This window comes from Hoplias malabaricus, chromosome Y (genome assembly GCF_029633855.1).
Source record: "Hoplias malabaricus isolate fHopMal1 chromosome Y, fHopMal1.hap1, whole genome shotgun sequence".
NCBI lineage: Eukaryota > Metazoa > Chordata > Actinopteri > Characiformes > Erythrinidae > Hoplias > Hoplias malabaricus.
The window spans coordinates 14,483,496-14,727,288 of NC_089820.1; the positions used below are offsets into that span (position 1 = coordinate 14,483,496).

At 40.2% G+C, this 243,793-nt stretch overlaps 8 protein-coding genes across 17 annotated transcripts; 5 read left to right on the top strand and 3 right to left on the bottom strand.

Annotated features, from left to right (window-relative positions):
- Window positions 1-75,857: 75,857 nt before the first annotated feature.
- LOC136678024 (TNF receptor-associated factor 2-like) lies at window positions 75,858-87,325 on the bottom strand. 2 transcript variants are annotated; one of them, XM_066655780.1, is made up of 11 exons: window positions 87,087-87,325; window positions 86,066-86,285; window positions 84,900-84,978; window positions 84,235-84,333; window positions 83,785-83,946; window positions 83,332-83,406; window positions 82,778-82,852; window positions 82,200-82,694; window positions 80,949-81,126; window positions 80,706-80,854; window positions 75,858-79,453 (listed from the first exon to the last, which is right to left on the bottom strand). In XM_066655780.1, the coding sequence occupies exons 2-11, from the start codon at window positions 86,251-86,253 to the stop codon at window positions 79,235-79,237; spliced, it is 1,719 nt and encodes a 572-aa protein (XP_066511877.1). In that variant the 5' UTR covers window positions 86,254-86,285; window positions 87,087-87,325; the 3' UTR covers window positions 75,858-79,234. The 2 variants fall into 2 exon arrangements, with proteins under 2 accessions (XP_066511877.1, XP_066511876.1); XM_066655779.1 differs by lacking the exon at window positions 87,087-87,325 and having other exon boundaries at window positions 86,066-86,376.
- On the top strand, window positions 86,155-96,450 carry LOC136678025 (TRAF-type zinc finger domain-containing protein 1-like). Of its 3 annotated transcripts, none has more exons than XM_066655781.1 (12): window positions 86,155-86,308; window positions 88,258-88,303; window positions 89,508-89,545; window positions 89,819-89,954; window positions 90,571-90,624; window positions 90,743-91,157; window positions 92,588-92,958; window positions 93,613-93,861; window positions 94,046-94,175; window positions 94,940-95,168; window positions 95,566-95,626; window positions 95,912-96,450. In XM_066655781.1, the coding sequence occupies exons 3-12, from the start codon at window positions 89,511-89,513 to the stop codon at window positions 95,948-95,950; spliced, it is 1,719 nt and encodes a 572-aa protein (XP_066511878.1). In that variant the 5' UTR covers window positions 86,155-86,308; window positions 88,258-88,303; window positions 89,508-89,510; the 3' UTR covers window positions 95,951-96,450. The 3 variants fall into 3 exon arrangements, with proteins under 3 accessions (XP_066511878.1, XP_066511879.1, XP_066511880.1); XM_066655782.1 differs by having other exon boundaries at window positions 86,304-86,325; XM_066655783.1 differs by lacking the exon at window positions 86,155-86,308 and adding an exon at window positions 88,082-88,111.
- A 1,568-nt stretch (window positions 96,451-98,018) lies between these two features.
- LOC136679732 (plasma serine protease inhibitor-like) lies at window positions 98,019-106,535 on the top strand. Of its 3 annotated transcripts, none has more exons than XM_066658401.1 (5): window positions 98,019-98,130; window positions 101,341-101,948; window positions 102,034-102,301; window positions 103,626-103,776; window positions 104,315-106,534. In XM_066658401.1, the coding sequence occupies exons 2-5, from the start codon at window positions 101,345-101,347 to the stop codon at window positions 104,513-104,515; spliced, it is 1,224 nt and encodes a 407-aa protein (XP_066514498.1). In that variant the 5' UTR covers window positions 98,019-98,130; window positions 101,341-101,344; the 3' UTR covers window positions 104,516-106,534. The 3 variants fall into 3 exon arrangements, with proteins under 3 accessions (XP_066514498.1, XP_066514497.1, XP_066514496.1); XM_066658400.1 differs by lacking the exon at window positions 98,019-98,130 and adding an exon at window positions 99,601-99,703 and having other exon boundaries at window positions 103,629-103,776; window positions 104,315-106,535; XM_066658399.1 differs by lacking the exon at window positions 98,019-98,130 and adding an exon at window positions 99,601-99,703.
- A 2,437-nt stretch (window positions 106,536-108,972) lies between these two features.
- LOC136678953 (serine protease inhibitor A3M-like) lies at window positions 108,973-118,017 on the top strand. 2 transcript variants are annotated; one of them, XM_066657159.1, is made up of 5 exons: window positions 108,973-109,075; window positions 112,290-112,897; window positions 112,983-113,250; window positions 116,877-117,024; window positions 117,509-118,017. In XM_066657159.1, exons 1-5 carry the CDS (start codon window positions 109,065-109,067, stop codon window positions 117,716-117,718), a joined length of 1,245 nt encoding a protein of 414 aa, XP_066513256.1. In that variant the 5' UTR covers window positions 108,973-109,064; the 3' UTR covers window positions 117,719-118,017. The 2 variants fall into 2 exon arrangements, with proteins under 2 accessions (XP_066513256.1, XP_066513257.1); XM_066657160.1 differs by lacking the exon at window positions 108,973-109,075 and having other exon boundaries at window positions 116,874-117,024; window positions 117,509-118,016.
- Window positions 118,018-122,898: 4,881 nt separating this feature from the next.
- On the top strand, window positions 122,899-131,955 carry LOC136678987 (hibernation-specific plasma protein HP-55-like). 3 transcript variants are annotated; one of them, XM_066657218.1, is made up of 5 exons: window positions 122,899-123,001; window positions 126,236-126,843; window positions 126,929-127,196; window positions 130,818-130,965; window positions 131,450-131,955. In XM_066657218.1, exons 1-5 carry the CDS (start codon window positions 122,991-122,993, stop codon window positions 131,648-131,650), a joined length of 1,236 nt encoding a protein of 411 aa, XP_066513315.1. In that variant the 5' UTR covers window positions 122,899-122,990; the 3' UTR covers window positions 131,651-131,955. The 3 variants fall into 3 exon arrangements, with proteins under 3 accessions (XP_066513315.1, XP_066513314.1, XP_066513316.1); XM_066657217.1 differs by having other exon boundaries at window positions 130,815-130,965; window positions 131,450-131,952; XM_066657219.1 differs by lacking the exon at window positions 122,899-123,001 and adding an exon at window positions 123,685-123,702 and having other exon boundaries at window positions 130,815-130,965; window positions 131,450-131,952.
- A 1,972-nt stretch (window positions 131,956-133,927) lies between these two features.
- LOC136678976 (neural proliferation differentiation and control protein 1-like) lies at window positions 133,928-179,192 on the bottom strand. Its single transcript, XM_066657199.1, has 9 exons — window positions 178,900-179,192; window positions 155,932-156,078; window positions 147,389-147,478; window positions 146,633-146,875; window positions 145,385-145,451; window positions 138,773-138,857; window positions 138,605-138,681; window positions 137,836-137,935; window positions 133,928-137,384 (listed from the first exon to the last, which is right to left on the bottom strand). Exons 1-9 carry the CDS (start codon window positions 178,997-178,999, stop codon window positions 137,295-137,297), a joined length of 999 nt encoding a protein of 332 aa, XP_066513296.1. The 5' UTR covers window positions 179,000-179,192; the 3' UTR covers window positions 133,928-137,294.
- Window positions 179,193-180,438: 1,246 nt separating this feature from the next.
- Window positions 180,439-218,666, bottom strand: LOC136679415 (protein Niban 2-like). Its single transcript, XM_066657922.1, has 14 exons — window positions 218,365-218,666; window positions 204,591-204,721; window positions 203,518-203,646; window positions 202,434-202,539; window positions 201,325-201,492; window positions 192,707-192,822; window positions 188,957-189,061; window positions 187,914-188,076; window positions 186,439-186,626; window positions 185,798-185,953; window positions 183,429-183,542; window positions 183,214-183,321; window positions 183,024-183,135; window positions 180,439-182,892 (listed from the first exon to the last, which is right to left on the bottom strand). Exons 1-14 carry the CDS (start codon window positions 218,417-218,419, stop codon window positions 181,880-181,882), a joined length of 2,664 nt encoding a protein of 887 aa, XP_066514019.1. The 5' UTR covers window positions 218,420-218,666; the 3' UTR covers window positions 180,439-181,879.
- A 2,279-nt stretch (window positions 218,667-220,945) lies between these two features.
- LOC136678794 (syntaxin-binding protein 1-like) lies at window positions 220,946-240,496 on the top strand. Of its 2 annotated transcripts, none has more exons than XM_066656931.1 (19): window positions 220,946-220,995; window positions 228,100-228,149; window positions 228,696-228,777; window positions 229,184-229,260; window positions 230,286-230,364; window positions 232,366-232,469; window positions 233,799-233,947; window positions 234,130-234,214; window positions 234,451-234,581; window positions 235,348-235,455; window positions 235,824-235,884; window positions 236,001-236,066; window positions 236,351-236,431; window positions 236,567-236,723; window positions 237,397-237,506; window positions 237,731-237,832; window positions 237,952-238,037; window positions 238,458-238,612; window positions 240,359-240,496. In XM_066656931.1, exons 1-19 carry the CDS (start codon window positions 220,959-220,961, stop codon window positions 240,463-240,465), a joined length of 1,827 nt encoding a protein of 608 aa, XP_066513028.1. In that variant the 5' UTR covers window positions 220,946-220,958; the 3' UTR covers window positions 240,466-240,496. The 2 variants fall into 2 exon arrangements, with proteins under 2 accessions (XP_066513028.1, XP_066513029.1); XM_066656932.1 differs by having other exon boundaries at window positions 236,585-236,723.
- The last annotated feature ends 3,297 nt before the right edge of the window (window positions 240,497-243,793 follow it).

A 243,793-nucleotide genomic window follows, 5' to 3' on the forward strand; every position in this document is an offset into this window, starting at 1 on the left:
AATTGCTGTGTCAGGAACTTCCACTTTCTTATTTGATAAGGAGTGAACCTCCACTTTAACTTATGTCAGCAGCCAAAACTTACTGAATTCTGTATTTAATGTAAATATTTGAATTTCATATAAAGAAAAAAGTCTCTACATAAACAGAGCAGGTATAACATAAACCTGCTTCTTAAAACTGTTGACGCAAGATGTAATAGAATGCAGCTAACCATGCTATCGGCTTTTTCAGTACATTGAAAAAGTTTATTAAAACATTGTCTCTAATAACTGTGTAATTACAAAACAGTCTTAGTTACTACATTTTTTATTAATAATTTATTAAGCTATATGAATGTAATCTGTATTTAAGTGAATAAATAATCAAAATGTATGTGCTATTAGACAGTTATTAGAGATGTAATCATAAGTGGGACATACTGATTGGGTTTACTATTTATAGGGGATTATCTGTTGGGGAAATTTTTGGTTAGAAACTGGCTTACACTTACTGGTTCCTACAAAATCACCTACTCCAGCTTTAATGTAACTATCTATGCAACCAATAATTTCATTACATTTTAATTCCATTTTTAATTATATACCAGTGGCATAACAACAGTATGTCTCACTATATTTGCTGTCTCTAATAACTGTAATGACACACTTATTTAATTAAAAAAAATGTATTTATTTAATTTGTTACGTTTAATATGGTTTACAGTGGTAAATCTTGGGCGAAGGCACATATTTTCCAGTTCAGAATGTACTCCTTTCAATGCATGTAATTATGTAGTACTATCAGTATACATTGTGCAATTACACACTTATTACAGACACATAGTGGGACCTGCAGTTCTTTACATGAAATAATTGTAGCTGCAATAAATGACATTTACATTTACATCCTGTTTTACCTGATTTAAGTCTGAGCTTTTGTCTTTTGATAAAGAAGCAGGTTTATATTCCATTAGCTATGTTCAGTTTTGGCCTTGTTTTTCTTTAGATGAAATTCAAATAACTGCTCTACATAAACAAAAATAATATGTCCTGGCAGATGGCTCATGTGTCAGTAATTTCAACATATAATACATTACTTTGTAGAAGTATATAAAGTATACTTGCTGTAAATAAAAATCCTATAAAAGGGTAGATCATAACAGCAGTTCTCACTTTATATAATGTCTCTAATAACTGTGTAATTACACATTAATGGTTGGAAATATATTAAATGTGGTTTTCAGTGGTACAGCTTGTGTAAATGTTGGTTTCTACTAAAAATAAAAAAGTAAATATGTGTAATTCATTGCATAAAATATAAGTTGATAAATTTGTGCATTTGCATATTAAACAGTGAATACATCATCTGTTACATAGTTATAAGATTTACCTAATACCAGCAGCAACACTTCTAAGTGGGATTCCTTGTTCAAATATGTCTTATTATTCCCTCATTGTAATTGTCAGAATCCTTTACCACAGTCCAATGGCCATTTTGGCTCTATGAAATTCAGAAGGTCTGCTTGTTTTAGCTACACAGCAAGTTGAATAACACCATTGGTTTGATTCTGAGGGGTGAAAAAAAGCTGGCACCCTAGTTTTTCGACTGGCATTGAATTTCATGGCAAAGTGCCTTGGTTTCTCAAAAAGAGAAAAAGATCTCAAACAGGCCCTGGCTGTAAGCATCTCTCTCTCTCTATAGAAAAAGAACAATTTCTTCAGAGCCTGAAAGTTCCCAATCGATTGAAAAAACAGGGATTTAATTGAGCCCCAAGGAGCCTGTGGTGCTACCTGTTCTTGTCCATGGTTGACCCTCCTTTAGCTTATATCTACAGAAAGGTAGAGGTGCTATAAAATACACTGAGCAAGGTGTTGTTCCCCCCATCCCTTTGCCAGTAATTGGATGCCAAATGCACTTGACTGTGGAAAGATGAAGCCCTCTCTCTATGGACATTGCGCCTGATTCTGTGGGAACTGAAGCCAAATGAGTTTTGTTTGTGCCAGCGCCCAGTGGGGAGCGAGCAGACAGCTGGGTGGTGTGTATTCAGTGGCTTTACATAGCCGTTATGTGTCACACAGCTCAGCTCCGGGCCTTCTCGCTGTACTTCTTGAAGCCAAGTGTGGGGGTCTCTGCAGAGAAGATATCCCATTAAAGATGATCTCAAATGTGAACAATATTGTACACCAAAGCAAAGACAGCATAATGTGCTCACACTTTAGCCCAGTGGTCCATCTAAAGCTGAGGTAGGAAACTTACATAAGGATGGAAGACTTTTTCATTTGCAATTTCTGGAGCAAAAATGGAGATACATGTTTTTGATTGGACAGTGAAATTAATCAAGAGACTTTAGAGCTCAAGCACCTGAGCTTAAAATATACACATACTCAGAGCATCTGAACTGGCAAGCCCCAGTATAGAAATATAGAACATCACATTCTGGAGTTCCCGTCCACTGGTGCCACTGCAAATGAATCAACAGAAGCTCTATTATGTACCTGAACATTTATGAAGAAACTGTGTCGTAAAGAGTTCTGGAAGTATGTTTCTTTCTGGAATTTAGGGTTAGGATAATGATTATCATTTTGGTTAAGGTTAAGGTTATGTCACCCTAAATGTGTGCCCTAAGCCATGGTCTGACCTGCACCCCTCAGAAATGTAACTACAGTTCTGTAGACTGCAGCAACTGTGGTTGGTCTGCATTTGCATGAAGATGGATCAAGATTTACAAATAATCAAGAGGATCAAACAAAGCTGGGAGCCAATGATAAAAAAAAAGCATTAAAAAAAACGTGACGGAAAAATACGGACACCTCTGAAAAAAAAGTAAAAAACTCACTACGAGAAGCAGGGAGCCAGGCAGAAAAAAAGTGCCATTGTTGTATTTGTTTCCTTTTATGGCACCACTGTGCTCTGTTCCAAATAGCACCCTACTCCATGCAATACATTTTAGTCAGAGAGATCTGAAGCTCAGTATAAATGTTTTAGCATCTGATATACAATACACTTTGAATACAGAAACTCTTATGATCTACATTGTGCACTACCTAGGGTGGAGGATGATATCTGAAATTCAGCCCTAGTGTTTTGATGGTGTAATTGGAGAGTGATGTAAATATAAACTCTCACAGTGCTTTAGAGCACTTGCACAGGCTTAGGCTCTGTACTGATTAAACACACAAAAAAATTGGTCTTTGGTGTTGTGGTTAGGGTGTATTTTAACTTTAGAGCAAAATTAATGTCTTTGTCATTAGAATCAAAAGCATTTTTGGTTCTAAAATATTTTGGACAGTAAACGCATGCCAATTTGGATTAAATTTTGTGGTAACACCTTACATTAATGTTCGCTATTGAATCATTAATTATAGAATGAATTTATGGCATAATTCTGTCATAACCATTAATTATACTCAAGGACGCACTTTACAGTGACCATTGAACCAATGCACACCAGCGAGAAGCAGCAGCCAATTTAAGCACAGCATACTCTATACAAGAAGCAACTGTCCACCTGGAGGACTGCATCTGGCACTACAGATTCACCCAGGATAGAGTGCCATTCCATATCTGGGCATACACATTCATTCCCGCATATTCATACATGCAAACACACACATTCATTCACACCAGGGCAATTTAGAGCAGTCAATTTACCTGACCTCCATGATTTTGGAGTGAGGGAGGAAACCGAATGCAGACATGAGGAGAACATGGAAACTCTACTTTGATCGAGCCTTGAACCCAAGAGCCCAGCGTTGAGAGGCCAACATGCTAATCATCGGGATTAAAGGTAATAATAATGACACTTTTTGTTAGTTAATGAAGCTTTACACTCAAGCACTCAGTAAAACGAAACACGAGTCCACAGATAGACATGAGTTCACAAAGAGGAAATTGATGAACAACAAAATGATCATTTCATGAGCAGATGTGATCATATTCAGCTTGATGAATAAGGACCAATGTGAAACAAACTGACACAGCTGAAAGTGTGGAGGTAAAGAAGGTTAATTAACAGATAATTAGCAGGATTACTGTATATGAAACAGAATAAACTAATTAACTTAAAAATAATCTAATTGGTATATAATTACTAATAATTAATGATTCATTTGAATAATTTGCGGCATTAATGCATAACTAATAGGATATTGTGTTACTTTTTTACATGAATGAACATACTAATTTATTAACAATGGTGTAAGTAGCAGTTATTACACAGATAATGAGTAAATAAGATACCTATATATAAGTAACCTATTAATTGCCATTTCACTTAATTACTAATTCTTAGTAACCGCTAATGAAGAGTTAACTACTGAGTAAATAATGGGAAATTAATCACTATTCATTCTATAATTAATGATTTATTAGCGAACATTAATGTGAAGTGTTACCAATTTTGTTTCTGTTTGTATTGATTTTGTAATACTGAATAACATCTGGTGACTGTTTAGGACAAAAACCATGGATTTCTGATTGATCAAGCAAAAACATCTTCAGGTGTGTCTAAACAATTCCAGCTGGACCCACATCCCTTGAATAAACTTAGAAGCCCTCCATGTGACAACTTTTTGTTTTATTTGATTCATGGGTGAAACTCATTTAGAGAATTTAACCTTTCTTCTGGTTCCATTAGTTTAACAGAAGCTCAAGTTACCATCTTCGATTTGACCCCTCATGTCAATCAAGGTGGTGGACTGCTGTGCTCAGTATTGACTTGCGTTGACTTGGCTGTGCACCAGCTGAGGTCAGGAATACTGGGTCTAGATTGACATGTTATATTTTCTTTTTTTTTGTGGGCTTCTAAAGTCCATTATCTTCTTGACCCTGACAGCTATGTCCACTACATTAGTATCAGCTTACGGACAATAGCTGACACACGTGAGAGGGGCCTGCACACTGAGAAAGCTGAGGTCAGAATGTTCCTCGCTCCTCACTCCTGGGCTCTCACATTGCACTGAGCTGTGGCTCATTCTCATTTAAAGGAACAGACGCTGTTTAGACAGGGGGAAGACACTGCTGTGGAGTATTTTTGACAAAAGCATGTCACAGAGCCCCAGGACTCTAGACACTTGTGGAACAGGGGTAGAATATGTACTTTTTGATCATTAGAATTCTATACAATCAAGAGTGTACAAGTCCACACAAACTCTCTGTTACACAGCGAAGGAAGAATCACTGACACATTGCTGGAAACTGTTGTGGGAGAACGGTACACAGGAGAAAAGCCTGCAACAAGCCTCTAGTGTTTAAAGTGACATTATACATTCAGTGGGAACAATCCTCCATCAGTAATCATCCTTTGCTTCTGAAATCAAAGAGTTTCACCACACACATTAACCCACGTACCGACCTAATGGCTGTTCATTCCGGTGCAATAAGCAGCATTCGGTCAATCGTTCTTTTTCTGGTTCAGTGCAGCCTATCATTACCAGCTGCCTTCATGAATTTCCATGGAAACTTCTCACTGCTTTGTGCACTTTGAATTGTAATAAAAATGTGGCTTTTACTGCACCTTTTGAATGCAGGAAACAGGGTCTGCAGACTCGGAAAACAAAAAAAAATTGAATGAAAGTCCTAACAGCCTAGAGCACATTGGTATAATGCTGCCATATTTGGTTCCATAGTGAAAGTGTAAGTTACACATGATGTAAGCTGTAGAGTGTGTTAGCTACCGGAGATCATCATAATTATCATTAGTAATAATCATTAGTGTTGTTTAACAACAACTGAATCTTCCCCTTCCCCCTAGATGTGACAAAGTCTAGAATGTCATGCACATGAATATTATCAGGCCGTAGGTTTAATGAATTGTCTGACATAATTTCTGATTTTGTAACATTCTCAGACAGTTTTCTTCGTTTAATATTTTTGTGTTTGTTGGCTATTTCTAGGACTCTCAATTAATTTCTCTAGTTGAGTTGTAAATATTACATCATACAGTGTATTACAGCAGGTGCCTGTTGCAGTTGTAAAATAAATCTAAATTATAATAAAAATAAATCTGGATATCTCACTGGGGAACAGTCTAGAAGAATGAGTACATTACAGTTAATCTCCCACAAGCTCCAGAAAAGGGCATGGTAATGCTATGTTTACATGTTGGCACTGAGTGTTAGTGGAGGATGGGTGTGAAACAGTGACAGTTTGTGACTGACAGTGGAATGCAGCTGTGTAAATGTTGCTGTGGTGATAACTCCTGAGACCGGTGATTTAGGAACAGCTTTGGCACCCTCCGTATTTATTTACAGTAAAAATAAGCCTGTAAGAACTTTACATAAGCACAAGCTGCTGGGTAAATTCAGCTGGAAACTTATTGGGCACTGCAGCATCCAGCTGCTGACACCGCCAGTGGACAGTTTTCACCAGCGAGATGTCAGAAAGGTTCGGACATTTCCATTGAATTGGAGGTTATGTTTACAAATTCTATTTTTCCAAATGTCCATATATCTGTACACTTCTACTGAACGCCTTTTGCTTCTGACTTCCCTGCATTTACTGAATCTACTGTTTGTTGAAGCTCACTCTTATCCACATCAAAAATCTTGAAACAAAGCAGATTTATTGATTAATCACTGAAAAAATTCTAAGCAGTTTGCTAAGAAGAAGAATAAGGAGGAGGCTGGGTATTCACATGTTTGCAAACACTGGAAAGTCTTTAAACTGATATCACAATAATAACAATCAGCAACCCTTCTCCCAGTAGAGTGGAACCTGTGAGCACGCTGAAGTAATGGAGGGCCAATTCTGTAATCAAATACCTCAGGAAGCCACTAAAGCAGCTCTCTCTCTCTCTCTCTCTCTCTCTCTCTCTCTCTCTCTCTCTCTCTCTCTCTCTCTCTCTCTCTCTCTCTCTCTCTCTCTCTCTCTCTCTCTCTCTCTCTCTCAATACTGCAGTTATCTTTCTGAGCCTATGAGCCCCATGGTTGTACATTGTTGAATTGAAGACATTGTCTCATTTCTTAAATTCATAACAAGCTCATTACAAATGAATTAGAGAACTGTAACTGTGATGATGTAAAAAAGAAATCTGTCGACTTGTGTTTTTTGTGAAATTACCACTGAATTACATGTGTTTGTGCTACTATTTTAAAAGCATGTCTAAATCATGGTGAATATCAATATTGTTTGGTGCTGTCTTTGTGAATTTACAGTAAAATTATGATATAGTTACAAACAAATTTTGAAAATAAATAGCAAATTCACTGATTAAATCCAAATACCATCCAAGAACTTCATTTAATTTTTAATGACTACCTTAATTTTTGTACAGTGCTAAATGTCTAGCATACAATTCGTAAATGTACCACATTATTGTAAAAACTGTAATTTTATACAGTGCACTATTTTACAGCAAACAGAGCGAGAAATAGAGAGCGCTTCACAAACACCTCTTCCTCTGCCTGCAATATTATTCCTTAAGAGATACACCCTCCCCCCACTTGTAACCTTTACCTTTCCAGAGCCTGGGAAGACCCTCCCCCTTCACACACATGCCCACAATTTCCTCAGACTGACAGCTCTAGGGGTTGTAGAATATTTGCGTGGCTCTCTTTCAGCAGTTTGCAATGTATGCTCATCACGTTCCTCTTCTCTCCTGCGGTGTTCCATTGCCAGGTCAGTGTTTCAAAATATATTTCTCCCATTATATTATTCATCTAATATTAGTATTCTTAGACCTCAGGCTTGAAAAAGGATCTCCATGTGTCAAACACTGCAGTGTTTATCTTTGAAAATTCTCAGAGTCAGAAAAAACAGAGTGAAGTAGAAACAGTAAATTACAATGATGCAAACAATAAAATGTGGAAGGAAGAAAGGATCTGCCCATGATCCTAAGCATGTCTCATCACCTCCACTGATTTATTGTAGAAGAGGATGTAGAGTATAGAAAAATATCTCTCTCACATTCACTCAATCACCTAAGAACCCAGTGGGCATGGTTTTACCTTGCAGCAAGACAATGACCCCAAACACACTGCCAAAAAAGACGAAAAAGTATTTTCATTGTTTTCAAAAATGTATTCCAACTGAAACACAAGTCATGAACCCCTCAGAGAAGGTTTTCACATCCTGAAACAAGACTGAGGGCATTACTGACAACCTGCCACATGTATTTAAGACAATATTAATGATTACAACCTTCTTTCATTCATTTTCTGTAAGTGCTTCTTCCTAATCATTGTCACTGAGTCCAGTGCCTACCTGGAGACAAGGTAGGAACACACCCTGGACAGGCCAATACTCCCTGACTGAGTAACACACACTCAACTATGGACAATTTCATACAGCCAATCCACATAATACAGGAGCACCCAGAGTAAACCTGGGCACCAAGCTCCTCACCGAAAGTGAGCTGTAGGGGGATTGAACCCAGGACCCTGGAACTGTGGCTGCAACACAATGCTGCCATGTTTATAATATGTCACTCCATTATAACCTCTGAAAAAGTCTCAGAATTTATATTTTGCTATTTAGAGTTTCATCTGCATCTTCATTTATAATAGACTTCATATTTTATTATATTAATTATTATTTTGTTTGCCACATTATTAATGTTATTAGCTTCTGCTAAGGATCCATGACGTCCATTGGCAAATATGCAGCTTTAACTGTGCCAACGTCAGATTATTCATATTATTTAGGTGTCACAGTGGCACGCTGCTAGTTTCCCAGCAGCAAAATCTGGATTTTCATGATGAACCCTGTGCCTTCCCGTTCCTGAAGATCTTGGAGCAATGTTCCTATCCCTGCCCTGTCTCCATGACAACATCTACACACAAACCTATAAACCGAAGCTACTGAGTCACGTCGAGTATAAATGAAAGGGAATCATGGCTCTTTCAGCTGGTTGGAGAACAAGTGCTGGTTTGTGGCGAGTGGATGTTCCAGAGTCCTCGGTGTAGTCTGTAGAAATTAGATGTTAGCTTACTGCTGTATGTTTAAAATGGAGGGTCTCCAAGTGGACAGCATCTAAAACCACTATGGAATTTCCATTGAGTTGCCTCATTAGGAGAACACAAGCCATGGATTGGAAACATCATACTTAGCCATCCATCATGTCCAATCCACAGAACAGAGATCATTCAGCGACACTGGTATTGCACCAGTCACTGATGGCACCATTAAAAATGGGGGTCGCTAATCACCAGTGCGTGCATGTAGACCCCAAAGCTACTGAGCTGTCTCAAAATCTTCCTCTCCCCACTCACCCCATTAATCCCAAGCCCAGACAGACTGAATCCAGCTCAGGAAGCTCCAGTCTTAGCTCACCCTTGTCTGGAAGGTGGGTTATACGGGCTTCCTATAGATCATGACTCACTAGTGAAAACCCATTCATTTTCCATGCACATGGAATGATCCTCAGTGGTTGCACTGTTCTGAAAAACCCTGTCATTTATTGTACTGTAACTTTAAACAGGTCTGGTAACACTTTTTTATTAAAAGCATGATTTATGTTTTGTTACAAGCTGTTTTTATGATGCACAAATCTTAACAGTGGAAAAGAATTATAATAAAATTAATCATAAACTGCAATGCACACCTATGGCCACGTTTATAATTAAATTAATGTGTTTACTAATTGTTGTAGGCATAGTGCTCCTAGAAAGTACTACAAATATTGCCCACACTCACACAACTAAGTTTCAAACTGTTTCTAATCAATCACTCACAGGATGAAATGCCCTCCAAAAGAGCCCATTGGTCTTTAAGAGTAAAAGAATCACTCTCCTTTCGAGTTTCATCTTCATAATTAAAATCTATGATTAACCGCAGATAAGATGCAATGGTTTAATTAGATTCCTTGCCCAGGAGTAATTTGCAGCTTGAAAGATCAAAGAGCAAAAGAGATACAAGACGTGTGAAATTCCATTGAACCCCATCCAAAAAGAGAGCCCTCCTTCTTGACAGTGTGCACAAATCAGAGTGAGCCAGGGTCATTAATATGTCCAGTGTGTGAGCCTGCCTCATTAAAATCTCCTCTCAGTGGAGAGAACATCTGGAAGAAGCATGCTTTCAATGACCTTTCAGACTTTCAGAGAAAGTGGTCTCCTAAACCAAATCACTGCTCTTCGCCTTCATTGTTCGCACTGAATACCAGAGTTTCCCACTTCAACTTCAACCACTAGCCACCATTTCTTTCCCTTCTTCCCTTACACTCACTCTCTCTCTCTCTCACAGACACACTTTTTCCCCAGACATTATTCTCTCCATTTAAACTGTCTTACAGCTACATGTTAATATGAAATTACATGCAAAATATAAATTAAAATCTGCTATTCTTTTACAATTGTTGAAACTGACAAGGTTTGTTAATAAACTTATATAAAAAAAATATAAGGCCATATTTAGCAACATATTTCAAAAAATCAGGGCATGGGCATTATTGTGTGTCACCGGCTGCACTGTTGTTTCCTTCGCTCTCGCAGCAGAGTGAGCTCTTTACCGCTGTGCCGCACGTACCGCTGTTTTTTGTTTTGTTTTTCTGAGAGTGAGGGTTTTTAAAAGACATTAAACTCATTCAATGTCTGGTTACTTTCACCACCACTGTTAAAAGAGCTGGTACCTCATAAACTTCTCATCACATTTCTGTGAATGGCATGAGTGGCATCTTCAGGATTTAGCTATTCAGAACTTTGAAAATATTTGGTTGAATAACTATGCATAAATAAACTCTTTCTTGGTTTGGATTAGGAACAAAACATATTGTTTAACTTTGTCATTACTCTGAACAATAATGATTTTTATAGAACCATATGTGGAAAGGTTCTTTGGGGAGCAAACAATGGTTTTTCAATGGCACTGTTCTAAAGAACCCTTTTCGGCAGCTTGATTTCTAAGTGCATCAGTCATCCCTGTCATTTGCATCAGCACGCAGCAGTCAACATGGCAACAAAACCCTGCAAAAACTCTGAAATCTGTCAAAACCTTCAAAATATTCCCTATGAGCTGCTGGGTGCATTGCTGATCAGAGGACTTTTTTAATCTTATTATCCAGGTCAAGAAGGGGGAGCCAACTACTCCATGTTGACTGAAATGCATAAGGGCTGTTCAGTGCTTAATTTTAGATGGGACGGGATCAATATTCCGCACGGATGCATGGTCTTTTGGGGGATATTTTTATTCTGCCTGATTACATCTCAGGGAATGGGGAAAATGGGTTAATGAAAGCAATGAATATTTGATGACGAGGCTTATTGCTTTGTTGTGAAAATGATATAAACGCTTAGTTCAACAGTCCAACACAGAATGGAAACGAGTTAGAAGTGATTCCGAAAAGTCGGCCTCGCCATAAATCACACAAACGAAATGAAAAACAAGATCTGGCAACCACAGCCAAATTCAGTCAAAGCCAACAAGCCTACTGATGCTGTCTAAAGAAGTCCATGTCAGAGATGGTCCATTTAGAGTGTACTTAAATTTTAATATAGAGTTATTGGAGAGATTTCATCCCAAGCCAGTTTGGAGCAGTGGTTTGGTCGGCAGTGTAAAGAGTGTTCAAATGAAAGCAGAAAAGCAAACCATGGGTTTCTTTGGACAGCAAAGCTCTATAAAGATTTTTTAATACATCCTGAAAACAATATCTATGTTCGCCCCAAAACCCAGTTTCCTCTGATACCCAGTGAAAATGTACCTTTTTATATGCAGATGGAGTTCATCAAAGCTTGTCCTCTATTGTCAGGGTCCTTGCTGCTTGCTGCTGGTGGTTTCCCCAGAGAATTGAGGCAGATGTCAGTAGGGACACCTGCTCGGGCTAAAGCTCAGCCTCCTCCTCAGCTCTGGGCCTGTGGGGTCATCCTCCTGCCCCCCACCCCCCCAAATGAAATAAAGCACCACCCCACAGGCCTGTCATCACTCCAAAATATTTCCACAGAATGGTTTCGTGTGTGCAGTATAATGTCGTGAGACAAATTTGATTACTTTGCTAAATGAAGAAAGGGATTGCACTGTGTCCTAATGCTGAAACATGGCTTACCCAATCTGAGGATCCATCTTGAGGCAAATCTCAAGCGTTAGCTGCACAGATTAAAAGCCCCAGCATTAAAGGAACTGTACTGAATTTCAGCTTCGTTTGAAAGAGGGGAGTTTAAATAAATCTAAGGGGCTTACAGCATCTAGCCAATGGTTTATTCTGGTTAGGGATTGGTGATGGGGGAAGACAGGGAGGGAGGGGAGAATCTGTGGGGGGGCTTCATTCTCAAGACGCCATAGCAAGCCATCTGTTTGGAAGTTTCATGGTGGGCCTACATCTTCATGGCCAGGTTGATTGACAGCTTTGTAATCCAATCCCTGCATGCTTGCTGTGTGGGTTCCCGGCATCTTTCTGGTGGTCCTTCAGTTTGAGGCCTGATGCAACAAAACAGGGCGGGATACATTTTTTAAATTTATTTGTATTTTTTTTTTTTGTGCTGTTGATAATTTAAAATAAACAGATTTATAAACACATGCGAGCCATGTGGTACCTCCAAGAGAGAAAAAGCTGAAGTCAGCAGACCCCATGACCCAGAATGAACCCAGTAGAAGACCCCTTTTCTAAACAATATAACAGCACCCAGCCATTGTTGGATTTTAATAACCAAAAAGGGTGCCCTGCTACAGAGAGGAAGCTGGATCTTTGATAGCCACCAGAGGTTATAGCTAACTTGGTCCTGGATAGCCAGCTCCTTTATAGCCATCAAAAGCTATAGGTTTCTAAATATGACCATAACCTTTAGCCCACTGATGCCCTACAGATGACATGTTTCCTTCACTGGTGACAAGTTAGGCATTCTGAGCATGTATAAATAGACAAGGTCATTTGTCTGTTTCTGAAGGATTTATTGAAACATGTCTATGTATCATGTTGCTGAAAGCAAACAATTTATTTTAGAGTAAGACTGGAAGAGCTTCTCATATACCAGGACTTTTTTAAGTGGAAACTTAGGTAGGCAGCCACATTGGCACCCCCAGGAGCTGTTGCTCAACTGCATTTCAGCCTTGAATGTTGAGGGAAGAGAACACACTTTTCCTTCACTCCCCCTTCCCCATTTTTACAGCTGGACTTGGGTATGGAACTAGTGAACTTTCAGCCCCAGGCACAATTCTCAAGGCTTTAACATGATAAAATGAAGGGAATACAAAATAAACAAATAAATAAAAATACCATGCAACAATCACTGAGCAATTTAACAGTGTATTTCAAGATATTTTATTAAGTGCACTAATGAACTGCCAATACAAACATTTGAAAACGTCTTAAACATCTTTTTCAGTTATTAATAGCCATTAACATCATTATGAAACAATAAATAGAATGTGTTTTATGTCCTTATGGTGATGCTTTTCCAAGTGAAATGGGCTGTGTGGGTGGGAAATAATGTCAGCAGGACTTTATTATGATTTGATTTGTGAAAAGCAGGTGCTTAAAAATAGTCATTTCATTTGTGAATGTGTGTTTCATTTCAGACCCACAGGCTCTCACTTATATAGTCACACATTATTAGGCGTTCTACAGAAAAGTCTGTGTCTGGCATCAGTGCCTGGCTTTGCTGGTGGCTAGTGGCTGCTAACGCTACTGTTGATGGCAACCAAAGGAGGTCGTTTCCTGCTAGAGACTGCTAAAGCTGCTAGTATTTACACTGACATTATTCGCGGGTCCAGTTTTGGTTCTCTTATCGTCTGGCTCCCTTCTGACTGTGCTGTTCTGTAGTCATTAGCTGCATCCTTTGAAGGACTTATTTGTAGACTGATTACATCACAGCGGCACGACTAAACCGTCCCATTTCAGAAGCTCCTTCATATGCGGTCGACAAATGCATCCTTTTTTTCCCGAAAAATGAAGGATGCATTAGGACTATCCTTTACCAGCCGAGATATCCCATGGTTCATTGCGTGCCACGGGGATTTCAGAATATTGCAGCATCAGCAATAACCAGTTTATTAAACTGTAAGAAAATGTAATGTTTATCTATAAATGAACCCTTTAATCTCTTGTTTATCTCCCACAGTGTTAAATGACACTGGTCTGAGGTAAATACACAGCGACTGAAGCTGAACACAGCCATTAGCTGCTTGTTAAGTTGTGACGTTATCGACCGTATGACACATCACGTCCGGGACGATATAGGCAAGTTAGTAATTTTGCTGTGAGATTAAATGACTTTTCAGACCTTCTATAGTGAATTATTATGAAGAATAAAAAACAGACCAGCACCAAATGTAGCTACTTTCTTTACAAACCTTAGCTATTTTTATATTCGGTAATCGATAGCACAACTGGTTAGAACACCGGGACTGACTGTGAGTGGGAGTCCCTCTCTGCAGTTCTCTCTTCTGCAGTTTGTCAACTGCCAGAGATGGAGCAACGGGAGATATGGCTCTCTCTTCATGGTTCCCCGGCTCCTAGAGACGGAGCAACGGGAGATACGGTTCTCTCTCCCAGAGGCGGAGCAGAGTCTGTCCGCTCGGCAGATCACACAGATCAGAATGAGCAAATAGTGCTGCCAAAGACACGTCAGCTTCGTTTTACGTTGAATTTATTCCTTTTAATGAACCAAACCAAAATAACATGATTGATAGAGATATTCAGCTTCATTCAAACTATAAACATATGCTTTATTAATGTATGAGATGCGACCAAAGATGCGATTGGACCTGGAAATGGAAAAAACGTCACGCGTGGCCTCACACTTAAGAAGCGGATTTCTGTAAAATACTAATTATAGGACAGTGCTTTTGAGCTCCGTTCATATCAGACAGCTATCATGGTTACATATATAGCCTTTCCATTTTAATATTTAGTATATATAAATTAAAGTGAAGTCTTAGTAAATAAACCCAATACGTTTATGAGATTATGACAAAGCAAGAACTTCATATTTTAAATTATATGGCACAGTGAATATGAGCTGAATCTTTCAAACTTTCGAATCTTAGAACACTGGGCTACGTAGAGCCCCAGAGCTAAGCGTTGGTCCTAACACTGAGAACATCGGCTCAATCCCAGTGATGCCTGGAGTCCTAAAACTGCACAGTTGGACCCCTACCTCCCTTCATCACATGGCATTGTGCCAGTCAGCATTGGCATCTTTCCCCCTGGTTTAGGGGGAATGACAAGCTTCAGATCAGTTGTTACCATTCTTTTTTTCTTTAATCCTTGGACTAAGCCTAGTCTTGGACTGCTCAGTGTTCCAGAAAAGAGTCTATATAATCCAGTACTTAGAAAAAAAAAAGATCTTCTACGTCTTCCATTCTTTCAAAACCAAAATAGCAACACCACAGAAGAGTCATTAAATTCCAACAGATGTTTCCCTTTTAAACATCTGTAAATAAGCATACTGTCAGTGTCCCAGACAGGACTCAAGACTGTGGCAAGTCCTGGATCATATATTTTGCTTTGAAATGAGAATATTAATTCAAGAAGCTGTTGAGCACAGGACTAGGCCTAATCCATGTCTGAGATAAAGTGATACAAACATTTAATTGTATTAATGTATTTTCCAAGAACTGTAAATAAAAGTCATGAACCATTTACAAACCTCTATCTGTAACAGAGAATAATTTTAGCAGGATAACTTCCTCCAGATAAAGCTAGAGGCTTCTCAGACATGAACAATAGAGCCCACAGGATTTCCACACACTGAATGCAGCTTGGTCCTATGTAATTTATAATCCCTTTCCTGTTTAGTCTTGGTGTAGTGGTGGTGAAGTTGGTATTGCATGTTAGCATCAGCAGCTGCAGTGGGTTAAGACATTTGTTACATGCTTAAATCAGCAGGGAGTTGCATGTGTGCTTCAAAACAGGATTTCAAATGTTTAAAGTCATAAATTTACTGTTTATTTAGTTGTGTTTGGCTCTTTACAATGATTTGTGCTGAGGTTTTGCTCTTGTCTGATTGGTGTTTCCATGTTGCCATGTAGGCTGGTTATTCAGCTTTAATACAGTGATATCTTTCCAGAGAAAACTGTCACTGTGGTGGTACCTTCCACTGTCACCAGTGGGTTTTTCCATCCTCAGAGATTTTAAAATTGAATGGATAAGGCCCAAAATTCATGAAAACACCCAAATAACCCAACTTGGAAACCCAGCTACTATGGTGGGATATTCAATGGCACAATTAGTTCTTTAATTTGGGAACATAATTGTAATTGTAATTGTTTTAGTTGTAGATTTTAAATGTTAAAGATTTTTTAAAAGCCATTTTAACTCCAGACATTTATTTTGTTTTTCCCCCATTTAAAACATTTCTGTTAAGAAAACATACACATTTTCAGCTTTCCTTCTGGAGAAGAGAATGTAAAATAGCTGCAAGGTACACAACTGGACTGGTACCTGCTGTACCTTTACAAGATCCACCCGCACCCCCGAGCACATTGAGAACTACATGAAAACGATGGTGCATCAATAAGTTCCAATTTATGAATCTCTATTTGTAATCAATGTGATGTCAAGCTTCTCCTGGTTGAATTTGAGCAGGGGGCACAGGATTTTAACACATCGACTGCAGCTTGTGTCTGGACCAGAAACGAATCATGAAACGAATGTCGGAAGATGTGTCAGGATGTTTCTTTTCTTCAGCGCAACGTCTCGGAACAGAAGTCCTACTACGCAGCTCTGTAGCTGCACTGATGGTTCTCAGTTGTCTGGACTGGGTTCGGCTCACGATTCAGGTCAGGTGTGTTATTTAGAGAGCAGCAATCTCACAATCTCCTACAGCAGATGGCTATTTGTAAAAATAAATAACCTGCCATGTCTCCTGCCTGTGTTGGGGAGTGAAAAGCAGGAGGAAGTGGCCACATCAAAGTGTTATGCAATTTCCAAGTTTCCCTCCAAAGCTGGCGCTGATTTGACTCGAGGGTCTCGTGTACGTTTCCGGGGAAATGTTCATGTGAGATCACTCAGTGTGACGGATGACTCCTCTCCTATCTCTCCCACCCACACTCACTCCCCACCAACAGGAGGAATGGACCTGTAAACACATCTTCAAATAAACTCTGGATGAGAGACGTGTTCACGAAGCTCTTCGCAGACCAATGTCTTCTGCTAAGGGCACTTCTTTTACTGAATGTTGACAGCCTTTTTGCAAACAATGCTCCAACAAATGTGTCCAATACGTGGTCGGTCAATGTAATTATTCATCGTGTGTGTATTTCTTTTCCTGTTTAGTCTTGGTGTAGTTGCGGCGCGCACTTTAGCATCAACAGTTGCAGAGAACGAAGACATGCACCAAGGCCGCATGATGGGAGGGATGCTTATTTGCACTCACAGCAACAGGGACTTTTTAAAGTGAACCTCAAAACAAGTTTTCAGATGCTTAAGGTCATAAATCTAGTAATTATTTGGCTGTGGATGACTCTTTAAAACATGTTCTATTCAAGTTTTGCCATTGTTTGTTGGGTTGTTCTTTTCTTTTAAAACTAGAGGAAGACACTAGGAACTCAAAGTTGGAAATACAAATTTACAAGACAGCTGGCTGTTCAAATGACATTTTCCAACATGGAGGAAAGAAATTTACCCCGACCCCTTATTAATATCAGAGTTTAGCTATTCATGCTCCACCTCCAAAGGTGTTCTTTCTTAGCAAATGTTCACTCTTATGGCAAAATGAGCTTTGCACAATGCTAGCAATTTCTCAACCTGTGATGTGAATGTTTATCTATTTATAAAACATTTTATTTAATGATTTTAAGGATACATTAGTGTTCCCAAACAATACTGTTGTTTTGTGTACACTACTACATATTTAAGCCCCATGCATTGTCCCCTTTGACAAATATTTTCAATCGTTATTGAAAGCGACTGACAATGTTGATGGACCAATAGCTGGAATGCAGTCAGGATTATTGATATCGATTGACTTGACTAAGCTGTTGTTTGAAGGTTTTCCATTTCACAATCCTTCATTCAAAATGTTTGAAAGAAGTTCTAATCAAAAGAAAACGGAAACCATTCTAATTCAGCTAAGAATGTCTCTTTTTAAAATGCACGAAATGCTTTCCGTGCTTGCCCTGGGGCAGCACTGTGCTACTTCACTGCAGTATCTATATTCAATTCTCAATCCTTAATGAAAACCAAAAGGCAAAATGAAAGGCAGGAATCCAATCAAGGTCGCTTTTTCATAACCCCTTGTCGTTTTCCAGAGCCTACTGTTAGCCTTGGGGCACTGTAACATCATAGTACAGTCGTTCTTCTACACTTTAATTACAGGCAATTACATGACAATAATCTTTCATTATATATTTGTTTCTCCATCTCGGTTATCGGTTCTTCGATCTCGTCTGGTCGTTTACCACAAGCCTATCAGCAGCTCTCCACTGCGGGGAGCATTGCTGAATTCTAATAAACTGCTATCAGTGAGCCACAGGGGGGGAGCCTTATCTGACGGAGCCCAGCTTGTATTACTGCAACTGCCAAAAAAATATTGGAAGAAGAATTTGTGTCTTTGTTTCCCAGTGTATCCATCCATCCAAAACTCATAAAGCACCTACCCTTTGGATACACCTCTTTATGTCTGTATGTGTGGGTCATATGGATGGTTTATATATTTTATCTGTATAACCCACATACATAGATAAAGTGGTGCATCCAAAGGGCAGGTGCTTTATGAGTTTGGGATTTATACATGGTCAGAAAATGTGTCGCTGTGGTGTTACCCTCAAGGGTACATATTTGTACCTTTAATTAGGGAAAATTAGGGATTTTAAAATTGTGTTGATTTCATACACTCCACTTCATCTTCAGGGCTTTTATTATGTTTGACACAGTTCTATAATGAAAACTTACAAATATATATATATATATATATATATATATATATATATATATATATATATATATATATATATATATATATATATATATAGTCCCTTTGTTTGAGGGTGTCCAAATTTTGCCTTTGCTGCATATGCAAATAGGCTATACCTCCGTGTTATGGTGCAGTTATTTTGGTAGTGGTTAAGTGCCTTTTTCTTGTTTTTCAACAGAAAGAGACTGTGACAAGCTGAGGATCAAAACAGATTGCCTTGAATTGAATTGATTGCAAATTGCCTTGAATTGAACTCCATGCCGTATATTGTTGGACAGAGTGTCAGCGCTGGGCGGAGAAATGAAGAGCGACAGCAGCAATGAGCAAGATCTGTCTCATGAAAATGAATGAGCACCTACAATGTGTTTATCTGCAGTCTATGGGACCTGTAAATTGATGGAAGATCATTAAGGGCTAGAAGCCGACAGACAGCGAGCATGGAGAGAGAGAGAGAGAGAGAGAGAGAGAGAGAGAGAGAGAGAGAGAGAGTCTATTGTTCTCCTAAACTCATTCTCAGTCCCCCCCACCCCCCACCCCCCAATGTCTGATCATAATAACGGGAGGGGAAATTCACTTCTGTTCAATTTCAGGTTTTCATTAAGGTTCTTCTAAATTTAATTCAATGATCGTGTTGCAGTGAAGTGGGGGAGGAGCAGTGGGGCTTTAGTTCTAAATCTGAACTGGGTTTATTTTTTCTGTCAGTGAATGCTTTTCTTTGTGGAGGTTATCTTTATTTTATTTTATTTTTTTATTTTTGCCGGAACGCCTATTGGTCCGGCCTAGAGGAGACATTTTCTCTGACTGACTGACCGACTCCTAATGTTGAAATGCGTGAGTAAGAACATTATTTCACATTCCTCTTTTAGTTTAGCCTTATTTCACAAGGTGGCTCTACTACGACATCTGTTGTTATTTCAGCCACATTTCACATAGTGCTTTTCCACCAATGAGGAACTGGAACAATTCCAGTTCGTGAACAATTTGACGTGTTTCCACCTACATACACTGGTTCATGAACCAGACAAATTAGTTCCTGGCTGGAACCAATGAAGAGTAAGTTCTTCAGCTGAAACCGTGGCTTTGTCCATGGGCATGTCGAAATTCAGTAACTTGAGAAAGCATTCAAAGTCTCACGCACAGCATTATCGCCCAGGGATCTGGATGACAAAACAAGAACACTCTCCGTTTGTGTGTTTCTGGGGCTGTGTTTGGCTCTGTTTTAGTAACGTTTCTCCGCTGTTCACAAGCTCAGAAGGACAGCTCGGAATTCTGCAACATTTACACACATTATATCTCACAGAGGATGAGGACTCATGAATTTGTCTAATTTCACGAATGTGTGTTTTTTCCTGAAATATTGTAAAGGGAAGTGGTGGGGAGACATTTTCTGGTGTTGTATGTTTATAAAACTCCATACAGTTGCGCACAGCCACCATAAACTTCATGTGCTTTAACCTTTCACATTGAATAAATAAGTAATTGTAATTCTTATAATCAACAAAATATTTTTGGTCTTCTTCACTGGTAGATCATCTAGTCTATATGGGTAATGGCGTTCTGGCTAAACTAGTCATGCCTTTTTAAACTTTGGACAGCAACAATTTATATAAACATGCTTTTTATTAGTTGACACAGTAGCGTAGCAGATAGAGTTGCGGTCACACAGCTCCGGGTGACTGTCTGTGAGGAGTGTGTGTTCTCCCTGTGTCCGCTTGGGTTTCCTCTGGGTGCTCCAATTTCCTCCCATGGTTCAAAAACACACAGCCTATATGTTATTGCCCTTTTACTCTGGGCATCCATATGTATGAGCCATTAACTCATGCTAAAGCTACTATAAAAATATAGAAGCAGCAAATATTTTTATACTTTATTGCCTGCCTTTCTTAAGGCTTCATTTTAAATTCAAGTTTCACTATTTTCAGTGCACAATAAAATCTTAATGAATTTCACAGAGGCTAAATCTCATCAGAGACTTTTTTCGACTCTTGCACCAGCTCCACAATCATTATGTCTTCCATCTAACAACTTTCATCTTGCAACAAATAATCCACTGTAGTCACAGCAGCATGAGAAAGAGAGAGAGAGAGAGAGAGAGAGAGAGAGAGAGAGATTGAATGAAATAGCTCTGTTATATGTCAGACAACTCGTCCCATATGGGAGTTCATTGGACTAGAGCCTGGAGGTGCTGGAGCATGTGTAAATGCTGTCTTGTCGTCAGTGTTTGGGAAATCTCAGAAGGCACATCAACACACTCCATATTTACTCATGACATGACGGACTTCATTGTAGGATGAGTTAGGCTGTGAGGTAATGGAATACAAATTTTGGAAACATTGATATTAAGCATTTTTTGCTGCCCATTTTTTTTATTTAACTTTTTTTTTAATAGTCAGGGCTTAGCAGAGTACGTCAGATATTCAAACATGTCTGTACACATTTCTTTTGAAAATCTGACACTGTTCACACAGGTGCCAAGAAGTAGGAAATAAATGCAGAGGGGGTTTATTCAGGAAACAAAGAAAACAGAACAGGAAAAAAAAATGTAACACAGAGAGGAACAAAAATAACACAACTCACAGAACACAACACTGACTAGACAACCGTAGACTGAACAAGAGGACACAAAAGAGAAAAACACTTAGACACAAGAGTAGCTGGGTTTCCATCCAAAAAAAAAAAAAAATTAAAGCAAAATGAGTATTTCCATCCACTGCATGGAGAGGAGGGAAGAGGTGGGAGAATGTGCTAAAAGCCTGTGGTCCCGGGGTCAGTCCGGGGCTCAGGGAGGGAGCTGTGCCGCATGCGCAGTAGGCACAAACCAGCTGAAATATTGCTCATTTTAAAAACTTTTTGCACAGTTGCGCTTTAGTGATAGTCAAACCTTTCCTCCTCATCTGAGCATAAAACTCTTTTCTGTGTTTATGCAAAAAAATGAGTCTCATGGAAGAAATCAAAGAGCTTTTTATTTTTCATAAATGTTCTGTAATGTTGCCTTAGTGGCTCATAAGAACACATTTCCAAAGAAAACAAAGTCTGGGTCCCACTTTATTTGATTATTTTGTATAGCACTGGTGCTAGCTGCTCCATGGGATTGAACTACGTCAGTAAAACTGGTAAATATTATATTTTTGTGTGGAGTATAGATTAACCTGGAAATCTGGGAGCTTGAAAAAGACATCTTATATTATATACGGAGCTTACACTTTATATATATATACACACAAATACAAATATATAGTGTTCAGCATATTGAAATGCCTTGCGATGGACCACCATCCTGTCCTGGCCATGTATTTGCCTTGTGCACACTGACCCCAGGTTGGCTCCAGACAAACCATGACACCAATCAGCATGAAGTGTTTACAGAATTTGGGTGGATGGATGGATGGAGAAATGTAGTTATCATTAGTGTTAATGTCAACAGAACCATGTTTGAGTTAAGGTTATTGTAACTTTAATAGCTTAGGATAAATGTGAAATGTAATTTAATGACAATTTATTCTGCTCAGCGTTTCCAGCCAATGATCCAAATAAAGTGTTAGTACTGAATTTGAATTGCTGTAAAATCTATAAAGCACCTGTATTCATACAGCACAATTAAAAATTATTGCACATCTGTGAAAGTCTAGTTGATACCTCCCTCCCCTGCCGCTCTCTTTTTTTTTCTCTCTTTGAGGTCAGCTGCGTTCCTCATCAGCAGAAACGCTGACACAAACAGAACCAGAGCAAACGAAGATTTCACCCACTGAACTCGGAGGAGAACTCCTGGAGGAAGCGTGCTTTACCCAGGGGTCTCCTTTCATTCGGGATTTCCTCTACAAGCTAAAGGCTGAATATGATATAACTCTCTCCCTCCGTCTCTCTCTCAGTCATAGAGAAGAGGATACCACATGTTCTGTACCCAGTTTACCTTCTGTTCTGTCTTCTACATCATCCACATCTGATTCATTTGTCCACGGACAGAACGTAATTCAACCACTGCAGTCAACTATGAAATGCCAACAGGTGTTTAAGTTGATACATGGAGGGGAAAAAATTGTAGCCCCAGTTGTACCCCCAGTGGTTCCCCAAAATGGATGCAGGGTCTCCAATGGCGACTGGATATGTAACCACATTTATTATATACACTCTGTAAGAGCTGTTGGGAAAAAAAATAAGAACTGCCTTTGATTCCTTTGAAATTTTCAGTGAATAGTGGCTCTTAAATATTCAAAATAAGAATGTGGGTGTGAAGAGCTCATTTAAAGTTTCATGCTGGAAAACCTTTGTGACTGAAAAATCATTTGACTGTGTAAAATATGGTGTAGTAGAGCCCTGTTTCAGCTCCTCTCCTTGGTTCATGACTTGACAATAATTCTCACCTGCAGTTACTCAGAACCTCTGTGTGAGGGCAAGTCCTTTCTAAATCTACATTTTAATGATGTTTTTGAAAAATATCTGGACACTTGTGGACAGGGTACAGAGCACAGAACATTAGCTGTTGGTTTGACTACATTATGCCCAAGAATAATCTGCCATCCAGAAAATACACAGCACTGACTACAAAGCAACAAGAGGATCAATGTGGGCTTTGATGTTAACCTCAAGTTTGTGTTGTTACTAATGTTATTTTATAATGATTTTGAGTTGATGTGTAGGAGAATGTGACAAATTTCTTTGGAAAGGATTTAAATACAATACATCGTGTGCAGTTTTTTTGCTCTAACAACTATTTTGTAGTCTATTTTAGCCCTGTGATGTTACAAACAAAACCAACATCAACTATAATGATAATAATACATCAGAAAGAGCTTTCATATCAGAATCTGTATTATATTAGCAGCTGTGTATCAGATAGAAAATGAAAGAATAAATAAAATATGGATAATTTAAACTAGTGCTGGTTATAGTTTGCCATGGTATTATTTGTATACTTTACCTGCTTTAACTACCAATGCTGGTGGTCACTGGAATCTGAGCAAAGTCAGAAAACAAGAGACTCTACTTCACTATAGTACCTGTCAACACAGTTTACACAATATTATTACTAAGTAGGGTGGTGCAACAGGTAGTGTCGCTGTCACACAGCTCCAGTGCTCTGGGGTTGGGGGTTTGTGTCCCGCTCTGGAAGACGGTCTGTGAGGAGTTGGTGTGTTCTCCCTGTATCTGCATGGGATTCCTCTGGGTATTCTGGTTTCCTAACACGGTTCAGAAACACATGTTGGTATGTGGATTGGCGACTCAAAATGTGTCCACATGTGTGAGTGTGTGTCTGCATTTGAAAGATCAGCACCCCCTCCAGGGTTTGACCCTGCCTCTGGGTAGGCTCCAGACACACCACAACTCTGAATTTGAAAAGCAGTTACAGGCAATGAATGAATCAATATTACAAAGTAAATACAATGTACTAAAAACTAAAAGGTTCTTTGTAGAGGAATTGTTTGATGTGTAGGTTCTTTAAAATATTCTATACCTTGGTTTCTAAAGAAAGCATTCTTGTCTGTGGCATAGCACCAGGAATCCTTTCGGCACCTTTTAAGAGTCTCAAAAATGCTATATACTAGACTGTATTGTAGTAGTTGCATTCCTAATTTGAAATCGCATATATATTACTCTTTATATGGGATTCAAAATGAAAAATGCCTCCTTAAATTTCCATTTGTGGCTCTAAAGCAGGCTTACAGAAAGCACTTTGTCTAAGAGATCGCTCTCTGGAGATTCTAGAACTCATTAAGACTCTGCAGAAAATCTCAGTACCTCCCACCAAAATAAAAAATGTCCGCGAGGCGATGGATTGATTTTGGTGATGCATGCAGTCATTTGGAAGGTGGAACACTTGATTCATCTCAGTAACTACAGACTGCGGTACAAAGCTCAGTTAGAAGACGGAGCTCAATGGAGCTACTGTGTTCTAACTAGCGCTGTGCACACATGTGGAAATTGGAGCTCCCGGGGGAACAGCCACACTTTCAATGAGCTCCAGCCTACCCTTCAGGACGCTACAGAGAGGGCAGCTACCATCACACCTCACACTCCACACAGATCTTATCACGGCCTGATTTCCAGAGGGCTGCTACCTTAGAAAGGACACATTACGGGAGGCTATTAACTACCACAAACGCATACTTCCTCTTAAAACAGGCTATATCTCTTACCTCACATACGTGCTGGAGCTGCACAATGAATTACAAGTTCACTGACTATTCTGTACTTGTGTTGTGAAGTTGGACTGGCTTTTCATAATGAAAACACACACAAATCAATGCAGCCTACAATGCTTTAGGGAACAAAAGAGAAGAGACGGTAGATGCATACACATGGCTGAGCTCAAATTTATATTAAAAAAAGAAAAAATAAGACAAGCACAAAATAACAGTACATCAACAACACAACAACATCTTGAGAAAACACATGAGAACATGCTCAGGAATTGCAAAAGAAAGAAAGATAGAAAGAGATAAAGGGCAACACAAGAGGAAGCACCCGTGCGCTAATGTACATAGCTCAAAACAAAAAGCACTTGGCTGAAACATAAGGAAAGGCAGGAAAATACTGAAAAATTTGAATACAATGGACAAAGATCATAACACAGCAAAATAAGGAAAGATAAGAAACGTGATGGTTCTCATGTTGGTTTTAATTTATATCAGTGATCTATTTCTCTGTAACTCCTGAACTGTTGGCCCTCTGCTTGTGAATATTTGTGATTCAGTGTTGAGCTGCTAGTGAGCAATGAGGGGTAAAGAGGAAGTGGTAGGAATCCACTGCTGTGCAGCTCTTATTGACACTGAATGACATTATGCCGCGTTGTCACACTGAAGTGTTGCCAGTGGGAATGATTAGGGTTATGTTTAGGTGTAGGGTCAGCATTAAAGCTGTTGCTTTGGGTATTTTAATGCTGCATAGGCATTAATGTACATCCACAAAGGGTGAACTAGTTTTCGTTTTCATAATATGAGTGCAAACAAATTTAATATTAATGGTACTGGAATAGTGGGAACCCTGGGAATACATAGTTTGCATGGCTTTTTTTTTTCTTTTTTGGGATAATTCAGAAAAGTATATTATGCTGTAGATTTGGGTTTTGTACACAGGGAGATTCTGTTCTTAGTGATGATGATATCTAAGACCTGCAAGTAACCAATAACCAGAGTGTGTAATAAACATCTGTTTTCATCATGAAGGAGCTGCCTTTTAGAACATAGTAAACCATACTTTTAGTTTATTTGTTATTTAAAGGTATTGGAGTTGTATTTTGGAAAATACTGAGGATTTTTGCAATCAAGAAAATTAATTTAGTTAATAATGTATAATTTGTGTTGAGTATTGTGCTCCTACTCTTCATGTCAGTATCAAAAGCTAAGTAAACCTCTATACTACTAATGGTAATCTTCACACATTAAGTCTCTCTCTCTATCAAATGTGCCCTTAAACCCTTTTAAGTTTCCAAATGCACATTTAATGAAATTTATGCCTTGAACATCTATTTGCTGGGGATTTATGAGAATCTTTTCTTGCTATGGATGCTGGAAGATTTAAAGCTTCGTGAATAAACTCAGTGTTTGGGAGCACAGATTAATATAAATGGATTATTGGACTGTGTTTTAGAAATACAGAAGTGTTCATTCGGACGAGGAGTACTTATTTCCATTTGACAGGCTTTTCCGTCTTTATTAGAAGCAGGTTCATGTATAGGTTTATAGGATGGGAGGCTTCCTAGTGTGTGCATCTTAAACAAATCGACCTGATCTAATTGACGGTGGACATAACTTTTCACTTTAAAGCACTTGGTGGAAATGCTGAGAAATGTAGGCTAATATATAATGGCGCTCTGAGCATTGGGCTTAAAAGCCTGTCTGCTTTATGGCTCGGACACAAGGTTGAAAAGATGGACTTGGAGGATAAAACCACTCATTTGAAGTATTTTACTCTGCAGGGGAACTTCTCCCATCATTGTGCTTTATGTTAACCATCTCTAGAGGCACATCTGGGTCAGATAAATGTTTGCAGAATCTGATGCTTCTAGACATTCACTGCCTAATTGAAAAAAGACTGAGAGTTTTTGAGTAATGTAAAATGCTACGCTGCCTGAGAGCTCCTGTTTTTGAAGATAATTGAAGAGGAAGAGGATTCAAAAGCCAAAATCCAAGGAAAGGTCAAAGTACATAACTACAAACAAGCCCAGAAACGAGATGGACTTCACACTTCCCAGGTGGGGGATGTTAGCAAAGGGCTAAACACAGCAGTGATTGTGTGAAAATTCCATGATGAATGGACCAACAGAAATGCTCCAAAAAACCTTGGAATAAAACAATTTTTTCAGTCTTCTGGTCAAAGTTTATTTCTTCTGCCATAAATTTACTATTTTGGAGAAATCAATAGTAATTATACACAGGATAAGATGTAAAATATCCTAGAGCTTCACATAGGGTCAACAGATAATGGTTCATTCATTATCTGTAACCGCTTATCCAATTCAGGGTGGCGGTGGGTCCAGAGCCTACCTAATGGGCAAGAACACACCAACTCCTCACAGACAGTTACCCGGAGCAGGAATCAAACCCACAACCTCCAGGCCCCTGGAGCTGCGTGACTGTGACACTACCTGCTGCGCCACTGTGCCGCCCTATATTTTTTCCCAATCCTCCATGCAGAATTCTTTCAGATGTGTGATTTGAAGGGTTTCTTGAATGCACAGATCACCCCACAGCACCTCAGTAAGATTAAGATCCTGGATTAAGCTCTGATTTGGCCATTCCAGAACTCTGCATTTCTTACTTTTGAGCCATTCCTTGTCAGTTTACTGGAATGTTTTGGCTAATGGTCATGTTGCATGGTCCACGTCAACTTCAGCTTGAGTGTTTGGAAAGATAGTCTCACATTTTCCTCAAGCACCCTCTGATACAATGAAGAATTCATAGTAGATTCTATGATGGAGAGCTTGCCAGGCCCCGGTGCAGCAAAGCTGCCCCAAACCATGACATTTCCACCTCCCTGCTTCACGGTTGGTATGGGGTCCTTTTGCTCAAATGCTGTGCTGCTCGTCTTCTGTTACTGTGCCCAGATAATTCAGCTTTGCATTCATCTGTGCAAAGCACAATGTTCCAGAAATCCTGGTCTTTGTCTATGTGCTTTCTGGCAAACTTTAGTCTTGCCCTGATGTCTTTTTGACAAGGGGTTCCTGATGGTAGATGCATGTACCTCGACATCAACTGTGGCAAGAGCCACTTGTAGGTCCCGTGATGACATTTTAGGATTGTTGGAGAATTCTTTATGCATCATGCGGTCTATTCTTGTACTGAACTTGTTAGGATGGCCATGTATAGTCATTTGCTGCAGTAACAGCTTCTACTCTTATGGAAAGTCATTATATGCATTTGCCATGGGGATTTCATGGAATTCAGCCACAAATATTATATAATCACTGTGCACACATTAATGCATGTCAGCAATGGGTGCATCTTACAGTGGCAGAGATCTCTCATTAGATAACATGTACAAACACAGTATAATTATCTACGTTCTTGTGTTTAACGGTTTCAATTTGCTCCGAGTGTGTGGTTCTTGGACAAACCTCAAAAAGAATATTTTCTTTTTCAGAAATCAACTACAGCTGAATCAAATGTATTTGAGCAAAATTTAAAAAATAATACAAAAAATAAAAAAAATCACCAAACAGTACTGGACACTGGTCTTCTAGTACCAAAGAGGAACATCCTGGTTTGCCGAAAGGCTTCTAGAACATTTATTATTAGGATCACAGGGAATGCTGGCATTAAAGCATGATTAGCAACAGAATCTGGCTGCAAGCAATCCTGACACACATGGTAATAACTGAAGCTTAATTCTTGTTGACTGTGCTGCTTAATACTGCATTGTTTGAAAATGTAAGGCTGTGCTTATTTGTTTGTATATATATATTTGCTTATTATTTATTTGCTGCATTATTTTATTGATCCATACATTCATTTGAATTCAGTTATTAAAAAAAAAAAAAACACATGAAAAATAATGTGTTCAACAAACCCTTGATTTGTTTCAGTTCTTTGCCTTTCAGTGTTTAGTGTTTGGTCTGTTGTAGTATTGTTCTAATAATCTCACTAGTATTCTTCAAACTCAGAGATGAGCTAAACTTCCTGGAAGAGCCCAACAATTCAAAAATGATTGACTGAAGTGCCCCAAGAGGTTTCAGAAAACAATGGACAGTCCTGCAGGAACATCATAATAGAATATGCCAAGTTCCACAGAGAACCAGCCGTTGCAAAGGGTTTCCAGAGCGTCCCGAAAGGTAAAATAAGGATCCTTTACAAAAGCAAAGCAATAAAAGTTAATTGCTTCTAATTGGGCTAAATTTGCCACCTGGACCTCGTGAAGTGTCCACTCCAGCCTGGAGGGCTCAACACTTATATTATTGCTTAGAAAATATTCAATTAAAATTTGCAGAGACACTTTAAAAAGGAGGATTTTACTGCCAAAAAGACATCTGTGCCAAACAATTATTAAGGTGAATAGGTAATGTTTACATCACATTAAATTAAGAATAAATTGCTTTGTACTCTCTGAATGAACCAGTTTATGCTCCAGAGTGCAGGTCTCCCACATGGGGGCAGCCATGTTTAAAGTGGGATATTTACAGTGTCTGGCACATCCAGCCACTATGTATTAGTGTTATGGCTGTTTTAAGCAAGTATTGCCAAAATGGTGATTAGTTTGAAATATATTGGAAAACAAAAAAAAATAGAATTACTGAGCACTGGCCAAGGTCAGACTGCTCAAACTGACTCCTTAATGGCTGCTAAAAGTGCTGTGCAACATCTGCCACCTGGACCTTGCTGTGAAGCATCCACTGAAGTGTTGAGTGTCTGAAGGGTGCAAGATAGTAAGGGCGCTGTCCAGACAGAGGAATTTCTGCATAATTATGTATTGAACAAGCCCCTGGGGAATGACCTAGTTCCATTGTGGCTCACAGCAAGGCCCTGCGTCTTAGCGCCTGACCTGTTCTTCTCTATCTGCCCTCAGCTCTGTGTTTAAACAGCTTTACAATGGAAGTCTGCACATGTCTGTACTCGCTCAGAGGATTTCTCTCTCATTCAGAGGTGCGGTCACTAAAAGAGTGACCCATAAAGCAGGAGCTGGGTCGCGTGTCTGAAAATCCTCATGGCTGGGTTCATTATTTAAGTTCTCCCACCTTGTCCAGGAGGTCTTAACATGGATCAGTGAAATACTGTAGATGCTAAGATTGGCCTGCTTTCTGAAAGTGTGTGTGTGGGGGGGGGGGGGGGGGGGGGGGGGGGAGTTATTGAGTTTCTGAGCTAATGTTTCATCATAATTAACCCTCACAAGTCTCACTGAGGAGAACAAAAGTACATTGTAATTCAATATCAGGCCATTTCCACTCAATAAGAGGAATGTTTTTTTTTATGTCATATATTAAAATGTTTTCTTTACAAATTTTTCAAGACATGAGTAACTCCCTCTTCCTGTTTCACTGCATTGTCAAAACAAAAGTGTCCATCAGCAACATATTAGAAACTGAACAGTTCTAAACATGCATTGTGGATCTGTGTATGCTTAACTTTGATACATTTACCTGACTCTCTGCTCAATTAAGGGCAAGACCTTCCTTAATTCATCATTTTGCAGATATTTATATACGCCCTTAAATGTTCATAAGCTTGGATTTTCTGTAGTATATTATACACGTGGGCACCGATGAATCTCATATTGTCACTGTCCAATCAAAAACATTTTTAATAATAATAATAATAGGTGGCACTGTAGCGCAGCAGGTAGTGTTGCAGTCACACAGCTCCAAGGACCTGGAGGTTGTGGGTTCAATTCCCGCTCCTGGTGACAGTCTGTGAGGAGTTGGTGTGTTCTCCCTGTTTCCGCGTGGGTTTCCTCCGGGTGCTCTGTTTTCCTCCCACAGTCCAAAAACACACGTTGGTAGGTGGATTGGCGACTCAAAAGTGTCCGTAGGTGTGAGTGTGTGAGTGAAAGTGTGTGTGTGTTGCCCTGTGAAGGACTGGCACCCCCTCCAGGGTGTATTCCCGCCTTGCGCCCAATGATTCCAGGTAGGCTCTGGACCCACCGCGACCCTGAACTGGATAAGTGCTTACAGATAATGAATGAATGAATAATAATAATAATAATAACAATTTTATTTATAAGCATCTTTCAGGACACACAATGACATTTTCCATGTCAGTGAAATAGTAAGAAAAACATGATAATAAGTTACAAACAATTAAAGTAACCCCAAAAGAAGTAGAATGAGTAGTAATAAAAACAAACACTAAAACAACAACAACAACAAAAAAGATTCAAACAGAATATGATATTATCTAAGAGTTCTGGAAAGCAGTTTTAAATATACGTTTTTAAATATCTCTTTAAAGAAGATAGTGATGAGGATGTACGAAGATACAATGGGATGGGGTTCCATTACTTTGGACCTACAACATTGAAGGCTCTTTCTCCATACACACGTAACCTTACAGGAGGTATAGACAGCAAATGAGTATCAGCAGAGCAGAGTGTGTGTGAAGAACAATATCTGGACGACAGTGAAGAAAGGTAATCAGGAGCCAGGCCGTGTTTTTGTCCATTTTTATTTTTACCACATTATTGGAACACAGCACTTGTCCTTCACACTCTGTAAAAATTGACGATGAACAGACTAATAGAAATTCTCCAAAATTGCTTGAAATAAAATATTTTACATTGACTTCCATTCAAAATTGGGAAGGTTTTTTTTCCTTCTGTAAAGTTAGAATTTTGAGAGAACCATGTTTTTGATTGGACAGCTATGATGTCTCTAATGATAACTTTAAAATATCCCAACCCCCCCCCCCCCCCCCCCCCTTTTTTTTTTTTTGGAAAAGGGTGAGTGGGTGTCACCCAAGGAACGTTAAAGGAATGATATTACAATGTAAAAGGCAGCTGTTGTATTCAAATACAAAGATGATAATTCTTGCTTTTTTAACCAGAGGAATGTCATCCCCACTCAAACTGCACCATCTTCCCACACAATAAATATGAAGTCAACCATCCTGTGAACCCTAAAGACGGGACATAATGCGCTTTTCTAATATGATGATTTTATTCATTATGAAACTCAATTTGCCATCATCAGATCCTATTAAAATGACATCTCTGGATTCCATTTATTTTAAGAGAGATTTGTTTGGAAAGCACAAATCAAATCCTTGTAGAGTGGGCCTACAAGGGTTCGTTAGTGAGGAGAATAATATCAGTGAGTGGCGGAGGCAATCAGGGGCCACATGCTGTGAGGGGCACATGGAAATCATTGCAAGCTTTCGTAAAATCAATTTATCATAAGAATGAAAGTATGTGTGGGAGTTGTGGGTGTTGGGGATATGTATGGGAATGGTATAGAGAAGTGGACAACAACAGTGTTTTCACAAAGCAAGCTGGGGGTCGATTCCCAGCTCAGACAAGTACACCACACTATACCAGAGCTTGACTCATAGGGCTGCTATACTTTACATCTGAAAAATTCTTAAAATGGAAAGGTAATATGAATAAAGATAAGCACATTTTTCAAAAACCATAAATGTACTGTGTATGTTATATTTTCACAGCAGGCATTAGTGCATTTTTATATTAATTACAGCTCCTGTGGTAAGCACCTATAATTAAGAAATGCATTGTTTACACTACAGTGCTTCATCATAGTTTAATGAGGCAAATGACAATTATCAGCCAGTGGAAATAACACATCCAACCTCATACTTAAAAAAGGATGGAAAGAAGTATTTTGTGCTGAGGGTCTGGAAAATATGCTTTACATTCAGTGGTTAAACTTTAATGTAAGTACAATGAACACTGGACATTTAGCACATAGTGGAGACATACACACTAGTGATAGGGAGCAGTGTGTGCACACAACCCACAGCCGCAAGCTGCTACTTCTTGGACCTTGAAGCATTTGTTTAGGTTCCTTACTCAAGTGCCCTTTAACTGTGGGGGTTCACGGAGGACAAAATGCTGTTCCTTCAGGCCCTTGCTTGCTTATCCGTTCTCAAAGCACAGCTGCTGTTACAACTCAACACTCTTGAACAGCTCTAGTACAATAATGAAATGGAAATATTAAAAATAAATTTTAATGCAGTCTCTGTGATATCAATAATGGGGACAGAAAGGCTTTAAACAGCATCTTGATGCAATTCCACCTACAATTTTAATTTACTTTTTCATGAAAGGAAAAAATATTTCATATTCATCATTTTATTCCATATGTTCTGATGCAGTCTTTCAGTGCCTCACTCTAGTCTTTCACTCTACCTCAGTTTGCTTATATATAATAAATAAATATTGTAAAAATAGAAAATATACAAATATTATTTGCTATTTAGATTTTATCTAAAAAATAAATCATCAGGCCTTAAACATGGGGCAGCTGAAGTTGTTTGTTAGTATTTGTTCTGTTTAATCGGTACTAGTTCCAGGTCATTCGTTCATTATCTGTAACCGCTTATCCAGTATATGGGTTGCGGTCAGTCCAGAGCCTACCTGGAATCATTGAGGCGGGAATTCACCCTGGAGGGGGCGCCAATCCTTCACAGGGCAACACAGACTCACACATTCACTTTTGAGTCGCCAATCCACCTACCAAGGTGTGTTTTTGGACTCTGAGAGGAAACCGGAGCACCCGGAGGAAACCCACGCGGACACGGGGAGAACACACCAAACTCCTCACAGTCAGTCACCCAAAATGGGAATCAAACCCACAACATCAGCCCCTGGAGCTGTGTGACTGCGACACTACCTACTGCGCCACCGTGCCGCCCTAGTTCCAGGTCTTATTTGAGGAAGCTATGAAGCTTAGACTTTATATAAGGGAATATACAAAGAAAATCTCACTTATTCAGTGTATGTGCACACTAATGTATGATCTGGAATGCCCAACAACAAACAAAACCACCCAGACCGCTTTTGAAATGCCCGAGAACATAAAATAATTTGTTCTGATTTTGGGCTCAATTTTACGTACATTCCAGGACTGCAAATATTAGTCAACATAATGACAATAGATTTTTTTAAAAAGTCGGCTCGTAAATAATCGAAATTATCTCTCAAGGAAACGTCAAAGTTTTTACCACGCAGTCCACAAAACTCCACCTTTTCCTCATTAATCCAACTACCCGTACACCAATGTTCAGACGCTTACACTCAACCTTTCTCCAGAAACACAAACCGAACCCACCCTGCTCATTACTGCTTGTTTACATCTGGAGCACACCACTCTTTAAAAATGTAGTATCACTTCAGATTCTGTCTTTAATAGAGGACTTTTCTTAAGTAAAGTCTTCGTGAATTGAATGCATAGGGTATTCCTTCTTAGATTCCGCAGTTGCTTTGGACCAATGGGCCCTGCCGGCTTTGAGCGGTGCTCCGGGGGTGGGGTCTATTACACGTAGGGCGGTGCAAAGTGATTGACACCTCTGCAACAAACCAATAGCAGGTACTCACGTGTGTACCAGCGTGTTACTAAACAGGCAGTTTGCTGTGATTGGCTAACCTCTGGACTTGGGTGGGGACAGAGCCCCAGTCAACAGTTTCAGCGCTCCAGGTGCTCAGCAATGAACACTAAAAGCTTTTAGAATAAACATACATTTAATTGTTATATCACACAAAAGCTTCAGTAAATCTTTAAGCTTTGTGACGGGCTATTCTAAACGTTTTAGACATCCTTATAAAAGGCAGCTCCAGTATGCTGGTTTAGACAGTTTGTTTCATTTTTAATGACAAACAATGTCTCATGCAAAATCATTAGTTGCAGCCCTAGTACACAGTCAGAATGAAAATGTCTATAATCCAGTGCTTGCTCTTTGCTCCTCATTCTGGTGCTTTTGCGCTGAATTGACGCTGAAAACAATCATTCAGAACACAGACACAGGGAGAATGCTGCTGTGGTTTTGGATTCTTGTGGTGTTTTGAAAAAAGCATGTCACAGACTTTTCATTAAGAAGTGTGTTCACTTGTGGAAAAGGGGCTAAATATGTCTGGATGTAATCAAATAATTTGTTTTTTATTCCTAAAATAGAATACTATATATTTGAAATGACTTTATAAAGTTATTAAGACACAAAGCTAAGGCCTATTAGCGTTAATCACATTTTCAAGCCAAGTTTGCTAAGAATTCCATGTAATTATTACTAGATTGGAGGCATACAGGGCTAAAGTAGGTCTGCTCCATCTCTAAAGACCCAGTTTAACCCCTTACTGTACTGAATAGAGTATTTGCCCATCATCTAACCCCAAATACTCTGGTGTGTGCAGAGAAAGTGCATATGACAGGAATATAGCATTTCTAATGGACAAAAGCAGGTTCCCTCCAGACCATGAGAAAGCAAACATGAGTGAAATTAGACAGGAAGTGTTGGACAGTTCAGATCCTATTAGATATGGATCAGTGGGCTGATAATTAGAGGGGTCATGGTTTTTCTCTCTTCCTCTCTGACCTGGTGCGAGTAGCATCAAATCAAATCAAATCAAATTTATTTGTATAGCGCTTTTTACAACTGACGTTGTCACAAAGCAGCTTCACAGTTTCAAAACAGAACATTTAAATAAAAGCCCAATGCAAGCAAGCCGAAGGCGACAGTGGCAAGGAAAAACTCCCTCGAGGCTGGAGGAAGAAACCTTGGGAGGAACCAAGACTCACAAAGGGGACCCATCCTCCTCTGATCAAACTATAGATTGAATTTTAAATGATCACCAATGAAGTGTCATTATGCTACATAATAATAATAATAATAATAATAATAATAATAAGGTGAGCAGCTGGTCTGGTCTGCAGGAGAATCCAGCAAACAGTCTTCCATCAGTGGGCCACCATTCTCTCAGAAAAAAACAGTAAAACAGTAAAAGGGAAGCAGTTAGTTTAGTTGAGTGCAGCAGAGAATAAGAGCATGTGAATATTTTAGTGTAGTGACGGATCAGACTGTAACAGACTGGGAGTAGGGAAACCAGAAGGAGCTCAGGCAAAGACATCCTTTCGTTCCAAGCAAGAGAAATTGTGAGCACATCATCCAGGTTTACCCTGATTCTCCATGTCCATGAGTTCCTGAAACGACAACCTTAAACTAGACAGAGGTTAGTTGCCAAAGGCTAAACTGAACAAGTGTGTTTTGAGCCTAGACTTAAACATAGTGACTGTGTCTGCGTCCCGAACACTAGCTGGAAGATTGTTCCAGAGCTGAGGGGCTTTGTAGGAGAAGGCTTTCCCCCCCGCTGAAGTCTTATGAATTCTGGGTACTAGTAAGAGGCCGGCGCCCTGAGATCTGAGTAATCTTGGTGGTTCATAGTGTGTGATGAGGTCTCGCAGGTATTCAGGGGCGAGACCATGTAAGGATTTATACGTGAGTAAAAGAATTTTGTAATCAATACGGAATTTAACTGGAAGCCAGTGAAGGGCCGATAAGACTGGACTGATATGATCAAATTTTCTAGTCTTAGTGAGGACCCTGGCTGCAGCATTTTGAATTAACTGGAGTTTACTCAGGTTTCTGCTGGAGCATCCTGATAAAAGTGCATTGCAATAATCTAATCTTGATGTAATAAAAGCGTGAATTAATTTTTCCGCATCTGGGAGGGATAAGGAATTTCTTAACTTAGCGAGGTTCCGAAGATGTAGGAAAGCTATTCTTGTAATGTTACCTGTATGCTGATCAAATGATAGATCTGAATCAATTATAACACCCAGATTTTTAGCTGATGAGCTCGGGAGAACAGGGAAGTCAAAATTATGTATTAAATCTGATACCTTATTTATAGCAGGTTTTGGACCTAGAAGGAGAACCTCGGTTTTGTCGCTGTTTAGCAGAAGGAAATTGTATGACATCCAATGCTTCACTTCTTTAACACAGTCCTCCATTTTCTTTAGTGTAGGTTTGTCATCTGGTTTGGCTGATATGTATAACTGTGTGTCATCTGCATAACTGTGGAAGGTAATGCCATGCCTGCTAATAACTCTGCCCAGTGGCAGCATGTATAATATGAATAGTAAAGGTCCTAAAATGGAGCCTTGGGGAACTCCAAATCTCATTTTTGTATGAGTAGAAGAAACATTATTTACGTTTACAAACTGATAGCGATCTGTGAGGTAAGACTTAAACCATGATAGGGCTGTTCCTGTTATTCCAACCATGTTTTTTAATCTTTCTAGCAGAATAGTATGATCAATTGTATCGAAAGCTGCACTGAGGTCTAGTAGAACTAGCATGGATACGCAGCCTCGATCAGAGGCGAGAAGAAGGTCGTTTGTTATCTTAACTAAAGCTGTTTCGGTGCTATGGTGTGGCCTAAAACCAGATTGAAATTTTTCATATATGTTATTCTTATGCAAGTATGACCTAAGTTGTTGGGCCACAACTTTTTCTAAGATCTTAGATATGAAGGGAAGGTTAGAGATGGGTCTGTAATTGGATAGTACACTAGGATCAAGATTCGGTTTTTTGATTAGGGGCTTAATAACTGCTAGTTTAAATGCTTTGGGTATGTGACCTAGTCTAAGGGATGAATTTATGATTGTTAAAATGGGATTGATTATGACTGGTAATACTTCTTTAAATAGTTTTGTTGGTATTGCATCAAGTGTGCAGGTCGTACAATTTGACGAATAGATGATTTTCTCCAGTTCTAGCTGTGGTAGTGGGTCAAAGTCCTCTAGTCTTTCTTCTATGTTTTGTTCTATATCATCCACACCAGATGACAGACAGGCTGGATTTAGTAATATGGTATTTATTGTTTGTCTAATATTTTCAATCTTATTGTTAAAAAAGTCCATAAAAGCATTGCTGGTGTGAATGGCTGGGATCTGTGGATCAGTAGCTGTCCGATTGTTTGTAAGTTTAGAGATTACATTAAAGAGTACTCTAGGATTGTGTTTATTATTTTCAATCAGTGAGGACAGATGTGCTGAACGTGCACTGACGAGTGCCTTTCTATATTGGATAAGGCTGTCTTTCCAGGCACAGTGAAATACTTCCAGTTTAGTCGACCGCCATTTCCGCTCTAATTTCCTTACGGTTTGTTTTAAGGTGAGTGTTTCTTCATTATACCAGGGAGCGAGTTTTTTCTGTTGTAGCTTTTTACGCTTCAGCGGTGCTACACTATCTAAAGTTGATCGAAGAGTGTTATCTAAGTAGTCCGTTAGTCTATCCAGCTCCAGTGGGTCTGCTGGACTACTGACTGAGGTCAATAAATCAGTGATGTTTTCAGTAAATTTAGGGGCTGTAGATGGGGTTAGTGAGCGCTTTAGATAATAATGTGGGCATGTACATTTTTTAATATCTAAACTCAGTTCATATGAAATTAGGTAGTGGTCTGAGACTGTGGAAGACTGAGGGAGAATATTTAGGTTTTTTATGTTCGTGCCCAGGGTCAAAACCAAGTCTAGTGTGTGATTACAATAATGAGTAGGACCTGATACATTTTGTGTGAACCCAACAGAATCTATGATTGATGTGAACGCCTTTTTTAGGGGATCATCACTTTTCTCAAAATGAATGTTAAAGTCTCCTACAATTATTAACTTATCACATGACACTGCTAAATTAGCAGCTAGTTCACCAAATTCTTTTATAAATTCTGAATAGGGCCCTGGTGGTCTATAAATGTTTAATAAGGAGATAGTGTTCTTATTTGTGGCGGGGTTAAGTATGTTAATGTACATGATTTCGAAGGAAGTACAGTTGTAACCATGTTTTTGGTTAATAATTAAATTATTTTTGTAAATTATACATAATCCACCGCCTTTGCCTGTCAGTCTGGGGCTGTGTACATATTTATAGCCTGTAGGAGTGGCTTGATTTAGTGCTAAATATTCATCATTTCTGACCCAAGTTTCACTAAGGCATAAAACATCAAGTTTCTGATCCATTATTATTTCATGTATAATGACTGCTTTAGAGTTAAGTGCTCTTATATTGAGTAGGCCAAACTTTAGGTCTGTGGGGATGATACTACCCTCTGTTTCTGATGGTTTAATAGTGATTAGGTTATTGGGGCACGCTGTTTGATATTTTCTGGGTTTAAGTTTGATTCGGGGGACAGACACAGTCTTGATACTGTAACAAATTTTTATATTTCTTAAAGCAAGCTTTGTACATATTCCCTTACTATGGGCAAACAAATGGCCATTATCTGTAAGTGTATCCTTAAAATCACTTACCTGTTCGCTGTGTAATCTACTTGCCTGGTTTGTGCTGGTGGGTGGGGTTAGTCAAGCCTGGCGAAGAACATCCTCGATGTTCCCAGAGAGAACTGCAGAACCTAGACGACTAGGGTGAAGCCCATCCCGGCGGTAGAGGGCAGGACGTTCCCGAAAACACTCCCAGTGGTCGACGTAGTCCACGCCGACAGTGCCACACCAAACCCGGAGCCAGGAGTGGAGTGCGAAGAGCCTGCTGTACGCCTCACATCCTCGTCTGTAGGTGGGTAGGGGGCCGGAGACGACGATCCTGGCGTCCGTCTTCTTCCGAGCGGTATCCAGAAGCGAACGGTAGTGCTCCTTCAGGACCTCGCTGCGGCGGGCGGAAGTGTCGTTCGTCCCCACGTGGAGAACGACGGTGCCGAGATCCTCACGCTGCCGCAGCGCCGAGGGAAGTCGCCTGGCAACATCCAGGACACGAGCACCTGGAAGACAGGACACAGTAGCTTTACTCTTTGTGCCTGAGACTCTTAAATGTCTAACTATAGAGTCGCCGATGATAAGAGTACCGCCCTGTTTAGTTTTCGGTGCAATTGAGGGCCAGGAGCTGAGCACCTCAAACCGGTTAGTAGAGGTGAAGACTGGCTGCGGTAGAGGGGGAGACGACCTCGGCTTCCCACGCCCACGCTGACGCTCCCAGCTCGGGGCTGGAGTGAAGATGGGCGTCCCGGGGAGCCGTCGCGACGGAGGAGCTGGCGTGCCAACGGCCGCGTAGGAGGCATCGCGGGCGGCCTCGAGCCTCGTCTTCTCCCGCTGGAGCTCCGTCTGCTTCTCCAGGAGACGCTGAATTCGGCGGCCCAACTGCTCGAGCTCCGTGCTGAGCCTGGAAAGAGATCGCTCCTCCGCGGTCGCCATAATCAGGAGAGAAGGAGTTATTAATTGAGAGAAGTTATTAATATGAAAACAACAATAATAAAATGGTAGTGGTATTTAACAGTGTACAACTAACACTAAGCACAACTAATAAGGATAAGTTAACAAGGTATTAACAGTAAAGATTTTAAGTAACGAGCTTAGGAACAGTACTAAACAGCAGCAAGCAAACAAACAAACTGAGCGCGCGAACTGTCAGCCGGAAATGACGACACCAATGACGTTTGCGTCCCCAATAATCCCTTCAAACCAGGACCCCTCTGTGTAGCATCTTTCCCGCTTGTGGTTGTGGAGATGTTACTGCCCTCTGCTGCACTGGCTGCGCCATTAAACACATTTTGTCAAGTGCAGGGACAGGCGTTGAAATCTATCTCCTTGATATCCCGACTAAAATCTTAAGGCGGCTGTATCTTATGGTAGCAGAGAAGGAGCTAGCCTTGTGCCAACCGGCTTCTTAGCGGGTTTCTTTGTTGGCAGCCACATTTCACTAAGCTTATCTCTACACACCGGTTCAGGTTCTTCTAAAAGGCTCTTTTCATAAAGCAAGATGCCAGTTTCAACCATGGAAGCATTGTGAGGCCTGGAGCACTAGCGTCTATTGGTTTCAGTGGGATTTACTCAGTGCCACATGTACATGTATATTTGCTCCATGGAGGTTTCTTCCAGCATCAAAATAAGAGCCAAAAGCACAAATCATAAAGGGTTAGATGGTTTCTCTACTACATTTAGTGGTCAAAGCAAAACTGATACACTGGCCAAGTCACCTCCCACACACGTCAGTCATTTCCAGTACGGACTGACCATCATTGCACATGTTCTTGCAAGAGGTAATCATCTAATAACCATTACCATCATTTTGGAGCTATCAGCTACTGCTAATTATAAAGTAGAATATCCTGCAAAGTATCCTGCGTCAGGAAGCACTAGGAGGAACACAGTTCCTAGTGTCCCCTTTAGGCCTGGTAAAAAGCACCTAAAAAGACTATACATTCTATGCCCAAGTTTGTTGACACCAGCTCATCCAACATTTTCTGTTGCAGTTATACTCGCTACCCCTCTGGAATGGCTTTGAACTAGATGAGACACTGCAGGATTTCAAGGCATTCTGCCATGGAAATATTAGTTACTATTGCATGAGTTCTATCACCACAGAGAACACAGATTCACTGGTCCACAGCCCTGGACCTAGGAGATTTACACCTCTTTTTCTGTCACTTGGCATTGGGTATGCTGCCATTTAGAGTCATGTGTGTTTGCACCAGAGCACAGTGCACAGTTTGTGCCCAACTGAACATCTGTGTCCCATATATTGTACTGATTTATAGCGCTAGGACTAGCTGGGTACACTCAAGCTATTAAACTCTGCCCACCTCTTAGTTGGAACCCCTAGGACACATGATGGCAGCACATGTGGATGACAGACAGACCATGCTGCTGAACCTGAAAGAGCACAGACATTCCAGTCTGAGAACTGTTTGCTTTCTCTGTGTGCTGTTCTGCTGTAGGTATTGGGTGCAGCAGCGTTGATGGAGTTTTGAATGTTTTTTGCATTCACGTCGGACAAGCTGTCCGTGCTTCAGTGCAGCTCTGGGGCAGACCACGTCAACAAGGCTGAAGGTTGGAGAGGGAGGTTTGTGCGTATGTGTGTCAAAGAGAGAGACTGAGCAGGAAGGGAGTGATTTATACAAGGCTACATCTCCTGTGTTAATCACAGTAACAGAACTCTAGAAGCAGGTGACCCAGTCCTCACCAACTGAAAAAAATGAAGCCAGCAGGTCCATTTCCTCTCTCTCTCTCTCTTTCTCTCTCTCTCTCTCTCTCTCTCTCTCTCTCTTTCTCTCTCTCACACACAGACAAACCCTCACTTCTTTAACAGGACTGCTTATTTTTCATGCTCATTCGAACTGACTGAGAAGCCATTTTCATGCAGTGTTTGAAAGAATTAAAATAAAAGGTCAATTGCAGTGTAAGTAAATCAGCATGAAACAATGTTACAACAATACAACTGCAATGCAGCAATACAACATATCACACCTAGGATCTGTGTTAATGGCCTACACTACAGCTTTGAGGAAACAGGACAGCAATGAGAAACAGGACATTTCTCACTTGCCTCATTATATTTAATTGAACACTAGGTAGTATTTTTACCTTAAAATTACAGCTTCAAAATCATTGTGAGGATCCCCTGACCTGTAATAGGGAGAATAAAGCCTCGGTTGTCACTACTCCAGGCTCAGCACTGCAGAAAATGCACTATAACCCCTTGTACAGATGCCAGAAATGATCAGACTTTACCCATTGGGGCTGTATGTATGAATGCAAAAGTCTGTAACATTTGTACAGGACTTTATCCTGAGCAGAGCCAGTGAAGATCCAGAGAATCATGCCTTGACTCACAGGTCCTGCCCCATGCCTAAAGAATGCAGAAACATTTCCAGCTTTGAGAATGTATCTTATGTGGACATCTCTGGCTGTATGCTACATGCGTGGAAGGGCAACTGTGGAAAATGTCCAGACTTTGTTCTCAAGACTTCACATATGAAAATGGCTTATGTAACCTTTGGAGGAAGATTGGAAACCACCTCAGACTCTACCTTGATTTCAGTAAAGTGTTGTAAAAGTGAAGGGGTGGCCCAAGAGCAACTTCAAAGTATATTATAATGTTTCTTTAAAACACTGACATTAAAATGTGTTAACATTAAGGACTGCAAATAAGGTAAAAGAAAAAAAAATGTTAGTTGCATTATATACAACGTGAAAATATGCTGTAACACTATGTAAAAGTTCCATGAAGCAAAGTTCTCTGAAGCAACATAATTAAAATACGAAGTAAAATAATACAAGTGAAGATCATCTTCTTCAGATCTCTCTCTCTCTCTCTCTCTCTCTCTCTCTCTCTCTCTCTCTCATCACTACTCTCTTTCTCTGAGGAATGCAGGTTTCCACTTTCTGGCTACTGCTGATTTGCAGTAAGTCTTTTTTCACTCTGCTCCAGACTGGGATCCAGTTGCATTCAGGACTTATTTTTTAAGAAGGAAATGACTCTGGTTCTCAGTCCGTTCACAAAGAATGTTGTAGAGCAGGAGGAGCTGAGGTCACTCCTCACACATCCGAGTCATTCAGGTCTCAGTCTGAGTCAGAGACCTCTCAGCAGGAGGCTGGAGGAGATCAGGGAGTTTTGGGGACAGCAGCAGTGGAACAACTGACCTCATCAGCCACACAGCTCCAGCCAGCCTTTGTTCAGCAGAGCTGAGATCAGGGCTTCCCCCATGATATCATCACCCAGCTGATTATCACCAGCTTTCTCTCCTCATCCTACACACACACAAAGGATTCCCCCCCCAGCCCAACTCTTGTTCGGAGTTTCACTTTTTGTTGCCTGCTCTATAATGATGAACACTTTGGAGGTAAATATATATACACATACACATGCACAATTCCTAGATTTAAAAAGCAGCTCCATTACAGTGTTGAGTTAAGAAAATTTTGATGAAAAAAAAAAAAAATCTATAATAAATCTATAATAAATCTATAATAAATACACAAAATAGCACCTCCTTGTGGAGCAGAGCCTGGGTGTGAGTGAGTATGTGAGAAATCACTCCTTTTGTGGTACAATTTCTAACGGTGAGTGAGTGACTATTTATGAGTGAGTGTGTGTGTGTGAGAGAGATACAACCCAGTTCCCTGATGTGTTTTGCACCTAAAAAAAGACTTACACTTAAGCATAAGTGTACTTTATGCAATTGCCTATATGAAATTTCTAAATTTATTGAATGTTATAATATATTATAGTAAGCCAGTGCTGGTGCATATATCATATTTTTGGTCCTTTTTGGACTATAATTAGTAACATCTGTAGCCCGAAAAGTTCCCTGTGAAGGAGTGGCGCCCCATCCATGGTGTGTTCCTGCTGTTCCTGCCCTTTGATTCCGGGTAGGCTCCAGACACACCAAGTCCCTGAACTGGATAAGCAGTTGCATAAAATGAATGAATGAACAGCTTCAAAAGACATCTAGTACACATTGCAGATCCTGTTCCACACACTGGGTTCTATTACCAGCTTGGGTAGGAACTCCACACTACATCAATTAGAGTCCTTGGGCAAGACCAGAGGTGGGTAGTAACATATTACATTTACTCTATTACATTTAAATGAGTACACTTTTTGGTTAAATTGTAATTATAAGAGTAGTTTTAATGCAGCATACATTTTTACTTTTACTTGATGATAATTGTGAAGATGAAGCAGTACTTTTTCTGTGTTACATTGAGCTACATTCTGCTCACTACTTTGTTTTTTTTTTGTTTGTTTTTTTTTATTTGCTTTGTCAAGACTTTAAACAGAGGCTCTGTCACATGATTGTGTTTCACCAATCAAATATAGACACTAGTGACCTTTGACTCTGTTTCACCAATCAGACAGAAACAAGCCGTTACACACACACGTGCGCGCACAGAGTTTATGGTTTATGTGCGTGACTGCCTTGTTTTTCTAGTTGTTATTCTTTGTAATCTCTTCCTATTGAGCCCATTGTTTTGTTAATGAACATGTGAATACACAGAACTACACACAGTTTATAGTTTACGTTCTTGTTCTTATCATTTATATTCTCTACATATTGAGCCCGTTGTTTTGTCATTAAGTTATTTTGGCTGAATTGATGTTACTTTGTAAAGATTTAATTTATTATTGTTTTAGTTGTTTAAGAGATATTCTCCGGCTCTGAATTTGTTCATTCCTGTTTTATATTTTTGTGCATTCAGGTGTGTTATTTGACGTCCTGATTATTAAACAAAGAGGTTACTCAGCAATTACTCAGTATTTAATTAGTTTTTTCACTTAGTACTTTATTCTTACTCAAGTAATTAAATGGGTGAATTAAGTTTACGTTTACTTGAGTCATATTATTCTAAAGTAGCAATACGCAATACTCTTACTTGAGTACAATTTTTGGCTACTCCACCTACCTCTGAGCAAGACACACTGTGCATTATCTTCTGTAGCATGAATAAAACTGTAAGTCATTCTGGATTATGGGTGTTTTATAATTGTAAAAAAGGGCTAATAATCATTATAAGGCCCCAAATAAACAATAAAATCAGTATCATTATTTCACCACTGTAATCCCTGGTTGTGTAGATTTATTAATATTTGTACTTGCCAGAGAAAACTTTCTTTATCAACTTTTCCCCCCTAGTTTTTTACACAGTTACTTATTACAATGTATTTCTCACATCTAAAGTGAGTTTTCTCCTCCTTTGACAGTGTTGCTGTTTCTTGGCCATAACCTTGCGGATGATTTCTCATGTGAACCACAGCAATCAATAGGTTAGATCAGTAGATCAGCAGTACACCACGATCCTAAGCTGCTCTCCTGCTGCAGCCAGGATTCAGTGAAGTAGAGTGTGAGAAAAATTGCCTCGAGCATCAGTCAAACAGTTCCAAAAGTTGGAGTAGAGTTTTGAGTTGTGGCCGATATGATGCACAGCACAAAACATTCATAAAATTATGAAATAAAAAATAAAGTCTGTAGGTTAGAGCTAATGTATATGTCAGTAAACTAATCTCAGCCATTTATAACCGATATTTTAGTTTCATAGTATTTTTATAGAAACCAATCCAATGTATTGTCTACTGTAACAGTGGGAGTATTTTAAAGAGTAACTGTTACAAAGTTGCTCTAAACTGTAATCGGTGACATGCATTATATGTGCTATTGTACTGAGCGTTCTACCCTGCTCCAGTTCATCAAATTCTGAAATTTACAGTGACCCACTGAGGGCAGCTGTAGCACTAAAAGTCAAAATGACTAAACAGGTGATGGTGACTGAAAGATTCTGAATGAAAAAAATAGTAATTTTTCAAAAAATATGTATTAAGGGGCGGCACGGTGGTGCAGCAGGTAGTGTCGCAGTCACACAGCTCCAGGGACCTGGAGGTTGTGGGTTCGATTCCCGCTCCGGGTGACTGTCTGTGAGGAGTAGGTGTGTTCTCCCTGTGTCCGCATGGGTTTCTTCCGGGTGCTCCGGTTTCCTCCCACAGTCCAAAAACACACCTTGGTAGGTGGATTGGTGACTCAAAAGTGTCCGTAGGTGTGAGTGAATGTGTGTGTTTGTGTTGCCCTGTGAAGGACTGGCGCCATCTCCAGGGTGTATTCCCACCTTGCGCCCAATGATTCCTGGTAGGCTCTGGACCCACTGCGACCCTGAATTGGATAAGCGGTTACAGATAATGAATGAATGTATTAATGAAAAAATAATAAATGTCTAGTGTTGAATTCGTTTCCATAAACAATGCATTGTTTATAGACACCCCTTATATTATAGACATGTCAGGGGTAATATAAAATCTGAACAGCAAAACACAACCATTTTTTAGTCAGAATTAAAGATGCTGGAGCTAATGGAATGGATAAAGATAAAATACAGTAGTGGAAACTATGGAATGGATAATTCTAAACAAAACCCTATATCTTACTGAACATTGATGCATTTTTCACATTTCTCTCAAAATTAATAATACAACAGCCTCTGTGGCTTTGCTAACTTATTAACCCCTTAAAGGCGATGTTCACAATTTTAGTCTAATACATTTGTAGTAAAAGTCAGAGAATGTTTCCTCACAGTTTCCTAGATCTCCAGTCTTTTTGGAAAAATGTCTGGTGTTTATACGTAACCCTGGCTCAGTAAAGGGGAAACAACAGTGTCACGGTCCAAACTGGCTCAGGCTTCCTCTCTGTGGGTTGTTGGCTCAGGCACAGCCAAGAAACAGAATCTGGAGGTGTTCAGATGCTGAATAGACCTCCAAACATTGAAAAGCATGAATAGGGATGAGGATGTTGCTCTATTCCTGCTCCATAGATGGATAATAATCAATCATTTTTGCTGTTACAGATACATTACTTAAGGTGAAACTGACTGCAAATTCAAGAGACTAATAACTTTGCAGGAACTTAAACACAGACTAAAAGTGCAACAAAATTAAACAATCTGAGTTATAAATGAGTTTCTGTGGTAAATCAGTACGTAAAAACGTACAGACAAGATAGATTTCAACAACAAACAAGCCACACTCGGCTCTTTACTTACCTTTCCACCTTAAAACATGTGGATCTTCTAAATGAACACAAATGGCAGGGGGAATTGTGTACTTTGACACAGACACAGACAGCCACTGGAGAGAAGTTGGGATTTAAGTGCCTTGCTCAAGTGCATGTCAGCCATGGGTGTTTAGGGAGGAGAAATAGCTGTTCCTTCATTCCCCATAACCCTATTTTTCCTACTAGCCCTGAGGATACAGCCAGCAGTTTTCAGTCCCACGCTTGCTTTCTCTAACTTTTAGCAGTAGTTGCCCACTTTGCCCACCCAGAATATCAGCTGGAGTAAAGTACAAGTTAACCCCTTATCTAGTTCAGAGGGGGTGGGTCCAGTGCCTGGACGATGGTGGGGATTAGGGCTGTGCCACATTGTAACAATTTTAAAACTCAGTATAGTGATATTAGTGATATTCAGGCCTGTTTACACAATGACATCATGCAGTTACCCATAATACAGCATGTGTTCTTTACATGAGTCATTTAGCCACAGTAAAGTACAGTGGAAAGTGGCTCTGAGGTGGAGGAATTTACTCCAAAAAAGTGCAGTGGCTTGTGGAGGTGGTTTGATTTTAAAATTTCAGATGTACAATAAACCATGGTATTATGTTTGAAATGAAAGAAGCCTTTAATATTACTAATCACAGAGCATCACACACTCACCCCTAGGGACAATTTTTTGAATCTCCAGTTCATCTACCATCATGTGTTTTTGGACTGTGGAGCAATCAAAGGAAAGATATGCAGGCATAGGGAAAACACACCAAACTCCTCACAGACATTGAACCGAGGCGCAGGGTCAACCCCAAGACCCTGGAGCTGTGTGACAGCGACACTCCCCGCCTCCAGTATGTATTTCAGTTTTGGTCATTTGCATACAGTACACCAATATGCCATCAGGTTAGTCTCTTTCACATTTGTCATGCCAGATTTGTCATGACAGCACGGTGGAAGTAATAGCAACAGAGATGAGGCAAGAGTCCCAAGCATGAAATTTGCAGCGGGGGGTGCACAAATTACTACCAGAGGCCCTGGGTGATCTGCTTTACTGAAGCAGGAGCAGAAGGCTTATCAGATATCCCTGGGATAAATGTATTGTAAAGATAAAGATCAGACACTAAATCTTTGTGTACAGTAAGCTACTAACTTGATGGGGGTGTAGCTTCTGAACATGAACACGACGGTGGTGGGCTCACTTTGAAATCTCCTCAAATCTTGAAGTGAACAGCCGCAACAAATGTTCCCCAGAGAATTTCAAGCACTAAGAAACGTAAAATAACACTTTTTACAATGCCCGTAGCCAAGGGCTGGGGTTCTGCTATTATGCTGGCATTAAGACCTAACGTTTGGGGTTTTACATAAGTGGGATGGCAACAGTAAAGTGACCCAGCTGATGCAGTCCTGCTCCAAATCTTTGAGCTTTTAAAAGCTCAGGCCTGGAGCCATGGACTGCTCTCCAAAAGGAAAAGAGGCAGGGGGGAGAGAGAGCTGTGAGTGTGAAGGAATGATCCAGTTAAATTATGGGATGCTGTGAAGGAACTGTTTGAAGGTTAATCAATACTGCTGCTTGGCCTGGGCTTTACACACTCCACTCTCTGAGTTCAAAAACAGATAGCGCACACACTCTAATGATGTCTCTGGTGGATTCTCGACAAGTCTGTATTGAACTAAATCAGTCTCTAGGCTCAAGGAGTGTGGAATGTTGATGTCCTGTGGTTTTTTTTTTTTTTTTTTGAAGGCGAAATGAAGGAAAACTGTTTTGTACAACATTCGACTTCAGAGTTGTGTAGAGTAGCTGCGTGCTTAAGTTACTTTTACGGACAAATACCCAGGTAACATACCTATAAATAACTTACTCTTTCAACAAGACCAGCAATCTGTATTGTTTCCCCAAGCCTGACGTGTAGCCAGAGATTTTGGACTGGTGGTGCTACAATAACAGGGATTGTCACAGATATTACAATGAATGTAACTTGTCATCTTAAGGTGAACCAATCATTTGCACATCTGTGATATTTGTAAGCTGTCCCATTATCTTTTTCCTTGCTTATAGAAAAACAACGCAAGATCCTGGAGGTGAAATGAGACTTATGAGGTCAATGTAACTTGAATATCTACATTTAACATAGAAAATTTATAATAATGTTCACTAACTTAGTTCATTTTAGAGGTGTCCTTGAGGATACCACCACAGTGACAGCTTTTCTGAGACTGCAGGGATATTTTAAACACAGGAAAAGAGTATAAAAGAAAGAAAAACTGCTACAGAAAGTGTGAAAATTATATAGCCAGTTTAAATGTGTCAAAAAAAAAAAAAATAATAATAATATTCCATATGAAAAAAATCATCTGTTAGAAAACTAACCCAAGCCCAATTTTGTACATGACAACTATGCCCAAGCCTGGCCCAAAATCAAGTCTGGGTTGTGTAATAAGCCCCTAAATAACACCCCAAAACCTTCACAGTGTTCAAATGTATCACCCCACTATTCAATCAACTCCGTCAGAATATTTCCTGAAAGTGTGGCACAACATCCACTTCCTGAATCCTGATATTCTCAGGAGGATAATGGAAGAAAGCAAAACATTGTTTTTTTGCTTAAAAAAGTGTACTTAAAAACGAATATTTTGTATTTATCAGTGGCTGTTGAAACAGGGGCACCACGTAGTACAAACTGCATCTGGTAGTAATCAAAAAGCATTTGAGACTTAGGATGTCTGGGCTAAGTGGGTGCTATTTTCACAGACCAAGGTAATGGAACCCTGTTGTAAAGTAATAGGACTCAGGTGTGCTTTGGAGACATTCGGAAAAATAAGGTAATTTCATATAAATGTTGTAGCCAGTGCTGGAAGATTGGTATAATCTGAAAATCCATTTTGCGTCCAAAACGCAGCAGCATACCGGAGCCTGTACTTAAATGGTTAAATTGATGTCCTGACAATGTTTAGTCTACTATCTATAGCAAGGACACTATTTCTATTTATGTTTTGTATGATTACTACCACATTTTGTCAAATTCAGGCTACAGTTTCTATAAGATTGACTTACTAAGCTTTCCCATTTATTATACTTTTCTAATGACCATCAAATTCCCAAAAACGTCCAATAGGAATTACTGTTCTGTTTTTATCTATGAATCATTGCCTGGAAACTCGACATTTGGGCAAGAAGATCAAGATCTTCCACAAGTGGTTCTCCTGGAAAAGCTGGAGTTTGTTCAGATAAATGTCTGTGATTAAATACATGTAGAAGGTGAGTTTACTCCTTATGAATAGAAATGTCTGTCTGAAATCCAGGATGTAGTAGTCACTCAAAAAGCTGAAATTTCATCTTGGAAAGAGTTAGTCAAGAAAAGACCAATAATAGTTCAGAGGGAAATAATTTGCCCATGACGTTACACAAGTGCTGAAAAGTTTAGTGGCTCTTTAAAGACAATCAGGGAATTCCCAAAACGAATCTCATCTTTTTAGTGTATTCATGAGATGATCTAGGCTCTGGACCCACCACGACCCTGAATTGGATAAGCGGTTACAGACAATGAGTGAATGAAAGAGATCTCATGGCCTTAAAATGTCCAATTTGTAGAGCCACACTGGCTTCATCACATATAAAAAGAAAGTGATACGCATGATCTACATGTCCCATAGCTTCCGATTTTGTCCAAATGTAGGAAAGAAAATCTCTACATTGTTGTGATTAATTGTTCCAATGCAACCTCATTTTTTCATCTGAGCCATTATCCAAGCAGTTTTCAGACAGAAATGAAGTCATTCCTTTCCTCTTGCTGGGAGAACAAGATACTCTCAGTCCCCACGGAGGTCTCTGGCTACTGGCAGAAATGTGGGGGTTGAGACACCGAGGCAGAGAGGGAAATCTATCACTCTGCTTCTGTTTGTCTTTCTCCTAAGTGTCATTCTTACTTAAAAAAGTCCAGCTTGCTGCCTCGGGTCAGTGCACATGGCACCAATTACTGGTTCAGCAGGATGACTATGCACACCAGGTTGGGTTTAGTCACAACAAGATCTGCAAAATTAGGAAAGGAGCACGCCATATAATCAAATCCTTTACACATGAAGATTCATTTGTACTCACTGAGCTCCTGTCCCCTTGTCCACTGTTTATATACATACATACATACATACATACATACATACATATATATATATATGCTACCTATATGTATATATATATGCTACCTGCATTACCTGCGCAGCAGGTAGTGTCGCAGTCACACAGCTCCTGGGACCTGGAGGTTGTGGGTTTGATTCCCGCTCCGGGTGACTGTCTGTGAGGAGTTGGCGTGTTCTCCCCGTGTCCGCGTGGGTTTCCTCCGGGTGCTCCGATTTCCTCCCACGGTCCAAAATACACGTTGGTAGGTGGATTGGCGACTCAAAAGTGTCCGTAGGTGTGAGTGTGTGAGTGAATGTGTGTGTGTGTCTGTTTTGCCCTGTGAAGGACTGGTGCCCCCTCCAGGGTGTATTCCTGCCTTGCGCCCAATGATTCCAGGTAGGCTCTGGACCCACCGCGACCCTGAACTGGATAAGGGTTACAGATAATGAATGAATGAAATGAATGAATATATATATATATATATATATATATATATATATATATATATATATATAGAGAGAGAGAGAGAGAGAGAGAGAAAGAGAGAGAGATAGATAGATAGATAGATAGATAGATAGATAGATAGATAGATAGATAGATCACCCATTTAGCAACATATCGGAACTACTTGAAATACCATAGCAACCACTTTAGCAACCATCATGGATGTCATAACAACCACATAGTAATGACTACCTTAAATACAATAGCAATGGCCTAACAACACCCTAGCAACCACTGCGCAAAATCTCACAGACATAATTCAAACTGAAAGCTTTATGGAAATAACAGAGGAAAGAGGGCCAAGCACATTGCCACTGCTTTCACTATTAGTCTTGGAGCGAGATTAATATACAAGAGCTAGAATCTGATTTTATCATTAAAACATTCCTCAGTTCCCTCCTCCTGGCTTCGGCAAAAAGGTTCATATAATAATGTCATAATCTCTTCTCTTACTCTAGTCTTTTTTCTTCCTTTTCTTATTGTTCAGGTTATGTTTAATTCTCTTCTGCTCGTTCAGTTGTGAAGACTGTGGCACTGCTCTTTAGAGGGCTATTGAAGGACAGATCCACAAAGATGTCAATGATAATTTTTTGGTTCTACGAAGAGTCACTCCAGACTCAAAAAATGAGTGACTCCAGAGAAACAGTTGATCTTTTATGTCACTGTGATCTCAGTGCCCTAATTGCTTGAACTGTGGGCCTTTAATGTATGTTTGTATAAAGCAATGTCCCACGCTAATGGCTCTTAATGACACCTTTAACCTGCAGAGCATTCCTCACCATTCTCTGAGCCCTGAGGATGTCGTATTGGGTGGTGGATTATTCTCAGCGCTGCAGTGCAGTGGTGGTGTTGTGTTAGTGTGTGTTGTCCTGGTATGAAAGGATCAGACACAGCAGTGCTGCTGGAGTTTTTGTGTTTGGTTGCTTACTTATTTAGATGCATAGCACTGAATGAATTGACCGTTTACTGACTGATGCACAAGGGTGTACTATAGTGCATGCCATGACACATTGTGTCCTTTTTATTGTTGTTGTGTTCATGCAGTAAATAAACAAGCATAACGCATTCACAATGCCAGTACACTTCATTTGGACAAAGATGGCAGTTTCCACAGACGTTCTGCTGTTTTCGAGGTATAGAGCTATGAGCTTGTTACAACATGGTTTTGTTATCATATTTTTGAATTCTTGTTAGCATTGGGTTAAAGTTCATTTATTTCCCTGAATACAATTTCTATGTCAATAATTTTATTTGCTTCCTGCTCTGGAGAAAATGCTGTGAAATAAAATATGAAAAACAGCCCTGCAGTACAAGTCACAACAAAGTAAAGAACTGAGGGAAATATATCCTGAGCAGGAGACATATTTTATAGCACTGTAATTGCACAGGGAACCGAAACATCACTCAGCCCCCAAGCGCTCCCAGCTTTGGGCCAAAGAAAGTCCCCAGTTTATTACGGCATGCTACAGAAGGGCAGATCAAGTTCAATACACGGTAGGAATGTCCGTTCTTCCACATCTCTCTCTCTCTCTGTCTATCTCTCTCACACACACACACTTTTTTCTCTTTATTTTGGGTCCATCATGGGTCCATCATGGACATCACTTGCTTTTCTTCTTTTTTGTGTTCTTCTGTAAAATGATGTAGTGTTCCTTTCCAGATGCCTGCACACTCATATCTGAACAGAAGCACACCTTCTGCCAATAACTATCATTATAACTGCACATGCTTCAGGCCTAATGAAATCCAGATGCCCATATTGCCAGTACTGAAAATATAAATCTCTGCAGAGGAATGTAGTGTCAGAATGTGTAGAGAATGTGTGTAATGTGCAATGCAAATCTGTTCACTGCCAATAGAATAACACAAATTCTTATTATCCTTATTATAGTACTTCATTACAGTCCTTCCAACACACAAGAGACTGTTCAGGGCCTTCTGGTTTCCTTCCACAGTCCAAAGACACATGTTGCTTGGTGAATTGCCCAGAGATTGTCCACAGGTGTGAGTGTGAGAGTGACTGTGTAGTGTGTGATGCATGTGATGTACTGCTGCTCCGTGAAGAGTGTGTTCCATCCTGCCACTGAATGAGTGCATGTAGGCTCTGCAACCAGATCCTCCATGACAATGTGCAAGATGAAGTGGTTACAGAAAATGAATGAAAAAAGGAATGAAAGAATGAATCATTATTTTAAAAACATATTTTAAAAAATGGTGCATTCAGTATGAAAAGAAGCCTTGTATGTGATAAAAATGAATTAATTCATTGATTCAGTCCTCTTTGACAACCAGTCCATCCTGATCAGCACTGTTATAGGTCCTGAGTGTACCAAGGATCAAGGTGGGAACACACCCTGGACAGGGCGCTGGTCCTTCACAGAGCATCATACTCTCACCCAGTCACTCACACACTCACAACTGTGGACAATTTCACACACTCACCCCGTCACTCACACACTCACAACTGTAGACAACTTCACACAGTCAATCCACCCACCAACCTGTGTGTTTGGACTGTGGGAGGGAACCAGACAACCTAGAGGAAACCCACAGAGACACAGGGAGACCACAACAGGCTTCTAACAAACATAGTCCTTTTCCATAAATGTGGTTACTGTAGAGTTTCTATTTGTCAACCAATTTTGGTACCACTTGGCGTATTTCCACCAACATAAATTGATTCACTGCCCAGAAAAATTAATTCCCAGTTGGAACCAAAGAATAGTAGGTTCTTCAGTTCGAACTGTGAAGGTGCCTGTGGGCGTGTTGAGCTAAAGAAGTTCCAGAAAGAGCTCAGAGCCTCAAATAAATAAAGTATAATGGAAAGTGAATTTGGTCGTTGTGACACAGGCGCATTGGCTACAATTATTCACTGCTCATGAGCTTAGTTTAGTCTCTCACAATGATCTGAACTACTGTGACACGGTCCTGACTCTATCCATTTACCTACAGCTCTGGCATTGGCACTGAATTCAGCCACAGCTAGAACTGAGCAACCCCGAAACGCCAGCCACTGATTACGTACCCCTGGTTGCCATATAAACTGGGGATAACACAGACCAGTTCACTGGAGAGCGCCTAGGTTTGAAGTATTCTGGACCGATCCAGGTCAACAACAAAAGTTCTATTTGGTGTAAAAGGACTAATTGTGACCTGAGGCGAGGCTCAAACCTAAGACCCTGGAGCTCTTTGGCAGTGATGCTACCTGCTGAGCCTCATACACACAGGTACACTCTTCTGACAGAGGACTGACAGAGGTCATGTGGTCATTGTTCAGCTTGAAAGTTCAGTTTTTAATCAAGAACAGACAAAAACATTTTTTGCATTATTATGACCTAATGGGGCAGTAGAGTTTGTTCTGATGTGAAGGCTTCAATAATGTTATAATTGTTGTTTTGTGATTTATTCTCTTTTTACATCTTAATCATTTAGTTACAACACAAATGTTCCCCTTTAGAACTGTGTAGTTTCATAGAGAGCAAAGCTGATGAGACTGGTTTAGACCCAGATACAATACAGAACCTGCCAGATATTCCCCTCACCCTGCTGGGCCATGTTTCCTCATTACTGCCCTCATTCTGTAGACCCACCTGGCTTCCTGAGAAGGAGGAGGAGGATCAGTAACATACATCTTCCTCACCTCGCCACCCTGTTATTTTCTGAGGTGTCTCCACAGTTCGACCTGGCAGAAACTCTTCTTCCTCTTTTCTTTTAGAAAGAAAATGATGTGCGTTTTAATCCTCAGCTGACCCACTTTGCTACTTTGTCATGTTTTTCATTACCTTGTCAAGTGCCTCTGAGGCTGAGACATATGTGGGGCTTTAACTATAAGCTTTTTTCTTCTTCTTCTGCTGGGGGACAGCCATCAGAGTTTCACCCCTAAAACATCACCAACGAGGAGCTGCGTCTTAGTCAACGAGGGGCAATTTGCGGAAAAGGCTCACATCTGTGCAGCAGTCTGCTTGTGTCGAGAAACATGTCATAAAATGGAGTTTAATACTTTTCCTACTGCAAGGCAAACTGAACCCTTCTCGTGCCCCGCAGACTGGTCCCCCCTTTACGTCTTCATGGCTGATTTTAGGGGATGCAGATGTGTAGGGGAATGTCTTCATTTAACAGTGTGCTTCTCCACGTCAGCCGGGCTCCATCAGCCCCTACCCCCCAAACCCCCTCAAAAGCCCCTCAGATGAAAACAGTAGCCACTGACAAGGAAAACAAAAGAGGACCTCATGTGTCCAATCTTAAAAGGAAAATAAAGCCTCACATATCAGGGCTGACAGACACAAGGTTCCTCCACGTCTAAAGAGGCATTAAAACACAGAGACTGATGTGCTCAGGTTATAAAGCCACCCAAGAATAGGCTTATTGTAGACCCAGTGGAGAGCAAGGACATCTTCTAAGTGAAGAATCCGCCTGAGTCCGAGTTCATTTCTGAGCCATAAGGACTGGGCTTCTTGAAACCTCAAGGACTAAAATCAGCGGTAGGTCCAACGATGGATGAATCATTACAAGAGTTTTTGTTCCACTTCCAGACTCCCAGACTTCTTCAGAAACATTCATATCTTGAAGTGCTTTGTAGATGGAACGCTTGAAAGGCTGCAGTTGGCTGCTGCTTCAGAAAAAGCACTTAGCAGCCACCTCAGTGACTTTTCCACACTGATGTTGTCTTCTAAAAGGCAGGAACATACAGGTGAATCAAAGGCAGAATGTGCATGTTCTCAAACTAATAAAACTGAAGGTCTTACACTTCTTAAACTTAGCAGGAACCTTGTAAGGTTTCACCAAATGATTCATTTCTAGTGAGTCATTTCTGCAGTCTTAGCTCCAGGTGTGGTCAATTAGAATATAATTTGTGAATAAAATATAATTGGTTTCTGACATTAGCGTCTTTAGTTTTGTAATGCTATAACCTTACTGTAGCTAACAAGTAATGGAAACTAATACTTAACCAATTAGCACCGTGCACACTCAGGAGCTGATGTACTAAAGATTTTGTGACAGCAGCACAGATATTCCTATCATTTCTACATTTGCGTTATGTTCACGTTACCAGGCTGAAGTGACTCAAATCTGCTTTTTTGTTTTAATGTGACACTGCGTGGATGTCAACGGCTTGAATATGAAATGTCAGATCAGATTTCATATGTCTTTTTTGCCTGTACACATGCCTTAGTCTGTGTCTCAAATATCACCATGCTTCCTACATATTGCATAGCAGGGGTGATGTAGCTATGGCTTCTGAACCAAAGTAATGCACTGAATGTAAGAAAAGGTTCAGTGCAGGTGAGTTTTAGTTATAAAAGGATTTGTATTAGACATTGGGCTGTACCTGGGTATAAAAGGATCTACACTGTAACACATCATATACATATCAACGTGTGTATGCATGACATTTCTGGAACAGATATTTCTGGGATCACATTACAGACAGATATATCACATATTTAAGAATATGAATCATCAATGTAATCTGATCTGATCTGAGCAAAATATTGCAATTATTTAATTGAAATATGAATGCAGCCACTGATTCTTTGGATTCATAGTAATTTTACAATTAGTAAACATCCACTGGTTGTGCTGTATCACTAAATCCATAAAATCTTGGTTATGCACCTGTTACAGAACTGATGAGAGAAAACGTTGCACAAGACAAATATCTAGCTTCAGTTATATTGGAACTTAGAGTAAGATTGGTTTCGGCTTATGTAGAGTTAATTAAGTATCTTTAAGTTTTTTAGTCCATTTCCTGTGCTTTTTGAATCCAGGTGTACATTTTCATGGCCTTAGAAAACATGTTGAGAGAACGGCTTTAACGGTGCAGGAACATCTCTCAAACACACTTCTTGGATTCTAACTATTTGTTAGTACAGACCACACCTGTGAAGTCTGAAACGGGGAGGTGAACTCACATTTTGTGGGGCAAAAGTTCAGGGCAGTTTCGGAATATGAGGCCACCAATGGATAGATGAGAGCAAAAGAAAGATGGAGATGGGGCGGAGGTGGGAGCAAGTTTGTCCAATGAGGTAATGACGTGAGTTTTAAGGATCCGGAGCCTACCTGGAATCACTGGTCGCAAGGCAGAGGGGGCGCCAGTCCTTCACAGGGCAACACACACTCACACATTTAATCACACTTATTACATAACTCCAATTAGTTTATTAACTATAACTCCAATTAGTTTATTAACTATAACTCCAATTAACTATATTAGTTAATAGTTATCCAGTTAGTCTTACAACAGAGAATGATGTGATGCAGGTGAAATATGCTCAGTTTGACTGTGTTTCATGAATTTTATTTCATTATCTGGCAATGAATTCATTTCCTCTTGTATTTTGTCACAAGCTTGTACACTGCCATGTTTTTTAAGTCCTGCCCTCGTCAATGCACAGTTAGTGGGGGGAGCTGTACACAGTGTGTAACAGCTAGTGTCACTGCCACACAGCTCCAGGTTCATGAGATTGTAGGTTCAATGCCCAACTATTGTCACTGTCTGTGAGGTGTTGGGTCTGCTCTCCCTGTGCCTGTGTGGGTATGAAAAGTGTTCCTGTTTCCTCCCACAATCCAGAAACACATGTTGGTAATGTGAACCTGTGCGCTGTGCATGAGTGACTGGGTGAGCGTGTGAAATTGCCCAAAGTTGTGAGTGAGTGGGTGAAAGTGTGATATCCTGTGATGTTCAGGCGCTCTGTACAGGGAGTGTTTCTGCCATGTGCCCAATGATTCTTTGAAGATATTTAGTCTATTTTACAGTCGTAATAATAATAAATGGAAGATTTTATACATCAAACACCAAAACAAAAGCTCACTTCATAAACCAGCAGCACTAGTAATCAATGGGGAGAAATGCATATGCGCATTGTTTATTTTGCTAAACTACCACTTTTAATAACTGACATATTCTACTTGACACACCACCTCTCCACTTATTTACTCTGAGGATAGTGTAGTGGTCAGAGTCACTCTTTCAGCACTAGCCTTAATGAGTACAGTTAATGATTTCGAAGCATAACTAACCATCATGAGGTTTCCTACATGGAAATTGGCCTGAATAAACATGTGAAAGTTAGTCAGAGTGGAGCAACACATTCTACGCCCCTTGTGCAGTAGCACGTTTTACACTGAATATAAATCATTCCCGGGACTCTGTTTTACTGGGACAAAAACCAGCTGTTTCTTCATGTCATATTTAATGAACTGACTTCAATTCTACTCTTACAAATGTATGGATTAAGCATATGTTAGTTGGGGAATTGGTTGAACAGATCCATGTAAAATACAAACCTCATTTCAAGGTTGACATGTACAAAATGTTAATAAAAATAGAATGCAATAATGTGCCAATAATTTATACCCTGTATTTAATTGGAAATAATACAAAGACAAAATTTCAAATGTGGAACCTGAAATTGTAATGGGACAGCTATCAGGGTACACATAGTTGTTGCACTGATTGTGATAAACCCAAAGGCAAATAGATTAGCTTAAGTATTGGGGCTTAACCAGGTTTGATGTGGTGAGAGGTAATATATTTTCACAAAGTGCTTGTGACTACCAGGGACCAAAAGAGGAGGACAACATATGTAAAGGAAAAGGAGAGAAGAGAGAAATTAAGTTTTTTTCTTTCTTTTTTCATTTGTATTGGCAATGATTTTCTATGGAGATTATACAAGCAGTGTTTACACAGTTATTAGTTATATACTATCATTAACATAGCTGAATTCATTAGACATAAGAGTGTCTATAGGTGTTTGGATATAGGATTTATCCTCTTACCACACTAGATACACTTCAAAAACGCCACACACATAACTCAGAATTTTCCACAATGTAAGCATTCCATTTTCTTCTCTCCCAAATGATGCCCTTCCAGGAACAAATCCTCTTTGATTTGTTGCTGTGTCTGGCACCTGAAGTGCGTGCTGTAGGTACTGCCAGATGGGAGCACTAAGTTGAAAGCAAGTTATGTTTTGCAGTAAGATGGGAAAACCTGAAATACATGCAAATGTTGTCATTACCTACATCAGTTTGAACAATTCCCGACCATTGGAAGATGAAACCTCTCTTTAAGGAGCCCCTCTGCTATGTATTGTATCTATACAGCACACTGTCAGGATACATGGAGATATCTGCAAACAGCAAGCTGAGGTTTATGTTGGCTGGAAGTCAAATCAAGCCTCTGATTGTGTGTGTGTGTGTGTGTGTGTGTGTGTGTGTGTGTGGCACTCATACTTGTCAGGAAGTGTTGAACATTATGTTGCAGCAGTCAATACGACAAAATCCAACAAAATTTCTAAACATTCCAAGCAACAGCTTCAAAATGTAATTCATACACCATGAAAAGGAACAGTTCTACGTTATAAGTTGTAGTATTTTATAATCACTAAACAAGGTCCTGTCCACTGGTAGCGCTATTTTACACACTCTCTGTTATGCATCTAAAGAAGAATTTCAGAAACAAAGCTGACAACTGTTATCGGACACAGGGTTGCTGTGACCAACGGGGCAAACAGGCATTTGAACTACCATATTTAGAAGCATAGTTTACAGGGAAACGCCACCAATATTTCAAATTATCTGCAGAAATCAGTCACTGAGAAAACCAACGTGACATTCAGAATGGTTTGGTGTAGAAGGGTTCACTGTTGGGACTCAGCTTAGAGTTAGTCTTAGGGTTCAGTTTAGAATAATGGGTTAGTGGCTGTTTTTTCACATTAAGTAGATGTCAGAACTTTGTGTGTATATCAACACATTGTGATCTCTACTTTTTGTTCAAACCTTAGGTTTGGTCTTTAGTCAAATATGTTGGAAGCATATTGGCCCAAACATTGCACTTCTACTCAGAGTACAAGAGTTAAATTATATTTCATTGTATTATTAAGTTATTAAGCTTTAGTTTTTTTTTGGCTCTGCATGATGGATAGTCACTCCCAACAACAAACTGCAGAATGTCAAGCAGTTCCATAAGGCTTTACTCTGTCCGGCAGCTATTTCACCTTTTGACCATGAACTCCCACCACTCTTTGTCCAATAAGAAAAGGAGAGAGGGAGGGAGAGAGGGAGAGAGGAAGGAACTAAGGCAACCCAGGGCCTCCCTTAATGAGCCTGTACCAGGGCATGTTCCTGCTGAACTGTTATTGAATATCATCTCACTCCTGGGAGTCTTTGACTCAGTCAAAATATAGAGCCATTTCCCTTTGACCTTGAATCCGAAGGTCTGACCTATGACAGGGAACTGGACCTTTGCTTTTAAAAATATTCACTGCTTTTTATATAGTGTTACAATATAGTGTTCAGGGGGAAAGACAGAATGAAGTCGAGTTTTAGAGAATAGATAAACTATTATTACAACTAGAAATAGATAAACTATTTCAGGAGATAAGGGCAAGAAACAATACGAAGATAATATAGAAAGAGCTTAAGTGTAGGTTGGCAGTGTTAAGAAGAGCAGAGAATGTGAGGAAAATGAGGAAATACGAAGGAACATGCTAAGGCAGCATTTTTTAGGAATCCTTTTAATTTTGTGAAGACTGTAATTTGGTAAGGAGAAATCTGGGAGTTTAAAAGTTGAAAAGAAGGAATTAGAGGAGCATTTCAATGGTGTGTATACAGATAATGATAAGGCAAAGGACCTAGAGTTGCCACAGGATATTCTACCACTAGCTGAAATTGAGCAGCAAATGGAGGTTTATCCACCAAAATGGAGTGAAGTTCAAGATGTTTTGTGATACGCAAAGGCAAGTTTTGCTCCAAGGCCTAATGGTGTGCCATATCGGGTGTACAAACACCTGAGGTCTTGAAGTTATTTGTAGAGGATGATGGCCGTTATTTCCATCATTCCAAAAGAGTGGAGAAAAGCAGGCAGTATACTTAACCCTAAGGAGGAAGATGCTGTGAGTATAGAAAAGTTTCAGCCATAAGTCTTCTTAATGTGAAGGGTAAGATTTTCTTTAGTGTCATAGCACAGAGACTTGCTGCTAATTTGAAAGCAAAGAAATGAATTGATACATCAGTATAAAAGGCATGGGTTTCTGGTTTTGCATGATGTTTGGAACATAGCAGCATGATCTGGCATCAGATTCAGACAGCAAAGAAAGAGGGTAGGGATGTACATTATGTTTTCCTAGATTTAGCTAATGGATTTGGCTCAGTGCCACACAAACCTATGTGGAAAGCTTCTGAATTCTTCCAGGTGCTAGATAAGGTTACTAGGATGGTTAAAGCATACTTTGAGGATATTCCATTTTACTTTAGTATAGGGAAATCTGTTACATCATGGCAGCAATTAGAAATCGGTATAATGGCTGGATGTATGATTCCACAATGCACGTGGCTGTTGCTGGGGAATTTAAATGATAATCTAAGGTTGACTAGGCTGATTTTGAAATGATCCCTACAGTACTGGAGAGACCAGTGAAGAGCTTACGTAGAGAGTATAGTGCAGCACTAAATGATGCCAAGCAAATTGTGGGAGTAAAACCTGAACTGGTAAAGGCCAGTTCAGAAATACCATTGGCAGATCATGTTTGCCAAGGAAGTTGAAATTGTGGTGTCTGCAGTTTGGTTTACTGACTTGCATTAAGTGGCCATTGACAGTTTTAATTTTTCAATCACAGAAGTAGAGAGGATGGAAAGGATTATGGGCAAGGTCATAAGGAGGTGGCTATGGGTGCCACAGTGTTTTAGTAGAATGGCGTGGTATGGAAAAGGGGTACTGGAGTTACCACTCACAAGTTTAGTTAGGGAGATTAAATGTACAAAGGTGAGTCGCAAGATGATTTTGTCAGGATCGAAGGACACAGTGGTAAAAGCAGTAGCGCCTGTCACAAGAGCAGGGAGGAAGTAGAATTTGAAAGTGTCTGTGCAGGTAGTCAGGAGCTCATTAGAACTAAGGGATGTGATTGGCCAAGTACAATGTGGAAGAGCAGGCCTTGGGTCAGGTGATTCGTGGAAAGATTTTAGTAAGACCACATGACCATAGAGAAGGCAAATGATGGCTAGTTTTATTCGCAAGCAGGAAGAGAATGCATAGCGCACAACAGCAGCATCCCAGGCAAAACAAGTCCAGTGGTTTCAATGGGAGAATCAAGAGAAGCTGAAGATTTTCTGGCAAGAGTTGTGGGCAATGGCAAGTAGGCAAGTCGAATTAAATTTTGCTGGAAGCAACTTGATATCCTTCCAACACTGCAGAATCTTGGACGGTGGGTAGGTGAAGATTCTAACTGTATATTATGTACAGGGGTTGGCATGCTGAAGCATATTCTATCAGTTTATAAGGTTAGTTTGTCACAGGGTACAGGTTCAGGTGCTAAGGGTTTTAGCATGTTTGTTGGACAGCAAACAGCTAGAGGTTAATGCATTGATGAGTGGCTGTAGTAATAAAATGGTTAGGTTTGTGCATGAGGAGAAATGTTTTTTGGAATGTGCGCAGGCTACAAATATTGGTAGATGGTGTGAAGCAAGAGATTGGAAGTAAAGGGATACTTTATTTTATAGAGTTAGCAGTTCAATTTGAGGATGCAGTAGATGAAGCATTTGAAAGGAAGAAGCTGAAGTACGCGGACTTGGCGGCTGAGGTGAGGGAACGTGGGTGACAGGCACATGTAAGACCGGTGGAGATAGGTGTTAGGGGATTTGTAGCCAAGTCTGCCATATCCCTGCTTGTGCAGTTCGGCATCAGGGGCCGGAAACTAAAGGCAGCTGTGAAGGAGTGATCAAAAACAGCTGAAAGGTCTACTCAGTGGTTGTGCATAAGGAGAGCAAAGATTACTTGGGGAAATGAACTCTAGAGATGCTATTGTGGTTTTAATAATGTAGCACATGGAACTGGTGGCACTGAGCATGCATTAACAGTGCCAGTGGGGTTAGGTACAGCCTTAGTCACCAGGTAGGCCAGTGTGGATTTATGGTTGTTAAGTGTAAGGTAGGACTATAAAGCTGGCTTGGAGTGGGGTGAGTCTGGGACACCTTGAGCCTTCTGGAGGTGTCATGGGCTTAATTTAATGAAACACCAATGAGAGGAGGTGCCTACCTGATGACCCCTGTGAAGAGCTAGTGATGCAGTGGGTGGATTGGGCGCTGAGCTCAATGAGTAACTGTAGCTGTTAAGGATAGCTGGTTGCTGATCGGATCATAAACTTCCACAGCAACCCTAGTGGGTAGATATAGGATACTATTAAATGTTGATAGATGTAGCTGGTTGCTGATTGGATCATAAATGACCACAGCAACTTTAGTGTTGAAATGTAGGATTCAACAACAGAAATTTTGGGGCTGCAGGTAGGCAGAGACTGTGTTGGGCCCTGTGTGAAGCTCTAATGGATTGGCATAGGATATTTAACATCTTATCCTATGTATGATTATAATTATAGTTACTATGAACCTTTCACTTTAGGTGGATGGTCTTTAATTTCACATTCGGATTGAATCCTGCATCATAGCATATTTTCTTTTTATATTGGGGAATATATTTCTACGTGAAATACTGTTTCAAGGAGGGATCAGAACTAGCTGAGAGGTTTTTGGCTGACAAAATAATCTTTAAATATCACCGTCTATGATTTGAGGGGGGGCTTTGGAAAAATGAGGTACCAAACCAGTAGAGCTAAGTAGAGTTTTATAGAGTTGAGTAATGTAGGTATCATATGGTGGAAAATGCCATTAGTGTTCTTCAAGCATGTGGAGGTCTTCCAATAAGATTTTGAAAAGGGTAGGTAGGTAGCATCTGCAGGCCATCACCCTCCCAGTTTAGTAGAACTGTGTGACTCGGGAGACTTTCTAAGACAGCAAAATTGTTCTGGTCTTGGTCTGACCCACATCTTTGATCTACTTGGCAACTTGCCACATGACATAAAACCACTTTAGAGGACCCTCCTGCTTGCCATATTAGGGCCATACAACCACCAAATTTGGGCCACATGTAACCAAAAATCACGTTATGGGTCTTTGCTGGTTCACATCCATTTTGCCACAGCCAGCACAGCCATTTCATTTCCAGATGTAGTTTGTGACATGTGAACCAAATGAGCATTTTGTACCTGAGGGTCATTTTTGATTCATTTACAGTTAGTCAGGACTGACAGTGGACCAATAGTGCTAAATCTTTGCCAGAAATGGTCAACATCTGTATGCAAGCTGGATAGTGGAACTGGCAATGGTTTAAAAAATGAGAAGAAAATACAAAGAAACTATGCACTGAATATTTTTAAGTCTCCAAGTTGTTTTATTGTTCTGTGGCATCACTCCAAAGAATGATTCCATTTGGTACCTTTGCTCTTAAGACCTAGCACCATGGAAACCATAGTTTGTTGTAGTTGGTAGTTACAAACTGTTGTAAATTGAAGAAATAAAGGTGGAGGAAGAGCTGAGTGTGCCTGAGTGACTCACTGAACACTTAACTCCACACTACTGGTTCCTGCATTTAGAATTTTTCCACCATATCCAGTTAAATTCATTCAGCAGGGCCCAGTTTTATGGAACATGTGGCTCTATAAAGCAGGACCCATGTGAGACAGCAGAAAATCTAGCCAAAGACATTGTCTTTCAGAGAATCCATGAAGCATGTTTGCTAATGTTTCTTACAGGAAACAATGTAATATAAAACTATAAAAGCAAGAGCACATCACGGGTGCCAGTGCTCTGAAGCCTGATGTACAGTATGTGGCATGGTAGAAAGATGCATCAGCATTGCAGTCTTCTGCAGCACTCTGCTATTATAGCAACAAAACCATGATTATATTACAGTGCTGGCACTAATCACATACTGCCTCACTAAAGTTTTCTCATGCTGATGAATGAATGGCAGTAAGGCATATGATAATTCACAAAAGAAAAAAGTGGCTCTATAAGAAATCCTTCCAGTTTTCCTTTCTGGTTCCACCACCAAAACCAGACCACCGTGATGTGTTGACTTGCACCAAAAGCCCAGTGTGATCATTGACCAGGCTTGCTCAGGACCACAGCACCAGTGAAGGGCACTCAGCAGATGTTTCTGGCCATCCTTCCAGTGTGAGAATGCAAAACTGGGTCTGTGTGGATGTGTAGATCTGAAGACAAAGAAATAGAGAAAAACATGTGCTTCAGAACATCTATAGACATTTTTTTCACATCCTTGTCTGTGACACTGGGACTGGATAGAGGAGTCATTTTCTAGAAGCTATTGATGAGAGAAAAGAAAAGCTAACATTTTGTTTCTGGATTTTCAGAGGTCTGAGACTGTAATGCTTTGCCAGAGGGTTGCTGTGGACCACACCACATACATTTCTGTGCCTTGTTAATCAAAGAAAATAAGTAAAGGATCATCTCGGTATTCCAAATTAACCGCAAGATAGTTAGGGGACCTCGGGCGGCTGTGGAAGTGAAATCAGTGCAGTGGAATGAGGGTGATTTTGAGGTCTCCCACATGAAAGCTTCTCCAAGGTTTTCATGGGAAATCACTTTTCTTCCAGTACAGTCAGCTTCTTACCCTAATTACAGTTTTATGGATGCTGACGCAAGGCTAACCAGCACATGGCATCTGTCTGTTTTGGACCGAAATGTGGAAACTCAAACATAGGCTTAAAATCAGAGAGTAGCCTATTACCTTCATTCATTTCAGTGACAACTACAGTGAGAGGCTTTTGAGGTTCAACCTAAACTACATTGTGTGCAAAGGCTTGTAGACACTCTGTAAGATGAATTAATTCAATTACTTTAAAGGAACATTGGGAGGACTTTTACCTTACAATTACAGCTTCCAAATCATTTAGATTGTTTACTCACCTGTAAAACAGAAAACAGAGACTTTGTCATTGATACTCCAGGCAGAGCACTGCAGAAACTGTACTATGTCTTTTCCACTCCTTCTTTATTTCTGGACTGTAAGAGTAATTATAATTGACTGTAATTTCTGCTCCATAGGTGGGTAATATTGACAAATTTTGGTCTGTTATGCTGCGCTGTGTATGTGTATGTTTGCATGTTTGCTCTCTCTCTCTCTCTCTCTCTCTCTCTTTCTCTCTCTCTCTCTCGCTCTCTCTCTCTCTCTGTAAAATTCTAGGTTCTGCAGTCTGTTCCAGTTTGTGTGTTTGTTCATCTGTCTAGAGTTTGTTCCATATTCCAATCCATGTATTTGTTCAGCATCCTGACTCCGTTCTACCATCCAGTCCATGTGTTCTCTCTGTCACAGTTTCCTGTACGTCATCTCAGCGGGAATCATAAATACGTCTGTGTACGCTGCTAGTCAGCCGTGTTTGTGCTCTGTGCTTTTGTGATATTGCTGTGTATTTTGAAATCTGTATTTTCTTGGTTTTGACTTTGTGACATTCCTACTTCGACTACCAGTTGTTTTGCCCCTTTTTGATGACTGACGTTAGATTTGTTTTTGTATCAATGTGTATATATTTCACCAGAGTAGCGTTGGCTGCCGTTTTGTTTTGGGAGTGGGTTTTGTGTGTGTTTTTGTATATACCTAGGGAGTGAGGTAAGACATTTTCTTTTGTTTCCTTTTAGTTTCACAGGTAAGTTAGAGTTGTCTGTGGGTCAGTTAGGTGGGGTGTTTGTTAGTTATTTTTGTCAGCATAAGGCCATCCTGAAGTTCACTTGTGTTTGTGTCATTGTAAATATCACATATACAATATATTCTATTCATTATCCATTCTATGTTTCCGTTTGTGTCCCTTTTGTCCGCATATTTTGTCCACATTCTCATCACTGTTACAGTTATTCATTTTCCCACACATCAATCACAACACACACCTCATTCTGTTACGGCTCAACCCTAGACTGGGTCTTAACAGGTCTATGAGTTAGGTCTAGTCTTTTAATTGGGTCTAAATATCTTAAGCTCTTTGGTGGCTTACATTAGCCTGTACTGAAGCATGTATGGATTAAGAACCGAAAAAGATGTGATTGCAAAACACAGATTTTCCACGCCACACACATGAGCTGCTAGTCACAGACACATTAAAACAGTGATCAAAGGCATGGAAAAAGACAAGTGAGAGGGAGCTTAAACAGCCGAGTCTCTCAGTGTGACTCCATCAGCTCTGAGTACAAGCGCTCAGCAGGTAAATCCATTTGTCCCCAAAGTTCTTCTCCTTGCCCATTACTACCTTTTTGTCTGTGAGACATAACCTATGCATGCATACAATCAACCTCTGTTTCTGTGTCACAAGGGAGAGATATGTTTACACACGCCACCAACTGAACACTGAAGCAGACAGGCTCCTGACAATGTATTAAACCCATCTGCAATTTACTGAGACTTCATCACAATAAGAGAAGCAGTGAGTGTTCTTCTCCTTTGACTCTGCTTTACATTAGGAAACATAGCCACCCCATGTGGCAGACCTCCTCTATGTAGAATAATATGGTTCATACTGGGTCTATAAAACTATTTGATTCTCCATCTTAGTTGTGCTGCACTTTCATTAATGTATTCATTCATTATCTGTAACCGCTTATCCAGTTCAGGGTCGCGGTGGGTCCGGAGCCTACCTGGAATCATTGGGCGCAAGGCGGGAATACACCCTGGGGTACTCACACACCTACCAACGTGTGTTTTTGGACTGTGGGAGGAAACCCACACGGACACAGGGAGAACACACCAACTCCTCACAGACAGTCACCCGGAGCGGGAATCGAACCCACAACCTCCAGGTCCCTGGAGCTGTGACTGTGACACTACCTGCTGCACCACCGTGAAGCCAGTCAAAATAAATGTAAAGAAATAAATATTTTATAATTATTTTTAGCAATATTTTAATATTAAAAAATATTGAGTATGTGAGTGAATGGGTGGGTGTGTATATATAACCCCATGTGTGTATATTGGATGTTTTACAATGACTTAAAGCATTACACAGCCAATCACATTTCAGAACAGAAAGTGTTTGATTAAGGGGTTTGGTAAAGGGATTTTTGGACCAGTTTGTTGTTCAGGTTTTAAAGCATTGGAGGAGCAATGCTTTTCTGACAGTGTTTGGGGTCCTGAGGGACATTGATCTGTTTACTCTAGTCATGGTACCCAGAGTGAAACCTGATCTGGGCCTGTGAGTGAGCTGAGGGGGAATACAAGCATTCTGGGAGAATGGGAACCCTCTGGGAGGAGATTAGCTCAAACTGAGATCAGACTGTAAGAGGTGGTAGAGAGAAATGAGGTTTGTAACTGAAGTGATAGTTAGTCTCCAGGGAATAGAGCAAAGCTTTTTAATGAAGAGTCTATAGCAATGAGAAACATATTGCACTGGTATATGACACCACAGAAATGCCTTCTAATCCTTTTTGTCATTAACAGCAGTTTTAAGATCAGCAAATTAACAGTTGTTCCTAACTATTATTCTGCTGCTTCAAGTCTTTCAGGAAACGTAAGCAATATCATTCTTTGGGAAGGACATCAACCAAAGATTATCCAGCCAACACCGTCCAGGTGAGCTACAGTCTCTGACTCTACATCTACCACCAAAGTATGTGTCTAATAGAGTGATGAATGAGTGGACACAGTGTTTAAAAACTCCATCCATATCAACATAAAACTCTGGTCCATCCCCACTGCATGATCCCTCATTAACTTAATACAACTTTGTCCACAGACAAAGCCACGGTTCTCACTGAAAAACCAGCTGTTGTTTGGTTCCAGCTGGAAACAAACTTTTTCTGGCTCGCAAACAAGTTAATGTTGGCGGAAACATTCAGAATACTTCCAAATATATTTCGCAAACTGGAACCATTCCAGTTCCTCATTGGTGGAAAAGTGCTTTGTCACTGTTTGTATATTTTTTCACCAGGAACCCAAAATGCAGTCAGACATATGACTTAAAAATAGGGGGATTTTCGATGTGAATTTCCTCTAACTCCGATGTTACACTGGCTGCTACTAGCAAAGATCCTCTGTAACTGACAATATCATTTATTACAAGGTATACCTCTTCTGAGTGCTGCTCTGACGGCTGAGCTGTTACCCCTAGTGAAAACACAATGAGTAAATACTGCTTAATGCCGTCACCATTGTTGTGGTTTCCAATGCCCATGGCTAGAGTTAGGGTTAGAGTTAGAAGGACAACACTCTGTAATTGTACAACTACAAAGTACTCCTTGAGGTGAAGTCAGGTGCAGAGTTTGGATGGATCAAACACCATTCCAAATTATCCTGAAGCTATAGGATGGTGATTGGTCTTTCTAGAGAATGAAGTACCACTTCTCTGTTACCCTGTGCTGGGGGTTTTATACCCCTGTAGCCAAAGCCTAGGCACATGTTTGGCTGCTTCAGAGCATCCCATTTAGCAGTTCTTTTCTATTATACAAACTGCATGTGTACAAATGAACACCTGTGTCACTTAAAGTAGAAGAAATGACTCATTAAAATAGATGTCTTTTGAACGGAGTAAATTAAAGGGTGGTTTTGACTGACTATTATTACTATTATTATTTTTATTATTGCTAAACATTAACTAACCCTCACCTAGCAGCCAAACGCCAGTGCAGAGTGTATGTGTTTCACAAAAGCTTGGTCATATCTACTGACACACATTGTGTTACACACAGAGAGAGTGTCTGTTGGAGAGACCGTCCCTGTCTTAATCCACAGATTAAACCCTGTCTGTGAGCTGTGATACACTGCTGCACATTTGCCCTGGGGGTTGGTGGGGGTTGGGGAAGTATAGCGCCATTCACCATGAGGCAGTTAATGTGAATGCTGAAGCCCCCCTGCTGAGCAGGTTATCTACTAGACCACAACTCTACAGCCCAACACACACCAGCCTGACACACAGCGACTCTGTAAGGCTCACAGTTGATTTAGAGTATTATAAAGAACTGATAACCTTAAAGGTCCAGAATGGGATATTATTGTCTATTGTGTCATAGAAATTGATTTTGAAAACACTCTGAAATAAGAGGAGAATATTCAGGAGTGAGAAGGAGGAAACAAAATTCTAGAACTCTCTCAAATGTAGATAAATCCTCTAGAACATAGAAATATTAATTATAACAATAATAATAACTGCAATTAAAAAACATGCTATTAATTTTTTATTTACCTGAATATTTATTGTGAAAATGTGAGCGTATGTGTCGCTCTGCGAAGGACTGGCGCCCCCTCCAGGGTATGGTCCCACCTTACACCCAGTGATTCTGTGTAGGCTCCGAACCCACTGCGATCCTGTTAAGTGGTTACAGGCATGAATTAATTAATAAATGAATATTTATTTCACCAACAGAAGAGCAAAGAAAATATTTCCAGTCCTCACTTACCACCTTGACTGTATTTTGTAAATATAAACAAAGGTAGAATGGAAAAGATCCAAAAAGATGAAAGAGAGGCATGGTTACATTCTCTTGTTACAAAAATACAGTTTTTAAATCAGCTGAGATATGAGGATGCAAGTCACTTCACTCTCATCTTCATGATGCACTCTCTATCTACGACTGAATGAGGCTCAACATTGTCTTGCTGAAATAACCATGGACTTACCAGCAATATATGTTGCCATAATGATATAATTAGTGTGTCTAATATACTAATAAACACCTCCACATCAGTGGTACCTTCACAGACATACAATAGCATGAAAGATGTTGGCTTCTACACCAGTCTCTGATGAGGCTTATGTGGATGGTCCATTTTGTTGTTGACAAGAGAACTCAGCGTTTGATTTCCACTAAAACAAGCTGAACTATTGAATCATCTGTTCATAACACACATTTGCACTGTCAGATCGGGACCATTTGAGATGAGATTGAGCTTGAGTTATGGTATGGATTTCACCTCATGTAATACCTTTTCAGGTTGCTGTTCTTGATGCAGCCATGGACTATTGAGTGAGAACAGTTTTCAAAAGTACACAAAAGCCCATGAGGCTGTATTTTTCAGTTTCATGACACTTTGAATGCAGAAAACATTCTGGAACATTGCCAATGCAAGAGAACATTCTAGAATCGTGTGAATGAGGAGAACACTCCAGACATATAAGAATAGGGATAAAACATTATATAACATTCATTCATTCATTGTCTGTAACCGCTTATCCAATTCAGGGTCACACTAGGTCCGGATCCTATCCAGAATCACTGGGCACAAGGCGAGAACATGCCCTGGAGGGGGCGCCAGTCCTTTGCAGGGTGATACACACTCACACATTCACTCACACCTATGGACACTTTTGAGTGTCTTTCTGGACTGTGGGAGGAAACCGGAGCACCCGGAGGAAACCTATGCAGACACTGGGAGAACACACCACACTCCTCACAGACAGTCACCCAGAGCCATTCTAGAACACTGTGAACATTACAATGAGGAGAGAGAATATTCTACAGCAACGTAACTGTCCTCCTCAAAGTAATCGCATAGCCCCAAACCCTCCCCAAAGGGAAGTGACAAACCTAATTTTAATTCTGTACATAACTTATTACATTCATATTATCCTTTTGAATGTGGGTTTAAGGCCTCTAAGGTAAAATGTTTGAACCCCCGTTGTTAAATCTTCTCCAGTTTTGGCACACTAGCCCAGCATTTGGTTTGGCTGAAGTTTTTTGGGGGGGAACTAATATAAGACACATTTTCACACATGAGCTTATGTTTCAGTCCACAGAATCTTTCAGCACACACCTGTCAGCGCTCATACTGCTGCTGCCTGCTACTGAACCTGAGAGAATCTGATTTCCCTGAAGAATTTCCTCATAGGAAAAAATCACCCTTCTTATACTTTCACCCACGTTCTCAGAAACTAGATTACAGATAACTCTATACTATAGCAGCCCTATAGCAGAGGACTTGAGTAAAGAACCAGGCTCTCTTTCGGAGAACCATAATATTTTACCCATCTTTCCTTCTTGAGCCTAGTCTCTGGTCATTTCCTGAAAACCCTCTGCTTTATTCCCATGGGAAACACATTGCTATTTGAAGTCTGACATAGAGACTGGCCTTATTTCTACCCCTTGAAATGTCTGTGGGATCTGGTTTTCTATTAGACAAAGAAGAGTGCACAATACCAAATGTATGACATCAGTGCTGACATTTTGTCTGAATCACCTCTTTCATCAAACAATACCATTTTCTCCACAGCAAGCGAATTTCGGTTTAGATCTGCTTCTGATTTGATGGAAAAACGGAGGGGTTTTCACATGAAACTAAAATAATCAGGACTATGGGAATCCAAAGGAGAAACACAGCAGATGTGTGTAGCTGCACCAAATCAAGGTTTAATTTTTTTTATTATTGCCATGTCTCATGGTATCATTGATGCAAGGCACTGTATAGCTCTCCTGTGGAGCCTGTGGTGAAACCAGTGGTACCCAAAGTGTTTCTGCAGTGGGCTCCTTTTGTAGATAAGGACATTTTTTAGCCCATCCACTCCAACAAAGTGCTCAAACATGCCTCATTCATTTACCTTGCTGCACACCCCCTGCAACAGTAACCCCCACTTTGGGAACGACTGCATTAGACAGCGAGTGAGTGAACGCATGGGTGATAAATAAAATGTGTGTATGTATCTGAGTGAGTAATTGATTGGATGAGTCAATATGTAAATGCATGAGTGAGGAGTGTATGGCGCTGTCGATGTATATGTGTGTGTATGTGTACATGTATGTTTGAGAGTATGAATATATGTATGAGTGAATGAGTCAGTGAGTGAGTGAATGAGGACTGAATGACACCCACTATCGATTATTGTGTTAAAACAGAGTTAGTGAATGTATATTAATCATAACATTAAAACAACTCATCGCAGTCAAACAGCTGCAGAGACCTGGGGGTTCTGGGTTCGAGTCCTGCTCTGGGTGACTGTCTGTGAGGAGTTTGGTGTGTTCTCCCTGTGTCCGCGTGGGTTTCCCCCTGGTGCTCTGGTTTCCTCCCACAGTCCAAATACCAGATTGGTAGTTGGATTGGCGACTAAAAACTGTTCATAGGTGTAAGTGTGTGAGTGAATGTGTGTGTGAGTAGCACTGTGAAGGACTGGCGCTCCCTCCAGGGTGTGATTCCAGGTAGGATCCGGACCCTGAATTGGAAAAGTGGTTAAAGACAATGAATGAATGAATTAATTTTTTACAACCACCTTGTAGTTCTACAGACTGTAGTCCATCTGTTGTTCTGAAGCATATTTTTCTTTTTGTCCACTTTTACCCTGTTCTTCAATGGTCAGGACCACCACAGAGCAGCTATGATACGGAGTGTGGATGATTATCAGTGCTCCTATAACCCATATGAGCTAGGGGTGAGAAAGGACTGAATGGCAACCATTGTCGAGCGTTTTGTTAAATGCAAGTTAAGGAATGTGAGCATGAGTGCAGTGACTGAGTTAATGAATGTATGAGTGAATGAGTCACAAGCCAATCTAAACTGACCCTCAGATGGAGATCTACTCTTCATCTCCCACTCAGAGAGAAAAGCCCCATACTGGACACAGTGAACGTCTCATGCTCTGTGAAAGCCATCAGTCCACCGGAGACCCATTCTGGACTCTCTGTCTTCCTGTACCTTCCTGGAGGAGTGAGTGGGTGAGAATCCAGCACTTGGACATTGAGCTTTGCTCCATGCCACCAGTGCCATCCTGTGGTAACTTGAGAAAAAACATGTTTAACCAATAAAAGAGGAAGCAAAAACAAGTGACGTTTTTAGAAGTGTAGTGGAGACCACATTTTGCTAATGAGGCACTGAGACCAGTGCGAAGTGAGTCAAACAGTTCATTATCTGAAAGGTACCTACAAAAGCAGACTAGAATTAAACAAGTTTGATGGTATTATGTATGGTTAAGGATGCCATATTTTACTTTTAAATTTGTCTTCTGCCAGACACACACATCCAGATTAGCTTGGTTTGCTTACCCAATCAGGTGGTAAGCACATTTAATGTTAAAAGTATCTTGATGAGGTTTCCCACTAGGTCTCACTGACCACCATGTGCAAACCCAAAAGGAAAATTAAACATCCATGTAACCAGCATTTTCTGTTTGCTGTGTCATATTTTACTCAATAATGTATAGCAAACCTCAAAGCAATGCACTGTTATATATTCAGGGCCAGTATGTTCCAATAAATGTTTGCAAATGCCATTATATTTTAAGGTTGAACAAATCTTCAGTTCCCTTATCGGAAGTAGAGCTTAAAGAACTTTACCAAGAAGACACAGGGAGAACACACCAAACACTGAGGCTTGAAACCAGGACCCTGGAGCTGTAACAGCAACACTACCTGTTGCCCCACTGTGCCGCCCATCATTATTACACCCAAATCCAATTATGGTCTAGAAGATGAACTGGATTGTTTAATTATCTCGAGGGCTGCAATGGGGCTGCATGATTGGCACTACTGAACTAGGCTATCTCCAAGGTTTTGATTGGTGAGGAACCCTGGGCTGTCGGTTTTGTGAGCACATTCATGTGTTTTCCTATACTTTTCTAAGTATGTCTTCTTTCACTAACTTGTAAAACTAGAGCACACAAGACCACAGCACACAAATGAATATTGTATGGGGGAAAAATACCAGGCTGATTATATCCAGAGTTCAATGTGCTGGTGACTTTCTAACATTACTTTATAAACGCAGTCATATGCAGGAGTTTAAACACTCCTACGCTTGCATTATTTTTGTTGATTTTCAAAGTAAAAGGACTGCTACAGAACTAACCCTACTCCCTGCCACTGTTAATGCACACCTTCTGTTTATTATTTGATTTTAACATTGGAGAAAATAAACACTGTTTCAGCAAATAAATCTAGAAGCTCTTGCACACTTTAGATAAAAGCATATAGTTAAGTAAAAGGTCTGGACTTTAGCTCATGGCACCATTACAAATGCATCCTACATCATTATTCTATACATTTACTTTGCACCAATCCAAAATTTGCATTTCTGTGGAAAATTTAAAGTGAAAGCTTATAAACTGAGATCCTCCCCATTTTGTGTCAGAATCATTTGGAAAGTGTTTGCTAGCATGAAGAAGAAGGGTTTTGTTACTTAATTTGGTTGAGAGTGTGTTGTCACTAAGCCTGCTGAGGTTAAATGTTTTATTTCATCAGCAGCTGAACTGTGTTACTAAAAGGGCCAGGCTTATTATATTCTTTTGTCTCAATAAAGATACATCACATTTAGTTCGGAAGGGGTTCTATCCACAGAGAAAATATACATATATTCAGTTTCAGAACTATTTTTTTTTTTTAAATTCAGGGCATAACCTGACAATAGCAGCAGTCCCTTTACACTGTTTCAAAATCCCACACTGAACACAAATGAAATCTCATTACAGGGCCTTGCATTGAAATGGTTGACCACCAGCAGCAAAAACACAGCCAACTCTCTACAGTGAGGCCAGAAATGCATTTATTGAAGATGTCATAGAAGATTAAACCATGACAAAGGGAGAAAAAGAATCATGGTTCCTTCCTTGGCATATCATTCACCACTGCTTTTGGCAGTTATCTGTAATGTTTCCCATCAGTCACACTTCTACCTCTGTAGAACAGCTTTAGAAAGGTTATGGCACTGCAAAACCATGAGAAAGTCTTACAAAGTTAGAAATCTCTTAAATGCCAACACAATGTATTAAATGCCACCTCAGAAATAAAAAAGTACACAAATATTAAGTTGAAGAGAGATCATTCCAGGATAAAGAAATAATTTTAGTGAGCTTCGATTCAAATGTAAAAACTTAAGAAAATACTGTTACTTTAGTGTGTGTTTATTCAAAGTCATTAACAATGTCAGTCACATTTTATTTTCAATGGCTGTAGGCGAACTTCTGCAAATGTAGTGTGTCTAGCAATGCCTAGCCATGTTTTTTTTTTCCTTTTGTTTTTTTGTTTTTCTTTGAAAATCTAACTCCATTCAGAGTGAACACAAAGTAGATTTCACACTCAAACAATAGGAAGGACACTTGTATAATTGCACAAGCTAAAACTGTAGTGTACTAATATGCATTACAACAAGAAATGAATAGAAATGTAATGCCAATCCAAAAGGAAAATAAAAAAAAGTGTTGTAATATAGGTTATTCTTCTGAAGAACTCCAAAGCTTCATATAAATGGCTCACAATACATCACGCTTGCAGCATGCAATGGACGCTTAAGCTAGCCTGTATAGAGTATGTGTCTTTATAAGCTATGCTACAGAGGCACGTCACATCTGTAGACCTATTTACAAAAGCGTGGAAATCTCACTGGGCCAAAAAAGAGCAAGCTAGAGAAAACCTTGACTGCCAAATGAAGTATGCAGCTCCTTGAGGGAGAGAAGAACCAGCAGATCTTTCAAAGACTCGTTTCCTCGGAAAAAAGATGACACCAAGTGGAGGAGAACTTGCTAAAGCCCGAAAAGAAGCGCCCAAACACATTTTGAAACCATCCCAACAGGAAATAGTACATATATTATTACTTAATAGAATGTATTAGATATATAATTAATATTTGTTATATGCACAGCATACATCAGTCATAAACAACTGTGTGCACTGTATAATAGTATATCTATTTATACTTAAATAAGCAATATAACACACTCACATTTATAACCGTCATATACTGCATTTCGACAGGTAAAAGAAAGTAAAAGCAATACAAATAAAGTGTCGGTCTACGGAGTAAACCCATACTTTACAATATGTGGGGTTTTCTTCTCTCTTTATTGAAACATCTCATGCACAGAGACGTTTCAATGTCTGTCGGAACTGGTTTGAAAATAGGCTGGGTCTGCTTTGTTAGCATGAAGGCAACTTCTTTATAAAAGCGTCTCAGACTCCATCTAAGAAAACAATCAGACCGGAAACCTCATATGGAAGACGTACTGTAAGCCCTTAGGATGGAAGAGTCATGCACTGTATAGATGGAATCAATGCTCTCTGTGATGGTTCCCAAAAAGACTACGGCTTCTCTTGAGGTGTTTGCGAGTAGGAAAAGAGGTTGGGCCATCTTTTTTTCGGAACCTATCCAAATCTTGAGATGGCTTAAAGGTGCTACAGGTAGGATTAGTAACTGACTCTGCCCCTGCCGTCCACAGTACAAACTAAAACGTCTCATGTGTGAAGATTCACGGCTTGTTCCGTTCATCCATAGTCTTGTTAAGTGCATCGTGGCATTGGTAACCGCGTAAAGAAAGCCAGAGCCGTACTTGTTTTACAACGAGCCGCGGTCGCCAGAGACTACAGGAGCTACGGTTACTAATGCAGATTAGTGATTTCATTCGTTCATTATGTTTTAACAATTTATGATGATACTTTACACAACACAGCTCCTTTAACAACCACATATTTCTAGCACGTTTACAGAGTCCAAAACCCATAAAATATCCTTCAAGGATAGAGACAAAACAGGAGTGACTAAGAATTATCAAAGCCCGACTGGCTATTTCTAGTTAACAAAGTATCTCGTATTTTGAATGCCAATAGTCAGTTTTGCCCAAAGCAGCACAATATCGATAGAACACTCAGAACGAGAAAACATCAAAGTACAATTCAACATCAGCCCTTCTACACCACAAGAAATCACGAGATTATCAGTCCTAGTCTACTTCTCCACTCAGTTTAGGCTAAACGTTGCCAGTAGAGGTGTCACAGACCCCCAGGTGCCTTGCGGATGGGATGACCGTATCTGCTCATAGTGAGGTGATCGGTTACACTGAGGCATGAGAGGTGGAAATCAAGCATTTTTTCTTTTTGTTTTTGTTTTTTTTCCTCTGACAGGGAGTTAGGATGAAACTGCCTTCACTTCTCAGGTTCAAAGTGCAAACCTGGTCTTTTGCTAACTTGAATGTATCTTCCACAGATCCAACATGCAAACTAATACAGCAAAGGACACCAAAATGGAAAGGAAGGAGAAGGAAAAATAAACAAAGGAAAAAAAAACAAAGAAAAAGAAAAAAAACAATCAAGACCTCCACACACACACACACACACACTGCTCAAACACCTAGCAGGTTCGAAAACCCAAATTCTGCGCTTTGGACTTCATGGAATTCAAGCAATGTCCACCACTACAGATAAGTACCAATGAACACAGGACTTGAGATATCAGAGGCACACAATGCAAAGAGGGAATGTAAGAAGGCTCAATGCATATGCTCAAAGCAACGGTTAGATAGTATATAAAGCAGGGGGCTTCGGGGGGGGGAGTAACTATATATTTGCAAAAGAATTCGTCAGCTTCATTAATTGTTATTGAAACTCCACGTCTGTCTATGCAAAACATATTCACTCGCAAATAGTTCAAACACTGAAACTAAAAAGGAAAGAGGGGGAAAAAAAGAAAAACAAAACAAAAAAAAAGCCCCAAAGATACTGGCCACGTCATAAGCAAAAGCGCTTGAAAATGAAATGACTTCTATCCTGTGAGTAAATTCTTCTCTCAATCTCTATAAAAGGCAGAGTGCCAACATCTATGGCACAGGCATCAATAGTTACATTACAATCACTGCTGACAGCTATCCCGCTATAGGGGAGAAAGAGACAGTTCCCAAAGGGCAACTATTTTACAGTAAAACTGCACAAACTCCAGGTACAATTTTGGTTGGCAACATAATGTAGAGCAATGTATATCCCAGAGTAACAATGCCCTGGGAATGGGAGTCATTTTGGGGGCACGCAGGCCCACCGGCAGAGCTCTCGTAGAGGACCCAGGCCTCAGAACTGTACTGCAGAACAACCAGCGCAGCCTGGAGGAGCACGCGAGGCAGCATGGAGGCACACAGACATCTTACACCACTAAAGGCCAGTGAGGTCCACTATGGCCTTGATGAAGATGGTGTCGTCACGGATGTAGGAGTTCTTGGAGTCCAGTTTAGAGAGCGGGCAGAAGAGCGGGCAGCCGCTGGCGATGTTCATGTCGCTGACGGGTCTCTGGAAGGAGGAGGAGGAGATGTCTGGCCGGAAGGCATCAATGATGTGTTCTCTGTTGTTCTGGTCCAACAGCATAAGAGTGACCTGCAGATACAGCAATGACCATGCTTCAAATGCTAGACAATTATTTCAGACAATGACCATTCTATTAAATTCTCTGCTTGTCAACTGAATATTTCATATGAAAATCCTGATTTGGAGCAAGTATGAGAAGCTATCCATGCAAAGCTAACCACCCTTAAAGGAGCATGTACCGTGAGAATTAAACACATGAACTTCACTGGATATTTTATTTTTCCCACTCTTCCTATCAGTGTGTAATGGAACATAAATTTGCAGTGAACCTGGCTCACAAGTCAGCCACATAAAAACATATTCCCTTGCAGTCATAATGGGTGCCATTTCTCACATGATCACTCATTTAGGGACTGCTCCACAAGGGGGTGCTGATGTGCTTCACATCAATGACAGGGCGTCTTTGTTCCTGTACAACAGTATACATAATGACTGTCATACCACGCGATCTTAGCTTGAAATCGAGATTTCTCTCTCTTATCGAGGCACATGTGAATACCCATTCAGCTAAAAGAATGAGGACACAAACAGCTTCCACTGCACATATTTGTCATCTGTGTCTTTGAAACATGTCCATACATAGCTAAGCTTATGCCTTTCCAGTGAGAGACAGTATCTGTTGTATTTTTTTTAGGATTCAATATTACATAGTCAAATATCTGCCACCTAAAATTAGTATTATTTAAAATAAATCTTCTTAAGAGTGATGCTTGTATAAATAATATATACAATTTATTACAATAAACACAAAAAACATCAAATGAAATTTTGAAAGCAGATGTGTTGTGAACTAATGTGAAGAAATAAGTTTGTTTCCAGATTCTTTCCTTGATCAAAAATCAACAGCACACTTTATTTAACATGGAGTATTTATTAACTGATAAATCTATGCACTGGATGGTAATCTCCAATAATACTGGACGGCCACCAGAATATCAATATAGGGCAGGATTTTTATTTATTATCTTTTTATTTATTATTTATTTGTTTTTTAAACATTATATAAATGTACTGTTCAGAAAGCTTTTTAAATCTCATTTTCTCTGACGACTAAAACATAGTGCACTGTACTATATTTCCTTGTTTTAGTCTAAGTTTCTTGTTTTGCCCAGTTTCCTCATGTACAAGTTTGGTCTGAAAAGACAAGAGGTTTCACTCATTCAAGGAGTATGAAATGTTTACTAAAACAGGCTCAAGTCAAACAGAACCTTTTAATACATTTAAAAGAAAAGATATTTAATCCACAGACCCCACTGAGTACCTTTTGGTTAAAAGGCCACTTGAGCAAGGCATCACTGTGTCCCCTCATCACCACGAAGAACAGAGACAAGTGAGTGCCACGCCCCGTTCCATCCCCGTTCAGATAGATGCGCAAACACATCTTGTAGCCATATTTGCTTGTGTAAAACGCTGCAAAAATTAGAAGCATAGTTTAACTGAAAACAGCACAGACTTGGCTCTTTCATAATGGAGTAGAAAACAGGACACTTTGTTGCGTCTTTACCAGGAGAGAACATGGCCGGGGCCCGTCCTGCTACAGCATCCTGCCTCTTCTTCGAGAAATCTGAGATCTTCCATACAAAAACACCATCGTATGTGGCCGCAGACATTTCTCTCATCTTCCCCTCCATCTCCACGATGGAGAGATCCCTTAGACCCACTGTCCTTTCCAGCTGACGGACCTTGAGGGATATAAGTCAAAGCCATATATACACTGAACGGTCTCTGGATTAGGAACCCCTACCATGTATCTACACTCACTGTCCTTCTCTCTCAGCGATACTGACCACACAGGAGCACTTTGTAGTTCTACAATTACAGACTGTATTCCACCCATTTATCTGTAAACTTTCTTATCCCCATTTCACCCTGCTCTTCAATAAGCCAGGACTTTGTAGAACTACAAAGAGTTCCTTTGGTCAGTGGAGCTGATTAAATGGACAAAGTGTGTAGACACAAGGTAAGGGTTCCTAATCTAGTGATGCTTCAGTGTATACAGTCAAACATGGAACATCAAAGGCAAAGGAAAAAACAATGACAAATGTGTATTTATACTCATACGAGCAAATAGTATTGTATGATCTAGATTTGTTTAGCAGTTAATTCAATGTACTTAGCCAACGATATCAGAACAAGTGAAAAACTATTAACTAAGTTAATTATCAGGTGATGTCCCGATCACGTTTTTTGCCCCTGTTCCCGAACGGAGTATCTGCCAATGCTAAGTCCCAATCCGATGCTTATATTTTCCTAGATAGTACTGTAACACTGTGCACACTTTAAGTACATTATAATTATTCAAATAAGCCTACCTCAGAGTCAGATCACAATGACATTTACAAAGAGTGTTACAGGAGGAGGAGGGCGTGTGAGCTTGCCACCTAGAGGATCTGACTTAAGATCGAGCTCAATAAAGCCGATTTTTGTAATTGGCCCGAAACTGATATTGGAAATCGGATTTGGACATCCCTAGTTGTTACACACCTTACAAAGGCATTATAATTTCTGCTTATACAATGTGTATGCACTGCTGCCACTACAGACATTACACATGGCTACTTTAAACTAATTCCATGGTACAGACTTTAACACCACCTATTAACTTTGGGCAGTGGTGAACAAAAAGCAAAATAGAATTTGATTTGAATTCAAATATCCTGGGATCACATTATAAATGCCATGAAAATAAGTTTGCCTTGCTTCAGTGTATTCTAAAAGATCTGGATCAGATCCAGTACCAATCAGTGGTTTTCACCTTGTTGTTGAGTATCTCTATCTTGTCCTGGTCAAGCCTGTGCTGGCGGTTGTAGGCCTCCATGGTGGTGGCGGAGCGCTCCATCTCACGGTTCAGCACACAGACAATGTTCTCAAAGGTGCCCACTTTCAGCTCCAGCTCCTGGCAGCGGCGGCTCAGCTCAGCCACCTTGGTCTTCTCACTGTGAAGCTGCAGCTCCAGGGCAGCTCCAACTGTGGTGGGCAGAGGGGTGAATGAGGTGGCCAGGGTGGGCGGCGGAGGTGGGGGTGGTGCACAGGCCCCCTGCACGGGAGCAACCGCACTCAGCTGACCCATCTTCAGCTCCAGCTCGCGAAGAGACTGGTGCAGCTCCTGGATCTTGTGGCTGGCCAGCTCCAGGCTCTGGGGCTGCAGACTCTCCAGGTTCACCTTGATACCCATGATGAAGTGCAGCAAGAGGTTCAGGTGCTCATAAGAACATGCCCGCTCATGGTCGTGGATCTTCTCCTTTTCCACCTGCAGGCAAATGGAAGTCATCTGAGTGACTATTGTGAATTAAGTATGAGGAATGAATGGGACCAGCGTAAAGGTTTACTCACAGACATGTCACAGCCAACAACATGAAATCTGCAGGGTGTTCGAAATTTGGTACACAGCTTAATGTGGTCCACATACTTGAGAAGGCAAAGAACAGCAAAAACACGTTACCAAGAACGTAATGAAAATAAGGGAAATTATATTCAAATATTTGGACCAAGAGAGCACTAAAGATAGGGCTGGACAATAATTCACTATCAGTATACATCACAATATAAAATGTTTCAATAACAGTTATATGATTTTTACACACATTTACAATTTATTGAAAATTATTAACAGCATCTGTCACTGGCTGATGGTCGTTACAGGGCACTGCCATCAGTTCATTGCACTCAAGTTTCTTAGTTTAAAAATATTCATACTGACAAAACCAAGATGTTTATGTCTGATGATGATGATATCATGTAGGTTTCAGTTCTTGGCAGTTTTCATTGTTCATATCAATATCGTAATTCTATCGTATTGACCAAAATTTATAAATATACTGTGATATAAATTTTGGCCACATGGTCCAGCTCTAATTAAAGATACGATTAATCTCAGAATGAATTACCTTCTCTCTGGGAATTTTTTTCTTTGCACAGCCTTCGCAAATCATAGGGTATTTCGGACAAATCTCATCATGAGCCTATAAAAGCAAGGTAATCATTTTTTACTCACCAAATATCAACACTTAGTGATAGTTCATCTCTAGACTACTCTGTTTTAAAGTAAAAACCTAACAAAAAGCAACCACCTTCATCTGTTGCGGACGATACTAAAACTGTCAGTGAACAATAGACACAGCTTGAACACAATTAAACAAACATTACTGGTAGTATAGGACAAGTGCTTTTGTAAATTTGCCTTAGCTCAGTGAACGCACCCCAATACATTACTTTTGCAACAGACCTAACCATAACTACACAGACCGTGCTCACATTTAATAGAAAACCTCTCTTAATGCAAGTGAGCAAAGTTCTTTTAAAATAGTCACATTTGTCTGCACCACAAAAAATGTTCTTACCTTAATATTTTTGAAGTGAAAGGGTTCTTTGCAGTATTTGCAGTTTAGTGTTCTCTCGGGACATTCTCTCTCATTGTGTCGCTCAAGTTCATTGGCTCTTAAGAGCTCTTTGCAGGAGGGACATGGAATGATCATAAAATCACACTGTCCTTCATGAGTGGCCTAAGTTGGAATAAAAACACACGACAATGAAGGTTTTTGTTCCAAAACTCTGTAAATCAGTTTGTAGGAGGATGGTATGAAATGATCAACAGCTGATTTACAACACACTTCATCCACAAGGCATTTTTATTTTCCTCTGAAAGTTGTAGCACTGAAACTTCTTGCATGTGTAAATTCCACTGCCAGAAACATTATACACAAGAATGAAAGAAAGTGGCAATTAATGCCATTTTTAAATAAATCCTACAAAGATCATAATTCAACTGCTAAAGAAAAACTGATGTATACCTCGTATTCTTTGATAGTGCCTGTCCAACTGCATCCTTCATTGATACAAACAGCTTCAAGAGCTTCAACTTCTCTTTTGGCAGCATTATCAGGAAAAGCCTGGAGGAATGTAAAGTCATATTCTTCTATAGGATGTGTGTCACATTCAAAACAAGAATTAACAATTAATAATTCCACCCGCCTTATGTAAACACATGTTCACACAGTAGCTTACAAGATTACAAAATTCATAAGCAGTTTATAAATGTAAACATTTATAAAAAAATCTTTAACAGTTATAACACAATACAAAAGGATACCGTAAACAGATATATGTGACGGATATGAATATATTCTATATCTGACAGATGGAGTACCCAGCAAAATCTGATGTTTACAGTAGAGATGAGTGTGGGATCACGATTTGGCAAGTAAGAGGTCCCTGGGGCCCTTTTTGCCTTTGTTTTCAAGCCTTTTAATATTGATTTTTAAGTTGTGAGTGACCTGATCAATAACATATTTTACCATATTTTAGCATTTATAAAGCCTTTATAAGAATGTTTTTACAAATGTTATACCGGTTAAAAATTATAAATAAACTAAAACAAATTTCAAATAACCAACTCAGTAAATCTAAAAAAGACCAGGAAAACTTTGACCTTAACGACAATTTGACGGCAACTTACACAGCCTTGTTTTAGAATCGATGTCGGTTCCTCAAATATATCTTCCTTTATACAGGCACTGCATTTCTGAGGACCGTTACTGAAAAGAAAAAATAAACTGCACATATAATATCAACCCAGCAAACTTGTGCATGTTTCAGATTAAATTCATATTAAGGCCAGTTATAATTTTCTCATAAATGATAAGACATTTTCAACTTGTTTTCATAGTTTCTAATTTAAATACAACACCCTCCTTGATACATAGCATGGAATATACAAAGTGAAAGTGAATTATCAGTCCCACAAAAAAAGAAAAGAGCAATGCTTCGAATCTCTTTAGAAATTCTCTATTTCTACATTTGCCAGTTCTATGATAAAAACAATCCTTTATGATGACATCAGCTCCATTATTAATCTAAGCGTTTTTATAGAAATCTTGTAAAAAAGATGATATATTAGTCCAGAGACAAAAAATACCAAGAATATTACAGCAGTTATTGTGCTCAGAAAAGTGTATTGTAAACATATATTTAGCCCCAAAAAGATTATATACATGTTAATTGTTATTTAAATTTTGAGCTGTTTAATACTGAATACAAATTTTTAATAACAGTTTTATATGGAGAAGCACTAATGCATCGAGTCCGTAGGTGAAAAGACTGAGACACAAGTAATACAAATTTGTAGTGTGAAGGAGTATTATAATTTTGTCATATCAGCCACCCTTAGGGCTAGATATGTTTAGGTTTTGAATGTTTAGTTGCATGTTGTCTTAAATTCCATGTGAAATTAAAATACAGCTCAATTTTAGGAGTTACAAATGGCAGCCCAAGCATGGAATCACTAATGCCATTTTGTGCTTTTAGGACAATTGATTAGTCTCAGTGCCTAACACAGATCTAATCTGGCTGGCAACAGAGCACGATATAGCTCAGCCAGCCTGGCCAGCCAGCTACACCCCAACAGTCTATTGTTTGTCTTGTGGCTGACAGACAACAGCTTTAGTCCCTGATACGATTCCCCAAAAAATGTGAGGAAAAATGACACAAAGGGACCGGCCAGAACAATGTCCATCTTTTGTTGCGTGAGGCAGGGCCAGTCAGGTGTATGACAGTCTCACAGTATTGATAGGAAGCTAATTGTAAATCTCGACGGCTGTTCGCTGTATGGAAAGTGACGCTTACCTCACTGTTTTGTTGAAACAATATGAACAGAAACGGTGTCCGCATTGCGCTTGAAACGGCCTCCTGAGGATCTTTTGACAGATGTTGCACAAATGCTTGTCCTCAAGCTTGTTGGCGAGGATTTTCCTCGGGAAGCCAGGTTTGTTGCCTTCCAGTGAAGATGGTGGGGACGGTTCCTGTGCAGCCATTATTATTATTCCCGAGCGAGCATGTGACCTGGCTACGGCGAGGAGAGAAATGAAAGTGAGCGCTTCTCTTCGGTAAAAAAGAACAATTCTAACATACACACTCTGCATGACCTAGCTCTTCGTCGTGCTGTTCTCCTGACTCATGCCTGCATGGTGAGAGCTTGGCCATGAAGATCAGGTTTTATCCAGCCTCTTATTCTAATTCTCCGTTCCACCTTAAATTATGCAGCCTTTGCATTAATGAACGGGAGATTGGAAAAAGAAAGCTGCCTCCGAGGTACCGATTGCTCCATTTAAGGTGGGACGTGTAATTGGATTGGAAAATCTTTCTTGTGCATTTACAATGAAACTACTGCGTTATTTAAGATGGAACTGGGGAAAGCGAGTTGAAACTATTCCTGGGGCGCTACAGTAAAACTGCTGCTTCATTTAACGTGGGATGGAAAATGCAACTAAGGCAGCAACTTCAGCCTCGGGCGCGAGAATGTAGGGATAACCTACACCATTTATGATGGAACGAGATATTAAACTTTGCATTAGAGCAAGACTAGGTAATGTTACGCTATTTAAGGTGGAACGTTGGAAAATTCGAAAAAGAAACGGTCTCTTAGGCACTGTTAAATATAACGTTAATGTAAACTGATGGAAATTTAAGGCGGACCGGAAAATAGAAACAAGACAGTTTAAGCCTGGTTCGCTAGGTAAGGGTAAATAAATTCTTTACACACAGCCACAACTCTCGCGTTTGGCCTCTGTTACGCTGTGAATTCAGTTCACATTTAAATTATATAACGTGTCCATAACGGTACCATGTGTCGATATTTGAATCCTACCATAATATGTTCGACGAGGTCTGAGCGATCTGATACCACCATATCGCTTTATCACGTTATCAGACTCATATAACAGCGCTGAATTTTTATTGTGGAAATAAATGAAACATTACACGACGTCCGACTCCCTGTTGTTGGTTACGGGAATAAAAACGTATCCAGTAGATGGCGCTGAACCACTGGGACCATATATAATCTGGCTCCGTTGCTTCGTTTCCAAATGAAAAGTCCTTACACTATAGGCACAGATGGGCTACTGTTCTGTCCCATATAGCATCAGCCACAGGCGCTCCGCCCACAAGTTAATGGAGAGTCTGATATTTTCCCGTGATTATTTTGGTCTCCCTGTTAGGATTCTGCCAGTTGCATTCTGATTGGCTATCTGCCTTCTTCTACACGGCATGCCAAAATTGCAGACTTGTGATTGGTCATTTGACGTGTCAGTCAAATTTCTGTGCAGTGGTAGGCGGTTCATGGCCCCGTTAATTGGGGAAGGGTGCCATACTCTCAATGCGCGACTAATGGAACATCTAATTACATTTTAAGACTAACACCAGTCTTAAAGGTTTAATATATTTGTTCCTCTGTGTCGTACATGAGCAGTGCACTGTGTTTAAATGAAGGACACAAAGGCTCCATCAGCTACATCCTCCAAGTGAAAGCAGGCTGCATAGACTTTATTCAGAGGATCCTTAACACAAGAGCAATCATAATATAAATATATATATTGTTCCACTTCTTATTAATACGTTCCTATACTTTATTAAATTCTTGGCACGCATAATATTTATTGAAGGCATGTCAGTTGTGGAGTTTTGGCGCTGGAGGCGTTGGAAACAGAGGGGCTTTTACTTTGAAATAAAAAGAAAAAAGGGAGAAAAATAGTCGGGTTTTTCCTCCGACACTGTTGCTTCGTTCGCGTAAACGAAAGCAGAACTAATACGTTTTAGAAATCTGATTTTAGAGTTTAAAGATAAGCTACTGTCTCATAAGTATTTACAGCGTTTCTGCAGTGTACTGTCACAGTGAGTGGCCGAGTATGAGCTGTCTGCCTTAACGTTAGCTGTGCGCTGTTTCCAATGGCGAACGACGAATCTACTTATGCAGAGAAAAGCTTTCAATCAATTGCTTGAAATAACCCGCCTGTTGATTTAACGTTTCTTTTTTCTAGGTTTAGGATTCGACGCTTGTTCCAGTGACTTTAAAAAAAATACAAGGTAAGCCCTGAGATGTTTTGAGTAAATATGTGGTAACATTATCTCTCCCTTATCATCATTCCTTAGGAAACGTAACACCAAAGAGCTGAGGGACACTCGGGGTTAGCGAGGAATAAACGTCAAACCCAAGTACTCTCTTCTGCTGAATGAATTCATCTGTAAACAAATAAAAATAAATGGATAAATAAAGTAGAGTTGAATACTGGGTGGACAGTTTCTGAAATGAGGGCTATTACAGGCCTCCTCCACAGACATTCAGGTTGTTTACTTTGTTTGAAGACGTGTCATGAGTGAAATAAAGCAGTCAACGCCACGGATGGGCATTTCTAAATCAGACAGCCACTGTTTAACCCAAGAAACCAATCCCGTCAAAATGCGGGGCACGGCTTTTGACTGCAGATGAGTGATGGAGGTTTGGGTGGAAGAGGTGGCGACTGTATTCGGAAGTAGGCTAACTTAAAAATGTATGTAATTTCAATGAACAGATATGAGATTTAAAGGGATTAATTGATGACAGGAGGGGGCTTTAATAGTTTGCCTCCCCCCTAGGTCAAACCTTTACATGAGGTATGGTGATATTAGGCTGATGGGTGTCTTCTCCGATGTGTCCCATTCTGTGGGCTTTTCTCAACAGATTGTACATAATATGGGTACAACTAAATACTTATCTCTGCAGTGTATGCACCTCTGCTGAATTTGCCCAAGTGTTTGACAGTATGGGGTGTATTTTTTTCCCCCTTATTGCTGAACACAAATACAAATATCAATATTACTACTACATTGCTAAATATTAAATGGATACCTGGTAACTGCTGGCCCTGCCTTTTCAGTTCAAATATTGGGCCAGCCAAGCCCCACCTGCAGCTATTTATTACAGCTAAGCTCAAGGTACACTGAGACATCATGACACCTACAAAATTTAAGCAGCAGTAAGTTTAGCACAGTCTGATTCATGATAATCAACACTTGAACTAACGTCATTTGTGTATTCTTTAAAACTTCACTATGGTGTACTGTCATTTAATATTTATGCCATGGTAAAACAGCAAGAACACTCAAGAATAAAAAATTTAAATGGGGACATGCTTTAGTTTGTTAATTTTGATTGTATGTGTTGGCAATAAAATATATTAGGTTTAAAAGGTTAAAAAAGATATTTTAAGACTTGATAAACTTGCTTTGTTTTATTTCTCCTACCATGCAGATTATGGCTGAGGAAAATACCCAGCTTTGCACTAACTGGTGAGAAGTTTCATTTTCCTTTCACCCTCCCTAAGCATTTAATCATGAATTCCGGGGGGGGGGGGGGGATCTCAGGCCCTGGATGACCGGATTCTTGTTTAATTTGGTGATTTCCCTGCTCATGAAAAAAGATTCAATAGTTGATTGCTAGGTTTCGCTGTAGCAGGGATATCTCCAAATGTTGAGGGTCTCTAACCCTCAGGTCCCCTCCCCTGATCTACACTATTGTTCTGCCTTCCTGGTTTTCATTCTTTTATCCTGTCCACCCTTTAGCAAGCATGACATTCCAGAAGCCAACTTTACCACACATGAGATTCACTGCCGCAGGAACATTGCCCTGTGTGATGTATGCCAAGAGCCAGTTCCTCGTGCTGATCTGCTGCAACATAAGGAGCAGGAGCATTCCCAGGTATAACTAATTGGATTGGACAGATTAATGCTGACATATCAATTCATCCAATGTTTTGTGATGTTTGTTTCAAAACTGATCCTCACGTGAAATCATTGAATTTATTTAAGCAGTAAAAGTAATGTTTTTAAAAACCCAATGTTGGTAAAGCTCCAGTGAGTACAAAGTATCATTGTATGGACAATGTCAACCTACTACATTCTTATATCTTGGTGCTAGCAGCACTTTCCAAAACTTACTTCCAAAATTTAATATCAGAGGCTTCAAAATAATTTGAGATATCCTGCAAAGAAAAGCACCTCAGTAAGTTGGTGAGTATTTAAATTATGGCACTAAATTGCCAACATATTACCAGTGATGCGACTGATGGGTATTATATGGTTTGACACCTTGGCACAGACTTTGGTGTATGGACCAGAGAAAATTGACCCCAGTTGATTATAATTAACTTCAAAACCTGTGTAACAAGTTTAAACATAAAATAATATTATTGTCTGGAACGCTTATCCAGTTCAGGGTCACGGTGGGTCAGGAGCCTACCCGGAATCATTGGGCGCAAGGCAGGAGCACACACAGGGTATATGGCAAATTAGTGATTTTTATGCCTTTTATATAGGTGCAGTGCAAATGTGGTCTGAAGATTGAAAAAAGTCGCATGGAGACCCATCAGGTACGTATACTTATCAGTCCTGTATACCTTCCCCTCAGCCCTGTATACTTGCACCTCATTTCCTAATCCAGAAACACCCTCTGCTATGATCAGAATGTGATAATCACTATGTTTTCAGAGTTCAGAGTGCAGTCAGCGGCTGGTGGTATGTCAGTACTGTGACATAGAGGTGGCCTTCTGCCAGGCCAGAGAGCACGAGGACTACTGTGGGACCCGCACAGAACCCTGCCCAATCTGCAAGTGCAACGTTATGCTGCGAGAGAAGGATATCCACCCAGCCTTGTGTGGAAGTCTGACCCCTCCGCAGGAGAGACGGACAGTGTCCCAGTCACCTGGAGCTTGGTTTGAAACGCAACCCATCCACAACCTGCTGAGGACCCAGGAGAGGAGCCATAACAACAACAGCCCAGGGTCAACAGACCGCAGGGGTCCACCACGGCCACTAGAGGGCAGACTGCACAATAGCACCAAAGGACCAATAGGGGCAGGATCCAGGAGGAACGCAGCGCCAAGGAACAACGAATTTGCCCGCTGTAAGTACCAGTCTGGCTTGGCTGAATATGAAAGTGAGAGAGAGAATTTGATTTCACAGTATTTAAAAACATTGGACATGTATTCGAGTGCTCTCTTAACCATTTTAGGACGCAGTGTTCAGACAGTGAAATCATGACTTGGGTATTTATTAGGCTGCGTTTTGGGAACTCTGCAAATTTATGCTATGAAAGTATTTAGAGAGAAATACAGGGCTGCAAAACCTGACACTATTGCTCATATTTAAGATCATTACATTTTTCGACAACAAATTTCAAGTGCATGCCAGCTTGAGATGTGCATTGTCTCATAATATTAAGGTGGTATTATTTTGGGGGTATGGGCGGGTGGATAAGCCTCATATCTGTCAGGATAAAAGTGGTCAAAGGGTCTTTGCAGTGTTTTGTCTTCCTCGTGCTTTTATATCGAAATCAGTGCTACTGAGCTTGTTTTTTTTTTTTTTTTTGGTTTTGTTTCTTTTCCCCACCCTTTTTCAGAGTGACATCACCAGTCATCCACCCTAGCCACATCGCCCCCTTCCTGTGGCTCTCTTAAATGTGAATGTTAATGACCTCATTTTTTTTGCTTTGTACTTAGACACAGAAAGGAAATTTGACACACAACGTCATAATTTTGAAAATGTAAAATATTGCAGTATGCAGCCAGCTATTCATTTTTAAGGATATCTTAAGTTAGTGGAGATAATGGTGTCAATAAAAGCCATCAAACTGCTTTGCTTGGTGTTTATTAGACCTTAAAGTATTATCTTATTGCTGGTCCACACTACAGGATTTTCAAAATCCTAACCAATGATTAAAACAAGAGACACCCCACACACGTTATCGTTTTTCAAAGATTTTTCACACCTGAGAATGGGCTTCCATCCCACGCTTCAGAGTTTTGAGTAATAAATATTGTTACATATTTACCATTCACAATCAGGGTGGGCCTGAACTACACTGGGAGAAGATCAGAGGAGTGAAGCCTGGGTTATGGACTCCCTACACTACAGGAGAATCAGGGAAGGAAATCGTTTATGATCACCCTAATATCGGGAGACGTCTTGCTAATTGTCAAGAGGAGCAAATCGGCCTGATTGTCCTGTAGTGTGGGCCAGGCTTTAGCAAACTAATGTGTTGGCACATCATAGTCCCCAGAGAAAATAAAATTTACAACATCACTGATGAAGCAGTGCATGTTAATAACATCCTAATTAATATATATATGACAGACAAATATTAGTGTAATATCTGTATGCTTGTCTGACTCTGCCTGACGAAGTCGTAGGAATTATTCAGACAATCCGCTGATTAACAGTGCTGTTCTCCTTGTTGGAGAAAATGGATTAAAGGCTTTTTATTCTATCAGGATGTCTTTGGGTGTTTTATGGTGCACTGAAACATAGGCTGTATGAATGTGCTCATTTCCTCAGTGTTGGATCAGGAAGCAGAGCTGGAGACCAACAACAACAGCCTGCTTTGGCCTCTGGGTCAGCTGCCAGACTACGACTCCTCTGGTCTGGACTACTTGCTGGCCCTCAGCCTGCAGAGTGACGGAGATCACGATGACCTGGGGACTCAGGGGGGTATATGGACTGACGTCTGGGACCACCGCCTGGCCAGGGAATCTGCTCGAAGCACCCTCAACTCCCAGCTGTCCTCCACCACTAATAACAATACGCACTGTAATAATGCCCCCTCTAACACTAGCAATGCTCTGGCTCACAGTCCTGCCTCAGACATTATGCTGCCTTGTGAGTTCTGTGAAGAGCTCTTTCCAGAGGAGGACCTCATTTTACACCAGGTCAGAGCCAAGCCTTCGCTTATCTCTTCTCATCATATTTCTGTGTGGTTTCCTTTTTAATGCTGGTCTGTATAATCATTTTGTCAGCATTACTATTGGACTCAAATATTTAAACAAATGTGTGTCCATCCCTGCTGCAATGGCTGTAAGTTAAAGGTTTAGACACAGTTTTTTGATGATTAGACCTTTTGATATGATGATTTTATAAATTGTATGTTTTTTTTAATTTTTAATGGTTTTTTTAGATTTTATAAATCTGCTTGGTTTAGACTTAAAACTTAAAAAAAAAAACGCAAGGTCACATAACTATAAATAAATAAGGATGGTGATGCTTAAACAATGAAACTTATTGACCCCAACAATACGTCAGTGAAAGTTCCCTAAACGACAAAACTGAGGCCATGTGTTTGGTATGTGGGCAAAGTCTTATTAGATTAGGCTTCAAGCATTTTCCTACGTTTTCCTGTCAATATATTAGAACTTCACCTTTGTATTTTTCTCCCTATCACAGCCTGTTGTTGTAACTTTCTTAAATAAAACTTGTAGCACTCTAAATTTTATAGATGTGATTTCACATCTTCACATTTTCACTCAATTCTCACAGAAACGCTTGACTGACTGTTTTGGTTTCTGCATGTTTTCTGTACTTCCTAGACCGGATGCAGCCCAGCTTCAGCCATCGCTTCCTTCAGCAAGCAGGCTTCATCAATACAGTATGAAGACTCCTTCAGCCAAGGAGCCGGTCATATTATCCTTCCCCGAACTCCCAGCCCACCAAACCTCCCTCACTCTGTCTCTCCACTCTCCTACAGTCCACCATCCAGCCCACTAGACGGGGAAGTTGTCATTCCCTGTGAGTTCTGTGGCGTGGCTCTGGAGGAGAATGTTTTATTTCATCACCAGGTATTTCAGCCGCTTACATTTCGTCTAATCTAGGAAGACATGAAAGATGGTTACAAAAAACATACGTACTAAAGATTTGTGCATACCCTTAGATTATTTTGCCAGTATGTAAAAATGTTGACGTGTAGTTAGTTCGACCATGATTTTCAGTGTGTTGACTTTTCCCTTATTTGTGGTTACTTAGGATAAGTGTGACCTTCGTCCTGTATTGACGTACCAAGGTGATGATTCTTCTCTGTGGAAACCCCTCCAATCTCCCCAAGAAATGTGTGGGAGGGACTCTCCAGAGAGGCAGAGGAGAGTGAGACACCAAGGTGAGTTGGCACAAATGTAACACACAATAGGGCTGTCAAATGGGGTCGGAAATCCCCTTGTTTGTCTGATATTCAAATATATTCACATTTAAGGACAGAAAAACATTACTTTGCAAAAAACTAGGAGGAGGATGCGTAACTAGCAGAGTTTGATATTATGCCACCTAAATCTACCAGGGGGACACTGCATGCAATGCTAGATTCTTCTAGGTAATATAATAGAACTGGGAAATGACTGTTTTCCATCAAGGTTGAGCTCCAGTGACATTGTTTTAGCAGCAGTTTGAAAAGATATAATGGTGCTACATATGTCTCAAGGGTTACGCATGCTGTCCTTTAACTTTGCAGCATGGTGGCTTCATTTCTATTGGTAAAGATTTGGCTAGGATATTAAAAAAATACAAATCTATATACCACATAAATTTTCAAATGACCAATCCATAATATTCTAACAATAGAGACGTCCCATTGTCTTTATAAGCTCAAGGGGGAGGCTGCAGTAAAAATCTAAGGATTCAGAGTGCAGGGAAAATAAACATCTGATACAAATGGCACAGTAGCTGTGTAACCGCACCACAGCTTAATCAGTATCTTACTTTAATCATTTTTTTAAATTCACATAGTACATGATGCATTACAAATCTTCCACATTGCACAATGCTGGCATGGCTTGTCAGCTAAAGTGTCCAATGTTTGTAGATACTGTATGGTAGTGTCTGTAAGATGGCTTAAATTTCCATAATAATGATATGAGTGCTCTACAGCGGACCCTGATGAGGAGTTCCTGGGGCCAACTCTTCAGGGATGGCAGAGCTGCAGTTCTGATACAGACCCATGGAGGCGCTCTCCCTTCCTGAGCCTTGCCTCGTCTGCAAAGAACACTAATGTGGAGCTGCAGGGGAGGAGCAGGAGTCAGCGAGGGAGGGCCACAGAGAATCACCCTTCCAACACAGACCTAAGTGATGGCCATAAGAGCCCAGCTGGGGCTTTAGGGTAAATATATGGTTGGTTAACCTCCTCTACCAAGCCAGTGACCATTTAGTCACAGCAAAATTACTGCATTTCTGAATGTGAAATAAGCGTTCACATCCAAGTTCAGTATCTGTGCCTCTCCATACTCCATACATGTGCTTTTTTTTTTTTTTTTCTTCCCCCCCCCCATAACCAGTCATCATATCTTTGTTTCAGTGGGGTATATATGTCATACACAGGACAGATTTACTTAGTTATTCATCAAAATGAAGTAATAAATATGAAAAAAATGTGTTGAACTCTGAGCAATATCATTAAATCAATATCTACATTTTCCTTGCCTATCATTGAAATGCTTTTATCTACTGGAGCATTTTCTGTACACCTTACAGTTGTCTATAAATTTTCTTCATGACAGACCTCCATGCAGAGAAAGAACAGAGGGTCGGCGCACACAAAAAAATGTAGGGACGTCAAAGGTATGCCTTTCATTACACTCTGAGAATAGAAGCTGAAACTTGGCAAAAACTGATGCACATGACATTAGCTGAATAAAATCACTGAGTTTAGACAGAAGGGCGGCACGGTGGTGCAGCAGGTAGTGTCGCAGTCGCATAGCTTCAGGGGCCTGGAGGTTGTGGGTTCAATTCTCGCTCCGGGTGACTGTCTGTGAGGAGTTGGTGTGTTCTCCCCATGTCCGCGTGGGTTTATTGCTTTATTGTATTATACTGATACACTGTTACATGTCTGATCCCATTTTCCAGGTCCCCAAGAAACAGAATACAGAAAAAGAGGAGGAGTAAATCAATCTAAAGTTTGCAGAAGGAGGAGGATTCAAATTACCTGTAAAGAAACATTGCGTTTGGTTGTTTGTGTGTGTGTGTGTGTGTGTGCGTGAGAGAGAGAGAGAGTGGGTAGGCATCCATTGTGTGTTGGTGTAAAAATGAAAATATACTACTTTGCTTTTGTTGCACTACTTTTAAACTCTGATTTATGTTCTGTGCTTCAGTATTTTATATATATATATATATATATATATATATATATACATATATATGTATATGTATATACACTTTTAGCTACTTTATCTTAAAATTAATCAATACTCAAAATGCTATAGCTTTTATATTTTCCTAAAATGTATAAGTACAAAACTCCATTGATGTTAAATTGATATTCTGTTCTATTCCTGGTTTTGCCTGATGTACACTACCTACAAAAATATTTAAAATAATTAGTCCAAACATAGACTTAAAAACTTGTGTAATATTTTGATATTTTGAATGACTGGACCACTTCATTAAATGCCTTTGTCCCAAATTGTCTCCGAGTGTTTATTTATCAGCTCTGCTACGGAGAATATCGACTAGAATGAAATAGATTACAATTTATGTGCAAGTGATTTTTTTACAGTTTGCAACAAAAGAAGTAATAATTGTGACATTGCATACATTTATTTTTACTGCCCAAAAGGAGCTAAGCTAACATTAGCAAAAAAGGAGCTGTTTTGTGAATGGAGGAGCATATTTCTCATATTCAGATTGTTTGCATTCAGGATAGTCAGCTAGGGTTTGTTTTTGTTGTTTAACCCTTTAGCATTTGTATATGTTCTGCCTATGTGCTAGCACACAGCCCAGTTCTAGCTAACATAGCATAGCAGAAATAGCAGTTAACATTCACCTGCAAGTGTGTTGAGCTTTCTAATGACATTTTATTAGCAGCAGTTTGAGAAGATGTAGCTGACATATCTGATATGAAGCCTGGGCTTGGCCTTCACTCTCCAAGCTTTGTAGTTTTAAGTAATAGAGGGAGAACTGGGTAATGGGAGAGTGAGTAGCTAGACAAAACATGACACCTTCTTTAAATTTAAAAAGCCCTGCTCATCTTTCTCCCAAAAATAGACTCTATATCTTCCACTTTTCAGCTTTCTGAAAATCATTGCTTTGATCAGGCGAGTGTCCTCCTACTTTACTAAACTGCCTCACAACGCTTCCATGAAGACCAGCTTCACACTTCTCTCAGTAACTGATAAATTATATTGTACTTCATTTTGGGTTGGTACACGGAAATTTAGCCTGGTGGTTTCTGATTGGTTTCTGATGCAAGTTCTGATTGTTTAACTATTACTTTTTAACATTAGACAAGCACAATGTAGCTATTTCTAGAAGGTCAGGTGAGGCGTCTCAAAGGTCAAGTGAAGGATATTTTGTGGTATCATGTGATATATGCAACTTTTGAAGGAGTCTCAAGGGTTAGAGCCAGAAAAGTGTTAGTTGTTTGAGGGGAAGGTAAATACTTTCATGTTGTCTCCAAATAAAAAATAATCATAGACTTCCCCTCTTTCCACAGTCCAACATCCTGCAATATACAGGGTGGGCCATTTATATGGAAATAAAAATGTGTGAAATGTATGAATATAATGGTTACCACCCATCTTAAAGTTTTCCCCCTCCCATATACTAATGTGCCACAAACAGGAAGTTAATATCACCAACCATTCCAATTTTAAGGTGTATCCATATAAATGGACAGTGTCCAGGGGATTCTTGTATCAGGATGAGATTTGTGCAGCTTCATGACTGAGATCCTGCAAGTTGTGGATGAATTTTAGTGAGTTTTGTGAATCATATGTAACTGTTTGTCTGTTTTCTTGCATCAGTTTTTGGGGTTTGTTTATATATATATATATGAGTTCATGAATTAATATGTTTTGCTGTGGTGTAGTTTCCTACTATTTCATTTAATTATTTTTTTTTTTTTGGTCAGATGATCAATACATTCTGAAGCATTTGAGGTACCCAATTTTCTAAATGTTTCTCCAGTGTGTAGGAGGCAGTTAATGATTAGAATGGATTTTGACCAAAGATTCAGAAAATAAACAGGGTAAAGGTTGATGTTTGTGCAAATTTACCAAATCCTATCACTCCACCCTTCATCAAACTGGTACAAGTGTTCAGAGGAGTTGGTTGCTGCCGGCTGACGGGTGAGTCTTTTGAAGCTACATGTATACACTACTTAAGAAATGATAAAAGGTCTTGTCCGTGGTTTACTAAAGATTGTTCATAAAAAACATGTCCAGGTTTATCACTAACCATGTCTGTGAAGATTCTGTCACTCAGTACAGCAAAAATGTTGTTTTCAGTTTCATGAATTAGCAATTTGTGGCATTCCTCTCTATGAGTAAAACTAGAATTATCAATGTATAAAGACACAGTTAACAACTGCAGCATAGTTAACTTTGAAATCAATTTGACAGTGGTTGTACCTGTATTAATTATTAGCACTAATAGATATATTAAGAATTAATATGTTGCCTATTTGTCAATAGGGCTGCAGTCACAATTTTGTAATGTAGCAATCTTGCACAAAAAAAAAGAGACTTGAAATGAGGGTCAGGTTTCTTTATAGAGCTACTGTAAGGCCATAGCTCACTTTTAAACAAGAAAAAGTAAACAGATCAACAGATAATTCCCTAACTAGCTTCAACAGCTCCTGCTGAACTCTGTCCAGCTCCACTCCAGTCACCAGGGCCCCAAACAAAACCACATGAACCAAGCAAGGTGATGGATCTGATGGAAGGTTTATATCTTTGCGTACTTGCTCTTACAGGTCCGACGTGAATCATAAAGACTGCCTCCTTCTATACGGCCTGTCAAAATGGCTGACTTGTTATTGGTCCTTCAGCGTGTCAGTGAATTTTCTTTTCCTGCAGCAGTAGGCGGTTCTTCACCACGTTAAAGGCTAAGCACCACTTAATGGACCTCCATGAATATTTCACATCATTTTAGTTACTGACAGATATAAGTATGAATTAAAATGAAAATATCATGCTTAATTTGCTTTTAAAGTGACAATTTTATTAAATTGACGGAAAAACCCGAGCTCGCTACGGAAATTCTTGAACGCAACCGTGACGTCACTGGTGGACAACAGATGAAGAACGCCGCGGTAAAACATCTATTACAGTTTCCGAAAACCGTTGGGGAGGAAACGACGGTCTTTTAAACATTATTCATTGAATTAGTAAGAAATAACATGTTTTCTGACTATCAATAAACACAAGTTAGGAACTCAAATTTCACTGTATTTATTTGTTTGACACTTTCATATCGCTGATGATTAGCCTTTAAGTGGAGAAAGGCACCAGACTCTTCTTAGAGCAGCGTTTCTCAAAGGGTGGGGCGCAAGGAATCTGAAGAAATAAACACTTCTTTACCAACGAGCCCGTCTATGCCTTTCTGTGCAGTAAAAAGCACCCGCTCACAATGGATTAATGAATATATAATAATAATAATATAATAAACATAATAAAACACCATTACAAAGGAGACCAGAAAAACTTAGCTAGCTTGCCTGGAACCAAAATATCCTTTTATTCGCAAGCATTTATTTTGAAAATGCGTCACCGACATTATCCCGTTTTGGCAGCGAATGGGTCTTCTTCCAGCCTTCATTAAGGCGCCTGTTCAAATATAAAGCTGCTCCAATCATCGGCCCCTGATTCATCTCGACAGAGTCTGGTTGCTAAAGTTAGTTTTACCAGCTATGGGCTTCAGGTCAGTAACGAAAGCACAACACATTACGATGGGTAATTACAATTATGAAAGCGGCTTGTATATAACTGTTAGGGCAACAGAGCAGCGTTAGTTACCGTTAATATTAGCTGTGTTCAGGTTGTGAGAAAACACTCTATAAATGCTAATGCTAATGCAGTGTAGTGTGGTATGGAAAGTTCCATAGTTCAATGTTTGGGACACAGTCTCATTCTCTAACGTTAATGTTAATCAAATGCTTTCCCACATCATTATAAATTCTGAATTTTACTGCTTTATCTACAGAAATCAGCTTATAGCTAGCTAATATTACTCAGCAAATATGTCCCCCGCTAATATGAAACACACATCTACACCCTTGCACCTGCCACAGATTGAAAAGTGAGAAACTGAAGCACAGTTTAATTAATAGACCAACTTTCTGCTTTTTTTAACATTGATATTAATATTGTATCTGGTGTTAAGGTATTTATTTAGAGATTGTAGTTGATGTTACTTAAATAATTTTGAAAATTGTAAACTTGCATGTGACATTATTACCATGTTTGGCGGAGATATGGTACAGGTGGGGCACGGAAATTCCCCTTCGTCTGAGGTGAGGAATGATAGGGGGGGGATCACCTTTTCAGTGGTTGTTAGTTTGGGGATCTGTTGTTTCTACCAAGCCACAAACTGTGAATAAATACTGAAGAATTAAATGTTCTTTTTGGACCGTTCCCAAAGTAATTAAAATTTAGAAGATCTCCAAAAGATCCAAAATACACCCTCTCTCCTGAGGGAGGCGTGCTCGTTCCGGAAGTTTCACAAAGACCAGTCAAGTGAAGTTCGAAGCAAATCAAAGTATTTATTTTAATACTGGAACCAGGAGAACTAATACATAAGAAACGCAACCTAGTGCCCTTCCACGCAAAGTTCTGACTCTTGGGATCTGACTCCATAGTTTTATACCCCAAATGACGTATACCCTGCTGGCAAGGCGTTTCTGACTGATTAACATATATTAATATGCATAATTAGACATGTTAGTACTCAGGTTTCTGCATGCATGTTTCACATGCACCTATGACCCCAAAACACTCATCATGCCCTTCTGACTCTGTAGGTTTTATTACCCACATTCCTTTTCTGTCACCAAGATTCAGAGGGGTCACTAATGGACTTAAGGTCACTGAGATGCCCTAAAGTTCAACTGTCCTAACTAACACTTGGAATTTATACTACAAGCCTAAGTGCAGATCTGTTAAAGATCTAAGAAATTAGAAAGGTGTAAACACTGAGTCAGCATGTCAGTTAGTGTGCAGATTCTAAACTGTTTAAATGCATGTCTAGATACTGGTTAGTCATTCATATGAGTACTTATAAGATACAAGATTTCACACAATTATAATTGCTTAATTTTAACTAATCATTTAAGGATATTTATCCACTAACACAAAGTAATAAAATTATTTTTCACAACAATACCTCCCAGTCAGTTTTTTGTCATCTGCCTATGTTTAGAGTGCCCATTGTCTGCTCGTCTGTTTTTAGTCAAGTGCAGTATCCTTTTCCTCAAACTGCTGTGAAAAATCACCTGTGTTTTTTCTGAAGTGAAAAGTTGGTTGTGTTAAATGTTGGTTGTGTTTTTTTTGTCTCCACAGAAGAATGGCGAGGAGCACACTCTGCTTGTGGAGTTGTCTTTTTTGGGCGTTACTTTACACTGGTGTACATGGAGATCTGAAACAGGAGACTGACGACAAAATGCAGCTGTTTGTGATGAACAACAATTTTGCTGTACGTCTGTACAAAAGCATTAAAGCTCAGTCAAATTCTCAATCCAAGAATGTGTTTTTCTCTCCTCTGAGTGTGTCTGTGGCACTATCCGCACTTTCCTTAGGAGCAGGGGGCAAAACATACGAGCAGGTCTTCAGTGGTCTCGGATTCAACAGCTCTGTCCACAGCAGTGAGGAGGTGCACCAAGCCGTCCTCAGTCTTCTCCAAACTCTCAATCAGAGGACAGATGTGGATCTGGAGGTTGGCACTGCTCTCTATATTCAGGACACTTTCAAGCCTCGTCCTGAATTCCTGCAGAAGATGAAGCGTTTCTACCTTTCAGATGGCTTCTCTGTTGACTTCACCAAGTCCACAGAGACCACTGAGCAGATAAACAAGTACGTCAGTGAAAAGACACGAGGCAAAATAAGCAACTTTACTGAAGATCTGGATCCCAGGACAATCATGTACCTGCTCAGCTATATATATTTCAAAGGTGGGTTCACTAGATATGATCATTTCAGAGGTGTGATACATGGCCAATTCACCTAACCCTAATAAATGTCTGCTTTCTTCTAAAGGGAAATGGATCATCCCGTTCAACCCCAAGCTCACCCGTGAGAGGGACTTCCACGTGGACAATGAGACGACTGTTCCAGTTCAAATGATGTATAGGAAAGACTACTACGAAGTCTTCCATGATCAAGAACTCTCCACAGATGTCCTTTTTCTGCACTACAATGATTCTTTCTCCATGATGTTGGCTCTCCCAGAAAAAGATCTGGCTGCTCTGGAGGAAACTTTATCTTCACAACACATAGCAAAGTGGCTCCGACAGGTGGTGAAAAGGTAATTTGCCTTTTGAGAGTTATTCAGATATAGCCTGATTTAAAGGATGTTTAGTGCAAAAACTAAAAAATAAACTCCAACCTCTGTCATAACTTCACTGATCACTTACAGATAATGGCTCTTAAGTAAAGAAAATGGTTCGGTGTAGTTGTGATTAAGCTTGTAACAATAGATACAACCACTTTGGGTGACATCAGGTTTGAGCCATATTTGCTCTGCTGTTTCCACCTAATGCCCACAAAGGAACACCCCCCCCACCTCTCACAAGGAAAGCTAAATCTGTGGATGATCTCAGGGAGGTGGCTGCCCCTTGGAAGCTTAATTACACATGGTTTACAGTGCAGCTAACACGATATTCTTTTCATTCAAAAGCAAAGTCTCTCCAGCCACAGCACTTGACTTGATGTGACAAAGACAAGGCTTAATGTAGTAAAACAAACACAAAAAGCATTGAAAAATGTGTATTTTAATATAGTATTAAAACTGGAGAAGAAAGAGAACTAAGTGAAAATGGCTAAAATCCAGAGCTTCTGCTCCTCTCTCCTCACTCCCAGGCTCTTGTGCTGAACAGTGGCTCATTCACATTTAAACGAACAGGCTCTGAAACCTGTCATTCTGAACAGGGCTGTTAAACAGGGGAAGAATGATACTGTCCTGTTTGTTCCTTGTGGTATTTTGACTAAAGACCTGCCCCACCTTGCCCTGTTTCTCACCTGTTCATATGCCCGCCTTTTGCTTTGTGTCCCCGGCACCACCGTGGTCTTGTCCTTCACCATACTATGCTCAGTTACTATGGTTCCCAACTGTTCCTAGGTGTTTCCTCATTATCCTTCCCTTGTATCTCGTCTTTGACTTATTTATATACGTGTATAGTTTCAAATGTCTCCTAGATTCATTGTCTGATTATTGTTCTTTGCCTTTCGTTTTCTAGATTTAGCCCTGTCTTGTTTTCTTTTGTATGTTTCGTGCAATGGTTGTTGCACCTGCATCCTTCTACCATGTCTTCCACATTACACAACAATCTGTACTCTACCACTACTGGAGAAATTTACTAACCACACAGGGCGAAGGTTGTTTTTGTGTGTTTAGCTGGGTTAGACAGCAGGGTTAGATCATATTTATCACAATTAATCCAGTCCTTTTTACAATCCAGGAAATTCAGTAAAGGTCTGAGGAAAAATGTCTATCTTAAAATGAACAATGATGTTAACCATAACGTGTGAAGGTGATGTGGATGTGTAAGTCCAAATGAGTACTGCGATCCACTCTAGAACACAATGTATTAAATATTAAGTGTAAAAATGGTATTTTGCATATGTTTCAGCAGAGAATATGAGCTCCACATCCCTAAGCTGTCCCTAAAAACATCATATTCCCTGGAAGATATTCTGAAAGGAATGGGAATGACGGATATGTTTACAGACAAAGCTAACTTCACTGGGATTTCTTCTGAAGTGAATGTTTTTGTTTCTGAGGTAAGAGAGTCAAGTGCATAAGAGTCATAACCAGTAATGCATAATCTACACTGTATGGACAAAATTATTGGGACAGTTGACCTAATCATTGAATACAGGGGTTTCATTCAGTCCTATTGCCACATGGGTATAAAGTATTCCCCCTACTCATGCAGTCTGATTTTACAAATATGTATGAAAGAATAAAATGTTCAAAAGACCTCACTGAATTTGAGCATGGGTCTGCAACTGGATGCCAGCATTACAAAAGTCAGTTAATTTAAATATCTTCCATTCTAGATATTCCATGATGGCAGAATTTAGGGACCACAGCAACTCAGCCACAAAGTGGCTGACCGCAAATATTGTGTGGTCGTTGAGTGCATCAAAGTCAACAAGAAGCTTCATATTAATTCTTGTGGGTTTAAATTGGGATGTCATAAAAGCTCCTGTAGGTGCCAAAAAACAGAAATGTAAATAAGGCACTGTGCTATTTGGTCAACCAGCAGATTGTTTCTGTAACTGTTCAAAGGGATCTCCCATTTTTTTTCTTCCTCAGGCTGTGCATAAGGCCACTCTGGATGTGGATGAAACTGGAGCTACTGCAACTGCTGTGACTGGACTGGGTTTCAGGCCTTTGTCATGGACTTTTACTCCAATTCTCGACTTTAATCATCCATTTATGATTTTTGTGGTTGACCGGAAATCAAAGAATGTTCTTTTTATGGGGAAAGTGACTAATCCAGCAGCATCGATGTGACCTGAGGAAGCTGAGTGAGTTCATTCTGTGTTTTCTGATTAAGTCTGCATTAAACTGAACAGGTTACACAGCTGTTCTCTTCTCTCTGAATCTGACTTACTGCACTGGAATCCTCCTGTGATCTTGCTACTTTGAGCGTGGTCAGTTTTCAAAATATTAATAAATATTAACTACACTAAAGGTGGTGGTGAATCCAGATCCCATCCTGAACTAATTCAGGTGTACACACTAGGCAAGGTGCAAGTCCAGCCCATGGCACCACAAACCCAGGGGTGAGCGTCACTTTATATTCTACAGTAAGTTTGAACTCATACACATTATAAATAAAAAAAAACATCCAGTGGATTTTACAGGTAATTACTGTATTTATACAAATAATAAAGAAGCAAGACAGTACTGCTTACATTGTTCACCTCTGTTTACCCAACATTCATTCAACCTGTTCATACCTGCACTTACTCTTTAAAAAAAAGCTTTATATAACAACCTCCTGTGTGCAATTTTGCACTTCAAACTCATGGAAACACACTGATATCTATTTTAATGTTTTTTTTAATTATTATTTTCCTTCTGTGAAAAGGCATGGTGGTGCTGCAGGTCGTGTTGCTGCCACACAGTTGCAGGGTCCTGGTGTTCTGGGTTCGAATCCTTGAGACTTGTGTGTTCTCCCAGTGTCCTTGTGGGTTTCCTCCCAGTCCAAAAACACATGCAGGTAGATGGATTGGCCAGTTCTCCACAGGTGTGAGTGTGTAAAGACCGGTGATGGAGTGGTGCTATGACCAGGGTGTGCTTCATCTGTTCAAGTGATTCTAGGTAGACTCTGGACCCCTCCACGACCCTGAACAGGATGGAGCTGTTACAGAAACTGCGTGAATTACTGAAATCAGTGTTGTATAAACACATTAGTTTACCTTTTACATTCATGGCACTGAAATGATGGGAGAATAGCTTTTCACTGACTGTTAAATAAAGACAGAGCTCTACATTACATTGTAATGTAGACATTGTTCACCTCTGTTTACCCAACATTCATTGGTCTGGACCCCTGTAGGAACATTACAGAGCAGACTGATATGGGTGTGTTGTTTTGGTACATGTGGATCAGACACAGCAGTGCTGCTGGAGTTTTTAACACTGTCTACTCGTCGTCCACTCTGTTAGACACACCTTTCCTAACTGGGAAAATAAACTTTGGAGCAGCTGCACATGAGCTCCAACTCACCAGGGTGAATATTATGTTTAATAAAGCCTCCTGATATTCAGCTGTTAAACAGTGTTCTCTGGAGCATCTTTCAGTGTCTCTGGGATGATGTGGTAATTGTGATGCAGAACTAATCAACATCAGTACTACGACCTCACTCGTTCATACGAGGCAGAATGCAAATCTAATCCAACCCAGCAATGTTAGGTACGACTCCTCTGAGGAGCAGAAGCTGAACAGAAGAGAGAAACTTGATGAACATCCCTCATTTCAGGGAACAGTCTGGAGGTTTCCTGTTGGAGTAGGTTAGAAACACAACTCAAACAGTGTTACATGTCTGATCCCATTTCCAGGTTCCCATCAAGCAGAATACAAAAAAAAAAGAGTAGGAGTAATAGAGAAAATCAATCTAAAGTCTACAGAAAGAGGAGGATTCAATTTACCTGTAAAGAAACATTGTGATTGGTTGGTTTTTTTTGTGTGAGTGAGTAAGAGAGAGTGGGCTGGCATCCATTGTGTGTTGGTGTAAAAAGTCTACTTTCCTTTTGTTGCACTACTTTTAAACTCTGATTTATGTTCGGAACTTCAGTATTTTTCTTTTATATATATTCTTTTAGCTACTTTATCTTAAAATTAATCAATACTCAAAATGCTATAGCTTTTATATTTTCCTAAAATGTATAAGTACAAAACTCCATTGATGTTAAATTGATATTCTGTTCTATTCCTGGTTTTGCCTGATGTACACTACCTACAAAAATATTTAAAATAATTAGTCCAAACATAGACTTAAAAACTTGTGTAATATTTTGATATTTTGAATGAATGGACCACTTCATTAAATGCCTTTGTCCCAAATTGTCTCCGAGTGTTTATTTATCAGCTCTGCTACGGAGAATATCGACTAGAATGAAATAGATTACAATTTATGTGCGAGTGATTATTTTACAGTTTGCAACAAAAGAAGTAATAATTGTGACATTGCATACATTTATTTTTACTGCCCAAAAAGAGCTAAGCTAACATTAGCAAAAAAGGAGCTGTTTTGTGAATGGAGGAGCATATTTCTCATATTCAGATTGTTTGCATTCAGGATAGTCAGCTAGGGTTTGTTTTTGTTGTTTAACCATTTTAGCACTTGTATATGTTCTGCCTGTGTGCTAGTACACAGCCCAGTTCTAGCTTACACAGCCTTCTGTTAGCTAACATAGCAGAAATAGCAGTTAACATTCACCTGCAAGTGTGTTGAGCTTTCTAATGACATTTTATTAGCAGCAGTTTGAGAAGATGTAGCTGACATATCTGATACGAAGCCTGGGCTTGGCCTTCACTCTCCAAGCTTTGTAGTTTTAAGTAATAGAGGGAGAACTGGGTAATGGGAGAGTGAGTAGCTAGACAAAACATGACACCTTTAAATTTAAAAAGCCCTGTTCATCTTTCTCCCAAAAATAGACTCTATATCTTCCACTTTACAGCTTTCTGAAAATCTTTGGTGTGATCAGGTGAGTGTCCTCCTACTTTAATAAACTGCCTGTCAAAACGCTTCCATGAAGACCAGCTTCACACTTCTCTCAGTAACTGATAAATTATATTGTACTTCATTTTGGGTTGGTACACGGAAATTTAGCCTGGTGGTTTCTTCCTTGTGAACTGCTGAAGTTCTGATTGTTTAACTATTACTTTTTAACATTAGACAAGCACAATGTGGCTATTTCTAGAAGGTCAGGTGTGGTGTCTCGAAGGTCAAGTGAAGGATATTTTGTGGTATTGTGTGATATATGCAACTTTTGAAGGAGTCTCAAGGGTTAGAGCCAGAAAAGAGCTAGTTGTTTGAGGGGAAGTTAAATACCTTCATTTTGTCTCCAAATAAAAAAAAAAAATCATAGACTTACCCTCTTTCCACAGTCCAACATCCTAAAATACATTTCAATTTTTCATTACTTTCTGAGATAACGTCTAGGGGAGTCTTGTATGATGAGATTTCTGCATCTTCATGACTGAGATGAGTTGAGGATGTAGATTGTAGTGCATCTAAGGTAGATTTCAGGTTTGAAAGATCTACAAGCCATGGTCTTCAGGGCCACTTCTTCAGTTTTAGTTCTAGGGAGGCTTTGAAGAACTAAGACAAGTTTTATGTTAACTACGACTTTACTGTTAGCAGAGAAAGATGTTTCTAATGTCTGCTGTTTAAGTCTAGAGCCAAGCATTCAACTGAACATTACTTCTGCTGAGTTTTGTGAATTGTACGTACCTGGTTGTCGGCGTTCCTGCATCAGTTTTTGGGTTATATATATATATATATGAATATATTATGTGTGTATTTATTTTTTGAGTTTACGAATGAATATTTTTCGCTGTGGTGTAGCTTCCTACTATTTAAAAAGAAAATGTTATACTCATTGTCACATGATCAATACATTCTGAAGCATTTGAGGTACCCAATTTTCTAAATGTTTCTCCAGTGTGTAGGAGGCAGTTAATGATTAGAATGGATTTTGACCAAAGATTCAGAAAATAAACAGGGTAAAGGTTGATGTTTGTGCAAATTTACCAAATCCTATCACTCCACCCTTCATCAAACTGGTACAAGTGTTCAGAGGAGTTGGTTGCTGCCGTCTGACGGGTGAGTCTTTTGAAGCTATACACTATTTAAGAACTGATAAATGGTCTTTAAAATGGTTTACTAAAGATTGTTCATAAAAAACATGTGCAGGTTTATCACTAACCATGTCTGTGAGGATTCTGTCACTCAGTACAGCAAAAATGTTATGTTTTCAGTTTCACGAATTAGCAAATTTTGGCATTCCTCTCTATGAGCGAAACCTATGATCCATGTATAAAGACACAGCTAACAAATGCAGCCAACCCAACCAAAACCGCATGAACCAAGCAAGGTGATGGATCTGATGGCAGGTTTATATCTTTGCGTACTTGCTCTTACAGGTCCAACGTGAATCATAAAGACTGCCTCCTTCTATACGGCCTGTCAAAATGGCTGACTTGTTATTGGTCCTTTAGCGTGTCAGTGAAATTTCTTTTACTGCAGCAGTAGGCGGTTCTTGACCACGTTAAGTGGAGAAAGGCACCAGACTCTTCTTAGAGCAGCATTTCTCAAAGTGTGGGGCGCAAGGAATCTGAATAAATGAGCATTTCTTTACCAACGAGCCCGTCTATGCCTTTCTGTGCAGTAAATTTTGAAAATGCGTCACCGACATTACCCCGTTTTGGCAGCGAATGGGTCTTCTTTCAGCCTTCATTAAGGCGCCTGTTCAAATATAAAGCTGCTCCAATCATCGGCCCCTGATTCATCTCGACAGAGTCTGGTTGCTAAAGTTAGTTTTACCAGCTATGGGCTTCAGGTCAGTAACGAAAGCACAACACATTACGATGGGTAATTACAATTATGAAAGCGGCTTGTATATAACTGTTAGGGCAACAGAGCAGCGTTAGTTACCGTTAATATTAGCTGTGTTCAGGTTGTGAGAAAGCACTCTATAAATGCTAATGCTAATGCAGTGTAGTGTGGTATGGAAAGTTACATAGTTCAATGTTTGGGACACAGTTTCATTCTCTAACGTTAATGTTAATCAAATGCTTTCCCACATCATTATAAATTCTGAATTTTACTGCCTTATCTACAGAAATCAGCTTATAGCTAGCTAATATTACTCAGCAAATATGTCCCCCGCTAATATGAAACACACATCTACACCCTTGCACCTGCCACAGATTGAAAAGTGAGAAACTGAAGCACAGTTTAATTAATAGGCCAACTTTCTGTTTTTTTTTTTTTTTAACATCGATGTTAATATTGTATCTGGTGTTAAGCCATTTATATTGACATTATTACCATGTTTGGGGGTGATAAGGTACAGGTGGGGCATGGAAACACCCCTTCGTCTGAGGTGAGGAATGATAGAAAAAGTTTGAGAAACACTGCCTTAGAACCTGGCGATGCGAGACTATATGAGCATATGCGCTGTAATAGACTGGTGTCCTGTCGACAGTGGGTCACTGACCTGCACTTCATGAACTGACGGTGAGGAAGCAGTTACTAAATGAATGAATGATTAAATGGTTTATCAAGCTGTCTTATTTTACTGTCGGTATTCTATTCTCAGTCAGATACAATCATAGATTTTTAATATGCATTTTTATATTTATAATTTTGCAGATGTTTATTATAGTACGTTAATTGTAGTATCATACAAACATAATTAAAGGGGACATATTAAAAAGAAAAAAAAATCACCTTTTCAATGGTTGTTAGTTTGGTGTAGTGGAAATAATTATACCCCAGCTCACGGTGGCATAAATACTACATAGCGGAGTCAATGGTAATTAATTATTAGTTCATTAATAATTAATTATTTAATTAATTTTGTTAACCTCCATGTTTGGGAGCCATTTAATAATATGTAGTGTACAATTTTATGTAATTTATAAGTAACCTGTCCAATTTTAGCTTGGACAAGCAGGTCATCAAGTTGGATGACTTTACATATTATACAGCAGAATTAACTAGAATTAATTATTATTAATAAATTATGCTCATTGACCCGTTGTAGGTTCTTGGCTTCGAAATTGAATCTGAACTAAAAGTAATAATTCTGTACAAGAAAAGTGCACACACAAACAAATAACCAAGGATTGGTTGTATCACTCAACTGGTGTATTAATTGTAATATCAAATAATGAATATTGATTATCCATCCATCCATTATCTGTAACCGCTTATCCAATTTAGGGTCGCGGGGGGTCCAGAGCCTACCTGGAATCATCGGGCGCAATATTGATTATACATTCATATATTGAAATGGATTACAGCGATACATGAGGGAACAGGGAGATTAATATATGAGGGAATTTCTCTATGATAATTACCCTAAATTCTAGAAAGGCTTTTGTTTATCCCAGCAAAGCATTCAGCACCAACCTCCTGAGCTATGAAGAAATAAAACCATGTGACTTTACGTATCCCTGGAACTGGACTGAGAGCCTGTCGCTGACGCGCGGTACTTTCTGGTGCGGCTTCCTGGAGAACTGCAGCCACGGACCTAGTAGCACTGCAGCCACTGGGTTCCACTTTGTCCCTCTGGGCCAGAGACACGACGACCCCTCCATTTGAGTTCTGAAGGTCTCTGTGGGAATTCTCCGTCATCGCTGATCTGCCTCCTGGTGAGAGACACGCCCATGCAGGTCTCTCCTGGGACTTTGCCCAGAAGGTTATTCTGAGGGGGCATGTGGCCTTCTCCGTCGCTGATCCTGAAGCTTTTGTCATCACTTTGAGAGTCAGAGGTCTTCTTCAATTCTCTGGGTGTGGCATTGAATTTTTGCTGGAATAAACTATACTTCTTTTAACTATAGTTTTCTACTAGAGATAAAATTAAAATAGAACTTCTGTACTATCTGAACCATGCTTGAGGGGCCCAAGACTGTTTAAAAGAGCCATAAGAGAGTCTGATGCCTGCAGAGAGCTCTAGTGAGAGAGCCAGAGCTCTCACTTAACTGACTACTCTATCTGAGAAGCATCGTCTGCAGGAAGCAAGAGTGAGATGTTCTTCAGAAAAAACTTTTTCCTCTCCAAAAATTCTGAAAAGGAGTGTGTAAAAAGAGTCTGAAGTGAGCATGATTTCGCGCCACTGGGTTTTTAACTAGAGTTTAGAAAACCCACCTTGAATACCTGATAGGTCCTCAGGGGTTTAGGATTAGAGCATCTCTTGCCCCTGATTGGCTGTTTCCTGTACCTTGGTAGTGACATCACATAAAATTTATGACACTTGACAAGACAAAGACTTAAAGACGATCCCTGTTGAATCCCAGAATTCTGAATCATACTTTAGCAATATAAGAGATTATATTTTACCACAAAGTAACATTATTCAGACAAACCATATTTTACATAATCCTTAACAAAATAGTATGTGAGTTACCTTGGTTCTACATGAGTTCATATAAAAAGGTGATTTTAAAAAATATGTAAATTAATTCCACCCATTTTGGTTTGTCTAAAGGGGATTCATTTCACACAGTGGTAGACATATGTAACTTCAAACTGTTTTAAACCAATGGGAATTAGGGTTTAATTTTATAGTTTGAGAAGTTCTTAATTAAGCAGTTTTACACAGAGAATAAACTGATTGACTCTGTGTGGCCTTGGGTCATAAAAAAAGATCCCTGGAGAGTGGTTTACGACCCTGCTCTGGATGTTTATCTCACATCCCCGTCTGGGTTTGTGTGGCTGAGAAGAGAGACTGAGATTGGAGAAAGGTCTTTCTCAACTTCTGTATACGTCCCCAAAAAGTATAATATCTTGTATTAACAATGAATAATCTGTTCATCTCCACTACATTGGGGATCTGTTGTTTCTACCAAGCCACAAACTGTGAATAAATACCTCCCAGTCAGTTTTTTGTCATCTGCCTATGTTTAGAGTGCCCATTGTCTGCTCGTCTGTTTTTAGTCAAGTGCAGTATCCTTTTCCTCAAACTGCTGTGAAAAATCACCTGTGTTTTTTCTGAAGTGAAAAGTTGGTTGTGTTAAATGTTGGTTGTGTTTTTTTTGTCTCCACAGAAGAATGGCGAGGAGCACACTCTGCTTGTGGAGTTGTCTTTTTTGGGCGTTACTTTACACTGGTGTACATGGAGATCTGAAACAGGAGACTGACGACAAAATGCAGCTGTTTGTGATGAACAACAATTTTGCTGTACGTCTGTACAAAAGCATTAAAGCTCAGTCAAATTCTCAATCCAAGAATGTGTTTTTCTCTCCTCTGAGTGTGTCCGTGGCACTATCCGCACTTTCCTTGGGAGCAAGGGGCAAAACATACGAGCAGGTCTTTAGTGGTCTCGGATTCAACAGCTCTGTCCACAGCAGTGAGGAGGTGCATCAAGCCGTCCTCAGTCTTCTCCAAACTCTCAATCAGAGGACAGGTGTGGATCTGGAGGTTGGCACTGCTCTCTATATTCAGGACACTTTCAAGCCTCGTCCTGAATTCCTGCAGGAGATGAAGCGTTTCTACCTTTCAGATGGCTTCTCTGTTGACTTCACCAAGTGCACAGAGACCACTGAGCAGATAAACAAGTACGTCAGTGAAAAGACACGGGGCAAAATAAGCAAGTTTACTGAAGATCTGGATCCCAGGACAATCATGTACCTGCTCAGCTATATATATTTCAAAGGTGGGTTCGCTAGATATGATCATTTCAGAGGTGTGATACATGGCCAATTCACCTAACCCTAATAAATGTCTGCTTTCTTCTAAAGGGAAATGGATCATCCCATTCCACCCCAAGCTCACCCGTGAGAGGGACTTCCACGTGGACAATGAGACGACTGTTCCAGTTCAAATGATGTATAGGAAAGACTACTACGAAGTCTTCCATGATCAAGAACTCTCCACAGATGTCCTTTATCTGCACTACAATGATTCTTTCTCCATGATGTTGGCTCTCCCAGAAAAAGATCTGGCTGCTCTGGAGGAAACTTTATCTTCACAACACATAGCAAAGTGGCTCCGACAGGTGGTGAAAAGGTAATTTGCCTTTTGAGAGATATTCAGATATAGCCTGATTTAAAGGATGTTTAGTGCAAAAAATAAAAAATAAACTCCAACCTCTGTCATAACTTCACTGATCACTTAGAAATAATGGTAAAGAAAACGGTTCAGTGTAGTTGGGATTAAGCTTGTCACAATAGAGAAACCATTTTTGGTGACATAAGGTTTGAGCCACATTTGCTCTGCTCTTTCCACCTAGTGCTCAGAAAGGAACACACCCCACCTCTCACAAGGAAAGCTAAATCTGTGGATGATCTCAGGGAGGTGGCTGCCCCTTGGAAGCTTAATTACACATGGTTTACAGTGCAGCTAACACGGTATTCTTTTCGTTCAAAAGCAAAGTTTCTCCGGCCACAGCACTTGACTTGTGCTCATGTGACAAAGACAAGGCTTAATGTAGTAAAACAAACACAAAAAGCATTGAAAAATATGTATATTTTAATATAGTATTAAAACTGGAGAAGAAAGAGAACTAAGTGAAAATGGCTAAAATCCAGAGCTTCTGCTCCTCGCTCCTCACTCCCAGGCTCTTGTGCTGAACAGTGGCCCATTCACGTTTAAAGAAACAAGCTTTGAAACGTATCATTCTGAACATGGCTGTTAAACATGGGAAGAATGATACTGTCCTGTTTGTTCCTTGTGATATTTTGACCAAAGACCTTTCATTACTGTGAACTGTGTTCATTTTTGGAGAAGGGAAGGGAAGCAGTCGGAGCAAAGAAGCCCAGAACTCCCTCTCCCCAGCCACCGCCTCCAGCTCCTCTGGGGGTATATCCCAGGCCATTCGAGACATGTAGTCTCTCCAGTGTTTTCTTGGTCTGCCCTAGGGCCTCCTCACCATTGGACATGCCCGGAACACCTCACTAGGAAGGCGTCCAGGAGGCATACGTACCAGATGCCCGAAACACCACAACTGGCTCCTCTCGACGTGGAGGAGCAGCGGATCCACTTCAAGTCTCTCCCGGATGTCCGAGCTCCTAACCCTGTCTCTAAGGGAGAGTCCAGGCACCCTGCGGAGAAAACTCATTTCAGCCGCTTGTACCCGCGATCTCGTTCTTTCTGTCACTGCCCAAAGCTTGTGACCATAATTGAGGGTTGGGACGTAGATCGAACTGTAAATTGAGAGCTTTGCTTTTCTGCTCAGCTCTCTCTTCACCACAACGGACCGGTCCAGAGCCTGCATTACTACTGACACTGCACCGATCCGCCTGTCAATCTCCCGCTCCATCTTTCCCCCACTCGTGAACAAGACCCGAGGTATTTAAACTCTTCCACTTGAGGCAGGATCTCACTTCCAACCTGGAGAGAGCACTCCACCCTTTTCCGACTGAGTGCCATGGACTCTGACTTGGAGGTGCTGATCCTCATCCCTACCGCTTTCTCGAATGCTTTCTCCAGATCCACAAAGCACATGCAGACTGGTTGAGCAAACTCCCACGCACCCTCCAGGATCCTAGCAAGGGTAAAGAGCTGGTCCTGTGTTCCATAACCGGGGCGGGATCTCCTGGATCTGAGGTTCAACTATCAGTCGGACTCTCTTCTCTAGTACCCCTGCATAGACTTTACCAGGGAGGCTGAGGAGTGTGAGCCCCTATAGTTGGAACACACCCTCCGATCCCCCTTTTTAAAACGGGGAACCACCACCCCTGTCTGCCAGTCCAGAGTCACTGCCCCCGATGTCCATGCAATGTTGCAAAGATGGGTCAGCCAGGACAGCCCCACAACATCCAGAGCATCCAGAGCCTCCTACCACCTTGGCCACCTCAGCCCCAGTGATAGACGAGCCCCCCCCAGGGTTCCCAAACTCTACTTCCTCTGCAGAAGATGTGCTGGTGGGATTGAGAAGATTCTCGAAGTATTCCTTCCACTGCCTAATTACTATAAAGTTGATCGAAATGTGGCCTAGGGTATCCTGATGCCAGGTGTACTTGTGGACACCCTTATGCTCGAACATAGTGTTAGTAATGGACAAACTGTGATGGGCACAAAAATCCAATAACTGAACACCACTCGGGTTCAGATCAGCGGGGTCATTCCTCCCTATCACGCCCCTCCAGGTCTAACTGTCATTACCCAAAAAAAACATACAGTATATATATGACCCCAGTCACGTACTCCATCATGCGTTATTACATCAACCCAAACATTCGCTTATTGGTGGATCCTAGTTTATTACTGTCAGAAAGAAAAAAAAGCTGCAGGTGAGGGGTGTCTTTCAGTTTGTTGACTCCCTACTTCCACTCTATTCAGTCTCCCCTACTCCCTCAGAATTGCTCTTTCAGCACTTTCCCACAGTCTCTGCTATCTCCTGCAGCACAGTAGCACAACACAATGTTCCTTTAGGTCACACAAGCTCACTAAGGCCTACATAATGCAATGAGAACAACGAGAGTCAAGATGAATCGATCATTAATATAAATCATTAGTTATTATTTACCATTATTTATTAGTGTTAATCTGCATTTTTTCCATTACCCCTCTCAACCTTGCACACCAGCTCAGGCTCTTTTCCCACCAGAGAGATTACGTTCCATGTTCCAAAAGCCACTTTCAGTAACCAAGGATCAGAACGCCAGGGCCCCTAACCCCGGCTGCCACCCGATCCACAATGCACCAGACCCAGATTACTACCTCCCCGACAGGTGGTGGGCCCATGGGAGAGTGGACTCATGTGACTCCTTCGGGCTGAGCCCAGCCAGACCCCATGAGTGAAAGTCCTGCCACCAGGCGCTCACCAAGGAGCCCCTCCCCCCCACCTGGCTCCAGGGTGAGGCCTGTGATGGAATTTGTTCATTGAAATGATTCATAATCAATAGAGATATTTTTAATCAGCCATGACCATGCATGCTTGTGTAACTGAAACTGTTTTATTCCTAATTCTCTGTGTGAAACAGCAGACTTGTGTGTGTGTGTGTGTGTGTGTTTCAAATAACAGCATATCGACATCTTCCGTTCAATCAACTCCTTTTGTCTCCAGACCACAGAGGGGAGATAACTGAGACCAAATGGGTAGAGGGGGATGCACAGAGCACGTCTGGAAAGGTGTTAGAAATACAAAAGAGTAAAAAACAAATGATAAAAGACTTGGAGTCATACTGGGAGCAGGATACATTAAAAGGTGATTGAAATGTAAAAGAGCAAACAGATGGTAACTTCAAAAGGAGTTCCAGGTATAAGAGACGCTGGTTGAGAAACGGTCAGACAGAGAGGTAACAGTGTTGTGCGCAGCACCCTCTCTCCGTTAATAAATTGTTCTTTTACTTGAAGCCGACTCAGAGACTCAGCTTTCTTATTTCTGTCATAATTTTCCACCACAGACCCCGGTAACCCTACTCCGGGCAAGGGAAGCTGTGTCCATGTTCTTAGTCTCTTCATCCTTGTCTTTATGGATCACTCTTTGTCTGGCCCATCACCTAGGACCAATTTGCCTTGGGAGACTCTACCAGGGGCTACTGCCCCAGAGAACATAGCTCCTAGGCTCACGCAGGCAAGCAAACCCCTCCACCACGTTAAGGTGGTGATCCGGGGAGGGGATCCACTCTAGAACACATAAGGTATTAAATATGAAGTGTATAAATGGTATTTTGCATATGTTTCAGCAGAAAATATGAGATCTACATCCCTAAGCTGTCCCTAAAAACATCATATTCCCTGAAAGACATTCTGAAAGGAATGGGAATGACGGATATGTTTAAAAAGAAAGCTAACTTCACTGGGATTTCTTCTAAAGTGGATGCTTATGTTTCTGAGGTAAGAGAGTCAAGTGCATAGCTAGTAATGCATAATCTACACTGTATAGACAAAATTATTGGGACCTAATAATTGCATACAGGGGCTTCATTCAGTCCTATTGCCACATGGGTATAAAGTATTCCCCCTATTCGTGCAGTCTGATTTTACAAATATGTATGAAAGAATAAAATGATCAAATGACCTCACTGAATTTGAGCATGGGTCTGCAACTGTATGCTAGCATTACAAAAGTCAGTTAATGAAATATCTTCCATTCTAGATATTCCATGATGGTAGAATTTAGGGACCGCGTAAAGTTAGAGAGGGCCGTTGAGTGCATCAAAGTCAACAAGAAGCTCCATATTAATTCTTATGGGACATCATAAAAGCTCCTGTAGGTGCCAAAAAACAGAAATGTAAATAAGGCACTGTGCTATTTGGTCAACCAGCAGATTGTTTCTGTAACTGTTCAAAGGGATCTCCCATTTTTTTTCTTCCTCAGGCTGTGCATAAGGCCACTCTGGATGTGGATGAAACTGGAGCTACTGCAACTGCTGTGACTGGACTGGGTTTGGTGTACTTCTCACGGACTTTTAATCCAATTACTCCAATTCTCGACTTTAATCATCCATTTATGATGTTTGTGGTTGACCGGAAATCAAAGAATGTTCTTTTTATGGGGAAAGTGACTAATCCAGCAGCATCGATGTGACCTGAGGAAGCTGAGCGAGCTCATTCTGTGTTTTCTGATTAAGTCTGCATTAAACTGAACAGGTTACACAGCTGTTCTCTTCTCTCTGAATCTGACTTACTGCACTGGAATCCTCCTGTGATCTTGCTACTTTGAGCGTGGTCAGTTTTCAAAATATTAATAAATATTAACTACACTAAAGGTGGTGGTGAATCCAGATCCCATCCTGAACTAATTCAGGTGTACACACTAGGCAAGGTGCAAGTCCAGCCCATGGCACCACAAACCCAGGGGTGAGCGTCACTTTATATTCTACAGTAAGTTTGAACTCATACACATTATAAATAACAAAACATCCAGTGGATTTTACAGGTAATTACCGTATTTATACAAATAATAAAGAAGCAAGACTTTTATACCTGCACTTACTCTTTAAAAAAAGCTTTATATAACAACCTCCTGTGTGCAATTTTGCACTTCAAACTCATGGAAACACACTGATATCTATTTTAATGTTTTTTTTTATTATTATTTTCCTTCTGTGAAAAGGCATGGTGGTGCTGCAGGTCGTGTTGCTGCCACACAGTTGCAGGGTCCTGGTGTTCTGGGTTCGAATCCTTGAGACTTGTGTGTTCTCCCAGTGTCCTTGTGGGTTTCCTCCCAGTCCAAAAACACATGCAGGTAGATGGATTGGCCGGTTCTCCACAGGTGTGAGCGACTGTGAGTGTGTAAATACCGGTGATGGAGTGGTGTTATGACCAGGGTGTGCCTCATCTGTTCAAGTGATTCTAGGTAGACTCTGGACCCCCCACGACCCTGAACAGGATGGAGCTGTTACAGAAACTGCGTGAATTACTGAAATCAGTGTTGTATAAACACATTAGTTTACCTTTTACATTCATGGCACTGAAATGATGGGAGAATAGCTTTTCACTGACTGTTAAATAAAGACAGAGCTCTACATTACATTGTAATTACATTACATCCCCTTCGTTTTAATTTTTAAGGTGGTTTCAGTGAAAGAGAAACTCCAAAACTGTTTACGATCGCCGTTTGCTCTCGGACTTCACTTAAACACAATAAAATTATTTATCTTTTATTTCTTTTGACTTGTGGCCTGTAGATGGCAGTGATGTACCACATTCGTACATTTTTTTACAAATCATTTTGTAATTTAAAGGGGACAGATTTCTACACCTACTGCACAAGTGAACACACACCTCCAGGAAAACAAATTTACAATAGAGGTACATCATTGGTATCAGTAAATATACAAGCTGTGTAAACGTACCTTTTTAAAGGTACAGCAGTGGTGTTAAAGTCCAGTTGTGTTCCCTAAAGATCCATTACATATTCTTCTCCAGAGGAAGAGGTGAATGAATATTTGTAATCTGGAGATTAAATGGGAAGTATGATCTCTTTCATTCATTGTCTGTAACCGCTTATACAGTTCAGGGTCACAGTGGGTCCAGAGCCTACACGGAATCACTGGGCACAAGGCAGGAACACACATCGGAGGGGGCGCCAGTGTTTCACAAGGTGACACACGCTCACATACTTTTGAGAAGCCAGTCCTACCAGTGTATTTTTGGACCGTGGGAGAAAACTGGAGCACCCAGAGGAAACCCATGTAGACTAGGGGAGAACACACCAGGTGAAGGTCCAGCACTGTGATTGGAGAGACTCGGATGAGGAGGCGGTACAGTTTTAAGGTCTCTGCATTCTACATAAATGCAGCATACGTTCAGAACACAGTACTGCTTACATTGTTCACCTCTGTTTACCCAACATTCATTGGTCTGGACCCCTGTAGGAACATTACAGAGCAGACTGATATGGGTGTGTTGTTTTGGTACATGTGGATCAGACACAGCAGTGCTGCTGGAGTTTTTAACACTGTCTACTCGTCGTCCACTCTGTTAGACACACATTTCCTAACTGGGTAAATAAACTTTGGAGCAGCTGCACATGAGCTCCAACTCACCAGGGTGAATATTATGTTTAATAAAGCCTCCTGATATTCAGCTGTTAAACAGTGTTCTCTGGAGCATCTTTCAGTGTCTCTGGGATGATGTGGTAATTGTGATGCAGAACTAATCAACATCAGTACTACGACCTCACTCGTTCATACGAGGCAGAATGCAAATCTAATCCAACCCAGCAATGTTAGGTACGACTCCTCTGAGGAGCAGAAGCTGAACAGAAGAGAGAAACTTGATGAACACCCCTCATTTCAGGGAACAGTCTGGAGGTTTCCTGTTGGAGTAAGTTAGAAACACAACTCAAACAGTGTTACATGTCTGATCCCATTTCCAGGTTCCCATCAAGCAGAATACAAAAAATGAGTAGGAGTAATAGAGAAAATCAATCTAAAGTCTACAGAAAGAGGAGGATTCAATTTACCTGTAAAGAAACATTGTGATTGGTTGGTTTTTTTTGTGTGAGTGAGTAAGAGAGAGTGGGCTGGCATCCATTGTGTGTTGGTGTAAAAAGTCTACTTTCCTTTTTTTGCACTACTTTTAAACTCTGATTTATGTTCGGAACTTCAGTATTTTTCTTATATATATATTCTTTTAGCTACTTTATCTTAAAATTAATCAATACTCAAAATGCTATAGCTTTTATATTTTCGTAAACTGTATAAGTACAAAACTCATTTGATGTTAAACTGATATTCTGTTCTATTCCTGGTTTTGCCTGATGTACACTACCTACAAAAATATTTAAAATAATTAGTCCAAACATAGACTTAAAAACTTGTGTAATATTTTGATATTTTGAATGACTTCATTAAATGCCTTTGTCCCAAATTGTCTCCAAGTGTTTATTTATCAGCTCTGCTACGGAGAATATCGACTAGAATGAAATAGATTACAATTTATGTGCAAGTGATTATTTTACAGTTTGCAACAAAAGAAGTAATAATTGTGACATTGCATACATTAATTTTTACTGCCCAAAAAGAGCTAAGCTAACATTAACAAAGGATTTGTTTTGTGAATGGAGGAGCATATTTCTCATATTAAGATTGTTTGCATTCAGGATAGTCTGCTAGGGTTTGTTTTTGTTGTTTAACCCTTTTAGCACTTGTATATGTTCTGCCTGTGTGCTAGCACACAGCCCAGTTCTAGCTAACACAGCCTTCTGTTAGCTAACATAGCAGAAATAGCAGTAAACACTCACCTGCAAGTGTGTTGAGCTTTCTAATGACATTTTATTAGTAGCAGTTTGAGAAGATGTAGCTGACATATCTGATACGAAGCCTGGGCTTGGCCTTCACTCTCCAAGCTTTGTAGTTTTAAGTAATAGAGGGAGAACTGGGTAATGGGAGAGTGAGTAGCTAGACAAAACATGACACCTTTAAATTTAAAAAGCCCTGCTCATCTTTCTCCCAAAAATAGACTCTATATCTTCCACTTTACAGCTTTCTGAAAATCTTTGCTTTGATCAGGTGAGTGTCCTCCTACTTTACTAAACTGCCTCACAATGCTTCCATGAAGACCAGCTTCACACTTCTCTCAGTAACTGATAAATTATATTGTACTTCATTTTGGGTTGGTACACGGATATTTAGCCTGGTGGTTTCTTCCTTGTGAACTGCAAGTTCTGATTGTTTAACTATTACTTTTTAACATTAGACAAGCACAATGTGGCTATTTCTAGAAGGTCAGGTGTGGTGTCTCGAAGGTCAAGTGAAGGATATTTTGTGGTATTGTGTGATATATGCAACTTTTGAAGGAGTCTCAAGGGTTAGAGCCAGAAAAGAGCTAGTTGTTTGAGGGGAAGTTAAATACCTTCATTTTGTCTCCAAATAAAAAATAATCATAGACTTCCCCTCTTTCCACAGTCCAACATCCTAAAATACATTTCAATTTTTCATTACTTTCTGAGATAACGTCTAGGGGAGTCTTGTATCGAGATGAGATTTCTGCATCTTCATGACTGAGATGAGTTGAGGATGTAGATTGTAGTGCATCTAAGGTAGATTTCAGGTTTGAAAGATCTACAAGCCATGGTCTTCAGGGCCACTTCTTCAGTTTTAGTTCTAGGGAGGCTTTGAAGAACTAAGACAAGTTTTATGTTAACTACGACTTTACCGTTAGCAGAGAAAGATGTTTCTAATGTCTGCTGTTTAAGTCTAGAGCCAAGCATTCAACTGAACATTACTTCTGCTGAGTTTTGTGAATTGTACGTACCTGGTTGTCGGCGTTCCTGCATCAGTTTTTGGGTTATATATATATATATATGAATATATTATGTGTGTATTTATTTTTTGAGTTTACGAATGAATATTTTTCGCTGTGGTGTAGCTTCCTACTATTTAAAAAGAAAATGTTATACTCATTGTCACATGATCAATACATTCTGAAGCATTTGAGGTACCCAGTTTTCTAAATGTTTCTCCAGTGTGTAGGAGGCAGTTAATGATTAGAATGGATTTTGACCAAAGATTCAGAAAATAAACAGGGTAAAGGTTGATGTTTGTGCAAATTTACCAAATCCTATCACTCCACCCTTCATCAAACTGGTACAAGTGTTCAGAGGAGTTGGTTGCTGCCGTCTGACGGGTGAGTCTTTTGAAGCTATACACTATTTAAGAACTGATAAATGGTCTTTAAAATGGTTTACTAAAGATTGTTCATAAAAAACATGTGCAGGTTTATCACTAACCATGTCTGTGAGGATTCTGTCACTCAGTACAGCAAAAATGTTATGTTTTCAGTTTCACGAATTAGCAAATTTTGGCATTCCTCTCTATGAGCAAAACCTATGATCCATGTATAAAGACACAGCTAACAAATGCAGCCAACCCAACCAAAACCGCATGAACCAAGCAAGGTGATGGATCTGATGGCAGATTTATAGCTTTGTGTACTTGCTCTTACTGGTCCAACGTGAATCATAAAGACTGCCTCCTTCTATACGGCCTGTCAAAATGGCTGACTTGTTATTGGTCCTTTAGCGTGTCAGTGAAATTTCTTTTACTGCAGCAGTAGGCGGTTCTTGACCACGTTAAGTGGAGAAAGACACCAGACTCTTCTTAGAGCAGCGTTTCTCAAAGGGTGGGGCGCAAGGAATCTGAATAAATGAGCATTTCTTTACCAACGAGCCCGTCTATGCCTTTCTGTGCAGTAAATTTTGAAAATGCGTCACCGACATTACCCCGTTTTGGCAGCGAATGGGTCTTCTTTCAGCCTTCATTAAGGCGCCTGTTCAAATATAAAGCTGCTCCAATCATCGGCCCCTGATTCATCTCGACAGAGTCTGGTTGCTAAAGTTAGTTTTACCAGCTATGGGCTTCAGGTCAGTAACGAAAGCACAACACATTACGATGGGTAATTACAATTATGAAAGCGGCTTGTATATAACTGTTAGGGCAACAGAGCAGCGTTAGTTACCGTTAATATTAGCTGTGTTCAGGTTGTGAGAAAGCACTCTATAAATGCTAATGCTAATGCAGTGTAGTGTGGTATGGAAAGTTACATAGTTCAATGTTTGGGACACAGTTTCATTCTCTAACGTTAATGTTAATCAAATGCTTTCCCACATCATTATAAATTCTGAATTTTACTGCCTTATCTACAGAAATCAGCTTATAGCTAGCTAATATTACTCAGCAAATATGTCCCCCGCTAATATGAAACACACATCTACACCCTTGCACCTGCCACAGATTGAAAAGTGAGAAACTGAAGCACAGTTTAATTAATAGACCAACTTTCAAAATGGGTTTTTTTTTTTTTTAACATCGATGTTAATATTGTATATGGTGTTAAGCCATTCTGGTGTTAAGCCATTTATATTGACATTATTACCATGTTTGGGGGTGATAAGGTACAGGTGGGGCATGGAAACGCCCCTTCGTCTGAGGTGAGGAATGATAGAAAAAGTTTGAGAAACACTGCTTTAGAACCTGGCGATGCGAGACTATATGAGCATATGCGCTGTAATAGACTGGTGTCCTGTCGACAGTGGGTCACTGACCTGCACTTCATGAACTGACGGTGAGGAAGCAGTTACTAAATGAATGAATGATTAAATGGGTTATCAAGCTGTCTTATTTTACTGTCGGTATTCTATTCTCAGTCAGATACAATCATAGATTTTTAATATGCATTTTTATATTTATAATTTTGCAGATGTTTATTATAGTACGCTAATTGTAGTATCATACAAACATATTTAAAGGGGACATATTAAAAAGAAAAAAAATCACCTTTTCAATGGTTGTTAGTTTGGTGTAGTGGAAATAATTATACCCCAGCTCACGGTGGCATAAATACTACATAGCGGAGTCAATGGTAATTAATTATTAGTTCATTAATAATTAATTATTTAATTAATTTTGTTAACCTCCATGTTTGGGAGCCATTTAATAATATGTAGTGTACAATTTTATGTAATTTATAAGTAACCTGTCCAATTTTAGCTTGGACAAGCAGGTCATCAAGTTGGATGACTTTACATATTATACAGCAGAATTAACTAGAATTAATTATTATTAATAAATTATGCTCATTGACCCGTTGTAGGTTCTTGGCTTCGAAATTGAATCTGAACTAAAAGTAATAATTCTGTACAAGAAAAGTGCACACACAAACAAATAACCAAGGATTGGTTGTATCACTCAACTGGTGTATTAATTGTAATATCAAATAATGAATATTGATTATCCATCCATCCATTATCTGTAACCGCTTATCCAATTTAGGGTCGCGGGGGGTCCAGAGCCTACCTGGAATCATCGGGCGCAATATTGATTATACATTCATATATTGAAATGGATTACAGCGATACATGAGGGAACAGGGAGATTAATATATGAGGGAATTTCTCTATGATAATTACCCTAAATTCTAGAAAGGCTTTTGTTTATCCCAGCAAAGCATTCAGCACCAACCTCCTGAGCTATGAAGAAATAAAACCATGTGACTTTACGTATCCCTGGAACTGGACTGAGAGCCTGTCGCTGACGCGCGGTACTTTCTGGTGCGGCTTCCTGGAGAACTGCAGCCACGGACCTAGTAGCACTGCAGCCACTGGGTTCCACTTTGTCCCTCTGGGCCAGAGACACGACGACCCCTCCATTTGAGTTCTGAAGGTCTCTGTGGGAATTCTCCGTCATCGCTGATCTGCCTCCTGGTGAGAGACACGCCCATGCAGGTCTCTCCTGGGACTTTGCCCAGAAGGTTATTCTGAGGGGGCATGTGGCCTTCTCCGTCGCTGATCCTGAAGCTTTTGTCATCACTTTGAGAGTCAGAGGTCTTCTTCAATTCTCTGGGTGTGGCATTGAATTTTTGCTGGAATAAACTATACTTCTTTTAACTATAGTTTTCTACTAGAGATAAAATTAAAATAGAACTTCTGTACTATCTGAACCATGCTTGAGGGGCCCAAGACTGTTTAAAAGAGCCATAAGAGAGTCTGATGCCTGCAGAGAGCTCTAGTGAGAGAGCCAGAGCTCTCACTTAACTGACTACTCTATCTGAGAAGCATCGTCTGCAGGAAGCAAGAGTGAGATGTTCTTCAGAAAAAACTTTTTCCTCTCCAAAAATTCTGAAAAGGAGTGTGTAAAAAGAGTCTGAAGTGAGCATGATTTCGCGCCACTGGGTTTTTAACTAGAGTTTAGAAAACCCACCTTGAATACCTGATAGGTCCTCAGGGGTTTAGGATTAGAGCATCTCTTGCCCCTGATTGGCTGTTTCCTGTACCTTGGTAGTGACATCACATAAAATTTATGACACTTGACAAGACAAAGACTTAAAGACGATCCCTGTTGAATCCCAGAATTCTGAATCATACTTTAGCAATATAAGAGATTATATTTTACCACAAAGTAACATTATTCAGACAAACCATATTTTACATAATCCTTAACAAAATAGTATGTGAGTTACCTTGGTTCTACATGAGTTCATATAAAAAGGTGATTTTAAAAAATATGTAAATTAATTCCACCCATTTTGGTTTGTCTAAAGGGGATTCATTTCACACAGTGGTAGACATATGTAACTTCAAACTGTTTTAAACCAATGGGAATTAGGGTTTAATTTTATAGTTTGAGAAGTTCTTAATTAAGCAGTTTTACACAGAGAATAAACTGATTGACTCTGTGTGGCCTTGGGTCATAAAAAAAGATCCCTGGAGAGTGGTTTACGACCCTGCTCTGGATGTTTATCTCACATCCCCGTCTGGGTTTGTGTGGCTGAGAAGAGAGACTGAGATTGGAGAAAGGTCTTTCTCAACTTCTGTATACGTCCCCAAAAAGTATAATATCTTGTATTAACAATGAATAATCTGTTCATCTCCACTACATTGGGGATCTGTTGTTTCTACCAAGCCACAAACTGTGAATAAATACCTCCCAGTCAGTTTTTTGTCATCTGCCTATGTTTAGAGTGCCCATTGTCTGCTCGTCTGTTTTTAGTCAAGTGCAGTATCCTTTTCCTCAAACTGCTGTGAAAAATCACCTGTGTTTTTTCTGAAGTGAAAAGTTGGTTGTGTTAAATGTTGGTTGTGTTTTTTTTGTCTCCACAGAAGAATGGCGAGGAGCACACTCTGCTTGTGGAGTTGTCTTTTTTGGGCGTTACTTTACACTGGTGTACATGGAGATCTGAAACAGGAGACTGACGACAAAATGCAGCTGTTTGTGATGAACAACAATTTTGCTGTACGTCTGTACAAAAGCATTAAAGCTCAGTCAAATTCTCAATCCAAGAATGTGTTTTTCTCTCCTCTGAGTGTGTCCGTGGCACTATCCGCACTTTCCTTGGGAGCAAGGGGCAAAACATACGAGCAGGTCTTTAGTGGTCTCGGATTCAACAGCTCTGTCCACAGCAGTGAGGAGGTGCATCAAGCCGTCCTCAGTCTTCTCCAAACTCTCAATCAGAGGACAGGTGTGGATCTGGAGGTTGGCACTGCTCTCTATATTCAGGACACTTTCAAGCCTCGTCCTGAATTCCTGCAGGAGATGAAGCGTTTCTACCTTTCAGATGGCTTCTCTGTTGACTTCACCAAGTGCACAGAGACCACTGAGCAGATAAACAAGTACGTCAGTGAAAAGACACGGGGCAAAATAAGCAAGTTTACTGAAGATCTGGATCCCAGGACAATCATGTACCTGCTCAGCTATATATATTTCAAAGGTGGGTTCGCTAGATATGATCATTTCAGAGGTGTGATACATGGCCAATTCACCTAACCCTAATAAATGTCTGCTTTCTTCTAAAGGGAAATGGATCATCCCATTCCACCCCAAGCTCACCCGTGAGAGGGACTTCCACGTGGACAATGAGACGACTGTTCCAGTTCAAATGATGTATAGGAAAGACTACTACGAAGTCTTCCATGATCAAGAACTCTCCACAGATGTCCTTTATCTGCACTACAATGATTCTTTCTCCATGATGTTGGCTCTCCCAGAAAAAGATCTGGCTGCTCTGGAGGAAACTTTATCTTCACAACACATAGCAAAGTGGCTCCGACAGGTGGTGAAAAGGTAATTTGCCTTTTGAGAGATATTCAGATATAGCCTGATTTAAAGGATGTTTAGTGCAAAAAATAAAAAATAAACTCCAACCTCTGTCATAACTTCACTGATCACTTAGAAATAATGGTAAAGAAAACGGTTCAGTGTAGTTGGGATTAAGCTTGTCACAATAGAGAAACCATTTTTGGTGACATAAGGTTTGAGCCACATTTGCTCTGCTCTTTCCACCTAGTGCTCAGAAAGGAACACACCCCACCTCTCACAAGGAAAGCTAAATCTGTGGATGATCTCAGGGAGGTGGCTGCCCCTTGGAAGCTTAATTACACATGGTTTACAGTGCAGCTAACACGGTATTCTTTTCGTTCAAAAGCAAAGTTTCTCCGGCCACAGCACTTGACTTGTGCTCATGTGACAAAGACAAGGCTTAATGTAGTAAAACAAACACAAAAAGCATTGAAAAATATGTATATTTTAATATAGTATTAAAACTGGAGAAGAAAGAGAACTAAGTGAAAATGGCTAAAATCCAGAGCTTCTGCTCCTCGCTCCTCACTCCCAGGCTCTTGTGCTGAACAGTGGCCCATTCACGTTTAAAGAAACAAGCTTTGAAACGTATCATTCTGAACATGGCTGTTAAACATGGGAAGAATGATACTGTCCTGTTTGTTCCTTGTGATATTTTGACCAAAGACCTTTCATTACTGTGAACTGTGTTCATTTTTGGAGAAGGGAAGGGAAGCAGTCGGAGCAAAGAAGCCCAGAACTCCCTCTCCCCAGCCACCGCCTCCAGCTCCTCTGGGGGTATATCCCAGGCCATTCGAGACATGTAGTCTCTCCAGTGTTTTCTTGGTCTGCCCTAGGGCCTCCTCACCATTGGACATGCCCGGAACACCTCACTAGGAAGGCGTCCAGGAGGCATACGTACCAGATGCCCGAAACACCACAACTGGCTCCTCTCGACGTGGAGGAGCAGCGGATCCACTTCAAGTCTCTCCCGGATGTCCGAGCTCCTAACCCTGTCTCTAAGGGAGAGTCCAGGCACCCTGCGGAGAAAACTCATTTCAGCCGCTTGTACCCGCGATCTCGTTCTTTCTGTCACTGCCCAAAGCTTGTGACCATAATTGAGGGTTGGGACGTAGATCGAACTGTAAATTGAGAGCTTTGCTTTTCTGCTCAGCTCTCTCTTCACCACAACGGACCGGTCCAGAGCCTGCATTACTACTGACACTGCACCGATCCGCCTGTCAATCTCCCGCTCCATCTTTCCCCCACTCGTGAACAAGACCCGAGGTATTTAAACTCTTCCACTTGAGGCAGGATCTCACTTCCAACCTGGAGAGAGCACTCCACCCTTTTCCGACTGAGTGCCATGGACTCTGACTTGGAGGTGCTGATCCTCATCCCTACCGCTTTCTCGAATGCTTTCTCCAGATCCACAAAGCACATGCAGACTGGTTGAGCAAACTCCCACGCACCCTCCAGGATCCTAGCAAGGGTAAAGAGCTGGTCCTGTGTTCCATAACCGGGGCGGGATCTCCTGGATCTGAGGTTCAACTATCAGTCGGACTCTCTTCTCTAGTACCCCTGCATAGACTTTACCAGGGAGGCTGAGGAGTGTGAGCCCCTATAGTTGGAACACACCCTCCGATCCCCCTTTTTAAAACGGGGAACCACCACCCCTGTCTGCCAGTCCAGAGTCACTGCCCCCGATGTCCATGCAATGTTGCAAAGATGGGTCAGCCAGGACAGCCCCACAACATCCAGAGCATCCAGAGCCTCCTACCACCTTGGCCACCTCAGCCCCAGTGATAGACGAGCCCCCCCCAGGGTTCCCAAACTCTACTTCCTCTGCAGAAGATGTGCTGGTGGGATTGAGAAGATTCTCGAAGTATTCCTTCCACTGCCTAATTACTATAAAGTTGATCGAAATGTGGCCTAGGGTATCCTGATGCCAGGTGTACTTGTGGACACCCTTATGCTCGAACATAGTGTTAGTAATGGACAAACTGTGATGGGCACAAAAATCCAATAACTGAACACCACTCGGGTTCAGATCAGCGGGGTCATTCCTCCCTATCACGCCCCTCCAGGTCTAACTGTCATTACCCAAAAAAAACATACAGTATATATATGACCCCAGTCACGTACTCCATCATGCGTTATTACATCAACCCAAACATTCGCTTATTGGTGGATCCTAGTTTATTACTGTCAGAAAGAAAAAAAAGCTGCAGGTGAGGGGTGTCTTTCAGTTTGTTGACTCCCTACTTCCACTCTATTCAGTCTCCCCTACTCCCTCAGAATTGCTCTTTCAGCACTTTCCCACAGTCTCTGCTATCTCCTGCAGCACAGTAGCACAACACAATGTTCCTTTAGGTCACACAAGCTCACTAAGGCCTACATAATGCAATGAGAACAACGAGAGTCAAGATGAATCGATCATTAATATAAATCATTAGTTATTATTAACCATTATTTATTAGTGTTAATCTGCATTTTTCCATTACCCCTCTCAACCTTGCACACCAGCTCAGGCTCTTTTCCCACCAGAGAGATTACGTTCCATGTTCCAAAAGCCACTTTCAGTAACCAAGGATCAGAACGCCAGGGCCCCTAACCCCGGCTGCCACCCGATCCACAATGCACCAGACCCAGATTACTACCTCCCCGACAGGTGGTGGGCCCATGGGAGAGTGGACTCATGTGACTCCTTCGGGCTGAGCCCAGCCAGACCCCATGAGTGAAAGTCCTGCCACCAGGCGCTCACCAAGGAGCCCCTCCCCCCCACCTGGCTCCAGGGTGAGGCCTGTGATGGAATTTGTTCATTGAAATGATTCATAATCAATAGAGATATTTTTAATCAGCCATGACCATGCATGCTTGTGTAACTGAAACTGTTTTATTCCTAATTCTCTGTGTGAAACAGCAGACTTGTGTGTGTGTGTGTGTGTTTCAAATAACAGCATATCGACATCTTCCGTTCAATCAACTCCTTTTGTCTCCAGACCACAGAGGGGAGATAACTGAGACCAAATGGGTAGAGGGGGATGCACAGAGCACGTCTGGAAAGGTGTTAGAAATACAAAAGAGTAAAAAACAAATGATAAAAGACTTGGAGTCATACTGGGAGCAGGATACATTAAAAGGTGATTGAAATGTAAAAGAGCAAACAGATGGTAACTTCAAAAGGAGTTCCAGGTATAAGAGACGCTGGTTGAGAAACGGTCAGACAGAGAGGTAACAGTGTTGTGCGCAGCACCCTCTCTCCGTTAATAAATTGTTCTTTTACTTGAAGCCGACTCAGAGACTCAGCTTTCTTGTTTCTGTCATAATTTTCCACCACAGGCCCCGGTAACCCTACTCCGGGCAAGGGAAGCTGTGTCCATGTTCTTAGTCTCTTCATCCTTGTCTTTATGGATCACTCTTTGTCTGGCCCATCACCTAGGACCAATTTGCCTTGGGAGACTCTACCAGGGGCTACTGCCCCAGAGAACATAGCTCCTAGGCTCACGCAGGCAAGCAAACCCCTCCACCACGTTAAGGTGGTGATCCGGGGAGGGGATCCACTCTAGAACACATAAGGTATTAAATATGAAGTGTATAAATGGTATTTTGCATATGTTTCAGCAGAAAATATGAGATCTACATCCCTAAGCTGTCCCTAAAAACATCATATTCCCTGAAAGACATTCTGAAAGGAATGGGAATGACGGATATGTTTAAAAAGAAAGCTAACTTCACTGGGATTTCTTCTAAAGTGGATGCTTATGTTTCTGAGGTAAGAGAGTCAAGTGCATAGCTAGTAATGCATAATCTACACTGTATAGACAAAATTATTGGGACCTAATAATTGCATACAGGGGCTTCATTCAGTCCTATTGCCACATGGGTATAAAGTATTCCCCCTATTCGTGCAGTCTGATTTTACAAATATGTATGAAAGAATAAAATGATCAAATGACCTCACTGAATTTGAGCATGGGTCTGCAACTGTATGCTAGCATTACAAAAGTCAGTTAATGAAATATCTTCCATTCTAGATATTCCATGATGGTAGAATTTAGGGACCGCGTAAAGTTAGAGAGGGCCGTTGAGTGCATCAAAGTCAACAAGAAGCTCCATATTAATTCTTATGGGACATCATAAAAGCTCCTGTAGGTGCCAAAAAACAGAAATGTAAATAAGGCACTGTGCTATTTGGTCAACCAGCAGAATGTTTCTGTAACTGTTCAAAGGGATCTCCCATTTTTTTTCTTCCTCAGGCTGTGCATAAGGCCACTCTGGATGTGGATGAAACTGGAGCTACTGCAACTGCTGTGACTGGACTGGGTTTCAGGCCTTTGTCATGGACTTTTACTCCAATTCTCGACTTTAATCATCCATTTATGATGTTTGTGGTTGACCGGAAATCAAAGAATGTTCTTTTTATGGGGAAAGTGACTAATCCAGCAGCATCGATGTGACCTGAGGAAGCTGAGCGAGCTCATTCTGTGTTTTCTGATTAAGTCTGCATTAAACTGAACAGGTTACACAGCTGTTCTCTTCTCTCTGAATCTGACTTACTGCACTGGAATCCTCCTGTGATCTTGCTACTTTGAGCGTGGTCAGTTTTCAAAATATTAATAAATATTAACTACACTAAAGGTGGTGGTGAATCCAGATCCCATCCTGAACTAATTCAGGTGTACACACTAGGCAAGGTGCAAGTCCAGCCCATGGCACCACAAACCCAGGGGTGAGCGTCACTTTATATTCTACAGTAAGTTTGAACTCATACACATTATAAATAACAAAACATCCAGTGGATTTTACAGGTAATTACCGTATTTATACAAATAATAAAGAAGCAAGACTTTTATACCTGCACTTACTCTTTAAAAAAAGCTTTATATAACAACCTCCTGTGTGCAATTTTGCACTTCAAACTCATGGAAACACACTGATATCTATTTTAATGTTTTTTTTAATTATTATTTTCCTTCTGTGAAAAGGCATGGTGGTGCTGCAGGTCGTGTTGCTGCCACACAGTTGCAGGGTCCTGGTGTTCTGGGTTCGAATCCTTGAGACTTGTGTGTTCTCCCAGTGTCCTTGTGGGTTTCCTCCCAGTCCAAAAACACATGCAGGTAGATGGATTGGCCGGTTCTCCACAGGTGTGAGTGTGTAAAGACCGGTGATGGAGTGGTGCTATGACCAGGGTGTGCTTCATCTGTTCAAGTGATTCTAGGTAGACTCTGGACCCCCCACGAACCTGAACAGGATGGAGCTGTTACAGAAACTGCGTGAATTACTGAAATCAGTGTTGTATAAACACATTAGTTTACCTTTTACATTCATGGCACTGAATGAGGGAATGCTTATGACTGTTAATAAGACAGTTCTACATTACTGTAATAAGACAGCTACACTTACATTTACATTACATCCCTTCGTTTTAATTTTTAAGGTGGTTTCAGTGAAAGAGAAACTCCAAAACTGTTTACGATCGCCGTTTGCTCTCGGACTTCACTTAAACACAATAAAATTATTTATCTTTTATTTCTTTTGACTTGTGGCCTGTAGATGGCAGTGATGTACCACATTCGTACATTTTTTACAAATCATTTTGTAATTTAAAGGGGACAGATTTCTACACCTACTGCACAAGTGAACACACACCTCCAGGAAAACAAATTTACAATAGAGGTACATCATTGGTATCAGTAAATATACAAGCTGTGTAAACGTACCTTTTTAAAGGTACAGCAGTGGTGTTAAAGTCCAGTTGTGTTCCCTAAAGATCCATTACATATTCTTCTCCAGAGGAAGAGGTGAATGAATATTTGTAATCTGGAGATTAAATGGGAAGTATGATCTCTTTCATTCATTGTCTGTAACCGCTTATACAGTTCAGGGTCACAGTGGGTCCAGAGCCTACACGGAATCACTGGGCACAAGGCAGGAACACACATTGGAGGGGGCGCCAGTGTTTCACAAGGTGACACACGCTCACATACTTTTGAGAAGCCAGTCCTACCAGTGTATTTTTGGACCGTGGGAGAAAACTGGAGCACCCAGAGGAAACCCATGTAGACTAGGGGAGAACACACCAGGTGAAGGTCCAGCACTGTGATTGGAGAGACTCGGATGAGGAGGCGGTACAGTTTTAAGGTCTCTGCATTCTACATAAATGCAGCATACGTTCAGAACACAGTACTGCTTACATTGTTCACCTCTGTTTACCCAACATTCATTGGTCTGGACCCCTGTAGGAACATTACAGAGCAGACTGATATGGGTGTGTCGCTTTGGTACATGTGGATCAGACACAGCAGTGCTGCTGGAGTTTTTAACACTGTCTACTCGTCATCCACTCTGTTAGACACACCTTTCCTAACTGGGAAAATAAACTTTGGAGCAGCTGCACATGAGCTCCAACTCACCAGGGTGAATATTATGTTTAATAAAGCCTCCTGATATTCAGCTGTTAAACAGTGTTCTCTGGAGCATCTTTCAGTGTCTCTGGGATGATGTGGTAATTGTGATGCAGAACTAATCAACATCAGTACTACGACCTCACTCGTTCATACGAGGCAGAATGCAAATCTAATCCAACCCAGCAATGTTAGGTACGACTCCTCTGAGGAGCAGAAGCTGAACAGAAAAGAGAAACTTTTGATGAACATCCCTCATTTCAGGGAACAGTCTGGAGGTTTCTTGTTGGAGTAGGTTAAAAACACAACTCAAACAGAGGGCATGCTGTAAGTATAAGTTTATTTAAGCAATTTGCAAAAGACCATAAATGCATACGGACCTCCTTGACCATTCCACAGCTTCAGATCATGCATAGTAGGACCATACGGGACTATACAAAGGCTACATCATTATAATTCAGGGTTATTCATATGTGCATTATGAAAATATTAAAATCACAACTGGTGTTTTTTAAAAAATACCATCACTGACTCTACTTTGGTAGAAAGAAACATGACATATGTAAATTACATATATTTAGTGTGGCGTCTTCATTAAGAGAACCACGCTTACCGCACGTGGACGTCCTGGTGCATGTTTTTTTTCTTTTTTTTTTCTTAAACATTCTCTCTAGAATTTCAGATCTCTTAAAACCCGTAACCCCTCTACCCTAGGTCTAATTTCAGTTGGTTTGATATGTTTAAAGCATCAAGTCATTTCTATGCATGAGTTCAGTTTCCATAGCACAGTATTCACAATATTGTACAGGTAAAAGGCAGAGAGGATGGCTGAGTAGTGACCTGATACTGAACCTGAGCCCTGGGAGCACAAGCATCAGACTCATCACGCTGCTGATCAGGGATCGGTGCTGCTGTTGATATTCTCTTCAGTCCAAATCCATTTAAAGAACTGCATCTGGTCTAGGACCAGCCCTCAATACTAACGCATGGCCCCAAAGGTGGTGCCAATTGAACCAACATGCAGTGCTGAGCAAAAACCCAGAGGGATACTGACTTAAAACTTTAATCTGGGCACTGTGCAGGGTTTATTCTGTACAACAGCGTAATAATCATTATTTATTATAATTTCATTTGTATGTCATTAATTTAATAAATAGAATTATTAGTTCCAAAGGTAGTAAGTTTGGTTTGTTTGCTGTTGTTAATGGACACAGCGATATGGGAATTAAAGTTTGATTCTAGATTGCCCCCAGTGTGTGTGAAGAATCGCTCACTGCTCTGCATTTGGGTGTTCACTTCCACAGATGGTCTACGTGAAGAAAAGCAAGTCCCCTAAAGATATTAATGGAAGTGATTTTTCGTCGTCTTCTTTACCTCGAGCAGTCCAACTTTATTTGCAGAGTCAGAATGAAGGCCAGTGGTCCCAAACAACATTGCTCTTCCAGAGTAAATATATATTCTGAAAATGCCAAAACACAGCATCCCTCAGTCACTGCTACGCTGTGGGATGTTCAGCACAGGCCGGGAATGACGCCTGGAGAAACTGGTCTGTAAATGGTTAAACTAATGCATAGCCTCTTTACATCATGTTTACTCCAATGTTAGTATTCTTTTAAATAAATATTTCCTTCCAGATAAACAGCTTTAAACCTGCTCCTCTCTGACTCCTGACTGCACTGCGGGGCTCGTCTTTGGAGCTGTGTGGGGACGAGCGAAGCTGTGACGGTGCAAAATTTAGTGAAGGGTCCTGGAGAGAGTGGGAACAGACGAAGGTGTCCATGTTGAATGGCCATGGTACACTGACTTTTAAAGACTGGACTCTTTCCTGCACAGTAGTGGGTGAAATCAGTGATCAAAAAAATAACAGCCAAAAACTAATAACCAGATCTGTCAGAGAAAACGGACTAAAAAGACGGGCAAAACGTCATTGTAAGGCGCACACCTGAGGAACTGATTGAAGTCATGTCCTTTGCTCAGTCAGGAGTGAATTAGTGACCCTACAAACAGCGCCATCTGTCCTAACAATGCTCAACAAACAATTCACTATGGAGTAATCATCACCTACATTCACATCTTCATATATAATTAACACTACAGTCCTATACAGCTCTCTCACCGTGTGAGGCCTGGAGGTTGCTGCATTAGAGTTAATAAGAGTTTAAGACGTGTCTAATAAGTGTTCATTAAGTCTAATTCTTCAAGATGTGTTCCTTTATTCTAATCAGACGCTGAAAAAGTGCTAACCGCATTTACATCGAGTCAATCTGCATCTCGCATTCTAACGTAACATCGCTTCATTCAAACAAATTGTGTTTTCAATATTTGCTGCTGTGAGGAACCGAATGCAAATGAACTCACTGTAAACCTGTGTCGCTCTTTAAAAGCTTTGTATTACTGATGACTTAAAGTGTAAAACTCATTACGGAACACATCTTAAAGTATTAGTGACTAATCAAACTCTCATTAAACTCATATTAGCGCTAATACACAGTCATTACACCGACAAGTCATTCAGTGTTTTTCAAGGACCTACACAGGGATGAAACGCTGTCAGTTATGCGCTAATCAGATGCAAATTAAGGTCTTTAATTCAAGCACGGTTATTTGCATAACATGCTTTTAAAATACAATCGTTAGTGATGTTCACATTACAGACCTTCAGTAAAGTTTTAATAAAGTTTCATCCTAAGGGTCTAGTTTTGTTGATTACTGTCCTGTAAAATCAAGAGTTTGCTTCAAAATGCGGGCAGTGTATCATGGCCTCAGTCAGTGAGTGACGGGGTTGGGCAGTACCCTGCTTTATCACATGGTAATATCTGCAAGAGGTGTGTGGGGTATTGGGGGATTGTGGAAATCATGAGAGAACGGGTTCCTGAACTGACCCTATCAGTGTATCTTCGCCTCCGTTGGGCACATTAAGTAATGATTTGTATGAGGTGTTGACATTCTATAGGGGTTTTACAGTATGGACGCAGTTGTGGGAAAGCTGTGTGGACTTATTTAGAGGAAGAGCCCATGGTTTATGTGCAGATGGAGGAAGAGTGTGGTTTAATCATCTCATGAAGCAGGTACAGTGAGGTTTATCCAGTTCATTCGGCTCTTTCCACCGTTCCCATCAGCGGAACATTAATGCGCTGTGTTCCTCTCTTACTGTAAGCCAAAGAAATAAGAGAGTGGGGTTAAGTTCTCTTGGGTTCTTTGTGTCTTACAGGAACGCCCCCTCACTCTTCTCACCAGTGACTATTTCCAGTACCACAGTATACCTTATTACTGTCACAGCGCCCAACCCTACTGTGTGTGAGTGTGTGTCTGGAGGTACCTGTGGAGGCAGGTCAAGTTGATTACCCATTTCATTGTGTCTTAAGTCCACTTTCTAAAGACACCATGTAACAGTCTGTAAATAAATAAATAAATAAATAAACAAACAAACACTGGATGGAGGTGGAGGTGGAGGTTGGAGAGGAGAAACAGCAGGACGAGAAAAGCCAACTCTACAAACACTGACCCAGGCTGCCTTTAATCCACCTCAGTCCGTACTGTCCATGCAGTCCACTGTTTCCTCTTTTAATTGACCTCCATTTTGTGAAGGGTGTCCGAGTGGTAACTGGAGGAGAAAACCAATGCCAGGCTGAGAGAGAGTGATCCGATCTCAGTGGTGCCGACGTATCCTCAGTGGGATCGTGCAAGAATGTCAAGGTTAGTTGTAATTCCTCTGAAGATCGAGATGAAGATGAAGATTAAGGGTGGAGTCATCGAAAAGAGGGTTCTTTACCTCCATCTCACCGGTCTGGAGGGAGGGAGGAAGAAAGAGAGAGAGAAATAGAGAAAAAGGAGAGAGGGAGAGAGCAAAAGACAGAGAAGAAATGTGAGAGAATGAAATGATGGATGGAAAGAGAGAAAAAGAAGAAAGAGTGAGATACAGTGAGATAAACAGAGAGATAGGTAGAAAAACAGAGACACAGAGAAAGATACATATCATGATGACTGAACATTTTCTTATATATATACACACACACACACACACATATACACAAAGACACACATTGGCATCGAATCTAGGCCAGAAATCTTAGTGGGACCTAGTTTCCAAATGGGGCAGGCAAGTCCCCTGCCCCCCATAGCTATGCTCAGGATTATACACTGTACAGCACTGTAGGGGGCAAAGATTAGTCCTGATTAAAGCTTTAGAGAAGGGCCACACCGTAGACTACTTTTACACAGAGCTATTCCCTACTTACTGGAGCGAGTCCAGGACATTCATACACAGTGAAGTCTCCATCTTCATTCTCCTCGTCGGAAGTGGCTCCTGACTCCAGGATCTTGGGCTCATCTCTTTGTCTGAACACAGAGGAACAATTTGCAGAAGAAATGATTAGAAACAATAAAACCTTACGAGGACTAGAGGAGGACAAACACACACTGTGCAGCAACAGATCAGTTACTGTAGCTAAGGTAGCTGTGTCTATGAAGAGGCCAGAGAGTGGGTAGTGTGTTTAAAAACTCTAGCATCACTGCTGTGTCTGATCCACTCATCCCAGCGCAACACACTGTAACACACCACAACCACGTCAGTGTCACTGCAGCGCTGAGAATGATCCAACCAAGTAGTGCCTGCTCTGTGGTGGTCCTGTGGATGTTGTGACCAGTGAAGGACAGGGTGAAAGGGTGCTAAGAAAGTATGCAGAGTAACAGGACTACAGTGTGTAATTGTAGAACTAAGAATCATAACTATATGGTCAGTGGAGCTGATAAAGTTGACAGTGAATGTAACCAAGAAAACAAGGAGTTGATAACGTTATGGCTGATCGGTGAACAGTTCTGGAAGAAACAATAATAAGTTCCTTTAAAGGAATACTACGTAATATTTTTAGTTAAAAATGACAGTTTAAGAATCACTGTGATGCTCCACTGATCTTTAATACAGAGAATAGAGCCTCTGAGCTCCGCAATGCAGAAACTGCTCTATGTAACTGTTGGAGAAGAGTAGGACAATCTACGTTTACTCACTTGAGTGACAACAACTGCTGCTTCTGATGCTGATAGTGGTACATCTGAGCACTCTGGGCCAGCTTTTTATCTCCAGACTGAAAATGACACGAGTGAGAGAGTGAGGACATGGTTCCATTTCATTCGCAGGTGTGTTCATCTCTGTCTGTGTTGTTGTTTGTCACTCACCGTGGTGCTGTCGTAAGAGTGAGGGCTCATCACCCCGAAGGCTGGATAGTCCACTTTCTGAGCCAGACGACTTCCTCTCTGCATCCTGTCCCAGAAAATCCAGTGTGACCAGGTGTCATTACAGGCTTTTGATCACATTTTGTTCTATTACTTTCTGCTGCTCAAATTAGTCGTGCTCGTACCCCGTTCCCATTAAACCCTTTGATGTTGTTTTTCAGAGGATTTATCTAAAGCACGGTGCAGTAGTAGTCAGAGTCCACCCTTTCATTTATTTCATTTATAGTCAAAGCAGCCAAGTACAAGTTTTCATTTCTCAGAAGCTATTTCTGAGGAGATTAAATTTTGAAATAATCTGCTTGCGTAAGCTGCAGGAAGGTTAAAGGGGAATATTTGAAGACAGGAGTTTGTAAAACTAGAGCAGAAAAAAAATATATTCAATGATATGGAGAAAATGGGACAAATAAAAGAAGCAAAAACGTGCAAAACCTGCTCAACCACTAAATACTGCGTCTCAGCAAAGACAGGCGTAAATCAAGCTCTAGTCTGGGGATTAAATATTAAAAAGCCACAGGTGTTTTTGTTTTTGTGATGTTCACGATTGTAATCAAAAAACACTTTTAATAAAATTCAGAAAATTCATTTGCTAGCTCCAGTCTGTATTTTACAAAGCCCCCAAACTTTGAGAGGCATGAACCAAGATGAGGATAATGTTCATAGATGGGTAATAATGGCTTGCTTTTGCTGTTTCAGATCACTTAAGTTGGAAATGCACCTAATTCGGGAGACCGCTAACTGCATTACCGAAAGTGCTAAAAAAAAGTTTCGGTGGTAATTTAAACAGTGAATAAAAACTTACAGACAAGTCAAACTTCAGCTGCATACAAACAACTGTCATTTTTTTCCTCAAACCTACCATTCCACCTTAAAAGACGCTGAGCTTCTGTACGTTAACAAAGCAGAGAGAACTACATTTCCCCACAATCATAGATGTTTCCCTTAAATGAGAAGAACACTCTTAACAGACGTAAAGCAAAACAAACACAAATGCTGCTGGTGAACAATGGAATGGGGAGCCCTGACCTCAGCGTCTCCAAATGGATTTGGAATTATTCCAATTATTATATGGGGAAATGCAACCATTTGCAAATAATTAGTTTAATGCATGTTTAATGCAAATTACTTTGGGGTTGAGGAGATACCACCAACCCACAAACTGTTAATAACACTACCCAGTCTGGTTTTTTTTTTTTGTGTGTGTTCTTTAGTGATTTTAGACTTGTACCACCCCCTTGTGGTACGTTTTCCTGCTTCCTGCTTCCTTGCCGTTCAGACGCTTTGCTGCTTAGCTCTGCTATCTTCTATTTCTTTCCTTTTATTTTTTCAAAACCGACTTGTTTTTCCTGTGATAGAGTATCTGAGCTTTTAAATATACACAAATCAGCAGCACTACGAAGCCAAAACTGGATATTTTCTGCTTTTGATACTTTTTAAAGTAGTGCGATTGCTCTAGGAACCAGGACTGTTCCAACAACCAGAATATTTCATCAGGCTACAGTAGAAGAAACTTGTGAAATGCCTCTTCATTTTGTTCAACACATGTGCTGTCAGAATTGCTACGGACTTCTACAGAGAATGTCAGCTTTGGAAAGGGATTTTCGGAACCTGTTATCAGAGTTTAAGGACTGGCATGTCGGACCTGCGCGAGGAGTAACAGTGAGTGGGAGTACGGGCAGCAGACAGCGGGCTGAGGACCTAACGGAGCAGCGGACAGTGGAGGGACACAGATCTAGACCTGAGGATCGAGTAAATGGCAACACTGCTGTGAGTACAACTAGAGACGGGCAATGGGTGCAGATTGAAGCTAGACCCAAGCGCCGTGCTTTGTATAGCTCTGTAGTCTCATCTTCTACTCCTGGTACCACAGCTGGTCCAGGAATTTCAGCTGCTAAACCTAACACTGCTGCTGAGAGAGCACAGCACAGACCCAAACCAGAAAACCGGTCTTATTCACTTCAGCTGAAAAACAGATTTGAACCACTGCATGCCCTTCGTGAGAATCACAAACGCAGTGAACACATCACAGAAAGTGCCAGAAGTGTCAGTCAGTCTCAAAACTCTAACAAACCTACTGCAGACACCCTGATCTTTGGAGATGACACTGTTAATGGGGTAACAAACCCAAAACTCATAGTGAGATGCGAGCCAAACATCACCGTGCCTGAACTTACTGCAAAGTTTCCAGCTGTACTGGCTGAGTACACCAATGTGAAGAGGATTATTGTACACGTTGGAAAGAATGACACTATCAAGCAGGAGTCTGAAGTTTTAAAAAGAGACTTTAATGACCTCATTAACACACTCAGTAGGTTCAACATACAATTTTTCATCAGTGGACCTCTACCTGCAGGAGGCACCAATATGTTCTCAAGGTTACTGGGATTAAACACCTGGCTACAGAACAGATGCAGGTCAAATGGACTGAACTTCATTGACAATTTTAACTTGTTTTTTGGGAAGAGAGAACTTTTTAGGAGAGATGGACTGCACACAAACAAGAGGGGTGTCAAACTTCTGACAGACAATCTCATTTTCTCAGTGTGCAATCTATCTACTTCTCTTGGGGGTGGCACGTCAGCATCAACATCCAGGAACTCTCCTGTACAAGCTGATGACACCATGTCACAGCCAGAACATCCTCTCTCCACTGAGGACGACCTGAGGGAGCAGCAGACACTGGACATGAGTGGCAATGACCAACTCTATCAGCTGCCAGAGACACCAAATCCCCAAGAGGAATCCTCCATGTCCTCTATTTCCCCCCCCACATCACCCCACCTGAACCTCCCAGCAGCCATGGAGAAGCTGGTTTCGGCTGGGACAAGGCTGTCACTTTCCCTGTCAGCCAGCCCTCAGGTGCAAAGAAGAACCACCCCAGCTTCTACTCCACCATCATCTACTGCCACGTCCCCACTGCAGTCCCCCAGACTGTCCCCTAAGAATAATCACACTCCATCACCACCTAGAGCACCTCAACGGAAAAGACAAGCTCCTCAACCCCCGGAAAGGCAGCTTCGCTCACGGCCCCATCGCCAGCAGGAGCTTCACACAGCTTCGTCAGCTGATAAGGGCAAAGAAAAGTGATGTTTTTCAGGTCCTGGCTGCTGCAGTGATGATGTCAGCAGTACATGTTTTCAAAACAAGCTTGGACCTTTGATGCCTGTAATCTCTCCCATTCCAGTACTTATCAGAGAGAGAAAGAACAGAGAGTTCAGGTCAGATTCTGTGAATGTAGCCAATCTACAGCATATAAAATGTGAGACAGAGATTCTGTGGCAAAGTGCACGAGTTACTAAGTTAGCTCTTCTAAATATCAGATCTCTCACAAACAAATCACACTTAATTAACGATTTTATTACAGCACATGGGCTTGATTTTATACTTTTAACTGAGACTTGGCTAAATGAATGTAGTGCTGCAACTGTTTTATTGGAGTCGGCTCCTCCAGATTTTCATTTTTTAAATGCATCTCGTGCCAGCAGAAAAGGTGGAGGTCTAGCTGCTTTGTTCCATGGTTCTTTTCAGTGCAAGCAGTTATCATTTGGTGACTTCACAACATTTGAGAATCTCTGTGTAGTTCTGAAAGGGACACCACATATATTACTAGTAACTGTCTACAGGCCTCCGAAGTACAGTGCTAATTTTATTGATGAATTTACAGAGATGCTGTCCTTTATTTCTACAGACTTTGACCATTTTGTTATTGCTGGTGACTTTAACATACATATCGACAATCCCAAGGACTGTTTTGCCAAGGAACTACTTGCCATATTGGACTCTTTTGGCCTTTCACAGCATGTTACAGGGAGTACTCATTGTCATGGTCACACGCTGGATATTGTTATCTCAAAGAGTCTCAACATATCAGAGACTGTGAAGGACGTTGCACTGTCAGATCACTACTGTGTGTTCTTTGATATGTGGGCCTCACCAGTCATCAGAGATAGAAGAGTTTGTGTCAAGAAAAGGATTATAAAGGACTGCACAGCTACACTTTTCATGAGTAAAATGTGCACTACACCATGTGAACGATCCAACTCTGTTGATGATCTCCTGAATAGTTTTAATACAAAAATTGTCAGTGTAATGGATGAGATTGCGCCAGTTAAAATGAAGGCCATGTCTTGCAAACAGAAAGCACCATGGAGAAATGCTTCTGTTGTTCAAATCCAAAAGAGGGAGTGTCGCAAGGCAGAACGCAGATGGCGTAAAACAAGTCTTCATATTCACAAAGAAATCTACAAAGATAGGCTACGTCAATACAACGCGACAATATGCAAAACACGACAATCCTATTTCTCTAGCATCATCAACAATAACACTAACAACAGCAAAATCCTCTTCACCGTGGTCGACAGACTTACTAACTCACCCACACCGATGGCCCCTGAATTAGTATCAACTGAGAGATGTAATGAGTTTGCATTCTTTTTCAACACTAAAATCCAGAATATCAGACAAGCGATTAGTACATCTATATCCAACAATGAGTCTGTACCCTCTCCATCACCTCATAAAAACTCCTTAGTTAAAATGTCAGAGTTCAGTACTGTTGATAGTAATATTTTAATTGACACAGTTAATCATCTCAAATCATCCACTTGCAGTCTTGACACACTACCAACCAATTTTTTAAAGAGTGTGTTTCACACTATAGCACTAGACATACTCCACATTGTAAACACCTCACTCATGTCGGGGGTTTTTCCGAGCTCACTAAAAACTGCAGTTGTAAAGCCTCTTCTAAAAAAGAACAATTTAGAATCTTCTCAGATAAGTAACTACAGGCCAATTTCTAATTTACCGTTCATTGGCAAAATCATTGAGAAAATAGTTTTCAGGCAAATCACTAGTTTCTTGTCCATTAACAGTAGCCTAGACAAATTCCAGTCTGGGTTCCGGTCTAATCACAGCACTGAGACTGCTCTAATCAAGGTAATTAATGACATCCGCTTAAATACAGAGGCTGGAAAGGTATCTCTTCTATTACTTCTTGACCTTAGTGCTGCCTTTGATACCATTGACCATAAGATTCTTATAGATAGACTCGCAAACTGGGTTGGACTCTCAGGAACAGTCCTGAAGTGGTTCATTTCTTACCTGGAAGGCAGGAACTACTTTGTAGAAATAGAAAATAATATTTCAGAGAACATGCCAGTAACCTGTGGTGTCCCCCAGGGCTCTATTCTTGGTCCACTTTTATTTAATTTATATATGCTTCCTCTTGGCCAGATTCTACAGGACTATGGGCTGTCCTATCACAGCTATGCAGATGATACTCAGATTTACATGGCCCTGTCCCCAAACGACTCTGGCCCAGTTGACTTATTAAGCAAGTGCCTTGAACACATCACAAACTGGATGGGACACAATTTTCTGCAGCTGAATAAAGATAAAACTGAGATTATACTATTTGGGAATAGCACTGAGAGACAAAGATTGGCTACGTATCTGGACTCGAGAGCCCTCAAATCTAAAGAACTGGCTCGCAACCTTGGTGTATTAATGGACTCAGATCTCAGTTTTAGTAGTCATATTAAAGCGGTTACTAGATCAGCATTTTACCATCTTAAGAACATCAGTAAGATTAGAGATTTTCTGACTAATCCAGACCTGGAGAAACTTATCCATGCTTTTATTTCTAGCAGGATTGATTACTGTAATGGTCTCTTAGCTGGACTTCCAAAAAAGACCATTAAACATCTTCAGCTGATTCAAAATGCAGCTGCCAGAGTTCTCACTCGGAGCAAGAGAAGAGATCATATCACCCCCATCCTCAAATCCTTACACTGGATACCAGTCTGTTACAGAATAGACTTTAAGGTGTTATTACTGGTTTATAAATGTTTAAATGGGGTAGGACCAGTGTATTTATCAGATCTGCTACAGAGATATGAGCCGAGCAGAGATCTCAGATCTTTAGGAACTAGTCAGTTAGTCCTGCCTCGGGTCAAAACTAAACATGGAGAGGCAGCGTTTAGCTACTATGCCACTTTTAAATGGAACCAGCTGTCTGAGAATATTAGAAGTGCCCCAACGTTAGACACATTTAAATCAAGACTTAAAACACTCCTGTTTGAGCAGGCTTACAGCTCAGTTTAAAATATTCTGCACTTTTCTGTAACGGCATTTTATTTCTTTTATTTCTTTTCATTTATTGTCATTTTAAATTGTTTTAATCATTTTAATCATTTTACTCTTTTTATGTAATTGTCTTATTGGAATTTATGATTTTACTCTGGCTTTTAATGTAATTTCTTTTTCTGTAAAGCACTTTGAATTGCTTCTGTATGAAAGGTGCTCTATAAATAAACTTGCCTTGCCTTGCCTTGCCTTGCCTTGTCTGAATATCTCCAATCACAATGTTGTATTTATGTCTGATGGCAGAGGCATGAAAAAAGCCCAGCAAAAATGAGAGCCAAGAAATAAGAGAAGTGAGGTACAGCATTGAAAATTTCGATCTAATGGGCTTTTGACAGGATGAAAAAATGAAGGGTGGTCTCTAGTTTCTGATCACGGTGCTGCATTATAGCTCCACATCAGTCAAAGACTTACCTGACCCAACACACTCCAGCCAGGACCAAGGCCACTGAACCCACCATCAGGCACACTCCTGTCATAACTACAGAGAGAACACACACAGGGAGAAACACAGGGAGAAACAGAGTAGAGTATCAAATGACGGCAGAACGACTGGAACTTACACATTTATATTAATAATAATGAAGAATTAGTGACATAATGTTAACAAAATGTCAACCCCATGACCTCATTTTTTTATTGAGGAACCTTCAGAATCAGCGGGTGTTTCACCACAACACAACACAATGTATTAAATCATTAAGAACTGAGCAATCTCGGTACATCAGTCTCCTAACTCCACAAACTCCAGGTTATTTTCATAGTTGAGGGGTGAAGAAATACAATGAATCCTCAGTGGTTTAACTGCCTCAAAATAACAATCAAAAATCACAATTATCAACTCAAGGGAGGAATAAATACAGTCAAATTGGAAAAAAGAAATAAAAATAAATAATACATTGATGTTATTGGTGTTTTTTTAGCCAATGTTTCATCACTGTGTTAATAGCTCTTTTGTTGACTTTGGATTTTCTGAATTGTATCAAAACAAATCATTTTTTCGGGGATTTCCAGCTGTGAAACACATCCCAGTTTGTGTTTTTAGGGAATCCATATCAAAGTTCATTGATCTTGAGGGCTCTACAATATAAAACAATGCATTTGTAGTTCTCAGTGAACACTTCAGATCAATACATCAGCTGAATGTAAACCAAGGTGCACTGCAACAAGAGAAAAAAACATCAGCTGATGTATCACTGAAAATCAACCCCTAATCCCTCTGTTCTCTGATGAAAAACAGCTGCTCTGTGCAGTTAAAAACAAAGACCTTCATGTCTCGGCTGCCTGCTGCTCATCAAAAAGCCAAAATGGTGATTGATAACAGGAGGTCACTGTAGATAACAGACCAAGACTTATTCATTTCTATGTTTATTTATCACTCTGCATGTCTCACATGGGGTGGTTTGCTAACGTGAATGGTGAGTGCTAACACAGGCAGAAGGTCATGGTAATTGGTTTAATAACGGTACTGGGTAGTGGGTACACCACAGTGCTCTATGAATCCTTGGGCCAGACTCCGAAGACTGCAATAACCCTGCAATCATCATTAGTGATAGTCAGTACTACAAATGATTGTCATTATGCTTGTGAACACTTGTGGTGATTATGACTGAAAACGGAAGAATAAAGCAGTAGGTTAAGAGGTTAAAGAGTGAGGCGTACTGATGAAGGAGTGTTCCTCAGAGGGGTAGGGGATGAGGATGGGGGCGCTCTGCACTGCTGAGGCGAAGGGGCTGCCAGTGCTGGAGGAGCTTGAGGAGCTGGGGCTGGTCGTTGGGGAGGATGTGGTCAGTGCGTTGGTTACAGGACGTTCTGTCGGGACAGAGCTAGGAGAGGGAGCTGGTCTGTGGTGGATTCTCAGCCGCTGGGAGACCTCCTTCACTTTAGGAGCGATCTCAGAAGGTGCTGGAAACAATAAATAAATAAATAAATAAATAAATAAAATGCTTTTAATGACAAATGGACTTATGAGTGGTACTGAAATTTAACCATTTAAATAAGAGAGCTTTAGGTTTTACAACAGAATTCCCACAGTGGAAGGTAAGATAAGGTAATAAGTGAGATACATGATGCATGTCACTTGTAATGTTTCCTCTGTAAAGGTGACTTGTCACTTTATTTTGTTATGTTCAGTAAGAAGTTGCTGAATTACAGTGCAGATTTTGGAAGCAACCCCTGTATCAGAACATAGGCGTGGTGTTCAAATACATTCTCATCTACAGGCGATAGGCACTGCAGAAAAAGTTCTGGAAACACTTTTTTTTTTTTTTTTACAGAATAGAGTCCTCCAATAAGAACTAGTCGTAATTAGTTTGGGCTCATAGGTTCAGACAGACCTGTGTGTGTGTGTGTGTGTGTGTGTGTGTAAGAGAGAGAGAGTCTACTCCTATTTATAGTATAATAATGAGTGTGTCCTACCTGTGTGTTTCATCTCAGACTCTCTGTGTTTGGTGATGATGGAGGAGAGAAAGTCAATCTCTTCATCTAGTTCAGGGAGCTCATCCCCTTCTGCATGAGAAAGAGAGAGAGAGAGAGAGAGAAAGAGAAAGGGAGAGAGAGAGAGAGAGAGGGAGAGAGAGCGAGAGAGAGGGAGAGAGAGAGAGGGAGAGAGAGAGAGGGAGAGGAGAGAGAGAGAGAGAGGGAGAGAGAGGGAGAGAGAGAGAGGGAGGGAGAGAGTAAGAGAGAGAGAGAGAGACAGAGAGAGACATTATTTTGTATTAACTGACTGTATAACTCAGAAGAAGGAGAAAGAGTTTAGGTGGAAAATATAAGCTGTACTTTACTGATTTGTTAAACTGGGTACTGGATGATAATTACACATATCTTAAATGCATTAATAACATCACTACTTATTATATTACGATTACTGATATTTAACATGTTTGTTGTTGTTTTTGAACAAATATATTCAAGTTGGCCAAAGAAAGAGCTTTTTAAATGTAATCTCCTAGACTTTTACACATACTGTACATAAAGAAAGAAACTGAAGCTGTATTTTTTGTCCTGTGCATGCTGTGCTTGAGCAGTGAAATCACAGAAACACTCCAGCTGCTTTTGATTTAAAGCCCAATTGTAAAAGTGCTGCTCAGAGGATTTACGACCTATTTCAGCACTGCGGACAGCTCCAGAAGCTGTATTCCGCCTCATCTCAGGAGAAGAGCCCTTGCGTAATACAGACAAAATGAAACAGTCTATTTCATTCATATACCGGGGCATAAAATGCAAATATTAAACTTAACTGCTTTAACTTAAGCCTGTTCTACAAAAAGCAAAATCAAAACAGCTCAGGGCCGCAGGAGTGAACCAGCACTGTGTGAAATCTAACTGAAAAACAATGAGCAAAACCACTTCAGTGAAGGGTCACGGGCCTCATCACACCGATCATATTCATACGTTTGTGACGTCATGAGTGGGATAATACATAATGCATAATACATGCGCAGTCAAAGTGGTTACATAAGGCATCATTTTCTAAAATGGACTAAATGGGGCGATTTACAGATCCTGAAATAAGGGAAGCGTTCTCCTCTGGGCATGCATGAGTCATGCTAATATTAGATGTACTTTGCAAGTATGAAGCGCTCACACACGTTTTTTGCTCTTGCAAGTGTTATTCTAAACGCTGTTTGACTAAGGAAACCTCTGAAAGCAAAAAGCAGCCTGTGGCCAATGTCTTCCAGATAAAAGCCTCTGTGTTAACGTTTGTGTATATACAGAACAGGACTAATCACAGAGTACTGCTGTGATTAGCATGATTACATTTTTTAGAAGATAAAAAAAAATTACATTGGGTCTGTCTTACGATGACTGTGATTATTTTTTCAGTCGACATCCCTAATATATGTTATTCATTCATTCATTATCTGAAAGCGCTTATCCAGTTCAGGGTCACGGTGGGTCCAGAGCCTACCCTGAATCACTGGGCGCAAGGCTGGAACACACTCTGGAGGGGGCGCCAGTCTTTCACAGGGCAACACACACACAACCATTCGCTCACACCTATGGACACTTTTGAGCCACCAGTCCACCTACCAACACGTTTTTGGACTGTGGGAGGAAACCGGAGCACCCGGAGGAAACCCACACAGACACAGGGAGAACACGCCAACTCCTCACAGACAGTCACCCGGAGCGGGAATCGAACCCACAACCTCCAAGTCCCTGGAGCTGTGTGACTGCGACACTACCTGCTGCGCCACAGGGCTGCCCGTGTTGAGCATGTTCTACCACCCAAATCATACCTACCCTGTGGTGGTCCTCCAACCATTGAAGAACAGGAACAGGGTGATATAAATTATACCTCATTCCAAACCTACGTGGACACGGGGAGAACACATTAAACTCCACCGTGCCGCCCCTAATATATATGTTATCTTTAGATGTTTTTGTAACATTATTTATTTTATACAAAATCAAAATCACAAGTTATTGTGGTTTAAAAAATAACTATTTTCCATTTATCAATGTTGGAAATTGTTATATGTAGACAGACACACAGACACACACACACACATACGTCAAGTTTCCCTTGCTGTCTGTGAAGTGCTCCTTTAGCACATGGCACTGTTTTGTTTTGTTCTTGTCTCTACCTGTACCTCCATTGTGATCCTGCTCTCTCTTTATGTTCCCTAGGTGTTTTTGGCTGTGCTCCTGTGTGTATACAGCCTCTTGGTTTCAGTGTTCCTTTGTCTGGTTGTGTTTGTCTGCCTTTACACGTCTGTTTATGGTTGGTTTATGATTGTTTTTGTCCTTTTTGGTACGGTTTGTTTTGGACTGTGTATTCTGTTCCCTGTTTACTTTCAGAATATACCTTGCTTTTGGTTTTGTATTGTAAATAACACACACACACAGACACACACACACACATACACACAAAATTTAAGGTGTTCAATGATAACCTCAAATAATATGAACTGCCATGAGGAGAGATTTGGAAAAAGTTAAACCAACACATTCACACAGAATCACACTCACAGGAATAATGGTATTATTTAGTTATGTTTTACTCTAATGTTTGGGCGTTATTAATTGACTGTTTGTTTTTTAGCAAATAAACACTTACTGCTCCGATAAATAGCTTTTTAAATCTCATAATCTCTGGTGCCTAAATCATCTGCACTGTACTGTATATATATATTGTATTAAATGTGTTAACTGACTGTGTAACTCAAAAGAGCTTTCACTCTGAGATGTCTAAGGATATATTCTCCACACTTCTGCTGCTCAAAGTTAACCCAAGCACATACAGTGATGTTAATGTTTGGGCTCTGTAGTGACAGGTCTATTTTTCTGAGAACACCAGCAGCTTCTCTGTTTCAGTGGCGATCGTTCTTCTTGTCTACAGCCTTTGCGTATAATGGCTTGAGCATTTGTCTCACAGGGAAAGATGGGCAGAATTCCATATATATGGATGTTTTTGGAGTGTAGCTTGCTGGTCTACAGACTTAAAGACATTCCACATGCCTTTTTTTCTAATAAAGTGTTTCAGAGTCTGTAAACAGCCTGTTATTGTGCAGTTCATTCTAATTCCACTCAGATTTACATTAGAATCAAAGACGGCGAGTCACTAAACATGCATTACAGGTGTTTATGTTTAAAACGTCGTGCCGTAATGTAGGCATTTGTGTGTGTCTGTATGCTGCAGTGTGTGTGTATGGTTGTGGATGTGGATGCTGCAGTGTGGACGTGTGTGGGAGCTGATGTGTGTGCCACGCTGGCACGCTGCAGTGCGCGTGTGTGTGGGTGGATAGGTCAGCGTGGTTGTCCTGCGGTGCTGCTGCTCTAGAGACTGGGACACACAAGCAGGCGGGAGGGGGTGGGCGGGCCCTCATCAGATTCATGAATGAAACGTCTCAGCATGGAAACTAATGGGAAAAGGGGGTGGGAGGGACAAAACTCCCTGAGGACAAAAAGTGGATGGAAATTTCCATAAGGGTGCAGTGAGTTGCACTAAATAAGAGATAGCCATCTGTTTCTTGTCTCACGTCGGAATGATCCAGAGTGTGGTGGAACGTTCTGAAATGTTCTTGCTGGAAAGTTCCGTTTTTAATCAGTGGTGAGTTTATCTGACTTGTTTTTTTCCTCCTAGGCCTCCTTCTGGACACGTTATCAGTGGTACTTATGGTAAGTGACCAATGCATCTTATAATACAATTTACACTGTACACCATTCAACCAATGGACTACCTGTTTCCTCACTTGTTGTGCAATCTACCCCCTTTCAGCCAATTCTTCCATGATCAGTACCCCTACATATGTGGCTGGTGGTCTTTGAGAGGGACCAACGGGGTACATGTTTCAATGTGGACTGTGAGGGGACAGTGTTTAAAACTTCAGTTGCACTGCTGTGTCTGATCCACTCATACCAGTGCAACACACACTAACACACCACCACCACCACGTCACTGTCACTGCAGCTCTGAGAATGATCTACTGCCCAAATACTGAGCTACAGATGAGCATCAAGACAAAGTTTGACCATGTTTCCTTACTTCCAACTGCAGACAATGATCGATCAGTGTGAAATGGACCACTATCTTTAACACAGCTCCCTGAGTGATACCCATTACGAGTATCACTGTTTAAAATCTTTCATCCAATATTGCAAACCGCAGAGATATAAATGACATGCATAAGGTTGAGATAAGACAATCAACAGGTCTGAGATCAGTCATTCAGGAGAGTGGCTGCCAAACATCCAATCAGATAAAGCTATGAACTCAGGCCCTCCATGACAGTGAGCTTTGTTTCATTGTCACTTAGCCACACTGCATATTTAACTCAATAAACGGAAAGAACATTTCAATGATCACGACTGTCCGTTAAACCGAACATATGGGCCACTAGCACATTTCTCCTTTCTGAATTACAATGGCTGCTGCCAGTGCGTTTTCATCATTCAACTCAGTGCTAGCACAAGCATAAACTCTGACTTGCAAATCATTAAAAAGCAGGTTGCTTAACATCTTTCACACAAAAACAATGAACGCTGAATATTTTCACTGCGGAAATCTGACAGGGAGGATGGTGCCGAAACAGTCGGAGGACGTGTGTGAGGACTGTGAGATTAATCAGAGCGCAGTGGAGCAGAAAAAGTGATAAAAGTGTTCCTGCAGTGGAGAGATGGAGAGAATAAGAGGAGGGAAGAGGGGAGTGCTGAATGTGTACTGCTGCAGGGTTTATTACCTCTGTCGGCTGATTTGTATTGATTAGGTGTCAAAAATCCCTGGCAGTGCCCTTCCCAGGCTCTGCACTTCACATATTACACCGTAGTTCAGAAGAGCACTTTTTTTCCCAGGAACTTGGTATGTGTAGTTCACTCAAAGCAAAATAAAGGGCTGGGTTTCAATGTGCTACCTTTGTTGATGTAGGGGTGGGTGGGGTAGGGTTGACTCATGAGTGAATCGGTTGAATCATTGAGTTGAATCGAGTGCACTACCTGGAATCATTGGGCGCAAGGCAGGAATACACCCTGGAGGGGGCGCCAGTCCTTCACAAGGCAACACAGACACATTGACACCTACGGATACTTTTGAGTCGCCAACTCACCTGCAACGTGTGTTTTTGGAAACCGGAGCACCCGGAGAAAACCCACGCGGACACGGGGAGAACACACCAACTCCTCACAGACAGTCACCCGGAGCGGGAATCGAACCCACAACCTCCAGGTCCCTGGAGCTGTGTGACTGTGACACTACCTGCTGCACCACCGTGCCGCCCCAAATTCAACTCAATGATTCAAAATATTGCTTACAAGCATAGGCTGCACATGCACTGACCTCGTGTGCACAGCCGCTGGGAAACTCGCCTTAAACACTGGATTATACTTCAGAATGCGTGTTTATCACTGGACATAGCAGTAGGCCATGCACAAACACATCAAAAGCCTTAATAAGAAACTGAAAAAATTGCACAAAATGAATTGTGGATGTGGGGGTTGGGGGAGGAGTTGGACGACGTTGTCAAGGCAGTGGGAAACCCGGAATGAGATATAATTTATATTCCCCTTTTCCTGTTCTTCAATGGTTGGAGGACCACCACAGGATAGGTATGATTTGGGTGGTAGAACGTGCTCAACACGGGCAGCCCGGTAGCGCAGCAGGTAGTGTCACAGTCACACAGCTCCAGGGGAGGTTGTGGGTTTGATTCCCACTCCAGGTGACTGTCTGTGAGGAGTTGGTGTGTTCTCCCTATGTCTGCGTGGGTTTCCTCCCACAGTCCAAAAACACACGTTGGTAGGTGGATTGGTGACTCAAAAGTTGTTCGTAGGTGTGTGAGTGAATGTGTATTTGTGTGTCTGTGTTGCCCTGTGAAGGACTGGCGCCCCCTCCAGGGTGTATTCCCGCCTTGCGCCCAATGATTCCTGGTAGGCTCTGGACCCACCTCGACCCTGAACTGGATAAGCGGTTACAGATAATGAATGAATGTACATGCTCAACACTGCAGTGACACTGATGTTGTGGTGTGTTATTGTGTGTTGTGCTGGTACGAGTGGATCAGACACAGCAGTACTGCTTGAGTTTTAGAACTCCCCGATGTTAATAATGGACTAAGAATAGTCCAACAACCAAAAATATCCAGCCAACAGCATCATGTGGGTGACATCCTGTGTCCACTGAAAAAGACCAACACAAACCACACAGCGGCAGATGAGCTACTGTCTCTGACTTTTCATCTACAATGTGGACCAGTGAGGTAGGTGTGTAACAGAGTGGACACAGCATTTAAAAATATCAGAAGCATTATGTTGTATGTTCTTACTATAAAGATGTACTGTAAACAAAGTGGCTGTATATATTTTATTCAATAGGTGGAAACAGGCTTCCACATATTATCACCTAGCATCAAATACTAGTCTGTGACGGCAAAGGGGAGAATCTGGCATCATTCAGGTCGTTTCAAAAGGAGACAAGCTGTCCAAACATGAGCTGAGCACTGCATAATAAGAGATAGAGCTGGGGTTAAAAGCACTGTATGTGGAGAGCAGGCAGTTTGTATGGAGTCGTGATTTCCCTCCGAGGATCACTCCTCATCCCCAGCCACTGCAGCACACAGAGAGCAAAGCTGCATCTTATTTACTCTCTTTTTCTCTCTCTCTCTCTCTCTACTGTGTGGATAAGAGGTGGAGAGGATGAGAGGGCAGAACAAGGAAAAAGAGTCAAAGAATGAAGGAGAGAGAGGAAGATGAAAAAAGGAAATGATAAAGAAGGACAGACAGAATGTCTGGAGGGGATGGAGAACATTGTTATCGTTAAAACCTGTTTTTATTTTTGGTTTTATACCATTTGGAAGCAAGAGCTGCTCTGTATTCTTTGTGAATACTGCATAACTACTGGGTGTGTATACATTTTAAAAAGCACATCCTTCAGGCTGGGACGGCAAGGTGGGTTCGAGAGTGAGGAGACTGGTGTGTTCTCTCTGGGTCTGTGTGGGTTTCTTTCCGCAGTCCAAAAAAACAAATGCTGGTATTTTAGCAGTGCTACACTGTCCATAGGCGTGAGTGTGTGCTGCACTGTGATGGACTGACGGCCAGTCCAGGGTGTGTCCCTGCCTTAATCTCACCCAGTGTGTTACAGAAGTTACAGAAGATGAATGAATGAATCTTTCAAGCTACACCCTAAATGACTGACATGGTACATTTTAACAGATCTAAAATCACTGAACCCTGGTAATAATTGTATTGCCATATCTCCGTGTGTAAAATTAATTTTTTTTACAGTTTTTTTTTATTTTACATATTTTTTATATTATATATTTGTTTATTTATTCCTCCTCCCAACAGCTAATGTATTAGAAGGCACTAGACTCTGTTATGTGAATACAGGGTCATATCTTCAGTGGGTTTCAGAAATGTGGAGAGTGAATTACAGAGTCTAGAACCATCATCCCTAATCATCTCCCCGCTGACTCAAATGTTCGTCATTCTGCTCTCTCCAAAGTCCCCATTATGTGGCTAAATTGCTCTAATAGGACTGTGTATATCGGGGACCAAGTCACGCCAAGGGAAGCAGAAATGAAATTGCTGTTAGCGAGGCAATTCTCCCTGGCTCAGGATAAAGGCGTCCAGTTTCCATTACGGCGAGATGTCGAACTGTAGACCACAGAAAAAGTGAATCAGTTGTCTGAGTCAAATCTAAAAGCCTGCGTTTGTAATATCAGTAGTGAGTACCGGGGATGACTGTGATGTGGCTCAGGAGGAGGAGGAGGAGGAGGTGGAGGAGGACAATTAAAGTCATGATGACCACACTTTCTCTCCCTTTACTGAAAACATTCTGCAAATGCTGAGTGCTAAATCAACACAGATTATTAACACAATGCCACAGTGTCATGGCAACACCATCCACATATTCACTACCTACGGATTTACAGTCCAGCCCTACACCATACTCTTAAAAACAACGTACTCTTTAAAATATTGGTGCCGAAAGGGGCTCTTAGGAGCAAAGACATAGAAGAACCAGTTTTGTTTCTCTACAGAACCTTTCAATGGATTCTTTAAAAATACACTGTTATGTGATCAATGAAGTTAAGTGAAGCTCTAAATGATTCTGTGCTAATTACAAAACAAAAATTAAGGCACAATTCAGGCAGCTGCTCGTAATTTGTCCATGCACTTTACATCTTTAACTTCAAGCTAAAGGCAACAACTTCACAGCCTCAGAATTTCCTTTGGCTAAATACTAAATGTGGAACTGTGCTGTAGTTCTATATTAATGCTTTGCAATAACTACCTCATAAATATTTATGAGCCATGTCTAAAAAAACAGAACACAATGCTCTAATGCCTCAAAACATTAACTGACCAGCACTGTGGTTGGGTCCGGTTGGGTCCGGACAGGACGTCTTATTAGCCCTCGTTATGAGCGGACTGTTTTTGACTGCATTTTACTGATTAAAACTACCAGCCTGGCAGGGACACCGTCTCTGTTTTCCTCTTGGCTTGAGCAGACTGAGGACACTTACTCAAGTGAGTCTGTCTTCTGACCACACATTTTCCTCTTTTGTTCTCCACCAAAGGAGCCAGGCAGGGGCCACAGTGTGAAGAGCCCGGCTGGCAGAAGTGGCGTCCCTCTCGAGCACAGTCCAGACTGCGGGGACACTGGCCTACAGCTAGAAAAATAAAACACACACACACACACAAAACAAATAGAAAATTAAGAAGGGTTTGTCTACACACATCATGACATGATTGGATTTTTACTTAGTGAGCCACAGGTGTGATTATAACTACGTGTGCATTAATTACATGTTGGATTATGTGCATTATGTTGGCTGATGTTTTGGACCTTTCATTTAACATACACATAACATTTAACACATTTCTGGCTTTTATCAGTATAACCTCAAGGAATAGGAGGGAGTTTAAACATCTCTTAATGATTATAATGTAGCAATAGACAGCCCACAATATTAATTTGTTTTTAAATAATTATTGTGTAATGGTCATGACTAAATATTAGTGTTCCAGATGGTTTCAAGAAAAAGAGTAATATAATTTATATTTAAATGTAATTATATCGATAATTTTAAGGGGCGAGTCAAATCTTAGAATGATTGACAGCAGCTAATCAGCTACTAGGATTGACGGCACCAAACTTAGACCTGCCCAACAATCCAGAAGCAGAGAAAAACACAGCAGAAAAATCATTTAAAAAGTCTCTTGTTGTTAGAAGAAAAGTCCGAGAACACGTGGAAAGTGGCTTTTAAAAATCCAGAGCACCATTATCATAAAACTACAGACCATGGTTATACAATCCTATATAATTAATAAAGTCATTAATTAGGCAACAAAGTGTCACAACAGGAAGTGTCTCAGTCACAGCTCCAGGGACCTGGAGGTTGTGGGTTCAAGTCCCGCTCCAGGTGACTGTCTGTGAGGAATTTGGTGTGTTCTCCCCGTGTCTGCGTGGGTTTCCTCCGGGTGCTCCGGTTTCCTCCCACAGTCCAAAAACACACGTTGGTAGGTGGATTGGTGACTAAAAAGTGTCCGTAGGTGTGAGTGAGTGAATGTGTGAGTGTGTGTTGCTCTGTGAAGGACTGGCGCCCCCTACAGGGTGTATTCCTGCCTTGCACCCAATGATTCCAGGTAGGCTCTGGACCCACCGCGACCCTGAACTGGATAAGTGGTTACAGATAATGAACGAATGAATGAATGAATGAAGTTATTAATAATCCTGTGCCATTTGTTTAAAATAAAATCACCTGTTAGTTCATATTGAGCCTAAAATTACACCCTCACCCTGTAAACATGAGCACATTTGTGAGGTCCTGTACCAAGAGAAAACAAACAGACTCTCTGTGAAAGGATTTTGAATCTTTTCAGAAATCTGTTTAAAAGGTGTGTGTATAACAGTCAGCTTTGGTTTAAAACAAACCCTGGTGCAATTCTGTCAGTGCAGTTTATTACAGTAAGTCTGAACTGATTTTTCAGCTATGAATACATACACACCCTAAAAAATGATCCATAGGTGTAGAGCCCATAGCTGTCAATCAGCCAACAGAGCATGTGACGTGAAGACCTGGCCTTAAAGGACAATGGGTTCAGACAGCTTTAAGATCGTAAGTAAGCGAACATTACATGGTCTATTTATTATGCAATAAAATCAGACAGAAGAAATCAATTGAGCTTATTGAGCCGCTTTAGGTCTAATAACTACTCGGTATGATGCAATGAATTTTTACAGCTCCTCCAGTGAACGTTGTTCCCGGAAAACAGACCAGTTCAGCCGGAGCTTTATGTACTATTACTGTAAATATCTCTTACAGTAAATGATGATCTGAGCCACTGCAATCTAAAAGATTTATATTAGCCCTGAGGAGCTAACTCATGATGCAGCAATTCAGCTCAATAACACTGGACAACAAAGGAAAGATTATATAAGACAATCATTAAAGTATGTATTTATAAAAGTGGATAACAGGCAAATAGGCTCCATTTTAATTAGGCTTACGAAGCAGGTTTAAATGCCTCTGTGCTTGAAAACTGCAGACGTGTGGTTAATTAAAATAAGGTCATGTTTTAGATAGAGCCACCACAGTTCTGTTTGTTGATGGAACAACAGCAGCAGCAGCAGCAGGCTGTGAACTGGAGAACAATAATGAAACTAATACACACTGTTAAAAATACACACTCTTTTACTGGAGGTGGAGCTACTACACATAACACATTTTGAAATATTTCAAAGGCATAATTAATAAATGATGAGATCCCAGTACACTAACTATTAAAGGCAGAACAATGGAGAAGGAAAATATTAGAAAGGTAACAATCCTAATAATGTTCCCTCCTAACAGTGTTGTTTGTAACACCATTTCTGTCGCCATGCTCAAACGGCATGTGATAAACGCTGTTGTTTATGTATTTCAGGGTATTTTATTATCATTTCGATGTGGTATGGGCAGTCATTCATTATATTTTTGCCAACCTCATCATACAACATTAAAGGAACCCTAGTATTTACCTTAAATTACCATCATGAGGATGCCCCACTGACCTGAAATGGGGGAATAGAGCCTCTGTTGTTGCTGCTCTGGGCTCAGCACTGCAGAAACTACACTGTCCATATCTGTAGCTGGTAAGTGTTTTTGGGCTCTTGAAAAGCACTTTATATGTAATATATTATTACTATGATCTTATACATTTTGTAGGTGTAGGAATCCACACCATCCCTCTTCCCTCCGATTTCAGGAAGTGAATTAAAATCTGCAGCTGGAGGGGAACCCAGGAGCAAAAATTCTTGCTTAATCTGCACAGATCTTTTTTAAGTTAGTATTGGATTTAATTGTTCTACAGCTTTCACTTTATAGATATTAAGCAGTTAATGTCCCGCTCCCCCCAGTTTTTATTGCAGTGTAAACGAGGGTTGAGTGCTTGGAGCTACTAGACTTTTCCTTCACATATAACATCTTTGTGAAGGTCAGTGAAGTGACCGTGTGATTGGCTGATGCTCTGCGGGAGCGGTTGATGCTGTTGTTTTGGCGAGGAGGCTGCTCCTGGCTGTCAGGAGTGATCTATGAGAGTGGGGCAGTGATGGCGCTTTTGTGGCGGTCATGGGGAGATGTGGGTCAGCAGGTGTAAACACAGATTAGACAGCAGGCTGGCATTAAAAACACCTTCCACTGAAATATCACATCACACCGAGAGTATCTCTACACACTAATGCCTAGTAGTTAGCCAGTGGATTCATGCTGGGCGAGTGGGTGGGAGAGCTATGACCACGGCCAGCTGGTGTGCTAGCTCCTCACATGCGTTGGACGCTGCACAGCTAATGCGTTTCTAATCATCTCTTACACTTTTTTACACAAGCAGAAGTCATACAAAGCCAGTGAAATGCAGCTTATGCTTCAGAGCATGGACATGGACCGCCTGTACCAGGCGGTAAGACTACTGCTAACATACACACAGCAGAATAATTAGCATAAGACAGGCGATGAATATTAATCTGTGTTCTGCTTGCAGCTACTGAATTGACTGCAGTTGCCATAACGATGATCAGCAAATTCTTCGAAGGCCCATAGCCTACATTCACTAAGACATTTGTGTGGTGTTATGTGTGATGTTCTGCCCTTCTCTTAGAATCAAACCCGCTTTTGTTGATGTGCCTTTAAAAGAGCAATCAGTCTTCTCTTTTTGAAACACGGCCATCCCTACATGAGGGACCCGCTCTATGGAGCACCATAGATTTATTTATGGGACCTGCATGTTGCATCTATAAGACAGATATGTTATGACAGCATTACCATCTTGTCACATCTTCAAGGGAGTAACTGTATGGGAGAAGGAAAGAACCTTCTACACTTGTATTTCAATGTAAAAAGATTTGATTCCAAGCAATTTTGGAGCATTTCTATTGGTCAATTCATTATGAAATGTTCACACAATGTGAAGGGCAGCTGCTGGGTTCAGATGATGCTGAAAACTAAAAATTCACAAAAACTGACACAGGTTTTCCATTGGATAGCGATAATCTGTACTCTACTGCCTTAAAGAAACATGTGGAGGTGTGGGTAAACTTACACAAGCAGACTGTAAAGCTACTAACCTACTATGTGAAATGTAGCAGAGGGAAAGAAATAATTAGCATCAAGCTAAGCTATCAATATTAACTCTTGACTTGCACCTGTGAATGGCTCTCCACTTCGGGAACCTTGGCAGCTGTTGCCATAACGACTGCCATGGCAACCAAGAGAGTGTGACATCATCAGGTGTGAGTCACCAGGGTGCAGCAACTGACTGAATGAGGGGTGGGGTGGGGTGGGGGTTGGGCTGGGGGGGATGTCTTTGGGACAAATTGGCATAAAATAGGGCACAAAAGATGTATTGAGTATTTGAACCACAAACCTTTATAAAACAAAATAACACAGCCTTTGTTTCTGTATGAGTTATCCTTTTATGATCGTGAACAACTGAATCACAGCCCTGCTGTCATAGTAAGACCTGCTAGCTCTGAAACGGCAACAGGGAAGCTAATAAAACATAGTATTATATCTAAATGAGATTTTACAGAAGAGTTTTGGAGGATTTCGATTGGTCCATATATCAATGATTCTCAAATTACACACAGGGCAGCTGGTGTTTTCAAATAGTGCAAAGTGGTTTTGATACACCACTGAGAACATATTTTACATTATACAAACAATGATAAGAAAAAAATCTATGAGTCACATTACCCACATAGTAAAAGCTACTTGTTCAAGCCAGTTCAAACCGCACAGTTCTGAACAAACCAAAACACAGTATGTTCATTTTCCAGGCTCTGCCTTCCCCTCAACTTTGGAGCTGCTTATTAACTTCAGAAATACAGAGTGAATAAAGGTTCCAAAATTCAGCAGAAGACAGACAGCAAATGTATTTACTTTTAAAGGAGACTTCTATAAATTATTTACATTTTTAAACTGTAAAAAAAGTCTTTCCAACAGCTTTGGTGTGGAACAATTAAACTTACTACATGAGAAGCTTACTGAGGTGGTAGGATCTTTACATCCAAACTATTTAATTCCTCTAGAAGCGACTTCACTCTAAATGTGTGAATGCATTGTTTGATGCAGGAGAGTTTTGAGAAAGCATCTTATCTAACCATTTCACCTTGACCAATGTTTCTGTGGGCAGGAACACACCCTGGGCATCATACACTCACGCGTATGGACAATGTTGCATAGCACATCTGTCAACCAACAGAACCAGGAGAACACTAGGGCTGGCCCTAGTTTGTTAGTAGGCATTTGATATATTGAGATTTGGATATTCATTTTTAAGCTATAGATAAAGGCATTGTTCCATCGTTCTCTCTGGTTTGTTTATGTTCAGAAGGTGCTATTCCTTTAACATGGAACTGTATATTTGAGGGGAAATTCAACTGTTGTTTGTAGGGCGATGAATTTTAACTTGTCTGTAACTTATTTGTATCTCGAGTTTCTTAGTTTTGTGGCTCTTTTGGTCTGGGTTTTCAGTTCTACAGCAAAAATAATTAATATTTCCCACCTATGGAGCAGGAATAGAGCAATATCCTCATCTTGGTTCACGCATTTCAACATTTGGAGGTCTCTGTCTTCTATAAACCTCCAAAATGCTGTTTTTTTTCTGTCATGAGCAGAGACAGACAACCTAGAATACAGGAACCTGTTTTTTGTTTGTTTTTATTTGATCCCATTTACAGAAACTGGGGCTTCGCTTCTGAACGCATTAGACTGGTTTTGAGCACACATACAGACTGGAGAGTTAGCAAATGGTGAGGAAACAGCCTCAGAATTTTATAAAAAGTGTTTTTTGATTAAAATCATGAACATCGCCATTATAGGCTTTAAGGCACCATGAAGTAATATGGGATATAATAAAATATAATCTTGTTCATTTCTCAGTTTGGTTACAAGGGAAATCAACTGCTGCTCTTCAAAACAATTAAATAAAAGTCAAACTATTTCATTAAAACAATTCTACCATAAACCAGGTCTGATTAATTACTGCCGAGAGTGTTTCTAACAAATTATACATCACCTATCAAAATTGCAAAATGTAGTACTGTGACTACAATTATGTAGCTCTTTACCAGTCCTCGGATTCTCAGCTGCATCTGGTAGACACATGACATGATCTCATTAGGGCTGACTATCCTCTGTCACATTAACAAACCCACGCACGCACACACAGAAAGCCATCTTAAGATATTGCAGTGATATGAAAAACACAGCATTCCTACAAATGAGGGATTGAAGTCTTTGGATAGCATTAAACCAGGTGCAAATGTGTTCAAATATTACACCACTATGACGTTACAGAAACCTCTGTACCTAAATCCACCTAAAGTTTAATTAGCAAAAAACAACAAGAAGTGTATTTTTTCCACTATTCCAGTGAGTGTGATATTCTGTGTGTGAATGTGTTGGTTGAATTCCTCCAGATCTCTCCTTGTGGCAGTCCGTTTATTTGAGGTTATCATCCAATACCTAGTTTTACCGGTTAATAACTAAAGATTTTAAATAATGTGTGCTGTTGATTTCCTGTAATCAAGGAGAATCTGAACAAAACATTGTTCTTCAAACTCACTCACACCTACTACTTTATAGGGAAAAAATATATATATTTCTTATTGGTTTTATATTATTATTTTTGTTTGTATTTACCGTGATTATATACAACTTTACACAAGCACCACGTTTCCTGAGAAGAAGGGGTGGGCGATATAATATTGTGCACGATAATACGACAAGTAAGTTTTTTCATTTGATAAGACTTTTGCCGTATCGCAATATCATGACGTAAGCGTGAGCTTCTGATGCAGACGCATGAACGTGACTTCAGCTCAAGCTCAGGCTGGGGGATATATCGATACATGTCCATATGCCTTATATCGAGTTTCCATCTGAGTACATTTAAAACAGTGCCCAAATGTCCTGTTCAGCTCTGTTTTTCTCACTCGCGCACACCCACCTACGCATGCTTGCACACCCAAACAGACACACACCCACACACAGTTCTCAGCACATTATGGCACTCTCAGATCTACCTCTCTGATAACTGTAAGTAGGTCAACAAAGGACAAAAATGAAACCAGTGGCGAAACTTTAACTCTAAAAAAGCTAAAAGCGCTGTTAAGACCATGACTTGAGTGTTTTGAGACACGCTGCTCTCCCCCAGCTGGAGGGAGGGACAGATACGCCATGGCTCCTAAACAGATAATGCACTCCTCATTGGTCAATGCGAGTTTACTTCAAGTGTGCACTGTGTAACTACTTTCTAGGAAAATATAAGTATCAGATCAGACTCAGTATCGGATCAGACTCAGTATCGGATCAGACTCAGTATCGGATCAGACTCATTATCGGATCAGACTCAGTATCGGATCAGACTCAGTATCGGATCAGACTCAGTATCGGCAGATACCCAATAGTTAAAGGCTCGTATTTCTTAGACATACAGTTTGATAATTACGTTTGATAATGATAATGCAGCATGTTCTTTTTAGTGTTAAAAAAATAAACATTTTGACATTATATTTTGTTATGGTTTTATAATATCATATCATATCATATATCGCTGTGTTTTAGGCATATCGAGATATGAGTTTTTTGATCATATCACCCAGACTTCCTGAGAAGGCATTAGTTTAAATATCTGTAATAATCTTCGGTGCCTAAGACTTCTGCACAGTACTGTGTGTGTATTTTTTTATATATAAATACATATATATGTTTGTGTGTGTGAGTGATTGGGTGAGTGTGTGAAATTGAAGCCCTGTCCAGGGATTGATCAGGCCTTGAGCCCAATAATTTCAAGTAGATTCCAGACCACTGGTGACTTTGACTGGATCGAAGCAGTTACAGAATGTAAATAAGTAAAAATACCCTGCAGGAACAGGATGGTATATTTTTTGCTCTATTGACATATAAATATAAATACTTGCTCTGATTGAGTTTATTTGGTTTTGAGGATCATGTGAGTTGATCTAATCTTAATATCCAGTTACACACGCACACACACACACACACAAGTCACTGGTCATCTTGGCCTCTGTGTCTGACTCTTTGAACCCAGGTCAGTGTGGTTGGGACAGACTTGTGTGCCTGGCCACAGCTCAGATGAAGCTCAAGGTGACCCAGCGATGTTAGCTTTGCTAGGAGAGATAAACCCAGCAAGCACATTTTCCAAGATTGTCCAGCCTGCTTCTAGTGTTCAGTAATGGATGAGATACAGCTTTCAAATAAATCATTCCACCAACAGGGTCACTGGAGGTGTAAGATATAACCTGTTGGTGGGTGATATTTTTGATAAATGAGAAACAGACAGTGACTTGAGGTGGGGATCGAACCCAGAACCCTGGAGCTGTGAGAGATCAGTCCACGAGCAACAGCCTGAATGTTTGTCACTCAACATGACAAAGTACACTGGAAACACTTAGATTTACAAATATATTTTAAAAGCATTTTCGTGCATTTATACAATTGTAATTCAAAATTCAAACATTCTTTTTTAAAACAAAAATTTACCTAAAATGGTAGTTTGAAAATGGCAAACAATAATAATTTATTCATCGCTGCATTTGTTACGAGTTCCATTCAGGAAAAAAAAAATGTTCCGTTCTTGGGGATAATGTTTGGTTTAGATGATTTAAAAGTGAGGAATAAGATGTTAGTGATTGCAATTTTATAAATATAAAATATACTTGTAATTTTTAATACTATGCAACTTGGTGGGCACATTATTGTTATATTAGCGCTACAACAAATACACACCACTGGTAAACAAGGCGGCATGCATCAGCAAACATATTAATATATCTCATTAATCTGGCTCTGAAACCCTCATCGCTGTTACGTGAAAGCCGGAAGACCTCTTCAAAATTCTGTATCCCAGTTGACTGCTGAAAGTGTGTAGGTATCCAGTCAGAATGACACCTGATCTGTGGCCAGATTAAATAACATAGAAATTTTATTTCGTGTGTTCATAGTCAAAATATCAGAAGATTGTGACGGCATTTGCTGCACTTCGCTCTTGAAATCCAGCTTCGCTATCAGATGTCATAAGCCATTTATAGGCAGCACACTCCCTCTGCATTCCCACTTCCTCTGGTATCCACTGTTGCAGAATGAGAGAGGATCTGAGAGGCAGGAGGCATTGGAGCAGAGATGTGATCTCTCACTCTGACTGGGTGTGAAGGCATGAGGAGCAGAGAGCACCAGCTTTTGCTCACTGGAGAAGAGCTGAGAAGGAGCTGAGTCTTTCTTCTTTTCGTCCTTTCTCCTTCAGCGCCACTCGTTTGCTTGCCTTTTTCCTGCCCATGGGAACCTGCTCTCATTCCCCTCAATTAACAGTCGCCTAGCAACCTCCTCATCTTCGACAGAGGGAAGAGCAATGAGATCCACTGGAGGTCTTCTCTCAGACCTTCTTTTAACACGATGACGCCCCCACTGAGAACTGTAAGCCACTGACTCTGTGCCATGATATGATCATGTGGTGGTATGTGAAGGGCAGCATATGTCAGGTGTCAAAGAACAACAGCCGATGTGGAGCTCCTATGACGAACAATCCACCAGTAAACCAGCAGTAATGAATAAAAAAATAAAATATATTATTTGTAGGGGTGGACCATATGGCCCTAATATAGTATCACAATATTTAGGGCTTTTTGACAATATCGATACTTGGTGATATGATAACACACTAAACAATACTTTATTAAATTTCAACAACACACTATTGCAACAGGGCGGCACGGTGGCGCAGCAGGTAGTGTCGCAGTCACACAGCTCCAGGGGCCTGGAGGTTGTGGGTTCGATTCCCGCTCCGGGTCACTGTCTGTGAAGAGTTGGTGTGTTCTCCCCGTGTCCGCGTGGGTTTCCTCCGGGTGCTCCGGTTTCCTCCCACAGCCCAAAAACACATGTTGGTAGGTGGATTGGCGACTCAAAAGTGTCCGTAGGTGTGAGTGTGTGTGTTGCCCTGTGAAGGACTGGCACCCCCTCCAGGCTGTATTCCCGCCTTGCGCCCAATGATTCCACGTAGGCTCTGGACCCACCGCGACCCTGAACTGGATAAGCGGTTACAGATAATGAATGAATAATAGAAAGAAATTCGTACTTATGCATATAAAAACTAATAATATCAGAATGATTATTGGGAACGGACAGGTATATCTGACTGTACACAGTGTTACTCTCTAAAGAATATATTTAAGACAAGACAAGATGAGAAACTGAGTATATCATGGATATTGTCCTCCTCTTATTACCTCCCCCTCCTTATCATCCAGTCAGTAACTTATTTCACCTCACCACTCAAGCCAGTCGAGTGTTTACTACCATACAGTGCTATATGCTGTAGGCTAACGTGGTTGGACTTGTGAACAAGCCCTTGGAACACAGCTCATACATTTGTATGTAAAAGGACTAACTGTATTTTAGCTGAAATAGTTTTGAATGATATCTTGTTTCCACTTTCAGTCTTCAGTGCTTTTACTAATTTTCTTCAAAGTCTATTTTCTCCCTTTTTTGTTCCTGTGGTTAATTAACAGATAATTAGTCTGAGTGCATATCCCTAGCTCTGTCATGGACCAGACCATCTGAGGCAGAATTACCAAAAACACAAAAAGCCAGACAGAATGCAAAAAGAGGGCAAAGCTGAAGGTCTCCCACTGTTTTTTCAGGGAGTTCATTTCAGCAGAATGTGAAATGTCAAAGTGCTTCCTCAGAAATAAGATGACAAACAGAATCAGTCATGCACTAACAAAAAAACATCATGCTTACACAGCCAGAGGAAGAGGAAATATCGCTCCTTAATTACCTTACCTGCTCATGACCAGCATGAATTAACAAGCAGTTCTCATGTGGATGAATGCCAACAACTGCAATATTCACTCCAAGCAAATATGTCCTTCCCTTTGGATGAAGTTAAATAACAGTGGGAACTGTTTGCTGTTCTCTTTGATTTGTTCAACTATGAATGAGCTTGAAATGCATAGGGGAACAAAGGTGTTGCTAAGTTATGTGAATCAAACATAACTGATAAGAAAAGAAGAAAAAAAAGAGAACAGCTTGTTGTTAACAACAGATGCAAAAAATATATCATTACATGTGTAAAAACAAAGACTGTAAAATAAAAATTATTATTATTTAGTTTAATTATGTAAAAAATATAAACAAATCCAACAAAAATTAAATTGCGTCCGTCTCTGCTGTACTCTACTCTTTGGGGCAGCTGTGTCCTTAATGTTACAGAAGCCTTGAGACCCAAACGTTGCCAGTTCAAACCCCAGCACCAACGGGAAAACTGCTGGAGGGGGAATGAAGGAACTGTGCTGGTTCTCACTGCTCTAGTGTGCGTGTGTGTGCAATAAAATTGCCCGCTAGTATGTGGGTGTGTTCAACAACACGGATCACTTGAATGCAAACACTAAAGAAACTCTTCTTCTCCTGTTTCTTCTGATCTGCATTAAAACCTGAGCTCATAACTCAAAGCTAAAAGTCTGAAAGAATGTGTAACTGTGCAGAACCCCACTTTAAGCAACTGACCAGAGATGTTCCAAGACATAAGTCTCTTCAAATGAAAGCTGTAATTAGTACAAAAGTGGAAACACTGATTTAAATTTTTGGTATTTACCGTTAGTTGTTGAGCCTTCTGTGTACGTTTCAGTTGTTTGTGTTCTGTAATGTTCGCACGCTGCTGTGCATTATTACTTTACTATTATTCGTTTATTTTAAACTAATTAGTTGCTTATGTATGCTAATAATCAACAATGTGTGTAACCTACAAATTCCTTCACAATGGTAGTAAAAGCTCACCCTACTAATCTCCACCTATGAATAGCAAAAAAGAACATCTAATAATAATCCTGCTCCCTGAAATAGCACGGCTGCAGAGGCTGCTGTCACGAGGAATACCAGTCAGTGTGAGAAATGGAGAGCCGTGCTACTTCAGCCTTGTCATCCACTCATATTAGCCCCTGCTTCCGGATTCACTCTGTATTCTGTGAGGCATGAGTGCATTAATCTCATTAATCAGAGCAAGACTGAAGAGCCTGTCAGAATCCTAATTCAGCAATAAGCTCAATTTAATCCAAACATAAGATAAAATTCTGCATTCAGAACCCTTCTGAAATAAATAATAAAGCTATAACAGCTGTTTCTGAATAAAAGTCTGGCCTATTAAGGTCAGGCAGATGCTGTCTCTGAACTACTCCTATCGCTCGGGAAAGATGTGATTAAACACATGGTTCCTTCAAGGCACTTGACGTTGAACACAGTCTCCTTTTGCCCTTATACACTGACCAATGACTGGATTAGGAACGCCTACTTTGTATCTACACTCACTGTCCATTTCATCAGCCCCACAGACCACACAGGAGCACTTCGTAGTTCTACAATAACAGACTGGAGCACATCTATTTCTTTGCACACTTTATCCCTGTTTCACCCTGCTCTTCAATGGTGAGGACCACCCACAGATCTGGTATGATTTGGGTGGGGCTGCGGTGACACTGACGTGGCAGTGGTGTGTTGTTGCGTGTTGTACTGGTACGAGTGGATCAGACACAGCAGGGCTGCTGAAGTTTTTAAAGCCCTCTGTGTCACTGCTCGACTGAGAACAGTTCTGACTGTCTGTAATTTCAGAACTACAAAGTGCTCCTGATTAGTCAGTGGTGCTAATATAACACAATGAGTGTGGATCCAGTAATCGTTCTGCGTGTGCGTGTGTGTGTGTAAATGGCTAACTGAAGATGTGGGTAAAGTGGGGAGTAGCCTGTAAAACAATACACTGAAATACACAGTTCTACTAAAGCTAGGAAATATTACTTCAGTTTTCCACCAGTCCAACAGTCCAACAGTCACTGTAAACATTATACGGAAGTACGAATCCCAATACAACCTTAGCAGATTGAATTGAAGTGAATTACATGCCTAAGAACTAATATGCAGTGAGGAATAACTTCAGCTACTTCAGCTGATTACAATATTAAGCTCATTTAACATGGTTCTATATTTTTCCTTCTCTACTTCCTGATTGTTCTACAGAGACACTCCATTTATTTAATCACCCTTTATATAATGAAGCAATAATACAGGAATAATGCCCTAACTGCCATAGCCTGATTGATCTCTCTGTAGACCTTATAGCATTTCACAGCACCTGTGAATGTAGATCCACTTGAAAACTGACACTTTAAACCAGTTGCTGCCTGTTGGGTCATTGTGGTTCAGAATGAGAGAAAGAGCTTTATTCAAGTGACCCCACTGTGACATTCCCTATGAGGCCAGCTCCATTTTACAATTCCAGCATAGACTGTTTCTTAAAAATGGCAGGTGGACAGCAATCATATTTACATTGTGTGAGCGCTCAGCTGGCTGCCTCCGTTCTACAGTCCACTTAGCAAACTCTCTACGGTATTATTATTGAATACCAGCCAATACTCAGTGCAATAGCCTGCCATGTGTATGAGCGGTTAAGGCTGGAACATCACCTTCCTGTAAGGACAGCTTGAGAAATGGATACAAAACCTAGAAAAATAAATCTGCAGTAAGGCAAGCGAGGTTAGATATTACTAACCACCGCTCCTCGCATTATCAAAATGAAGGAAAATTTGAAATCATCTTTCCCTCTGATAGGAAGATAATGGAACCAGATGATGCCCTGTATATATGAGAGAGAGAGAGAGAGAGAGAGAGAGAGTAAAGAAAGATGAGCAAGGTTGTATGAGTGTCCTGTAACTGGTTCGATAAAATGCTGCATCTCTGCTGTGTGCTGTCTCGTCTCGATACAAGCCTTCAGTCCATACAGACAGAGATGACTGAAAGAGAAGAGCAAGGCCACTGCACAACTTCTCATTCAGCCAAATACTCGCAACTCTCCTATACACCGCAAGTGTGCCGTAACATCTCCTGTGTATTATTACAACTCAAGGTAAAACTGAAAGTGCGCCAGTGAATGATGTATATTAATAACAAGTGTAAATAGGACACGTTACACAACAAGTCAGCAGCAGCTCGCAGCATTAACAGCATTAACGGTGAAAGTCTTGAGGGTAGATAAGTCCTGAGAGTGTTTACAGAGAGATTACAAGGTCCATATTACAGAAGACTGCTTTGTACCTGTATATTTGAAGAAAATATAAAGTGTTTGATCTAGTAAGTAAACATTAGCCAGGTTTCTGTCCAGCTGCTGAATTATATTCACACAATAATCAAACTATCATAAGCACAAATGCTAAATCAGCGCCATATCAGCTCTACACAAACCTATATAAACATGCATCAGCTGGAATAACACTTTAAAGGGGAACTATTCTATCTCTGTCCACAAGTGAACACAGTTCTTGGGTCTTAATGAAACAACAAACAATGTGACATGCTTTAGTCAAAATACCACTAGGATAAAACAACACAGCAGCGATCTCCCTCTGTCTAAATAGTACGACTGGTCAGAACGACTGGTTTCAGCACGTACTTTAAATGAGAATGAGCCACTGCTAGGGCTGGGCAATTAATTAATCTTGTCTATATCGATTATATCAATGATTTTTAACTGTTTTTTTTTTTTGTTATGTCCCCATGTTGTCTTCATGCACTGTCCCTTTAAAACCCCATTACCAAGCTGTAGTCACCGGATTCGGCCCCTATCTGCCACAATGCCGAGGCCAACTGAGCGACTTGAGCAGCTCGTACCAAAGAAAAACACAATGTCAATGACTATAATTAATGTGACATTAAACAAAAAGTCAAATGTAAATGCCAGTTTTAGTGACCAAAGCATAATCACACAGAAAATATAAACAGGGCTCAGAAAACAAGAGAAGAACAAGCTCCCAGCAACATTAGTAAAAAATATCCATATTTAATACTGAAGCATATCTACAGCACAAGCCTCGTCACTGAACTATGAGGGTCATAAATACAAAAACATAATAACCGTTCATTAATCGTGGACGGCACAGTGGTGCAGCAGGTAGTGTCGCAGTCACACAGCTCCAGGGGCCTGGAGGTTGTGGGTTCGATTCCCGCTCCGGGTGACTGTCTGTGAGGAGTTGGTGTGTTCTCCCTGTGTCTGCGTGGGTTTCCGCTGGGTGCTCCGGTTTCCTGTTGGTAGGTGGATTGGCGACTCAAAAGTGTCCGTAGGTGTGAGTGAATGTGTGTGTGTGTGTGTCTGTGAAGGACTGGTGCCCCGTCCAGGGTGTATTCCCGCCTTGCGACAATGATTCCAGGTAGGCTCTGGACCCACCGTGACCCTGAATTGGATAAGCGGTTACAGATAATGAATGAATAATCGTAATCGTGGTAAAATATACAAGTAATCGTGATATTGATTTGCGCTCATATCGCCCAGCACTAGCCACAGCTCAGTTCAGTATGAGAGTCCAGGACAGGAATGAGGAATGAAGAGCAGAAAACATAGTTTTTAGAATTTTCACTCTTTTTTGCTGTGTCTCAGAATCACAGATGAGGAGGTGGGACAATTAATAAGTGTCTGCACTCTATGTAAGAAGCACAGAATCACAACAACTTACTGTATCCAATGTTTTCAGACTTAGGCAGACAACAGATAACTGACTGGGTTGAGCTCCAGACCCCAAATTAATGTGCACATAGGCTAAACAAGTATGTATTTTCATGATATGTCTCCATTTACAAAGTAACAGAGACTGTTGGTTAATGCTAAAGGGTTCTGAGATGTTAGAAAATGGTGCTGAAATAACAACAACGTAAATTTATTAAATAAAACTTTTGAAATAGAGTTGAATGACAAAACACACCGAAACAAACTGAAACAACCCCTAACGCACCCCATAAAGTAAAGGGCATCATCATGGACGGAAACACGGAGAGGACAGTGAAAGAGGTGGGTGAACACCCAGAGGGAGATTTACTAAGAGCCTGCACTGCTCCAGCTTAGCTCAGACAAAATGACACGCCCTCTTTTACAGCAGCTTAGAGTTGACCTCACTGCACGAGGACACACACACACAGATAGAGAGCTTTGAGGAGGAGCGCACGTGTCTGACCGCACACGCAGACACGCCACGGAGTTCAAAACAATCACAACCACTTTTAATCAGAACTCTCTCAGGTCAGTCTGCTGCATCACTACAGCCCTAAATCCTCACACCAGACACCAGACAGGTTGTCATGCTGCAGGGGAATTAGGAACTTGCCATCTTTTGATTAGGAGGCAACCATTCAGCGTCTACAGAACATACAAAGAGAACATGGCCTTACACGCATTGTCTGGAAAACAATGTGGTGTCCCAAGTACTTCTTTAGTTCTGCCCTGTGGGAGGAGCCATGGCCTAATGATTAGAGAAGTGGGTTTGGAACTTGAAAGATGCAGGTTCAATCCCTGGCTGTTAGGGAAATTGGGACGGGGTGTGAAAGAACAGTGCTGTCTCTTCCCTCAACATCCACAGGTGAGGTACCCATGAGCATGGATGTGGGGAGAGCTGCCAGCCAGTCTGGGTATAAGTGCCCACTGCCTCTAGAGCTCTTGTTTGTATGAGAAAGTGTGTGTGTGTGTTTTTAAAAGGTATATATCATATTGTAGGGACCAAAACCTGTTTACACACTCACATTGTGGGACTTGTCTTCCTTTAGAGGAACACCAGCTGGTTACATTGTAAATCATTGCAATTTAGGTTGAAAACGTTAAGGCTGGATTTTGGTTAGGGTTAGCTTTAAGCTAGTAGTGCTAAATAAATAAATAAATAAAAAATTATAGAAAGCCTAGGTACTGTCCCCAGAATTCACAGATACCAGTGGTACCACTTAACCAATGACAATTGCCATAGATGTCAATATTCATCATTGAAGTGCATCAAGAAAAAAGTGCTAGAAAAAGCACAAGCATCATTTTTTTCTGCTTTTGGTGATAATATTGTGTTCAAAAATATTATTTAAAAATGGTGATTTTGATGTTAGTGAACATAGCGTATTGATACTTACATTTTATTTATTTATTAATTTATAATTTCTAATAACAAATTCCCGTGCTTAACACTATGCAACAGTTACCATAAAATGACCAAAAAGCAGGAGAATGTTTGACTTTTGAATTACAATTATATGTTACATAACACGTAAACCTAATAGACAGCTCAACACACTTGGAGGAGATTTCTAACTGCCCAGCTCTGCAAAGCCAAATTTTCTCTCACACAGCTCCAGGGACCTGGAGGTTGTGGTTTCGAGTCCCGCTCCTGGTCACTGTCTGTGAGGAGTTGGTGTGTTCTCCCTGTGTCCGCGTGGGTTTCCTCCCGTTTCCTCCCATGGTCCAAAAACACACGTTGGTAGGTGGATTGGTGACTCAAAATGTCTGTAGGTGTGAATGTGTGAAGGCCTTGCGCCCAATGATTCCAGGTAGGCTCTGGACCCACCGTGACCCTGAACTGGATAAGCGCTTACAGATAATGAATAAATGAATGAATATTTGGTCTAGTTGCTGACACTGTTGTGATTCAGCCCAAAATTGTAATTACTCAGCCTTCAGTGAGTTGCCAAAACAGTCCTATTCTCCTTCATCTCCCTCCTCTGTGGAATCAACAGCAGGCTCTCTGCCTCCTCACTCGAAGCAAACGATCAATAAGACCTTCTTGTGGTTGCATAACTTTCTTCAGCTTGAGTTCTCCATAAGCAGCTGTATTATGAGTGTGTATTTCTCCCCATGGTTGCACAAGGGGTGCAAACTCTTAATCACTTGCTTCACAGCTTTTCTGAGGCGTGTGAACAGTCTTCTCGACTTACAGCTCCCTACAAAGTGAATCATCTCACACTGTGTTCAACTCGCTGGGCGCCGTGATGTCAGATGAAAGTGGATTTGTCTGTGTGTCATTATTTTCACTGATTAGATTCATCTCCCATAGACTGAGGCTCTGGAGCTGACCTGCTTTTCATGCTTACAGACATTAAAGGGCCCATCCCCTTCGTTTTTCTCGCATTCCCCGAAGTCAGCTTGTTATGATGCTGTTTTTAACCCCTCTTATTACAAAGAATTAAACTGGCCGTGATTTCAACAGCCTCTGTTCTGACAGAGCTTCAAAAACTAGCCCAAATGTGATGTGATTTCTGAAGATGCCACAGCCATCCGAGCACCCACTGGAGCAGCAGCACATGAGGTCACCAAACTCAATGTCGAGCATCTAAGAATGCTCTGAATAACACAATGAAAAAACAGTTGAAAGTAAGTTCGTTTCCCCATTATTTATTGTTTTGTGCCTGTTATACACACCAGAAAATTTGAAAAATATTTCTAACAATTTGTAGCCGTCAAAAATATAAAAAATTTTTTTTTTCTTGTCACACAGCTCCAGGGATCTGAGGTTGGGGTTAAAGTCGCGCTCCGGGCGACTGTCTGGGAGGAGTTTGTTGTGTAATCCCAGTGTCCGCGTGGGTTTCCTCTGGGGGCTCCAGCTTCTTCCCATGGTAGGTTGATTGGCGACTCAAAATGTCCATAGGTGTGAGTGTGTGAGTGAATGAATGAGTGTGTGTCGCCTTGTGAAGGATGGGTGTCCCCTCCAAGGTGTGTTCCTGCCTTGCGGCCAATAGGCTTCGGACACACCATGACCCTGAACTGGATAAGCGCTTACAGACAATGAATGAATGAATTACATTTTTTTGTTTAGTAGTGAGCTGAGCCATTCATTCATTCATTATCTGTAACCGCTTATCCAGTTCACGGTAACAGTGGGTCCAGAGCCTACCTGGAATCATTGGGCGCAAAGCAGGAATACACCCTGGAGGGGGCGCCAGTCCTTCACAGGGCAACATACACTCACACATTCACTCACACACACGGCACTAGAGTCGCCAATCCACCTACCAACGTGTGTTTTTGGACTGTGGGAGGAAACCGGAGCACCCGGAGGAAACCCACGCGGACACGGGGAGAACACACCAACTTCTCACAGACTGTGTGACTGCGACACTACCTGCTGCACCACCGTGCCGCCCCTGGAGCTGAGCCAGAAGGGTAAAAATATTTTTAAATGGATATTAATTAGTATGTTACATGATTTTTTTTTATCAGATATTTATTTCAGTTACCCCTACAGGCTTCAGGAAAACAGGGTAAAGGAGCTAGGTGCTAAAACTTTGCATGCTATTCCAGTTTTAACAAGCAGTCCTACTCAACAGTCACTGCAGAGATGTGAGAAAGTTGACGTGAGAAAAAAAAAGGTTTATTTTATGTTTTTTTATGACTAATTTTGTACAAGTGATGTTAGAAATATTTTTAAACTGTTTTTGTTGTATATAACCGGCAGAAAAAAAACCTGGGACTTTGATGGATGAATTCGTGGTCACAATATTTGGTCACTTAGGGCTTATGGGTCAATTTGAGATTGGACCTGATACGTCACACACTTGCTTCAAATATGTTTAGTGTTTAAGAAAATTTAAATGAACTTACAACATACCATTAATTAAAAATGCATGTATTAGTGCAACATGCTATCGTACAACATCTGGTTTGTTGCTGGACTGTTTCTTCATGTAACAAAATTACATACAGGATAAACACTCACTCCGGTAACACCTTCACTAAATCTATCCTTCCTTTAACAAACAAGCCCCTGGGGGATGTGCCTCGTTCTTCTGCGCTCTGTCATGTTGACAGTGAGCTGCAATAAAAAGAGCCCTACTGCCAGGCAACAGCAGACAGGGCTCAAGTCAAGACGCAGCCTCGCTCACACTGTAGCCATCACTGCTTCACACAACCTGCGCCATGGAAACACAAACACTGCACAGATCAGACTTGTCCTATCAGCAGCCGGACGAAACCCAGATAACAGGTCAAGATTGAATTAGTTGGTCCAACAAAGGATCGTGCACACTCGGCATGCATGCGGCAGGAGCCAGTGCTGCAGATGTAATCTAATTCTTCTTACTGAAGCTGACAGAACAAAACACCTGATTTTACATTTTTTAATCATTAAAAATTTCAGCTGATTTTTTTTGCCTGAGTGAGGAAATAACAAAAGGATCAGCAGAAAGTGTCCACAATTACAATAAAGTTGGAATTTATGGAAGACAAAAGCACTTAAATTTGAGCACCTGGAGTTCCAGGTGATGGTCAGTGAAATAAAACATTCTACTTATTTATTTTTGTGTGATCTGCTTTATAAAACAAGTCATTCTGATTTTGCTTTACTTCTGTCCTCAAGTGTGAATATGTTAGAATACCCGCTTGTCTGAGTCCCCCCAATTACAGCAATGGATCTGCAGGTATGTGAGAGAGTAATGATGAGGTTAAAATTATTGTAAACAGAGAAAGAAGAGAACTGTAAAATCAAAACAACAATAAATAAATAAGTAAATAAAAAGAGGGCCTCGCATTTTGTTGCTGCATTGAGGGTGGGGTCAGCTGTGGCTCGTTCTCATTTAAAGGAACAGGCTTAGAAACCAGTTGTTCTGAAGAGGGCTGTTTACACAGGGGGAGAATTGTGTGTTGTAAAGAAGACCCCACAACAGTGTTCACTTGTGGAAAAGGGGTATTTAAAAAAAACAAACAAAAAAAAAAAAACACCTACCTAGGGCTGGACAATACTTCAGTATCTATACAGGAGGTCCTCGGGTTACGTCAGTCCCGAGTTACGATGTTTCGTGGTTACGACACATCTCCCATTTACTGTATAAAGCCTTGTTTCGACTTAAGCGGTTTTGTGTTGTAAACGTCATAACGCGAACTTCGTGTTTGGTGTGAATACACGGTTACGCGGCTCGGGACCGAGGAGGATAGGTGTTACGATAGGATAAGTGCTTACAGTATGTTATTTACGTACAATATGTACGTATGTTCGGACTTACACCGAAAATCAGTTTACGACGCGATTGACGTCGTAAGTCGAGGACCCCCGGTATATATCACAATATAAAATGTTTCAATAACAACAATATGATTTTTAAACACGTTTTCAATATTTCAGTAAACATTTACAGCATCTGTCACTGACTAACCGTCGTTACCGGCTGCTGTCATCAGTTGAGCAGTCAATTTGAAATTTAGTTTAAAAACATTAAGCCAAGAGGTTTGTGTGTGACAGTGATGTCGTGTTTCTTCTGTGTTCTGAACAGTTTTTTCTGTGGCTTATATCCTGTTCATATTGATATCAGAATTATATTGCATTGACTGAAATGTAGGAATATATTGTGATATAAATTTTGGCCGAATCGTCCCACCATAACGCTACCTTTAAAAACATTTACTCAATCTGCATGTTCACGTACTAATGTTATTTAGAACAGCTGTATTGTACAATATATGTAAATGTCACAATAAACCAGTTAATAGAGAAACACTGGAAGGATTTAGAATCAAATCTTCAATTTTTCTTTTGCTCATTTACGGTTGAAAATATAACAAAGATATTGACCAACTCATGAACTGCACTTTGGTCAGCTGTGGGTTTGAATGTGTTAGACGTATGCTGGGACATATAGGGGTAACCCTGACTGAAGGTTGTCACTGCTATCTTAACGCCAGCATGCCTGAGTGGCAGAAAGAATGTGTTGGTCATTCACTCTCTCTGTGCAGCGTGACTGCCAGTTTCCATGCAGATAAGAGGCTAAATTAACAACAATCTTAAAGATAAACCAGGCACATGGGCGGCTGTGATTTGTAAAGGGTTATTCCAAAGTAAAATTATCTTTAATGTATCTTTTGTAATGTCTGAGACTGTTTACAACACGTGTAGCGATGGTTCCATCTTTCATTTCAACCAGCGTCCCTCTACCCAAGCCAACCATTCGTGTTCACAACTGCTAAAATGGATGTGTACGACAGATTTATACATGGTTATGTAAGCACTTATTAAGAAGCTAATTTAATTAGCTGTATATTGCTAGAAAGATGCCACAAGCTACATATTACAATATCACTGTGACTGAGCAAAAGCTTCCTAAGAAGCACAGAGGGGCCATATGAATTATTAAAGGGAAGCTGGTCTGAAGTATGTGCGTGTTAGCTCCAGTGACCACTCTGGGCCTTTGCTGAAGACAGATCAGAGGGTCCACGTCTCCTACATTTGCGTCACATATGGCTAATCTGTTTTCCCCCGGCCAGATGGATGCGCCGTGCCTGAGTACACTTAGCTCTGCTCTGCCCCAGCATCTTAGCCTCAGGACCCATGGCCTTCATTATGCCTCACTTCTGCTGATGGTTAATAACCAATAGTCCAAATCATAAGGCTTTCAATCATAAAGAGAGCTAAACAGGTTAGGACCAAGGACCGAGGTATGGAGCCTAACACAAAGGCACATCATTTAGATGGTGATTAAGATTTATGAGCCAGTGACAGCAGAGCAGGCTATTCTACCTGTAGTGTCGTTCAAGGAAATACACTTTTTTTTTTTTGAAAATCACATCAAAATGTCAACAAACCATTACACATTCTGATTCTATTTTCAGGGAATATGACTGAAATAAAGATACGAGGCCAGATTTAATGCATGAGGCTAAACCAGAATTCTGTCCATCAATTACTTATAAATATATTACACCAAGACCTTTCTTAACAAGTAGCAAACTCAAACTAGCAACAGCTAATGTAACACACTGTTAACTTTATAACATTAAGCTTTGAATATAACTGCATCACTGGCTCCCACAAGAATGAAAAAGAAAAAGTACTGTATCAACACAATTATTGACAAAAACAAACAGTAACTGTGTAAATATTACATAATAAACAAACAGACTGATTTAGAAATGTAAAATATATATATTTGAGGCTAAATTTAGGCCAAATCTAACAGGACGTCAGTTAATATGAATTATATATATATATATATATATATATCCTCATGGACTGCATATAAATAAAACAGGCCTACTGCTGAAAATAAAATAAAGAGCTCGGAATTTTCTATTGGTTCCACATCAGTAAAACATATGAGGCTACAGCAGTACACAGCTTGCCTGTAAACAGAAGGCACTGGAGCTGGGGGAGATAATGGTGTAAGTACCTGCGGCAGTGGAGCTGATGGCGACGGTTGTGAGGATGAGAGCCCGGGTGAGAAGCGAGGCCCTCGGAGTGCTGAGCGCTGCTCTCCGGGTCGGAGACATGCTGCTACTGCTGCTGCGGAGCTTGCTAAAAGGCGGCTGTCGGAGCGCGGGTCCCGTGGCTCAGCATCCCACCCCCCGCACACGGAGCCAGGAAACAACGAGAAAGCGCTGTGTTTACGTGTCGAACTCTGGGCACATCCGCGTTGTCCGCTCTGAGCTCTGGTTCTCTGCTGTAACCGTTCTCCGGTCTCGGAGTCGCGCACGCAGATCAGGGCGATGACGTCACCGCGCGCTCTCAGGTTTGTGTGGGAAAGCTCGGACTGTGTTTACGAGCGGAATGAACGCGGACGCCTTCGGGAAACTGCAGATACGAGGCTTAGATTTTAAAGTCGAGGGCGAGTCGCTGTAAAAAGCAACAGCTAGTCGCCGGTAGCGAGCGGTTTTGTGAACTGTGGGTGTTCATGTCGTTTCGGAAACTCGGTATCACGAGATAAACGCTCTATAGCCTACTTCCTCAGCAAATGATGGAGACTCGTGCTTTTCTTCGTGGCATACACAAACAGAACACGATTTTCGCGGGGGTTTAACATCTCACCATTCTGAATTCGCGAAACAAACCTCAAATCAAATGAAAATATTTTAACGGCATATTTTTGACCAAGTTGTGAAACAAATAATGGAATCTAAATATATAATTGATACGGAATCGTTTGAGGCGCCAAAATGGTTTAACATCAAGCATATTTCATATTTTTTTATTTTAAATTCCATCATATTGTTCCAATCAGATAGAGATCCCGACTGTTTGCTGGCAGCTCACTGTAGAGAGATGCATTATCCTGAAAAATCTCACTTCATCAAATATATTTTCCATTGATAGAACATGAAAAGTGTCCAGGAATTCAGTACACACGTGCTGGGGAAATGGTTGCCATCTCCAAGTCATTTACTGGCCATGTTTGGTTCACTTTTTTTGCCTGGCCATAATACTAAATTGTCATTGTTTCTGCACTCGGTGCTCGTTAATCTCTGCTCCAAATATTGATTCATCCCACTGTTCTTCAGTAGTCAAGACCCCATTAGGATATCTGGGTAGTGGTAGGAGTCATTCAGACACAGCACTGTCACTGCTGGGTTGAGAATACGCCTGTGACGACTGATGAAGGATTAGAGGTTGACTAACACTAATGGAGCACAGCAACAGATAAGCTACGTCACAGCAAGTGAGCAGTGTTTTAAACTGAGTGAAGGATCCCTCTGGAAGTTGGTCTTCATTCAAGAACTTACAAGTATTTCCTTTTCATCTGGACATTGACAGTGGCCAAGATACTGTGAGGATAGTGAAAGGGTCACAGTGCCCTCTAATGGTCCAAAGGAACCATAGCAACAAGCAAAGCACACCAGTATTAATGAGTGTTAATATTAAAGGCTACTCATCTCTCAGGCGGTGAAAATGACTGGAACGCGCACATCTCAAATCTAATTGATTTATTACCAGTAATTTTAAAGGCAAAATAAAATATTGAAAGGCAATGAAGTGCAAAAGATAATAAATAAAAGCATTAAACAATTACATTTTAAACTGCATATGCAGACAGACTGAAGTCATGTCCCAGAGAGTAAAAATGATGGTAAAAACATGGTGAAAGTGTTCTAAAGAGGCGACTTGTAGACTGGGTCAGATTTCACCAAAATGACCCCATCGGCACATCAACAATTTTACTGATCGTCATTTAACTCTGAAATACAGCAAACCCCTCTGAAACCACTTGCACTTTTCTGGCCTGCAAACCCACAACAAAGCATTCTGCTGCTAAACACTCGCCCTAAATGCAAAGCCACCTTTTAAAATAACATCTGTTTTATTAAACTGTCAGTCTACATAAATCATCTTCAGCATTTACAAGTTTACGACTGCAGAGAGCAGGCGAGTCACCTAATACGATTAACTGAAATCAGGATCTTACATAATGAAAATTAACATCTCATGCATAATTCTTAAAGGATAAAGATCATATAGTGTAGTCAGAGAAGATACCTGCAGTCCTCACTTCATAATGATGGTGGGTTCTTAAAGACTTAAGACATGACTTACCTGACACTTTACTTGAACCTTTTTACATAACCTTCATGTAACCAGGTCGAACTCACCGTCAGAAACAGCTGCTTATGACATGGTTAGATTTATATTTTGTAACAGCGTTCAAGTAAATTGTCACTGAATTGTACAGAGACGATGCTCTTGCTGGCAGTGATTAAACCTGTCAGAAACATGGATAATCTCTCCGCTGTGATCTTGCCATCTCTAGTTTGGGTACATGGAAAAGTTTTAGCTTAATATTTAGTGAAACAAAAGGATAAAATTCCACCTGGACTTGGATATCAGGGTACCCTCACTCTGCAAAAAAATATATAAAAATTAATAGAAAATATAAAATTCAGTGTTTTCAATTTGTAGTTGATGCTAGAAATATGAGGCCTATGATAAAGACTTCAAATAAAAATGTGTACACCACGCCAAACCATTTCTTATGACCAGCATGGAGTCAGTTGCATAGTGTTAAGCAGTCTGGCTGTCAAATCAAATCCACGTCTGCATTCTCAGTGGTAGGATATCACCACAGCCTACAGTAAAGCCCAGCTATAAAAAGAACAATTGAAATATGGAGTAAATTAGAATAAAGTATAGACTGACCACTTAGAACAGAGCCCATCCTTATGTATTATCCGTATGAAATATGTGCACAAAGTGAAATGTGACAATATAAGACTTAGGTGAATGAAAAAGACAAGGAGTGTGAGATATTGAGTGTAAACAAAACAAAACGAAACAACAAACACCAACAATCCTCATCTGTCAGACTATCACCGTTGTACAGCTGGGGGCTAAAGTCTATGTTTAAAAAATGGAATGCAAATGAGTTATGTTCCTTTAGTGATCTACGATTGTGTGGCTGGTGTGTCAGCTTCTTTCCCAGCATCCTCTTCTCCAGTTTCAGAGTCATTGTGCTTCCCCTTTCCTGCCTCTGTTTCCGTAGTTGCTGAGGCAGTCTGAGGCTCCTCCCCATCAGCCACCTCACCGGCAGGTGATTGGAAGCCGCTGTCGTCTTGGTGATGAGAGCTGGAGTCGACGGGGCTCTGCTGTAGTTCCGAGTGGCATCCCAAAGCGGTTTCTGTGGCAACCGTTTCCTGGCCTTGCGTTTGTTGTGTTGATTGCGTGTTTGGTTCTTTTGCTTCTGGAGGGGACTGATTCTCCTCTGTACTTGGGGGTGTGGTCTTATCCTCGTGGCTTGATGCTGGCTCTGTTTGATCCTTTATCGGGCTTTCAGGTGCAGGCTCCGCCTCTTTTCTGGAGGAGGGCTCTTCTGACTTCGGAGGCAGTTCTTCATTCTGCGCACTCTCTTCTTCCTGCACTGCATCGTCTATCTCCTGGATGGCGCTCTCTATGGCCAGCTTGCTCTCTGGATCCTGTGGAGATTTTGGCACAGGCTCTTGCTTGCTGGAATTTGTAGTTTTTTCCTCCTTTATTGTAGTTCCATTGGGTAAAGCAGGGGGCACTTCCTCAGATGGTGGCACACTGACACACTCTTGGGCATTGGCTTCATTGGATGCTTCTTTTTCAGACTTGGAGGAGGACTTAGTTACTGAATCCCCCTCCCCCTCTTCTTCAGGAATGTCCTCCACCCCTGGCACCTCAAGGCAGGATTCAGCGAGCAGAGCTGTGGCCGTTCCGTCTTCCTGGATCATGGAGACTACCTGCTTCATCCTGCGTCTCTTGTGGGCAGCAGAGTCTCCCTGCTCCCCGTCCACCTCTTCCTTCCCATCGCCGTACTCCTCTGCCCAGTCGATGGTGGGTTTGTCCTCCATCAGATGCAGGTTAGGGTCACTGTTGGTCAGCACAATGCTGTCTCTGTACAGATTGTGCTTCCTCTGAACAGCAGCCTCCTTCACAGCTGCAAATAGGAAACAAAAGTTAGAAGCTCTTACCCAACTTACTTTTTTAAAACTGCCTTTGCAATCAAACAGAGGTTGTGTGTGTGTGTGTGTGATTTTGAAATGTTACAATTGAGATGCGGTGTCCTACCCATCATGATGTCCTTCATGACTGTCTGAAGCACCACCTCCTCAAAGATGTTCTCCACCAGGATAAAACGTGAGAGGTCTTCAAAGATCAGCTCTTTGAACCGAGGAAAATCCTGCAAGCAAATTTTTCTTAGCATGTGGACAGGCAATAAAACAAGTTCTTGTTATAGCCATTGTACAGAGGGTCTTACTGCAGAGCAGGATGGAGAGAGCTGTTTGAGCATGTAGGGGATAAAGATCTGAAGCAAGGCCTCCCTGAAGAACCTCTTACGAACTGTACTGCTGTCATAGTCAAATTTCTGCAGAGATAAAATACAGACATGTGCGTTAAACATACAGGGCAAATGCTAATATTAATTTTTAAACAAATATTTAGTGCTGTAAGGGATGTCCTCCTCCAGCTGACCTTGATGACCCGGTCCTGGCATTTCTGGATTGTTTTGCAGAGGTCTTCTTCCTCCTTACCCTCCAGGCTCTGGTGGAGAAGCTGCTCGAATGTGTACACTGCATTGTCCATTTGCTGTAGGACACAGAAACAAAGACAGAATAATGTGTACAATTAATCTGGAAAATATTTGAATGCACTAGGTGTCTTTCACTCTGAGTGAATGATTAAGGACAAGTCACCCAATGGAAATGATCCAAAACTATCTGAAATAAAATCATGGAAAAACATAAAACCAAAAGGAGCCTGTAGTCAGAAACTTTAGCAGATTAGTTTAGTCTAATCCTAGGTTAAGGAGGAGCAATATTTATTATTATTACATACTGAAAGTACAATTCAGTCCATGGCTAGGTTTAATCCATGCCCCACCAACCTGATTCCAACTGTACACCAGCAACATGAACAGAAACCAATTTACACTAAGTTTGTAGACACCTGCTTAACGATACCCTTGATTTTAGTAAAAATGATGCATGAGTCTTTTCCCCTCGGCTGCAGTAACATTTTCTCTTTTAGAATGACTTCAGACTAGATGTTAAAATACTGCTGAGAGGATTTGATGGCTTTCACCCAAAAGCGAATAAGAGAGGTTAGGTACAGATGTTGGAAAATTAAATCTGGAGCCTTAAAAGGTACTGGATTTTAACCCCGTCTTTCTAGAGAACGCTATTCCACTGCTCCACAGCTAATGCTGGGAGACTTTATTTCCCTCTAGCCCACACTTGGCATTGAGCATAGTGGCACCACATGCATGTCCTACAGTGTTCTATTTGATTTTACACTTTTGTATGTATATCACACACACTGCAGGTGCACAAATAAATATCCCTTTAATTCACTCATTTAAAGAGATGACTACAAACTGTCACCATGGCATCCACATTCTCCACTAGGCGGCGCCACCAGTGCAATAAGAAAACGGGTTGTGAAAAAGTTGTGATCCTGCTCTGATAAAATGCACAAGAACATGTTTAGTCTTGTGTCACCACTCCCTCTGTTCCAAAAGCAAGCTTTGGTTCCATTGACAAAAACACCTCCAGTGCTTGGACAGTCATTCTGGATTTCCTAAAATGCTGGTTTTTAACGTTTTAAAGGGACCCAATCAGATCTCCAATGATCCGTGTCTATTCTATAGCAAAGACAATGCAGGCAATAATGACTGAAAGTTCACTGTAGATGATTTCAGCACCTGGCTTCAAGATGGGCATGGGCTCAGTGTGGGTTAGTAAATGGGTTATTAGTTGGACTCAGGTTAGTTGCCTCTATGGGACAAATATGGCCTATATAGGCCCATGGTGGGCTGCCATAATTTATATGGGCCCTGTATTCAAAGTATCGTGGTCCTACCACTGACCCTGGAGCACATATATATTTTTGGGCCAACCTTAAGTGGACAAAACCTGCTGGTAGCCATCTGAGCTCCTCATATGGGCCCCACACGGCTGTGCTGTCTGAGCTACTGCTACTGGTATTCAATACTAAAGCAGTCTGAAACCATTCTTCCTTTATTTACCTTCTATAAAATGTACATCTAATACATCAAATGTATATAAATATAATTCATTCTTAGAAGACTCAAGCAATAAAAGCAATCTGGTGACTTTTCAAAACCTTGAAGAAATATTTCATGACAGATTTTGTTAATTTAATTTTAAAAAGCTGCTATCCATATCCTAATTCATGACAAACGGACCAACAGATTGCATTAAAATGACATCAAATAAATTGTAAATTGACTAACATTGAAATGAAAATATTGATTGTATCCTTTTCCTCAACATTACCAAAGGTCACGATAGTTTAAGGTTTTCAGCTGACAATGACAACGTTTGCCGTCTTTGGTTAGTAACCACTGGACAAGCAACATGTAGATTAAAGCATAAAAGCAGTATTTATGACATGAGCAAAACACACTCCCTTTACCACAATAACAGCATGTTTTTGTAGTGTATTTCATGTGATGTGCACCCACAAAACCACAAACCGCAATTTAAGCAAATGAGACACACACACACACACACACACACACACACACACACACACACACACAGACACAGACACACAGACAGAGATATGAAATATAGACAAAGACACTGACATTTATTCAAAACATCTGCTGCTCAAAAAAAGCCTTCCTCCTCCAGAGAAGACTCTTGGCATTCGAAATAAAAAATGATCGTATTCCCAAAATAGCAGGAATTCAAGACTAATTAATGAAGTGTTTTTTTTTTTTTTTCCACGTTGCTGTGGAAGGAATCATTTTTCAAGGGATGTGGTCATGCTGGCCTTGTGCTGCATGGTTGGATAGGAGTGGGGTTTTACAGACTCACCTCCCTCATGAGGATCTGAGCTCTCTGGACAAAAACAGAGGGGCTGCTGACGTCAAACCTCTGCTGCAGACCCTCCAGACTCAGCTGTTCTACCCTCTCATAGCAGCCCTGCATCTTCACAGGGTGGAAGGCCAGCATGGAGATCTTCTCCATGTGCTAGACAACATCAGGAGAGACAACCATTAGGTTTAGTTCATTTGCATAGCATTTCCTAACACACCTGATTAAACTCAATATTGCAGCTAACAGGAACATTATTATTATTCAGTTACTAAACTATCTGCACCTTAAATATAAAATACCAACGATGCATCTCAGAATCCTGCTCAAAACTACACCTCATGCTGCCATGACAAACAACTTCTTCAAGTCACCCACCAATAAAGCTGCCATTGAATTTGTTTCTACAGGTTCATGCAGGAACATTTCTCATAATGCATGAAGCATCTATTGTTTTTTTTCCCCCCAATCACAATGTTTGTGCAATGAACTGAGTAACATAACAGGTATTACAAGAATAGGAAAAGCTTCCCTAGACATTAGTCTGGGAAGCTAGGAAAATGTAATTCTACGCCAAATACAAAATGGCCATTCATGCAATTTTCCAATGACTCTACCAAATGCAACCTTTTCTTCCTCACCTCTGCCAATTTCTCCTTGCTGCCACCATTCAGGAGGTTCTTACTCATGTCCACCAGCTCCCTGAAGAAGACATCACGCACCTCAAAGAAGCCTCTGCTTGTGGGCTCCATCAAGGCCTCCAGGATGGAGCTGATATATGGCTGGATGCTCACCTTCAGGAGCTTTTCTGCTTTGGGCAGTACCAGAGCTGGAGACCAACACAAGGAAGAAAGACTCTACAGTTAATAACATCCTCAGACCAACTGTCAAACTTGAATATGCCACTGGTTACTGGTGCGTTGGTATTAAACCTAGGTTTGGACTAAATCGTAATACCAGTGGAGATGCACCATGAAAATTCATATTTAGCTTAGAATTAGCTTTAATCCAAGTCTGGGAAAGCAGCCATAAGAGTCTTAAAAGATATTGTTCAAGAAACGGAATGTGAAACCTGAACCAAAACCTGTTCTAGACTACACAAGAGCCTTTATTGCAAAATATTCTGACTTAAGTAATGACTCACAACCCGATACGTTAAATTAAAGAGAAACTGTTTTGCAACAACCTACTCATCAGGAATCTACCCCCTTTTTTGTATAAATAGAGCAGCTCAGGCTCCGAGCAAGTTTTTTCCAAGTGGCTTGTAAATTCAGACCATTAACTTGACTCTGGAATCTGCTTAAAGAGCCCTTTAAAGTGACCCTTGATCCAGATTTTATATGGGATATTATCAGCAGAAAGTGGTCATAATTGGGGGAAGAAAATAAATATATAAATAAATGTGTGTTGCAAGAACAACTTAAGTTTTGAAATGTGTGTTCTGGGTGAAAACTTTTAAATATAAAGCCCAAAAGCATGCCATGTACAGCATCATAGGAAAATATGCATTCCTAAAAATTCTTCCTGTAGATGGTACTTTAGTTCAGGAAGTCCAACTCACGATACATACATAGGGGAAGTAATTTTAAAGCAGAGTTAGAATGGTTTAAACTATATATAATGAATAAGCATTCACAAAAAAACCACAAATCCAAAAAAAATGTAAATGTTCCTTGCGGAATCCAACAGGGTTTGATTTTGGAGCCCTTAAATTAAATTAAAATAACCCTTAAACTGGTATAGCAATTTTTCATTGTGTAAAGACTATAAACATTTAAAGGCTTCAAAGCACATACAAACCTCCATTTCAAACCCTGGACCTCAAGGAACCAAATATCTGAAGCACGTTTAAAAGTTCATTTATAAGCGTCAGTGTGCACACCTATCAGCCAGTTTGCTTTGCACTCCATCTGCACACAACTGTTCAAGAATGCAGTTTGTCAGCTCTTGTTTCTTGAAACAAAAACTGAAATCTTTGCCAAAATCAGTCATACAGCATCTTCAGATAGAACACATTTTAAAATGGTTTTTCAAAAGCAGTATTATACTATAAAACTATGCCTTATGAATAGAGTCAATAAAGAGTGATGGCAACTTAAAATATATAAGTGTGTACCTCTGATTTTGTTGGTGACATGCTCTTTGGAAGTGATGATCTGGTCCATATTTGTGCGAATGGCAGTCTCCAGTTGGGGGCGCTCTGCCTCACAGCTCTGAACTATTGCCTCATACTGGGACTGGGTTAGGCTCTGAACCAAACTGTACGCTGAATCTGAAAACTACACACACAGATTAAAAACTTGTGATGAATGGCAATAGATAATCTGCAATGTCACCGCAGCAATAAAAAGGGCTGTGCAAAAGTACAGATACAGGGCCTTCTACAAATCTGCAATCATCACGGGGAGGTACTGAAGAGGAATGTTGAAACATAAACAGCTGATATTCCCTCTCACAAACTGTATACACAGCAATTTATATGTACATGGCAGCACTAAATATTTAGAAACATTTAAAATAGGACGACACACACAGAGGTGTTAGAGGTAAAATCTGATGAAGAATCTCATGCAAATATTTGAATACATTTGGACTAATAATGCTTTTTAAATGAGTGAATTAATCCACTTCATGGAACAATGTAGTGAGCAATTAACCAATTTAGCTGGTTTTACAGAATATTTCCTTTCATTTCATTTAATATTACGAGGAAAAACACCCATAAAATATCCTATAATCTTCAGTGCATGCAACTATTTTTTAATCGCAATGACTGTATTACAAATGACTGTATTAGACTTTACTCTGATTTTATCCTGGTAGCGCACTAGTAAAACCTCCAGAACATTTCTAGAAACACTGACTCATCATCATGACAATCATGTTGCACCTAAAGCACGTGTTTCACGTGCTGCATGTGCAAAAGGCAACTCCAGGGCATCTCCGGACCAGATACTGCTCTAGAATTTCTCTAGAGATTTTCTGGAGTTGGTGTGTGAACGGGGCCCACATTGTGCTACATCATTAAGACACCCTGGGCAAGACTACCAACACCACAACTGCTTACCTCATCTAACATGTGTACACTAGGTTGCTCTGTATAGGGGAGTTGGCCAAATGGTCTAAATGTAATGGCTGCGGTTTTGTTGTGAGTTTTACCAGGATCCAGCTCTTTTGTTTCTCCTGCAGCTTGCCTTTCAGACGAGGACTGATCAGGTCCCTCAGCTCCAGAACCAGAGTCTCCATCACCAGATTAGCCAGAATCTGAAATCACAAGCAGTATGAGCAAACAAACTACATCTTTAATCCCATAAAGCATTCATTCATTCATTCATTTCCCCTCAAAATATCATTAGTTAAAAAGTACACAAAAATAGCTCTCCATCGTTCCAAAGTTATTAGTAATTCCTTAAAAAGTAAAATGATTATACAACACATGCCTGAAAGCTGCCAAAAACACTTATCAACTACACATCCCTCATTTTCAGTGCCAACTTAAAATAAATAAATCTGAAATGGATATGGGATCTTGTGCAATTGCAGTAAGCAATAATATAATCACGACATCGTCGCTGTCAGATGAAAAACATATCTGTATTTTTGTGGATTTTTTAGTTTCCTTCATCTTTTGAACACAGCAGCTGTACTTCACACTGGTCCATTAATGTCATTTTTACACAATACAAATCCTCCAAAATTATTTGAAATTCTACAGTATGTTAAAATTTTTTTCCTACGACTATAAATTTGCTATTTTGGAGATACAGTGATCCCTCGTTTTTCGCTGGAAAATATTTTTTTTATGTATTTAACGAGTATTTGGACTTTTAAAACCCTCCCTGTACCCACCCTTTGCATTAAACAGTCATTCTATAATGTTTTACTGGAACTGGAACTACATGTGATATCCTACCAGTTTCTTTAATAGAGTAATTCCTAATCTGTGATTTAGTGTAAGTACATTTCACTCGGACGTGGCCATGAACAATACATGTACTGCACATAAGAAATACTTGTATTAGACTAGGCCTGTAGGTGACAAAATATATAATTTACATGTAAATGATTAAAAAAAGCCCCCTTCAAAAAACCCACGAAGTAGCAAGGGATTACTGTACATATGTTTCACTGGTCACCGGCCATGTGTTTTTGGTCATATTTCTATAAATATACACTTATCAAAAGTAGATCTATTAGAACCTTGCTACCACCCAAAACACTATAGTCAGTTACAGCATTTATAAACTGACCTTTTAACCTCATCATCTCTGACTGACATGTCCAGGCAAGTTCAGACAGCAGCACAGATCATCCTACCAATTGAATACAACAGCTAGTGATTTCTAATGGAGGCATAGGGGCTGAGATTACTCATTACCATAAACCTTGGACCTTCCCAGACAGCCAAGAGGGTCAGAAAAACTGCCTGTTGCACCAACACACACTTCTACAGTAGCTCAAAACTGAGGTTTGCATTAATAATCATTGTTATCCTGCAAACAAGTGGAGTTTCGCAATAACTGTTGTAAGCAATAAAAGCCACACCCTTATTACTAACTGTCTATATACAATCACCCACTGTGTACTGGCCTCATAGCTTTCATCTCTGTTACTAAAGTGCCTTTGCTTTACAGTAGGGCTTTCATGATTACTGACGGGTTTAAATCATAAAAATCCACATTTCTAAGCCATTTCCTACAAAGAAAAACTCAATCCTTCTTTTAATGAAAAGTCATAAATACAAAAGAATTTCATTATAATCTTTATATTTCTCATTAAACTAGAAGTGAATACAACCCCTAATCAGCTGCACCTGCCAGCAGCTCTCTGGCCACATGTTTTGCATCATTTGTAATTAAAGATGCTTTAGTTCATTTCACCGTACTAGATAAGCTGACACTTGTCAGAAAACACTTATTTTAGCTTTGTTTATTTAGCTTCATATCAGTTGCCATGGAATGCTAATGAATGTGTCATATTGCTTCATATTGCTTCATCCACAAGGATGACATCATAAAATGTGACCAGTATCGTCTAGAAGTGTCAAAGACAAGAATCATTAGTGAATATTTATAAACACACTGTCAACAGAACAATCAAATTCAAATTTTGAGATTACACAGATGACCAATGGCTATGAATATCTAATTAAACAAATGTAACTGTCAAATGTATCTTGAGATCAAAACCAGAACAAACCAGAAGTGCAGGACAGATGTGCTATTCTTAAACTACAGAGAAAATGGTTCTGTGAAGCACTGAAAAAGCATTTTTTAGGTGATAAGGAACCTACTTAAGAACAGGTTGTTTATGAAATATTCTTCACAATTAAATCATTTCTGCAGTGCTCAAGTGTCTAAGAAACTCTTCAAGAGTTTCTTTTTTTATAACCCACATTCACACAGCTTTCCTGGTGCTTGCAGCTGGAGCCTACTTTCTCTGTCACTAACAAGTAATATAAGCCGTAAATACAATAAGGGGAAGTGATGAACAAAACCACCCTGTAGGCCATAAATAAACATTACTTCAAGTGTGGTATGTGGCATTAGGTCAGCAACTTGAGGCCCATCTGGGTACAATTAGCCAAAAAAAAAAGGAACTTCAAGTGACTCATGTGCAGTTTTACTTCTGCTAAGAAAGATGAGGTGTGCAGTACATCATTGAAGCATATGAAAACTTATTATATTAGAAAAAAAAACATTTGATTCAATTTGTGGTTACTTATACATCCATTTTGTTACAATTTAAAGCCCCCACCCCACACCACACACACTATATTAATTACTGATAACTGTATGGATATTACAGATGCAGGAAAATGATACCAAACTGTCACCTGCTTATCCAAAGTATTTAAAAGTACACAGTATGCCCCTTTTTGCCTATACACTTCTAAATGTTGACAGCATTCAGCCACAGGAGCATTAACTGGATCAGGTGCTGGATGATTACTTCCAGGATCATAAACATGACTCAACCTCATTGCAAAGGTATTGAATGGCATTCTCTGACTCTAGAGAACACAGTCAATACTCTCCAGTCCAATCCTGAAGGGATTTAAACTGTTGCAGCCAATGCTTGTCATTTAGCATAGTGACCATTTACTTCAGAGCATCCCATTTCATGGGAGTGAACAAGCTGTGCCCCCACAATGGGTGCACCATAAAGTAGCCGAATTCACCTGGGTGTGTACAAACCCAGAACATAAACAATGTTTTGTTCTGTAATGTAAGTCTGAATAAGGGAAACTGCAGATAAAGACATTACAAGAAAACAGTTCAACACTATAGAAGTGAGAAAGCCACACCCTGCTATTAGCCTGAACTCTGCTGACAAAGATCTTTACAACTCTTCAACCAAGTGGGTCACTGGGAGCTATAATGACATTTATTTGTAACCTATTACAACCTGATTAAAAAAAAAGACCTTTGCTGTTGTCTCGGTGCAATAACCTGCCTGACACGCCTCCATTCTCTGCCAATGAGGCATAAAGACTTAAGGACAGGCTGAATCTGCACACCTTATACAAAACACAGCGATAATAGAACAGAGAGAGTGGAAGAAAGGTGTGGGACAGTATATAAATCTAGTCTGATATTGACGGTATTCTTGCAGTACTGGTAAAATTTGTGGAAAAGGTTTAGAAAGCACTAATAGGCATCATTTAACTGCATGTAGTAGCTGAGATCAGTGAGAGCTTAAGGTCAAGAGGCTCCAGCCCTGAACTACAAAGGAAAATAATAAAATAAATAACATTTGATGTTAGAGATCACGACATACAGCTTGGGTCCAAACCTGGAGTCAGATTTCATTTTTTACCATTCACACAGCATCTGAGTAAGACCTTCAATTGTTTGTGTGTGTGAGCGAGAAAGAGCGAGAAAACTTGTGCGCGTGCATGAGTTTTACCTGATGAGGAACCCCACACATCATGTCCCAGGTGCCATAGTGACTGCGAGCTTGTCGATAGAGTCTCACTGCATCAGTGAACGCAGGAGTCTCTACCTTACACTCCTCTGATAAACCTGAGAAAGAGAGAGACAGAGAGCACAAGTTTAAAAGTGTATCATGATTTGTCATCATTGTACAGCAATAGAACAAAAATTGACCTTCACATTTAACCCATCCTCAGCAGTAGGAGGGAAAAGGGAAAGAAAAAATAGTTTTTTGAGGATATAGTGCTTTTCCTGCACTCTCTCCACTCCCATTTTTCCTGCTGGCACCAGGAATCAAGCTGGCGACCTTTGAGTCCCAAACCCACTTCTCTTACGTTACCATTTAGACCACAGCTGTCCGTGCGAACGAGAATGTCAGTGACCTCATTGCAGACTTCTCTTTACAAGAAGTGAAGTGAGAGATCAGGCATAAGTGTGTGTAACTGTGCATTTTCGAAAGTGAAACTAGTTACGCTCTCTCATTCACTCACTCTACCCACGCGTGCGCACACACACTCGATGCATTGACCACATCTTTGTACGTTTCTGTACATTGTCCACAAAGATTTAGAGTCTAAATATCGCATAGGTACTAGGTCAATTAAGCTGTCATCAGAGGATCAGGGAGATCTTCTGTAGCTGAGAAACTAAATAACAATCAGCCAGATGTTGATTATTGTTTTATATTGCTTGTGTATACTGTTGACTCAAAGCTACTGCAAATCCATGACTTAAATACCAGCTAACATATGTTTGTGTGTACATGCGAGACTGTGTGTGTGGTCCAGATATATATCATGTTCCAACTAAAACATGTTTACAGTCACATTGTCAAGACTTCTGTCCATTATAGGATTTCAAATCCGCTCCCCATAACACAAATCATTACGTAAGGTAAGGGTCTATAAAATGAATGGAAGTCTAAGTAAATGTCCTCACAATGTATTAAAGCACGGGTTGTGACAAAGAGGGGAAGTAAGCTGGAAATTGGCTGGGTGTGGGGGTAGAGGCATGTTGGCAGGAAGTCCATGACTTCACATGAGAATGAGAGAGAAAAAAAAATTGCAACCAAAATGCTATTTGAAACAGCACATGATGTTTACTTCTTTTGACTTCAAAAACCAAACTAATTGTGCAATGGATGTATGCTCTAGCTTAAACTGCACATAAGCCTGAGGTCACCACGCCCAATGACAAGTGAGTGCTAGATGGTTATAAAGCCCACAGACTTGGCTGGTGAAGCAGTGGATGTATGGTCTGGAGTAATGAAACTCCATCCAATACCTTGGGGGATGAACTGGAGTATTGGTTGCGATCCAGATCTAAACAACCATAATCAGTACCGGACCTCGTTAAAATGCTTGTGGATTAATGCCCTTAAATCTTCACGGGAAGCATTCAAAGACACACTGTAAAGCCTTTCTAGAAGAGAAGTTGCAGCAAAGAAGGGGCAACCTAACTATTAATACCTTTGGTATCAGAAGAAATGTTGAATAAGCAAGTGTCTGTTAAAGTTGGCTCATATTGTGTAACAGAGCAACGCTACACAAATCGCTAATCCTTACATGACACCAAAGAACCCATGTCTGAGACGCAGCCTCATTAAGAGGTCTGCTACTAAACAAACCCATGCCCACTCTTCCTCCCTGCCTTTTCACACATCCACAAACCAATGCTTCACTGCAGAGGCATGTGCACTATTTAAACCATTTCCTCTCAATAATTTCATAGTTCCGGTCACTGTGTCCAGCTCTGATGCCTTACTGTGATCGCTACTGGTCATTAAGAGGGGCTCACTGTGCTGCCACAAAAGAGCTTTTTTAAGCTTATTAGTCCACACTGCTGCATTCCTGCTTTGCTGTGCCTCTCATAACCTAATTGCGGGAATGCCAAAGAATTCTGGCTCTGCAACACATTGCGAAAGCTCTCAAAGGGATTGCAGTTCAGCCAAACTCTACCTAGATGTATCCCAGCTGTATGGCAAGCACTGATAGAAGTTTTGTTTCTCCGTGCTGTGGCAGGGCACATAGCCAAGGAAATTAATTGCCGTCACATACCATGCTTTATTGGGACACCAGTGTGTAGGCAGACTGCACAACAAACAACAGAAAGAAACTGCTATATTAAGGCCTGGAAAACAGTAATAAACATACAATCAAACGACAGCGAATTCACAGTCTGTGGCCAAACACTGGAACCCTGCTGGACTTGACCTTGATTTGGGGATTTGGAAGTTGCAGAAAAGCATTTCTCCCATATCTCACTCTAAACGTGTAGATTCTCCGACATGCCAGGTCATTCTGTTTTTAAAACAGTTACATTCCAGTGATAACACGACCCCATGTTCAGTTCAGATTAATCCCAGAGTGTGTCCAGCCCAGTCTGGCCATCCTTGGATAGCCTTGGATATGCCCAGATTGAGCTACAGGTCACACCTTGTTGCTTGTGGAAAGCAGCAGGACATTGTGTGATGTAATTGTTTTTTTTTTTTTTTGTTTGTTTTTAAACAGTGTTGAAGCCAAACATGCAAAAGACACAAAACATGTGCTCAGCTCATGCTTTCAGCTGGTCACCAGGTCTGTTTAACATTCACCAAATCGTAAATCCAATGGCAATTCTTGGGGGAAAATGACATAAACAAAGATTCCCTGGTATAACTTGATTTGTGTAGCACACAGTAGATGTGTTGTAGAGGATTTCCACTACCAAATAAACAATTATTAAATTATCTGTCGTCTTCTCTAAACATAGATCGGGATCTAATCCAAAACCCACCTATAACCTCAATCCAAAGCTCTGGTATCCATTCTAATTATAATGATACACAGTCAGAGCTTCCCCAGATTACTTGAAAATATTTTGACCAGAATAGCACCCCTTACCCTTAACCTAAAATAATTTAATAAAGACATATTTTGGTGTCTTAAGTTTGCTTCTTTGGTTTTGCACTGAAGCTACAATGCTAATGCAGCTAGTAAGTAGTGGATGCTTATGAAGCCATAAGCACAGAGTTCCTTAAAAAGTACTTTTGTAAATGAGAATTACAACCATTACCACACAGTGTAAAGACACATTATAAAAGATTTTTTCAACAACATTTTATTTTAAGAATATTAATTCCAAATAAGCACAGGACCTATACACACTGGTCAAATACACACTTTTATATATACAGCCAAATATAAAAATGCTGTCTGTGTTCTTCTATTACAGTCAATAAGTGATTTTGTCAATTAGTGCAACAAATACTACTATATAGGTGAGGTTATACAGAATGACGGTGTAAATATACTCAGCTTGTCCCAGCAATTATTAAACAGTCTAAGACCAAGTTCCTGAAGATAATTACTGAACATAATGATGGCTATAATCCTGCTGCAATGTCGTATGCATATCAGTGTACATAGAGAAAGGAGGTTGAACCATGAGACGAGAGAGAGAGGAAAAAAAAAATACAAGGGAATAAACATTATTCTGAATGTAAGTGAATGGAGTCTAAGTTTAAAGATAAGGGAGTGTTTCTTGCTTCTAATAAATAAAAAATAAAAAAAACAAACCACCTTTATTGGATCCCACATGATCTCTGAAAAGAGGAACTACTCATTTACCTTCCTAGCAATCAGTGAAGTGTACCACAACCAGCAAGCACAAAACTCACCCTTCCCCTTTCTGTGGCCATACACACACCACAGGTGGCTGCCTCTGACCCCTGCACGAGCCACTAAGCTGCGAGAAACAATGTCAAAGCCACAGAGCTCTTCTTTCCAACATATAAATCACATCTGACGTTCTACGATTCTGAAACAGGTGCTTAGCGGTATTAAATCTTAGTTAGAACTTGAGAGTACCCACTTAAGGTGATCTTTGTACCATAAATGGAAAAAGTCAGCTCTAAAAAGGTGCCCTTACCTACGACACATTCACACTTTAAAAAGCAGCATGTCATTTTTACCAACAAAACTAGCAAATAATGTTTATGCATGCATTCGTTAACTGTGTTTTACATTTCTGTAAAGTTCAACTCACATACGATAAAAAATCAAACTGCTTTAGTCCACGCCAGTTTACGCTCCATAGTGTGGGTCTCCCACAGGCCATTGTTTAAAATAGGTTTACTACAAAACCTCTCATACACCCAGGCCATTACTGATTATTCTTCTTATAAAAGAGCAATTCTTCTGACAGATAAAGATAGCCGAGAGCTCAGTGGTAGTTCTGTAGAATTAAAAAAAAAAAAAAAAAAGGACAGTTTTCTAGCTTAACCCAAAAACCAGTACACTAAAATGACCTTATTATACCATTCCACCTTAAAAAACAAACAAACAAAAAAAAACTGTCAGTTCCAAGTGCCAAGTTGAGTTTTTCAAAATTTCAGTTCCACTTTAAATGCTGCAATGATATTCACACAGTGACACTAACACCAGCACATTTGATGTTTTCTTTACACCTTAAACAGTGCAAAGAAGTTACAGGTGTCTGGACAAAACTACTGCATCATTTAAGGTGACAAAGCTGCAAGCTGGAGTTTGCTTCTATTTATTTCAGCTTGAGTGCTGCAGCTGTGTTTTATATTGATTAATGAAAAAATATTATTTGTTTACACCTTATTTTGGTCTGTATATGGCTGTTTATTCTTAAGCCATAGAAAGAGAGAGAATGCTAGTGGAGAGTAACGTGCAACTGCCAAAAAATGGTCACATTTCAGCTCACAGAGTTCAGGTAAGAGGACCCCTTATCAAAATTTTGCTTAGGGCCTCAGGAAAGTCTAGACCGGCTCTGATCACCTTTGACATATTTTGTGTCTTGGCCTATTTTTGCCAACTAGTATTGTGCAACCTGCCTCATCACACCGCCCTCAAACCTCTCAGACATGTGATGTAATTTAAAACTGAACCAAGTTGTTTGACACTGTACAACAGACAGTTATCTAAATATTTCAGCTTGTGAGGGTATAGACCACACACACTGAAGCAAACCATGATTTGTAAAGCACTTGTGTTATGTGCGCTCACTTAAAAAAAAATAATAAAGGCCTGGGGGGGGGGGGGTCAACAAAGATGAAATATACTGTCAAAACCATCTTGAAAACAAGTGACGCAATCATAGCTGGATAATATAGGAGCATCCAGGAAGGGTATTGTCCTTAAAAGCAAGGATGGGTCTAGGCTTGCCATTTTAACAAGAAAAACAAAACAGAACAAGGCTTTATCTCATGTGACGTTGACTGATACAGTGGAAACACACTGCAGTGAGTTGTTAAGCATTAATATTTTATAGATCCAGATTTTACACTTACGAAAACTATAGATGAGCCTACGAAGAAAAAAGGAAAATCTAAGATTGTTTCCAATGTGTGGTTCACAATGCAGGCTCTGTTTTGACATACATAATGTGTAACATAAGGTGTAATATTGGCCATCCCGGTGTAACAAGCTCAATTGTGAAGACACCACTTTCAAAACTGATGAACTGTTATTTTTCTCTGCCACCATGATTATTATTCATTTACTCACTGTCTGTAACCATTTATCCAGTTCAGGGTTGCAGTGGGTCCAGAGCCTACCTGGAATTACTGAACACACAAGGCAGGAACTGGATGGGGCACCAGTCTATTGGAGGGCAATGCACAGTCACACACACCTATGGACATCTAGGTTGCCAATTCACCTACAAATGTGTGTTTTTTTAGAGCACCCGGAGGTAACTGCAGACAGGGGAGAACACTCCCCACAGGCTGAGGCAGGGCTCAGGACAGTGGAGGTGTGCAACATCAACACTACATGTTGTGCCAAACATGTATGAAGCACAGATAAAACTGAAGTAGCAGCCATTTTGAAGCCCGAATTTTGTTTATACTTCTTCCTATTCTTATAGATAAAACTTTCATGCAGTACACTAAACCACATAAGCTTGTCTAGGATTATTTATGTGATCGGAGGGTTGTTTTAGATGGCCTCGACATGCAATTTGCACATATATAATGCATGCACTTCCTTTATTTGTTAGCTACAACAGCTTCATAGCTCCAGGGCAAAACTAAAGCACATCTGAACTGATCAGCTGTATTTGGCACAAGAAAAAAATATTTTTAGCAAAAAATGTTGATGAACTATTTCTTTAAGAGGACTCCATGACCCTTCCACCCAGAGAGCATGAAAACCCAGCTGTGACCACTCTAAAGAATCTGGACTCCAGCAGAAAGAGAAACCTCAGTACTAGGATTTATAACAAGGAACTTACAAACTATGGGAGAGAACTGCCTTTTTGTGTTAAGATTCCTCCCACATACAGTGTGACAGATGGGATAAGACAGAATAATTATGTCCAGGAGGCCTCAAGACTCAGGTTTCAACAAGAGTCATAAATATTAGCAGCTAATGTAGTGCCTAAGAACGTTTACAGGAGAAGAGCATTTCATCATAAATCTAATGCTGTATTTTAATGTAAATATTATGTGTTTGTTGTGAACAGGTGCATTACTGTTAGGGCCCATATGGACATGTTTTTTTATGATTATTATTCTTAACAGCAAATCCTTGAAGTAAGTAGTAAACCACAAACTCAGAGGGGGCTATTGAAAATCAATCGTCCTGTGTTGCAATACTCCCATCAGAAGCAGCATTAACACAACAGTCTTTGTTCCTTCACATAAGCCTCTAGCTTATAAGATATAAGATCTATGTGCAATGCCAGGTGCTGGCTGGAATAGTGTAAAACACATTCTTCAGTAGCTGATACACTGATCGACAAAACTGGGTTTGGCAAAAATGGTAGAAGGCCTCTACCAAGGAGAACACACTGTGCAAACAGTAACGCTAGGTGGAAGAGGGATAATAATCTAGGCTAAAGCTCACTGTGAAAGATAATGTGAGTGCTAAAGTGCATAATGCAGGATATAATGACAAGTCCATATTATTGCCATGGTTACAGAATGGACTTCACAATTTAGCAGGACGTGTGATGGTCAACTTTCCATTAATATATCCCAAATTTTAATGATATACTGAAAAACAGATTTAAACATAGAATCAATAAGGTTGTGTTTCTTATTTCATATTTCTTATTGATTATTTGAGGTTAATGGATTAACAGCTTAAGTTGTGAATTAAAGTTAGAAAAGCTCTAGGCCTCTAAACAAGCTGAATGACAGGTCTGGGCCTGTGCAGATGGCATGACAGAGTTTCTCAAAAACAGTTAGTTATTTCTTTGTGAGAGGAGGGGGAGGCAATTTGAGAAAATTTCGCAGTAACAATAACAAGGCACTGAAGCCAATGGATAAATGTTTGCAGTCAGTGTTTAGGCAAAAACAAAATGAACGGTTTCACAAAGTCTGTGCAAGTGTGCAAGGAATGACACAGCCACAAAACACTGGGGTCAGTGGAACCTAACAATATCCCAATGCATTTGCACTGAGTCTACAATACATTCAGCTATTATTTAGAACATAAATCAACCACGCAGGAGAAAATGACATCTCCAAAACCTGGATGGATTAACCTTGAATGGATCAATAGAAATATCCTTCATTCCATTAGCATTCACTGCATATCCAAGTTCTCATTCAATGTACTTTTCTGGAATGTAAGTTTTTAATATGCATTTTGTCCATGTTTGCTGCAGCAAGAGCTTCTAACCTTCTGTAAAGGTCTTACACGTTGGAACCCATCTGTGAACATCTGATGATCTTCAGCCACAATCATATTAATAAGATCAGATACCGATAGTTAGCTTGGGAAGAGTTGGACTGGCGTTTGTTATCCAAGTGTTTGGATGTGAAATCTTGGTTGGACAGTTTTTAAAACCTTCTCCTTTTAACTGATGTTTATGTATAATTTTGGCCTCTTAATAAATGTTTATTTGGTGGCTGACTGGTATCTATACCTTGATCAAGAACCTATACACTGTTGATCTGGGTGATCTCATTCCTCTCATAGCCTTGAGCTATGGAATTCTTTCTGCTCTCAAGCACACGAAAGGAATGCTTTTCACCACACCCAAAGCTCTGATCATGTTTCCCCATTTGATAAACAGCTGTCAGAAAACACACACAGTCTGAATAAAGTGCTCCAATTAATCTAACACGTCAGAGAGCTGATCATGCTGATAATGTTGATGACAACATTTCTGATGTGAGTAGTACTGTTTCCTACAGTAATGAGGTTTTGGCATCAAACCCATTTCAAGCATCACCACAAAGCATGAGTGAGAAAAGTGAGAGCTAAACAGGGCCATAATTAACTTGGAAGTGTTAGGTAAGAATGGTCTGATTCACATATCCATGTGCCTTCAACACATACATGCACATGTAAAGAGTGTGTGCAAGTTTTAAGAAGTGCATTATGCTTTGTCATCACTGTTCAACAGTGCAACAATTTGACTCCCACACCTATCATTGTCAGTCAAAAGCAAGGTGTTGCAGGCCTCAGATACAATGAAAATATAGAAACCCATTTTATTATTTTCATTGCTCTTCTGTCAGTTAAATAAATGTTCAAGAGAAGAAACAAATGCTGTCTTTTACTGCATTATATAAAAATGACTAGTTTTTACTCGCGCAGTTTGCAGCTTTGCTAGGTCACTGTGGTCACTCACCGTTGTTGGCATGTCTGACGCAGTCCTGAAACACGGCGCTCCACTTCTGCTGCTCTTTCTCAGTGGCCACACAGAAGTAGTGATGACGGCAATATGGGTGCCAGAGGATCACTGGGAACTGTGATGCACATTTCAGGAAGGGGGAGCTGCTCACTTTAGCTTTCACATCTAAAAAAGAATTTTATATATGAAAGAGAGAGAGACACAAACACAAGCAAGTTCATTAAACATCTTTAACCACATAGAAAGGTGGGTAGCAACTTGTTACATTAACTCTTAACTATATAAACTTAAGTAAAATACTGATGGATTTGTAATTTTTAGAGTGTTGTAAATTTAGAGCACTTTCGGAATCCAATACTTTCAATTCTAATTAACCTTTACTTAATAAGGAAAATCTATATTATATTCAAGTACGTTTTAGGGTTTAAGCATTAAAACAAATCTGTGACTAATAGTTAGTTTTACTATGGCAACATAACACTGGCAACAGCATCTGTTCTGCTTCGATTGGTCATACAACACACTTTTGTGGTTTATTTTTACAGTTCCTACTTTGGTAGACGCTAGATGAATTAAAGAAGTTCCATCACTGTTCTATAAATTACTCTGCAGTCATGTTTTTTTTTGAGCCGATACTTTGTTCTTCTACCCAAGCCAGTTTTTGCTCAGCTATATTTACTCAAGTCATTATTTTAACTCTGGAACTACACTTTTGGTTTTGAATTACATATTAACACTACTGGATTTTTTTTAAATGTAAATTAGTACTTAGATGATGAAACAAACTTTAACTACATTTCTATACTCTCAATGAACCAGTTTGTGCTCCTATAAGATCTCACCCCACCAGAGGAACACTACCTAAGAACCTCACAGATTCAAGCGATTGTGTGTCAAGCGATTATAACATGAAGTATCATAGGAGAAAATGACAGACTGCCCCACTAACTGATCTCAAACAGCCTGGCTTATGTGGTTTCTGATATTTTATGAAATGGTCTTATCTATGCAAAAGGCTAAAAGTCAGCAGCAGTCGTATTAAACGCTGAAGTTTGGCTTTCGCTTCCACTCCTTCCTCTCTCTCTCTCCCCCAGTCTGGAGCTCACCAGGGAGGCTGGACTCAAGGAGCTCCAGGTATTTGTCCATGGAGGTCAGCACCTTGTAACCAGCACAGTTGATTGTCCCTTTGGGATGGAGGTCTCGGTCATGAGCCTGATCAGAAACAGACAAGCACACGGTTACACAGTATTTAAATGAATATTGAAATGTTGAAACTCCAGGTGTAATTAGTAGGGGAAAAAAAGCTGTTGCAATTTACTCATGTAGGATACAATCACATTAACAGTCTGAAGTGACTCAAATCAGATCTGTGTCACATTAAAGCAAAATAAAAATAATCAGATCTTATCGAGTCAAATTTAAGCCAGCACCTTTAGAGATACGCAGACTGTAATCACACTACGGCTTCTGCATTGAATAATGCATTAAATGTTAGAAAATGAGCCGTGCAGGTGATCGCTGAATATAAATGGGTGTGTGTTAGACACGTTGCGCAGTGCTTTGGTGCACATGCTGTTATTTAATGACCTACACTGTGCACTACTCAGGCTTAGGGAGCCATTTGTGACAAGTGCAAACTGCACAAGAGTATTATTATGCAAATTCATGAGCTTTCAGGGACAGATTACAGACAGATAAATTACATTTAAGAACATCAGTTGTATAGATAACCAAATCTGATTTGATTACAGAGACTTGTAAATGTGAACGTAGCCATGGCCCCCACACCCAGTTTCACTTATTCACATGAATAAAGCTCCTGTTTGGCAAATACAGCCCCCCCACTCTTCTTTTACTACAAACTTTACATTTCCAAGCTAAAAAGTAGCTAACCCACGTTCACAATTCTATCCCAAAGCAGCTCTTTCTCAAAAGCTACATCAAGCTTCAAGATACATCATCAAAATGTGTTTGTCCCTTAGTTTAACCCAGAAAATCCCACTCTTGAGAATACTGTAGCACTGCAGTAGGATGTGAGTAAGCGTGTTTACAATTGGCATCACAATGGTCTATTTTTCATTTTTGGCCAGAGTTTTCCTATGAGACAGAGGCAGTACATGCTGCAGAAGTCTAGGAGGCACTGAATTATTAAATTTGTCATTGCTCTTACAACCCATTAAAGGTGGGTACCTGCTTGCTCTCATAGTAGCTTATGTTGTACGAATCTGGAACAAAGAGAAAACGGTTGCGCCATTTCTTGTTTTCTTCTAGGTACTGGAAGAGAGAGCCTGAGAAGATGGATTTGTTCTCAAGTGGCACCTATAAACACAGTAAAGAAAAAATAAGAATCCATACAAGACACAGCCTGGTCCAACGTCAAATAGGAGACGACTCTCTGATATTTTCTCCTTAAGCTTTTCCAGGATAATTTTCCCAAATTATACTGTAAGCAGAGATGTTTGCACTGGAAGTACTTTAGGTCAGAGTTGTGTTTACTTAAACATCTACTCAGCCACAGATGGCGTGGCTGTGTGTGTGTGGTCATGAGATGAGAAGAAAGTATCACAGAGGAATGTGTACTAGCGCATGCAAAATATCTGCCCCATTGAGCTAATGAAATCTGTACTGCAGTGAAGTACATTAGAGACAACAAAGACTACACAAACATCATATTAACAGGAGGTGCACTCCAGTAATTTTAAAGCACATGAACCAATCACATTGAAGATTTAGGCAAATTAGAGCTTGTACTGAGATTAACCGGGCGATAGAGAAATAGTTCAAGAACAACTAGTCTCTAATCAAATAAACAAATGACACATATGAAAAGCAGCAAGAAGAGCTTCGTTTAACTTAGACACTGGCAATAGGAGAAGAGAGAGAGGAAAAAAAAAACAACACTACATCTTAACTAGAACCAGATTTTATGCTCATTATTATAACTTTATTGTTAAATCAAATAAGCTTTTAAATATTAAATATTCTAGTAGTTTTAGTTTCAGTAAATTCTAGGGGTTAAGTGAGTGTGTGTGTGCTTTCTGATATTTTTAGTGTTTCTGCCTGAATTACTGACATACTGATAAGAGGGGAGGGTCCTCACTGGATTCTCCAGTTACACAGCCATTTGAGGGTCCTTTTGTTAAGAGACTGTAAGATTGAAGTCAATGGTTGATGTTACTGACCATCCTAAAGAGAGGTTGGGTTTCAGTACCAAGGTATAGGCTGTTTTGACTTACCAAAATGAAATAAAAATTTGTTCATACCTTGCGGTGCAGCAGTTGAGGTTGTGGGCCGCCTCCTCCCTCTAAATCATAACGAACTTTATTGAGGAGAGCCACGACGTACTGCTGTTTATACAAATGACTAAAGTCCTCCATCACCACTTTTGTCTTCACTGCAGGACACACAGCAAGAGGCAAAGGTCAGTACAGGCCAATAAAAAGTTTAGGAATGCAGAGATGGACAACACAAATATACAGAAACATTCACTGTCCAGTAGATGTTTGAAAACTTGCTTTAGCAAAAGATTCAAATACAATTTAGATTTGTGTCTGACTGGAAATGACCAACAAAGTAGAAGTAGAACCCAAGTACATCTTATTGTGTGATAAACACATATACTGCAGATTATACTGAAGACGACACTACCATAAAGTGACAGTGACGCTACCTGCCCTACCACTGTGACACCCTCACCTTATCGTGAAGAGTTCTCATTCTCATTTCACCTTCTTAATGAAGCTTGAGTTGAAACCCACTTCAGCAAAATGAATCTGTTTACTGTGTCTAAGCATTTTTTATTAAAATGTGTCACTTCGAGTTATTACTTCGAGTTACACTTCGAGTAAATAATAAATAAATCTAGAATCAACTCAAAGACTGACTAACTTTGCGGGTGTTTACAATGTCATAGAGAGAAAAAACAAAAAACTGGAAGTCAAACTTGATGACCGTGGCATGTACATTATGAAGAGAAGAATCACCTTTATTAATCCCCTTAGGAAAATGGCTTAACAGGAATTCAATTTTATATATAGTATTATGGACAAAGTCAGACGGTCCCTTTTCATAAGAGATCTTATGGAGCAGTCTCTTTACTGAGCAGAGCATGAGCTCAGAGTAAAAGATTAACAGTGACTTACACGGTGCTCTTTGTGTTTTATCAAAAGGAGCAGATTGCTGTGTTTGAGTTGCACTGCTCTGGGCCTTCACATGAACCAGTGTGTGACTGTACTAACATGAAAGCTGGCACAGGAACAACACTGGCTCTATATTAACCTGTTTGTGTACTTCAATAGACCACATTTCAAAAGATACATCTGGGAAAATGTCCAGAGCAGTGTTTTAGGGCCTTGCATGTGAAATGGTTTTAAATAAATAAATAAAAAGTGTGGGGCTCTGGTGGGCATCCCATGGTGAGACAAAAATAATAAAAAAAAAAATCTCACATAGTTAAGAATGCTTTGTGTATGTGTGGGTTGGGAGGGGGTGTGCAGTGAGAACAAATGAGGAAGAGGGAGAGAGCCCCACCCAAAGAAGAAATTAAACCTTAAATAGCTCGAGAGAAGAAAAAAAAAAAAAAAACAACTAAATTTGATCAGACAATAGTCATATTATAAATTGTTAGGTACATAGTCTACACTGTTTAAATGCAGAGAAATGTCACCTAAACATTCTGCTCCTCCATGGTACAACAAGCATGTCTGTGGTTGATCGCGGTTTAAAAAGAAAAATAAATGCATTTATCGCTCAGTAATGATGCAATTCTGATTTCAGTGTTCATCCTCATACTCCATATTCACTCGTACTGAAAATCACCAGGGTCAAAGTCAGGACTGTGCCCACTGGTCATTATCCTAGCTGGTCATTTCACAGACACAAAATGAACATGCGGACTAGCAGCTCTGATCCTCCACTTCTATAAGGCAGAGCGGATACAATGCCACCCCATTATTTTCGGTGTGTTGTAATCAGGGCCTTCAGCTTTATATTTATGGTCAAGGTAGGCTCCATAAAACACACACACACCAAATGGGCAAACATTGCAGTTATATTTACCATAATTTACATTTTGTGTGGTGCAGTATACACACTGTTTCAGAGATAAATGGCAAACACACAGTAAAGCCACAGAAAATCCTGACCCCACTTTCAGATCTTACCACATTAATGAAAAGCACTCTGCTTTGGAGAAATTCAAAAGCAACCAGTCATATTTCCTCCATATGGCTGCAAGATATAATTAAGCCATTGTTTTATCATCCAGGAGTTATCCAGCATTAAAGAGAAGTGGCTATGGAGGGTGGGAGGGTGACTGAAAGTTCACACTGACCATTTCTACACTGCAGCCTACTGTAGTGTTGCTTCTCAAAGGTCCTACAGATGAGCACACTCATAAACCTCCCAGCTGCTATTACAGAAGCACTATGGGTTCACTCTTAAAGGAGTTATCGGATGAAAGGTTTGTGTAAGCTATATAAATGTCCAATTATGTTCAGTGATAAATCTCAGCAGTCGTGAGAAACACTCATAAGACATCCACAACTGAATGGGAAACACACATACAACATCACAATATGGGCTGAAAATCAGCATATTTATGATCAAATTAGCTATGATCATAAATTAATGCAAGACAAGCCATCTAGTATTTCTTGTTCATTTTTGTAAGTGCTATGGTGTAGAAGAACACTACATGGACATCAGAAATCAATGTTGAAGTGCATAAAGTCCCCCCCCCCCCGAACCCTGACCTCAACAGTATTTAATGTGGGATTACTTGGACAGCGAAGAGCAGAATGAAACAAACTTCTGACTGAACTTTGAACAGTGTGTGAAGATGGTTCAAAAATAGACACAAAGACTTCCTTTACAATGTTATTACTGTTACATAGAACCTTTTCTAAGAAGGTAGCTTAAGAAAAGCTGTAAGAGTTTAAGAACTGGCACAGGAACTAATACCCAAAGCCATATATGGGTTTGAACTCAAGCTTGTGTGTGCGGGCAGTGGAAGAAAGAGGCAACGCATCTGGAAAGGCAATGCAGTCACTGTTTGCACAAATCCATCTGACACATCCTGAGTGAGTACTGGGTACTAGCATCTAACTCCCTTTCAAAATCACTTAGGGCAAATAATTAATTATGTGCAGTACAAGACTTCGCCTCACACTAAAAACACAGCCGATTTAACTTCTAACAGTGTTAGTTACTGAGCTGCCATTAAAATTAATATATTTATTAAACACATCAAAAGAGTATAAATTTTAAGTTACAAGAACTAATCAGAAGCAAACGCACAGGTGCTGTGACATCACAAAAACGACTGCCTTGCAAATAGGTCCTTAAAGTCAAACAAAAAAAAACCCTAAATAATATCCTGATATGAGCAACTCACATAAGATTACACAGTTAACTGCCCTGTAGTAGGCAGGACTAGAATGTGTCTGTCATTCCATCATGTTCTTGTAAATCAAAATTTCAGAAGAATACAACAATTATTTTATTTATTTATTTATTATATAAGCAGAGGAGATAAGTGTATGCCAAATAAAGCAGCCTTATCACATAGTTTCTATCTCCAATTTCTGCATTGTGCAGAAACATCAGAGCCAAGCACAACAGCTCCATGAAATCAGAAGAGCTCTGCAAGTGTCGATGGAGAACAAAACCAGGCCAGTGTATTATTCCAACCACAGCTCAAACATTTTAAAAACACACCTCTCCACATTGTTGCTTTAACAGCACATGATGGAGGGCTTCACCGACAGCGCTAGTCAAACACTCGGCGTCTCCGTCACACTCGAGAATATGCAGTTTGTTTATAGGGGGCTTTCCAGTGCATGTAAATGGCCTGAGATCAGATCTGCACTTTATCTAATAGGTTTAAATTTAGGCTCAGGTCATGAGAGCTGCTCCTAGATCAGGAGATATGGGGCACTCAATATGCTCTGTGCAGTAGAGAGAGAGAGAGAGAGAGAGAGAGAGAGGAAAGAAAGAAGGGAGAGAGAAAAGCAAGAGTAAAGGAAAGAGGGAGGAGAAATAGGAAGGGAAGAGGAGTGGTATACAGAAAGATCTAGTGGGAAAGAGTAAGGGAGATGGAGAGAAGGAAAAGAAAAAAAGAAAGGAAGATTGGGCAGAGAGATGGAGTGAGCAGGAGAGAGAAGAGAGAGAAAGTAAAACAGAGTGAGAGACAGGGAAAAAGAATGGTGGGGGAGAGATGGAGAAAGAAAGTTATCATTCATTCATTGTCTGAAACCGCTTATCGAGTTCAGGGTCGTGGTGAGTCCGGAGCCTACCCGGAATCACTGGGCGCAAGGCAGGAACACACCCTGGAGTGTTAACCTCATCAATATAGCAAATTAATTCACTTAGAGATAGGAAACAGCAAACAAATTGAAGCAAGCAAAAACAAAGTACATGAAAGCAGAGGATGCAAAATATATAGAGAGAGAAGAGAGAAAGAAAGATACAACAATTTTTTTGCTCTCTGTCTCTCTCCCCTCTATTTGCTGCTGAGAGAACAAAAGCTGAAAATATAAAGAGTGTGATTCCTGAACCCACTGCAGGAAAAAAAAAGCTGGAGCCATTAAGTGTGTTTTGTGGGAGCTCCACACTTTCTCACACATACTTCAGTTTTAAAGCATTAAGGGCCTCGACAGCAGGTCATGAAATCCTGATGAGTTAAAGAACACTGCTGGATGGTAGAAGAAAAAGGTTATTGTTATAAAATTATAATAAAGTACAAATTTATTGTTCAGCAATAAAGAACATTTAAGAAATAGGGAGTATAGGTCATGAACAGGGCCTCAGGAGTGGGAGAGACCACAAAATACAGTGTGTGTTGTGTGCGAGCGAGTGTGTGTGTGTGTGTCAGAGTCACTGAGTCACACACTGACTGAGTTTCATGTGATACTTGTGAGACTCAATGACGCTCTTGCTTCTTCTCTAACATTGTTACCAGTTAAAAAGGAGAATCATGACCTAAGCAGCTGCAATTACAAAGTCAGGCATATTACAACACACCAGACCATGACCCCCACAGACTACACCACTGCATAAAACCTTGACTTGGCTCGGTTCTTTTTGCTTTTTCACTACCCAAATCTGGTACCTGGTCCCTGGAACCCAGCACTTTTCAGGTCCCAGCTCGCACCTGGTATGGAGCAAGCCAAGCAGGGACTAGATGTGATTTGTAACTATCGCAGAGCACTGATTGGCCAGAGAGATCTGTCAATCACCACGAAACGCAGAGCTCCAGCATAAACTATCGACTTGTTACAGCAGCCGTCATGTTTGTTTTTATCATATAACTCAACGTAGTTCTTTAGCATTGTGTAAAGAACACATTTTGACACCATTTTAAAGAGTGTAAAATAAGCATGTGTGATGTCTGTCTCAGCACGTCGCCTGTAAATATTATACAAACACTATGTAAATGAAAAAGGCAAACAGGTCGATTGAGGCTGTAATCACTGAGTGAAGAGCTCTGTTACCCCACCCACTCCACACCTACAACTACTTACTAAAGAAAAAGAAAATCCCCTTTTCAGAGTTTACACCTCAACTCCATGCAGAATTAAATGATGTTCTATACTGAAAAAAAAGACTGCCTCAGCTTGTGCCATGTGTACATAGGCTAATGTTAATACGTTATACACCAGGGTTGTGACGCCAAGCTTTTCAGCTTCAATAATATTTTTAATTATGAGCCTGAGCTTTAATTTATTTTTAAAATTGCAATATTGCTATAATGTGTTAAACACATTACTTTGGCTAACAAAACTTGTGCAGTCTCTCTCAGAATATGCATGTTGTCTTTATTGGCTCTTCCTCTATTCCTGTTAAATTCATTTACAGCACCGAGCTCTGGGGAGAGATCACCACATTTTCTTCCTCTCGCCCACAACCACCCCCCCCCACCTTCTAAGCAGGAAACCCCTAATTATGTTCGAGTCTTACACCAAAGCAACGTCATGTTTTCCCAGATTCAACGTTCTCAGTAACTATTGCAAGGTCTGAGATCACATCATTGTACAGTCATCGGCTCCAACAGGGTAGAGACACAGTACACTTTAGATATTGTCTGATATGCTGTTTATCCATTTTCAGTTTTTCAGTGAATAGGGAAGATTTTGGAATTATAAAATGACTATATTTTACACACAATTTGCAAGCTCATGCGAGTCCAAAGATGTCAGAAAGGAGAAGGAGACAAGTTCTTTGGTTGCCAACTGTAAAGGAAACCTTGTAATGCTCAACATGGTTTTTATTCATGGGGCAAGTTAATAGTTTCTCTCTTCACTGAAAGAGTACACGGTCATGTGTGAGTGGAAACAGCTTTCCTACAAAGACTCAGTGTATAACTTGTACATTCACTTTGGTATCCTAATGTGTAGAACTGCCTCTGTCAATTAAATCAGTGATCACGTAATCAGTTAAAAAGGTAATGCAAACAATAACAGGCATCATATCAAACAATGTTATAAAGCACTGTTGTGTTTAACTGATTGTGACGGCTCTCATCTGATCCATTTCTGGAGAAACCACCACGAGTTCTGTGCATCCGATGCGAAGATAACCAAAGAGGAAGATCGGGGGAGATTAGAACTCAGGAAAACACAGGATTCCGAGGTTTTCCAGCCGAACACGTCAGACAGAACAATGAATCTACTCAACTCAAACTGACTGGACTGACGACTTAATTGCAGCTTATTTCAAGGTCTATCAAAGGGACCACAGGACTCAAATGTTAAACCCGTCAGTGGAAAGAATGTTAACTTCAAAAATATTCAAACATAAAAACATGAGACTTCAAACATAACGCTCCAAAACCACACACTGCCACAGTGCAATGTGCGCACATTACTTGGCGTTAAAAGAAGTCCCTTCAGACGGAGATGGAGATAAGGCTAGTAGTGGGAATATCTACTGCTGATTATTATCCTATTTCATGAGCTGTCCTTTTCCTGGCAGGCAAAGCAGGTCTTGTTTTTCTCTGCAAGCTCACTTGTTTATTAATTTGCTGAGCTCCTCACATGTGCTAATTGTCCTGAGAGCCTCACCAGTGCTGATACTAGCAGTGAGCAAAAATTTGACCTCGTCACGGAAACAACTCGAATAAGCATGGACAACAGATTCAGCAACATGGTGCTTTTCCAAGACAAACACAATTAGCAGACTGATATTCAGGACAGACTATACGGCCATGTGTTTACTGACATCTTAAATAAGGCAACATTTTAAATAGATCTTTTGTCCATTTTTGCTGCAGTAACAGGTTCTACTGTTTCTTCTGAAGGGTTTACACTAGCTGTTGTAACACTGCAGTGGGGATTTGACAGCAAATAGCCACAAGAGTGTTAGTGAACTCAGGTACCAACGTTTAAAGAAGTTCTGAATCAAAAACACCACTCCAGACAAAGCAATTCAGCTGATTTCAATAGCTTTTAGAAATACCTTGAACCTATAGTGCATTTCCAAATGGAGTAATTTTAATTATACACAGATTAAGATGCAAAATATCCTATGGCAATACATTTAAGCTTCACACAGAGCCCACCCCACATTCTTCCTACCTGCAACCACAATATTTCTGAACATTTATATCCTACACTTAACCGTTAAGGTTGCTGTGGCCGTTTGTGATCAGATCAGCTACACCTCACAACAAGGTTTCACAAGAGCCCTCATTGCTTCACCTTCATAGTTCTCTAATCACTGTTCCTGATGACGTGCACTTCAACAAGCAAGCGGAGAGAGACGCTGTAGTGCTGCTGTAAGTAACACTTTCCAGCACAGAAGAAACAAGGAATAAACACATACTACCTACACTGTAAATACAGCAAAAACTAATCTATTAAATTGATCAGTACATCAAGAGTTGTTAAAATATGCACATGCACTTCATTCAATAATGAAGTCTCTTTTCACACTGTCATCAAATATCTAATGAACTTCGTCGTCTGCTGGCCTTATGCCATTGCAGGACGTCTAATATTAATGCTTTAGTTAGACAAGTGAATTCTTCTTAATATTGATATTATATCCATAAAGACAGTTAAAAGTTTGCTCAATTTGATGTGTTCTGAAAATCAGACTGTCCTTGGCCAGACGCTCTTTTCGCACGGCCTACAACAAGTTCTCTGGCCAATGAGTGAACGAGTGCATTTGCGTCATCATGCGGCCTGTTTCTTTGTAGAATTTTTCCTGTGGTACGCGACCTGCAGCTTCGGCTGCATTTAAGTCACTTTGTTTGCGAGTGACACCTCTAGGAGGTGTATTGGTGAAGTCTGGGGTTCCAGACCTACCTCTCTCCCTCCAAGCTAGCTTTACAGCACCACTGTGCTCTTATATGTACAGCCATCTTGGCCTCCAAGTAAATTGTATAAATTCATGCAGATATTTTAAATCATGAGTCCAGTATCATTGATGCTCTTCTACAGTGTAAATATCAGTTTGAAATATTAGCCAAATTTAAAAGCTTCATCAATTCTGATATGTGGTTTTAAAGCACATTACAGTGGTGTGAAAAAAGGTGTTCACCCCTTCATAATTTCTTAGTTTTTTGTTTTTTTTTTGCATGTTTGACACTCAAATGATTGTCAAACAAATTTAAACATTAGTCAAAGACAACACAAGTAAACACAAAATGCAGTTTTGAAACCTACATGGCCCTGTGTGAAAAAGTGTTTGCCCCCCAGTTAAAACATAGCGTAACTGTGGTTTAATCACGCCTGAGTTCAATTTCTATAGCCACACTGAGGCCTTATTACTGCCACACCTGTTCTCAAGGAAGAAATCACTTAAATAGGACCTGCCTGGCAAAGCAAAGTAGACCAAAAGATCCTCAAAAGCTAGACATCATGCCAAGATCTAAAGAAATTCAGGAACAAATGAGAGAGAAAGTAACAGATCTATCAGTTTGGAAAAGGTTATTAAACTACAGGGAGAGCCATTATCCACAAATGGCGAAAACGTAGAACAGTGGTGAACCCTCACAGGAGTGGCTGGCTAACCGAAATGACCGCAGATCGCAGCGATGACACATCCAAGAGGTCGCAAGAGACCCCACGGCAACATCCAAAGAACTGCAGGCCTCATTTGCCTCAGTTAAGTTCAGTGTTCATGACTCCACCATAAAAAAGAGACTGGGCAAAAATGGCCCACATGGCAGTGTGCCAAGACGAAAACCACTGCTGAGCAAAAAGAACATAAAGGCCCGTTTCAATTTTGCCAGAAAACATCTTGATGATTCCCAAGACTTTTGGGGAAATACTCTGTGGACTGATGAGACAAAAGTTTAACTTTTTGGAAGATGTGTGTCCCATTACATCTGGTGTAAAAGTAACACCGCATTTCAGAAAAAGAACACTATACCTACAGTAAAATATGGTGGTGGTAGTGGGATGGTCTGGGGCTGATCCAGGACCTGGAAGACTTGCTGTGATAAATGGAACCATGAATTCCGCTGTTTATCAAAAAATCCTGAAGGAGAATATCCGGCCAACTGTTCGTAACCTCAAGCTGAAATGAACTTGGGTTCTGCAGCAGGACAGTGATCCAAAACACACCAGCAAGTCCACCTCTGAATGGCTGAAGTGGCCTACTCAAAGTCCTTACCTTGAATTCATTTGAGATGCTGTGGCATGACCTTAAAAAGGCGAGTCATGCTCGAAAACCCTTAAACGTGGCCGAATTACAACAATTCTGCAAAGATGAGTGGGCCAAAATACCTCCACAGCGCTGTGAAAGACTCAGTGCAAGTTTCCGCAAACGTTTAATTGCAGTTGTTGCTGCTAAGGGTGGCCCACCCAAACCCCAAACCCCTTTTCCACACAGGGCCATGTAGGTTTGGGTTTTTTTTCCTCCCTTAAAAATAAAAACCTTCATTTTGTATTTACTTGTGTTGTCTTTGACTAATATTTAAATTAGTTTGATGATATTTGGTAACAAATATGTAAAAATATAAGAAATCATAAAGGGGGCAAAAACATTTTCACACCACTGTAACAGTCAATACTGAACTGGTTCAGACAGGATCAGAATCAGATTTCCATTGCTGCTGACTTGCTATCCCATTTATAGACCTAGACGGGGAGGACAATTCCTCTCAATTCTTTAGACATTCCGAAAGGATGATTTCTTTGGAGTGACTAAGGAAGCAGTCTCTGTGAACTTCCAGCCAATTCTGAGGCTGACTAAGAATTTGGTCACTGGTGAGGGGAAAAAAAACCCATCATATTAAAAACAACTCCCCCCCCACACACACACACACTTTCTACTTTCCTGAAGTCATAAAAAGGGGAAGTGATTTTGGGGGATGGGTTCATCATGCCATAGGTTCAAGATTTTTTTTCTTCAACAGGAGCCTATCCCTAGCGTGATGTCTGTGTGAAACAACTGAAAAAAAGCTTTGGCTCATGAAGCTAGATAAACCCTCCTTGCTAATACTTTCACACAGCAGAACTCTAAAGCTTTTGGCCAGGGGCAAATATAAGACTGCTGCATTTCCTGTTAGAGAGCTACCCTACGTTTGACCCCTCACCATTTTTAACAACATATGGGGGTAAACTCTCCGGCAGTTTAATTAGATTAGCTTATGCTTGCTGCAGTGAAAGCGTTGTTGATGCAAAATGAAGACAACGTGGAATTCTGCCAAAAACGGCATATGATTAAATATTTTAGATATAAACTCATGGAGATTTATTCAGACAAAGTCACAATGAAATACTGCAGAGAAATGATTTTCCAGAGAGAAATATTCTGAGAAGGCGCTGATAGGAACCAGACATCTGGAGAGATTAAGCCAGTGAAGCTACTTCAATAAATGGCCTATATAAATAATCCAGACAGTGATTATTCTGACATGCATACATATACATTAAAAATAAAATTAGGTAACCCCTGGTACCTATCACCACCACCATAGTCTAGGTTTCTCAGTGTATAACTTCACATCTAACCACTCTAAATGACTTATTGCCTCTCAACAACTGTATTATGCAGAAAATTTGAAAAGAAAATTGTTAGAATGCCCCTTTAAAGCTCCTTCGTAACTACACAGGAAGTGGGGTCAGGCAGTAATTTTCTACTGTGTCTGTTCTCTGGAGAATGGACTCACTATGTAAGCTAACAGAAGACATTAATGAGTGCTGAGTATGTGTGACATGTATGACTAAGCCTGTCTAGTGTTAAATTTTGGACTGAAAATACAGACTCCTCAGCTTCCTAATGCTGAAACAGAGTATTCAAATGAGGTAGGTATGGAAATTAAAGTTATGTCATGACATGTTACTGTGGGAAAGTGGATATAACATCACGAGAGGTTAAACCAGAGGTTGAACTGAGCTATGAATCCTTCACACACTGATTTCACTGGGTTCTAAACATAAGAGGAACGTGGTTTTGACCCTAAAGCCCCACAATTCTCCAACCATATTTTCCACTGATAAAATACACCTGAGAAAAAAAATGATCTGTCTTTTCCTCATTAAAACCTTCATTTACCATCCTGCAATGAATAAATATTAGATACATATTGTAGGCCTAAATCTTATTTCACATAAATCTATCAGACTGTATTTTAAACCATTTAACCTAATGCATCTCTGTTAATGAGCTCTGGAGCCATTCCAATCTTCAGACGCTAGGCTCCCATCACCACCATTGTGACCCAACTCAAATCACTCTGAATGACTTTTTTTGTTTATATATGAATGTTTATATCTTATTGTGCAGATTATGCACAATGTTTGAAAATCTCTGGAGACACTGAACATATGCACAACCTTTATTATGCTTGTAAAGTTTATCTGAGTTAGCGTACCATGACATGTTATGCTTGGGTTCAGAGCACGACCCAGGCATTCCTGAAATTCCATATGTAGCACATGTGTGTTAGAAGGTCATCACATATGTGGTATATTTTCAAACTCATACTCTCTAGCACTGCAGTCTGACATCTTTACTCCTCTACTACATATTTGTTTACCTCAGTAGTGTGGGCTGAAGTTGGGGCAGTGGAGTTCTACTGTAGATGCTTGTGAGTGCTGGGCTATTTAGCTACAACTGCCTTCTGCTCTAGAGACGGAGTAAAGAAATGTGGGCTTGGTTGGCAAAGTTAACACTTTCCAATCTAAGGTAGGGCATGTCATACAAAAACTTTAACCAAACTCACAGCACACTGTGTTCAGTTGCACACATCTTATATAATCTCCACAACAAAGCACTGAATATAATGGGACGCTCTGGGGCAGCCACACATGAGCCTAATTTCACCATGCCCCATGCCAAGTGTGGGTTAAAAGAAAATGGAGCCATTGGACTGTGGATCAGTGAAACAATCCTTTGGAGTAACAAATTGTTGTCTAAATCTTTTGGGATGGACTAGAAGGGCATCTGTGTTCCAGAACTTTCCGTCCTAGCCTCACAGCAATTTTTCAAGATGTACTCCAAAGCCCTCTCCACCAGAGTACAGGCTGCAACTGTATTAAAGCAGGAGAAACTACTTTTCAAATCAAACAAGCAGATATCCATAGTGTATTACCACTAGGGTCATGAGAGTGGGGTTATTAACCCTATAATTCAGCTTTTCAAAACGACATGGACTCAAACTACCCAAGAGCATGTGTCCACAATCTTTTGGCCACATAGTGTATAAACTGTGCTTGTGCACTTGGGCAGACTGACATGTGGCAACCAACCCCACCCACTTCAGCTCACAACTCATGTTGCTTAGCTAGATTTATTAATCCTAGACTTTTGGCTGTATTTCAGTTCATATCTAATTTACATTTCTGCTAACGTTTGCATAGACATTTGCATTGACATCTTGCAACGTTATTTGACAGAGTGGGATAAGTTTAAATACATTATGAAAATATTTTATTCGGAGAGACTATCAAACACAGAAATATCTAATTTACTTCATAATCTTTGTTATTTTCGATCTTATTATTGGGGGAATGATAAGACTCAGCGCTGAAGTCACACTGACGTGATGGTGGTGCATTAGTGAGTGTTGCCCTGGTATGAGTGGATCAGGCAAAGCAGTGTTCCAGAAGTTCACACTCACTGTCCAGTCTATTAGACACGCCTACATTGTTGGTGCTCCTTGTACATTCAGAAACAGTAGCTCATCTGCTGCTGCACAGCTTATGTTGGTTGTCCTTTAGTTTGTTAGCTGGATATTTTGTTGGTGGGCGGTTCTCAGTCCAGCAGTGACACTGAGGGTCTTAAATACTCCAGCAGCCATGATGTGTCTGATTTACTCATATCAGCACAACACACACCAACATCTCACCACACCACGCGTGTCACTGCAATGCTGAGTATGATCCACCAACTCCAGTAATACCGCTTCTCTAAGGGTCCTGACCATGACGGGAGCCTACACAGTATGGAGAGCAACAAACAGACAACAATCTGAGATTTTAGAAATACATAGTGCACCTATAAGTCTAGTGGAGCTGATAAAATATCATTGTGTTTTTGTCATTATTTAATTATATATTTATTTTGGCCAGACAGTGTATTATTATACTATACATTAATGTCGAAGTAGTACAGCACCATTAATACATTTAGCAAAGTAGAAGGTGTAACGGAGTGAGGTAGTATGTGATTTTGGAGGCAGATGTTTAGTAGGTTAGCCCCCATTGGTTTGGAGACTTAATGAAGTACACTTCTGAAGAGTTTAGGCAGTCTCCACAATTCTGGGCTTTGGTGGCGTGGTTAAAGTCCTGCAAAAATAACGGGGAACAGCCGCCACGTCGCCTCAAACATACCGAAGGCATTTGGCGAAAGAAATAGGACCTGACCACAAACTCAAACTCAAACTCAAACGCCTCAGAAAAACAATGGTTTGTCCCCCTTTAAACACTGCTACCAACGACATATCAGCGCGCTGGGGTGTTTCCTCGTTGGGAAACGTTCCTTTTCTGTAAATGAAAACACAGAACTGAAGTTTCCTGTGAAAACGAGCTCGGTATTCTCGAGTTTTACCTCAGCAACGAACCAGACCGAGCAGCGGTACGTTACCTGTAACCAGTTCCCGCTTTCCCTCGTCGAGGTGGCTCGACACCAAGTCCCCCATCGCGATGAAGTGGTTTGTTTCTCCAGCAGAACTTCTTCTCCGTTTCTTCCTTGAAGGTTCAACAACTCTGTCTACTTTTCCACGTTTTCCTGAGATTTGATATAAACAAAAAACTCGAAGAATCTCCTCCCTGTGCTTAAACTCAGTAACGTTAACTCCTAGACCCGCGAGGAAACCGTCCAACGACCAACGCTGCTCAAGAGTCTCAGCAGAAGAAACTCCACAGACCTTCAGCCCAAAAGTTCGCCACGCCCTCGGCGGCGGTGACTGATGGGTGTTTCTGGAGCTCTGCCCTTTTCTGAGCCAATGTGAGCCTGGGTAAGGTGTGGCCTGGGCGACAGAGGTGAGCTCACCCGTTAAGCACAGGTGCGGCTCTCAAGATAACAGCGTTAACCAGATAAAACAATAGAAGGCGCACTTCAATCTGGCGACCGTTGACAAAGGCAGTGAAAGTAAGGTGACTTGATTTTCCACACATTCCAAGGGAGGCGTTGGGAAACGCCGCGCCCGTTTCGCCAAGAATTCCCAAACTACTCCGACGTGTTTTGACAGTATCCACTGCTCTCAGGACTTTCTCCTGAAACATGTCAAAACTCAGAGCTGAAGAAAATTCACTTGGGGGCGAGTCAAGAGACACACGGTGGGAAAAAAACTGTTCATCTGGCGCCCTCGTGTGGCGGAAAGGAATCCAAACTGGCCCAAAAAATATTATTTCCATTCTTTTCATTATCTCCACTAAACATACGGATCCATACGGTCCGTATGTTGCTCTGCATACTTTGTTTGGGCTCCCACAGGATCACCACATAACAGGTATTATCTGGACACTGGATGATTCTCAGTGTTGCAGTGACTCTGATCATTGTATGAGTGGACCAGACACATCAATGCTGCTGGAGTTTTAAAAAGTGTAGACTCACTGTCCAATCTATTAGAAACACATATACGCTCAGCCTTTTAGATGTAAAATCAGAGACAGTAGCTCATCTGTTGCTATACAGTTTATGTAGTCCTTCATCAGTGGACACAGGACACCACCCACCAAACACTGTTGGCTGAATATATTTGGCTGGTGGACTATCCTCAGTCCGTGATACTGAGGGCTTTAAAAACTCCCACAGCTGCAGCACTGAGAAGGATCCACTACCCAATCATATCTGCGTATAGAAGAACAGGGTGAAAGGCCAGTATGCAGACCAACAGATGGATTGCAGCCTGGGATTGTACAAATACAACATGCTCCTATATGGTCAGTGGAGCTGGTCAAATGGACAGTGAGCACAGAAACAATGATCTTAATGTCTTAGCTGACCTGTGTATTCACCTGCTTTCCTTTGTTTACTGTGATTCCAGTACATCCGTCGACCACAAAGTTGTTCCAGTGGGGCTGAAGTCATTGCCCTGCACAGGCAACTGGACCTCCTCCACTCTAAACTTGTCAAACCATGTCCTAAATGACCACGCTGGCCACAAGTTGGAAGCTCATATTTGTTTGAAATATTGTTATATAACATATGCTGTAAGGGGCCCAGTCTGAACCCTGTATACTTTACTGTTAGCACTCTACATTGTGATGGACCCGGATCTGTCCGTTTAACTGCCAGATAATGATGTGACCCCATGACTCTAGTCTCCTCTGGTCTTTAGGGTTACGAACAGAAGGAAAAGACATAAACTGATAATCAATGAAGCGAGGTGAACGAGCTCTGGACGTGTGTCCGGTTACACAACCCTGCCTTCATCAGCAGGAGATTTGTGAGGGGGAGTACTCGGGATTAGGCATAGACAAAAACAGGGCCAGTGTTTTTCTTACCCACCCGTATTAGGGTAGGCCTCGCCCCGTCAGCTGGGGTCAACGGTTCAAACTAAAGTGGTTTGTTTTTTATTTTGGGTGGGGGTGTCTTTATTCGTTCAATTCAGATGAAATTCACTTGGCACAACGCAAAAACGAGCAGCATCTATCGTAGGGAAACATGGCGTCTGTTACACAAAGCAGGATTTCTCAGTTAGCCTGATAACCTGAGCCCAGGAATGCTAATATCCAATAGGAATGTTCCTCAGGAGTTTTACTGTTGGACTGCTTTGGCTGTGGGCTTAAAGTATCTGTCATTATTTGATTTTCTTATCAAAATTTGATACCGTTTAAAATGCCCATGTCTTTAAAATGGATGACATAAGAATGACATACGAAAATCTGTCTGTCTGGACATGTTCACCAGGTTAAACTTAATGTTTTTGACAAGAGGGGGTCTTTAAAGGGATATGGGGGATTTGGGAATGGTTGTGCTAAAGAATTTTTGACGTGTTTTGTAGATAAATGTGGATTTCATTGAAAGATGAATAAAAATAGCCAAACTGGCCCTTTACGAACGTTAATATTAGTGAGGGACTTTGGCAGAAAATGCAGTGAATGAAGTCGAGCTTCGTCGCTAGTTGAAGTGAAGGGGGCGTGGTTTACCGGAATACTGGTGCGCGAGGAGAGAGAGAGAGAGACAGAGAGAGAGAGAGAGAGATTGATTGTTGGAGCTGTCGGAGCATCATGGCACCTCTCGGGCTGAAGGCGATTGTTGGAGAAAGTAAGAGAACCGCACGCGTGTAGACTGTTCACAGACTGGTCATGCTCAGCTTGTGTGACACTGTTGTTTGACTTAGTTTCGTGTGGTGGGGTTTTTCAGTGCATGTTTGAGAGGGTGGTGACGTGAGTTACTGTATGGTTCCTGGGGATGTATTTCATATTTAGAGCGTAGAAGTTATAATATATTTTGTGCAAATGACAACACAGTGAGCTAACGCTGATTTATGGCTTCTCCTGAGTGTACAGTGTTGTGCATAAATTAGAGCATGGTTAAAAGGCCATCTTTAGTTGACTGTTCACTATTACAGGAGGAGTATATATTTTCACTTGTATGATTCACAGAAACGTGTCATTTTGCCAGGTGTGTTCAAACATCTGCAGACCACATCATTTGGAGGGTTATACCTTGGTAAAATGCTGTGCTGAATAATAATTCATTGCGTTGTGCTGCTGGTCGAAGACAAAGGCGCATGTGGACGCAGGCGCTAATCTGTGTATTCGCCCCGGATTAAAGGGCTGCGGATACGCCTGCTCCTCTCACTGAACGTTGGACTAATATAGCCACGAAACAGTTTTGGATTCGTTTTGGAATTCCACTTTCCAATTTTTCCTCCCAAAATGAAATGGTTACGATGTAAACAAGGTCGCTGACAGTGGGCTGATCAGAATTAGTCTCAGTTCTAAAAACTAAAGGGAATGACTGAGACTTGGTCACAGTGTTGGTGACAGGAACCAGACGCAGTGAGGTCCAGCACTAGTTGATCATTTTCAGTATTAGGATAATTCCACAATTTAGGACCTTTTCGTGTCAGTATGCTTCAAAATTGGACTTTGTGTGTGTGTGTGTGTGTGTTCATTTATATCCAAAGAATATAAACATTATAAACAAATTTTTTATATGTCAGTTACCATTGTGCAGCTCTGTCTGTCCAGTAACAGGTTTAGTCATTCAGGCTAATATTATCAAGTCATTATTCAGTAAAGGATGCTGAATTTGAAACAGAGGGTTAAGCATTCATTCATTCATTCATTATCTGTACGCTTGTCCAGAGCCTACCTGGAATCATTGGGCGCAAGGCAGGAATACACCCTGGAGGGGGCGCCAGTCCTTCACAGGGCAACACAGACTCACACATTCACTCACACGGACGCTTTTGAGTTGCCAATCCACCTACCGACATGTGTTTTTGGATTGTGGGAGGGAACCGGAGCACCCGGAGGAAACCCACACTGACATGGGGAGAACACACCAACTCCTCATAGACAGTCACCCGGAGCAGGACTCGAACACACAACCTCCAGGTCCCCGGAAGTGTGTGACTGCTGTATGTTTCAGCTGAAAGATTACTTTTCACAGACTGTAGTCCTTCTGTTGCTCAGCATATTTTTTATCCCCCTTTTCCCTGTTTTCACTGCTGGACTGAGAATAGATGTGTCCAGTGACGACTGACGAAGGACTAAATAATGACCAACGCTAAATGTGCAGCATCAGAGATTTACTGTCTACATCTAGAAGGTGGACCAACAAGGCAGGTGTGTCAGAGAAAGTGGTCAGTGAGTGGGAATAGTGTTTAAAAACTGTCTGAGGCACTTGTACCAGCACAGCACAAACCACCACAACGTGGGGGTCCTAACCACTAAACAACAGGGTAAAAGGGGGCAGGCAAATTATGCAGAGTAACAGATGGACTTTGCAGTCTGTAATAACTGAACTGCTAAGCGTACCCGCATGGTCAGTATAGCTAACAAGGTGGACAATGAGTGTAAAAAAAGAGATTATTTTAAAGTTATGGCTGGAAGGTAGCTAGTGTACCAAAAGAAACAAAGTTTAGAAGTTGTTTTGCTGCACAATTTCATAATTCAGCTCGCGCTGAAAGTTCAGAAAGCTATTTTCTGTTTCCTTTCAAAGTTCTGGGTTTTAAATATGAGGTTCCAGCAGAACTAGTGATACCTGTGAAGTGATCAGGAAAGCTGTATTCGCCTTTACAGTGATAAAATATTATCACATAACCCACCCTAAGCTGAAATGCAGTCATTCTGTTCCACTTATTCAAACACAGTAATCACAGCCTTTCACGATGAACTGCTGGGAGAGGACATCACTTTAGATTAACACTGAAGCCGTGAGATGACCACAGTTATGAGAGCTAGTATGAGGAGCTGGAAAGAAGCATTTAACTGGGAGTCTGCTATAACGAGTGATTCTTCACTTGAGGAAAGAGATTATGGATTTGAATCCTAAAAAAGGGCACTGTGAACATGACAGTTCTTAGCTGAAAATGGATTCTTTCAGGCCTATTTTGGATGAACTGACTACTTAACAATGCTACAGATCCATGTCAGGATAAGAGTGGGTAATTGTTTATAAACATTTAAAAACAACTTACAGTTTTTTTTCAGGTGCCATTTCCAACTATATGCTATGTTTTTTCCCAACTACATGATGTTACCAAGGTATTAGCAAGCTAGCATATATTTCTGAGACATGAGCTGCTAACTACTGCTGCTTTTTCAACTGCTGCCTGCCCAATGTGGTTGGACACATTAACATACTTGGAGGAGAACACCAATTTACAAATTATGACTCATTTTATGAGTCAGCTGTCAAAATGAATGGAATCAATATGAGTTTGTACATTAGCATCTTGGCTAACTGCTGTTTAGAGCTAGGACCTGTTTATTTGCCTCAGTGCTTTTGGACTAGTCGAAAGAGGCAGGTTTTTGTCAAATTGTTGCATATCCACAAACTGAACAGTATATCATGCTGTATTTAAGTGTATTAGCTAAACCCCCTTCTTAATTTCACATTTGTTCCCACTTACACCAGTAGATTAACAACAAAGTGTACATGAAGGATACAACCTCAATAGTGTCATTATAAACCCTGGTAAACCCAGGTGTGAGTTTCCGACTGACTGGTTGAAAGTGGGATGCCCTGTGATGGACTAGGGGCCTGTCCTGGGTGTGTTCCTGCTCAGTGATTCTTGGTAGGCATTGTATCCCTGAAAAGGAATAAGCGCTTCCAGAAGAGGCATGAATTAATTAATGTTCATTCAGAGACCGATACGAATGCGCAAATGGTTCTTAAAATATCAAATTGTTTCTTTTTTTATCCCATCATTTACAAGTTTGCCATTGGACAAACTCTTATGCCCAGAACAGCTACTGTTCAAGAGAATGGAAACAACCTATCTTTAAGTTATTACTGAAAATATATGTGAAACTTATTTTATTCCAAGAAATTTGGATATATTCTTTTGATTTCTTTTGAAAGGTTCACTTCGCACAATATTAAGTGCAGCTTAAAATGAGAAAGGTATGTCATGGAGGTACAAAGTTTTAATCTGGCAGTGATTACATGGTTTTGTTGTAAATATACTACCCTACAGGTTTAGTTATTGTAACTCTTTTAGCTAAGAGTGATGGTGAACATATAAGGATCATATCTAAAGGCAATTGGGTCTGTATTGGTCCTTTGTTCATGAAAAGTTCACCAGGTATGAAAAGTATAACAGCAAATGAGGAGAAGAGAGGAAACTAAATATTGTTGCTGTCCAAAGAAAAACAAATATCTCAATCATTTGAAGTAGCACACCTCTCCTTCACGCTCTGTGAAAATGTCATGATGAATGGGCCAATAGAAATGCTCCAAAACCTTTTTAGATGGACTTCGCTTGCGTTAAGAAGGGTTTTTTTCCCCATCTATTATGAAGTTATTATTTTGGAGATAAAAGTTTTTTTTCTTTTTTTTAAGGGACAGCAATTATATATTTATTACAGCAATAAAACAGTTACTTAACACATACTGAGTGATTTGAAGTTGGATTGGAGTGGTCCATGAAAAAATTGCATTGGGTTTATACAGCATTAGGGCAGTTTAATAATGTGAAGCAGACAGGTACGTCTGGGTGGAATTCATGTAGAATCTTAAAATGTGTCTGAAGTCTGAAGTCTCTGAAGACAAATAATAACCCTATTAAGACATTTCTGGCTGGCATACTTAGTTTGTTCTCAAACAAGTGGGCTGTATCTCACGGGACACCTGCCACAAAAACCAATATATACCTTTACTGGAGCTTAATCAATCACCCAGCAATTACACTAATGACTTTCTCTGTGTGTTCCCCTAGTTCAACACCTTGAATGATGGAAGAGAATGTGTGTCCAGAGCTGTTTAATGTGTTCAGCACCCAAGTGACTACTGCCTTGATTTAATAGAGATTTTAGGAAAGGTGGCGGAAATGGGTGTAGTCCCTTGGCAAATGGTGGGAGAGAGAAAGAGAGGGGAGGGGGGCGGGTTGGAGAACAGAAATAGCGGGGCCAGTTCTGTAAGAGGATTGGGAAGAGATTAGGGCTGTGATTGCTGCATCTCTCTCAGTGAACCAGATCGGAGATTCTTTTTTTTTAAACTTGACGTTCAAAGTGTATGATCATTTTGGCACCGTGGAGTGACATAAGCATAGAAAATTAGAGAAATTAAAGTCACCAGACTGCAGTTCAGTTCCAGTGTTTCCATATTAAGGAATAATAATGTTTGCCCATTGGTCTTTATTAAACATGTGATTTGAATCTGTTTGTTTTCTGTATTTATGTCTGGAGAAATTGTGCCAGATTTTAGCAGTTGATACAAGTTTGGATAATGACGTGCTGCACAATTTGGCCAAAACTTTCTGGGCACTTCACCCAAAACCTCATCTGAAATCAAAGATATTGTTAGAGAGTGTCCCCATCTTTTTCTGCAGTAACAGCCTCTATTCTTTTGGGAAAGGCTCAAGACTACATTGTGGAACACTTCTGTAAAGACCAGATGGTGTTCAGCCAGAATAGTTCTGAACCATTAAAACCACTATTTGCCACTCATCCCAAAAGCATTTGTTTGTTCACTATAACTCCTGTGAACAGCAGTGAGCTGGGGGGCTTTATAGCCCTCAAGCCAACAACTGCCATTGAGTGACCACACTGTGACCTTAGGCTCATGTGCAATTGCTTCAGAATGTTCTATATGCTTCTTATCTGCTCTTGTACTTTGACTCACTGAGTCACAACAGAGTTCCTTTAATGAAATTGTTGGAAATATTTACAGAGGGAAGGAAAATTGCTCTTGGAACTTTCTTTTTCAGTCTGTTCCAACTTACAGTCGTGTGACTTCGCTCAGTGCAAGTGTGAGCTTGTTTTTGTGTGTGTGTGTGTTTGTGTGTGTGTGTGTGTTTCAGAATGTGCGAGTTTGAGCTCTCAATCCAACACTTAAACACACACCTCTCTGTTATATTTAGAGTGTGGCAAACATGCCTTCAGCATCATCACACTTTCATAAATCACTAGGAGCCTCAACCATATGGTTTTCTGCAAAAGTAATAATGTTATATTCAGAGTTACTGTTGTGGGTTGAATAGAAAATGACTAAGCTCATGTTCTTTAATTACACAGAATGGGCTGCTATTCCCTGTTTCTTTTTTAAAGGGGAGGTTATTTGGTAAAAGGAAGAGAAACTTACTCGTTAACCTGTCAGAAAACTGTCACTGTGGTGGTACCCTCCAGGGGTCAATTCAGTACCTTTAATTAGGGAACATGATGTTCTTTTATTTTACACAGGACTATAATAAAAGCTAACAAATATTCACCTCTCTTTCTGGAGAAGAGAATGTAGGGAACACAGCTTGCACTGTTACACTGTTTGTATTATTAGTGGCAATAATGTACGTCTACCATACCTTTCTGAAAGTATACAGTGACAGTGATATGAACCAGGGGTGTAGATTTCTAATATGAAAATATACTGTAAAAATAAACAGGCTTGACTATAAACTATATGGTCAAACGTTTGTGGAAACCTGTTCAAACTACAGGGTGGGCCATTTATATGGATACACCTTAATAAAATGGGAATGGTTGGTGATATTAACTTCCTGTTTGTGGCACATTAGTATATGGGAGGGGAGGGGGGAAAGTTTTCAAGATGGGTGGTGACCATGGCGGCCATTTTGAAGTAGGACATTTTGGATCCAACTTTTTTTTTTCAATGGGAAGAGGGTCATGTGACACATCAAACTTATTGAGAATTTCACAAGAAAAACAATGGTGTGCTTGGTTTTAACATTAATTCTTTCATGAGTTATTTAGAAGTTTCTGACCACTTATAAAATGTGTTCAAAGTGCTGCCCATTGTGTTGGATTGTCAGTGCAACCCTCTTTTCCCACTCTTCACACAGTTCATCTAGGAATGCTCGGACCTGACACCCATAACTCAGGGAATGTGCCAGCTTCAGTGCATAAAGAGGAAAACACATCATCATGTAGCAATTTCGCATATCCAGTGGCCTTGAGGTTTCCATTGATGAAGAATGGCCCCACTATCTTTGTACACCATATACCACACCATACCATCAAGATGTGCAGCACCTGAAACTGGATACTGGAAGCCTGTGCTAGCATTTCTCCCGCGGTGTTGCTATCAGTGTGTGAAGAGTGGGAGAAGAGGGTTGCATTGCAAGTTAATACACCAACCATTCCCATTTTATTAAGGTGTATCAATATAAATGGCCCACCCTGTACAAATGAAGGGTCTTTTGTCCCCCTTTGCTACAGCAACAGGCTCTACTTATACACTCCAGCATTATTTCCATCGGTACTGAATGGTGTGCGCCTGAGAACATACTCCTCAGGTTCATGTGCAGCTGCTCCAGGATGTCCAAATTCACTTCATGTCCTCCGTCTCCAAAGAAAAACTTCATTGGTGTATCTTCATTTTTGTCGATATTTAAATGATTACATCATTTGAACACAGCAGCTGTCCTTCAAATTGTGTCACATTTTCATGAAGAATGGACCAATAGAAATGCTCTCAAATTACTTTCAAATGAAGATCTTTTTACATTGATTTCCACTGAAAGTTAAGAAGGTGTCCTCCTCCTTCTATAAAGTTTTTGATAAAACATTTTTGAGATACATGTTTTCCTTTGGACAGTGACGTTATACATAAACTGCCATAAACATGTATTAAAATCCATTTTGGACCAAAAACCAGAGCTCTGTTTTATAAAAGTGGTAGAATTATATTATTATGTATATGGCCTATATGTCAATAATTGTCTTTTCCTTTGAACAGAGATTATGAATGATGTCATCAAGAAGGTGAGAACGAAAGGAGAATGGAAGGTAAGTTCAACTGATGATCTTAGAAAAAAACAATTATGATCTAAGAAAAAACACAGAGGGAAAATACAGATCTACGCAAAGGCTTGTTGTTATAATATGTTTATACTCTGCACTAATGTACAGGATATACTTGAAATCAGTAGTAACTGTGTTATAAAGGAATGGTTAAGTCTACATACTTCAGATAAAATAAATCAGCAGTCAGTCGAGACAGGTTTGGTGTCCAGATCCTGCTTCTTTACTTTAGTGCTGGAGCTACAAAGATATGACACTTTTCACAGACACTAGTCAGTCAGCGTTCAGCTACATGATGGAATTTTGTTTATATTTTGTTTATACAGCTAAAATTACATCAGTATACGGTGCCAAAACCACACCAGCAAGTCTAACGTAGTGGGAATGTAAAGATCATATCTGAGTGAGATTTTGAGTGACTGTTCTAGTATTTGTTAGCGATGTTAGTTCACAGCACCAGTGAAGCTAGATGTAGATAAAATTGTTTTAACTAGAGCCCTGAACATCGGTCTGTATCCGTGTGTTACACAGGTGCTGGTGGTGGACAAACTCAGCATGAGAATAATCTCATCCTGCTGCAAAATGACAGATATCATGTCAGAAGGAATCACAAGTGAGTTCACACATACAACACATGGCCAAGTGTTGTGGACATCCAAAAAGTCTTTCCTAAATGATGGGTATTAATAGGGAATTTGTTCCCTCTTACTTGTAGTATACAGCTTCTTCACAATGGAGAAGAGTAGTAATTACACAACCACTGCATAAACTCCCGCATTACTACTGTAACTCACTTTGTGTAGATGGCATTGTTGTAACACTGTTGTTACATGCGTTGTAAATGTTTAACTACATAGTTTCTAGAGACATTAAGCCTAATATGAAAGTGGTGCTGGCAGACATGAGGAAGGGCCAGAGATTTTAATTCCAGAACTTGGTAAATAAATGCACACAAACATCTTTATTTATTCACATCTCATTCACGCCTCAGCTTTGTTCTTCCTCTTCCTCTGCTGCAGTTGTTGAGGACATCACCAAACGACGTGAGCCCCTGCCCACCATGGAAGGCATTTATCTCATAACCCCCTCTGATGAGGTAATAATTATTCCATTACCCCTCATCCTTAGAGAGAGAGAGAGAGAGAGAGAGAGAGAGAGAGAGAGAGAGAGAAATGGGTAATAACTGCACAAGTAATTAAATATTGAAAACAACATGATGTTCCCTGCACTTAATTAATAAAGAAAGGCAGTGATGTGGTGTCATTAATGGTCTGCTGTGGTATCATCAAGCATTAGTTTATTATAAACAGCAGCATCCATCAAGTCTTTTGTGTATTACAGAAATGTAATATGAGGAGCTGATGAAGTGTGTGCATTGGGAGCGTACTGAGAAACCTCTGATATTGCTGTTCATATTGTTTTGATATTGTTTTATACCTGTTCATATTTCTGTTCAGAGATGCAGTAACTCAAACATGCCGGAGGGGTACTTGGAAATGTTTTATAGCTCATTTATAACATATAAGGACATTACTGTACAAAAGTAGAGTCTATAAAGAGTGAAAGCAGCTGTGGCTGCATGGTCAAGGTTATAGTCTCTAATACTCATGTATTTTGTGGGTTGTGACAATGATACATATAGTCACAGTGTGTACAAACTTTGACCAGGAGGACTTTAATAATGAAGGATGCACACTTTTGGTCACCAGAGGAAACTAAGAGCTGATTTGCATATCACACACCACATGGAAATCAAAGCAACTAACTGGAGATGCTTTTGGCTACCAAGTGTGCTTAATATCTTGTCAGCATGCAATCCACATACTTGTCTCATGAAAAGAGGTGTATGGGGTTCAGTTAAAAGCTGTATTTAAATGACAGGACCTGGGGATAGTTCATTCATTCATTGTCTGTAGCCGCTTATCCAGTTCAGGGTCGCGGTGGGTCCGGCGCACACCCGGAATCACTGGGCGCAAGGCAGGAACACACCCCGGAGGGGGCGCCAGTCCTTCACAGGGCAGGGATAGTCCATCCCAACTTTAAGAATTGTAAACTTTGTAGAGATTGTTAGCTAAATTTTAAATCACTTTTTAAAAATGTATTTTGTGTTTTGCTTTTCAGTCGGTTGAGGGTCTCATCAATGATTTCCGAGACCCCCGGACCCCACTTTACAGGGGAGCTCATGTCTTCTTCACAGATGGTCAGTATCTTATTCTCAAAATTTGTTTGTATAGAATTAAGATTGTCACTGAAAATACTGAAAATATGTTTTTGTCCTGTTGTCTAATAAATAAAAGTCCTAGTGAATTAACAAATGACATATTTCAGGTTGGGTGTTCCCACTTTTCTGACTATGGGGTTCACAAAACTGCATTATTAGAGTACAGAATACATGATAAACTGCATTTTTAGAGTACAGAATACATGATAAACTGCATTTTTAGAGAATTTGCAGCTATCGAGAGGCTTTTCTAATGCTTTTTTTGAGAATCTTACAGCAATCTTAAACTTGCCTCTGCTCTATATCATTATTTATCAGTTTTTCCTCTTGAAAATATTTCTAATCATGCTCCATATCTGTATGTAGAACCACTCTGATAATGCTCATTTCTGCTTCCATGTCTAGGGGAATTTCAATGCAGTGTTAGTGCCAAGCTAAGAGTGGTATACTTTTTTTTCCATACAGGGTTTAACGCTACCTAAGCCAGCTCTATGTGATCACAGATATTAGAAGCATTCCAGTTTTACTGACATTTAGTGATTTTATTTTTACACTGAACATTTCAGAAAAGCCGAACTGAATATTACTGCAGTGGGAAAGCTCAGTCAGGAAAGCTTCCCCTTGTGGAGAATTTTCAGACTAATGGATATGGTTTTATACTCACATGTACATACTCTGTTTATTATATTAATGATAAAATAATCAATTAGTTAATTAATTAAGACCTTCCAATAAAAATGAATGTATCAGCCATTTCCATTTTTTAATAGCACTGCTTCCTTGCCCATTATTAGCCACGGAGATAGTTTATCAGCTTGTAGAAGCATTTTAATTGAAAAATAAAAGGCTAATAGCAGAAGAAATGTTTAGTGACTGCTTTATTTCAGTTACAGTGCATCAAACCTTTTGTTGTTTTACACACAAACCATGACAGACCACTACTATTATTTGCAGTGATGCAGCTGGACAGATTTGGAGTGCACACAAAATTAAGAGGTCAACACAAATCAGCAGGAATTATACTGAGTCACTGACCAACATCCACCACCAAAGCTGTTGTTGTTGTTGTTGTTGTTTGTAAAGCAGCTTTCCAAATGTCCTTCCCCCAGCCCTTCTCTGATCACTGCCCGAGAATACACAAATGAAAAGGAATGACATTGAATGTCCACAAAGAAATGCTCCCACAAGGGGATTCCATGATTAAAGAATCTTTATTCTCTCACATCTGATTTACGATATGATGATGCTTTAAAAATCAAAACTGCCATGTTGTGGAATACGTTCTGACACTTTTGGAGTTCCCTCTTATAAAAGGTGACTTCAAGAGCTTCTTGAGCATAAAACAACTTAATAGTTAATAGTCAATGTAATGTTAATAGTGAAAAGTGATTAGTAAAGCAAACACACTCCATGTAAGAAAATGTTTAAGGAAGAAACTTTCTATGGATTTATAACTTCTTCTTTTTTTCTATAACCTCTTCCTTTTTTTTACCACAAGTGGAACAATGCACAGCAGCCAATTTAAAGAGTTCACTTTTTCATATTTGAACATTTCTAATAGAGTACAGGCTGATTACTACATACCTCAGATTTCAGATTTCATAAACTAAAATGATACATACTACTATAAATGATAAAACTGCTAATAAGTAGTTAATATTAATTAAAATAAAGCTGTGCCCACTCCCTCTGGATTCTACATCACACACACAGTAACCACATGGCTCAGCAAAGACAGACAAAAATGAGCTCATCACACTTTTTGTTGTTTTAACATCTTGAATTGTTCCAATGTACTTAATATTATATATATATATATATATATATATATATATATATATATAACACAGTGTGTAAAATACAACAGTGTGAACATCCTCAAGAGGATGAAGTGGTTACAAATAAAGAATGAGTGAAAGATGGGGTCCTGTATTCACTGGATTTGAACATTTGTCTCTTGTTCTCTATTTTTTCATCCAGCGATCCCTGATTCTCTCTTTAACCTGCTGACCAAATCCCGTGCGGCCAAAGTGATGAAGACTTTGGCGGAAATTAACATCGCTTTCTTGCCATATGAGTCACAGGTCAGTCTCCACACACACACACACACACACACACAGAGAGAGAGAGATGAAAAAGAGATGAGAAATGAGGGCTGAGGCAACATAGCTGCACAACAGTACACCAAGCTAAACAAGAGGAGAGGTGTAAATGAAGTGATGATGGTGGAATGTTCCAGAGCGGCTTTAGCTGGGCCATCGTTCTGCCTCCAATCCTGCCTGCTGTTGTCCTCTATAATTAATCCAGGGGATGGCTGTAGGGACCCTCCCTAACCCAGCACTAATCCTGCATCCTATTGGCTAAACATCTCATTTACAAGCCAGCAGGTGGTCAGTCTGAATGGGCGGGGCAAGAGGAACTTGTTTGGCCCTCTGAAGGATTGTGTCATGTGACCTGAAACAGATGGGATGGTGGGTAGAGAGAGAGAGAGAGAGAGAGAGAGAGAGAGAGAGAGAGAGAGTACATTATCACACTGCATACAGGTCAAACTAAGTGTATAAAGAGGATCTGGTGCAGATTGGATGAGGCTCTGTGTCACTGTAAACACCTACTAAGACACAAACCTACATACAGAGGGGGCAGCTGAGTCTACTGACCATACGACTGGTCATAGCCACATCAGAGGATTAAGCTTAATTACTATACACACACATGATTGTAATCAGTGAGGAAACACCATATAAACTTTCCAATTAATGTTAAATAGTAAAATAATTAGTTTGCAGATACAGTCTAAGATCATCCTAAAATACTACTCTACAGATGCATCGTCTCTGAAAAGTTGTGATCAGATCTGGGATGTTATTTTTATTTCCATTTTTGTAAATAATTTATATACGCATTATTGTTACTTCTTAATAGTATTAATTCTTAGTTGTATAATTATTATTCTACTCAGCACAGTGCTAACGGAAATTGGAGTACCATAGTGAGTAACACTCCTGCACTCCACATGGCAGATTAAGGTTTGATTCCTAGCTTGGGCAGGACCTGCTTGGTCCGTGTTTGCTGATGTGTTGGATATGGACAGTTTGCATGCTCCTCTAATGCTTTAAGCTGTTCAGAGGTGTTGTGTTTGCAGCAGTTGGAGAAACATCAGTAGGCTGACCTCGTGTGTCTCCAAAGGAATAGGGTGGTGTTATGTATGAGGTGGAATTGGTACAAAAACGTGGGGGGTAAATGTATTTAGAAATATGTCATTTAAGATAAAGGTGTCTGCCAAATGCCATGAATGTAAATGCAACAGGTTTGGTAGTTAATGTGATGAGGTGTCAGTTTGGCAGTTTAAGCTGCTGCATGGCAATTTCATGAATCTGTCTTTTGATTTGTTGTTGTTTTCTGGGCATGTGCAGGTGTTCTCTGTGGACAGACCCAATGCCTTTCAGGACTTCTACAGCCCCTTCAAAGCAGATGTGAAGCCACAGATGTTGGAGCGGTTAGCCGAGCAGATTGCTACACTGTGCGCTACACTGAAAGAGTACCCCGCCGTCAGATACAGAGGGTGAGGGCAAGGAGGATACATATTGTGCTTAGTAACATGATATGTACTGTATATACTATTTTACATATTGTAATTTCATCTCAATACTCTAGCTTTATTGATTATTATACACATGTATGGAAATGTATAGAGCTCAGACCAACTGTATGAATATATGACTTTGTATATTTCTGCTTTCTTAGAGAGTACAAGGACAATGCAGTTCTGGCTCAGATGCTGCAGGACAAACTGGACGGCTACAAAGCTGATGACCCTACCATGGGAGAGGTCAGAGAGGCAGAATGAAAGGCATAATATCTTACAGAAACATTGCTTTACATTATGAAACTTTATGTAAAACCTCCTTGAGTTTGACCTCTATATATTTTTATATTATTTTACATTAGTGAGATCTGTGCGCAAACGTTTATGTTCTCTCTGTCTCTCTCTCTCTCTCTCTCTCTCTCTCTCTCTCTCTCTCTCTCTCTCTCTCTCTTTCCACACATACTCTCATACACACACAGGGTCCAGATAAGGCTCGTTCTCAGCTCTTGATTCTGGACCGAGGGTTTGATCCAGTCTCTCCTGTGCTACATGAACTCACCTTCCAGGCCATGGCCTTTGACCTGCTGCCCATCGAGAATGACGTCTACAAGTAAACTCACATAAATAAGTCAGTCAGGTCAATCAGGCCTGTCACAAAAGCCAGATGTGTTTTCAGATTGATATATTGTCCCAGAAATAATAGCAATAAATGATATTATTGTAAGTTTAAGATAATTTTATGCCGCTGTTATAATATATTGTATACCTTTTAGTTAGTAATGAACTTTTAGCAAAAATATTCTGACACTGGAATTGGAATATAAAATTTCTTCAACAAATATATATAATATATTAGAAATAAATACAGCGTATGTAAAATAAAACAAGCACCATTCTTATGTAAAAACACATGCCAGTAAACACAATGGGCGATATTGGGGTCAACACAAATTACTAAGAAAATGTCCATATATTGTATGAAAAGTCAGTCATTTTATTACTGTGACAGGCCTAATGTCAATAAAGATCAATATAGTAATTTATTAGATCTTTTTAATAGTAGGAACTGTGGTCCTACTTTTCACTCTGTCTCTAATAGCTGTGTAAGTGCACATTATGAAGACATGTAACAACAATGTAACTACTGTTTATTACACACAATTATGAAATTTCACAAGTGTATTAAGATTTTTCTCATTAAATCACAAAGGAAATAGGTCTAATACATTTGCAGTGTCAGATATTTTATGGACAACACTTTTCTTATTCTAACAAGAGCTGTTTAATTACCAACTACATCAACTAGGTAAATGTTAGGAAAGTAGTATGCATACATTTGATTGGTTGTTTGAAGGTGGTGTATTTCTGTGAGTCAGGTATGAGACTACAGGAATGGGAGACACTCGTATGAAGGAGGTACTATTGGACGAGGACGATGACCTGTGGGTCACACTCAGACACAAACACATCGCTGAGGTCTCCACGTAAGCCACGCAGTCCATAAAATTCATACAGTTAACTTCTTTTGTACAGATCATTACACATCAGTGGACACAGAATAATATCACGTTAATGGATTTCAAGAGAGGAACATGCGTGTTTTCACTGTCAAAACAAAGCTTCTTCATTTTTCAACGGCAATTTGGGAATAGTCTTGTATTTTTAATAAACAATCTGCAGTGTTGATGGATAAACATTAATGAAATATAAAAACTGTGGCAAAGCATACGCAGATTTGCACTATACATATAGAATATCTAAAATTATATATTTGAACCTGCAAGTGATGAATCTTTGGAGTTTAATGGGTTAAAACATTTTTAACTCACATTTTCTATCTGTTTGCTCACAGTGCTGTAACTAAGTCACTGAAGGACTTCTCCTCCAGTAAAAAGATGAACACAGGAGAAAAGGTGTGTTAGCTGCTGTATCTGTTTGATTTATAGCTGTATCTCTTTAGTAACTCGTGGCTGAGCTGCGGCTGAAATTCTTGTGTTTCACCTAAAATTCTTGTGTTTGTGTTCTATAGACCACCATAAAGGAACTGTCCCAAATGCTGAAGAAGATGCCTCAGTATCAGAAAGAACTGAGCAAGGTAGAACAACACACGAGGCCCAGTCATAGTCTCTACATTATTTGTGTATTTTAACAGAGCATTTTTAAAAATAAATATTATAGAATGATAATTGTTACAACTAAAACTATTAATTGATATTGAGATATATGGAAAAGTGAATATGTATTATAGACGTTCATGCCCCATACAGTGGGCCCCTCACATGGGGGCGATGGCCCATGTTTAAAACAGTATGACTGCTTTATTCTAATAATGATTATAGAAAATGACTGACTGAAATTTACTTTGTTCTTTCTCTGTAGTATTCCACTCACCTGCACTTGGCAGAGGACTGTATGAAACACTATCAAGGCACAGTGGACAAGCTCTGCCGTGTGGAGCAGGTAAAGCTCACATTTGGCCTCAGTGCTTGTAACATGCCCTTGCTGACTTCAAGCCTAAATATGCTATATAAAATAAATGTGTATGCATACTCTAACTTGAGACTAGGGGAAATATTGGCTCTGTATCCATCTCAGCCCTTTGATCTCTCCCAGGACCTGGCCATGGGTTCAGACGCTGAAGGAGAGAAGATCAAAGACCCAATGAGAGCCATTGTGCCCATCCTGCTGGACGCCAACGTGTCCATTTTTGACAAGATCCGCATCATTCTCCTCTACATTTTCCTCAAAAATGGTGAGGCAGTCTTCAGGCTACAGATTTAATCTCCGGTGTGGTGTCACTGTGGTGAATGAGCGTGTAACCCCAGGCCAGGACTGAATGCTAAATTCATACTGATGATTTTATATTTTCCAGATATAGCTGCTGTTTATTATTAACCTTGATTACACCTGATCATTTCATACCACTAGAATGTGGATTATAACATGTTACAGTTTTAACAGCATGCATTTACATTTATAGGGGTCAAATGTAGTTTCATTTTGCCTTTTTCTGAATATTTCAAGGGGTTTGTTTGTATCGGGTGGGGTTTTAAGTTGTATTTGGAGGGATTTTGGTTGTGTTTGGTTTTATTGGATGGGATTTTCATTTGTATTGGGCAGATTTGTATTTGGATTTATCGCTAGTGTATTTGGTTGTGTTGGGCCGAGTTTTATTGTTCTGGGTTGGGTTTTGGTTGTTGATATTATTGCCCATCCCTAGTCTCAGACAACCTCCTGGAGTGTTTTGAGTGATCAGATTTAAATCTGTTTTTAAATGTGTCTTGTGTGTATTTACATCAGCATTTTAATGTGGGTAATCTTTATCTGGATATAATCCTGAGACCTAAGATACGTGATATTATAGGCTCTCTTTGCTATGCTAATGTTCTCTGTCCTTGATTCTATTTCTGTTTTGTGTTTTTCAGGCGTAACAGAGGAAAACCTATGTAAGCTTCTGCAGCATGCGCAGATTCCCCCAGAAGACAGTGACATCATCTCCAACATGGCTCACATGTCTATACCCATCATCTCAGAGGTGATTCCCATTAACACTGCTTTAATTCACCGCAGCTTACTTGTGATAACATGCCCATGTTTCACATTAGCTCTTAGTTAATGCAATACAGCTTTTTTATCACAAAATATTGTTGTTTAAAAGCTTTTGTTGTCAGTAAATCTTGTATTGTGGGGGAAAACTTCATGTTTCTAGTGATGATGCACATAAATGACTGAGTTGATGGCATTTCATCATTTACCCAGCAAACCACAACACGTAAGAAGAAGCCTGACCGTAAAGAAAGAATCAGTGAGCAGACCTACCAGCTCTCCAGGTGGACTCCTCTGGTTAAGGACATCATGGAGGTACCCATTTCATTCACCAGTCATTCCTCCACTTGTCTTTTTTCTTGTTACTTTAAGAGTATGTCTTAAAAAAGTAAAAGTCAACTTTTTATATTAGATTGCCTCTGTGAATGTTACAGGATGCTATTGAAGACAAACTGGACCCAAAGCAGTACCCGTACATTTCCACACGCACAGCTTCTTCTAAAACCACAACAGCTACCAGGTAAAGCCAGCTATTTTTATAGTGTGCTCACTGCTGATACCTGCTCAGTTGTGAACCTTTATTACACCAAATTTGGGTTAGTGGAGTATAAAGTCCTTAGACTTTGGAGCGTGGACCATTGGAAATGTATTCTCTAAAATTATGCCACTCCATTTTATGTATAAAGCCTTCCCAGAAATGAGACAAATACTTAAACTGCAACAAACTACCTGTTAACAACATGTAATATTAATATGTATAAGCTCAGTAACCAAAAAGAAGTGGGTTGACCCTTTCAATGTTATAAAATTAAAGAAGTAGCTGTTTTAAAACGGACTTTTCAAGTCTAATTTCTAGTATCTGAAACATCAACATCAGACATCATGCATTTTTCTGAGATGATAATGATTACTCATTATGTTGACTCTGCTCTCTCTGCAGTGCTCGCTATGGGAACTGGCACAAGAACAAAAGTCCCGGGGAAATGCGAACAGGTCCACGGGTCATAGTCTTCATCATCGGGGGCGTGACCTACAGCGAAATGCGCTGCGCCTACGAAGTCACGCAGGCCAACGGCAAATGGGAAGCTCTCATCGGTGAGACTCACAGCTTCTCCGACCCCTGCTTAAGTGTGCTCTTTGAACTTAAGTGTAGACAACCACCGCCAAAGGAAATGGCAAAGATAAAGCACTGTTGCTTTCACTGTGACCCACAATAACAGAAAAGCCATTAAAGCAAATATGAGAGCGAGCGTCCCTCTCACTCCTCAAGATTCTTTCATACTCTTTTCTTTCAGTATATCAGCAAGAGTGGGGATCATTTTAAATCGCTCTATTTCTCCACCGCCACAAACTTGACTTGTCTGCCTCTAGCGCAGCCTGAGCTCTATTGATTTGGCAGTAAAGAAAAAAAGAGGGAAAGAAAATGAGTGTCTCAGTGAAAAAAAAAGCATCACATTGACTGACTGCAATTCAAACGAAGTAACAGAGCAAACGTTTAGTCAAATCTGGCATGAAATGAGCCATTATTTCCTGTCATTTTCAAGATTTACATCAGTATTGGCTTTGTAGAAAAAATGGTAACAAAGTGGTTAGAGCAGGAGCACTTTTCTTGATCAAAAGAAGAAAAAAGCTCTCTCTGCCTTTTACTTTTCTCCTTCAACAGCATAATGTACTCCGTTTGAGGATCTCCGTGTAATATGCAAAGATGCCAATGTGTATAATTCTTAAGCCTTTTGAACAGAAAAACATGAAAAATCAAAAGCTTTTGCCATATGTGCACACACACACACACACACACCGTCACAACTACGACAGCTCCTCAAAATCTATGAATATACAGTATAAGTTTCAAAATTCAGAGGCCACTTTTTCTTTCTTTTAACTTTGTCATTGCAATTAGGTGCAAATGAATCATTTGTTGGGTGGCAGCGTGGCGCAGCAGGGAGTGTCGCCATCACACAGCTCCAGGGACCTGGAGGTTGTGGGTTCAAGTCCTGCTCTGGGTGACTGTCTGTGAGGAGTTTGTGTGTTCGTAGGTGTGAGTGAGTGTGTGTTGCCCTGTGAAGGACTGGTGCCCCCTCCAGGGTGTGTTCCCACCTTGCGCCCAATGATTCCAAGTAGGCTCTACACCCACCGCGACCCTGAACTGGATAAGCGCTTACAGATAATGAATGAATGAAGAAAGGGAGTAAAAATTTAACAGAAAATTATACAATTACTTCAACTCTATGGAAAATCAGTTTCAGCACTCTGCTTTAAGGAGTCCAAAACATAATAATGAGATTCAGTTAAATGTGTTAATATTAAAAATACAAATCTTTTATATTAAAAAATAATATTTATATTTCTCTATGTGGATTCGGCTTTTATAGAATGATGGGTCTTTGGAATTTGGAGGTGAAGCAAAATATAAAATATTTAAAAAAAATGTTTAATAAAAGAAACCAATCTGTAATAAATACAATGGCAGACATATGAAATACTAAATCTTAGATATAATATTTAATTTTGTGTTCACTCCAGTATTGTTAATTTGGCTAAATTGTGTTACATGAATATTATGGATATACCGTACTTCCATGGTATTTTTGTCTGTTCACTTCTGACATTTATATCTGCTGAAGATGTATGAGCTGGAATTCCTCTGAAACTGTTGGAAGCAATATGTTCTCAGCATATATCACTGGAGCTATTCATCACTGGAGCTATTTATTTATTTGATATAGCATTGCTTTCTTGTGTATTACATGAAAAGACAGCATGCTCTTACTACTTCTACTTGAAAATGACAGATAATGGCAGAGGAAACAGCATGCAATCTTTTATATTCTACCTTCACAGGTTCCACCAACATTAGCACTCCTACCAAGTACCTGAAGGACCTCCAGCACCAGGACTTCCTAGACCCCAACGCAGCCCCAGAGGACAAGCTGACCGTAGAGGACTGAGGGCTAGAGATATAGATAGAGGAAGAGTGAGTGGAAGAAGGAAAACTCTCCCCATCCATCAGTAACCTCTGAAGAATATGAGTCTCATCACTGACCTCAAAATGCTTATCAACACTTTAAAAATGGAAGATTCCACAAAGGATGCTGTAAAATAACCAGTTCAAGTCTATTTGACTCAAAAATTGGTCATATCATTTATTATTTATTATTTATTTATTTAAACTGTATTGTTAAAGTCTCCAAAATTGTAATCTTACAGGGGAAGTTAAAAAAAATGACTTACTGATGATGTAAGTTAAAATAATGCCCTTTTCCCCAAATAATTTTGTAGCATTTTGACAGTTAGGATATGACAAATGAACACTGTCCCCTTTTCAGTTCACATTTCTGAGACTGTATGATGAAATATTGTGTAATGCTATAGCTTTATAATCGTTAGAAAGGCTATAGCTTTATAACGACAATGAGACTATTATTAGATTATTACGTCTTCATAAGTAGTATATTATCCCATCATGTTCTAACATCAAATACAGAGAATTGTAGAACCAGTGAATGAAGTGAGTCTAAATTGTGTTAAATAGATGAATAAAGCACTTGGTCATACATTTTTTACTGAGTATAAAAAATAGATCAACATGTGATCGAAATTGATATGTAGTATTGTCAAAGCACATAGAAGTTTGTGCAATAGCTGATTAGTGGAAGGTAGATATAAATCAATTGTGGTGTGCCTCTAGTGAGACCCATTATCTCTCATAGTAAAGCGGGATGGAGACAAAACTCACCTGAAATATGAATGAATTAATAAAAGCTCTGTATTTTCTCAAATATAGACTTTGCCAGATTGAATGTATTATTCAGATACTTGGTTAATAATAAAGGACCAAATGTAGTTTAGATTATTAAATGGGGAAATGTAAGTATTTCAGTGTCCATTAAACATATAATGAGATATTTTATGAATATGGTAATTCATATAAAGTATTTCAAAACAATTATGTTGTCTGTATGTAGTGTTATCCTGTATAAACTGCCATTGTGCTACATTGTGCTAAAAGGCAATCAGTAATTTTTACCACCAAAATGTAGGAAACAATATTTAAGTATTTAGTGATATATTTATTTTTTAAACATGAGACTCATGTGAGATGAAGAAAATGCTTTGTACTCTCTGAATCAACCAGATAATGCTACAGAGTGTGTATGTGGGAAGCCGTGTAATATAATGGATGAAGAATTGTAATGTCTGACAACTGAGAAAAATACTGATTGCTTGTACAATAGTAGCCAGGAGTTAATGGAATGCTTAGAATCTCATGTGTAGGGTATAATTATTGTAAATGTTTACTAATGAGAGAACTAGTAAACCATTACAAAGAACAATATATGCTGACCTGAAATATATTTACAAACGAAGTCAATGGGCAGATGTTGATGCTAATGCATTCTGGCGTTAATAATTTCTAAAGTCTAAGCATTTTATATATATATATATATATATATATATATATATATAAACAGTAAAATGTTTCGTGTGGACAAAAGCACAGTACTGATGCAAATAGATTAAATAAAACATGGTTGAGTATTCTTTTACTTTACATCCCTCTGCTCCATTTTCTTTTATTTTTATTTATTTATTTATTTTTGTGCACTGTTTGTAGGTTGGATTCCTTTTCTTTCCATGGATATTGTGTTCCAATGTTGGTGTAGATTGCAGAAATATGTACATTATGGCAAATTTACAGTGTGTACAAACATCTCGTGCAGTGTTGAACTGATAATGAATATATAAAATGTAATAAAAATGACCTCTGTACAAACTCAGAAGCAATGGAGATGTCATTCATTAAAACTAATGGCGCCAAAGGACGTACATTACTGCTATATTGGTCTATTTTGCTTACTCTGTGAACAGCTGATCTGTAAGAAATTAGAGTTTAATTACTTTTAAAAAAAAAAAGCGTAACGAAGACCACAGCATGAAATCCGAAGTTGCCTGCGACAGAAATGTAGCTGCTGCAGGAACGGGATTTTCAAGCAACCAGAAATATCACCCTGAGGTAAAAGGTCTAAACACACGACGTTAACAGCTAAATATGCTGAATATTGTCGAATTAAAATGGCGGAGCTGTTTGGCCAAAACTGACAAATTTACACATTTTATGTTTTCGTATTTTATTCATAAAACAACAGTGACATGTTATCTCTAGTATATTGTAAATATCTCATGCTTTCAAGTTTGAAGGCGTTAACCACGAGTTTGTATTTGAGAAGCATTTGGAGAATTTGGCCAGTTTAACAGAGTATGCAGCCTGTTTACTAAAATGGAGATATACCAAAATATAGAGTTATGAAAATGGGGACGCGCTCTGAACTTGTGACATGGTCTGCTAAGAGAAATCTTACTTAAAATAGAGAATCTTAGCCATTTTATTTTGAGTGCTTAGAGGTAATGTCTTCAGTGAAACATAAGGGGGCGCCACCAACTTAGACACCATTCTCGAGTCGCGTGGCAAGGTTTGGGCAAAAAGAAGTTCATGTCCTCTAGAAAGAACAAATTTCTGCAATTTGAATTTCGTTTGTCGTTTTTGACATACAAGGGGAACAAACTAAGCTCTTTGCAAATTTTATGGCATAATTTGTATTTCATGTTTACCACCCCCAACCCCAACCCCAAAATAATTTCTTACTCTGCAGACAAATAGATAATTTGCGCAGAAATAAACATTTTGGTAAAGTTTGTTCCCTGTGTAAAATCTATAAACATCTAATTTTCACAGGGTATGCATAATTCTGCAGACAATGGTAGTATTTTTGAGCCATATTCTCTGTTTAGCCTTGAAATATTAATAATAATACAAATCCCCAAGAAATTGAGTTTATTAAAAAAAATGTGTGATTTGGTTTTTCTCTTGTATTTAACTGAAAAAAGTAGGAAACAAATTCCAATATGTTACTGACCAACTTAGTATTTTGATATAAACAGATTTAGAGTTTGATTCCTGTAACACTTGCTTCAGTTGACCTGTTTACTGCTTGATACATCACTTTTCACTTAAATTAGCTAATTAATTGTTTGAGAAATGAGGACAATAATTGGTACATTTTTGCTCTATCCAATAAGTTCATGGTTGCCATTGTCTGAATATTATGTTATTAAAATGGGGGTCAATATATTTTTGTCTTTATTGCATTTTACAAAATATTAATAATATAATTTGTTAATTAATACATTTGTATAAAGACACAGATACAAAATCATGTTGATTATTCATTTAATAACTTTAATTCATGTTTCCAAAGTGCCATGAGTCATAACTAT

Excerpts from the sequence above, each read along its gene's own strand:
- LOC136678024 (XM_066655779.1), bottom strand. The coding sequence starts at position 86,361 with ATGCAGAGTGTGTATGTTAGAATTGTTCTTTTTTACCGAAGAGAAGCG. Across the intron at positions 84,334-84,899 it reads CGATTCTAAAACAAGGCTGT|GCTTTTCCTGATAATGCTGC; the intron begins GTAAGTTGCCGT and ends ACATTCCTCCAG. Across the intron at positions 82,695-82,777 it reads TTGTTGGCTGTGACATGTCT|GTGGAAAAGGAGAAGATCCA; the intron begins GTGAGTAAACCT and ends ATTTGCCTGCAG.
- LOC136678025 (XM_066655781.1), top strand. The coding sequence starts at position 89,511 with ATGGCTGAGGAAAATACCCAGCTTTGCACTAACTG. Across the intron at positions 91,158-92,587 it reads GAACAACGAATTTGCCCGCT|TGTTGGATCAGGAAGCAGAG; the intron begins GTAAGTACCAGT and ends TCATTTCCTCAG. Across the intron at positions 95,169-95,565 it reads AGCCCAGCTGGGGCTTTAGG|ACCTCCATGCAGAGAAAGAA; the intron begins GTAAATATATGG and ends TCTTCATGACAG.
- LOC136679732 (XM_066658399.1), top strand. Across the intron at positions 102,302-103,625 it reads CTCCGACAGGTGGTGAAAAG|CAGAGAATATGAGCTCCACA; the intron begins GTAATTTGCCTT and ends CATATGTTTCAG. Across the intron at positions 103,777-104,314 it reads TGAATGTTTTTGTTTCTGAG|GCTGTGCATAAGGCCACTCT; the intron begins GTAAGAGAGTCA and ends TTTCTTCCTCAG.
- LOC136678953 (XM_066657159.1), top strand. Across the intron at positions 112,898-112,982 it reads CAGCTATATATATTTCAAAG|GGAAATGGATCATCCCATTC; the intron begins GTGGGTTCGCTA and ends TTTCTTCTAAAG. Across the intron at positions 113,251-116,876 it reads CTCCGACAGGTGGTGAAAAG|AAAATATGAGATCTACATCC; the intron begins GTAATTTGCCTT and ends ATGTTTCAGCAG.
- LOC136678987 (XM_066657217.1), top strand. Across the intron at positions 126,844-126,928 it reads CAGCTATATATATTTCAAAG|GGAAATGGATCATCCCATTC; the intron begins GTGGGTTCGCTA and ends TTTCTTCTAAAG. Across the intron at positions 130,966-131,449 it reads TGGATGCTTATGTTTCTGAG|GCTGTGCATAAGGCCACTCT; the intron begins GTAAGAGAGTCA and ends TTTCTTCCTCAG.
- LOC136678976 (XM_066657199.1), bottom strand. The coding sequence starts at position 178,999 with ATGTCTCCGACCCGGAGAGCAGCGCTCAGCACTCCGAGGGCCTCGCTT. Across the intron at positions 146,876-147,388 it reads GTCTGAGATGAAACACACAG|CACCTTCTGAGATCGCTCCT; the intron begins GTAGGACACACT and ends TATTGTTTCCAG. Across the intron at positions 145,452-146,632 it reads TGAGGAACACTCCTTCATCA|TTATGACAGGAGTGTGCCTG; the intron begins GTACGCCTCACT and ends TTCTCTCTGTAG.
- LOC136679415 (XM_066657922.1), bottom strand. The coding sequence starts at position 218,419 with ATGGGGGACTTGGTGTCGAGCCACCTCGACGAGGGAAAGCGGGAACTG. Across the intron at positions 203,647-204,590 it reads CTCAACTGCTGCACCGCAAG|GTGCCACTTGAGAACAAATC; the intron begins GTATGAACAAAT and ends CTGTGTTTATAG. Across the intron at positions 201,493-202,433 it reads CCTTGAGTCCAGCCTCCCTG|ATGTGAAAGCTAAAGTGAGC; the intron begins GTGAGCTCCAGA and ends ATTCTTTTTTAG.
- LOC136678794 (XM_066656931.1), top strand. The coding sequence starts at position 220,959 with ATGGCACCTCTCGGGCTGAAGGCGATTGTTGGAGAAA. Across the intron at positions 236,067-236,350 it reads ATCAGAAAGAACTGAGCAAG|TATTCCACTCACCTGCACTT; the intron begins GTAGAACAACAC and ends CTTTCTCTGTAG. Across the intron at positions 236,432-236,566 it reads AGCTCTGCCGTGTGGAGCAG|CCCTTTGATCTCTCCCAGGA; the intron begins GTAAAGCTCACA and ends TATCCATCTCAG.